Genomic DNA, 252201 nt, shown 5'->3' with positions numbered 1-252201 from the left:
TCTCTCTCTCACACACACACACACACACATATCTCACCTCCCTCCCTCCCTCTCTCTCTCTCTCTCACACACACACACACTATACATCTCACCCCTCTCTCTCTCTCACACACACTATACATCTCACCCCTCTCTCTCTCTCTCACACACACACACTATACATCTCACCTCTCTGTCTCTCACACACACACACTATACATCTCACCTCTCTCTCTCTCACACACACACACACACACACTATACATCTCACCTCTCTCTCTCTCACACACACACACACTATACATCTCACCTCTCTCTCTCACACACACACACACACTATACATCTCACCCCTCTCTCTCTCTCACACACACACACTATACATCTCACCCCTCTCTCTCTCTCACACACACACACTATACATCTCACCTCTCTCTCTCACACACACACACACACACACACACTATACATCTCACGCCTCTCTCCCCCCTCTCACAAACACACACAACACATCTAACTCCTCTCTCTCTCACACACACACCTCACCGCTCTCTCTCTCTCACACACACACACACACACACACACAACACATCTCACCCCTCGTTCTCTCTTTCATACACACACACACACACACTATACATCTCACCCCTCTCTCTCTCTCACACACACATACATACACACTGTACATCTTACCCCTCTCTCTCTCTCACACATACACACAACATATCTCACCCCTCGTTCTCTCTCTCACACACACACACAACATATCTCACCCCTCGTTCTCTTTCTCATACACACACACACACACAACATATCTCACCCCTCGTTCTCTCTTTCATACACACACACACACACACACTATACATCTCACCCCTCTCTCTCTCTCACACACACATACATACACACTGTACATCTTACCCCTCTCTCTCTCTCACACATACACACAACATATCTCACCCCTCGTTCTCTCTCTCACACACACACACAACATATCTCACCCCTCGTTCTCTCTCTCATACACACACACACTATACATCTCACCTCTCTCTCTCTCTCTCTCTCTCTCTCACACACACACACACACACACACACACACACACACACACACACACATATCTCACCTCCCTCCCTCCCTCTCTCTCTCTCTCTCTCACACACGCACACATTGCTGACTGACGCACAAACTATGTCATATTAGTAAACCCTAGTTATGACATGCTGTATGTCCAAAACTACATCTTATCCACTACATAGTGCACTATTTCAGGAGTTTTGCGTTTGACCTGAGTCGTCCTGGATAAGAGAATTACCGAATGCCGTAAATATAAATTAGAGTTTGGTGCCACGAAAAAAAGAATATCACTCATCTGTTGTTTTTTTTTTTTTTTTTTTAAATACAATACACAATATGCTGCAGGACATTGAGGTAGCGTCACAGTTACAAACCTAAAAAAATTTAACATGTGATATCGGTATAATAATATTTACCGTGTATAAAAATAAATTCTTACACATGGAAAAAGAGGGACGATGGAACATTCGGTACTATAAAGTATATTTTAATTCCAAAACAGCTACAGGTTTCTGCGAGTTCTGGAGTGCGTCAGGTTTAACAGTAACGACTGTAACTCTACATCACTGACTGAATTTATGAGATTATAACGTCATATCACACGTCACATCACACAGAGGACTGTAATGTAAATTCTATAGTCACATGTGGAAGTAGGGTGAAGAATATACAGTGCACAGGGCAGCTACTAAAGCTTTGGTCTGCTATTATATGATCCTAAAAGTATTTCCCTTTTTTTTTTTTTTTTTTTTTGGCTCATGTGAATGCCATGATTCACCAAAACACCCACAGAAACATCTGACCTTGGTCAGGATGCTCACATCACACAAAAATGTGTGTTTTGTTAGAGGACTTGTTACAGGAATATACCTTGTAAAAACATAAAAACAAAAGATGCTGCTTTAGTATCAGTACAGCTGCAGTGTTTACTGTCTTTGCCCTTCCCCCCTACAGCTGAGCTCAAATGGTATGACCCCCCTATTGGCGGCCACCTGAAACCCACAAAAACAACCGACACACACACACACACACACACGGGCTATGGGGCAAACTTCTGAGCCACCGGTGTACAGCTACACAACTACATATTTGGGATGCGAGAGACTAAGAGACAGAGAGAGAGAGAGAGAGAGAGAGAGAGATCGGCCCATGTAAGGTATTCAGCAGGTCTCTGGCTCGGCAGTCTCGGTGTGAAACCCAGCACTCAGTCGGAACCATCGACCCCTCCAAATGCAGGGGGGATGGGGGGAGACCCCTCTGCTTCTGGATCCTCTCCGAGAAAGTTACAGCAAAAGTCAACAAGAAAAAAAGCCCGTCTGCTAACTGGCTCCAGTTACCTTTCTGAGCCCGGGAGCCCCTGGCCGAGAAGAGGAGGACGACGACGATGAGGGCGCAGCTCGCAGTTCCTCCGGCCCCCCTCCCCACCATTAGCGGCGCCTCCATCCCAGATGACGCTGCGAACGCATAATGGCCTTTACACAGCGCGGCTCATTCACTCCAGCCAGCTCCAGCGCCCGGTGCTGCTCGCTCTGTGCTGTGTGTCCGTGCTCGCCTGGGCTCTCTAGCAGCGGCTCTCGCTCGCCTCTTCTGGTCGGACGCATACACTCATAGACACACTCACTCTCTCACACACACACAACACACGCCACACACATCCCCCTGATCTGATCCGCTCTGCCACTTCCTCCGCTTCCGCTCCTCCCGGTCTGGCGCGCGCCACAGCGGCCACTGGCGGCGGGACCCAGCCCACTGTCTGCACATCCATATACTGTATACTGTACTGTACACACCATATACTGTACACTACATGGCCAAAAGTATATAGACACCTGACCACCACACCCATATGTGGACCTTCCCCAAAGTAGGAAGCACACAATTGTCTAGAATGTCTGTATGCTGTAGCATTACAATTTCCCTTCACTGGAACTAAGAGGCCCAAACCTGTTCCAGCATGACAATGCCCCTGTGCACAAAGCAAGGATCATGAAGACATGGTGTGTTAAGGTTGGAGTGGAAGAACTCGAGTGTCCTGCACAGAGTCCTGACCTCAACCCCACTGAACACCTTTGGGATGAACAGGAACCCCGACTGCATCTCAGGCCTCCTCACCACCATCAGTGCCTGATCTCACTAATGCTCTTGTGGCTGAATAAACACAAATCCCCACAGCCACGCTCCAAAATCTAGTGGAAAGCCTTCCCAGAAGAGTGAGGGTTATCATACCAGCAAAGGGGGACTAAATCTGGAATAGGATGTTGAACAAGCACATAGGAATGTGATGATGAGGTGTCCACAAACCTGTGGCCATATTGTGTACCTAATGTGATCTGTGCAGAAAGCCTAGGCCTAAGTTTACAAAGTCACTAACACATTTCTACATCACTGAAATATGGTCAGATTTACTTGAAAGTATCGTATAGGCAGAAAAACATGTTGTGCACCAGAATTCAGCTACCGCCACATAAATATGTTTTATACACAGCTACAAAATGTGGTGAGCTGGCTTGGTGTGTTCACTTCTTTGTCAGAAAAGTTTCATGACACATCTCGAAGAGTCTCCTTTTGATGTTGAAAGCAGTTAGAGAAATTACCTTAAAATTATAAGAAAATATTTTCTTTAAACTCAGTATGTACAGTACATACAAATAGTCATTTAACTTGCTATAAATACATATTTAAGTGTGTCTTGATACACTGGGTTCTTGTTAGGCTATACAATGATAAGAAAATCTAAGATAGCTCTTTGACATTGTTTTACGGCTGTTTTACAACGGAAATATACACTCACCTTCCACTTTATTAGGAACATTTTGATGTTTGATGTGAACAATAACTGAACCTGTATCTGCAGGATTTTTTGCATTGCGCTGGTACCACATGCTTGGCTGATTAGATAACTGCATGAATGTGCAGGTGTACCGGTGTTCCTAATAAAGTGGACAGTGCATGTATGTTAAGATATCACATATTCTATAAAAAAAAAAAAAAGGTAGCCTATTTTTTAATGAATAAACAATGCATACAAAATCCAAAGAGGAGCATTTCTACATTGTTTTGATGTCCCTCCCAAAGGCCATGAGCAAAAAAAAAAAGTAGTTTCACAGACCAAATATTTTAATATATGCACACAAACTGTATGCTGTAAGTCTGTTAGTGTCATCCTCTCTGAAACATGTAGCAGCAGATACTAAAATACTGAAAAAAGATAAATTGGTTTACACTGCACACTGTTCCACACTTTATGCATATATGCACACACTGCAGGATGATAGATAGATAGATAGATAGATGCATGATTCCCTCTATCTATCTTAACTAGGAGCCCAGTCCCAGCTGAAGAGAAGCGGCCCCATAGCAGGATGCTGCCACCACCATTCTTCACCATAGGTATGCTGTTCTTTTGGTGATAAGCTCTTGTTACTTTTGTAACCTTCTTCAAAATGAGATCCTGTGGATCCACATATATAAAGTATGTGAACAGCCTCTGTAAAAAAAAAAGTGAATGAAGTGTAGACTTTCAGCTTTAATTCAAGGGGTTTAACAAAAATATTGCATTAACTGTTTAGTAATTACAACCATTTTTACAGAGTCCCTCCATTTTCCTCCCTTGAGCTTTTCCAGGCCTTTACTGCAGCCATCTTCAGTTGCTGCTTGTTTGTGGGTCTTTCTGCCTTCAGTTTTGTCTTCAGTAAGTGAAAGGTTTTGGGTCGTTATCCATCTGTGCTGTGAAGCAACATCCTATCAGTTTTGCAGCATTTGACTGAATCTGAGCAGAAAGTATAGCTCTATACACTTCATAATTCATCCTGCTACTTCTATCAGCAGTCACATCATCAATAAACATGAGTGACCCAGTTCCATTGGCAGCCATAACACTACCTCCACCATGGTTGACAGATGATGTGATATGCTTTGAATCATGAGCCTTTCCTTTCCTTCTTCATACTCTTCTCTTCCCATCATTCTGGTATAAGTTAGTGTTGCATCAGAACTGGTCAGGCTTTTTTTTAGACTTTTTTTTTTTTTTAAGCAAAGTCTAATCTGGCTTTCCTGTTCTTGAATGTTACGAGTGGTTTGCGCCTTGTTGTAAACCAGCTGCATTTACATTCATGAAGCCGTCTCTTAATTATAGACTTTGACAGTGATACACCTACCTCCTCGAGAGCGTTCTTGCCTTGGCTAGATGTTGTGAAGGGGTTTTTCTTTACCAAGGAAAGAATTCTGTATTCTGTATAGTTGTCTTCCATGGTCTTCCAGGCCTTTTGGTGTTGCTGAGCTCACCAGTGCTTTCTTTCTTTTTAAGAATGTACCAAATTGTTGATTTGGCCACTCCTGAAGCTTCTGGTATCTCTCTGATAGGTCTGTTTTGTGTTTTTTTTTAAGCCTAATGATGGCCTACTTCACTTGCATCGACACCTCTTTGGACCGCATATATTGAGTTCCCATGAACAGCTACCAAATGCAAATTCAATGCTTGGAATCAATTCCAGACCTTTTGTCTCCTTAATTTGTCATGAAACGAGGAGGAAACAGGCCACACCTGGCCATGAAACTTGTCACACCTGGCCATGAAAATTGTCCAATTACTTTTGAGCCTGTGAAAAGGGGGGGACTCTGTACAAAATGGCTGTAATTCCTAAACAGTTCATGCAATATTTTTGTTAAACCCTTTGAATTAAAGGTGAAAGTCTACACTTCAATCTTGATTGAACATGCTTCATTTCAAATCCATTGTGGTGGGGTACAGAGGCAAAATTATGGAAATTGTGTCACTGTCCAAATACTTATGGACCTCTCTCTCTCTATGTATTTATATATATATATATAAATATATATATAATACATAGAGAGTGAGAGAGAGAGAGAGAGAAAGAGATGGCCGATTGGATGGTTGGATGGACAGGTAAGCAGGTAGATAGATAGATAGATACATACATACATACATACATACATACAGGTCAGTTAGATGAATCTGAACACGAGACAATGATTATTTATTTAAATCAACCAAATCTAATTTCCATAACCTGACCAAGTGGGAATTAGTTTAAGAGAGGAAATCCCAACTGTGAGATGAACAATGAGTCCTTTCCTATTCAGTTGGGCTCTGTGCTTGTTTATGTTTAGATGATATTGTCCAGAGAAAGCAGGCTACAGTTCATCAGCATCCTGTTGTTTTAAAATTGGGATTTAATATCACTTTAGCCTCATAAGTCAGACATACAACACACCAATCTGTAAGAGAGGCATCATCTGGACGCATCAGTTGTCTTTCTTTTTGGCACAAATGTACATTAAAAGAGAGTTCACTGGTGGAAAATCGCCCTGAGTGTGCAGGCCTAGAGGACAAAATGTCAGCCTGATATTTACGGGGAGTAAAAAATGCTGCGCAGGCTTAGTGGACTATTCTTTATCAAACGCCCCTGCCGCAGCCAATTACTGTCTCTTCCCCTGAAAAACAAGCTCGCTCGTTCTCTGTCCTTGGCATGCTTCTGTAGTGAATCAGAGTCCTTCAGCCACAAGTGCTATCTTATCAGTTCTGCTGAAGTGTCCACACAAACGCTGTGTGTGTGTGAGAGAGGGAGAGAGAGAGAGAGGAAGAAAGAGAGGGAAAGCACACTAACCCTTGTACATACTGACATTGTAGTCTCTGACCCCCTCTTGTGGTTCTCTGGCTTAATGCATTCATCCTCACTGGAGCACCACAGAGTGGAAAGAAACAGGAACTACAGGCAGAAGAATTTCCCCACACCCTCTATACCTGCCTGATTCATCCTGATACTTTACTTGTGCTTGAAGCTTTCTGCTGATGTGGATGATCCCAACGCTTACTCACCTTTGCTTCAGTGGATAGATTCAGTCTCCCCTGAATGCTGTAGACTTCTACCTAGGATCTGCTGCAGCAATCATAAGGATGGTCCCAGGACTCTATTCACAATATGCTTATACTGAACTTCCTTCCCACACACATACTACTGTTGTCCTTCAGTGACAGAATAGGATTGGTTCCCATTTAAAGTCTGGTTCCTCTCAAAGTTTCTTCCTCGTGTTGTCTCAGGGAGTTTCTCCTCTCCTTGCCTCTGGCTTGCTCATTAGGGATTTAAATCTACATTTTAAATCTTTAAATCTGGGTTTCTGTAAAGCTGCTTTGTGACAATGTCTGTTGTTAAGCGTTATACCAATAAAATTGAATTACTTCCCATAACTGCTTATATGCCACGGACAGGTAAAACAGAGAGCACTGAATATCTCACTGTATAGCCTCTGATATGCTTTGCTGGCTAGCAGGTTGCCAGAGTGGGCACAATGACTCTCATAGCTGTATGTAGAGACAGAGATTGAGATCCAGGAATAAATAAACAGTACATGAGAGATGTTGGTGCATTGGAAGAACTCGAGTGCCACATTGGATGGATAAAAAAAAAAGCGTGAGAAAAACATGAATGTGTAACAGATGGTGGCTTCATATTTCACGCTTCATTTATAAGAGTGGAAATAACATAATTAAATGTGTGCATTTCAGGCAAAATTAACACTTTCTGTTGTATGTCTGACACAGTAAGTGTTGAAACACAAGTAATTTAAACCTTTAAACACATTGGTATTTTTTAACTGTTCATACATACCTCAATAGCAGTCAATAGGGTCAATAGCAAACTACTTATTGAACAAAAATCGCAAAATTACTTTTTACAGTTTGGGGAATTCAGCATTGACAAACGGTTCAAAGCACAAACGATGAAGAATACTAGTGAAGTGAGGCCCTGTCTGAAAAAAATGGAAGAGGGGGAAACTGTGGTCACATGTCACTAGCAAGCAAAGGTGTGCATTTAAGGGTTAATCATTTTTGTTGAACGTTGCTGGGAAGGAAGTGATCATGTTCGATGCTGGCAGCGGAGAGCACATTTGATAAAAACATTCACAAACAGGAGGATCAGAAGGTGGTAGTCCGCTCTACAGATACATACTGTGCTTCTACCTTGTTACCAACATAATCCAAATTTCAGACACAGAAATCGCTCACACTTTACTGTGCTCTTAAGTATTTCTCTTCATGGCTGTGGGTCAATGACAGCGTGCCCTTCATGCTAGGCTTGACATCATGGAAGAATCATGTTAGCATGTCGCCTGTGACTGTACAACACAGATGAACAAACTCTGTACCAGTCGTCCTCTCTGATAACTCATCTGTCTAGACACTTCAGCAAACTTTAGTTCCTCTACGTCCAGCTTCAGTCTATACTATGAGAGTAATAATTTTATAATTGCGAATTTTATTCCCATTATGTTTCTTTTATCGTTAGCTCTTTATAGTCAGGAATCAGATGGAAAGGGTTTTTTTCTTTCATGTCAAATTTATTGCTATAAAAGACTTTTTTGTAAATGTATTGGAAGTCACACCGAGTTGTCTGTTTATTAGTTACTAGATTGGCACAAACTGTAAATAATTGATATATTAATATACTGGCAGTTACAGAGACTATATGACTTTCCAACTGTGAGCTTTAAAGATTACAGACGTTGTCAAAACTGCAAAACCTCCATCATTAACCCTTTATACTCTCAGGATCTATCAGTGGTGTCCCACTCACATTCCTCATTCTCATAACCACATGCCTTTCCTATTGCTTTCAGTACAGTTAAATAATAACTCATAGTATTTACTAAATAATGTGCTGTAAGAAAAATAGCTTAATGGGTTAATGAAGTTCAGTCAGAAATATAATTCAGGCAAAAATGAGTTATATTGCTATAATTATGTTATTTTATATGCCATGTTACACAAATGTGTACCACAGTGCTGATGAATTCTCAAATCTGATTGGTCAGAAGGTGTTGAATAATTTTCTATAACTGTAGCTCTGACAGAAGTTATAGCAATATTTAAAATCACAGGTTTACTTTAATGTGCTCGTTCTAATACATTATCGTTTCTATAGCAACAGATTACACATGGATTTGTTCCACCTAAACGGATTACAGTAAAGTGTATAGTTGTTGATATGGTGAATTTTTCGCCAGATGGTTATTTAGCATTGTCTTGGTAGGAGTCTCCAGTGTCAGTGCTTTGTAACAGTCAGAGGTAAATAGTAGTGTAAGAGGAATAAAACATTTTGTGACATGCTGCTATTGGAAAATTATCATCTTGGTGGTAACAGTAACTCCACTTCATGTTGGGCCACATCACACCACCCTGTTATTGATTATTTTCCTATAACGGCATGCCCCAAAGTGTTTAATTTCTGAATTGTCAGAAGTTTATAATTCTATGATATCAATGTAATATCAGTTTGCTTTTTATTCAAAGCCATTATTTTGTGTTGTTGTGGTGGATGAAGGTCTATTTGAAATAAAAGTTAAAATTTTAATTGTTTGTGTATTGTGTAAGGAACAATAAAGTACAATATGAAGCCTTTTTTCAAGTAATATACAGACAGTACTGAATGTACCTTCATCTTGAGGATGCTGAGATTTATTGCATCACAAATGGTGCTTCATAGGGTTGAAGGTCAGGAAAGGGACACCAGATCTGAATGATCATTTGTCGTGTCAGTCGTATGAAACCTGTTCTGCAGTAACACAGAGATGAGCAGGGCAGGCATGCGATCTGTCTGCCTGCAGCATGAAATTAGCCATTCTGTGATTAGCAAGTTGCAATGCCTCACTTCAAACTGCATGGCTAATCATAGTAATTAAAACTAACTGACAATGTATGTCCTATAATTAAATACAACATGTGCTTATAGTCTTTTTATTCCGGATAATGCTGCATTTTATATTACAATGTTTTAGAAATGAATAAAAATTCGGGTGATGATGATGATGGCTGATGGTTTGTGCAGTGATGGTTATTTATCAGTGAATAATCTCCAGATAAATAAACCAGACTTGATGAGAGACATAACAAAACATTGACAAGTGCAGACACACACACACACACACACACACACAAACACATACTGCATATACACAACTAAAGAGAAAACTAGGCCAAATTATGTGTAGGTCTGCATAAGTTTCTTAAGTTGATTATAAACCCAATCCACATACACAATTTCCATGCTTCCAATTCTATATTAGAGCAGCAACATTTTAGCAATTCATCGCTGGAGACGAACTCATCAGTCAAGCATCTCTCAAGCATCTCTCATCTTGCTCAAGGCTACAGTAAGTACTGAAAAGGAAAAACTCAGGAGTGTCAAGCACTACTGCATGCACTCTCCTGAAAACACTGATTACACACTGTGCGGTTATGTGTGTGTGTGTGTGTGTGTGTGTTATTCTTTTAGAACCAGCTAAATGAGGAAAATTCATAAATATGATTTTGATGTTTTCAAATGTTTTACATGTACACTTTGTACACTTATACATATCTTATACATGAAATATACGTATACATATACATATTTTATAGATGAAATATCTTTCATTTTAAACCTATATTTAAATTAAAATTAGAAATGCATAACTTTTAAATTATACATTTAAAATATAAATCCCAAGATTTTGATTTGTTAATACTCAGTTATTTGATACAGTATATTACAATATTATTATTATAGACACACTGACCAAATGAAACCATGGACCAGTTGAGAAAAAAATAGCTGTAACATGCTGACACTTTTTTTTTTCTCTCTGATCCAAGGTTTCATTTTTTCAGTGAAAATTCGGATTTCATTTTTGCAAAAACGAGTAGCAATCATGGTGAAAGTGAAGAAGGTTCCTAAAGTTCTCAGGGACAACATTATTAAGCAGCACATGAAAAGAAAAGGCTACAGAGCCATAGACCTTAAACATCCCTGTCAGTACATTTGGTTCAATAATATCCCGGTGGAGAGTTCATGGAACCGCAACTAATCGTCCCTGGACAGGTGAGCCACGCAAGATTTCAAAGTTTCAGAATAATGATAAGGAAAGCAAGACAGTGTCACCCAAAGAGAGTTGCAGGACAACCTGAAAGCATCAGGAGAAGTTACACAAAGAAAAATAAGCAATAACTGCACTGTAATATTCTCTGATCCTACACCCCTCAAGTACTTTTTTTGTCTATTGAGAGAGAAAAAAAGAGGCTGGTGAGAGGGAAATTGTTCTTGCTTCATTAATATTCCCTAACATTAAAAAAAAAACTGCAATTTTTTAAATTTGTCATTTGTTAATAAGTAAAAATGGTAAACTATGGCAAATAGCTGCAGCTTATAGGGACAAAACTTTGGGATGTGCTGTTATTGAAAAATAATCAACTTTGGGGTTGGCGTACCTACTATATGTATGTTTGTATACACTGAATTGCCTGTTTAATAGATATTATGATCTAGTAACTTGGCTAAAACTAAAACTAAAAACTAAACTGGCATCTCAGTGTATTTTAAGAGTGTAACAAAAGTTCTTTCTTTTGAGATGTCTTTGTGGTATTGTTATGTAATAAATATTGTACTAATGCTATTTACTACAATAAAACTAAAACCATATTAAAAGTGTCATGGCATAAAAATTTTATATGATTTCATGCCAAGTTGGGTAAAAGTGATGGTTTCAGGCATCCATTCAGGGCGTGTGTGTGTATGTGTCTATGTGTGTGTGGCCTCCCCTATACCGAAGGTGCATGCTAGTCTTCAAATGAATATGTTTTTCTTCAAATAAACATTACAGACAGTTTGAGTCAGAGTATATTACAAGAAGGGTAATCTAGAGTTCATGTACCAGACACACTCACACCTAATTTCACTCCTTACCTCAGACGTCTTTCTACGGGAAATTGGATAAAAGAAAAATGTAGTCTGAAATGTTCAGTACCAGATTTAATGAAAGATGCCTCTCTATTTCTGTCTCTCCCATCCTTTCTCCCCTTCCCTTTTCCTTTTTTTTATTTTTTCTTACTCACACAGATACACACCTGCTGAGAAAATCAGTGAGACAAAGCGTTCTTTCACAGCGCATATGGAAAACACACATATGCATGGGGTGAGTCCACACTAATATAAATACACATACAAACAGAGGAAATTCGTATATGCTTGTGTTCACAGGAACACCATTAGGGAGATACGTGGGTAAAAGACACACCTCGACAAACACTCTGCTCAAGAAGATGAGTGTGTGTGTGCATGAAATGTCCCACTGTGTAAGTTTACTCTCCTTGGCACAGGCAACAATATCGCTACTACCCATTACCTTTACTGTATGCGTCCGTAACAGAAATTAAATAGAAGAAACTTTGTTTTCTAAAAATACTACATTATATACTGGATGGTATAGTGGTATTCTAGCATACTTAGTAATTATTTATATTTTAATCTATCTATGTATATCTATATGTACATATTTACATCTATACCATTAATGGCCATTTTGACAGTTCCGTCAAGTATATCACTGCACTTTGGAGTTTATATGATATTATACAGTACATTATACCATATATGTTGAATGCCTGAGTCTGATTCACCAGAACATGGTGATTTATATTCTGTAACAGCAGCTCTGACAGTAGTTCCGGGTTGTAATTCAAGTCACAGGTTTATTTTAATGCGCATGTTCTAATTAATTTACTTTTTCTATAATAACCGCTAATTCATATGGCACACTCTCCAGACAAAAAGATCCAAAGCTCATAAAACAATAACAAAAGACTTCAAGAGAGAAAAAAAGTTGCAATAATGTAGGTGATAACAGGAACTAACTTGTCTTGCGGATGTGCCTCAACATTAAATGCAACTGGTTAAAAGCGCAATGTGTCATTCTTTAGTAAATGAAGAAAATCATAATCGTTGGCCAATTGCTGTGGTATAAAAGTAATAAAACACTCAAGCGTGTGCTGTTATAGGAAAATAATCAACAATGGGGTGGTAACGGCATTACACCACAATATTGTAGATTATTTTCCTATGACAGCCCTCCCTCCATGCTTTATTCCTTAGATAACACAGTTCTGACTGTACATTGTTATTTATGTTAATGTGCTCTTTCTGATATGTTATCATTTCTCACTGATGCAAAGCAGAATTATTGTTACCACCCTGAAGTTTATTTTCCTATAACAGCACATGCCAAAGTGTTTTATTCCTCTTATGCCACAGCAGTTTGCCAGTGCTAAACATATTTCATTTATTAAAGAATGACAAATCATACTTTTTATACAATTTTCAGTTACATCTCATGTAAATACTTTCAGAGCCACTATTATAGAAAATTGATCAACACCTTCTGATGAACCAGATTCAAGAATTCAACAACACTGTGATATAATATATTAAGAAGTATTTACCTTGCATGAGTAATAATACACAGTAGAAATGTACAAAAGTACTATGTATGTCTAGTCATTGAATATATTAAATTGTTTTTTTGTTTTTTTTTCCCCAGAAAGGTGTGACTGAATGTTGGTGCCAGGTTATGAATTTGGCTACGAACAACAAATGTATTTGTAAGTGGTTGGACAAAGTGGGTAAAATAAGACCAGTGTATACTGTCCATGCTCTAACAGTACACTCTGATTTACAGTAGCTTACACAAGCAAACATTCACATATATTTGACATGTAGACAGACCATCTCTCTCTCTCTCTCTCTCTCTCTCTATCTGTGTGTGTGTGTGTGTGAGTGAGACCCCTCACAGAAAGGACTTTCTCATTTTTCAGAATTCTGGCTGCATGTGCTGTGTATTTTTCTTAGCAGTCTGTCTGGGTTCTCACATTAGACAACGTTCTCCAAAGACACCCAAAGACACACGGGTTATGCACACATACATGCACACATGTGAAATTTTACCTTAGACTGCAGGCGACTCTTCACCTGTCAGTCCAGTTGCATAGTGTTTCACACTGTTTTTCCAATTTCATGGTTCTATTTTAAAGTGTGCAAATATGTCCCATGAATTACGACTATGGTTTCATGGTGGGTTTTTATTACAGCCTCGGAATGCCCAAACGATCTACAGCAGTCTACAGGCCTGGATGCCTGGATGAGACTTTTGTCACAGAAATAGCACATGTATACTAATAACCATACTAGAATCTCTTTAATAGCCGGTTTGATTTACATATTAACTGAGAATAGTCCTTTTTTACCTTTTGATTTTGAGACTGATTACTTTCACTAAGATGAATAGTGTGCATTATGTTTAAGTGTACTAATTTAGTCAGCCTTTTTTGTATATTTTTAAATAAGCATGTAGTTGAATAGTGATAGAATAGAACAAACTATAATATGGGTCAAAGGTACCATGAGACATCACCTCTGTCCTGTGTGTGTCGATCCAAATGCAAGTGCTTTGCTCCCAGCTATCAAAATAAGACATATAACAAATGGAAAATCTCATAGTTATAATACACTGCCATGAATTAAAGTGCTTTTATGACACCAAACCCATTTCGGGTCCCTCATCCACTGATTACCTAGAACCTTTTGACCATCCTCCTTCTCCATCCACCACACACACACACGCATATGCATTCACACACATATGCATTCACACCTAGGGCCAATTTAAAGTCACCAAAACATCATGTTTTTGAGCACTGGGAGGAAATAAGTAGAATTTGCAGAGTAATTCCACACAGACAGTAATCCACGGTCAGGATCAAACCAGGGAGCTTTGGCCTGTGCCACCCAAAATGTAGAGAAAACATATTGATGAGATTTTATGATACAGATAATTCCCGGGTGTATTTTCTCCCTGTACTGGTAGTTATCTGTATTACAGTATAGTTTTCTATAGTTTCATTTTATTGGTATGGAAATCAGGCTAGTGCTCATGTTCATTTATGAATATTCAAATCAACCTACAAATGCGCATTTTATAGCTTGTAGTGGCACAGAAATGAGGAATCCTGACTGATACAGATTGTTGAACACAATCACTGTATAAAATCTTCTGAATTGATCAGATCTCGAGCTTAGTTGTAATTTTTTGTTCCATTCCTTATTTCACCACTGCTAACTTTACCATAATCTATAAAACTATAAACTTTTTATTTGTATTTTATTTATATTGTACTTATTAGTATTGTAACCTTGTGTGAGCCTCATTGCATAAAAACCTACATGCCCAGGAAATGATAAAACATTGCTTTCCCTGTTAAGGCTTTGAAGAAGTGGTGTCTTAGTAGACAATGCAAAAACAGAAAATGATTCATAAATGTAGAAATATTTATAGTAGCTCAGGGACTGGCGTTTTTGGCTTTCCTTCATGTAAACACTCATCAGAAGAAGAAGACACAACATACTGTAGCTTCAGTGTCATGTGATGGGAAATGAGGATGTTTGGTTTGGTTAAATTTGTGATTAACGTGAAATTACTTTTGACATGAAGAACCACTATTCATCTGGGCTTTGTTCCCAGAATAAGCTCGATGTCCAGAATGTTGACATATGTGTGACAAATGAGTTATATAAAGTAGACGGGTGTTTGTTTGTGAAAACATCTGCAGCAATAAGATGAATTTTCCAACCAGCAGGACAACAAATACACTACAAATCAGGGAAGCTGGCTTTTTAACAAAACGAGCTTAATGTAAGAAAAGGTGAAGGTGAAGACCTTAAAATAGTTACGGTGGGGAAAATTGTTCAAGCTGGTGTGTGCCTTCATAACAGCAAGTTTTCCTTAATAGTTATGAGAAATGCTTAGATTGTAAAATAGCATATAATAGATATTTGAAGGTGTTATTAACCCTGGAAACCATATTATTCATACCATCCTGCATCATATTCATCATCACACTGAACTGGCTGATCTTCTGACAATGGATTCTGGGATATATAAAAAACAAACGAAAAAACAAAACAAACCAAGCATACAACAAAAGAAAGCACACCACTTCCCAGTATAAATCCCACCCACTTCAGGATTAATTATGCATGCTTGATAAGACAAAAAATGCAGGATGTCATGTTACTGAGAAACCAGAAAAAGTCCTCTGTCCTAATGACTGCCCAGTGATGGCATTACTCTCTCCCCTGTCAGTCATGGTGACACTAATGAGTCGTGGGTGTATGTAATGTCATGTATGCAATTAGCACTTTCCTCCAAGTGTGTTCAGCTGCTCTGTGATGTACCATGAGCAGCAGCTTGAAAAGATTCAATGGTGGCTGGTTTCATGTGACTTGGAGGAAGGACCTGTTAGTCCCAACTAAGAGAACTAACTAGTGGATGGAAATTGGTAAAGACTAAAAATTGTAAGAATAATTTCTGGACCTCCGGTCACAGATTGTGCTCATTGACCATTGTGTAATTGCAGAACTTGTCCTTTTTACAGTGAATGTACTGTCCGGAAAAAACAAAGATTTCTTAAGTGTGTATATGTGTGTGTGTGTGTGTGTGTGTGTGTGTGTGTGTGTGTGTGTGTGTGAGGGTGGGTGGGTGCATGCACGCATGCCTTTGTCTCAGGTAAACGTACATAAAAGAACATTCCTCACATATCTTCACCTTGGTGTTACTCACAATCCCCCTTCACTTCTAAATTTCAGTATGAGTGCATGTAAGGGCCACATATGTGTGTAGTTGTATGTTGGCTTTAAAGATTTTTTATAAGCATGATTTTAAAAATAATGAGTGAATTATGAGTGAATTTATAATAGCAAAAATATGCTACAATTTCCATTTTTTTAAATATCCAGTACATATACTATAACTGTAGTAATATTACAACACATGATGTTACAACCATTTGCCTTTAGGATAAGAAGAGAAAACATTTGCACATCTGCCCTACCTGTTTTATTTTTCCTTTATATCACACAGCTGTTGCCCTGTTTTCAACTCAGAAGGTGCTGATTTCTTTTAACAGGGTGGTTCTGACAATATTGCCGATTGTAACTCAAATAACAGGTTCGTATTAATGGACTTGTTGTAATACATTACTGTTTTTATAACAGCTATTGTTGTATGTGGAAGTTTTCTGCATGGATATGTTTATTTAACATTTGTAGAAGGAGTCTCCAGTGTTCAGCTGTTTGTAACAGTCAGTAAGTTTTCTACCACTGGGCAGTCATCAGGACAGAGGACTTTTTCTGGTTTCTCAGTAACATGACATCATCTATTTTTGTCTTATCAACTTCAAGAGAAAGAAAAAAAGAGGCTGGTGAAGGAATGAGTGTTTATAGCACCTGCTATAATATAAGTGATAACAGGTACCAACTTGTTTTATAACTGTAAACGGTTAAAATTATGATGTGTCATTCATTAAATTAAAAACTAATTGATTGCTGTGGTATAAGAGGAATTAAACATTTCAGGATGTGCTGTTATCGAAACGTCTGGGTGATAACAGTAACTCACACATCACACTACCCCATTGATGATTACTTTCCAATAACAGCATGCCCCAAAATGATTTATTTTTTATGTAACACAGAAAAGATACACATACATATTGATGTCAGCATGGCTGTCCGGCCATAATCACAGGCCTGATCGTCCATTATTAATGTTCTCTCTCTCTCTATTTTTTGCTTCTATTGTTTATTCTCTCTGGCCATAGATACGTCACATACTGTCATTACTCTAAACGTAGAATATACTTTATTTTACCCCAGCATATTTAAGGACTTACAATGCGTTATTGAGAGAGACCTGCACGTAATAAAGAGGTCAGTAAAACTTTATGGAGTCGAAACTCTCCCTACATCACATCAAATTGCCAGATCTGGCACACACTAACCAGAGGGCTGAATCTGGAGTTTGAGGTATACTCTGCAATCTTGTGTAGGAGTGGGCGTTTGTGTTATCACACACAGCTATAGTGTGTGAAACTGCTGTCTGCAGTCTGTCTGAGGTGAGAAGGCCAGAGTGACTCACCTTTTATTATTTCTGTTCTTCCATGTTATCTTCTATTACGTCTGTCATATTCTATGCTAGTTTAATAACTTGGCACCAAGGGCATATATTAAAGGGAGTGAACAAAATAATAGAAATAGCTGTTGTACCTGTCTTTCAACTAAATTACAATTACATGAGAAAGTCATGTTAGGTTAATTTCAGCTATCTGAGATTTACCCAGTAACACTTTAATCACAGTAACATGCATTTTCAAAGCAACATGAGGAAACCAAAGAGGCTCTGGAGGCCAAATTGTTTATGTCTAAGAAGCAGAAACAAGTCACAACACCTGCCAAATTATTTGATGTGTTAAGTGAAACAATATCAAAATTATGACAACACATGCTAATCATGGACAAACAATAACAAAATAGACCAAAAGATAAAGAACGAAAGATGAAAAGAAACCTAAAACAGCCTCAACTGCACTCTGTGACTAGACTCAACAAAAACTGTATACACTCTAAAAAATAATACACTGGCTCAACCTAAAAAAAATTAAGGTAACAATTTGCATGGATCTTTTTAAGTTATTTCAATTCAAGCCATTTTTGAGTAAATATTGTGAGACTGTTCTAGTTAGCCCAACTCAATTTGTTTAGCACAACCAACATGATTTGAATTATCCTCTAAAAGCTTAATTAAGTTGAGCCATCTTAATGATATTATGTGGTCAAATTAGTTAATTTAAGCTGTTCTATCTTATTTATTTTGCTTTCAGTCTACTCAGAAATGTCCATGCAAATTGTTACCTTAATTTTTTGAGTAATAGTGACTAATTTCAATTCTGTCAGAATAAAAACACAGCAGTTTCAATTTTATTATAATTGTTTATTGAATCACGCTGTGATGGAAACACGAAGGCAAACTATTTGTAGATTACTAACTGTGTCTAGTGTCTAAATGTGTCTAAACCTGTCTATCAAACATTGTTAAACAAAAAATATTCTTACTACAAACACGTTACAAGATCGTTCAAGCACTGACGCAAGAATGAACAAAATGGCGCTTCTCCAACAGAATCAAACTCCTCCGCAGAAAAAAAAAAGTTTAGTAACCTACATTTGTTACAGGTTTAGCTGAAAATGTCAAATGATCCACAAACTTTCATCAATAGTGCCAAATTTAAATTAGGACAACGCAAGACTTATTCTCAAACATGTGCAGTGTTTGAACTAATGCTACAAACATTCAGTGCGGATTACAGTCATTCGGCTGCCAGTGTAAAACAAAACCTAAGAAAACTGAAGACTCACGATAGCTAGCGGTTAACTTCACTAACTCCAGATTAGCAAAGGGCATGCTGTAGCTAACTTACAAGACGCTAGCTAGCCAGCTGAAGTCAACTTTCCAACGGTCGAATTAGCAAGGGGCAAGCTGTAACGTTACTTTAAAATTTAGTGTCGTGTGACAACGATTTTTTTGCACTGTGTGCCGATATAGTTTGATAGCTGTTGCTAGTAAAACAAATAAAAATAGTTCGGCTCCTCAGTATGTACCTTTGATGTTTGCACTCGCGCTCGTTCCTTCGTTGTTCGCTTCTGCTGTTGTTTCTCCTCCTGTAGGCGAGGTCTGGCTCTGGCATGTTCAGACAAGGTCCAGTCCTGGTCTCTGCTTTTAATGTTTGCTCACTACATTTTCAAGTTTCCCTAACTTCATACTTTTTTGTTGTTAGGTGAAAGCAAGACTGTTTGTTCAAAATCCATATATTAATAAGCTGAGACAGACTTCTTTCTTTTCAGTTTGACAAACTTCTTAAAACAAGTTGTCAACTCACTAATACATGTACATGTAACAAATTAAATTTTTTATGTCGAAACTGTTCTTTATTTTAAGCTTTTCTCACTAGCCACATAGATCATTTTGTAGAGTGTAGTAACGCAAAGCTAGAATTTATGACAGGGCCCCTTAGAGCTAACATACGAAAACACAATATAGGAAGAAGGAAGAAGCACAAAATCTGGACATTTTACTAGAAAAGTAATGGAGAAAGCAATGAATAAAAAGTTAACAAACAAGTAAAGACTGAAGAAACATGCAATATAAGTTAATGCAGAATGGCTTTTTCTTTAGATCAAGCTTTTGGGTTAATTTTCAGACAGGCTTTTACACATAAACCAGGCAATATTGTTCTGCTTAGATTTAACTTAATCCCCCCAACAGATGATAGACAGGTTATCAAGAATCTACATTTGGTATATGAAGTGGGTGCTAACATGCTAACATTTATTTATTTATTTATTTATTTAATTAATTAATTAATTACAGAGTGTATGGTCTGACAAAATGTCTTTCAATCATTTTCATTTATGCTTGTTTATGTGTATGCCTCCAACTGTTAAACCGGGGGATGCCAGGGGATCCATGATGTTATAGACAACCATTTTCTGGAAGTCATTAGGTCTGATAATTGCTCGACATCACCATGTAATGGCCAAGCCATATGAGGTCATTTTACAGGACCAGATACACCCTGTGGTTCAACCGCTGTTCCCACATCACATTACAAGATTTGTGTAACAATAAATACCACACACAAATTATACTGTACAATAGTGGTTTTATAAAGTCCAAAATAAAAATCAAATATCCGGGTTGGCCATCGAGAGCAAAATAAATTCCAATTTACTTTATTCCTTGGAAAACTAAAATAGAAATAAAAACAGAACCGTAGTTGTTCCTCAGGTTGGCTTTTCATTAAATGCAATGTGAAAATGCTGTTACACATTTTTATACATTTGTTATGTCTTATAGTCTATCTGAATCTCTAGGGAAAAAATGAATTGGTATCCATAGTCACTGTTCTTTTTTGCAACAGGTTAACTGAACCCTTTCTCCACAACTGGGGAAGCCTCGAACCTGAGCTTTGTGGTATACCACAAATGACCAGTTAACATGAGATTCCTTATAACTGAGCAGAATCATGTATAAATAAACTGAATGATGTCTAAAATCTGTCAAACTCAGTGCCCTGAAAACAATAAAACAATAGTCACTATTGTTTGGTTCCAGTTAGCGTAATCTTGCAAGCAGCATTAAGCATTAAGTATACACTGGATTCTTCTTCCGAGATACAGTATATTTAGTGGCTGTCTTAATGTATTTTTCCACATGCAAATTTATTTACACAGCCACTAAAATCAAAGGCCCTAAATTTTCATCATCCATCTCTCCTCATGCATCTGTGCAGGAGTTACTGTCTCTCCTGCACAAGCTACATCAACTGTACATCAAACCATGTCAAGTTAAGTGGGTTTTTATTGTCATTCCTCTATATAGCTTGTATATATTGGAGCAAAATGTTGTTTCTCCGAGGCCATGGTGCAATACATTCAACACAGTACTCAAGACTACATTAAGTGGAAATACACAACCATGTGGGATGAGTGCAGGACAATAAATACACGGAACAGAACAATAAATATACAGGACAATAAATACACAGGACAATAAATACACAGACCATGGGCTGTAAACTGTTGGTAGGGTAGCAGCAATAGGTATACTGTAGCAGCAATATGTTTAGCCTTGCATAAAGTGTCTGTCATCAGAGGAACCTAGAGCAGACTGAGGACAAGGCTAATTGTTTTCTCAAGCATCTTTGTACCATCAGAATGAATCTTTTCTCCTTTTCAGTAGCAAGACACTTCGACAGCAATTGATATTAATAACATGATATGAGGAAGCTTAAAGAAAGAGTTCATGCAAATAATTGCAACATTAGTATTTTATAGTATAGTATTTAATATAACATATAAATGTATGAGAATTGTATCTTATGTAGACAAAAATATATCATTTTAATGTATTATTTTGTCATATATTACACTCATACCATAAGGATACAGTAATCTAGCCACTGTAAATTACATTCTGAATAACTTAGCAACATTCCTATGTTCATATAATATCACTGACCACTTGCTCATCCATGTAAATATTAGCCATCAAATATTAGCCATCAATATATCATGTGGCAGCAGCGCAAAACATAAAATCATGCAGATGCAGGTCAGCAGCTTCAGTTAATGCTCTCATCAAACATCAGAATGAGGAATGAATTGACTTTGACTGTGGCATGGTTTGAGACAGGCTGGTTTGTGTATTTGGGAATTGCTGCTCTCCTGGAAATTTCACACATAATAGTCTCTAGAGTTTATACTGAATGGTGTGAAAAAACAAAACAAAACAAAAGCATCCAGTGAGCAGCAGTTATGCCAACTTATGTGCGTGCAACAGCTTGTTGAACAGAAAGGACAGAGGAGAATGGCCAGACTGGTTCGAGTTGATGCTACGATTACTCGTACATATAACCACTCTTTACAATCATGGTGAGCAGAAAAGCATTCATCTTTGCTTTTCCTCCTTTCTCTCAGAGAAGGTCCTTGTTATATAGAAATCTCTGCAGCTGGTCTCAAACAGTCTTTGGTTTACGTTGGAGTTTCTCAGCTGATTTGAGGAACTGTCCTTCCTACTGACTTTACATGGTGCCACATGGTAGCTCACCATTATAGTTAACTTGTCCCCTAACATGTTAGGATAGTCCAATTTGGGCCAGATGGATCAGAGTTTGCCATTCAGGTGCATTTATTAAAGACATTAAACACAACCACAACCTGTAAAACACAATCAAACCCTGCATTTATTTTTGAGTCCAACTAAAAATTAACCAAACAAAAATTAGGGGGGAAAAAAACTTAATATGCCTACAGTATTTTAAATTAATAATTTTGTTATAACCAACTAATACTTTTCAAATACAAGTTTAACTAAGAGACTATCCAACTATCAAAACAAAACAGCATGTAAAAAATTCAAAGTATATTTGACTTCTGATTTGTTTAGAAAATTAATTTTATGAAGTTTTATGTATTTTTACAGTATGCATTGATCTTATAAATATAGTATGTTCCTGCATACATGTAGTAGCAATATGTGCTAAGTAAATAAAGGGTAGAATATATACAGTATGTTGTTATATATTATGGCCATCCACAACATGAATATTAATATACTGCAATGTATTTCATGCCCATGTAATATTACATGCTTAAAACTCCCTTTTTCCCCCTTTAGGAAACAAAATGACTCAATAACTTAAGATCACCCATTGTGTTGATGTGTGGGTTTGTATGTGCATATGTTGATGTGTATGGAAGGGAAATGGAAAGAGGTTCATCTGTCTGACCCAAATGGTGCTTGACGGCCATGTGCATGGTTTTCTGACAACCGTGACCTACACGCCATAGGAAGACAAGAGCCCACACACGTACAAGATTAGGATGTGTGTGTTGCTTCTAACACAGCTACGCTAGTCACCTTCCTCAATTTCTGTGTCAAATTTCACTGTTATGATTAATATATTTGTCCTTTGTCTTGAGTAGAACAGAATGCTTCTGGCACTAACATGGGTTTTCACATGTACACACAGATGCACACACATGCACTCACAAACACACCCACACACACCACCCAAGCATCTAAACAGAGCAGTGGGGCCACGACGGTCTTTGATGCTCAGAGGTGATAGGCTGCAAAGACCACAGCAGTAGGAGAGGAGGAAGGTCTCACATGAGTGAGCTAGCAAGTTTATTTTTGGTACTTTATACAGCCACTTTAAGTCATGAAAGTCATTCTACTGTATCAGCCGTGGGGATGGCACGTGTTTGACGTGGCTGTGTTGTCTGGACCGACAGGGCAATTTTAACGCAATGACGTCATCATGCCTACGCCAGACCTCAGCACTGGAATGTTACAGGTTGTTGACTGAGGCAGAGGATTGTGGGTAATGTGCATGGACAGGCATGAGGGTGTGAGGATTGAGCCCTTACAGCTAAACACACATCCCACCCACACACACACACACACACACTATACATCTCACCCCTCTCTCTCACATCAGGTCAATCATCGGGCCAATATGAATTAAATATATATATATATAAGTTCACTATCGCTGTTGTACGCTATCATATTCACTCTTAAATACAGCATGACCTTAGAATTACAGGATTCTATTGACCAGGAACCCTGATACAAATCTATAGTACTACAGTCACCACAGGTTAAATGATCTATAGATGACTGATGGGTGGATAAATTAAGAAAATAACAGAGATGTGGTGTGTATGGGTGTCTGAGGGAGGAGCAGAGTAACACTACATTGTGAACTACTACTCACTGTACACACCCTTACACACACACACGCTCACACAGTCTGTCTCTGTGTTATATAAAAAACAGGGATTTACAAGTTTTTACACAGAAATGACGATGATGCAGGTGCCATTTTAATCAATGGTTTGAAAATCACACCCAAATCTCACCCATGTATGAAAATACAAACTGTAGCTACGTCTGAAACGATGAATACTAATCTAACAATCTAACAATCAATGTCAGCTTGTAGCTACTGGTAGTTTTGGGAATTGGTAAGGTGTCCAGTCCTTACCTGTAATTGAATTGAATTTAATATTCTTTAAATTACATTTAGAGTGAGCTTCAGAATTATTAGCCCCCTTCAATACAATTGGTGCAAATGATTGTATAAAATCTGTAAAAAAAAACACATTTCACAAATTAAAAATCTGAAAAAAATTTCACTCAAAGAACTAAACCTACTTAGTTTTTCTCTGTTAAAACCAGTCATATTATTGTCATAAATAATATTTTCTCTCAAAAACATTTCATTTACATTTCAACCTTGAAAAAAATTTTGTCCAAAGAAGAGAAAATTTTTCTTTTTTCTAGAGGTAGAAATGCCAGCACTGTCAGCATGGTCTGTGAACTCTTACAGTTCTTCAACCTCAGCTATCACTCAAGCTCAGATTGGACTAAACTAGAGATTGGTCCATGGGACTGAGTGCATGGGACTATATTTTTGATAGTCACAAAGTTATTATTATTTTTTTTGTCCATGTCAGCCATATTTGCTAACAAATTTAATTGGTTCTCTTTCTCCAAAATATAAACTAACTATTAGACTAATTTAAATCATTGCAATCCTGAACAGGAAGTTACTCAGGATGAATAAAGGAGCGATTATCTTTTTTTTCTGAATGATGTATGTATTCATATTCAGTTACAATATGCACTATTGCTTACAAACCCACCAGTGCTTTTCAGGGAAAAAAAAAATGCACTAAATCTAAAAAATTCTGTTAGGTTTTAATAAAACTATACTCTGTTCCCATGTGTTTAGGGACAAAGTACACTATAGGTTCTTCTGTGCTTCTTGATTTAGTTCCAGATTTAGTCACCCCTTTGCTGTTATTATAACCTCTACTCTTCTGGGAAGGCCTTCCAGTAGATTTTGGAGTGTAGTTGGGATTTGCCCATTCAGCTACAAGAGCATTAGTGAGGTTGGGCAATCTTGGGCATTCCTGTTCATCCCAAAGGTGTTCAGTTGGGTTGAGGTCAGGGCTCTGTGCAGGACACTTGATTTCTTCCACACCACCTTTAACACACCATGTCTTCATGGAGCTCGATTTGTGCACAGGAACATTGTCATGCTAGAACATTTTTGGGCCACTTAGTTCCAGTGAAGGGAAATTGTCATGTCACAGTATATCAAGGCATCCTACACAACTGTTTGCTTCTAAGTTTGTGACAACATTTTGGAGAAGGTCCACATATGATTGCGATGGTCAGGTGTTCACATACTTTTGGATATATATATATATTACAATTCAAGGCTTTTGTAATATGTATTTCAGTAATGGACATGTTTATTATGTACAATTGATGTGTGTTTAATGTTATGTAGATTATGGGTGTACCTGCCTGTTCTGAGGTTTTTACAAAAACACAAAAACAAACCTGTATTTTAAAATGGCCACTGGGATTCCTAAATTTCCAGAATGGAAGGTTTAAGTGTCCATGGTGTTTGTTTTTTACTGGTGATGTGTGAAGCAGCCAGTCTGCCCTCCGCAGCAGGATAGGCTATGTCAGTATAGCAAAACCATGGGGGGCACTGACCAGACCACACACACACACACACACACACACAAAGCATGCAGATGTCTGAGTGATTTGAGATAAGATGACTTGTTTTATATAAATGACTTTATATAAATGTTCCAGTGACATTAAGAAAAATGGCCTACTTGCATAAAAGTTGCATGAGCATGTGCACATGTAGTTAGAGGGTTAAAGATTGGAGGTATAAGATAATGTGAGGTCTACAGTCTAATGGAGGTCACTGACTGTCCCAGGACAGGTTCCCATGGTGATGGACGGTTGGCAGATTGTGTGCTGAGTATGTTCCCAGGCCGCTGTATAGGAGAGGAGAGCTGCAGCTGTGGGAAAATGGGCCTGTGCAGAACTTTACAACCACTATTGAGCATGCAGTCCTTGAACACCCGCACCCCCGGCAACCAAACTAACCCCAGCCAGTTTGACATAACCAACCATAAACTGTTCAAATGTTTACGTATGGACATCAGCCACCTACTTTAGCAGTACACATGGGTGCACTGCATTATAAAATGGATTAATCTGATGTACAGCTGCTAAACAAGGCTGTAGACTGTACTCTATAAGATCCACTCTTAGAAAATTGGCCTGTGAGAAAATTCTATATTTAATATTTAAAAGTTCTATGTAGAACCCTACACCAGAGTATTTCCCAATCAGGGAAAGGGTTATACATACAGTAGAATTATTTAGAAGCTAAGAACCTTTAATATCCAAGTTACCCTTAAAGAACTCTTTTTATGAAAGGAATAAAACACAATGTACAGTTATAGCAGAGTTACTGTTACCACCCCAAAACTGATTATCTTCCTATAACAGCATGTCCCAAAGTGTTCTATTCCTCTTATTTGCCAACAGTTACAATTTATTAATGTATGACACATAACTTTTTAAGCATTTAAAGTTACATTTAATGTTGTGGAACTTCCACAACTCAAGCTCCTGATATTGCTTACATTATGACCAATCAGATTCAAGAATTCAACAGCACTGTGGTATAAAAAAGTGTATGTTCTTATCTGGAATGTATATTATTTTCTTATGTTCATGTTTTTACTACCATTAAACTGCTGAAAGCTAGAGAACACTTCTACTCCTAATAATAAAGTGCATTGACTATTTTTCTAGACCCCAGGTGTTTTCATTTTTCCTTCTCACAAAATCAAACGGATAATGGACATTTGGAAAATGTAGACTTTTGGCCCTTTCTCATTCCTTCCTTAACTTTCTCTCCTTCTTGCCCAACCCTCCGTTTCTCTACCTTATGGTCAAACAAAGAAACAGATGCTGAGGCAAGTGTGTTTGGTAGGTAAACGCACTCATGGCTAATTGAGTTTGGTGTGTGCAAGTGTGTGAGAATGTGCATGTGCGCAAGGCAGTGTGGGAAGTGTGTGTGCATTACTGGGGGAAGGTCCTTTCTCCTGCTGGATAGCATCCCTGCGCTGTAAAAGCATTTTGGCTGCCATTTTTTTATTTATTCATGAGATCCAATTATAGAAGTTTTGTTTGTGCCAATGTATAATCAATATTGCACTGGAGTTCAATAACTTTCTTTGTACTCATAACTGTTCTCGAGGAGAGTTCCGTCTACTGGGATGGACATTAATATCTAGGGTGAGTGTGTGTCTTGGATACAAATGATTGGTTGAGTAAATGAATAAATTTAGAGAAATGGGCAGCTGAAAATCTGGAAAGCTGGAAAGGCACATTCTTTCAGAAGGCCCTCCACCCTGTCTCTGTCTGTCACTGTCTCTGCCTGTTCATTCATATAAGACTGGCATGTATCGAAGCAGAATCTTCCACCTACTCAGCACTTCACAGTAAACACTAATCTTCTCCCTCAAACTGTGCGTTAAATGAAAGCTAACGTCACAAATTTGTGGCTAATGCCTTGTTCCTGTTCAAAAATATATGGAAATCTCCACTCATCTGACTCATTCCCTAGGTTACACAATGCTGTGGTCTGACTTAGCAGCAGGGGGTTCTAGCTTTAACTGTTGACCTGTCTGAAGAGTTGCAGGTCACACACATTTTATCTGCACCACGACTAAGGTTCTTTCTAACTGACAATAAGAACATAAAATGCTGATAACCCACTGATCACTTTGAATGGAGGTCAAAAGGAAGAGGCATTTGCTACAGAATTGGCAGGACTGTTAACAGTGCTTTGTTTAATCCACCTAACCACATGGGTTTATCTATTTGGTTTTATTAAACCTACAACCAGCTGAGCACAGAAACCATTACAGTTTTAGTTTTGTTATGGTATGCAAAGGTTACGTTTCTCAGAGGGTTGATATTACAATTTAAACCATAAAATCTTAATGGTTTACCAGGTAACCTGATTCTAAATGTTTGTTTAATGTAGATGTATTCAAAGGTCCAACAAAAATCTGGTGGTCAATGGTTGTGGTAATTGTCTGTGGTTTAATGGTGACTCCTTGGATCTAATTGGCTTCTGCTGTCAGGATGCCTGCAAGAAAAGAAGAAAGCACTGATATCTTCCAATCATGGTTATGTAGTTAGCACTGGCAAATATGCCATAAAGTACAATTTTATAGTAAGTTATTACACACTAAATGCAGTCTGAATCTTAATCTGAATCAAGAATGAATGGATTCTTCATTCAGACCATTAAAACTATGCCAAAAAAAAAGTTTAATTCAAGCAATCAGTCCAAGTCTCGTTAGCAAGTGAGACAATATTTCGATTTTTTTCCCCAGGAGGATGATTTTCAGTGTGAGGAACACTCCAACCTCACACACTTGTGTTCATTAAGGGGAAAAAGGCCAATCCAAGATCCATCAAGCTCAATGTCTGATTGTCATGACATCATTGTGAGAAGTAATGAGGGTGATGCTGCCCACACAGGGATTTTGGAAAGACAAACAAACCACAGTGTTTAGAATTTAGACTGAATAAGACAAGACTGTGACATCGCCATGCTGACAATCTCTCTCCACCTCCACCCCCTACTCTCTTGCTCTCTTTCTCCTCCCCTCCTGTCCTGACAGGAGATATAAGGTGAGTGTGTGTGTAGGGTGCTGCTTGTTTAAGTCCAGTCATCCATCCATTCAGCTGGTGAGGGGTGTGTATGGGAATTTGTGTGCAGGATTGCCCAGATCCCCGAGATTATCCCATATACAACTGAAAAGGAAAGGTGAAGGTAAGCTATATTCTCTTTCTCACTTTCTCTTCTCACAAATGTATATACATTTATTCAGTGTCTTTTTCCTAAATAATTCTTTTCTAATTAGTAGCTCTTTAGTTGTTATGATAATCAAATTTGGGTGCTTTACAAACTATTTAATTGCTTAATTCATTTTGTGGCTGATAAATCAAGATTGCAAATCTTGTTAGTACAATGGAGGTTATTATAAATGCACTGATACACTGGATTAATGTTATTAATTCATCTCTAGATGAATGACTTGTCATTAAAAGACCGTACACTAAACATCTATTGGTAACATTTGTAGGTATGGTCCACAGCAAAATTAACTCTTTTTAAAGCTTTATTGTGTTCATTTGTGCCCAGGATATTCAACGCTAATAATTGTGTTGTATGCGGTGTCTTATTAAATGCTCAATTTAATGTTTAACAATTGATTTGATATTTAATGTTCATGTTTTATATTGTGAGTAGAGTCTATCACTGTAAATTATAAAAGGTAGCTGTGAGATAGTAAGGAAAATAGTGTAATTAATGAGATAGACACGTTAATGATGAAAGGATGTATTGCTTTAGCACTGACATGACAGTCCACAGTACCAATCTATCTAAGACACACCAAGCTGTCTAAGAGGTGCATAATAATGTGCACTGGCTACAGTTCAGTGCTAAAGCATGTGGATCTTATACCATCTATCAAGCAGCATCATTTGCAATACATTCAGTCATCAGACTCTCTCTTTTATGAATTCAACATATGTGACTCCATAAAGAAAGTTAATAATAAGCCCATTTGGATCATACAAATAGTCTCCGGAAGTGTCTCAATATTCAGTTCCAGGGCACTCCGACTAGAGACTGAGCATGGCAGTATGCTAGTGCTCCTCCACTAGCACATAAAGATGACTGTTTTAAATGGGTAACGCCAAACACATGTGTGTTTAGAATCTAGACAAGAGGAGATGGTTAGCAAATATCCATTAGATTGAGAGAGATATGATATTTATTCTCCAAGACTAGAACACCCTCCATTTGCTTGAGCTGAAATTCCCATAGTAGGAGTACTGATTTAATATTAATTTTTCTTCATGTATACATTTGATCACAGATCATCACTCTTAAAAGATCGGAGATCAACTAGCTGTTGGTTATAATACATCCTGGAATAGATTGCAGCCACCACACTGATATATTTTTTTAACATCTAACATACATATTACGGTTCATAATGTATACATGTATACAATTCATACACACCTAAATGGAAAATTCATGGCAGAGATGTGGTTCGGATTCAGCTTTTGATTTTTCAGTGCAATATCACAATATCAGAGTCTTATATAGCACATATAATACATCCATACATTGCCCAATGTGCAGTGCCTGTTTAAATCAATTTTAAAAATCCACCACTTGAAAAAAAAAGAAAAGAAACGAAATAAACATGCACAAACTGTACAATATACAAACACAGTTCAAACACATTAAACATTTAAAGGTTATGCTTTAGGACCTACAGTAGACAACACATGCATACACATGCATAGGCTACCAGGCTCCTTCTGGGATTCTCACTCTTATTATCAGTGTGCTGTGAAAATGCTGTAAGCTGAGTAAGCGGATGAGCAGACAGAATGAGAGCTCTGTTGCAGGTACTGGATACTGAACAGGCCTGATTGGTACTCTGAAATATAGTACTCATTTCATGTCATTCTTCTCTCATCTGAATCCAAAGATCAAAATCATGCATCAGAAAAATCAAGTAATTAAATCAGCTTAATTTTATGTGGTTATTTTAACATCATCTAAATTTTATGTGGTTATTTATTAGATAATTATTTATCAATCCTTGATTCATACCCACCAACAGGTAATGATGCTAGTCCTGGTTTAATTAGGCCACAATTAGATTGCTCCACTTGAATCAAAACTGAAGGATTGCTCTTTGCCTGTTTTGTTTCCATTTGCTTTTTAGGAACACTAACCCTAGTGTACTTAGCTCATTAGATAGAATATTTGAACAATTTTAGTTTATTGGCTAGGAAGCTAGGAACATAGATGCATGATAAGACCTAATCAAACAGTGAAATTGATGTATGCCACTGGCAGAAAAAAAAACAGAGCTTCCAGTGTGATGGCATGTTCCACAGAGTTATTAGCAAATACAATAACAGAATTAAACAAACTTTCAGCCTTTCACATCTGTTAATGGTATAAATCCCAGACTATTGAGAATGCAGTGGCGGAATATTTGTTCCAAGCATTGATTAAGTCCATCTTTGAGCTATTTCCATTTCTCTCTCTTTCTCTCCCTCTCTCCTTTTTTCCCTTCTCCACTCTCTTGACATGTTTGTCCTGTAGTCACAAAATGCCATGCCTCTCACTGATGATTTAGATGCCTCTTTGTTAGTCTACTGATCTGTGTAGACAAAAAGAGGGAGTGAGAGTAGAAATGGAATGCAAGGAAATGGACAGCATGACTGAAACTAAGAAAAGAATAGAGAAATGATGATAGCTCTGTAAATATTGGGTTTTTAGGGGCCAGCTGTATCCTAGTAAGCCTATTGTGTGGGTGTGTGTTTTCTCTTAGCCTGCTCTATTTTTGCCATGAGGTGTTAATTTTACAAGCTTTGTTTATTGGCTGATGTGCTGTGTGAGATTCCAACAGACGGGGTGAACAAAAGGTAGATGAGAGCTCCCTCTCTCCTGGGGGCAGAGGCCATGTTTAAGAAGGCCTTCAGTATGAGGGCCATACTGACACACAATCCATTGTCCAAGCAATTGTGTGCAGAATATTTGACTGGGAACCACACACTGGCACGAATACCAGGATCAGAAAACTTGTATTCCATTAATTATGACATAAAGCATTAGATACTAAAATACTATGACTAGTTTTTATTACTTTGTTGCAATTTATAGCATACCCTGAATGTTGAGGAATTAAAACAGCTGTATTGCATTGTGATAAGTAAGGAATAAAACATGACAGGGCGTGCCTTTTTTTGGAAAATAATCAACAATGGGTTGAGTGATGTGAGGGCATTTACTACCCCGAAGGTGATTATTTTCCAATAACAGCATGTCCCAAAGTTTTTTATTCTTCTTATATCAAAGCAATCTGCCAATAATTATAATTATTTATTTATTGTATACAGTAGTTATTAATTATAGTATTTATTAAGGAATATAAACAGGCATTCCCTTACTTTTATTTGTATAGCTCCTTTTAAAATGGCCATTGTCACCAAGCAGCTTTACAGAAACATATCAATTCAGGATATAAATTTTAAACTTTTAAAAAGGAAAGAAAATTTATAAATGTATAAAAATGTATAAATTTATCCCTAATGAGCAAGCCAGAGGTGATGGTGGCAAGGAAAAACTTCCTGAGATGATATGAGGAAGAAACCTTGAGAGGAATCAGACTCAAAAGGGAACCCTGGGTGACAATAAAGTCATTAAGACAAAAAACGCAGGTTGTTAACAGGAAACACCAAAGACCTGCAACCTGAAGAATTTCCTATCCTGGGAAACTTAAGGTTACAGCTTTACCTATGACTATTACACTGACACTGGAGACTCCTTCCAAAAATGCTAAATAAACTCACAGAATGCTTCACTATATCAATGATTACAAACATTCTTTAATGTAATATAACTCTTTCTAATAGTGAATATTCAGCTAACTTCACTATACTACTCAAGTTATATGGAAAAATACAAAGGTTTATAAAAACCTCACTCATATGAGATCAACTGAAATCAACCAAATCGTTCATTTGAATTCGTGCAAATTTCCCAAGTGATCAGGCTGGGTTTGTCACAGTGTTGGTCAGGTATGTGTTGCTATACAGTGGCAGATTTCTCTTAAAATATCTTTTGTTGTCACTGTAATTAAATTATATTAATAACATAATATACTCTTTTATGTTTTGAGTATGTTATTATGGGCTTGTCCATTTATACACCTTCTCTGTAGTGCTGTGAGGGTTTGACTGAACATCTCGCTTTCAGATTTGCAGATTTGGGTGTGTCCATATGTGTTTAAGAGTGGCATGTGTGTTTAAGTCAGAGAGAGAGAGAGAGAGAGAGAGAGAGAGAAAGAATCTTTTCTGTCTTTGTTGTGGTTAAATGTATGGGTCAGATTTTCTCTGTAATTGCCCATCAACAGCATTCCCAAACACTGCCATATTGCCAAGATAGATTTTAAACATGCCCAGTCCACAGGAACATGCTCTGACAAAAGTGGAGCATCTGATTAAATCTAAAGTAATTGTCTGCTACTGAATAGCTTGCATTCCATTATGTTATTGATTTATTTTCTTTTTTTGTTTTAGAGTGAAAAGGGTGTTATTCATGGATGTTGTATTATCTTGGTCACTGATTTTTAATCTAATCTCATTACACATACATTAATTAACAGCACATCCCAGTAGAACCAACTCAGACAATATCACAAACGTGGAAATGCAAGACAGTGTGAGAATTTAGAGCAGATGGTTCAGATATGTTTAATGGTGTGTGTTGTTCACAGAAGGACATGACTGTTGTTCATAATCTATGCACTAGGCTTATCTCATCATTACATACAATATATATTCCAATATATATTCTTTCACATGGGGGATGTATCTCTATAGCTCATAGTATTCATGAAATTTATCAAAAAGCAGGCTTCTTTCAAGAAATATTCAGTGTTTCTCACATTCTAGCAACCTTTACATGCACTGGAAGTGACTGTAAGTCTTATGCCTAGCAATAGGTGGGAAATAACCAAGTACAATTGCTTTGCTTCTGTACTTTAATACATTTTCAAGTATCTGCACTTGTGTTTCTATCACTTAAGACTTTTTATTCACTACATATACTTTCCAAGACAGATGAATTATTCTATAATCAATAATTTTCATAGTCTTGATTATTATGACAAGTGTAGTTTCTGTGTGGCATCAAGAACATGGGAGCAAATTATGCATTTGTTGTTCAATTTGATGTATATATTCACATTTTGCATTCCATAACCTATTTGTGTACACACATGGAAGGGAAGTGTCTTACGCCAAAAAAAATATCTTTTTGACATTTAAGTAATATCTGTGAAATCTAAAGAATAATCAAAAAAGGAACAGGTAAAGGATGTAATACCTATAGCCTATTGGTTACCTATTAGCATACTTGTATCATCAGGTTTTTTTATTATGCTAGCTAACATTTGAGAGAATCAGGATATATTTAGCCTTCTTTGATGGAAGGTGCCCTAATAATCTTAAATGTAATCTTTATGCTTAAAGTGTTTTTTTCTCCAAAAAGCAAAAATATCTGGTAAAGACTTCTACACTAAAGTGACATCAAGTGTTCACAGAGATGGGCATTCATTAAAATCCAGCAAACATTTATGGAGCTCACACACAGCCCTGTCATCTCAGGGATTTGAGGGATGGAATACTTCTATGTGCCTTCACATAAACACATTTCAGAAAATATTTGCATGGAAACACATTACATATTTGCTACTGGATAACTATATACATTAAATAAGAACAAAACTGTTTTATTCAAGGGATATCTAAACTACTTCAGCTGTGATTATAGTTCTCATGACCTAACTAACTAGCTAACAGACTTGCTAGAATAAACTCATAGGCACGCTAAATCTTTGTAGATGTTGTAGAACTTTTTTTTCATAGACTTCATAGTTGGCTTAAACAAAATTATTCTGAATCCATTGTCCATCAGTTTCTGTTTACACTAACAAGGTAGCTGACAAATTCTAAAATGTCTAAACATGTTTGTAAGGCTACCTGCAGACTGCACTCAAACACACAATCTAGTGACTGAACCAAAACTATCTCTGTTTTAGCATCTAAATGCTGGTAAGGTGGATTTACGTTATGTTTTCCTGAATGTTGTTCTTGACATGTGCTGACTATCCCCAAGTAAAACCCACACCTGGGGCTGTTTCTGAACCTTTGGGGTCCTAAGTGACATCCAACTTCAAGCCCTCACATTCACCACCCCAATCATAACTCTCAACCACAGGCTCACCATACCTTATCTCTGAAAGATATAATTATAAAATATACACGTTCATAAATGTATTATTCGAAAAAAAAATCTCCTGCAAGTTTACAGTGCCCCCTGGTGGTTTGCAGGCTTTAAGCTCCTTCTAGGTAAAAAAAAAACAAAACAAAACAACAAAAAAAAAACAGCTTTGCCCACATCTACAGTGTGACAGGTTGTAAAAATAAGGAAACTGGGACAGACTGCATTATAACTCTTCTCTCAGTTCATTTCAAAACTTTTTTTTGTTTTGTTTTGTTTTTTAACAGTCACACATGGAGTAAAGACAAATCTGTGAAACTTTAGAAAAATAACTCTTCATTTGGATTGAGCTTGGATCGAGAAACTAGCCTTGGAATAAATTCAGCAAATTAATAGCCCTGAACTTCAGCCCTGAATATACTTTTAAAACTCCATGAGTACACACATTTGCAACTGTACAAATCACATATTCCAAGAACTGTACCGTGACTACAGACTGTACTACTTCATCTTAAAGAACCAAAGACTGGGAGTCCCCATGGCATGTCTGTGTGAAAATCACCAACTGCCTGAGAAAGGTCAAAGTTCCATGCTGTTACTCCGAAATTCTAATTCACTGATACTTTTTGAGCCTCCAACAGACCTACATGAAAGTAATCTTATAAGAAACCTAGTACAACCTAGTACAAAGCTAAAGCTCATGGCAAGAAACCTGTCGAAAAGTATGTATATTTGCAACATTATGGATAAAACTGAGTGAACAAAATCCAAATAGTTCAATACATAAATAAAATAAAAGAATACTTCAACAGAACAATGAGGAGGAGAGGAGAGGAGAGATCTGTAGCTGGTGTTGTATTCTGGACAGATTGGAGAATAGTTCTGTTTTTTAGTAATGGCAAACATCATTTGTTAGTGATTTTCTTAAAGCTCTTGTCCATTATACTACAAATTAAAGCATCTGCTGCTCACAAACCAGCAGGAAATGCATACGCACTCACAAACTTTTCTACCATACTGATTCTGTCACATGGCACATTCTGCTCCCAGTTTCTCCCTAATTGCCAACTTCGATATTCTTTTAAAATGCTTATAATATTGGTAATATTAACCTCAATTGTACAATGATGTTATGATATTTGTGCATATTACTTGTTGTACCTGATCTTCATGGTACTACAATGTGGTGGTGACATTTAACTGTACAGTACTTCCGTTTCATTGTAATGAGTTTGTTAAATGTCAGATTTAAACACACATTCATGTGACCGCGCACACACACACACACACACACACACACCTTTTTAACTGGTCGGAGCCAAAACTGGCCTACTTTTCTTTTTCTGGCTTCTCATAAATGCAGAGACACACACAAAACCTAAAAGTGCAATTCAGAGAGTGCTGCATATTTCACAGTCTTGTTCCATTTCTCACAGAGGCAAGGATGAGAGGAAATGAGGAAATAACACACAACTGGGACAGGGTTTATCACCACATACAAATACCCCAGAATGCCCTCCAAATAATTCCTATACAAAGTTGACTTTGAAATGAAAGCTTTGGCTGAAGAGAAAGGCAACATTCCATGTTCATCAGCTCATGCACTCAGTGTCTTGAAAAATAGAGGATAAGCCTGTGTGTCTTTCTGTACAGATGTAGTTTTATCAACTGCATTAAAATTTTATGCGTGGGGGACGATACATCAGCAACAGAAAACTGTTTGTCCTATTGTCAGGGCCGGGAATCTAAGAGAGCAAAATAGGCCATTTTCTCTGTAAATCCAAGCAACATGTGCCAATCGTGTATCTTTGAACTGTTTAGTGGAAGAGGGCATTTAGTGCTTTTCTAGAGTGTGTTCAGCTGTCCTTTGACAGCATGAGCAGCATTTTGGGAAGATGTAGTTGCCACTAGGAATTTTTTTTTAAATTTTAAAAAAAAAAATAAATAAATAAATAAATAAATGATTCAATACACCTGATTTTGATGTTTTGGGTATGTAGTAATAATGTTAATAATGTTAATAATGTTTGTGGGAAGGGTTAAGGCCTCAATGGTCTGTCTACAAGGGTTTAACGAGGTCTAATATTATTAATATAATATCTATTATATAACTAATATTTAATCTAATATAACATAGAGTGAGTAGCATAAATATTCACTCTCCTTGAACTTTTCCACATTTTTTAGTGTTATAACTTGGAACTGAAATGGATGAGATTGAGAATGTTGAGATCTACACAACCTACACAAAATAGCCCATAATACTGAAGTAAGGGAAAAAATTAATATAGTTTGCAAAATTACTTACAGCTAAAAACCAGAAAGTTATTATATGTATATATATATATATATATATATATATATATATATATATATATATATATATATATATATATATATATATATAGTATACTTATACTATAAGTATTCAATTCCTGTTGCTTTGAAACACTTAAATTAGTTCTGGTACAACCAATTACGATTAGAAGTCACATAAGTATGTGGTTAAACAAATGACAATTAATGGTAAGTGATTATGCTCATGACTGACTAAATAATTGATTGATTGATTGATTGATTGATTGATTTCCACTTTGACCAGAAAATAGGTTCACTGATCATTAAGAATTTTCAATTTATTTCAATTTATTTTCAATTTTTCATGGTTTTTGTATGCAATTGATTGACTGATTGATTCATTGATTGACTGACTGACTGATTGATTAATTGATTGATTGATTGATTGATTGATTTCCACAGGCCATGGCTGTGGCTCCTTTCCTGGTGATTTTAGTACAAGTGGTATTATTACCATCTGTTTTTGGAGGAGCATATTATGGGCACAAACCACATCATCAACAGCACCAGCCTGTACCTCTTATACCTCACAAAGGTATAGGAAAAGAGATGCCTCATATGCAGTATCCACATTACAGGAAAGAAATGCCACAATTACCCATGCATATGAACAAAGGCAAGGACAAAAAAGGTGAACACTTTGTCATCCCCATATCACTATATATGTATGATATCTCACTGTGTCACTATATCATATGCCATTTGGGTTTTAGACAAATATTGTCATGTTTTCCTGCATACAGGTGAGACCATCCCTAGAGGTGAGCAGGGTATTCCAGGTGAAGTTGGACCACAAGGACCACCAGGACCACAAGGACCACCAGGGCCTCCTGGTCCTCAGGGAAATGGTATGCCAGGTCCTCCAGGAAATCCAGGTTCTCCTGGCCCTCCAGGGTTGCCTGGTGTTGGTAAACCAGGAATGCCAGGCATGCCAGGGAGGCCTGGTGATAAGGGACCAACAGGAGAACAAGGTGAACAGGGACCTATTGGAGCAGAGGGGCTACCGGGCATGACAGGACCACCTGGACCCCCTGGACCCCCGGGCTTGCCAGGAATTGGGAAGCCAGGTGGCCAAGGACTACCAGGAATGACAGGACCCAAAGGAGAACCAGGGCACAAAGGTCTACCTGGTCTTCCAGGGCTGCCTGGGCCTAAAGGGGATAAGGGAATCGGACATCCTGGGCCACAAGGTCCAAAAGGCCCACCTGGGCCCCCAGGACTACCTGGGCATAAAGGATTGCCAGGGGTGGGTAAGCCTGGACCGCCTGGTTTGCCAGGAGCACCAGGGAAACAAGGACAACCTGGACCAGCTGGACCAGCTGGTCCAGGAGGTCCACCAGGTTTGGAGGGCAAACAAGGACCACAAGGACTGCCTGGCATTGGGAAACCAGGTGAGGGAGGATTGCCAGGACAGCCAGGTGTCCCAGGCCATAAGGGACTACCAGGACCGCCAGGTTTGCCAGGGAAGCCTGGATTACCAGGATTTGGAAAACCAGGATACCCTGGGCCAAAGGGTGACAAAGGAATGGGGGGACCACCCGGTCCTTCAGGACCAAAAGGTGACAAAGGAAGCGAAGGCCCTCCTGGTCTGGTAGGACCCTCAGGACCCAGTGGTCCTCCTGGTCCTCCAGGACCAGTAGGACTGCCCGGCGGTATTGGTGCACCAGGACCTAAAGGAGAGGGAGGTGAAAGTGGAGCAAAGGGGGAACCAGGGCCTGTAGGAGAACCAGGACCTCCAGGAATTGCAGGCCAACCAGGTCAAGCTGGTGAGGATGGTGAGCCTGGGCCACGGGGACCACCAGGACCTATCGGTCCCAAAGGAGATGGAGGAGAGAAGGGTCTACCTGGGTCACCTGGCCCTCCTGGTGTGCCTGGTCTTAAAGGAGAAGGGGGTGCACCTGGTCCCGAAGGGCCTCAGGGTCCTAAAGGTATTCCAGGGCTTGCAGGACCAGGGGGACCAATTGGACCACCTGGAGCCCCAGGGCCTAAGGGAGAAGCTGGGCCTCCTGGCCAGGCTGGGCCTCCAGGTGAGGGAAGCGCTGGGTCTACAGGCCCTCTTGGTCCTCCTGGGCCTCCTGGCCCAAGTGGTTCCCCAGGCCAGCCAGGTCTACCAGGTCCTCCTGGTCCTCCAGGACCTCCTGGATCACCTGCCCTAAACCCTGACCTCATGGGTGTTCTACCTGAGATGGGGCCAGCCCTGGATGGAGTGAAGGCTAGTGGGTATATGAAAGGAAAGTATGGAGGTGGAGCTGATATAATGGGTTCTAGTGGTTTAGAGATGCCTGCTTTTACTGCACAACTGACTACACCATACCCTCCAGTTGGCACACCAGTGATATTCGACAAGCTATTGTATAATGGCCGACAGAACTACAACCCACAGACAGGTGTGTTCACCTGTGACCTTCCTGGTATCTACTACTTCTCATACCATGTGCATTGCAAGGGTTCCAATGTATGGGTGGGTCTGTACCGAAATGGAGAACCTGTGATGTATACATATGATGAGTACAAGAAGGGTGTTTTGGACCAGGCATCTGGCAGTGCTGTGGTTCCGTTACAGCCAGGAGATACTGTTCACATCCAGTTACCATCTGACCAGGCATCTGGACTCTATGCAGGGCAATACGTCCACTCTTCTTTCTCTGGTTTCCTACTCTACCCCATGTAGATCAATAAAGAAGATGGAAGCATGAGAGAGAAGCAATCAAAAGAAAAGGAAGAGGCACGAAATTAAAAACGTACATGGTTTAAACATCAAAGTTACAGGAAAGGACCTCATGAACTGTTCCTGTGATGTCTTGCCAATGATCATGCATATGTCTAGTATTGTGTATATGCAGACACTATACTACCTGTACAAAGACTGTAGCAACAATTAATTGCATTCAGTTCAAATATTTTAATTGGAGGTTTCTAGAAGGAGTCAAGCTAATGTGGTGCTAATATACGTGGATTTGTGTACTGAGCGTTAGAGTGTACACATGAGAGTATTTCCTATTTTATGACAATGTGCTATATATAGGATGACCAAAGTGGCAGCTGCCCAAAGATGACAAGACAGACCTATTTTAAAAAATATTAAAATTATAAATTAATTGTTCTGACATATTTAAATATTTACTGAAATGTACTGTATAGTGAACATATTCTAAAGAAGTACCATTTTTGTAATGATGCCTTCCCTCTATATTTTTATCTAAATGTAATGTTTTTGCACAAACATAATCTATTCACAACTGTTCTAATTGAATAACTAGAATAACTATAATGAGAGCAAATGTGCATGTGTATGCTGTGTGCACATGTATTTTTGTGCATACATTGTCATAACCTGCTTGTAAAATTAAGTAAATTGGAATAATCTGACAGACTGTTGAGAGATATCTCATCACATTGCTCACTCATTTTGAAAACCACTGAATAAATACTATTAAATTTTAAAGTTACATTTGGAAATTTAAGCCCTTATTCAAATCTCACATATTTAACATGCCCATACATTCCAGTGGACATCACTTTAAAACAGCCTAATAAAACATATTCCATCCATATATCTTAATATTTTTCTCCTTTGCATCAATTTTCTTGCAATAAATGTTCCCTTAGGAAAAACTTTTTCATATATGCTTGCTAATTAGTGATTGATTAAAAGTTAAAAAGGGCTTGGAGAAAAAACTTTGTCCCTTTACATAAATGGTAAAAAAAAAAAGATGAGTACTCCAACAAGAAGCCAAGTCTGAGTTGTTTTTAAATAATAATTAAATAATTTGGTCTTTTTTAATAAATAAAGGATTTATATCCATTACAAAGTGTGTTTTCATTGAAGAGCTGCACTTGCACACATGCACAAGCATATAGAACATAAATTACGAGAAAATTATAAACACATGAAAAGCATATTTTGGTTATTTTACAGCCAAATTAGTCATGTCCAACAACTAGAAAATAGACAAAAAATCTATTCATGACATGACATTTTAGGGGAGAACTAAATAAGTAAAGAGCTGAAACACATCCATTCTTTGTACCGCGTATCCTACACAAGGTCCCGGGGACTTGGGGCACAAGGCAGGGGACACCCTGGATGGGGTGCCAACCCATCGCAGGGCACAATCACACACACACACACACACACATTTAAGGGGAGAAAATGCAGACTTCACACACACATACACAGGGCGGAGGCAGGAATCAAACCCCCAACCATAGAGATGTGAGGCAAAAATGCTAACCACTAAGCCACATGCCTAAACAGTGTAAATAAATAGTTTTAACTCAATGTTTGTGGAATGTTTAACCATCTCAGTGCTACTGATGAGCAGAGAATGAAAAATATGCAGCCTACAAAGTGGATCAACAAAATCATTGTCTACTAAAATAGCTAATAAGAAACAACCACATAATTGTTGTGGTGCCTGATACGCTTGCCACACACCAGTGCCACACACATTCCCATGTCAGTGTCAGCGCTGCACTTAGAATGGTCCAGCAGCCAAATTTTATCTGGACAGCGGTGTCCCTGTGGTGATAAATTAAAAGGGCTGATAAATTGTGCGTAGCAACAGATAGACTGCAGTCAGTATCTGTACACCTACAAACTGCTTTTCCGAATTTATCATCAACATGATCTAATCTTGTATGAACACAGTAAACTGCACAATAAATACTATATATATAAGATGTTGGTCTAAGTAACATTCTATAATTCATTTATTAAATCGACAACATTTTTCATAATAATCTTTTGGAAAAAAATTCATAACCAATCAAAAAGAAAAAAGAAAAAAAAAATTAATACGAACAGAGTGAGGTCAAACCACAGAAGAAAACTACAACTAAAAGGTAACATTTTATAATTCACTTCTTGCAGTAGCACCAAAACACAGGATTTTAAACAATTAATAAACATCAACAACAATCTCTAAAACTATATGAATACTGTACAGTAAGTAAAAATCTCTGCATACTAAGTGGTAGGCGTAGGGAACCTCCTATATTTCCCAGCCTATTCCATCTTTTCCATCATTCCATAACATCTTATTCCCCTGCTTATTAAGATTAAGATTAAGATTAAGATAGTCCCAATTTACCTGAACCATGCTATCCCAAAATTAGTGTTACATGTTTGGACGATTTGAAATAACTTCATGATTATTTTGTTAGAGTAGTCCATTGTACACACAATGTATATGCATCATAAACATGTGTAATATATTAGTCATGACTATTGTATAACCATATAAAAAAAATTACAAACAAATACAAAGCATAATTGATGCTGACCCTGTTATAAGAATTACATCATACTGTTTCTATCAAGCACTTCCATTGAAAGGGCTTAGTAACATATGTTTAAACTTTTGCTTATCAGGCCAGAAAACAAATGCTTAGTTTAAACTCTCCCAATTTCTACCATTCTACCATTGAATCAGGGGTGGATTTAGTGATTTGGGGGCCCTGGACAAAATATAGGAATGGGGCCCCCTTTTCAGCGCTTTAATATTGATATTTAAATTTTCAGCATGTTATTTAGCATTAATAATTAAAAATATATTATTACATAATTTGCATTTTTATGGGGCCCTTGGCTTCTGGGGGCTCAAGGCAGTTGCCAACCTTTGCCTAGTGCTAAGTCCACCTTGCATTGAATGATTTTATTTGTCTAATCTTACGTTGTACATTGACAAATTATTCGTTGAGGATATTTTTTCCATTTTTTTTTTTTTTGTCATGCCTGGACATGAGAACCATCCCCAAAACCCGTGGCAGGGTGATGCTGATGCTGAGGATAATGCACGGATGTTGCTGCGCATCATTTTGAGGGCGGAGACAGAGAGAATCTCGTACTGCGCATGCGCAGGTCAGTACGCCGTCACAGACTGAAAAGCTATTGTCTAGCGTCTCATCGGCTTTCGTCGGATTTTATTTTCTGTTTTTAAATAAAACCTCTTTCGCGTCTGCGCTAGTATTTCAGCCACCTGACAGTAAGTATTGTATTCGCTTGTTAAAATGTATAAAATAACAAAAACACAGGGAGAGAGAGAGGGAACAGCTGTGTAAATAGCTCACAGGTGAAGCCTAGAGTCACTCAGTCACCAGCACCGGAAAGACGCTCGCGCTCTTCTGTATACAGCTAAGCTACAAACCGGCTGTGATCTGGAAGAGGATTAGCCAGAGTGTAATAATGAACTCTTTTAATCTGAATCAGAATTAGCTTTATTCGCCAAGTGTGTGCGCAGACACACAAGGAATTTGTTGTGGTTTTTTAAGGTGCTCCTTGGTACATACATACATACATATCTGACATGAGAACAGAAAACATTTAAATAGTAAGACTTAACAATAAAATAATAATAATAATAATAATAATAATGTGTATGAATCCGGAACAGAAGATTCTCCCTTCAGGTTACAGATCTCTGTGCACTAGAACATCTAGGCATAAAAACAGTTTTTTTCCCCCATGCCATCTCCAGCTTAAACAGCTAACACAGGAATCATTACTTGTGTTCTGTAATTCACGTAATTGTAATCACGATGCTTTTAACAGCACTAAAAAAAAAAAAAAAAAAAAACTGGAAAGCTCCATCATGCTCTGCTGCACTGCCGTGTCATGTAAAATCTCAGGCTAGCCTTTAACAACAGTGTAGGCCTTACTGATGACTGCATCTATTCATGATGCAGTTTTCATGTGAGGCATCTTGTAGGTGATCTGTTCTGGTATTATCTGCAATTCAGCAGGCCTATCAAATCTCTTTGGGATTAAAATAGCCTAATGTACTGTCATTTAATCCTCAGGTTAGATAGCCTCATCCCCATAAGCCACATACTATTAGATGCATTTCCATTTTATTGCTTTTTTATCCATTTGCTGTACAGTCATTATTTTTGTATAGATCCTGTATTTGATTTTAAATAAAACCTTTTATATGTCCAGCGTGAGGCAGTTTATGCTGGTTGTGCATATCTTTGCACTATTCTATATCATTGCAGACCTGTATGTTATCATTTTGGGGCTGATAGTAAATATCTTTCTCACACAGGGGTTAGCCATGACATCACGTGCAGGCCCAAGAGCTGCCGGGACTGATGGGAGTGACTTCAAGCACAGAGAGAAAGTGGCTCCTCATTATCAGATGAGGTAGTATCTTAAACCGTAAACCCCCACTGCCCATGTTTTCTTATTAAGCAAATCAGGAAATTTTATATGGCTAGTACAGTGTGTTAAATGATGTCTGAGTGTCTCAGAAAATCAGTGTAAAGAGGGAAATGTGCAATAAGTGTGCTGATATTAAACCTTTTAATACAGTGAAAATGAATTTCATATATATATATATATATATATATATATATATATATATATATATATATATATATATATATATATATATGTATATATATATATGTATGTATATATATTCCTTTGTTTCTATTTATAATTTAGCATTTAAAAATGGCCAGCCCATCTTTTCCATCTGTCCTCTAACTTGATCCTAACTTGACCTCTCTGTGTTGCAGTGCTTCATTAAAGTCTGAGATCAAGAAGCTGACCATTGTGCATCTCCTAATATGGTTACTAATAGCCTCCCAGGTGACAATCACCCACTTCAAGCTGTTTTCCCATGACGTGGTGGCCATGCCCTATCAGTGGGAGTACCCATACCTCCTCAGCCTGCTGCCCTCGCTGCTGTCCGGCATGGCCATGCCCAAGAACAACATCAGCTACCTGGTGATATCCATGATCAGTGCTGGCCTATTTTCTGTGGCTCCGCTAATATTCGGTGCCATGGAGATGTTCCCGGTGGCGCAGCAGCTGTACCGACACGGCAAGGCTTACCGATTTATCTTTGGCTTCTCTGCAGTGTCAGTGATGTACCTGCTAATGGTGATCGCCATTCAGGTGCATGCAGGGCAAATTTACTACAGCAAGAAGCTACTGGATGCCTGGTTTGACTCCACACAAGAGAAAAAGAAAAAATAAAGAGACAGTTGATGAAGAACTGGTTACAAGTCATGCTGTTGTACATTACTCACAGTTTTGACATGCATGGGATTATCACAAAGGAATAAATGCACATCTAAGATCAAATGGACATACATACCACTGGGCTCTGATTATTTATAGTTTATCATTTATGCCGTGGCCACCATAACAATATATTTAGACAGATTCGCATCTGACAGGACATTACAAATGATGCTTCTATTGAGTGAAGCAGCTCTGACAGTCAGCTGAGGTGTGTACAGTAATTTATGTGTAGGCATACATTGTTCTATTATACCAATTAACTGCTTTTTAATTCACTGGTCTTTTAATGCTCTCATATTAAAAATGTTTAAAATAGTCATTAAATTGTTTTTCAAACTACTGATATTATCATGCTCATATGATAACATTTAACATTTAAGCATAATTAAAGTTCATTGCTTTTAATGAAATTGGAGATGAATTGCTATTAAACAGGTCTGCTGTATATAATTCCAGGGCATTATAACTGAGCAACATATCTGGACTGTTTAACATGTCAGTACCTGTGCCTTGACCTGGTATGGACCACAGACAGTTGACCTCGTTTTCCATTCTGTAATGGCAAGGCTGCCACTAAGCACCATTTTCTTTAATCCATGCACCTAGTGGTCATTAAACACTAGATGGCACTGGTAAGCTTAACCAGTGGAGATTATTGGAATAGATTATGTAATATACACTCACTGGCCACTTTAATAGGAATGCCTATACATCTATCCATTCAGACAATTATCTAATCAGCTAATCGAAACTTGACAGTTGAAGATTTTTTTTTCCTAATCTTCAACTGTCCCGCTGGTGAGCCTGTGTCCTTTGTAGCCTGAGATTCTTGTTCCTGGCTGAAAGGAGTAGAGCCCAATGTGGTCTTCTGCTGCTGTAGCCCATCTGCATCAAGGTTTAACATGTTGTACTTTCTGAGTTGCTTTTCCACTGACCACAGTTGTAAAGTTACTCGAGTTATTTGAGTTACTCTAGTCTTCATTGTTTCCCACATCCTGTGTAAACTCTAGAGACTGTTACATGTGAACCATTCTTTCACAGTTTTAACCCTGATGAATCTTAGCAGTGTCATCCTGGAATATGGCCATGATACGTCTTTCTACATGGTTATTAAAAAACTAAAAAGCTACACACTTCACCTTTTAAGATTAAAAGAACTGTTGCCAAACATATAACATGCTAGAAACATTATAATCACTCTAATAATTCATAGACTCTTATGTATTTGCCTATTAAAATCTAAACAGCGACTTTTTTTTTGGCCGGGCAGTGTGTGTATATATATGTGTGTATATATATATATATATGTGTGTGTGTGTGTGTGTATATGTATAATATGTGTGTGTGTTTGCGTGTGTGGCTATATATACAGGGTGTCCCAAAAGTTTCCATACATAGGGAAAATGAACACTTTAGCTATATATATATATATAAAGTTATGCATTTTTATTGATGATAGTAGGGTGATGCACATATGTAGTAAAATCATTGTAAAAGACATGGCTATATGTGGAAATACCCCAGATTTTCACCCCATTCAACAAAGTGCTCCATTGTTGGTCGTATATTACTGAAAAGTCAGCCTTGTGGAGATGAAGAGACAGAACTGATGACCTAGAGTAGGTTTTTTTTCTATTTTTCCATGTCCTCAGGGCCCCCCAAACACTCCACATTCTTCTCTCTTCCAACTCGCACAACACAAGAAGGGATAGAGCAAAAATGTCGCCATGGATTAACAAAGAGAAGACACACATTGAAACTTTCCTACATATATTACCCATTCTCTTGAAAATACTTCTGGATTTAACTCAGTATCCATTTGACCTGACAACAAGAAAGACTTTGGTAAACTCTGTCAGTTTTTATATACGGAAAAGAGTCTAGAGAGGAAAATGTGTTATGTTATCAATAATACTATATATGACACAGGACATAATAATAATAATAATAATAGTTTTTTTAATTAATAGTTTGTTAGGAATTGTAGAAATATTATGGAGGTGACATTACTCTTACAGGTTTGTGCCATAATTGTTTGCCTTGAAAGAGGATTCTAAATATCCATTGTATCTTTTCTCTGTGCTTTATGCCCAGTATTAACCCCTGTCTTATATTTATTTGTTCTGATGTGATTTTCACAAGTTAATTTCATCCATGGAATCAAGCAGGGAGCCAATAAACCCATGAGCTTTAGGTATTAAGGGCTGAGAAAGCTGTGTCTCTTCCTCAGACTGTTGGAAGGGTTGATATACAATTGTAACACCAGTTAGTGGGTGGCACGATGGTGCAGTTAGTACCACTTCACAGCTCCAGATTCACTGTTTGATCCTGAGTTTGGGTTACTGACTGTGCAGAGTTTTGCATGTTCTCCCTGTGTTTGCATTGGGTTACTTCCAGGGTCTTCATTTTCGTCCCACTGTCCAGAAACATGCAGGTAGACAGACTGGAAATGTTAAATTGCTGCTAGGTGGGTGTGCATGGTGCATTGTGAAGGATTGTTGTCCCGTTTGGTGTGAATTCTCCCGCCTTGTGCCCAGTATTACCAGGATAAAGCAATTACTCAAGATGATTGAATATTAATACCACATAGTGATTGTTTATAGAGGTTAAAGGTCCAGAATGAACCCTTAGTGATACTTAAGTAGGATTTGAACCAGTTTACCAGACATAGAGAAGAGGCTAACTTAGTTCTTCAGCCAGTCAAGTATGATCACAAAGTTAACTGTACTAAAGCCTCAATGAAGTCCTAGAGAGCTGAAATAGACAATCTGAACAGATTTTAAGGGGTTAGTTCTTAACTGACTGAAATCCTTGCAATATGTTAGTTATGGGCTTTTGTCCATTCTAAGAATTTTTTTATTTAAAGTCATTTAACAGGATGGATACTATCTTCTCAGCTATTTTGCCAATAACTGTTGAGAGTTGAGATCAATATAGGTCACTCTATCTATACAGTCACAAGATCTACAGAGGTCAAAAGTTTCTTTTTCATGCTGTATTCAGGATGTCACCTGATAATACTTCCAAAAAAAACCTTTTGGACATTACTAGGTAAAGAGTCAAGAGGGCTCCTAGAAATTTCAGAGTGGCAGCTGCTAAAGGTGGAACAGTATGTGGAACAATGTTTCACTAGAGGTTGGTCTGATAAGCAAATAGCGGAAAGCTTAAGATAGATAAAGGTTACACAAGATTCAGCAGTAAGATAGCACTTTATGATAGTCCTCTTATCACTGTGCTGTTACAGACTGATGAAGACACAGTATAGGTCAGGATTATTACTTTTACTATTAATGATGCCTAAGAACACCTGACCCACCTGTGGTGGTACCCTCAAGGTGTAGATCTTTTACATGAGAAATCAGTGCACCTTTAAATCTTTTTTTTTAATTATTATTATGATAATTACATGTGCAACAGTGGTCCTTAAGATCCTATTATGTACCTTTAATAGTCGTAAATATACACTATATTCATATTGTCATGTGAAAGACGCTTACTAAAGATATCACCCCAGTGACCAGGAAAAGTACAGCTGAGTATCTTTATTCTGTGAGTGTACTGCATACAGATTTGTAAAATCAAGTCACATATTGAATACATAAAATTCATTCATTCATTCATTCATCTGCAATAACAACTATGGTTAACCCTAACCCTAGGATCAGGTTTATCATTAATCATGCCCACACAAACACTGGGAGAACTTGAGTATGTAAACTATATATTAAATATATAAAATTACAGGAAAAAAATCTGACCTGGTCAGAATTAACATTCCCAGACTGTAATCATCCTGAGAACAGCCACTTGAGATGTATGATACAAGTGTCACTATCACTTTTCTTATTCACCTTAGAAACAGTGAATGTTTTCTTATCTGGGTTCTCTTTGTTATTTAAAAAAAATAAACAAATCCTGATTCCTGGATCGTGACACAACGTTGCTTGAAATGGCCACTGTTTTGTCTCATTACTCAGTTCTGTAATCCAATCATCAAACTCAGCAGCAGTGTGATTGAATCCACTGCGCATGCGCGACTGTGTGTTTGCCACGTACAGGTCGAGTCACTTCCGGATGTGTAGCGCTGCTCGGAGCTAGTGCAGTGGAGACTGGTCCTGCCAAAACATTGTATACCGCTGCGGGATCAACAGCCTAAACGCCAGGTACAACTATGCTGTTACACTGATAGGAAATCGTATGTTTATATCCCGTGTCACACACACATTAAATATTAGTGTGTAATGTGTATAAGGCGCCGCTAACTGGCACAGCTGCCTCTCACTAGCTAACTGAGTGTTAGCATCAGTTTAGCCTCTGGAAAGTGGGGCAAATAAAAAAAAAAAAAAAAAAAAAAAAACAGTTTGGGACGAAGTACGAGTGTTACATTATTAGAGAATTATACGTGTATTGTTTGGAAAGCTTGTGACGAGTGTATAACTTCTCTTTTTCTTTATGCTAATGACCTTTAGAAAGCAGTATTTAAAACCCTTTATTCTTTACATTGACGCCGGCAGAGAAGAAGCATTGAGCTAAAGAGTGTGTTTGTTGCAGGAAGTTACTGTGACAGCTGCTGAGGCATTATTTTTACACCTGTATTCTACGAATACTGCTGTATTGTGATTGGCTAGTAGCCGCGCGTGTGTTTTAAAGGACAGCGCTGATTGGACAGCCGGGCAGAAACGACCAGAATACGGGTGTAGATGGAAACATAACGCCTTGCTCACAGTGGATCACTATTTGGCAGGGTTAAAACGTCCTGCCAGCAACGCAGCAAAAATGGCCTGACGATAGCGATACCTTTCCGAGCACACAGTTTATTCATTTACCCGAAGTGTCTACTTACACGACTCGAAACATTGTAGAGAACCTTTCATAAAGGTTGTTGTTGTTTTTTCTTTTTAATTTTATGAACAGGTTTTCCGTTATTTTTCAGTGAGTAATCTGACTGTCGAAAAAAAAGATGTGTAATGTTACACTGCTGTACTATTAGCTAGCGATATAGCTGCGTTAGCTGTTTAGCTACTGAGTGGCTAGTGAAGTAGAGCGGCCTCGCCTCGCCCATGTCACTGTCAGAAAGTCTACAAAACTTATAAATGATGATTTAGTTTACATGCGAGTTGATTATAGGTTAGTAAACATGGCTTTGAATCGTTTTTCCTCTAAGCAGCCCCGTTGTTAACTCTTTAGCGGTTAAGATGAGAGAACACCACAGTAGCAAGGCTGTGAGCTTTATTTAATCAGTGATCAGCGACATGCCCATGAGCTGTTCTGGGATCAGTATCAGCAAAAGCTCTGCTCTTTTGATTGCTGATTGAGCTGTATATTATTGATCTCAAATGTCACCAGTGATTCATCAGTAGTTCTGTCTTCCCATCACTGCAATAGATCCTTCACTCACTGCTTCCTTTCCTTTAGACGATTTACACCAGAGTTGGTGTAACTGGCCAAAGTCTGTGCTGAGAAAGCCAAATCATTCTTCCTGCTCTGACCCTTAGACTGTTCTGTGGCGTTACAGTTAGTCAGCAGTGCCACTGAAGCCAGGCCAGACTTGGCTCAGGTTACCAGGGTCCTAATTAAAGGTCTTGTTTTCCTTTCTACTATTTCACCCGACTCTTCTGCATATCATATTCCTTTCAATTAGGGTGACCGGGCGGCTTGCCACGGTCATCAGAGATGAACAGTTTCAGTAGGCGCAGGATTAACCCTTAGAAGACCTTAGTATTGTGAGGTTGTTTTTGTTGTTTTGTTAAACATAAATTAAGTCCACGATCTTCTGGCTTTTTTGTCAGTTTAGTGGACTGTGTAGCTGCCACAAGTCAAAAACTAAGTGTCTTTACATATATTTACTGATAAACGTTAAAAACATTGTCAGGGTGCCTGGGACCAGCAGATTCCATGACTAGGCTATTCCTGGTTTTTTTTTTTTTAAATTATTATTATAGTTGCCCAGTGAGAAGAGCAGGTTCAACAGCCAATAAAAGGGGGAAAAAACTCCTTACTGACTTTTGCAAAACAAAGGTTTTTGTTTCATATGTACTTTAAACTTAAACCAAATCAAAAGATGGTACAAAATAGAACTTTTACTTACATGAATTTATCATGTATCCTCCCCGATTGTAAAATGTAGAGTGTAACTATTCGAATATTTCCACCAGCTGTTTTCCCTGTTTTTGTGTTAACATTTCAGTCCCTTTCCTGAGGGGGGAAAAAAAGAAAGAAAAGAAAACAGATGGTTTTTGCTCTTACACACGCAAATGTAGGATTGAAGAAGGGATTAGAATCCAAACTTTTGACAGATTTTTGTCCTTTGTTTTGGCAAATTAGATTTTATTGCTATAAAAGCAGTAAAATGGGTTAATACTCATCTTTTCTGCAGCAGTCAGTTCTGGGTAACTTTCTGCTCTAATTTAAAAGTAGAAAAGTTTGCACTGTGTTTTAAAGAACTGCATTAGATCAGGTGACTGTTTTATGTCCTAAGCTTAAAGGTGCCACCAGTTTCACGGCTGTTGGTTGATAACAGGTCACCTGTGTTGAAAGTGTAAGGATTTCTCAAGCGGTTAAACGTGCAGTCATTGTGCATGCTGTGTTTCAGTAATCGCGTGTGTTTCAGCAGTATGAATGGCCAGCTGGACCTGAGTGGGAAGCTGATCATCAAGGCTCAGCTGGGCGACGACATCCGCCGCATCCCCATCCACAATGAAGACATCACCTATGACGAGCTCCTGCTCATGATGCAGCGCGTTTTCCGCGGCCAGCTCCAGAGCAGTGACGAAGTCACCATCAAATACAAGGATGAAGGTGCTTTCCGCTTGGTGTTGCAGATTCAGATTCAGATTAAACCTAGGCCAGCATAAACAAGGATTTTTGTTAACTAGTGAGGAAATCTTGAAAAGCTTATGATTAGTTGTTAACCTGTATTTCCTCTGTCAGGAACTCCAGTGCTCCTGCAATAATTCTAGGAAGCAGCGACATTCCTGATGGTCTTGTTGCTTAGCACATAGAAACAAAACCAGCTGCAGTGAACACATGATACTCGACCCAAATTACACAGAACAGTAATTAAAGAGCTCACAGATTGTTCTTATACAAGTAATTTGCACATGTTTGATGGACACAGACTAATTAATGCAATATCCTGACTGTATGACTGTATTTGGTGCATTTTATAAGAACTTTGTAAGAGTTATCTAACAGTACTGATGAATAATGCTGATACCTATCTCTAAGCAGAAGTAGTTTCAGTTTTTTTCTGAATCACCCGTGAGTTTATCCCTTCTGGTTCATGTGCTTTTCTTCTGTTGCAGATGATGACCTTATCACCATCTTTGACAGCTCTGATCTGTCCTTCGCCATCCAGTGCAGCAGAATATTAAAGCTCACTCTGTTCGGTGAGTTTTTACCTGTGAGCTTTGTTTTTGTGTCAGATGAACTTGAACGTGTGAGGTGAAGTATATACCTTTCACAGACTGCTCATATTTCCAGAACATCAAGTTTTATGTTTTTATGTTTGTAGCTTTTGTGCTGTTAGAATAGTAACACAGAGATGGAGATGTTAAAAATAGAAATAAAAGTGATGAATACAGCTGAACTGCAGTCAGATTTCTGATCCAGACTTTCTGTATACAGACCACAACACCACATGTTGTATTGAGATTTAAGGCCTTGAACACGGCTGTGTTGTATAAGCAGATAATCCCTCTCCAGCTGTGATGAATAAATGACCCTGCAGTAATCCCTTCTTGAAAGCTCTGGCTTTGTAAAAAAAAGTTTTTAAGAGAAACTGATTAGAGGCAGGTGTATGAATGAATATATCAGGAAATTCACTGATATTAATTATGAAAAATTGTGGATGTATTTATTTATTTATTTTTTGAACATTTCAGCTTGAACAATAAAAGTGCTCCATTTTGCAGTATAAGGATGGGTAAATCTGCTATAACGTTAAGGAAGTTTAATATTTTGATGAAAGCACTATGAGTATGAATCACTCATGCTTGTGATGTGTGTGAAGAAGCAAACGTGGTCCAGAGTCCAGAGAGCAGGCCCAGGCTCACTGCTGACAGAGCACAAATAAGTTCAGCAGTCAGAATTATTGGCATCCTTGGTATAGATGGGCAAAAACCTCATGGTTTTTTTGTTTGTTTTTTATGCTTAATTAGGTTAATCACACTGAAAATATGAGTGAATTTTAATTATTTAAAGACATGACAATTATTGGCACTCTGCATTTAGTATTTTGTGCAGCCCCCCTTTGCATTAATAACTGAGTCTTCCCTATAATGCTTTATGAGATTGGAGAACACAGAGCAAAGAATCTGAGGTGACTCCTCAATACACAATCTCTCCAGATCCTCCAGGGTCCTCAGTCCTCTCTTGTTGACTCCCCTTCAGTTCACCCCACAGGTTTTCAGTGGGGTTTAGGTCAAGTGTCTGTGATGACCATGTCAAAAACTTGATTCTGTGGTCACTGAACTATGTTTATGTGGATTTGGACACAAGTTCTGGATCATTGTCCTGCCGAAAGATCCAACCTTGACCCAGTATCTCAGAATCTCCTGGTATTTCATGGCGTCCATGATGAACCATGTATCCTAACAAGGTTCATTGGACCTTTGAAGGAAAAACATTCCAACATCATCACAGATCCTCCACCATATTTAACATTAGTATTGGTATAACATTAGTTTTCCTTTCTGTAACCACAATTCTTTGAACTCCAAACCCATCCTCACTGTTTGTTAACAAAAAGCTCTATTTTTGTGTCATCTGACCACGGAACCCAATTCCAGTCAATGTTCAAGTAGACAGCTCCAGACATTTACGTTTGTGGTTAGATGAAAGAAAAGGCTTTCTGCTGGCATGCCTTCCAAATAGTTTTTGCTAGTATGGAGGTACTTTATGCTTTGCTTTTTGACATGGTGCATTATCATGCTGGAAGTAGCCGTTAGAAGATGGGTAAATTGTGGCCATGAAGTATTGTCAGCAACAATACTCAGATAGTATCTGGAATTCTGAATAAACTCTAGAAACTGTTGTGTGTGAAAATCCCCGGAGATCAACAGTTACAGAAATACTCAAACCAGTCTGTCTGGCACCAACAGTCATGCCACAGTCAAACTCACTGAGATCACATTTTTTCCCCATTCTGATGGTTGATGTGAACATTACCTGAAGCTGCTGCCCCGTATCTGCATGATTTTATGCATTGCACTGCTGCCACACAATTAGCTGATTAGATAATTGCATGACTGAGTAGGTGTACAGGTATTCCTAATAAAGTGCTCAGTGAGTGTTTTTATTGTGTAGTACAGCCAACCATAACAAGTGACTGTTTTAGTAATTTTATTCAGTACTTTATGTAGCACTAAAGGTCAAGATATCTGGATTTCAGTCATGGTCATCTTGAGGTCAAGTGTAAAACATTGAGCAGATAACATTAATTTAGCAGTTAGCCCACCTCCCAGTGTATGTTATCTCTTTCTGAAAGAATAATTAGTTGATGTTCGACAAAATGTTTTTTCCTCCCAGAAAGGTCACAAAAGGCAGTCAAACTTGGCAGATGTAGTGAAGCGTATGTCAGATTTTGATGGGAAGGAGACAGTCATTAATGTGCAACTTTCCACTACAATTGCATCCCTGCAACACATATCTGTATAACACTAATCAGCTGTAGGATTGCTAAAAGAGAGATATAATGATACAGAATGAGAACACAGATAGACGTGTTCAGAAAGAAACTTAAGGAAAAGAACATTTGACACGTAACGATGCCAAAGTATTTACTATCATTTAAGGCAAAATTATTAATTTATTGAAGGCTAAATAAAGTTATGTACCCCTAAATTATATAAGTAACAGAACAATTTAGAACATGCTGTTATAGGAAAATAATCAACAATGGGATGGTGTAATGCAGACCAGCGCAGAGTCAGAATGAGAACTAGCTCATTAATCTAAACCTTTGATTTGAATTATAGTTGGCACTACTGTCAGGGCTGCTGTTAATTCATGCATGGATAATTCACATTTCCCTACTGAGATCAATTTAAAATCTTGGGTATTTGGTTGCGCTCTAGTGAAAAGAGTTTATAACCTTGATTGCAGACAGAACATAACCCTGGCAGTGCTTCATTTTACCATAAAATATAAAAGTCCGCCAGGGGGAGCCATAGCACACATTGTACATAGGTACCAATTGGGAACTGAGTGTTTACGCTTATTCGTGTGGTAATGTCACAAACTCTTGGCTTGAAAAAACAGGCGAGTGTCCTCAAATGGCTCAGCATATGAGTGTGTAATGCAGTTGTTACATTTAGTTGTGTAACTGTGACTCTGATTCACTCTTGCATAAGGTGTGTATGTATGCGTGAGGGCATACCTTGTAGCCATTGTCCAAAGATCATTTTTTTTCCAGCCAGATGATGTGATTTCCTGTCCAATGTTTTTGGTCGCAGCCCTGGCTCTTTCCGCCAAAGGGGTCATAAAGGGAGGCGACAGGGAACATTGGGAGGGGAGGGAAGATAGGGAGAGAGGTGTATTTTTTCCAGGCCGAGCTTGTAGAGGTCAATTGCTGGTCTGTGGCTTCTCAACTTCACGTGCATGTGTGTGTCCCAAACGTGTGACTTGAGTAAAAAACTGGGGCTGATTCTGCAGTGAGTGGGTGTGTCGTGGAGCCTGAAACAGTTCACACAGCCAGCCTTGTTACACTCGGTTGCAAATTTTGCTAACAGGGTAGTCTGTTTTTTTCATTGTGCTCCACATATTTGCACCTCTCCCACTGAGAGAAATGATTGACTGTGTTTCCACAGTGAATGGGCAGCCACGGCCGCTGGAGTCGTCTCAGGTTAAGCACCTGCGCAAAGAGCTGATCCAGCTGAGGAACAGAATCAACAGCCTTCTGGACAGCTTGGAGCCGCCCTCAGAGCCTGCACTGGAGAGCAACAACCCTGAGACGGGTATACCACAATAAAACCAGTCTTCCATATGTGCCCGTGTCGGAATAAATATCACACACAAGCCAGCAATCAGTGTCTCTAATCACACTTTGAGAGAGTAAAATTATTCTAGTAGCCATTATATTCAATAGTTCCCTTATCAAGGCCAGTATCCTTAATGAAAACTCATGAAAATGGAACCTACTATCAGTCAAATTAAGGATGTGGAACAGTTATACTATATTTACCATTGCATCCTAAATAAGGTTTCTGAAATTTGAACAGTTAAGAAAACTGGTTTAAACTACTTTAGCTTCCCAGTTCTTTATAGTGTGTCATTATAGCCATTGAATAACAAAAACCTCACACAATGAAGCTAACCAGACGTTTTACGAGAAGCTGAGGGAGTGAGAGGTTTTGGCCAATAGTCTGTCATGGAATTTTGAAATTAATGCATTAAGCTGCTTTGAGTAAACCATGTACTATAACGCCTTGTATGTGCCAATATGTGGTTTTCTAGTTCTATGTTATGCAGACTACATATTGACCTTAATTTGTCTCACTCTTGTCAAATGCTAACCATAATCAAAACTGTTACTGTAATACGTAAAACTAAAGCTGAAGCCTTGTTGTTGTGTATGTCTTACAGAATGTGTGGAAGCTGTAGACACAGCAGTGAAGCAGGCTCCTCCGGTCAGCGCTGCTAGCATGTCTGCCTTTGACCCACTGAAGAACCAAGAAGAGGTCAGCAAGAATGTCATCTCAGCGTTTGGCCTGTCAGAAGAGCCTGCTCCAGGTACACGCACTTATAGGGGTTTACTGGAGTAGTGTGCCTCAGGAGTAGATACTAAAGAAAGTGGATAATCTCTTTCTGTGTGGTACAGAAAAAAACTATAAGTACTTTACATTTCCTTTTATTAAGTAAAATTGGCTTAGGCTACACTGAAGCACCATTACATTGAAGTACAGTAATACTTTCTTAGTAATAATAACACAGTCATATTTTCTTATCAACATTTTATCTTTCTTTCCCATGATCCAAGTAAATTTTGCAATCTTTTAGTGAGGCAAAGTCAATTCTCAGTTAACTTTGAGTTCTGTACATAGAGTATAACGATGGATCTCTAGTTCCCTACATGCATTTTGTAGACACCTTGTGAGAGTCAGCCACAGAAAGTAATTACGAAGGTTCAGAAAACCTGTCTGCACAACAGTTAATTTAGTACTTAACCATTAATGATCAGTTTATGGCTATAAATAAGGCAAATGTTTTATTTTGTAGTGGCACTTCACATTACCACTTTTGACTTGCGCCATACACTCAGCAGACAAGACAGATGTTTTGAATCTGATGCGGGGAGAATAAAAGCATACTTCCCTGTCCTTTCTGTTTTCAGTGCCGGCTTTTTTTTTTTAACAAGCCATGTCGTGAGTTCGGGAATCATACAAGAGAGGGTAGATCAAAACAAAAGTCTGAAAACTCTCGTTTCTGAGTTAATGTCTCTAGCTTTGTAGCTAGTAGTCTCTGGTCTGATGAGCTGCCATCAGCTATATAATTTACAAAAATGCCTGTGATTGGCTAGAATAAGCCACACCAGAGAATCTGTAATCAGAAACCACAATCATTTACGTTTTGAAAACCAAAGTCACTGACCAACAGCCAGGTACATTTATTGACTATGCTACAGTAGTTTTTAAAGTGCTTGGTTTGGTCAACTAAAATACTTTTTGGGGCTGCATCTGGATAACGGCCCACCAGTTGACGACTCCTGACCTCTCTATCTCTCTCTCTCTCTCCCTCTTTCAGCCCCAGCAGTAGCTGCAGTGGAAGAGCGCTCTGGCACTCCTGACAGTATTAACTCATCCTCCTCTGCTGCTCATCCTCCTGCTGGGGCGGCTCAGGGTGCCCCACCTTACACAGCGGTACAGCAGTCTCCTGCCACCACAGTGGATGGTAAATACACACACACACACACACACACAGAATAAAGACTGATGGTGCTTTCACTCTTTTTCCAGACCCAAAACCTGAAGTGTATTTCTGTATAAGCGAGAAGCTTTGGCTTAATGGCTTTGTCTGCACCACTGATCAGTGGCAAGGAAAAATAGACAAACAATAATTAAGCAAATAATGCATTTAAATAAACATTAATCGGACAATGATCTATGTGCCTTGTTTCCACAAAGGCACAAACCTTTCCACAAAGGTTTCATGCAAGCAGAAGTGATGTATAAAATTACCTGATTCCGCCATGGTTTGGAAGGAATGTGTCTGTTTAGATACAAACCTACAACAATAACAACTCCCAGTTCCATCCTGGGCACGGACTCGAGTGTTCAGACTAGTGTGGAAAATGCTCTTAAAGGAATCTGAGGTAAAGGACAGAGAGAGAAAATGTGTGAACTACTCTGTATATTTTAGTTAGTGATATCTTGATGTTTGGCAGCATAATGTCACACCTGCACAAGTGTATGCACCCACAAGCATGTCTGTGTCTACTGTTCAGTGCAAAGAATGAAAAAAACTGAGGTTAGAAATACTGCAGAAGTGCTTCAGGAAATCCCTGGTGTATATAGAATCAGACTGTAACTTGCATTCTTTTATAGTTACTTCATTTCTAAGGAAAGAGAGGTCACAGGCATCCAGATAGGGGAGGAAAAAAAAAAAAACGGGCCAGCTGAGTAAGAGCTGGTGAGAGCGTCATGTTTTCCTCTGTCATGTTGGATTTGGTTCTGCTTCATTTCCACAGAGCTCCCATGTCCGCTTAGTCCAAGTGAGGAAACTGTTGTGTTACTCATGGTTTCACAGAGACATAACTCTTGGACCTTTGATGCTTTTCTCTATTTTATTAATATCAGCCCAGTGATCTGCCATATTTTGAAACACACACACATTTCTCATTTGTTACTTAGTGCTGTGCACACAAACACACCATGAACCCTCTATGACTTATCTTTAAAAATTGTTGTATTTCACACAGTCAGTTTCTCGTGTGTGGGTGGATTTGTGTGCACACAATTTTGTGTCTTTTTTTTTTATACGTGTCCAGTCCTGCTAACAGGACATGTTTGTTGGATGTGGGTCAGTGTTTTCTCTCCTGTGTGTTGAGCATCTGGTCAACACAACAGGGGACACCCACCCACCGCTGCACATATATTTGTGTTTGTGTGTTTTGATTTGTTTTTGTTGACCAGTTTAGCTTCTGAGAAAAAAATTGTGTATTTAGTGATATTCCAAGCCCAACTTTTGTTTGAAATGGAAACAGTGTAATGATTGCATTTCAACTTTGAACTTTAAATCCTTTGATGCTTCATGAAAGCTCGTATTGGCTTGATCAGTGTGAGACTCTTTGGTCTGTCGGTTTCTCAGGTCAGATGTATCAGCAGTATCAAGCTCCAGGTGGATATCCTCCTCAGCAGCCGGCTGCTCCTCAGCAGCAGTATGGCATGCAGTACCCTGGTAAAGTTCCTCACCTCTGCACTGACATGTTATAACTCACTGTAAGAAGTGTGGACTAGGAGCCGGCTAATTTTCAAGCAATTGAATTCTGTGCTGTAAGACCTCCAAGTGGCTCTTTGGACAACTAATCAGTCTTAACATATAGCTGGGGGTCTGTAATCTTTTATTTATTTTAATGATGTGAGGGGTTATTTGTTTATGACAAAGCACAGCAGAAATAAATGGTATTTAGCTCGAGTGTAAGATATGAGTTTTATGTCTGTGTTTCTCATCTTCAGCAGGTTATACTACTCAGCCTGGTGGCCCTCAAGCCCCTCCACCTCAGCAACAGTTCCAGAATTACCCCACCCCTACATCTCAGGCTGCTGCTCCTGGCTCCGCCCCTGGATTTAGTGCCCAGTCACAGGCTCCTCCCCCTCCCCAGCCCCAGGGTACAGGCCAGTACCCACCACCTCAGTTTCCTTCTCAGACCTACACTTCCCAGGCCTCCCAGCAGCCAGCCAACTACAGCCTGCCGCCCACCTCCCAGCCAGCCCCGGGGTATCAGTCTCGTCCTGGATACACCCCGCCCCCAGGTGTGACCCCACCCCCCGGGGGCTCCAATCCCTATGCCCGCAACCGCCCCCCCTACGGCCAGGGCTACACCCAGCCCGGCCCTGGCTACCGGTAAAAACCAGCTGCAGCACTAGAGTAAAACAGATCAAACCCCAATGCCCTGCGTTTGACGTCGTGTGTGTGTGTGTGTGTGTGAAGATGTGTGAGCGAATGTGAGAAATTTAATTTGTGTGTGGTTGCACAGATGAGACCAAACGGTGTAGGAGTTGAGAGCTGTGAGTGTGTTATTAGAGTGAGAACAACCTGTGCATGTGTGTTTTGGTGTGTTTTGGCATATGAGTTTTATTTTAACACTTGTCTACTCGTTGGTGTTATTGTGTGTTAAATCATGCGTCAGCTTTTTGTTGAAACACTAGATATAATCAGAGCTGAAGGAAATGACATTGTTTAATTCTCTTTTTTCCCCATCATTCTCTCCTTTTCATCATTCCCCCTCTCCTGGTTTTTACTAATATCTGACTGGCCCTGTGCAGTGGCCCAAGTCATTCTGTATAAACTGTAACATTTGTTTTCTGGAGGTGAATAAAGACTTTAAAACTAAAGATCACATGCTTTGCTTTTGTGTTTGGTGGGTGGGTGAAATAGCAATGGACATGTTCCACATGTATCCTGAATCATTTCTTAGATTCTGTATGCTTTAAAGGTGACACTATGCAATTCAAAACCTCTCTTAAATGGGTCCCAACATTTGACCTTTTGCAAGAATGTACTCTACGTAATACTGCAAATGGCATAATGATCCAGAGAAAAATATTTATTTCCTTTTGCACCTTCACATAGAAACCACAAAGTATTCTGCAATAAAAGTAATACATTTTGTAGCATTTGCTAAAAAACATTTGTGTCAAAAATAGTGTTAACATTGCAATAAACAGCTGATCAATAAATCAACATTCATTATCTTTGTGTTAACACCCTGTAATAATTAGTCTCAGAGGCTACAAAACAAAATAAGAATGGGTTTAATTCCCCGTTTCCACATATACACATATACACTGACCAGCCATAACACTAAAACTACCTGCTTAATATTGTGTAGGTCCCCCTTGTTCCATCCAAACAGCTCTGACCCGTTGAGGCTTCAAGATGTTAGCAGCAGATCCTTTAAGTCCTGTAGGTTGTGAAGTGGGGCCTCCATGGATCAGACTTGTCCAGCACATCCCAACAGATGCTCAATTGTATTGAGGTCTGGGGAATTTAGAGCCCAAGTCAACACCGTGAACTTTTTGACATGTTCCAAACCATTACTGAACAATTTTTGCAGTTTGGCAGTGCACATTATCCTGCTGAAAGAGGCCACTGCCATTAGGGAATACCATTGCCATGAAGGGGTGTACTTGGTCTGCAACAATGTTTGTTAGGTGGTGGGTAGGTGGTACGTGTCAAAGTAACATCTACATGAATGCCAGGACCTAAGGTTTCCCAGCAGAACCTGGTCCAGAGCGTCACACTGCTTCTGCCAGCTTGTCTTCTTCACATAGTGCATCTTGGTGCCATCTCTTCCCTGGGTAAGTGACATGCACCCAGCCATCCAAATGATGTCAAAGAAAATGTGATTCATCAGACCAGGCCTCCTTCTTCCATTCCTCCATGGTCCAGTTCTGATGCTTACATGCCCATTGTAGGCGCTTTTGGCAGTGGACAGGGGTCAGCATGTGCAATCTGACTAGTAATACGGAGAAGACCTCGCAAGACCTGCCATTTTGGAGTTGCTCTGACCCAATTGTCTATCCATCACAGTTTGGCCCTTGTCACAGTCACTCAGATCCTTACTCTTGCCCATTTTTTTCTGCTTCCAACACATCTTCTTCAACACCTGACTGTTCATTTGTTGCCTAATATATCCCACCCCTTCACAGGTGCCATTGTAATTACTTAATCAATGTTATTCACTTCAGTGGTTTTAACATTATGGCTGATTGGTATATATTTGCCAAATGATCTACAATTATTTTGTGCAAAACTTGCACAAAAACTTCTTGAAACTATTTTCTAAATTTATTCTGGTCAAATGTATGTGTATTAGACCTAATGTATAAAATTCCATCTCGGGTGCTTGTGTTTTAGTGTGTATATTATACAGCTGCACAATATGACCAATTTCCTTTTGTTGCTTATGCCATCAGTTTTGCCAATTGCCAGGAAATTACTGTATACGTTATCCCCAGCTTCTTGATAAATAATAGACACATTTTAAACATTCAGGGAGCCTGCTACCCCGTACTTTCATAAACTCTGCTATTTCTCTAAATGTTTGATAGATTTGTTCTGCATATAAATAATATGAAGCATTAAATGTGCCATTAGATGCTGCAGATAACACTCAATAGAAGTTTTTCTTCTTTTCCTTTTTTCACTTTCTGTACATCTTTATACATTGTCAGTTTTGTCATCTTTCACTGTATACATTCTAATCGGGCACATCCTCAGACAGCTTCAGGGGTCCTACCATGACCCAGGAATGGGGACTCCACACTCATACCAGGCTACATAGTTGATCTGGGTGCTACCACCAATCTTTCCAAACTTCACAGGCTCCTGGCGCATGGCCCGGAAATAACCTGAAAAAGATAGCATTGAGACATTTGTGGACTGTTAAAAAATACAAGTGCAGCCAATTATAACAGAAATTACTCGCATTACTAGCTAGCATTGTAAAAGTAATAGTTGCCAGATGGGCCTGGTCCAAGTATGAGAGAGAATGACTGCACAATATGCTGCACCTTGTTTGAGTGGTAACTGGTGTGGTGGCATCAGGACTCCAGTCCGTCCATCCAGGAAGGAATCAACAAACTGACAATGATCCTCTCCATATCCAGTCTCATCCCCAATGTTATAAAACTTCCCTACAGATACACAGGTAACAGATATCCATATTAACTTTCACACATGTACATTTACATTTACATCATTTGTTAGATGCCCTTATCCATTGCGACTTAGAGGTGCTTAGTATTCTCCATCAAAAATGCTAGTATATACAGGTCATGGTCTATGAATACTTTTATTTATACATACATCATACATAATTCTTTCACTTTTCCTTTCATGGTGGAAGGCAGAGAAGGTAAGCCCAGACTTCTCTATCCCAGGTCACATATTCTAGCTCCCCCTGGGGGATCCCCAGATGCCCCTAAACCAACTGTGAGACATAAACTGTCCAGCTGGTCCTAGGTCTGGCCTTCATTCTCTGTCCAGTGTGACATGCCAGATAGAGCTCTTGGGGCCAACCAAGGGTCATCCTCATAAGGTGCCCAAGCAACCTCAACTGGCTCCTCTAAATTTTGGAGGAGCAGCAGCTGCACTTAATCTAAATTTATGCACTCTTCTTGCATCACCCATGAATAAGATCCCAAGATACTGAAACTTCTACACCACGAGCAAGGTCCCTCTCCTTACTTGAAGGGAGCATCCAACTCTTTTCCAGTAGAGAATCATGGCCTTGGACTTGGAGGTACTGATTTTCATCCCACCTGCTTCACACAGCAGCAAAATGCATGCCTAGTTCAGAGGTCTAGCTCAGATAGTGGCAAAAGAACATCATCAGCTGGAAACAGTGAGGGTATCTCTAGTCCCACCATACTTGACACCTCTCAAGGTGACGTGACTCACCTTGAATGCTTGATATTCAGTCCATGAAAACCTTCATATCTTGATATCCAGTCCATGAAAACCTCAAATGGAAATGGAGATAAGACACACCCTTCACATAATCTGACACCCACTTAACTGTTTTGACTTAATGCCAAGAAATCAGACACAACTCTCACTCTGCCTATACAGAGACCAGATTACATGAAGTAGCAACCTAAATTCCTGCTGTACCTCTCATAATAGTCACAATAGTCAAGTCACACAATCATAGGCCTTCTTCAAATCCAGAAAACACATGTAGGCTGGATTATCTTACTCCCATGACCCCTGATAAAGCTGTGCAGTAGTAAAGAGCTGGTCCACTGTTCTACAGCCTGGGCACAACTGGCATTGTTCCTCCTGAATCCTAGGTTCATTTATAAGATGTAGTCTACTATCAAGAAAACCTGAGAGGAGTGTGATTCCCCTATAACTGGAGCATACCCCCTGGTCCCCTTTTTAAAAATAGAGACCACCCTCCTAGTTTGCCAGTCTAAAGGCACTGCGCTGGATATCCATGCAACATTGAAGAGGAGTGTTAACCACACCACCCCAACCCTGTCCAGAGCCTTCAACATTTCTAGTCAAACCTCATTCACCCCTGCAACCTTGCCACTATGAAGGTTTATAACCACTAATGTAACCTCAGCCACAGAGATGGAACTCCTAAATGCCAGGGATTTCTCACCCTGTCAAAGGATGGCATGTCCACTGGGTTAAGGAGTTCCTCAGAGCGCTCCTTCTATTTCCCAAAAGATTTTGTAAAAACTGTTATAGCAACAAAAACAGTAAAAGATGATATTTGTCTTAGACTTTTTTTCAGTCTATTTCAAAGACAGCCAGTGACTAATTAGTTGGAACAGCCAGGGGAAGTTCATTCCACCACCTGGGTTTCAGTATGGAGAAGAGTCTTAATGTGTGTCTTTCTTCTATCTTGAAGGGTGGGGAGTCGAGTTGAGTCATGATGGGAATGTGGTGCAGAGCGCTGTTTGATATGTGCCTTCAAGTAGGTGGGGGTCCATTTTTGACTTTGTAGGTATGAATCAGTATTTAAATTTGATACAACAAGCTACAGGAGGCCAGTAGAGGAAACATGTCAGTGGTGAATGTGGTGTGAAGGGGCAGACCTGCCAGAAGCAGGTTGTAGTAGTTCATTTCCTAGATGACAAGAGACTGAACAAGACCTTTTAGTGAATCACTGACCTTTTAGTGAATCACTTAGGTAGATCTTGTATCTGAGAGAGTTGCACAGCTGAATTCCCACAAACTTGCGATACCATGTACGTTTCACATACTGGGTTCCAGTGCACTCGGAGTAAGAGTCTGCATCAAATGAGAATGAGGACCAGATGGCATTTTTACCTGTAGGAGAGAGATAATACAGACAAATGCATTGATAAAAAAAAAATTGCTTCTTTCTTTTGTAGCAAGTGGAAACATTTCACTACAAAATACTTGTTTTACAAGAACAACTATCACTGCAACTTTTAAAAACCAAGTTAACTTATACAAAACTCTTCATACATCACTCTGAATATACACTCACTGAGCAATTTATTAGGAAAACCTGTACACCTACATATTCATGCAATTATCTAATTAGCCAATCGTGTGGCAATAGTGCAATGCATGAAATCATGCAGATACAGACCCGCAGCTTCAGGTAATGTTCACATCAACCATCAGAATGGGGAAAAATGTTATCTCAGTGATTTTGAACGTGGCATGATTGCTGGTGCCAGATTGGCTGGTTTGAGTATTTCTATAAGTGCTGATGTCCTGAGATTTTCATGCACAACAATCTCTAGAGTTTACTCAGAATGGTGCAATAAAGAAAAAACATCCAGTGAGCGGCAGTTCTGCAGTCGGAAACTCAGCCTTGTTGATGAGAGAGATCAACGGAGGAGACTGGCCAGACTGGTTTGAACTGACAGAAAGGTTACAGTAACTCAGATAACCACTCTGTGCAATTATGGTGAGCAGAAAAGCATCTCAGAATGCACAACATGTCGAACTTTAAGGATGGGCTACAACAGCAGAAGACCATGTCGGGTTCCCCTTCTCTCAGCCAAGAACAGAAAGCTGAGACTGCAGTGGGCACAGGCTCACCAAAAATGGACAGTTGAAGACAGGAAAAACGTAACCTGGTCTGATGAATCTTGATTTCTGCTGACGCACACAGATGGTAGGGTCAGAATTTGAGTCCATGAATCCATGGACCCAACCTGCCTTGTGTCAACAGTCCAGGCTGGTGGAGGTGGTGTAATGGTGTGGGGGATGTTTTCTTGGCACACTTTGGGCCTGTTAATACCAATCAATCATCGCTTGAATGCCGGAGACTATTTGTGTGTTGTTGCTGACCATGTGCATCATTTCATCGCCACAATTTACCCATCTTCTAATGGATACCTCCAGCATGATAATGCACCATGGCACAAAGCAAAAGTCGTCTCAAACTGGTTTCATGAACATGACAGTGAGTACACTGTTTTTCAGTGGCCTTCCCAGTCACCGGATCTGAATCCAGTAGAACACCTTTGGGATGTGGTAGAACGGGAGATTCACAGCATGAAAGTGCACCTCAGAATCTCAGAATCTCAAAGGAATTTTTCCAACATCTTGTGGAATCTGTGCCATGAAGAATTGAGGCTGTTTTGAGAGTAAAGGGAGGTCCCTACCCAGTATTAGTATAGTGTCCCTAATAAAATGCTCGGTAAGTGTCTATACAGCTCATTACATCTATTCTTTTCCTGTGCTAAAAGCACTAAAAACAAATTTTAAACTGAACAATTAAAACACAAGTGCTAGTTATTTACAGAGGAAATGTCAGTTGGAACCTAGCATTGTGGTGGTGGAATTACAATAGATCCACAAGTAATCCTGGTTGTAATGTAATTAGGCCATTATTCTTTTGCAATCAACATCTTGATTTTTAAGCAAACAAAAAAGATTATATTATAAGCACATATTTGCTGTATAGAAATTATAAACAAGTAGTTATAAATTAAAATTGATATAAACAAAAGTCATATATAAAATAGAAATAAAATGCATGTTAGCAATTGTAAGAAAAAAAAATCTTTGTGAAGACTGTGTGTTTATCAAATTGGACACTGTCCCACAAAAAAAAATCTAAAAATAAAGTAAAGTCTCTTTCTTTGACCCAGTGATTAAATGTTCAGAATGATTGCAGTATTTACCAGTTGGGACTTCACTCACCCGAGGGTCCGCTGCAAAAGAAAAGAGGAAATTAATGCCAGAAATGTTACATAATATAATATTATTTCCATACCATAGGTATTACAACATTGTCTGGATAAAATGTGGTAAAGCTGTTTGAAATACATTTGAGCTGCCACACTTTTTTTCTTCGTTCCTTTCTAATCAAAATATTTTTTTCGGGTACAGATACATACTTTCAGGGAATGATCACTCTCATGCATTTGATAAATAGAACTACAGTAAACTACATCATGTTTGTGGTCCCAACTATCTGCCTGCATTTGCTCACACTTCCACTTCAAATGACACAGGTCTGTTATCATGACATTTAACTACATAAATGCTTTATGTATGTTAAGACTGGACTGCCTCTCTGTACTGTCAGCGATGTTCTGTTTTTTATAAAGACCATAGCCTCGTAATTTATCAGTTGAGTCATGTGTTTTCTGTTAGCTGCTGGCGCTTGGACAGATCCTCTGGATCTAAGCAGCAAGGTAAAAGAGAGCCAAAAAACTAGGCTAATTACATGCATTTCAGCTTGGGCAAAGATAACTGGTTAATTTAACAAAAACAGGTACATGCTTTGTATGCTACCTTAAGCTAAAAAACACATCCACTATTTTTGCATAAAAGCTAATTAAAGTTAATAGCAGGGGAGTGTCAACAGAGGGTCAAGTGATTATCACTAACAATTCAGTTTAATTCTATTCAAATTAGTTTTATTTATATATCACTTTTAACAATAGAAATTGTCACAAGACAATTTTTGACACAAGACAGCTTTACATAAATCTGGATGTAGATTTAAATCCCTAATGAGCACGCCAGATAAACCTTAAAAGAAACCCATTTTCTTCAGGTAGACACCAGATAGCGAGATTAGAAATTGTTACAGTATATTAGAGTAATAAAGAGTAAAAAAAAAAAAAAACAAGTAATGACTGTATATTTGATTGGACAACATGGGACCATTTACTCCCATTTTGAAGTTTTGAAGCCTTTTTTGGTCAAAATGGGAGTTATCATCTTGCAAAAATTTGGAGCCAGACCATGCACAGTAGATACGGCCAGTCAGACAGTGGGTCCGCCTCTCACCCACCCATATTAGTGATGGACTTGGTATCCATTTGAGTAGAGTAGTGCATTCTTATGCTCTGGTTGTTCTGTCATGGAGATCGTTTAAAAAGGGATGACAGCTAACCATAACAAGGTACTTTGAGTGTTCACTAAGCTCATGCAGTCAATAAATTGTCATGAAATTTAGCTAGTATTAGCTACCTTGGCTTATGCCATTTCTTCATTTACTCACTTTGGTTTGCTAGTTATATCAGTACTATGAGCTAGCTTAGACATCAACATGAGCAACGTACTGGGAAAAAACTGTGCACTGAAGATGTTACAACAAGTAACTGAAGAACAAGACATCGCTAGAACTGTCAAAGCTGTCAATACCTTAAATCTACAAAATTTTAAAGAGGTTAAGTGAAGTTCCCTGGGCTGTAATCTCAGTAAGAGCTTCAGGGCTATGTTGGAAAGTGTGCGCATTTATGAGGCTCGACTGTCATTTCCAGTCCAGCACAAAAAAATCACCTCTTCAACAACGCCTTTTATTTATCATCAAATAACTCCTGTAAAACACATTTACTGTAAGGGAAATATTGAAGGAGATATCAAGGACCACTGAATTTGTAAAAATGACAGAACGCTATTCCCAAAAATAATTTGTGGAGACGTAACATAAAATGTCAGTTTTGGTGTTTTTGCATTCACTAACATTCACAATTCCCAAGAGTGAGGTTAAACATTGTACTGCAGCCAGCCACTAGACAGCCTCAGATTCCTAACAGAATCCCTGTTAGGACATCCATCCATATACTGTATACAGTCAGTGTAATAAGCAGTAATAAGTTAATTTTTAATTAATTAATTTTGAAGTTCTTGTGAGTAAGAATCCTGTGATGAGCTCAGGAAAGTCTTTACGATTACAACAGCATAGTTTAGAAGGTACAAATCTACAGCGTCCTGGTGAGATTATCCACTGAAACAAGGGTGAGTCTTGGACATAAACTGTTTATAGATTATCTCTAATTTTTTAATGTCCTAAGGAAACTGGACACAGTTTGACCAAACTAGAAATATCAACATAATTACATGCTAATATCAAATACATCCTATGCCATCTTGTTGGTTGTTACAAACCTTGGTGTGTTGTTTTCTACTGTGCTAAATTGAATTGAAATGAGTGTTGCTGGTCTATTTACTGTGTAGGAAGACCTCTTTAGAGAGTCCCAAAGCTCTCAAAGGCTGCTGTACAAAGGTTCTTTTGTAGTTTTCAGAAACTTGTAAGACAGAGAGCTATTCTTAGGAACCCTCAGATGCTTGGGTCTGTGCTTTGATTAGATTCTGCCTCACTTGTAAATCGTTTTGGATGAAATCATATACCAATTGAATAAGTGTAAACGTAAGTGTACAAACTCATCGCAAAAATAAATACTCTGATGTGCTGCAAGCTCAAAAAAGTACAAGCCATTCTTTGATTTTCCATCTTGTTTCCTATTTGCTTGGTTTTTGTTTTATCATAAGATTTAAACAGAAGTCTTGGCTGACAGTTGATTGGTCACCACTAAATCAGAACATCCAGCATTGGATGGTGTTAAAATAAACAGAGAACTTTAACCTGGATTGCAGTGGAGTATGGCATGTTGAATAGAAACACATCTGGTGCAATCAACCTTGCAATCAAATACTTTGCCTTGAAGGATTTGTAGCAATTTCATAAACCTCAGTGCGGTTTTGTGGTTCAACTTAAAGAGCAAGGCTTTGGCCACAGGACCTATGCTAAATGAGAGTATGAATAATGGATGAAGTAATATGGGCTCCACTCTCCGCTTCATACCCGACTCAGTGCTGAAGGATACCGACTCACTGGAAGGTCCTGAACCAAGCTCATTCTTAGGCGTTACTGTGAACTCGTAACTAAAAAAAAAAACAAAAAAACATGAAAAACATGAGGAAAATGAAGAATCTCTGTGGTATAGTGCAACACTCCATGAGTTAATGACTGCCAGAAACAATCAAGTGTTCAGTGTGTACCTGCTCTCTGGTTTCAGGTTCTCCACAGCTGTATGTGTCTGATTGGTTTTTACAACAGACACGACGTGTCCATTTGGACTTACAACAGAGGAAGTGACCTCGTATTCTGTGAATCAAATCATGTATGCCAAGAATTAGTATTACGTGTCCACCCTTTTCCTCGTAGTAGTAGTAGTAGTAGTTACAGTATTTGTGAAAAAACAAACAGTTTGCTATGTATGGATGGAGCTCTTTATAAACCTGCAACTAGGTCTATTTAGAATAAAGATAAAAATAAAATAAAATAAAACTATAAATTTTATACATTGGTATTAAGCCCAATTTAGTACCATAGAATATTGACAAGTGAGATTGTTACCATTGATTTGCAAAGAAAAAAAATGGTAACACTGTGCATTAAAGCACACTAAACCAACATTATTTTCTGAGTACCATAAACTTCAATAGCACCAATAAAATGTAAATAATGTTACTAAGTGAATTAACTCTTGTAACAATGAATGAACTAATATTAAGTCTACAACACCCCATAGAAATGAATGAATTTGTTTGTGTTGTTAGTTGGCCAAATTAATATGTGTGTTTCTATATTTACAGCTACTGACCTCATCAACATTTAGTGACTTAAAACTATAATTTAGGTGATGCTACTTTATGTGACTTCCTTTTAGTCCTGGTTGCAATAAACATATTGTTTATTTATTTCCTATTTAAACAAACATCAGGTAATACAGAAGTAAATTTACCTTCTTACTTTATTAGAACTACTTATAAGTTATTCTTTGTTTATGTTTTTAACGTTAAGCAGTGCAGTGCAGTAATTAATATTAGTTTCATATATCTTAATGCAAAATGTCACTGAAAAAAACTCATTACTGCTCTTAACTGTTCAAATTGTTAACTTGCTATCAATAGCTAATCATTTATCCAGGACAAATTAAACATGTATTAAATAAATGCCCAGGTTACCTGTTGTCTCATTGTCTGTTTTCTCCCAATCAAGTATAACGAATGAGGGACATCCCTCCACAGTAACCACAGTGAGGTTGGTGGGAGGGGTCTTGGGTGGGCCTGAGATGTTTGTTACTCCATTCTCCTCATCAGGGAAGAAGCTGAGAGAGTGAGTGACGGAACAGGGTTGCTCTGGAGGCTTGTCTATCTGATAGATCACATGAGGTGCTGCAGACACAAATAATCAGAGATCAGATACAATTACTTCAGCCATAAACCTCTTTGAAGAGTTTGGGTAGACTGAAGATGTACATGTACTCCACTGAGATTAGGACATAGGTAATAGTTTTTGTGTATTGAAATCATTTACTTTTTTAACTCTGAAAAAGTTTTCGTTCCATTCCAGGATAAACACAGATAAAGTACATAATCAAGAGTTTACAAGAGATTACTGGCCCAATGGCTTAGGTGTTTTGAGAGCTGGAATGACAATGAATATAACCTTTATGCCAGGCAAGGGCTATGTTTGGAAACCTTTATTTTAATTTCTTCACTATTTAAGTACATGTAATAATTGTGCAACATTGTCTTACCTACAAAGCGTTTCTTTCCCTTTGGGTCCACTTCTGAGATAGGAACAGAACTGAATACAGAGGAGTTGTCACCCAGGTTATACCGGCTACCTGTGAGTTACAAGCCACATGAAGAAAGATAAGAAGAAGGATGATGAAAAGAAAAACTCAGAACTCAAAACATTTGACTTCTGATTGTGACAGGATTCTGTTTTTAAGTATATTGTACAGCTTTTTTTAAATCTGTATCAAAAAAGGAAAATGTTCATGTGCTGCACAACAGACTATTTGTCACACTAGCACTCTCCATTACATCATCATCACTATCAGAGTTTTAAAATGAATGTAATGACTACAGAGCTATTTTGGCTTCATACCATTAAAGGCAAAAAATGGTGTAGTTGTTGGTGTTGGACTTTGATTGATTTCTGTGGTAGGAGGAGCTTCTGAAGGTTTGAGAATTGGTATGGCATCCACCTGCTTTAGATCAGTTACTTTATCTAATGCATCATAAAGAAAAAAACATTTGTTATAAGTCACAAAGCCATTATTTACAACTGCAATCTTAAGCTATATGGTCACCTTTAAAAGTTTAGATTTGTAACTAAACACACATAATAAGTTTTTATTCTAACCATCATCTTTGTCCACCTGGTTTGGTGTCTTGCGTTTGCTTGATTCTGGAAAACAAAATCGGTGGTTATGCATTTAGCTCTCGACAGCAGTAAAGGTGAATAGCAGGTCCAAAACATCAGAAGAATCAGAAAAAAAAACAAAAAAAAAAACAATGAATGACACTTGGTGAGGGTTAGATGAAGAACTGAAGCCAGGAAAGAGTGCTTTAAACAAATGCAACTTAAATGCATATTTAGTAAAATTTAAAAGTGGTTCTAGACACAGAATAATCCTAACATAATTTCTGTTCACATCCCCTGCCCCAAACACCCAAAAAACTTTTCACCTCCACCCTATTTCCTAAAAGGCAACATACTGTATGCATGTTCCACATAGATGTGGCAATTGCAATTTACCTTGTATGCAGCAGAGAGCTCTAAAAATTACAAATTGCACCATTAAAACATAATTAGTCTACAATCCCTCACCATACCTTTACAGAGAAGCAGAAATAGCCAAGAGTATCTACAGAAGCATATATGAGAAAATTTCATAAGGTGTGTTTTTGAGAAAATTAGATGGATTAAATTAAAAATGCAAGATGTTCTGGCAAATGATTAGTGCATGCTCTGTAGCTGTAGATTTCTAACGCCAAGCTATCAGGGCAGTGTCCTCAAAACCAAGGTTTTATGTGACCAGTCCACGAGCATGGGAAAGTACTGTTTCCAAACTAAACAGTTACTCAAAACAATCCTGTCAACAGATTATACAATACAAGTGTTCAAACTCTTTCAATTGTGCTGTGATTGATAAGCATTGGCCATGGTGTACTTGCTGATTTTTGTTTTGTTTGTTAGGGACTGTAAAAGTCTGTGGAGAAGTGGACAAACTATAACAGTTTGATTTTTCTGTCTATATAGTTCGAAGTTTTTTGCATTGATTTTATCAATGCCAAGTAACAGAGCAGAAGTAAGAATTAAATACTGCAATTAGTCAATTACAGCATTTCCTCTAATGAGAAGAGTAGAAAGAAATAGCAAAATAAGGGAAGAGTTTACTGTTGCATTAGCAATTGGACATGTTTTATATGTGAACTATCTGTCATGGTTTTATGACACTGGAAATCCTTTCTGGAATGGCTCATAAATATTTTCTTTGGCCTGGAATTAGCCTGAAAGTCAATTGTGCAAGAAACAGTCTCTCACTGAGGGACATCTAGCATGCTTGTTAGTGCTGCGTGCTAGAACTGAGGTATCACAGAGCAAAGTCCTGTCAATATAATATTTCACAATATAATATTTCACTAGGCCCAAGGAGAGAATTCCTACATTACCTCTACCTTAGAGAAAAATGTCAGACAGATTCTAACTTCACATGTAACACCTTTAAATAACTAAAATCAGAGGAGCCAGAAATCTTGTTCTTTTATATTAAAACAAAGCAAATAATTGCAAAATGTTTTAAAAAAACTCTCATACTTTAACAAGTACAACTCTTATGCACAAAGTATAATATCACATTCATTTAACATTCAGTGACACTGATAAAGACAAACATCTCCTTGTGCATGTATCAGTTTATGAGTATTAGTGATTACCAGGCTTTTTTTTAGTCCGCTTGTAAGGTTTGTCCCATAACTGCCCCTTATGCTTCTCATCATGGGATGCTGTGGGAAGAAGAAAGGTTGTTACTAATAAACAAGTCAAGTAAAAACACATTTCATAACAACAACGCAAATAGACAGAAACATAAAAATTAAGACAACAACATAATAAACTTGAATGTAGGACTTTCTGTTCTCAATATTATTCATATGAAGGAAAGATTTCATTCTTTTTCTGATATAAATAGCAGTCTGGTTGAATTCTGAAAAACAGCCAAAAATACTAAAAAAAAAAAATTTTTATTGACCAAACACACTTTGCTATCTCTACTTTAAGAAAACATAAATATATTTTACTAAAACAATGTGGAAAGGCTTTTGTTCAATTTTTTGTTTTGCTTTGTTTGTCATTTCTAACCTTGCCTTGACTTTCACAAGAACTTCATTGTATATAGATGCTTATGCACATGACAATAAACTTGAAACTTTCTGCGTGCAAATATCACATTGGGTGAGGAGCCAGTTTTACAAACAAAGCTGTAAAATCAGTCCACCTCCCTAAAGATGTTTAAAAGATGTCCCCTTTGCTTATGCAAAGAAGTGCCATGAAGGTTGACATGACACTCTAAAGTTGGGCTTTATTCATCCCCCCCACCTCTCACAGAGAGGCAGGGATCTACTTTGTAGAAAAAAAGATAGAAGAAGTTAAGAGACCCTGCATAGATTATAGAAGCCTCAATGCAGTCATAGTTATACTGATACTCCCCGATAGTCACGGAACAGGTATGTGGAACAACAATTTTTACTAAAGGTGACTTACACTTATAATCTGATCTGGGACAAGTAGAAGATGACATTCCTCACTGCTTTGGCCCACTATGAATATATGGTAATGCCTTAGGGTCTGGTTAACACCCATTCAGTCATTCAAGCGTTCATAAATGAGGTACTCCATGAAATGGTCAACAGATTTGTCATATTGTACATTGATGATATTCCTATTTATTTCTCAGAACATGATCACATGAAACATATCTGTCAAGTCCTCCAGAAGCTTCACCAAAGTATATCAAACTAGAAAAATGAGTTTCACCAACCCACAATTTCCTTCCTTGAGTACATTCTGGATGCATAGTGTTTAAAGATGGATAAGAAAAAGGTGGAAACAGTATCTTCATGGCCCCAACCATTTTATCAGGTCAAGGCCACTATGACAACCTCCTTGTACATTCTACTCTCAGAAACTCAGTCCTGTTGAATGAAATTATGATGCGGTAAACTGTGGGTTAGGGCCATGAAAGCGGCTCTAGAGGAATGGAGACATTGGTTGGAAGATGCAGAGTATTCTTTCTTAATCCTCACAGACCATAGAAATCTATAATCAGCTATGTCAATATGTCAAATCAGCTAAGAGACTCAATTCTTGCCAAGCCAGGTGGGTCCTGTTCTTCACCTACTTTAAGTTTTGATAGGACATTATGGAGGAAACCTCACAAGCCCAATGAGAAGAACCATCACCACCAACGCGTCTGCCAGACAAGGTCTTGTTTGACAAACCATTAGAGGTCAGTATATCTGCTGGGAAAACACTGGACATCCAGGTATCCAACAAACTATTAATTTAGTTAAAAATAGATTCTGGTGGTATTCACTTAATAATGATGTCATGCTCTTTGTACAGTTTTTTCAAGTCTGTGCCCAATCTAAACCCCGCAACAGCTGCCCGGTGGTCTTTTGGAGCCCCTGCCTGCATTGCAACTGACTTCACCACAGATGTGCCAGACTCACAAGGTTGCGCCACAGCTATGGTATTCATTGCTAGATTTTCTGAAGCCCTAGTAGTCTACTCGTAGCCCTAGATAAGCTGCCCACAGCTATGGAGACTGTCGAAAAGGTGTTCAGGGAAGTTTTTGGGTATAATGGTATACCGATGGATACTGTATCTGACAGTTACTTCACAATACTGGAAAGCGTTCTGACAACAGCTCAAAATTAATGTCTCTCTTGTGGGTATACTACTACTACTAAAACTACCCCCAATTCCAACTCAATTCAAACCTCAAACTCTGATTTCCTTCAAAAGAAAAAGGCAAGTCCATGATGGACTAGTACTTTCAAGATTCTAAGACACATTAATACAGTATCCTATGGATTAGAACTGCCTTCATCTTATCACATCGCTTTCAAAGAACTACTAAAATCTGTTGGCTCTTCACCACAGGGGCAGACACTCAGAGCTAGATACTGAGGGTGGACTGCATAGTCAAGCTGTCAAGGAGTCTGCCTGACTCAAAATGCAGGGGTCTATGGATGTTATATCTTGTGCAATAGGAGGAGTCCAGAGGAATGTGCCTGGTTAAAAACATTCTGGACTCTTCTCTTATCTCAGACTTTCACACAGAGCATCCAGACTGATCTACTCTCAGACCTAGGGGAAATGTCCTGGTCATTTATGTCCTAGGGGAAATGTCCTTGTCATTTGTCAGTACCCATGGCATAAATAGATCATAGATATTCATTCATTGTGAAGCCCCACTAATCATTTCTACATGTGTCTTGTGTTTTTTCTGTTTTATGTATGCTTTATGGTTTGGATTACCCTTTGGCCTTGACTGAACTTCTTAATGTTAAAATGACCTCTGTCTGTTATATAGATACTATGATTAGATTGCAATTTCAACTGAGTTTGCATTGTGTTATTAAACCTCACTCTGCCTCTTAGTCTCCATTGTTTCACAGTCATTATTTCCCCACTGATGTTAGTACAAACACTGATCAGTAGATGAAGCTTCTGTTTAAATGCTGCGAGTGATGTTTACCTCAATTGATGAGACAGAGACTGACATGGATGATGCTGATATGATCACAGTAATTATTGGGATCTCATTACCCATTGTAAATTTATAATTCTTTGGCAGTAAAGTTGTTTTTCTGTAAGTAGAAGAGATTATAAATGTAAAGGTAGGCAGAGAGTCTTTTAGTGATATTGGAATGAAATCTTTAAATGCAATTTTCACCTTTTTCACTTTTGGGGTTAACCAGACTTTAAAATGCTAGAACATTACTTGTGATTGCGATAATACAAAAAGGAAACCTTTGCAGTTCAGGAAAGCCTTCATATATATATATATAGTAAAAAAATGTTATTTATACAACAGTTTGTTCTGCTCCACTAATTTGATTGGTCGAGTGGTGGTCCCAGAGTGCTTATATTTACTACAACTGCACATTGATATTTCACTGTTTGTTTCACTCCACTCGTCTGTCTTGACCACATAACATTCCACTTACTATTTTGAAATGGTTACTACAGTAGTGTTAGTGACATCATCAGTGGACACGGCAAATGATAATTTCAGGAATATAATTTTGACTTACAATATGAAAGCAGATAAAGACGAAAAGGAAGAAGGGATGCCAATTTTAACAGAAGCTCTTTTAATGGGAATGTAAAAATCTATGTGAACTAGCTAGCCAGTTAGCCGATGTGCTATAAAGTGAATGTGGCTTCTTCGGGATCTATTTCTGATAGTGGAGTAAAAATAAACAGAACATTTGGCCATAGTCTCTGAAATGTCACTTACTCAATATTAATTTCTTGTTTATAAAACTGTCGTATAAAAGAAATACTGCACTCGCAATTGTGCAGGCATACTGAATATCAGCATGGCTGTGATTACCTATGGCATACACCCTGTGGCTTCGTCCCTATGACCAAATCACAGCCATGCTGATATTCAGTATATCCGCACTCTTGCTCGTGGGATATTGCTTAACTAAAGTAAAAAAAAAAAAAAAATTATTTCACCATGTGAAGGGTTTTCCCAGTCCATCATACATATAGCCTCAGAACAGACCAGCATGAAATTTGTTTCATGGAACAGATGAGGAGAAGCAAGGCTATGATTAAACCTGACACCTCTGATTACGGATGAATAAACAGCAGAACATACATTGTACAGATGGCTTATCATTAGAATGTTGTGTAATAAAGTGTTACCCTGTGTACTCTTGATAGAGGAATTTGAGTGGGTAGGAGGCAACCTTATTGGATTAGGAACAGAGACTGGAGAGACACGCTTGGTTACTGTAGGTGCTGAAGTGCGTGCCACAGAAGCAGAAGGTGAAGACATGTCTTGGCCTAGATAGACATAAACATGATTAGCAATATCATGGTGGTGAGAAATGGCGGCTCTAGTTGGATGACAAAAAGGACGGTGCTGGCGAGGTGGAGACAGACAACAAGCTGCTTTTACTCTGTAAGTAAGATGTGAGGAGGTGTCTGAGAGTCCTGTGGAGACAGACATTGAAAGCATTGAGGCAGACAGACAGTGCAGTCCTGAATGAGTATAGTGGTGAGGACAGATTAGATGTGAGAATTCCTGGAGAGGTGGTGCTGTTAAAAAAGTTTTTTAAACATTGCGAATAATAAATTCAAGCTGCAGGTACCAGTTAACAAGAACATGCTAACTGGTGCCTGTCTTTCACTGATTGTTAATTTCATTAATATTTTTGGCTGAAGTATTCCTTTACATTAGGGATGAGCATGATGTGACAGCATAGTGCAAAGTTTGGTGGTTGGGTGGCAATGAGGTTTAAAGAACATTGAGTGGGTGTAATACAGTAGTCATAGCACAAGTGAAGTGTTGGCATTGTAGGCATGGTGGCTTTTGTGGAAAATAATAAAATAATGCTTAAATAATGCAGTTGATGGCATAGGTGATGCTTGGCAGCAGTCTCATTTTAGCTCAATTTAGGTGTTGTTATGCGATGTGAAGTCACATTTGCATGGCATGTGAAAGACAGTGGTTAGGACCAATAATGCTGGAGCCTCAACACATATTGATATCATTACCCTTGTTCCTATTCGTTGCCCCACTGACAAGAACAGGCTTTGTTAGATGTCCATCCCGTGATTGGCTCGGAGCTGTGTGACATGGAGAAGCTGTCTCATAAGGATGAGGTTTATACTGCAATTTGAAAAACTCTAATATGCTGTTCTTGTGAGTCTTGCTACAGAGTCTGGGTTATATCCCTGGCTGTGGATTATAGGTCTATAAAAGTTTTTGGCCTGAATTTAGTGGGACTTTCAGGGGAATTCTTGATAAGACGTTTTGGTAATATTTAGTCATCTAGAAACCTTTGCTTTCTGACTAGCCCAAGGAAGTTTCTACAAAATGTATTCCAGGCACTATAATCTCAGAAGTAATACATCATGGATGATAAGAACTATGGTTGTATATTTACCCATTTTGCTGACTGGGAGCATCTTGTTGACCAGCTTCTTTTCACCCCAAGGCGAGTTTTGGGTGTTAGATTTTTCTGAAGGCGTTTGTACAGGTTGCTTTGGCTTACTCATGAGGGTAAGCTTAGTTTTACCATTTTGCCATGTGTTGATGTTAGAATGTTTTATTGTGGCACTTGTTGGGTGATGGTCAGGTTGTTGTTGGAATTCAGTAGTGCTTAACCCCTTTAATGTTGTGTTGAATTGGTAGGAACTATTGGTTTCATGTGTAAATTTTGGCTTAATTATATGTTCGTGATGTTGATTTTTGACAGCCTGTTGATGGGACCTGAAGTTAGGTTGGTATTTAGCTGTACTGGATTGAGTTGTGGTTGGTTGGGGTTGTGTTGTGCGGGATTGGGGTGCTCTGGGCTTTTGCTGGTTTTTTCTGGGTTTGGACTGGGTTTTGGTCAATTTGGGTTGCATTGTTTTTGTTTGGGATTTTGCTTTGTGTTTGGTTGGATTGGATTGGGTTTTAATGGGTTGGGGTTGAACTGTGTGGAGTTGAGATTGCACTGTGTCGGGGTGAGATCGGGTTATGGTGGGTTGAGTTTGGGTTGTTCCTGGGCGGAGTATTACTGTGCTATTTTGGGATTGGGTTGGGTGGGGTTGAGAATGTGTTGTAATGGGTTGGGATATGTCAGGTTGAGATTGGGTTGGGGTGGGTTGGGGTTGGGCTGTGCTTGGGTGGTATTTTACTGTGCTAGTTTGGAATTTAGTTGCATGGGTTTGAGATTGGGCTGCAACGGATTGGGGTTGGGTTGTGTGGGGTTGAGACTGGATTGTGCTAGATTGGGGTTGGTCTGTTCTTGGGTAGTATTTTACTGTGTTAGTTTGGAATTGAGTTGCATGAGTTTGAGACTGGGCTGCAGTGGTTTGGGGTTGGGTTGTGTTGGGTTGAGACTGGATTGTGCTGGATTGGGGTTGGCCTGCTCTTGGGTAGTATTTTACTGCGTTAGTTTGGGATTGAGTTGTGTGGGGTTGAGATTGGGTTGCAATGGATTGGGGTTGGGTTGTGTGGGGTGGAGATTGGGTTGCACAGGGTTTGGGTTGGGTTGTGTGGGGTTGAGACTGTTCTGTGGTGGATTGGGGTTGAGTTGTGTGGGGCTGGGATTGGGTTGTAATAGATTGGGTTTGGGTTGTGTGAGGTGGAGATTGGGTTGCAATGGGTTTGGGATGAGTTATATTGGTTTGGGATGTTATAGATTGGGGTTGGGTTTCATGGGGTTGGAACTGAGTTGTGATGGGTTCAAGTGTTGTAAACTTGTTTTGGGTCATTTTGAGTTGGCCTTTGGCTGTGCTGTGTTGGGACTGGTTTATACTAGTTTGAGGGTGAATTGTATAGGATTGGGGTGACCCGGGCTTGGGCTGGGGTGTTCTAAGAGGGTATTTGGCTGTGTGTCGTCGGAACTGGGTCGTTCTAAGTTGGATTGAGGATGTGCTGGACTCATGTTGGGGATGAACTGTGTTGTGGAGTTGGGTTCTTTTCTTATGGGTTAAGTTGGGTTGAGCTTTGCCTGTGCTAGATACAGTTTTGGCTGTGTTGGTCTGTGTTTTGGGTGTGTTGAATAGAGTTTTACTTGTAGTCAGTTGGGATTGGTTTGTGTGTAGTGGTTGTTGGGTTGTAATTGAAAGAGATGATATAGAAGAATGGTGAGTTTGAAGAATATTAGTGTTTTTTAAATTACTCATTGGTGTATGAGATGAGGTGAGGGTCTGGGTCAAGAACAAAGAATCTTCAGAAGGACGTGAAGTTCTTATGCCATCGCTTCCTGTTCCTGTTCAAAGAAGAGATATGACAGTGCCTTATAGTGTGTGCGTGTGTGTGTGTGTTTGTGCAGATGGTGCATCTTGATAGACAGTATGCTTGTACTGACTTTGGGAATATTCAGCTTTGAGTCTGTAGTTGGGAGACAAATTTCCATTTCTAAAGGGAGCTGAAGTTGCATTTTATACTTGTTCAAAGCATTCTCACTGCAATATGTAGACAACTTTCTTTGGCAGTGCAATCACTTGATTCAGTCAATGTCTTCTGAGAAGTAACTGGGTGTGGAGCTCACTATACATATTGGTCTGGTGTTTTCGGGTTCTGTCCTATCATTAATCTTTAAATTTTTCCTTCATGTAATTAACATTATGCAATTCAGAGCTAAACTGACTAGAAAACTATGCATTAAAATTTCACTAGTAAAATGGAAATTTGTCTCCCTTTTCCATCGGAGTGAGAGCTGAGAATGAGAGTGGACCTTTGGAAAAAAAAATTCTTGGATCAAGATCAAGTAGAAAAAGATCCAGCATGGCTTGTGAATTTTAGATGTATTGTAAGGAGTATTAAATATACACAGTGGGCACTTTATTATGTATACCTACCCTGTGGCTACACTAATTGGTGATTTTATCAGAAATCTTACTTCTGAGAATTGTGGATCATTAGTATATCAGGCACAGTGGTGTTGCTGGGATTTTAAGCTCTGTATTCTTACTGGTACAGTTAGGAATACACACTGTGATCTTAAATGTAGGTGTAAAGTTAAAGAAGATAATTCACAATAGATTGTTCTTTCACTGTGGGCTTGGTTGGCAGACTGACTCTCAACACAGCAGTCATATTAAAGGGTTTAAAAAACTCATCATTACTGCTTGCCTGTTACACTTGTACCAGTACTACACACACTACTACATCAGTGTCTCTGCTATGTTGAGAATAGACCATTACCTAAATAATATCTGGCCACCACTGGTGCTCTCTACCAGTTATGGAGAGGGTTTTGCTGAATTGTTCCTAGCAACATATGAGATACAGTGAGTAACTGTATACTAACAAAGCGCATCTATATGGTAGTCACCCCTGACAAAATGGTCAGTGACTGTAGGTACAAGGTATGTACACTTAATAACATGGCCACTGAGTGTATACATACTCCTACATACTCATCAATTGTGCAGTATTTCATTATTGAGTCTTGATTATAAAAACATTTGACAAAAAGGAGATTTCCTTTGCAGTTACATGATCAAAAACTGTAGACTGATCATTTAACTGGTAAATAGAGCACAGAGCTCTTTCAACAAGCAAAACCAAGATTAGATACTTATACATTGATAAACATTATAGCATGCAAAGGACTGTTTTAGAAAGTGTTCCGACTGCAAATCATTATTAAAAAATGACTATAGACAAAGGCAGTCCTGGATTTTATACTAAAGTAAGACAGGTGGAGAAAAATAGAGACAAGTGTAAAATACAGAAGAGTACTTTTTTTTAATCAGGTGGTCTATGAGAAATTCACAGATGTTCAAGAAATCAGTAATAAAAGCAGCCATTGTAATTTTCATTACCCAGAGTTACCCTTGGTATAGGAGGGGGTGTTGTTTGTCTGAGGAGGGAAGCAGGTCTGCCTGAGTCACGCTGTGCAGAACTGCAGAGTGGAGCGTATCACAGTGAATTCAGATATTTGATAAATATTAATATTTCTCTTAATGTTTTTATGAATGGAGAAAACATCTTACCAGGCATTGAGGGGGAGAAAGCTTGAGGGATTTTGGTGATGGGCCTCTGTAGGAGAGAGAAGTCTAGACTTACAAAGAAAAGCAGGAAAGAGAAGCAAAGGGAAAGAGTGTGGTGGGAAAATAACTTACTGCATATGACAGACTTACCTTAGGCCTCAGAATGTTCCCAGGCTTCCGTGGTTTATGAATGTCTATAGGGGAAAAGGAGAACAATCACATGTTGTGTGATTACACAATTTAAGTGTTTTAAGGCATTAGTAACCCTCAGTGTAAAGATGCTGTATATTTTAGTCTTGTTTCAAATTTTTTGCATTTGTATTTTTTTGTGTGTGTGTGTCATGAATATATATTTTTATCCTTAACATTATGCAATTTATTAATAAACAGGCCAGAAAACTATGAACTGTAAACTAGTAAAGGAGAAATTTGGCAATTTATTAGTACTGTAGTACCTTCTATCTACCCTTAATGGCTATTTTCTCAGGAACACCTACCATATACTGCAAGTGTACTTTGTAAGTATACCATCGTGTAGCAGTCTAAGAAAGATGAAAAAACCAAAAGTTTTGACCAAATTAGGTTTTTCTGCTTAGAACATACTTTGACACCTACTATAAGAAACCAAAAATACACCTGTACATTTCACCAAAATGACATGGAAACATTTTTATTTAAATTATATTCTTGCTTAGGATTTCTATATATAACTATATAGCAGAAAATATTAAAATTTCACCATGTGAAAGGTTTTCCCAGGTCAACACACAAATACTAACACAGTAACACAGTAACTATTGCTATACATGGTTTATCACCCCTCATTCCCCCATCCATCAATGGAAGAGAACTACCATAGGCCTACTACGGAGCAGATATGAAAATAGTGGACCATTAGGGTATCAGCACAGCAGTGTTGTTGGGATTTTTAAAGCTCTGTATTCTTATTGGTACAGGTAGGAATACACTCTGTGTGATTTTAACTGTATGTGTAACACCCTTTCCACTGTGGGCTTGGATGGCAGACTGAGTCTCAACCCAGCAGTCACATTAAGGTGTTTAAAAGCCTATCATCAGTGCTGGCCTGATACACTTGGACCAGTAACCACACCACGCTGCTACAGACACACTATCATTGTCACTGCTGTATGTAGAATGGTCCATCACTATTTAAAAAAAATTCTTATGTGAAGTAAGACAAAAGAAAAAAAGAAGACAAGTGTTAAAATACAGAAGAGGACCATTTTTTTAAAGCAGGTGGTCTATGAGAAATTCACAGATGTTCAAAAAATCATTAATACAAACAGCCATTGTAATTCTCATACCTTGAGTTACTCTCTTTGTAGGAGGGGGTGCTGGGAGTCTGAGGAGGGGAAGCTGGTCTGCTCTGAGTCACGCTGTGCAGAACTGCAGAGTGGAGTGTAACAACTGAATCAAATTTGATTCCCTTAGTTTCCCTTAATATTTTTTTGTGAATGGAGAAAACTTACCAGACACTGAGGGGGAGAAAGCCTGAGGGCCTTCAGTGATGGGCTTCTGTAGGAGAGGGAAGTCCTGGACTTACAAAGAAAAACAGAAAGGCGAGGGAAAGAGAAAGACAAGAGAAAGAAACATAGAGACAGATGAAAAATAATTTTCTACATAGGATAGACTTACCTCAGGCCTTAAATAGATCTCAGGCTTCAGTGGTTTATGAAGGTCTATAGGTGAGAAAAGAGAACAAGCACACGTTGTGTCATTAGGCAGTTTCTGTGTATGTGTTTGAGTCACGATGCACTCCTGGTATAATAAAGTACTGATGTAAGGAAACAGTTCATGTAACAAATTTGAATCTAGGACTATTTGAAATAATTGTGAGGTTAGATTAGCATCAAACTGGCATTTTGTTGCAGATGCAGGAAGTCAACTGACCTCAGTAAAGTTGACTCAGTGTTTGATATTGATAGTGAGGATGCAGAACTTACACAAGGGAAAAAAGAGAAAAACTTTGATAAAATCATTATTTCTTGTGCAGTTATTCCCATACAGTAGCTTTTAAAGTTGGTATCATTAGAAGATCTGTAAAGGGGTTAGACTGATAGATAATGTGTGCATTTATACTATTTTCAACAACCAGAGAATCATTGTTCCTGAAACTATCATCACATCAAATATCAAAAGCTAAGCAATTTAATTTCTGTTATAAACTCTCCTTCTCACTGTCCATTTAATAATCACACTTTGATGATGTTTTGCTGAGACTGAAATAATTAAAAAATTGTTAAAAACACAAGCAAGAGGATTAATAAGCTGAACTTGCTGACCGGACTCATGCGCGGCTTAACGTTGGCACTAAACCACACTCTCTGTGGCGGTAGCAGTGGTAGTGGCAGTGGTAGTTCAGTGGTTAAGCCGTTGGACTACTGATCGGAAGGTCAGGAGTTCAATCCCCAGCACCACCAAGCTATCACTGCTGGGCCCCTGAGCAAGGCCCTTAACCTCAACTGCTCAGTTGTGTAAAAATGAAATAAAATGTAAGTCGCTCTGGATAAGGGTGTCTGCCAAATGCCATAAATGTAATGTAAATGACTCTGCATGTGCATAACTTTGGATTTGATTATTTAACATGCATATAAATGAAGATCTTCTACAGACTGTTCAGTTTATGATGCATATAAATAGTTCATTAGGATTGAATTCATAGGAATTACAAAAATCTTTGCATTTAAACATAGCCAGTGTTCATGCATCATGTGTCAGATTACACTGTAGATAATAAACTGGATGACCTCTGTTAAAAATAAAACATAACTGGCTCCTACTTTTTTCCTGTGAAACACGATTGGACCTTATTGTTTCTGTGATACAGTGACCGTGAACTTTCTAAGTAACTGAGGGTGCTGGAACGCCATTCTAGATCATTCTGGTTTATTTTAACCCCTGACTATATACACAGTGAAAACATTGTTAGTGCTTTAGTACCGTGTAGCTACCCTTGGCTATTTTTATATTAGCTATTTTCTCAGGAACACCTTCCATAAACTGTAGGTGTACATTCAAAGTATACAAATGTGTGGTAGACTGTGAAAACCCACTGGATGTCACTAAAAAAAGGTATACTTTGACACCTATATTAAGAAACCATAAATATATTTACCAAAACAACATGGAAATGTTTTTATTTAATTTATATTCTTGCCAATGATTTACATTTGCATTTCCATGTATTCATTTAGTAGACGCTTGTATCCAAAGCAGCTCACAAATAAGGAAATGCAAGCAAATCTCTGTAAAACCTATAGTTTTCAGAATTTTTAGAAAAATCTAAAATGTCGCATGTGAAGGGTTTTCCCAGGCCACCACACAAATACTGACATGTTGCTATGCACCATTTATCAGCCCTCATCCAATCCATGGAAAGGAACCAACTCTAAAAAATGATCCATGTGGCTAGTGAGAAAAGCTTAAAATAAAGAACAATTTCGACATAAAAATTTAATTTGTTACATGTACATGTATTAGTGAGTTGACAACTTATTTTACGAAGTTTGTCAAACTGAAAAGAAAGAAATCTCTCTCAGCTTATTAATATAGAGATTTTGAACAGTCTTGCTTTTACCTAACAGCAAAAAAGTATGAAGTTAGGGAAAATTGAAAATGTAGTGAGCAAACATTAAAAGCAGCGACCAGGACTGGACCTTGTCTGAACATGCCAGAGCCAGACCTCGCCTACAGGAGGAGAAACAACAGCAGAAGCCAACAACGAAGGAACGAGCGCGAGTGCAAACATCAAAGGTACATACTGAGGAGCCGAACTATTTTTATTTGTTTTACTAGCAACAGCTATCAAACTATATCGGCACACAGGGCAAAAAAAATCGTTGTCACAGGACACTAAATTTTAAAGTAACGTTACAGCTTGCCCCTTGCTAATTCGACCGTTGGAAAGTTGACTTCAGCTGGCTAGCTAGCGTCTTGTAAGTTAGCTACAGCATGCCCTTTGCTAATCTGGAGTTAGTGAAGTTAACCGCTAGCTATCGTGAGTCTTCAGTTTTCTTAGGTTTTGTTTTACACTGGAAGCCGAATGACTGTAATCCGCACTGAATGTTTGTAGCATTAGTTCAAACACTGCACATGTTTGAGAATAAGTCTTGCGTTGTCCTAATTTAAATTTGGCACTATTGATGAAAGTTTGTGGATCATTTGACATTTTCAGCTAAACCTGTAACAAATGTAGGTTACTAAACTTTTTTTTTTCTGCGGAGGAGTTTGATTCTGTTGGAGAAGCGCCATTTTGTTCATTCTTGCGTCAGTGCTTGAACGATCTTGTAACGTGTTTGTAGTAAGAATATTTTTTGTTTAACAATGTTTGATAGACAGGTTTAGACACATTTAGACACTAGACACAGTTAGTAATCTACAAATAGTTTGCCTTCGTGTTTCCATCACAGCGTGATTCAATAAACAATTATAATAAAATTGAAACTGCTGTGTTTTTATTCTGACAGAATTGAAATTAGTCACTATTACTCAAAAAATTAAGGTAACAATTTGCATGGACATTTCTGAGTAGACTGAAAGCAAAATAAATAAGATAGAACAGCTTAAATTAACTAATTTGACCACATAATATCATTAAGATGGCTCAACTTAATTAAGCTTTTAGAGGACCATTCAAATCATGTTGGTTGTGCTAAACAAATTGAGTTGGGTTAACTAGAAAAGTCTCACAATATTTACTCAAAAATGGCTTGAATTGAAATAACTTAAAAAGATCCATGCAAATTGTTACCTTGATTTTTTAAGTTGAGCCAGTGTATTATTTTTTAGAGTGTAGAGCTATGCCACACCAGGATACTATGAGAATAGTGGACCATTAGTATCTGGGACAGCAGCATTGTTTGGGTTTTTAAAGCACTGTATCCTTCTGGTACAGATAGGAATACACACTGTGTGCTCTTAATTGTAGGTATAACCCCCTTCCACTGTGGTCTTGGTTGGCAGACTGACTCTCTACTATATAAAAACATTCATAGGTTTTTATGTGTAAGTAAGACAGGTGGAGAAAAAAGGAGAAGGTGTGTGAAAATACAGAAGAGAATGTTTTTTAAAATGAGTTGGTCTATGAAAAATTCACAGATGTGCAAGAAATCATTAATACAAACCGCCATTGTAATTCTCATCACCTTGAGTTACTCTCTGTGTAGGAGGAGGTGCTGGGAGTCTGAGGAGGGAAGCAGGTCTGCCCTGAGTCACGCTGTGCAGAACTGCAGAGTGGAGCGTATCACAGTGAGTCAGATATTTGATACATTTTAAAGTTTCTCTTAATGTTGTTATGAATGGAGAAAACATCTTACCAGGCACTGAGGTGGAAAAAGTTTGAGGGCTTTCGGTGATGGGCTTCTGTAGGAGAGAGAAGTCTAGACTTACAAAGAAAAGCAGGAAAGAGAGGGAAAAGGAAAAACAAGAGAAAGACACATACAGAGCGGTGGAAAATAACTTATATGATAGACTTACCTTAGGCTTCAGAAGATTCTGAGGCTTCTGTGGTTTATGAATGTCTACATCTACATCTTTCGCTGAGAAAAGAGAACAATGTGTCATTAGGCATTTTTTTTTTTTTTTTTTTTTTTTAAGACCATTATCCTGCTGAAAGAGGCCACTATCATTAGGGAATACTGTTGCCATGACAGGGTGTACTTGGTCTGCAACAATGTTTAGGTAGGTGGTACATGTCAAAATAACATCTCCACATGAATGACGGGACCCAAGGTTTTCCAGTAGAACATTGCCCAGAGCATCACACTGCCTCCGCCGGCTTGCCTTCTTCCCATAGTGCATCCTGGTGCCATCTCTTCCCCAGGTAAGCAACGCACATACACCTGGCCATCCACATGATGTAAAAGAAAATGTGATTCATCAGACCAGGCCACATTCTTCCATTGCTCCATGGTCCAGTCCTTATGTTCACCTGCCCATTGTAGGTGCTTTCCGCAGTGGACAGAGGTCAGCATGGGCACTCTGACAGGTCTGCAGCTACGCAGCCCCATACACAATAAGCTGCAATGCACTGTGTGTTCTAACACCTTTCTGTCATAGCCAGCATTAACTTTTTCAGCAATTTGTGCTACAGTAGCTACTGTAGGATTGGACCAGAGGAGCTAGCCTTCACTCCCCATGTGTGAGCCTTTGGTGTCTGTGACTCTGTCATCAGTTCACCAGTTGTCCTTCCTTGGACCACTTTTGGAACCACTGCATACTGGGAACACCCTTATGGTGCTTGAGCATAAGTATTCAACACCATTGCTGCAGTGAGAGTGAAGGTATGTGAGAGAAGAGGATTTATGTGCCAAGGCTCCAAACTTCTCCAGGGTGTTGCCGAAAACAAAAATGTTCACTACCGCCAGGAAGAGGTTGGTTGAGCTCGACATTTGTTTTACGTTGGCATACCTGGTTGTCAGAATGGAAGTATGACTCTGTTATTTGTTAAGTCTACTTAGGAAGATGTGCAGTGGTTATAAAACATCTGCACACCCCTGTTAAAACTGCTGATTTATGTGATGTAAAAAAATGAAACCAAGATAAATTATGTCAGATCTTTACCAACCTTTAATGTGATATAGCAACCAACAAAATTCAAGTGAAAAGAGTGACATTTTAGGAAAAGAAAAAGAAAGAAAAACTTATAATCTGGTTGCACAAGTGTGCACACCCCTTAACTAATATTTTGTTACAGCACCTTTGGTGGTAATACAGCACTCAGACTTTTTGGGTAAGAGTCTACCAACTTAGCACATCTTGATTTGGCAGTTTTATTCCACTCTTCCTTGAAAATGCTCCAGATCTATCAAATAGCAAGTAGATCTCCTGTGCATAGCCCTGATTCATTCCACAGATTTTTAATAGGATTTAAATCTGGACTCTGACTGGGCCAGTCCAAAACATTGATCTTAGTTTTCTGGAACCTTTTCTTTGTTAACTTGGATTTGTGATTTGAGCCATTATCGTGCTGGAAGGTGAAAATTTTCTTCATCTTCAGCTGTCTAACAGAGGCCTGCAGGTTTTGTGCCAAAATAGATTGGTATTTGGAGCTGTCTATTGTTCCCTCTATCTTGACTAGGGGCCCAGTTCCAGGTGAATAGAAGCAGCCCCATAGCATGATGCTGCCACCACCATGCTTCACCATGGGTATGGTGTTCTTGGCTGATGAACTTTCTAGTTTTTGTGCCAAATATGTTTTAGAATTATGCCCAAAAGGTTATTCCTTTGATCTCATTAGACCACTACACATTTTGCCACATGGTTTTGGCAAAATTTAGGCAGGCTTGAATTTTTTTTTCCACAAGAAAGAGCTTCCGTCTAGCCACCCTACCCCATAGCCCAGACATGAAGAATATGAGAGATTGTTGCCACATACAGAGAGTGACCAGTACTTGCCAGATATTCTTGCAGCTCCTTTAATGTTGCTGTAGGTCTCTTGGCAGCTTCCCTGATAAGTTTTCTTCTTGTCCTTTCATCAATTTTGGAGGGACATCCTGTTCTTGGTAACATCACTGTGGGGCCCCATTTTCTCAACTTGCTGACAATGGTCTTCACAGTATTCCAACCCTTTTCTTATCGATACCTTTCAGCAATGAGATCCCCTACATGTTTTGTAAGCTCTTCGAGGACCATGGCTTCAGCAGTTGGATGAAACCAAGAATATATCAAGAAACTCCTACAGAAATGGCTGATATTTATTTGGGGTTAATCAGAATCACTTTACTGATAACAGGTGTATGAAAATTACTTTTGAACAGGAGTTTGAGTGTGATTGGTTCATTCTGTCAGGCAGTGCCTGCTTCAGGACCTTGGGTTTTGCTTGGGCATTTTACGCAGAGGAGTCTGACTGCTGGTGGGAGTGTTTGAACCCACTGCGGGAGCAGTGCCCTTGGGGGGATCTGTCAGGGATTTCCCCCTTGCGCTGAGCACTGCCAGCAGAGGTGCTCAGCTCACATAAGCATAATTTCATTTTTTGTATTGAGTGTAACATGTTCTATGAACTGTACATATGTTCTTGTTGAGAAACAAATAAAAAATTATATAGAACAGAAAATACAGAAGAAATGTGTTTTTTAAAATCAGATAGTCTGTGAAAAATTCACAGATGATCAAGAAATCATTAATACAAACCATTAATGACAATGATACAAAGCCATTGTAATTCTCATTACCTTGAGTTACTCTCTGTGTAGGAGGAGGTGCTGGGAGTCTGAGGAGGGAAGCTGGTCTGCTCTGAGTCACGCTGTGCAGAACTGCAGAGTGGAGCGTATCACAGTGAGTCAGATATTTGATAAATATTAATATTTCTCTTAATGTTTTTATGAATGGAGAAAACATCTTACCAGGCACCGAGGTGGAAAAAGCTTGAGGGATTTCGGTGATGGGCCTCTGTAGGAGAGAGAAGTCTAGACTTACAAAGAAAAGCAGGAAAGAGGAGCAAAGGGAAAGAAATATAGACAGCGGTGGAAAATAACTTGCTGCATATGATAGACTTACGTTAGGCTTCAGAATGTTCTCAGGCTTCTGTGATTTATGAACGTCTATATCTTTTGTTGAGAAAAGAGAACAATGTTTCATTAGGCAGTTTAAATTTTTTAATTAGATATTACTAGCTGAATCTCATTTCATTCTTATTAATTCTCATTTGAATTCATGAATCAATGCAGTCAGGGAGAGTCGAGTGTAAAGGTGATGTTGTGTTGTGTTGTGTTGTGTTTAGTGTGCTGGGCACCATAGGTGCTCATTCATTACCACATGTAACAAAAATCCTCAAATGTTTTACGTTTGATATTACTAGCCAAAAAAAAATCACAACTCCACACACTATTTCTGATACAGTATATGCCCATATTTTTGGACATATCTGTTATAACACTGCACTAGCTTTTTTTTTTTTTTTTTTTAAATCAGGTCTGGTGATTGATTAGGTCATAGCAAAATTTAATTTCAAAATGTTTTTTCTGTTTATTTTTGTTTGTATGTTGTGTTTTTGTACTTTGTATATTTTGGATTGGGCTCTTGTTGCAAGGTTGCACCCACAGTAACCAAGTAAATATATATTATTCTGAACGAAACAGATAATGTGTTCTAAATGCATACAGATACAAATAGAAGGCACAATACATGTTGTTGTTGGTGGTGGTGGTGGTGGTAGTGGTGGTGTTTTTTGCCTGAAACGTTCACATGGCACCCCAGCACTTGGCTCTCATGGAGCACAACAAAAACACTGTGTTCAACTGGGAGGTTTTTACTTTAATGTGGGTGTGAACGATTGGTCAGATATGAAGCTAACAGGACAAAGAACACCTACGTACGTTAACATGAACACGCAGCACTGTATACATTTACAGTATCCACATTAAGCTACTTTGCTTATATTTAGACCCAGCTAAATTTGGCAGAAAATATTGCAGGCAGGTACAAACAAAAATAATAACTGCCCCAATAACACAGACCAACTACGAACTAGAGTGATGTTGATGAGATTGAGGAACTGTCAGAGCCAGAATTCACACAGCATGTTGACAGTACTAGCATTTCTAACTTAGGCCATGCCCACTTTGGGTTAAAATCTGAATACTGATATATGAATAAATATTTGGAGCACTAAACAAATACAGACACAGATACAGGCATTGCATTACTCCCCAACTTTGTACAGTGGTGCTTGAATGTTTGTGAACCCTTTAGAATTTTCTGTATATCTGCATAAATGTGACGTAAGACATCATCAGATTTTCAAAAAAGTCCCAAAAGTAGACAAAGAGAACCCAAACAAAACATATGAGACAAAAATATTATACTTGGTCATTTATTTATTGAGGAAAAAGATCCAATATTACATATCTATGAGTGGCAAAAGTATGTACAGCTCTAGGATTAGCAGTTCATTTGAAGGTGAAATTAGAGTCAGGCGTTTTCAATCAATGGGATGGCAAACAGATGTGAGTGAGCACCCTGTTTTATTTAAAGAACAGGGATCTCCCAAAGTCTAATCTTCACAACACATGTCTGTGGAAGTGTATCATGGCACGAACAAAGGAGATTTCTGAGGACCTCAGAAAAAGAGTTGTTGATGCTCATCAGACTGGAAAAGGTTACAAGACCATCTCTAAAGAGTTTGGACTCCACTAATCCCCAAATTGTGTACAAATAGAGGAAATTCAAGACCATTGTTCCCCTCCCCAGGAGTGGTTGACCAACAAAGATCGTTCCAAGAGCAAGACGTGTAATAGTCTGCGAGGTCACAAAGGAACACAGGGTAACTTCTAAGCAAATAAAGGCCTCTCTCACATTGGCTAATATTAATGTTCATGAGTCCACCATCAGGAGAACACTGAACAACAATGGTGTGCATGGCAATGTTGCAAGGAGAAAGCCACTGCTCTTCAAAAAGAACATTCCTTCCCATCTGCAGTTTGCTAAAGATCACGTGGACAAGTCAGAAGCCTATTGAAAAATATTTTGTGGATGGATGAGATCAAAATAGAACTTTTTGGTTTAAATGAGAAACGTTATGTTTGGAGAAAGGAAAACACTGCACTCCAGCATAAAAACCTTATACCATCCGTGAAACATGGTGGTGGTTGTATCGTGGTTTGGGCCTGTTTTGGCTATCTTGGGCCAGGACAGCTTGTCATCATTGATGGAACAATGAATTCTGAATTATGCCAGTGAATTCTAAAGGAAAATGTCAGGACATCTGTCTGTGAACTGAATCTCAAGAGAAAGCGGGTCATGCAGCAAGACAATGACCCTAAGCACACAAGTCGTTCTACCAAAGAATGGTTAAAGAAGAATAAAGTTAATGTTTTGGAATGACCAAGTCAAAGTCCTGGCCTTAGAAGCAAGCAGTTCATGTGAGGAAACCCACCAACATCCCAGAGATGAAGCTCTTCTGTACTGAGAAATGGGCTAAAATTACTCCAAGCCGATGTGCAGGACTGATCAACAGTTACTGGAAACCTTTAGTTGCAGTTATTGCTGCACAAGGGGGTCACACCAGATACAGAAAACAAAGGTTCACATACTTTTGCCACTCATAGATATGTAATATTGGATCATTTTCCTCAATTAATAAATGTCCAAGCATAATATTTTTGTGTCATTTATTTAATTGGGTTCTCTTTATCTACTTTTAGGACTTGTGTGAAAATCTGATGATGTTTTAGGTCATATCTATGCAGAAATAAGGGTTCATAAACTTTCAAGCACCACTGTGGATAAATTGTTAAAAAAAGAAGAAAGAGACACATTTTTCTTGTTAAATTCAAAAAGCATGGCGGATATGAACTTTTGCTCTCGTTTGTATATGTATCTGAGGCTCATGAAGTGATTTGCATGTTAAAACTGTAGTGCTTTGTTGTTGTGACATACCAGCTGTGTTGTAGATTACTGGAGGGCTCCAGGCTCCACTGATATTGTCAGACTCTGCTCGGACACCAAACTCATATGGTGTGTCTGGTTTGAGTTGATCAATGATTGTATCTGTAGTGGGACACGTCTGATAGTTCCACTTCTTTTTGGGCTCCTCCCTGTAGCGCACGGTGTAGTGACTAGAGATTCAGAGAAGACAAAGTTAGTCTGTCAGTCAGTAACTCTACTGATACAGCAGTGATTAGGCTGGATATGAAGGGCCTATTATACTTTATATTATGTTGGAGATGTAGTGCAAAAGCTGATATTCACAATGATTATAATTGCTTAAGATGATGGAAGGAGTTCTGCTTTTACTGACTCTCAGTCTTTCTCTCTGTTATACTGGGCAGCAAAAGGATCAGATTGGTTAAACAGAGCAGACTGACATAAAGCTTTCCACCAGCATGACCAAAGAGCACAAGATTGTGTGTGCGTGTGAGTGTGTGTGTGTGAGTGTGTGTGTGTGTGTGTGTGTTATGTGTCTTTATAGCTCTGCACCTGCAATCTCTACAATAGAGACATATCACTTTCCAAAGTTTTTCATGTCAGTATTCCTGGCTATTCAACTATGTGAGTATACAGACTGGGACACTATGAGACTATTCTAATAGTTTTGGCTCTTCTAATTGCTGGTACTGCTCCAGGTCTTCTGTCAAAATTATGACCAAACATCTGGCAGTGTCAATGTTCACGTCTAACATAGAGAACGCAGACATGCACAAATACAAACACACAGTCTTACCCGTCCTCAATGCAGTCATCCAGGTTGGTTTCAATGGAAAGAGTATTTAGCAGTGTGCCCCAGGAGAGCATAACAGAGTTCGGTGTCACAGAGCCAATCACCAGATGCAGAGGCTTTTCCAGAGTCTCCTTCCCTACAGATAAAAGATTTATCAGTACATGCACTTTATTTAAAGGAATGTAATTAAACCAGTGGTGTCAAACAGCTCAGTGCTTTAAATAGGTTTATAGTGGGCTATGTGAGGATTACAACACTATGTCTTTAACAGTGCTTTCCATACGTTCACAGTAGTATTGTTTACCTGTGCACTGTTTCTTCACGTCTTCTCCTTTGACTGGCTGTACTGCAACTAGATATTTTGGCTCAGCATCTGAAAGAGTGAAACAGAAAGTCAGAGAGTGACAGATAAAGAGAGATTATCAAAAAGAGAATTTGGTCGTTTTACCAATTTCAGTTTCATATGGTTCCCCGTCCTCAGGGAGTTGGATGAACTGCTTGGAGAACAAATTGCTGCCATAGCCCAGGATGTAGCCCTCTAGCTTAGTGTCCATGTGTGGCTGCAGGAACTTCAGCATGATGGTGTCTCCTATAGCACTGATCCGAACCTTTGTGGTCTGCCTGCGCACTAGGGATGGAATATAAACCAAAAATTACACAAATAACAGGGATAAAGAAGGGATCTATTCTGTTTGACTGAGCAATTGGCCTTCTCAGTGGAAGAATAAGCCTCAATATGACATCAAGTCTTTTAAAAGCCAAAACCTACAGAACATTAATTGATTTTGATTCTGGCAGGGCATTTACAGTATCAGAGAACAATGTGTTTTTATGCTATTGCCACAGAGAAAAATATTCTAATATGCCAGCAAGTTGATTGTCCCCACAAGAGTACTTTTGGTCATTTTAATGGGATATTTTAATGCTTTACAGTTTGCTAGAATTTTCAGCACGGCTGTGGATCAACAGTTCCACAGTTTAATGCCAGATTTAGTTCTCTCCAAAAACTACATGGTCAATACCACCAAAACAACCATTAATAGGACAGACACGTGAATCTGGGCCACAGACACTTGCAAACATAAAACACAGCTCTTAAACATAAAACAGACACCAGTAAAGACAGAAATAATAAATGAAGATCAAACATCTTAGAAATGGATTTGAAGCCTAGCCTTGTGGTCAACTTTTATTAATTGGTTGATGAAACAGTAGGTGTTACTGCAGGATAAAAGGTTGCTGTGTGCTAGAGAGAAGGAAACTCCTGGCAGCTCCAAAACAAGCAAACTGGCTTTTCATTACTTCAGAGCTGGCTCGGCCCATCTCTGGGCATCTCCTAAGGCATTAGTCAGGGCTGGATTAGCCTGTCAGCAGGTGCATTGGAGAGAGGCCTCAGTGATGAAACAAGAACATGTTGAACTTGACAGAATCGGAAAAGTCAGGCAGTGTCTGTGTGTGAAGTGAATCACACAGTGATTAGGATTTTATCGTGTGCCATGGTATTGTTTTAAGGCCAAGCACCACAGGCATAAATGGTAATCTTGCTTCTTATTGTCAGTTTGCATATTCTAGCTATCTGCAACCTTCATAACTCAAAAGTAAATAGAAAATTATTGACAAATATTTTCAGACCTTTATACCTCTAACTATACTTTTTGTTTGTTTGTTTAAATCTCTGTTTTATTTTTATTTATTTTTTTGCAAACCTTATTTCCTAAAACATAATCCATGTAATCCATGTATAGACATTTCCTTAAATCATGTAATGATTTGTGCATAAAATATAAAGGGGTTCTGTTCATTAATGATATTATTTTTAACATCTGTTTTCTCAGAATGATTTGGTTTCCATGTGCCAAGTCTAACCCTTTTGAAACAGGTTTCTTTACATAATTTCACACACTGGTTCATTGTTCCTAAAGCCAGACTCTGACATAGGGATTTTCTTACATGTGGATATGATTTTCTACTTCATTATATGAAAAACAATATTTTGATAAACTGTTATGTGAAAGTATGACTGTTGGCTGTGTTACCTCAATTTTTGTTTTATTGTGATCAGGTTATTTGTTTAAAAATGGGCTCCTGTGTGGTGCAATCTAGTAAATATCCAATGGTCGGTTACATCATTTGCATATTTTAATAAATTTTTAAAAGAAATTTTTAATGCAAAAACTTGTATTGATTTTAACAGGTTAACTTTTATTCTGATAGGAGTAAAGGAGTGACTCTCTTATCCTGTGTAATAGTAGCTAGACGAAGTTTATAAATATATAAATCTCCATGACGACTAGAGATCAGGATCACTGGACTAAGCATAAATGCAGGTAGGCAAACTGGATCAAATTATTTAAGCCTCAGTAGCACTACATCACTACAGGAAGAGACCTCCAGTCATTCCTAGGCATGCTACACAATCAGCTTCCATTGCTATAACGACATTTTGGGATATTTAGTAGAAAGATATTTGCTCTGTGACACTCATGTTATCTATAAAATAAGATCTTAGTTTAGAAAGGTGAGATTTGTAGTGCGTCTCCACCTGTGTTTTACTGCAGTTTCATTTTGCTTGTGACGGATGTGGCTTCCACTGGGATGGTAGCTTTCAGACAGACAATGACAAAAGAAATGGAAGTTCTCCATGAATTATCCATGTTGTCATCAGTTGGATTACAATTTGGTGTATGTGAGGGGGAATACCATATGTTTTAAATTATTTTAATTCGTAAGAAATCATTCAGAATTACTTTCTCTTCTGTGGTTCTCATCCTTGAAAAGACCACTCCGATCAGCACATGATTTTTATTAAGTATCATGCTCATTTGGAAAATTATCTTCTGCTGTGTTTAATATAATCTTAAAGATATGTTTTTCTATTTTTGTATTTAACAGACCATTAAGCAAAGTCTCTCAGGTTTCCTGAAACTGTGCCATTTAGACAAGGTCTAGTCTTAATCTGTGGTTGGAAATTCGCCCATCAAGCTTGGGCCAGTATCGTCGACAAAGTCAGGATCCAGCAATGATTAGGTAAGTACTGCAGAAAAAAAATGCACCAGGATGATGTAAAATTGTGCAGGCTACAAGGTCTTTCCAAGGGCAAAAGAGATTTTTTTCAACGGGACCAGAAAAGCCAAAGAAACAATATACTATCTTGGTTAGTTTTAGACCAGACCATTTTGGTTTAAGCTGATAACCAGAGGTTCCTCACACTTCAACACCTCTTCCCAAGAAACACACTGACTTTCCTTCCAAACAGCTATTTCCATTATTGATCCCTGGTCAGACCTGAAGTGACATCCAAAAGTAATTAGTTCAATTTTGCAACTAATAACCAAATGGAGCTTAACAATAACATCACGTTATGTTCATTCATTCAATTCTTTTATTTAGAACAAGCTGCTCATTAACAATCTGATAAGACAGATTCATTTATTTCAATGGTATGCATATTTCTGCTGCAGGCTGAGTCTGGTTGAGTACAAGAGACAAAAACTGGGCCAATCAAAGCAAATAAAAGAACAGAGTGCATTAGTTCATTGCCAAAATCTGACGTATTGTATTCTAATCTATACAAAGCCATAAATAACATTGCTACAGTTACGGTGAGTCATATTCTTAAATGCGTTCACACTGTTGCATACAAGTGGATGAATTATTAATATTATTATTATTATTATTATTCACAAGCATACTAAGAAGCCTTTAAAAAAAACTTATGCTTTTGTTGCCTCTCACCTGTGGTCCTGGATAAATCAACAAATCATAAACTGATCTCAGCTGCAGTTCTTTCAAGCTATTTCAAAGTCTAGTCTGTTTTCTGAAGTCAAATACAATTGTGACCAACAGTAAATAGCACAGTGTACTGTACCTCTGGATGCACAGGTGTGGTTGGGGAGCAGGACCTCGCTGAGGATGAGGAGGAGCAGGAAGACTGACATGCTGTCCCCTTCATTCAGTGGGTCACTAAAGCTCAGTGCTGTCCACCGTTGTCTGCTCTGATTCTCTCTAGTAAACGTCTGCTCAGCTGTGAGGCTTGTCTCTCACTCTCTTTCACTTTTAATATATCTCAGTGTTCACACGTGTGCCTGAGAGTGAGCATATACATGTGTGTCTTGGAAAAGGGTGTGCATATTATGGCAGGATTTTGAGAGGTTTTGCTTGTGACTGGACCATCTCTAGTGGACAAGCTTGGGGGAGGTAACCTCTGATGTCATACATGTTGTTAAAGTTTGACATGACTTTCTCTCTCTCTCTCTCTCTCTCTCTCTCTCTCTTACACACACACACACACATCCTCTCTCTCTCTCTCTCTCTCTCTCTCTCTCTCTCTCTCTCTCTCTCTCTCTCTTACACACACACACACACACACATCCTCTCTCTCTCTCTCTATCACTTCATTCTGTTTTCTCCCCTAGACAGCTATTATTTCTTTTCCATCCCATTTGGAACCACTCTTCAAGCCTTGAGGATTTATTTACTATGAAGAACATTATATTTTAAACCTACAATAAGGATTTAATAGATTTTTCAGATACTGGAAATTAAAAAGTAGAATTACTGACCATCTGTATCATCATTTATTTTTGGCATTTGACATAAAGGGACATTGCTGTTTTGACTCTGGCCCAGATGTACAATAGGCTGACCACTGACAACATGCTTACTCGCTGTCAGTAACTACTTTATCCTAGTGAGGGTCACAGTGCATCCGAAACATATCCCAGGAACACTAGGAGTAATATGGGAATGCACCACAGATAAGTCCATCCCAGAGATCACACACATTCACTCCTCAGGGCAATTTATAGTCACCAAAGCACCTAATACCCATGTGTTTGGGATGTGGAAGAAACATATGAGGAGTCACAGAGACACAGAGAGTATGTCAAATCCTGCACAGTAGCCTGAGCGCAGGATCAAACCAGGGACCCAGGCTCTGTGCAGCAGCAACAATACCCGCTGTGCCACCAAGTCACCCTGATAACTGACTACTTGTATATTTCAGTTCTCAAGTGAAACTCTCGTTAAGCTTCATGCATGTCATGAAAAGAAACACATTGGAAAATTTGCTCTAAAACCAGAGAAATATGAGTAGAACTATGACCTATTAGATCATTCATCACCCCAAAGTTGGTTCACTGATTGGCTCACCAAGTGATTTACTCACATATAATCTCATCACCAATTCAGTCATTGCCTAACCCACAGATTAGCACATTGGTCATCCTATCATTTAATTCATTGCTTTTCCCAGCTAACAGCTGACTCATTATTTTAACACACTATTGCTTAGTGCACATGTTGGCACATTAGCTAGTTAGTTGGTAGTAGTGCCATTTAACCCAATGTGTATCCCATCAGTTACCTCATGCATTAGTTTAACAATTCCCCACCAGTTGAACAGATTGTTTGGATAACTTAGTGATGAAACCAATTTAGTGAACTATTTGTTTATTAATTTATTTCTGAGCTCAGTGGATCTCTTTGGTTATCTTATCAACAATCTCAATAGTGGAATTATCTGTGGAGCTTTTTACTTCATCTGTCCAAGGTCTGTTTGGAAGGCATCATGTAACTGAATTGGTGAGACCATGTTCATGAAATCCATGACACACACTGTTTGTATTTAATACCCAATTATTCAGGTATTTATTTGGATTGGAGTGGATAAAAAATATATTGACAAATGAATAAATGTGCAAAGGATATTTTATAGAGAACAAATAGTAGCCAGGAATATGAAGGGTTTATTAGCTCAAATTAATTTGTTTTACAGATCATTATTATTTAAGCCTCTATTCCACTCATTATTTTCAAACACTTGTATACAGGCTCCTGATTGGCTAAGAAGTTGCACTGTTCTCCCAAGGCATTTACTGTATTCCCATTAATAAATATTTACTAAGCAGGTGATTGATGCACACAGGACTTTATTATTAAATAGAAGGAAAACAACAAGACCAAATTAGACAAAGAAACAAATGAAGCACTACAATTTTATTAAAAAGAAAAGCAGTTCTGCCATGGTTTGTTGACAGGTGAATGAACTTTTCTTCACCGCTATTAACATACATGTTACTGCTTTTGGTTAATCAACCCCACCTTTCACTCCAGTGTCATGATTATGGAATTCACAAAAATATGTTTAAATGTGAGATTATATTCAGATTCAATTAAATTTTTTCAATTCAATTTTATTTGTATAGCGCTTTTAACAATGAACATTGTCTCAAAGCAGCTTTACAGAACATAAGAAACAAAAAGCATGCAAACAGAAACAAAAACATGCAAACAGTCCTAGATGTTAGACAGAATTATCCCTAGTGAGCAAGCCTGAGGCGACTGTGGCAAGGAAAAACTCCCTTAGATGATATGAAGAAGAAACCTTGAGAGGAACCAGACTCAAAAGGGAACCCATCCTCATTTGGGTGACACTGGAGAGTGTGATATGAACAATGTCCTTTCTGTATTTATTTATAGTCATGTACGTTGTTGTTTTCCTCAAAGTCCACATAGGGTTGGCAGCGTTGCTTTGAACACCCAAATCCTCACGAGGCAGAAACCGGCTGGAACAGGTCCATCTCTGGATGCCTCAGGATCCTCGTAGGGTTGGCCTCTGTCTACTGGAGCTGGCACAATCTCTATGTGCCTCGGGGATGGGTAGAAGAAGGGAAACAAGTGGAAAAGGAATTAGCGTAGCTGCTGTTCAAATATTAGTAAGCCCTAAGTCATAATTTGCAATTAATCAGATGTACAGAAGTACAAGGTTATGGTTATGTGTTAAGTGTGTGCCTGGCTAAAGATGTATGTCTTTAATCTACGTTTGAACTGGGAGACTGTGTCTAAGCCCCGAACACTGTCAGAAAGGCTATTCCAAAGTTTAGGAGCTAAATAAGAAAACGCTCTACCCCCTTTTGTAGACTTTGATATTCTGGGAACTACCAGAAGTCCGGAGTTTTGAGATCTTAAGGAGCGTGGTGGATTGTGACGTGTTAGAAGACTGGCTAGATACGTGGGAGCTAAACCAATTAGAGCCTTGTACGTAAGTAGTGCTAGTTTATAATCAATTCTAAACTTAACAGGTAGCTAGTGCAGGGATGATAATATTGGGGTTATGTGATCATTTTTTCTTGACCTAGTAAGAACTCTGGCGGCTGCATTCTGGACTAACTGTAGCTTGTTTATTGAAGATGCAGGACAACCACGTGAGTATGACTATTGTACCATGGTGCAGGTCTTTTATCTCTCACCTTTTTTAATCGGATGGGGGCAACAGTGTCTAGTGTGCTGGTGAAAATAGTGCCTATGCTGTTAGTCATTTCATCTAGATCATCTGCATTTAGGGGTCTAGTGTGACAGATCCGGCAGATTACATGTGAATCTGTCTTTAGTGGTCGGGATAATATTTCTACCGAGTCGATAACGTGGAGGGACATGGCTAATATGTTCTATAGGTAGAGTGTACACTAAGAGGTGATGGTCTGTGATATCATCGCTTTGAGGTAGAATATCTATATCAGTGACATCTGTTCCATGTGATATAATTAATTCTAGCGTATGATTAAAACGATGAGTTGGTCCAGTAATGTTTTGTTTAACCCCAAATGAATTTAATAAGTCCATAAATGCGAGTCCTAAGTCGTTATTAGCATCGTCAACATGAATGTTAAAGTCTCCTACAATCAACACTTTGTCGTAATTAATTAGCAGGTCTGAGAGTAAATGTGCAAACTCTTTAAGAAAATCAACGTACGGCCCTGGGGGTCTATATACGGTGGCCAGAGCAAGATATAGTAGGGATTTTTTATGTGTGTTGGTGAATGCAACACTGAGGACAAGCACTTCGAATGAGTTAAACCTGGGTCCTGTTTTCTGAGTAACGGTAAGAAAATTGTTATAGATAGTTGCAACACCACCTCCACGACCAGTCTGACGGGGCTCATGCTTATAGGAATATCCTGACGGAGTAGACTCATTCAGACCAATGTATTCATTTGGTCTAAGCCAGGTTTCAGTAAGGCAGAGTGCATCAAAACTATAATCTGAGATCATTTCATTAACAATAAGTGCTTTCCGTGTAAGGGATCTAATGTTGAGAAGCCCAAACTTTAGAAATTGTTTTTGTTTCATTATTTGGCCTTTTTCAGGTTTAATGGTGATTAGATTGTTTCGAAAACTTTTAGTGAATTTATTCTTTGGTCTTGCTATTCGGGGAATAGACACAGTTTCTATAAGACGAGCTATGTGTGCACCTGTGTCAGTCTGGTGAGTTGAACAGTAGCTATTATAATTGTGATCTGAGGTATGGCTTACCAGTCAGATGGTGCATAGTGTCTTGGAAATGCTGTCCGAGCGAACCGCTGCTCCAACTCTGCTTGGGTGCAGGCCATCAAAACGGTAGAGCCTAGGACGCTCCCAGAAAATATTCCAGTTATCAACAAAGGGTAATTTCTGGTCTTGACACCATGACTGTAACCATTCATTAAAAGCAAATAGCCTACTGAACCTCTCGATTCCTCACTGGAACGTGGGAAGCGGTCCTGACACGATGATCCTCGTCGTGGGCGATGTGCTGCGTACCTTCTCAATCAGGCTTCAGAAGTCCTTCTTCAGGATCTCCGTCTGCCACAGCCTACTGTTTGTGCCAGCATGGAGGACCACAGCTCCAATGTTCTTCTTATTTAGGGTACCTGTGCAGCGACATCGAGAACACGAGCACCAGGAAAACAGCGAGTACGCACCTTACCTTTAGCCGTGGTAGCACGGACGTGCCGGACGATGGAGTCTCCGATGATCACCGCGTCGCATTTCGTCTCCGGAGTGAACGAAACCTGGGCGGGCCGCGTCCTTGGTGCACTGGACCTGGACAGAGAAGTACGCGGAGTTGAGGTTGTGGGAGTGTTTGTTTCCCGCCGCGAATTTACCTGGGACAGGTGAGCGTCAGTTCGGGACGATTCCAGCGCGGCTTTCCTTTGTCGCAGGTGGGCCTGCTTCACCTGTAGGTCGCGGATCTGCTTCTCCACGACCTCCAACTCCAGATCCACCGAGTGCAGCTCGGGTGTATCCTCACCTGCACTCAAAGGCAGACTCACAACCGACATAGTGTTTTAGAGCAGTAGTGCAACAGAAATAATCGGTGTGAGAAACGTAAACAAACTTGTGGTAGCTGTGCTAATGGGCTAGCGATGCTAATGGGCTAACCGGCTAGAAGCGGGTGTTCTAGAAATCAAATAAAACTAGCGATATAAAAAGAGTTTCGAATGAGAATATTATGAAATACTATAAATACTATAAAAAGTTATAAAATAGGACTAGATTAATATAAAAATCGAGAAATTTTTAGGTCAGCTTGGCGGAGCTCCTGAGGCAGCGTCTTGATCAGTGTGTCCAGTAACAAATAAAATAGTAATAAAATTCAGATTCATAGTTTAATGACAGCTGCTTTTTCCATTGTGGAAAATGGCAGTTTAACACACTTTACATTTACATTTATGGCATTTAGCAGACACCCTTATCCAGAGTGACTTACAGAAGTGCTCTGAAGTCTCTATCAATAAATACATCCTGATACTGGCTCACTAGGTCATAGACTAAGAGTACCATCAGTCTAAAAACTCTGTTGGGGAGGTAATATAGTAAGAGAGACAACACAATTTTTTTAAGCACTAATTTAAGTACTTCAGGAAGAGGTAGGTCTTTAGACATCGTTTGAAGACTGCCAGTGACTCAGCTGTTCGGACATGTAGGGGAAGTTCATTCCACCACCTACTTGCCAGAACAGAGTTGTGTCTTGATGCATGCCTTCCTTGTACCCTGAGAGATGGTGGGACCGATAGAGCAGTGCGGGATTTGAGAAGTGCTTTGGGGTAAGTGCTGGTCCTTTTATGGGTTTGTAGGCAAGCATCAGTGTTTTAAATCTGATCTGAGGGACTTTACTCACCCATATTCTGTCTCTCTGGATGCATTCTATAGACTTCTTTAATTTGAAGCCAGAACTTATGACAGTTTTTCCATTCATAGTAACAGTTGAAACAATAGCCTATTTTGCAGTCATAATTGCTAATATGTCACAGACTCAGACATTCAGCAAAAGACTTTCAGAAATCACAGAGATTCCCATTAAGTTAAGATGATCTTAACAAGTGGAGCAAGTGTTCAGTGTGATGCTCACTCTACCAATTAACAATGATCATTGATGCTTTTGGGAACCTCAGCCAAGAATGATTTCCAATTGAAACTGAAGTATAAGGACACAAATAAGGACTCATCTCCTTCATGTGTCCTCAGATTGACAAGCAATAAAATTTGGACATATTGTTTTTAAGGAAATGTGTGGATGTCCATTAAAAAGGTTAGCACACACAGCAATAAACTGCAGACCATTTCTGAGAACAATGTGAAATGTTTATGCAATTATTTCAGACCACAAAATTAAAGAGTTCATTCTGTTCTTCAAGCTACACCATCACATCATCTTAATTCTTCTGCCAAACAGCTGATTTATTGGCTTATTTGTGATCTATTTATTTAATCATACTTTGAAGAGCCCATGTTTTCCCAATTCCAGTGCTTTAGTGTGATTTTTAAATAATAAATAAGTTCAGTCAGTTTTAAAAATCAGTGTCACATATTGCTGCTGAAGGGCCATTTTCTCCCCTGGCATTTTAGACTTTTTTATGAGAAAATTACAATTTTATCTGCCTACTCATTGATGCTTGTGGACCCCTCATTTATTACTAATCAACACATTTATATAAAAGCTGACAATAAGAATGACTAAAGTAAGGATGTCTTGAGACTAATTCTATAGACAGTCTGATTTTAATCTGTTGTGACGTGATTTTTGTTATCATTTTGACTAATCAAAGCACTCTTATTTTCAGCATGAAGCAAAGATTTTCCATTTTACTTTCTTTTGCACTCTTTCCAGATCCTATTTTATCATCTGCTCAAGCATTTAATCTTGGTCCCAATTATTAAATAACTTCCACTCATCAGCAGGGTGTGCATGTATGTGTGTGCATGTGTGTGTGTGAGAGGGAGAGAGAGAGAGAGAGAGAGGCAACGTGGCAGATGGACCAATGAAAGGATCTACAAAAAACAAAGCACTCATCAGAGCAGTCACTATTAATTTAACAGAAACAGACCTTACCTACACATACAATATCCAGGGATGTTTGAAAATCCCACCAGAGACACCTGAGGACCAGCTGCACTTACATATGCTTTAATAATACTGCTCTTGGGAGTTTTATGTGTCTCTCTCTCTGAGTGATGAACTAACACATAGTGTTTAAGTGATTAGAATTCCAGCACAATTTGCACAATGTCTCCGCTTCAGGAAAAGCTCCGGTCACGTTAAAATATATGAGGAATTCGGAGTCATGGATTCTGAGAGAAGCTGCAGGGTAGTGGAATATTTTGCATGTGACGTTCAGGAGGTTAGGGTTCATGCATTACTTCATGCTAAAGCAATACTTTTCAGTATCTCAGTGTTTAATAAAAATGTATATGTCTGCTGAATTTATTAAATGATCTCTCTATTCAATACCAGTTTGGGTTGGAGGAGCCCAGTCACACAGGGTTGTTAATAGCGAAATTGCACATGTTGTTATTGATGTAAATACATAGCTATGCAGACAGATGCACACGAGATGGAGTTTGCTTAAAACAGAAGTGTGTCTAGGTTATGTACAATTCTGACCTTGAATTTAATTTCATTTCAAAAATATGGAATGCCATTCCATAAGTGCAATATTAAATACACATTTCCACAAAACTGTTGAATGATACAAAAATAAACATTACATGTTACATTTGATAGCAAAGAAAAACATGCTCTGAGTCTTCAGTCTGCATTTTCTATCCCTGATTTTTTTTTTTTCAGATTTAAAGGCACGTGCCTGTGTTTAAAGGCAGTGGTCTTGATGCTGAAAAACTCCACTCAGGAAAATTCCGAGAATCTTAAGTATGTGCGTAAACTTTATCTGCATAAAACTAACTTCCTCTGCATAAATATTAATGTAACTTGTACTAAGTCACCAACTCTGAATACCACAGTCACTAGTCAAGAAGTGTGAGCGTGTAACCACTTTGAGAGAATGATGATCACTTGACTACCACATTATCACACAGGTAAGTACTGCATTATTTAACCATGACAAGACAAAACAGTTACCATCATTTTCTTTTCAGAATGTGGCCCATTGCAATACTAAGATGACATTCATCTTCTCCTTTCTTCCCTACTAAGTCGCTCTGCATAAGGGCATCTGCTAAATGATTTAAATGTTAAGAACCACATGGCACAATTAACACATGGCACAACTAACATTTGAACCGGAAACAGAAAGGCTAGTAGTTGCATTTTCATCCATAGTCAGCACACTCCTCCACTCCTGATAATCTTTACAACATAAACACATAACACATGCTAGAGTAAAGTGAAAACTGCACTTGTAAAACCCTTACACATAAAATAACACCACAAAGTTTAAGGCCTTTGCACATGATATCCCACACCCTGTCTGAGTCATAAACAAAAGCTTCACATGCATGATTATGAGAGAGGATAAAGAATAAAAGTGGGCTAATATGTCTGAAAACATTCAGCATGTGAATCCAATAGAATTCCCTGCCTGGTATAGAAGCTCCTCACTACACCTCTGTTTTATTGGCAATGGATCCGTGTTTGTTTACAATAGTGTACCAACATTTCCACACTGTTTTCATCTCTGATACAGTTCCAGGCATGATGATATTTATCGTTTGCGACTGTGTGGGAAACATGGATGTTTTCTCCCTTCTTTGTCAGTGGGCTATCCATCAACCCTCATTGTTTGTTTGTCAAGTTGGTCTCTAAGGCAGATGTTTGAGAGCTTGGCAGTGCTGTGCAACTCCAAGCACGGCATCAAACGGAGTGCAGACGGGCTGCCTGAGCTCTTCTCCAGCAGAGAACAACTGATCACTGGAAGCTGGCCAGAGTATAATGACCTCTCCTACTTTGTCAAAGAAAATATTCTGATTACATATGTGCAAACAAATTTTTCCTTATCTCTACTGGATACAGCAGTAGATTTGAAGCTGATAGATCTAAAAAGTGTGTTATTAAGGTATTGCGCCACCATGAGGCACCTTAACAGTTTCAGTGGGGCTTGGCACAGATTCTGTATGTCTCTGGAGCTGTACTGGAGATATGAACACCATTCTTGCAAAAGATATTCCTTCAGTTTGATGATGGTGGTTTAGAGGGCTGTCTAGCACATCACCTCAAAATCTCCCATAGGTGTCCACTTGGGTTGAATATGGTGACTGTGAAAGCCATAGCATATGATTTCATCCTCATCAAACACATCAAAGCACCTCATTTTCATCCTCATCAAACCATTCAGTGAACCCGCATGTCCTGTGGATTGGGCAGAGTCATCTCTCATGAGGATAGAAAAGTTTTATCATAGGATAATGGTGATCAGTCAGAAGAACTTTATACTGATTTGCATTGACTCTTAAAGAACCCATTGTCCTGTACATTTTGTGTTTTTCCTGATCCCAACACACCTGTTTCAACTAGTCAGCTAATTAATAGTCCTTCCTGAGTTAAAGTGGGTGTGTTGAAGCAGGGAAACACTAAAATGTGCAGGACAGAGGGTACTCCAGTGCCAGGGATGGGATCTGTGATCTAAGGGGACAAGTGGACCCAAACAAAGACAGCAAAATATCCACAGCATACCATGTGTGTGCGCGAGTTGGAACTGAAAGTTCATCCTGCAGCTGTGGTTGGCTCAGATGAACACACTGAGGACTGAACGCACATGTTCAGTCCACAGGATATACACATACACATGTGCAAACTGTGAAGCTTATGTAATTGAAGCTCCATCAATCCTGCTTCATGAAAGTGAGTCGAATACAAAATTTACTTTCAGTGGTTCATCATACCATAAACCATGAACTAACTCTGTATAGATGCATTGCTCCAGCAGTGAGCCAGCTCACCTACAAAAATGTGACCACTGCTGAAATCATCAGTTAGTATAAATATGAGTCTGTGTGACCATCCAAGAAGGATAGAATATGAGGAATAGATGCAGCTGTCAGCATTTTGTGCCAAGAGGGATGGGGTGGTGATGAATGCTGCCAAAGGCTGCAGTAAATTATTAACTATGCCAAAAATGTAAAAGAGAAGGCTTTGGCTGAGAATGGGGGGATTGTGAGAGTAACATCACACAAACTGACCCTGGAGTCAATTGCAAGCAGATTTATCACTTACTCATAGAGAAACTCCAGGAAACCCCTTGCTCTGATTAGAAATAACCAGACTCCTATGCTAGTCACTGTAGTTATGGTTACTTTTCATGAAGTCTTTGGCTTCATTAACCCTCTGAAGCTGGCTTTTTGTTTAGGGCTTACTAGAGATTGAGGTCTGTGCAATCTCACCAAGTTCATGTTACAGCTCAGGAACAGATGGCCACTCTCTCCTACAGACAGGGCAGAATGAAAGCAAAAGTACTAATCAAGAATATTTCAATTTTACATTAGACACACTTTGTATAACAAACATAGGTGATATACTTAAATATGCAAACATGATGCCAATATCACTGAAGCATGTTAAAATTAAGTTTCAGTCTCCTGATTGTTTGAACAAATACATACTGACCCCTAGAGGTTTGAGTAGAAAATTGGATGAGTTTATTATGTTGTTCGGTTTGGCCTCTGCCTGTGTCCTTGAATGCTTTCAAAGGTACTGAGGGAAATAGGTATCAGGGAGAAACAGGCTCTTTCCTCCTGAAACAGATCTGCATTCTTGCATTCTTCGAGGTGGATTCATTGAACCTTGAGGTGGATGGGCTACAACAGCAGAAGACTACATCAGGTTCCACTCCTGTCAGCCAAGGACAAGATTCTGAGGCTTTCATGGGCACAGATTCACCCAAACTGGATAGCTGAAGATTGGAAAAAGACCAGGTGATTTTTTTTTTCTAATCTTGAACTGTCCAGTTTGGGTTGTGCTGTTTGTTCTGGTATGCTTTTCTGCTCACCATGGTTATAAAGAGTGCTTGTTTGAGTTACTGTAAACTTCCTGTCAGCCCAGAGAAGTCTGGTCATTCTCTTCTGATCTCTCTCATCAACAAGGAGTTTCAGACTGCAGACCTTCTGTACACAGGATGTTTTTTGTTTTTCCCACCATTCTGTGTAAACTCTAGAGACAGTTGTGTGTGAAAATCCCAGGAGATCAGCAGTTTCTGAAATACTCAAACCAACCCATCTGGTACCAACATCCATGCCACAGTTAAAGTCTCAGAGATCACCCTTTTACCCATTCTGATGTTTGATGTGAACAATAACTGAAACTTCACCTGTATCTGCATGATTTTATGCATTACACTGCTCCACATGATTGACTGATTAGATAACTGCATGAATGTGCAGATGTACAAGTGTTACTAATAAAGTAGATGGTGAGTGTGTATAGATATTCTTGACATTTATTCTTTATGAATAGATTGAGATTTTAAAGTTTAAAAATACTCCACAGCTGCCAAGATCTTGCGTAGCAAATAACCACAATTAAATTTAATAACTATATCTAAGAAGTGTAAGTACAGCTAGTGTGTTTATGATGTACAGAAACATTTCTATTATAAGATATATTGCAATGTTGGCAGAGGGAAAGTGGAATTATGGAGTGAATAATTTCACAAGCTGCTGCTGACCTCGGATATCCTCATCACACACTCCCAGACACAATTATATCATTAGTTCATTAAGATAATGTATTTCTCCAGCCTGGAATGCATTATTTAAAAAAAATATATATATATACTTTATTTAAAAAATATATATAATTAATAAGATAAATTAAACAAGATCTATGAATATTCCAGGTTAAACAAGTATGCCTCAATCTGACTTCATATGACTCTTGTGGTTCTAATGTTTTCTTGTTTGGTGTGCTCTTGTTCATTGTTCCAGACAAGTTAGAGACAATGTAACAAAAACATCTGAATGAAGTGCTCAGGATGGGTTGTACTGCTTCAGGAAATCAGGAAGATATGCCGGAGCAAAACCACAGAGAGCTTCAAGCTTCAAACAACATAAGCAGGATTTTTCCATGCAGAACTTAATAGGGGGGCCAAAGTAAACTGAATAGTGAAAGGAGAAATGTAGCATAACATCCTCGCCAAATCTGCATAACAGAGCCAGACCTGTGACATTGTGCACAGTAAGTCACTATTTGAACTGACTCGTTTTGCGGATTTGCACCGAAACAGATTTAGAACTGGCCAAGATTAACAAATAATATTGTTACATCTGGCCAGAATCTGGTACAAGGCCAAATGTTATTTTTATTGTCTGGCCCAGATCATTTTAAGCAGTGGTAAATATGAACAAACAGTCTGACCCAATAAACATTAGTGATCATGATATATTTAAACAAACAATAATATAATTTGGCATACAGCTAATGTATGTTCTGAATCTGGAGACTGACATTGTTCAATGTTATTAACAGCTGATTGGCCCAGACTTGGTACATGTCAACATCATGGATGTGACTGCAGGACTATTCCATGACTCCCATGATCCCATGCCTGCTGTTAGGCTAGTTTTTCAGGGTCAAGGAGGATGAGCATATAGCTTATTTAGGTATTTTCTGTTTCTCAAATGATAACATTCAACAAGGCTTACACCAAGCTACACTAGACTTTAACTGTTTAGCTTTTGATTTCACAGATCAGTATTTCTGTTTAATTGAAATTTATTTAAATACGTTTCTATTGCTTCATGTCTTTATGTCTTTAACACAGTCTTCCACTTTGCCTACCTATGCTGCTAAACCTGGCCAAACTGATAATCATAACTGTTTATGATCAGCATAGAAGTGAAACCAACATTATGCTTGTAAATTCCATGTCCTGGGGGCTATATTTAAAAGCAACCTTGTGTGACACCAAAATGCAGTTTGGAAAAAAGCCAAACAAAGCAAAACAGATTAGTTAGCAACAATTTTTCACACCACAGTGAATCTGTTTAAATGCTAACAGTTGAGATTGAGAAATGTGGAGATGTTTCACTTCTCCTGCAGACAATCAGAGAACCCTTTTCCAGACAGTGTCCTACCATCGAGTCAACATGCTCAACTAGCTGAACAGGTGAGTGAACTAGTAAGCAACACAACGCAAAACTTATCAGGGCCCTTATTGTATCAGGGCCTTCAGAGGCTTCATTAGGGATTCCTCAAATATCCTACCTTCTCCTACACACTTATCAATATGTGTATACAATATGATATTAATAACACTTGATTGAATAACACCTGTTATTGATATTAATACTGACTTGCTTATTCCCACCACCAGATTTTGTACTTACAAAGCAAACAGGTTGTGTATTTAAACAATCTTTTCAGATCGTTTGAATACAGGATTGAAGTACTCACTCTAGCTCTTAATCCTGAAAATAGTAGCTACATCCTATCACAGGGAACTTGGAATGAAGATTGCCTGAGAGCTGCTGTTAATCTCCATCAGTCCCGTTACCTTAACACATACATTTAATGTAGGCTCAACATAGCGCTGTGTAATCTGCTCTTTCATCTCTCTACTTTGGGCTTCACTATTGAAGTGTATACATCCACTTTGCCAAAATCACACATTCTATGTGTATATATATATATATATGAGCCTAGAGGTTGACATACTATGCCAAACAAAGGTAAGTAAGGTGTAAGCTGAGATACAGCAGAGCAAAGCTGACTAGGACAATTTTTCAGTCTCTCTATGTTCTGGTTGTTTTGATTGCCATAGAACTGTAATGAACTGACAGTTAGGGGGGTTAATATGGGTCTGTGAAGCATAGCCAGGGGGGGGTGATTTTATTTATTTATTTATTTAATTAATTTTGTTACAGTGAGGGAAATCACAAGCCCCTATTATCAATTCTATGACATGTATTATTGAGTTCTTATAGCTATTAGCAGTTGAATTGAATGGGTTTAATCCAAACCTCAATAACAAGTATACCTATAAAGTAGAGTTGGGCCTAATCTGTTCTGTGAGCAAGAAGTTCAGGAATAGCCAGAATAATATTCTATACATATTTAAATAATTATCCTAATATTTGAATTGTTGGATTATGTTCATAAAATAAATATGCACTTGTATGTATGTGGTTGTCTTAAAAGAATCTGTCCGTGCTCCATTACCAAAAATCACTTCAGAGTCCCAGAAATGTCCTGATTGTGACTTTAATATTGACACTGAAATATTCAGGCTACTGAAGGTAAACTGTAGTGCTGCAAGTATACAGTAGAAAATGTCTTTACAATGTTTTTAAATAATGAAAAATTTTCAAACACTAATTCATGTAAAGTACTGTGCAAGAGTCTTAGGCATCCAAATTTTTTTTAAATAGAAATTTTGTCTTAGATGTTTATTTTATGACTTCTGCATTATTGAGTCAGTAAAAAGCCATTTGAGATTTCCAAAAATTACTTTTCCAACAAAAATTAAACATTTACAGAAAGATGTTTGTATGTTAGTAAAGAAAGCAGCATATTACATAACGGACCACTTTTCAGACAAAAAAATAAATGCTGGCTGCCAGGGATTACCTGTAAAAACAGAGGGAAGTGTGACAGTCAGTCTCCAGAAGAACTGTGACAGGTTCTCCAAGATGCTTAGAAAAATTTATAAGCCAATGTTCTCATAAAATTGTATGAAGTGTATAGTACCTGAGACTACTGATGCATTTTTAAAGGCAAAGGGTTGTCATGCCAAGCACTGACTTTTAGTTTAGTGCTGTTTACTGCTCTTTATAGTAAATTATTTTTATGCTGCAAATGTTTAATTTCATTATTTTAAAGGCATCTTTGCTTTATAGCATTTCTTTTGCACAGTACTGTACATGCATTTCATTTTATCAAAGATGATTAACCAAGTTTCAAACATTAAAAAAAGAGAAAAAGTAGATCCAACTCTGTAGAGTTACTTTATGGAATATCCTGAGCTGTATTTTGTTTTATTAATTACCTCAGTCCTTCTTGGCTTGTTGTTAAACATGCTTTGAACAGTTTCTAGGGGGACATTACATCATTTGTCAATAAGAAACATTGTGATCAGTGAGAACTTAAGCTCAATAGAAGAACACACTCAGATGCAGAACGAACAGCAACAGATGACTCATTAGAACCTATTACTTTGTTCCACTGTTCAAAGGTCCAAGTTTCTTAGTCATTAGAACAGGTTGTTTTCATTAGACCAGGTCAAGTTTGCGAAACACTGTTTTCTATCTTCTTGTTGTTTGGTTTTATTTTTATTTCCATTTACCAACTATGACATTTAAGTTTGGCTATCTCTGTGCTTGAGCTCCCACATTCTCCTATTTTTGTACCCACTTTCTAGGGCAGTTCTTTATTGTTGGAAATATACTGTCATGCTTTCCCTTGACTTATTGCTGTGACTGTCACACCAGCAGTTTGAGCACCAGACTACATATCATGTCAAAATTTGTTTCATACTGAAACAAAAGCACAAAAGTTAAAATATGGTTTTAATTCCTTTAACAGAAATACATTAGCGGTCAGTACTTACTTGAATTGGAAACACATTTACATTTCTTACTTCAACTGGTGAATGCTTTTGGTTCATTTGTAGGACAAAAAATGTAATTACACTGCAAAAGTATATGTTGATAATATCGATAAACTAATATATTAAAATACATTAATTTAACATTTTTGCATTGACATACCGTATCTTTGTTATTATTCTTATTAGATTCGTATTACTATTATTAGTAGTTATTTAACATGCTCAGTCATCAATGGAGTAAAAGGTAAAAAATAAAAGCTAACAGAATACAGAAGCTACAGCTGTCCTGCTCTTACCAGCTGCTACATTGTGTTTGTGTGTGTTTCTGTGGGTTGTTCTGGAGATCATTCTTGTTTGAGGCAATTTAGAAACAAATACAGCTTAAAAGAAGTGATAAACCTCTCTTACATTCCTCCTTTGGTCTCACTTGTCTCTTTTATCCTTAGGATGAAAAGTTTTGTTGTAATAACTTTAGAAAAGGTTGGCTGAGATTATGAGGAATAACCCTGGAAAGTAATAATTTTTCCAGGTTTATCTCTTTTGGCCTTGTCAGAGAGGATGTGGGGAAATTGAAAACATGTAACACCTCAGATTTAGCAGTGGCTTTAAAGGGCAGTAAAACTTTCATCTGGTGTGAGATTCAGTAGTCCAGAAAAACCAACATCATTCAACTTTACAAAGATTATTATGAAGATAAACTTTCATTAAGCACATATTACACATGATATTTCCTGTTGTTTGTGGGACATATGATGATAGCTTATTAAAAACTTAGTTTAACACTAAACACATCAAAATAAGGTGCAAATAACCTTTAAGGTTTCAGAAAGAGAATGGATTCTGTTTTGGGCCAGGGCCATATTTCTGAACTGTAGCTTATGATTGGCTGAGTAATCAACCCCCATTAAAGCACAGTCAGTAAGGCACTGATTAATAAACAAGCGTCCCATATGATAAACATCCATGTGATGGAGGTAAAAGAGAGAGACTATACACCTAAATGTTCATCAAGCATTCTTCAAATGTTCCTGAAATAGCAATAAACATACGAGTTAATAAAATACTGTCAACAGGTTAATGTCTTAAATTGCAAATGAAAAAAATGTTAAATTAATGTTTAGACATTTTACTGATTCACTAACAGGAATAACTTGTGTGAATACCTTGTTGAATGTAGCAAGCTACTAGGTGTATGTCCTTTTCATGTTGATGAGCTCTCACTCTGAGTATCTGCCACACTTATGACATACACAAACACAGAAAAGTGAACATACCATGTAAAGAAAGGAAATGAAGAGTAACACAGTTACACAGCCACACTCACGCTTGATGCTGGCTCATAAAGTTCACAAACTGACGATCTTTAGCATAAAGCTCAATAATGCGAATCCGTTCCTGAATCTCCTGCAGACCGAAGGAAACATCATAGATTAAATACCAAAATCTCAAAAACACACCAACAGACATCATCAGCCTTCCTCTATACCCAGGGAGCGTACCTCTTTGGTGAGTTCACTGTTCTCATAAATGTGCCGGACCTCCTCACTGCTGAAGTCTGTGGAGGCCTCAGCGCTGGCACTGCTGTGGATCGGAGGTTCAGGATACTGCCGGTAATAATGAGTGTAACCCGTCGTCACATCACTTTCATACATGGGATTGTACTTTGTAGCCCATTCCAGGGAAGCAACACTGTCTCCTCTCCTGCGTGTACACACACAAACTCACACATTTAACATTTTTGAGGTATATTTCCATTGATTTGACTGTAGGTACATAATGGCACCCCTTACCCTAACCTTAATCTCAGTAACAAAAAAGCTGAAGTTTTTATTAAAAAAAAAAAAAATGTCCCCATGACATTCTTTTATCATGATGCAGGCATTTGCTCCCTAGAAACTAAATAGTCTACAAAGACACACAATCTCACACACACACACACACACACACACTGAGTTGACAAGTAAATGTAGTGTCATTATTTAAAGGAGTAGTTTGTTATTAAAAACAGATTTTTTCTAGGCCAATAATAATGATGTCATTATAATAGAATAAGAGAATAATAGAAAATAAGCAAGGATGCTCTGAAAAAGGCAACTCATGAGACATACATAGTTTCAGCAGAGGAGGTGGGGTCAAACACGGGCAAAGGAGAAGGCATTGCTTTTGCAAATTAACTGACAACAGTGAATACTATTACATTCATGTCAGGACACAGTCACGCTATTCATGAACTTTTGTCATAACTTCAGCGAAACTTTGGATTTGCGAAACTTTTCTGATTTTTTTTCTCTGTGGTGTATTATAGTCTATAACGTAGTTTAGCTCTTCTATCTATAAACCAGTCAGACATTGAAGTGGTGTGTTTCCATAGAAACGGCTCATTACCAAGTATGATGAGAGACAGCTCTGAATATAACCTCAGAGTCACCACCAATTACTGTAGCACAGGACATGAACACACTATAATTCTGCTCTAGTGTCCTAAATAAATGATGTTCACATTTCTGCATTGTTTGTTGTTTTCCTTTACACAATATACTTAATTCAGCTTGCAGAGGGAGTCAACTTGAACACTGACAAGTCAGAAATGATATTGCATTAAACCAGTTGAAATGAGAGCATTAACTGTGCAACCTTTATGCCTGAAGGCAAATAGTTGAGACTACAATGATGATTATTCCATTGCAGTTAATATATTTCATGTTTTTTGTGAATTCAGAAAATCGTGAGTTTGCAACATTATGATTTCAGAAACATCTCTCATTTGAAAATACATGGAATACTTGGTGTTTTGTCCCTATGAACATGAACACCAATCCAAAATTTACTTCAGCCATGTTTATTAATAGTTACCCCATTTCTAAATTATTATTATTATTATTATTATTATTATTATTATTATTATTATAGCTCTGCCTAGGAATCTTAGGTTCATAAGACCAACTAAATGGGGACAGATCAGATACATATAAACTCAGTAAACAAAGTACCAAAGGGTTGTCATTTGACTACCTTACAGTGTCCTGCAGCTCCTCTTCATACTGGTTTCTCAGAGCCCGAGCTAGGAAAAAAATGACTCCTGAAGCCACCAGCAGGAAGCCAGCCACTGATGCTATGGCAATCCCCACCACCAGTGGCTCTGACACATACTCCTCGCAGTGCACTCCTCGGTACCACCAGTTCTCCCCTACTCGACACCTACAGCACACAAACACACACAATGTTGATACTCCCAACAGAAATATTCTCATATATTTAACTACAGGTTCACATACAAAAGTTTAGTCAAGCAATCACATATCTCAGTGATCGAAATATATACAAAACACATATACACAATGTGGTAACACACTGATACAGACCTGCAGATGGCTCCTCGACCTGGAACAATGTCACACTTGCCATCATTAAGGCAAAAATCTGGCTGGATTTCACAGATGCTCTTGCAGGGCAAGCCATCAATGCTGAAGTACCCTGGGTTACACACACACTCTGCCTCACTGGACCAGCGGTTCACTGTACATTCCGCAAACTCATTACATGCCTGGAATTTACATGGGTCTGCCTGATCGCCTGAAATGCAACACACACACACACACACACACACAAAGTTATGAAATGATTTGTAAAACTATAGTTTTAACATTTACATTTTTATGTGGCAGTGGAACACATGAAGCTTCAAAACACACAGGCAATACTCATACATACACACATCAAATTAGCACCACCTCAGATCTCCTCCATGTGTATGTAAGAACAATTTTGCTGGAGACTTTTGAGCATCCTGACTCTCTCTATGGAAAGTCAAAGACGTCTATAAGTTTTAATTAGTATGGTGTGTATGAGGTACACAATTACTCATACTCATATGGGGAGACACTTACTCAAAAATACTAATTACTAATACACAGAGTATGTGCTTGAGACAGTGCCTTGATGTGTATTTTATATTAGCATAATTCTGTAGTGTGTCATTTCTTTTATACCACCGCGCTGTGGAATGCTCAGGACATGTATGGCGGATGCTTTGCAGAAAAAATGTGTTTTTAAAAATGTGTGTAATCATTGATATGGTGAAGCTTTCAGCAAGGACACTTTTATTTAGCATTTTAGAAGTTTTCCAAAATGGAAATGTAGGTAGTGCTTTGATGTTTCTCAGTAACATGAAAAGCTGCATTTTTGACATGTTTAACAAATGAGCAAAAAGAGAGACTGCTGATAGAGCGTCAGATTATATATATAGCTTCTATAAAGACATAATGAAGATCTAACTTCTTTCACAGTCCACAACATTAAATGTAACTATAAATGGATAAAAAGTATGAAACATTGTGCTTTAATTACTAGATTAATTTAATTGTTGGCAAATTGTGGTGTAAGAGGACTAAAAATTTATGATGTGCTGTTATTGGAAATTATTCGATTTTGAGGTAGTAACAGTAATGATGCTTTGCGTTGCATCACACTGCATGCCCAGTTGTGTTTTACCCCTTATGTATCATAACACAGTGCATTGTTGTACCGACTTGTGTGTGACGAGGCGTAACTTAGTTATAAAAAAAAAATTTCACCAGAAGCTTTACCTTCAGCTAATGTATTATAAATTCCCATCTCTGCCTTTTGCTCCTCAAGGTCTGCACTTGTAAACAGCTTTTTTGATTATATGTCCATGCTTGAGTACTGATCCTACCTGACTCCACAACTAGTGAGTATTTGTCTATGGCCAGATTCATTGTCTGGTATGCCGTGTTACAGAAGTCCTCAAGGATCAGATAGACAGCTGTGGTGACTCCTCGAGGAACTGGCTTCCAAAACTTCATGCGGCTGTTCACCACAATGCTGCCATTTCTGAAGTTTAGTATCGCCAGATTTTGAAAGTCACCGAGGTTCGACTGCAAGTATGGAACCAGCTGAGAAAAGCACAAATAAAAATGATAAATAAAAATTATGAATCATTATATATGTGACATAGAGAGTTAAAATATACAAATTCGGCAAATAGACACTTGCACAAAAACACGCAAACATAGACAAAATCTATTCCAGGAGAGAAAAAATACAGAATATAGAATATATAAAATGGGTGGAAAGTGGTGGTGCAGGAAATCAAGTACTATTCAAATCAAAATTTATGCACACTACAATTTTAGCACAAAATTATAATTATATACTACACTGTTGTATAGTATTATATACTACATTATATAGCATAAAGTATACTATACTACTTATATACTACATATTTTTAGCAATCTCAATGGCTCAATATGGCTCACTCAAGAACTTGTACTAATATTACTAGTACTAGTAAAATAAGTGGCAATAAAACTTGAAATTTTTTTTTTTACCAACTCAAGGAACCTCTGCTCCAGGGCTTTGTACTCTGGAGAACTTTTATTAAACAAATCTTCTGAGAATATCATATTGGTAACCCGAAGACTGAAGAACACTATCAGAGCACGCCCAGGGCTAGTAGGCATGGCGATGCTGACTTCACTTCCCTCTTTTGTTCTTGTTGGTGTATAAACAGATTCTATCTCAGGAATAGTGACTTCCGTGGGCATGGTGGGAATAAACTCTTTATCTGGAGAGAGATGCATGGGGTGAACAGGAAGAGGTTCTGTGGTGATCTCCTCTTCTGGAATCTCAATAGCTGGAGTAATGGCCTTGGTCACTTCCATGACCTTCATTTCTGTTTGTGTAGGAACCTCAGCATCTCCTTCTACATCTTTCTCTTTTTTCAGATAAGTCACAAGCTCCTCCTCCTCTAAAGATATTTCTTCTTTTTTGGCTTTCTCTATAAGTGTGTGGTCTTTTGCCTCTCCTGATTCTGTTGTCCATATGGCTGGTATGGGATTAGGTGGTGCCAGAAATTCCTCTAAATTCTCAGTTATAGTGGTAAAGGTGGAAAACTTGTAATCCCCTGCCAGGGGTGTGTCCATTAAAACAGATGTGTCTTCATCCATTTTTCCAATGTGTTCTCCACTATCTTTGGACAGGTAATTTTCAGGAATGTCCTCTCTCCGTTGTGTCTCATTACCAGAAACAGCATCTCTGGTACAAGCAGCTTGGTGGGAGGCCACAGTAGGAGTCAGACTTGGCAGAGCTTGAATTTCCACAGCACTGTTTAGGGGCAAGTCTTCCTTCACTTTAGTATCTACACACATGGAGCAGAGAATATTTACACAAGTAACCTGCAGTTCTATAAGAAATTTGGGTGTATGGGTCTGTGCATACCCTCTGAGGTGCTGGCCTCCTCGGTGAGGTGTGGCTGTATAGTGACATCAATAACTCCCACAACAACTTCCTCAGATAAACTGGAATTGTCCTCTGCTTCATCTCCAGGAAAATCTTGTGTCATTATTGTAGTTTGTCTCTCATACTAAACAAAAACACAGTCAAAAAAAAAAAAACTACAACACTACAGAATTCCTGAATCTGATTGGCCAGAAGGTGTTGATTAAATTTCTATTATAGCACAGTTCTGACAGTAGTGCTGGCTGCAAGGGAAATCACAGGTTTACTGTTTATGAATGCACTTCTAATGCATTATCATTGCTATAGTACAAACTCATTCACAGGGACTTTTATGGCAGATGATACACATAATGTAAGACAAATAACTAATGGATTTTTAAAAATGTGTTGTTATTTAACAAAGAAAAACACATTATTGATGATTCTCTGAATCTTTCTGTAAGTAGATGTTTAGTTAACATTTATAGGAGGAGTCTGAGTGTCAGAGCTCTGTAACAGTCAGTAAGTTTTCCGCCTTGGTAAAATCTTCAGGACAGAGCACCGAATTGCGCTTTGCAATGTCTCAGTAATGTGACAAGCTGCGTTCTTTTCTCTTTTATTGTCTTATTCAACAGAGTGAAAAAAGAAGGTTTGGTGAAGGAATGACTGTTTATAGCTGCCATAATGTAAGTGATAACAGGCACTAACTTGTTTCATGGACAGTACACAACATTAACTGTAACTATAAAATGAAAATGTCATTTTTTTGCTGATTACTCCCTTATAACATATATTATAAAGTGCTTTATCCCTTATATATTAAAGCTTATCAGTACACATAACTATTGTAATTTTCTGGACCTACCATTATCGCAGGCTGTTGTGGTCCCTTTGTAGGTTGGGCTTCCTCTGGAGATGTTTCCTCTGCAAATAATAAATCCACTTTAGACCACTACAGACTGCAATAATTAAATTAATTCACAGTTATTAATGATAGGTCACAGCCCTGTGTACCAAACCTGTTGCACAAACAAGACCAAATTTGCAGGACAGACCTGAAGGGATGATGTCCTGCTCTTTGGATGACTCACAGTGAGGCCTGAGAAGTGAGATACAGCATCAGGTCAGAGGAGATCTATGTGCATACACAAGTTATATACCAGAGTAACATTTATCTAGCACATACCATTTGCACTAAGCCAACTCAATTTCCAGACATTCACTGCAAGAATTATTGTAAGTAAATACACGAAATCATTGAATTCACTAAATTGCCTTCATGGGCTGCATTGAAATCCATTGGAATGACTCTATGAAGATGAGCATCTACAGCAGAACTTGAGTGTGTGCTAATAATGTATGTTTTGATTATGCAAAACGGAATAAAACATATACTATTTTCTATCAGTTTGCTCTTTAAAGTGATTTAAAAACACAAAGTGCAAAACTAAAGAATGAGTGGGATATTGTTGCTGCTTTATATACACTCATTGGACCCTTTATTAGGAACACGTCTACGCCTAATCATTCATGCAGTTATTTTATCAGCCAATCATGTGGCAGCAGTGCAAGGCATAAAATCATGCCAATACGGGCCAGTAGTAGTAATGTTCACATCAACCATCAGAATGGGGAAAAAAGTGAGGTCAGTGATTTTGACTGTGGCGTGATTGTTGATGCCAGACGGGCTGCTTTGAGTATTTCAATAACTGCTGATCTCCTGGGATTTCCATGCACAACAGTCTGTAGAGTTTACTCAGAATGGTGCAATAAAGAAAAACATCCAGTGAGCAGCAGTTCTGCAGATGGAAACACCTTGTTGATGAGAGAAAGGCTACAGTAACTCAGATAACCACTCTGTACAATTGTGGTGAGCAGAAAAGCATCTCAGAATGCACAACGATCGAATGCACAATGTCGAACCTTGAGACAGATGGGCTACAACAGCAGAAGACCACGTTGGGTTCCACTTCTGTCAGCCAAGAACAGAAAGCTGAGGCTGCAGTGTGCACAGGCTCACCAAAACTGGACAGTTGAAGACTGGAAAAATATAGCCTGGTCTGATGAATCTCGATTTCTGCCGAAGCACACAGATGGTAGGGTCAGAATTTGGCACCAACAGCATGAATTCCAAACAGATTCTGACAACATCAGAATCTAAAAGGAATGTTTCAAACGTCTTGTGGGAATATATTCCATGAAGAATTGAGGTTGTTTTGAGAGCAAAGGGAGACCGTACCCAGTATTAGTATAGTGTTCCTAATAAAGTGCTCTGTGACTGTATGGGGTATATTGTTTCTCTAGCTAGCTCCCATGTGTGATGTTATAAGTAGGTAAAACCAGTGGTCAGAGCTTGGGATTAAGAGCACATACCTGCACACATGGGTCTTATTTGTGTCACACAAGACAAAAGAGAGACAGAGATTAAGTATGAGTGGGATGCTATTAACTCTGAGGATATTACACAGAAATGGAAGGGAAAAGGTACTACATTTATTATGGGTTTTGGTTGGAATGAGGACATGGAAAGATAGGTAGCTTGTGACATATCTCACTTTTTCAATCCAATTTGAACCAGCCTCTACAGAGATAGATAGAAAAAAAAAAAGTATGTCACAGAGACAACAAAAATAACACAAAACTACCTATACACATGTCCCTTCATGCTGCATATATTACATGCTTCATTGCTACAACATTTTCACAGTCATACAACTACACTCCTACTTACTCTATAAAACAGAGCAATATGTTCCTCTGATTGGCTGATTGCAATGCCAATCTCCCTTGCACTGATTGTCCCGGTCTGGCATTGGCTCATCCAGTGCTGATATTCCTCCTCTAAAGGCAGGCGGTCCAAGAAAATCTTGAAAGCCTCCCATATTACCTCCTGGCACACTGATACAAAAATATACAAAATCTGACTGTTAACAACAAATGATAAACTAATGACTTGAAAGAACATGAAGCAAATGGAACATTTAAAAAGCAGACATGAAAGCAAGCACAAGATACAGCTAGAGGGCCAGCAGATTGCTTCAGCGACAAACAAGTGGAACTTACAAGAGCAGTAACCAGGCTCCAGAATAGATCTTATCATATAAGACTGTGACAGACCCTCAAGAACTGCCCTCAGTGAGAGCAGCCATGTGCATCAAGCAGAAATATGTACATTTAAATCCTGAATCTGGCTAATCATGAGCTAAAATACTGGCCTCTATACTAAAGATGGAGCTTTGTTTTTGTAAACTATTGAGACTGGCAAAATTTCTTTTTTCAGACATGAATAATCAGAGATTCTGTTATTTTGATTACCACAATTCAGGATGATACCTTTAATGCAAATTGATCTACCTCTATATACATCATTTGGCTAGCAAGTTCATTGCAGATACCAACAGTGCACCCGAATAGAAGAAGGGGATTCAGAAGCATTAAACCAGGACTAATCACTGAAATATATAGTACATTTCAAAGTTACAGTACTATCTCAGATTATAAATAACCCTATTGGAAGAGTACCTACTGTACGTTCATTGCATGAATTGTCTGATGGAAGATTTATTAAAGTCTTATGTCAGAAAGGTGACATTAATATTCTGTGATTTTTTCTTCACATGAAAAACTTTGTATTTGTGATTTTTTTTTTATTATAATGTTAGAAATTATTAGATTACCTTTACTAGCAGCACCTTATATGAGAGCTTGGAATTGATTGTTTATTAACAAAAGTGTTGGTGGTCCATTTGCATTGTAAACAAGTTTCTGGCAGGGGCAGTGAGAATCACATGCACACCCGCTGGTACACTTGGGTACATATACAATTCTAAATGACAAGGAACGCTGCCAGTTAGCGTGGGTTCATAGAACTACAGTTAAATACCTAGCTAATACATGGTCTAACCATGTCATTCTTTTCTCTGTTGTCACCTCATGAATATTGACATAAGCATTTTCATGTTATCCAGCTTTAATTTAATGAAATATTTATATCATGCTTATGACAGTGTCATAAAGGCCTGATTATAGGTATTCAAAAATTGTCATACAATTAAGGCACTTCATGTGCATGCAAATCAAAAGCCCATTATCCGTAATATAATTTGATTATCTTTACCAAGGCAAACCCCAGGAACTATAATTTGGATCAAAAATTGAGTCAGAAAATCAACTTTGGAGACTTTGGGACATTGCCCCTTATCTATTTACTGGACATATGTTTCTTATTTTCAGTGATGGTGTTACTCTGGTTAGTGTTTGTAGGTCAAAGCAGCCATCTACTGTTTTGCAAAGCAAAAAAGAGCACTTCTACAAGTGTATAAACACTAACCAAGGTAATTCAACCAAGCAGGAATCCAGATGTCCACTCCAAGTATAGTGCAATGACCTAGGTATGTTTGACTGGGAGTGTTGCATGTGTATTGGTGAGTGTGAACAGTTTTGCCATTAGTCAGAACTTCAGTGTCTGGTACATTGGTGAAGTAACCATTCATATGAGCTCACAAAGTTGGCAGTGTTACAGAACAGTACAAATATTCCATCAACAACTGCAACAACAGCTCATACCCTTCCATGATCATTACTAAAACTTAAAGGTACTTCAGGCAAGAACCTGATGTAACAAAAACTGGTGGAAGAGATTAAATCCTTCTAATCATGTGTATATAATATTAGGCTTATAAGCAATGCAAGCAAGGCAGTCTTTTTTCGTCAAAAGAGTTTTTCATGTGTTTATTCACAAAGCAGCACAACATTCGTGTTGGCTCAGTTTTATGGACATCAAAATACATTTAATCCAGCACAAAGATCAGTATTACACAGAACTTTTGTGAGGACATAAACAGGACTTCAAAATTTCTAGTGTTATAAACATGTCTTGAGTATACTGTTTTTCATCACTATTATTTGTTTGGAGTAACAAAGAAGTAAAGAACTTAGTACAAGAAGTCTGATATTATCTTGATCTTGCTTTGGAAAACTCTACTGCATAGGTTTATCTCCTTAAACTTTTATTTTATTTTCTATTGTTAATCTTAAAATATCCTTTTTCCAGCTACTTCTTTCAGGGGTCAGGTACAGAAACCTAAAAGCAGCAACTTCTAGGTATAGGGACATTCTACCCCTGAGCTGTGACCCTGCACAGTAACAGACCAGACACTGTTAATTGTTGTTAAATCTATATATAGTGATATGGCATGTATTATGTTTACAATTCTTTTTAATTTGTACAAACTCTATTCATACATTATGCAAATTGTACACCTATTTTTATATAATGATTTAATTTACTGTTTAGTTTATTGTTTGTTTGTTTTTTTTTCATTTTATTTTAGCCTGTGAAACTGCGTTAGTCAAATTCCTTATAGGTGAAATCTTATTTGTCTAATAAAATTCTTTCTGATTCAGATTATACAGTAATTGCAGTAAAACTATCTGGAAAAGTTATAAAATTCAGAGTCCCAAAAGTCTCCATACCTAGGGGAAATTAACACTTTTTAGCAAAATATCTTCCAAAATTTTTCATACATTGTTTATTAGATAGATAGATAGATAGATAGATAGATAGATAGATGGATAGATAAAGAATGCTTTTGACAAAAGAAGAAGGTATTGAAATCGTTCTCATGGCTGGATCAGGAAGCTGTCGTAAGGTTTTGATGGACATGCAAATACATGCATAACACCAGAATCCATTTCCCCTCTGTATGGAGACTTTTGGGACACCCTGTAGATATTCAGCTTTTTAATTTGTTGCATAAGAGGTGACACCTGAGCTGTTGTGGGCCAATACTAACCCTATTTTTAAATAGACAAGTGTATGACTGATTCCTCTCCTTCAACATTTCTACTAACTCATACTACTGATAATACAGTGATAATGTAATGTTACAATAAATCAGTTTTCCAAATGACTCGTCTTGTTCATTATCAATAATAGCAAAAAGAATTGTTTATTACAAAAGTCCAGACAATCAGTGAGAGGATACTGGTATAAGCAGCCAATAGCATTCTCACCTCTCAGCTGGAAATATTTGAGATGGCTGGCTATGGCTTGCTGTATAGTCTCCTGGGAACAGAGTTGCACTCCACTGGACAGAAGTAAGTTTCGTTTCTGTTGTGGCAGAAGTCCTCGTTCCTCAAGTGCTTCAGCAAGTGCTAGAGATTGAGTTTCTGCCCATGAAATGTCAGACCTCTGAGAGAATTTGTCCAGCTCTCTTAGTTTGTGGACCCAGTTAGCTTCATCTATAAAAAGCCCCAACACAAACAAGTAAACAATTTTTAATGTTTTGTATAGTGTTTTGGATTCTAAAATGGATTTATGTAGAGTCATAATAGCTCTGTGAAGGTCTTTTGAATCTGGACAATCATATCAAGATTACAGTAATAATTATATTTAAAGAATTCAGGCTGTGAGGTACTGCAGTCCTGCAAAATAGGCTGTCTCACACTCACAAGCTTAATTTTTCCATCTGCAAAGTTTCACTCCTGTGCAATGCATGTTCTTGATTAAACTATTACATATAAACATTCACAACCATGACTAAGGCAATCCTGGGGGATCACTGTCCTAAAAACCTGCAAAAATGCTAGCAAATTTGTAACAATTTTCTTACAACTTTATTTGTATAAAGTCAGATGAAATCCAATCACATTGCCCTTGCTGGTTCAGACTTCATGAAATCACTTTTGGTGATTTTTTTTTTCCCCCACAGTACAGATATCTGCAAACTATGTAGTCAGTCCTCAGTGACCGTCTACCAGTTCATACTTTCAATTCAAATATTGCTCCCAAAAAATATCAAGCAAAGTTTTACATCCCTCGGCTGAATGAACCAAATAGGGACACTCCTTTCTAGCAATACTGATTAACCTTTGGTTTAGAGAACTGTGTATTCTAGAGCAAGAGCGAGCGAGAGAGAGAGCGAGAGAGAGAGAGAGAGAGAGAGAGAGAGAGAAACAGCAACAACCCAAAAACTACCAGAGATACGTACCAGTACTAATATCCAACTGACTCATAGCAAAAACACTGGCAATAAAGCACAAGGTGGAAGTCCATACACGCTGCCACATGTTGACTCCTCTCTGGTCAGCTGCCAAGCCTTATAAAAAAGACAGCAGCAGAGATGTGTGTTATTGCGACACAGCAAGGAGCAATCCCATGGTTCCACAGACCTGCCTCAGTTCACAATCTATGACTCTCTTTAGTTAATTGAGGGTCTTTATATAATACTGTTTTGATAACGTTTGGTCTGTCACGCCTGTGGTGCCAAAACTCCTGTTGCAAGTAGACAGATGGTACTATGCACTTTTTTGCTCTCTAATCTTGTTTGGTAATCCTGTAGAGCAGTTACTCAAGAACTACCTGGAGTGACTGGAGCTAAGGAGCAATTGGCAAAGAAAGGGAGAGAAATAAGGCCTGTATTGTTGGTGGAAATTCTTGTGTTACCATAACAATTATCTTCACTATCTCAATATGAGGTGAAATATGAGACAGTAGAGTAGGGAATGGACTTGCATTAATGCAGCAAGCACAAGCAAATCATTTCACAGATCAAAACTACTGAGTGTTATTTCAAAAGATAATCACAAATGTATATGGGCACAAATACAATAAATCATCATGTTTACAAATTACAACACTCAAAAAGCAGACTGAGTTTCCTGGTTCTGTTAGGTCTGTCTAATCTCAGCCTGTCTGATTAGTATTAACCACACATTTTCACCTCTGTGACTAACTATTAGACAGTCAGATTGCAACCACACCCACTGCTTGTCCCTTCCTCACCCCAAACACACATGTAAAACCTACCGCCCTAAGGAGATCTAGCTAAGACACTCTATTTTCAGACCAGCTCTTAAACACGCCCAGACTGAGTTATTTAGGGTCCTACACAGTTTACAAGGTGTTTAAATGAGTCAAACAAGATGATATTTCACATCATGATGAAAAATTTATTACAGTTTTTGCATTAAGGTGTACAAAAGCATAAAAACACATAGAAGACCTAAGAACAATGAAATAAAATGTGATAAATAAAAGTAAGGAAAAATAAGTGTATTCTCCTTAATGCTCCACGCTACTAAACTATATTTCCTATTTCTTTTCCATCATCTGAGCTGTCATTTCCCAGAGAGCCTTGCTGAAATCGGTACAGGTGCAACACAAGATCTCGAATCTCCTCTCGCTTCTCACGCACTTTCTGTCGTGGAAACCAACACTCTAGCTTCAGTGGAAGGTCAAAGTGCACTACAGGATCCTGCAAAGATATAAAGTCTATGTTCACTACATTTATTTCATCTCATTCATTAACCAGGAAAAGCAGATTAACAAATGTCTATGTAATTATGGTTTGTGTTTACCTGTAAAAAGCTTTCTGCATACTGCAGTAAATAAAGACCACAGTCACTACTGTTGTCTTGCAGAGGAACTCTGCAGTGGGAGCCCACCATCCGCTCTGCACTGAAGTCTCGATGTCCACCTCTTTTTACCTCCCACTCCGCCTGTAGATACCTAAACACACAAATGGAAAACAAGCACTGAAATACATATTATGCTCTTCGATCTCAAACACAAATCTCTAGCACAGCAGTACTGAACATTAATCCTTAAGCACTTATCTAAAGCTACAAATATTCAAAAAGTAATGTCTAACTTACCTAAATGTTGTGAAGACTGGGTCTTCACAATTCACTACTACAGTGCCACAAGGTTCAGTTCTAGGTGCCTTACTGTTTTAACTATAAATTCGGTCACAAACACCTGTCTGTCTTCAATATTTTTTCCTTTGTTTTTTATATTTAGAGAAAAGAGGCCTTAGTAAACAGAAAATACACTCACCGAGCACTTTATTAGGAACACTATATTAATACTGGGTAGGGCCTCAATTTGCTCTCAAAACAGCCCCAATTCTTCGTGGCACAGATTCCACAAGATGTTGGAAACATTCCTTTGAGATTCTGATCCATGTTGACACGATTGCATCACGCAATTCCTGCTGATTTTTCAGGTGCACTTTCATGCTGTGAATCTCCCATTCTGCCACATCCCAAAGGTGTTCTACTGGATTCGGATCCGGTGACTGGGAAGGCCACTGAAGAACACTGAACTCATTGTCATGTTCATGAAACCAGTTTGAGACGACTTTTGCTTTGTGCCATGGTGCATTATCATGCTGGAAGAAGACATCAGAAGATGGGTAAATTGTGACCATGAAGGGATGCACATGATCAGGAACAATACTCAAATATACTGTGGCATTCAAGTGATTGACTGGTATTAATGGGCCCAAAGTGTGCCAAGAAACCATCTGTGTGCCTCAGCAGAAATCGAGATTCATCAGACCAGGCTACGTTTTTCCAGTCTTCAACTGTCCAGGTTTGGTGAGCCTGTGCCCACTGCAGCCTCAGCTTTCTGTTCTTGTCTGACAGAAGTGGAACCCGACATGGTCTTCTGCTGTTGCAGTCCATCCGCCTCAAGGTTCGATGTGTTGTGCATTCTGAGATGCTTTTCTGCTCACCACAATTCTACTGAGTTACTGTAGTCTTTCTGTCAGCTTGAACCAGTCTGGCCATTCGTGGTCTCTCATCAACAAGGCATTTCTGTCCATAGAACTGCCGCTTACTGGATGTTTTTCCTTTATTGCACCATTCTGAGTAAACTCTAGAGACTGTTGTACATGAAAATCCCAGAAGATCAGCAGTTATAGAAATACTCAAAGCAGCCTGCCTGGCACCAACAATCATACCATGATCAAAAACACTGAGATCCCATTTTTTCCCCATTCTGATGGTTGATGTGAACATTACCTGAAGCCGCTGCCCCGTATCTGTATGATTTTATGCATTGCACTGCTGCCACACAATTGGCTGATTAGATAATTGCATGAATTAGTAGGTGTACAGGTATTCCTAATAAAGTGGTCAGCGAGTGTATATACAATATTCTACAGCACTAATTCAGAATAGTTATGCAGTGTTCATTATTTAGAATATATATGCAATACCAAGTCCTTTTGCTTCATGATACAAAGTGAACCAAGTAATCACAGGATGGTAAACACTCACTCGCGCAGGAGCTTGAAGATACGCTCATGAACAGACAGCTTCAGAGAGTCCATAATGAGAATGCAGGGTCTGAAGGAAATTCAAAGTCACACTATTATTACCTGTATTGCAGGTTACACTTGATTCAAGGTTACACTAATGTGCTCGTTCTAATATCTTATCGTTGCTATAGTAGCAACTAATCCATAGGAACTTGTATGGCAAATGATCTACATAATCTAAGACAAAGCCATGCTGATATTCACTACAAAAGCACTCTCGCTCATGCGATATTGCTTAATTATTTATTAAAGAAAAATACAATAGTTGATATGGTGAAGCTTTCTACAAAGAATATATTTATTTAACATTTATGTAAATGTAACTATCTTGTGAAATATTTAGCTTTGAGCTTTCCAGTTTCTCAGTAACATGACAAACTGCAATTTTGGTCTAATTAACTTCGACAGAAAAAAGAGAGTTTTGTAAAGAGAATGACTGCAGACTCCACAAGAATAGATGTAACTTTCAATGGTTAAAAAGCATGAGATGTCATTCACTACTAAATGAAAACTTGCATTATTTGCCAAGTTGCTGTGGTATAAGAGGAATACAATACTTCGGGTTGTGCATTTATAGGAAAATAATCCACTACGGGGTGATAATGGACCTCCGCTTAAATTTTTTTTTTTTTTTTTTGCAAAGTACTCTATATTTGCAAAATCTATAAAACCTGTGGTACAGAACACAAAAGCTCAGACATACCTCTTACAGACAGTCTGTCGTTTACAGGTTTTTTCTGTGCAGGTCTAAAGATGCAGGAGGTAAGTGTTCAACATATCAATATAAATATATACTATACAGTATGAGAATATTATATACTTTAGTTTAAATTATTCAGGTCACTTACTGGTGGACCAGGAGCAGAAATAGACCTTGAAGAGTTTTCATCTATGGTGAGAAAGGTACTGTTTGTCTTTAATGTACAATAATAAACAGAAAAATACTGACAGACAATGCTCAGTAATGTCACTCGGGTGGAATGTACCTGAATTTACGTCCCCATCACCATGCTGAGATTCACTCTGCGCTGTGGTATCACTGGAGTTTTCAGTCCCATCATGCACTGAGGCATGGCCTCCTCTCTCCACATACTGTGGCTCTTCCAGCCCAGGAAAACACACAACTACTAGGTACCAGTGAGCTCTACAACATCAAACATAACTAAACTCAGCAACTGAACTGAATATTACAGCTAATATAATACAAATATTAGCCAGAAGATTTGCCAACAAGGGAAGGTCTGAATATCCTTCCATTTCCTTGTGATAGTACTCACTCTTGATTGACAGGCACAAATAGGAAGTCTTTCTCAAAGATGTCCACATGACGTGTCCATGTCCTTACCCGCTGGTGCCTCCTGAGCTGGGCTCTAAAAACACACACACAATTTTGCATACAGGTACACACAAATGCCCCCAATCCTTTGGCTCATTACGATAGGGGGGAAAAAAAAGAAAAAAAGAGAAAAAAAAAAAAAAAAACTATAGCTAGGGCTGCATTCACTCACACAATACAACATTGTAACAACATTGTTATCACTGAGTCTTATGTTGTACCAGCTACTAGCTATCTTAGCAAGCTATCTAGGTTGATTTATTATTATTGATAAAGATTTTATTTATTTCTCAAATTTAGTCTAACTGTGGTGAGGAAGAGACTGCTAGGATTATCATTGGCTTTGGTGGAAGGAAATCGGGACAAAGGAATTACTTCTGCAACTTGACAGCATTTAGGGTTATTACTGTATGCAGCCACAGTTAAAGTGGAACAGCAAAATTGAATCCAAAAGTATATTTAAAGTATTGGCACTAAAATATCTATGACATCTATATCCTTGCCCCTATAACCTGATTGGTCGGGTAATAAAAATGTGTTTGGTGTCACTCAGTACTTTTTCTGAAAGCTGTAAACAAGCTGTTTTTAAAATAAAGTTTTTGTGTTTTTCTGCCCTTTCCATTTATTTCCATCCACTCCTCTGCCCACTTACGGTGTGCTGGTGCTGTCTTCATTGGCATTGTCACGCCGTGTGAGCTGTTTGTAAAAGAAGCTGCTAAAAACGTGAGATCTTCTCACTGAAGCATGAGGTGCCTTCTGCACCAACAGATACCTTCAACACACACAATCAGATGTACAATCTTGTATTAATACAAGTTGCTTCAAACAGTTCAGCTATATTTTTAAAATAGCACACACAGTGTGTATCACAGTGCTTTTCAACAAACAATAATGTTACAGGCAAGTTTCACAATCTAAAGTGCATTAGAATTACTTGTGTGGTTGGATGCAAACCATGATGTGAATGCAACATCTTACTTGAGGTAGAAGTCGATGATGACGTCATTGAGAAACTCCCCACTATCTAAGCATTCCAGGTCCTCAGTGGTCACAGTTATGGCTCCTTTAGACGGTGGCGGAGGAAACTGGATCAACCTGAGAGAAGAAAGAGACAGCCAGCATAAACTTTATGCAAACCTCCCTATTCACTCTTCTCTGCAAAAACAAGAGCAGTGCTTACCCCACTTACAAAGAGGATTTATGGTTTAAGTAAACAATTTCACATTACATAGTTTGTTCATCATGCTATGGTGGTTTAGTTATGAGCTCTGCATTGGGGCCTCTCCTGTCTGTTTCTGTTTATCCTTCCCCAAATAACTAAACATTCATTAAAACACTGTTAATAAAGATTTTCTGTTTAATACACACAAAAAAGAAAACAGCTGATAGCGCTTAATACTCTCACTCTACACTTAAGCTACTCACTTAACAACCCAGGAGTGGTTACACTGAACATGAATAATTTTACCTGGCAAAAAAGCCAATTCACTTAAATGGGATTGGACAAGGGATCATTAAAAAGAATCTGTTTTAGGTAGCAGTTTAAAGTGAAGCATTAAATATGAGCCGAAAGACAATAAGAGTGTTTTCTTCTTTGCTTTTTGAAAAAACCCAAGACAGAAAAAACAGCTAATGACAAAGTAGGGGGCACTGACTATGTGATACGTTTATCTTTGAGTCTTAATTTCACACCTTGAGGTGCACACCTAAAGTACAGTCACATTCCACCACAAACACCTTTGTAAAATGTGTAAAAAAAAAAAAATATATATATATATCATTTGGATGCTATTTAGTTGGACAATGCATGATTTTCATGTGCACTAGATACTCACCACCATGCTTTAGGACCTAACAAAATGTATTTTGTGGGTTTTCCCGCAATACTACACTCACTATAGTGAACGGGTTGGACTGCATACCTGCGTGCAGGGCCACAGTGCCGGTATGGAGTCCAGTCTGCTCCAGGATTATGCGCTAAGGACACACTGTAAGCACTCTGACTACTGCTTTGACATAATGTGTAAACTCTGGAGTCTGGCTGGGCATCCGAGTCCTGGGCCTACACACACACATGTGCACACACGCACATGCATGCATACACACACACATTATTGCAGATGATCATGTAGTGTTCCATGTTACCATTAGTGAAAATCAGAAAAAACTAATATACACTATATGGCCAAAAGTATGTGGAGACCTGATCATCACACCCATATGTGCCCATTCCAAAACCATGGGCTATAACCATGGGTTATAAGAGTCTCCAATGGAACTGGGAAGACTTTCCACTAGATTTTGCCGCGTGGCTGGCGCACAGTCAGCATTCCAGTTCATCCCAAAGGTGTTCAGTGGGGTTGAGGTCAGGGTTCTGTGCAAACCACTCAAATTGTTCCACTTCAGCCTTGGTAAACCATGTGTTCATGGAGCTCACTTTGTGCACAGGGGCATTGTCATGCTGGAACAGGTTTGGGCCTCTTAGTTCCAGTGAAGGGAAATTTCAATGCTACAGCATACAGAGACGTCCTATACAATTGAGTGCTTCAAATATTGTGGCAATAGTTTGGGGAAGAACCACATATGGGTGTGATGGTCGCATGTCCACATACTTTTGGCCATATAGTGTATATGATGACCAATATGTGCAGTGAATGACATTTTAAGCTGAAACATATGTAGATACCGTACAGATTTACTCTACCATTTTTGTTTAATCTGTACACCCACAATATTTGATGATGCTTCATCTACACCACTTCCATTAATGTCTAACAAGGTTGGAGACACTTATAGTGGATGTTGGTTTTGAAATCTTTTTAGCTTTCCCCAGGGGTAGGAATGACAATTTATTTGCATTTATTTTGAATATTTTTAGGTGTGTCAATTCTGCCATGTTATTGAGAGAAAATGCAAAATAAAATAATTTCTCAAATGTTTTAAGTAGTAAGTTTTATAAAATGTAATAATTATGGTGTTGACTGTATAGGCAAGACCACAAAAGGCACAAGTGCGTCACACACCTTAGCCGAGGTTGTAGTTGTGCTCGCTGGTGCTGGCGCAGTCCCGGACTCACACAAGACAGGGTGTGCCTCTGCCCTGGGAAGCAGCAGTTGGAACATGTGTGAGTCTCGGCTGCTCTGCAGAAGCTTCAGACTGTCGGGGTGTGTGAGTGGGGACAGAAGCTCAGTATTTCCATGTCTGAGACCTACAATGTCCATTATAGAGGCAAGCAGTGCACCCTGTACTCCATTCAAGGGTTCAGACACACACAGCACAACACACGTGCTACCCTCAGCTGCAGCACAGAGTGCAACACAAGAGAGAGAAAAAACAGGTGCACAGTGTATGAACAAATTGAGGTCCTATTAAACACACTGATCCACACTAATCCAAACTCTCTATGGAAACAACTGACTGAGATGAAGCTATTTCAGGAATCTTACAACAGTGTGGCTGACTCACCTGGGCGTGTCCCTGGCTGAAAGACACACAAGTCGCTGGATAGGCGTCGTGCTTGAACTTCAGCCAGCCATAAGAGGAGGACAGATGGAGGTGGCACTTCATTTTCTTTTGCTAAACGACTGTCCCGCACCAAAAGCCCATCCCACACGCTGTACTTGCGTACGTGTGCTGTCGCCAAGGAAGCTTTTACCTCAGAACCTGAAGGCTCTATAAAGGAAATGAAAGATAAGGAAAGAACTAAAGGAAGGAAAATAGTATTAAATGAAAAGATCTATTACACCTCCACTTTCCATAGATCTCAAACATTTACATGCTCCATAAATTGGTTCCACAGATAAATTTAACATTTTAAACCCTTAATTTAAGAGTCTAATGAGACACAGTGTAACTTCTGGTACACCCGTTTCATCAAACTGCTATGGAATATAAGAGTTTATTTTGATCACAGCTGAAATAATTTGTCTCAAACACCATGTATACCTTTACATGAAATGGTGATCCTATCATCTGTGATCTACATGAGAGAGAGAACAACATAAATATATTAAAGCAAATAAATATAGTCACAAATACAGAACATAGATCTAGCACACAGTTACAATAGAAAAACTAAATTCACAACACATTAGCTGGATCTGATCCAATTTGTATATGCATATAAAAAATACTGTATAGCTACTAGTCACACCTTTACAAGCCCATTAGTCAAAATACTGAGGCTGCCCATGTAGAGGGCAGAGAACTGAAGCTCCATCACCGGACAACCACTTAAAGCAGAGGCCTCAAAGCTGGAACCCTAGACAGGACACAGCAAAAATGAACAGGCATTAGCAAACCCAGCATACAGCAAAACATTACACTGTCCATTTGTCCATCATCATTCAGTGTGATTTGTTTTTTCAATACTGATAAGGAATATGGATGGACTGAAAATGAAATCTGGAGAGGAGCTTGAACATGAAAATGGAAACATCTAATAGTGGTATGATGTACATTGAGGGGATAAAGAATACATTTTATAACTCTTGAAATAAAGGAAAGGAAACAACTGTGAGATAAATCAGAGGCCTATAATCATTACAAATAAGAGGTTTGAGCTTCTGTCACCGTTCAGTTAGAGGTACATCAAACACATCCAGCTTATTCCCCAATAGCCTTTTACAGATGATGTCTCCTCACTGGACCAAGTAATTAAGGCATTATTTGCTCTGAAGCTGAATTGTTGCACGCACAGGAGTCTGTATGTGCGTCACAAAATTCCTGAGGTGACTGGCGCATATAACTGTCAGAATAGTGCCTGTGTTGTTTATTTTAGGAGACTTGTGTAACAATAAAATCCTGGAACCAAACAAGCTGACTGTGAACTTATTGTTCTGTTTTGTGAAGATTACTGCCTTTTATTTGTATTACTCTTTGGGCTTGGGAAGGCTGTGATTCACAAAATGTCCCTCCTTACAGGAAACTTGCTAAAGTGGTATTACTTGCTTTAATCTTAAAGCTTTCAAGCAGCAATGCCTGGGAGAGCAGTATTTAAAAACGCAAGTGGCTCAGCCCTTGCTTTCAGAATGAGCCTGACATTACAGCCAGTTCTGAAGCTCCACATAGCTCACATATGGGATTTAATAGAACATGGCACTCGATCCTAAGACCCCACACCCAAGGCTTAGTGGCTGTGTGGAGTAGGAGTGCTGATTGTGCTGCAGCACCACCTACTTTTAAGATTGTGGAACTATTAAAGAATAATACATTATTCTGTGCATTTACTTTTTGCTGGTCAGACAGTTTAAAACTTGCATTGCATTTTAAAAATAAACTAATATTATTAGCCTGTATTTTGAGAATTTAATATTTAAAAAAAAACCTTTTTTAAGATTAGACAGATCAGAGGTGATCTTCCTGACCAGCTGAACAGCTATTCCTATAATCCCAGCTATCCCAGATACAGAGTGAGGAATTCAAAGTGAGGCTGTTGGCCAATTCACTGAACCTTTCCGACTAAAAGACTTTATTTTCCAACCAGGTTCTTTGGAAACTTCAAACAGGTAGTTTTCTCTGGTGGAAACAGTTTCACTATGACTCAGATAAAGCCAAATGCTTCATGTGTTGTGCTATTATAAAGAAAAAGCTTATCAATGAACAAAGGACAATTCGTGAAAGGAGGCTTGTAGGTTGGTTGCATGTGAGGGAAACATTTAGAGAGCCTGACAAATCTTGTCATATTTAGAAAATGTAAACAAGATTTCAGCACTAAATGGCAAAATGATGAAATACTGCTAGGATTGTAGAATCCGTGATGATATTTTTAGCTTGTGAGGGAGGATTCTGCATAACAACCCTATCCAGCTGCTTCTGTGCTTAATTTCTGCGTGGGTATGTGACTGTAATGCCCACCTGGCTGTTCATATCAGAGGGATGAATGTGTGCATCTGGAATCTTTTTTCTCTCCATGGCCTGTATAGGCTTTTGTTGCCTATGTGGATCTTTGGCTCCCTCTAGTGTAGGGACATGCGATGTCACACGATTCTCCTCCTCCTCCTCCTCCTCCTCACTGGAAAGAATAACTGACAGAGAAGGGAGGGTGAAACACATATTTCATGCACACCATCACATTTGCGACAGCCAGTAATCCAGGAGAAATGTAAATAGAGCAACGTTGAGAAGGATGCAATGAAAGCAAATCTCTACTCATCACAGATCATGTAAAAAAAAAAAAAAATTACAGCCTCCTGAATAAATGCTAATCAATTAAGTAAAGAGGTAGTGGAGATGTCTGCAAAAGTACTAGGCATGTACTAGAACATTAAACTAATCAAAATTAGGATCATAACTATATGTCTTTTATGAAGATCTGTGACTGCTGGAGGATCTCACTCACTTGGTTCAGTTGTTTGTGGTTTAGAGGCCTGTCTGACTTCCACAAGCTCTGAATCAACGATGTGTTTATCTGAAGAGCCTGCTATTTGACTGGATTTGGGTGTGACTTCTCCATCAGCCAACTGGCCCTCAGTTGCCCCTGTGGACAGGCGTAGGACGCTACCTCTGGCTCCGCCCCTTTCGTCTAGCACTTCTCCATTCTGGTATAGCAGATCCTCCTCCTCTCTCTCCTGTTCAATCTCTCCCTCTTTTTCTCCCATAACTTCTGCGCATTCTTGTGCTTCATCCTTGCTGGTATTTTGCTGGTATTTTGCAGGAACAGAACAAAATTAGATACCTAACAACAACTGGAACTTCTACTATTAACTTCTACATGTGATAGTAATAGTAATAAAGCAGTCTTTATATAGTAAACCTGAGAAAATTTGTATCACTATCCCTTACAATATGCTAAGAATCTTGACACACCATACTGAATATATGCCATCAAGCAAATCCTATCCTGCACCACTGAAACTATTCAACCCATGTGCAGATTGAGCATTTTGGGTATGTGCTGGGTGCTGTTGGGAAAAGGTCTTTTTATACTAGCTTTTTAGATAATACACATAAAATACCGCATTATTCGACTTATGCTGCTTTGCTTAACATTTCTGTCTTCATAATATATCCAACCAGAGCATAAAACACATACAGTGATGTCGCTCATCACCTGGAAATCGCTCATAGTGTCTCTGTTTCAGCCACGTTCACCATGTCTACTCTCTCTTCCAAAGTGCTGTCACTGGTCAGTCACTAACCAAAGAATACCACAGTTATATCAGCAACTCTCAGTTCCAGTTCTCTGAATCAGGTATGCTAAATTGGAGAGAAGCACTGCACAGTACAAAACAATAGACAACTCCACTACAACCATGACAGGGAACTACTTCTTAAAGAGAACTGAACTCCAGGAGGACGGCTAAGCTTGCGTCTTGTAGAGCAGTGGCTTTCAAAGTGGCTCCAATAATAGCCAAAAAATTATTGCACATGTTTAAATAATGTGCTTATTATTTGTTTAGTTGAACTACACTCACAGAGCACTTTATTAGGAACACTACATTAATACTGGGTAGGGCCTCACTTTGGTCTCAAAACAGCCCCAATTCTTCATGGCACAGATTCCACAAGATGTTGGAAAAATTCCTTTGAGATTCTTGTCCATGTTGATACGATTGCATCACACAATTCAGATTTTTCAGGTGCGCTTTCATGCAGTGAATCTCCCGTTCTACCACATCCCAAAGGTGTTCTACTGGATTCAGATCTGGTGACTGGGAAGGCCACTGAAGAACACTGAACTCATTGTCGTGTTCCTGAAACCAGTTTGAGACGACTTTTGCTTTGTGACATGGTGCATTATCATGCTGGAAGTAGCCATTAGAAGATGGGGAAATTGTGGCGGTGAAATGATGCACATGGTCAGCAACAATACTCAAATAGGCTGCGGCATTCAAGCGATGATTGATTGGTATTAACAGGCCCAAAGTGTGCCAAGAAAGCATCCCCTACACCATTACACCACCTCCACCAGCCTGGACTGTTGACACAAGGCAGGTTGGGTCCATGGATTCATGCTGTTGGCACCAAATTTATACCCTACCCTCTGTGTGCCTCAGCAGAGCTTGAGGTTGTTGTTGACCTCTCTCACTCATCGACAAGGCGTTTCTGTCTGCAGAACTGCCAGTCACTGGATGTTTTTTCTTTATTGCACTATTTTGAGTAAACTCTAGAGACTGTTGCGAAAATCCGAGGAGATCAGCAGTTATAGAAATATTCAATGCTGCCCGTCTGGCACCAACAGTCATGCCACAGTCAAAATCAATAAGTTCACACTTTTTCCCCCCATTCTGATGGTTGATGTGAAGATTACCCGAAGCTGCTGGCCCGTATCTGTATGATTTATGCATTGCGCTGCTGCCACACGATTGGCTGATTAGAGAATTGCATTAATGAGTAGTTGTACAGGTGTTCCTAATAAAGTGCTTGATGTGTCTATGTTCATAAATTAAATCTACTCTGAGGGGGACAGTGGAATTTGTTTCAGAAAAAGAAAGCTTTAGAGTATGTGTTTTATTGAATGTTATACATTATTAGGAAACCTCACCTGAGTGGGAACTGCTTCACTCTCTGAGTCCTGGTATTCCGTTCTGCGAAAGCCGCTTGGCTGCTTAACTTTTGATGGAGTGTGTGTGGCTGTGATAAAATTTTCAGAGATTTGCTCTGAATCAGCTTCTTCAGAATGAAGAGGACTGACACTCGCAGGCCTCAGAGAGTCATCTTCCTCAACTGGACATAACTCACTCTCTGGGTGACTTTCTTTGCTTGAAGATTCACTTTCTTTAAGTGAACAGGACTCTTCCTCATCAGATGCATTATGTTCTGCTTGTTTCACTGAATTGTTGAATCTTTTGCATCTTTTGGCTGCTGGAGTTTGGACTTCTTTGGGAAGGTGCATATCATTCTCCTCAGCACACACAGTGTCAGTCGTTTTAGAGGATGTACAGGTGGTGAGTTTGAGAGGTGAAAACTTAGTTTGGTCCTTGCGAGGTACACTAGCTCTCCTCCTGACTGTGCTGTGCTCTGTTGAGGGTCCTCTCTCACTCCGCCTCTCCCTGGGTCCTCTTTTAAGTGGTGACTGTGTCTTTGCATTGGTATCACTCCCACAGCTACTGAGGTATCTCTGCCCTTCTTCTGTCTGGAGAACGTCCTTCAAGATCACTTTCACCTGTCGCCTGAAACAACAAAAAATAAATTTAAATATACAAATGCTGACATAATGGACTGGGGCACAGAACAGCAAGTGCACAACCCGTTCCCTGTCCAACATACAACAGAGAAATATTAAGGCCTCCAAGGTTTAGGATGTTAGTAATCCATTTGTTACATGATTCTAGATCTATAAAGTATAATCAGCGTTAAATACAATATGACAGGTGAGGCCAACATCTCAACACACAACATAAGTAATAACTTATGTAATAGCTTATAATAAACATTTTCCTACATCAGGGGTATTCAAATAAATTGCCAAAAACACTTCAATTTTAATGCGTAACCATTAGTGTTTTAGTTTATGGCTGTAAATAAGACATCAATTTGAAGTGCCTGTGTTTTTCTTTCTCTAGTGGTGCTTCACTTTGCAACTTTTGACTGTGTATTGAACAAATGCATACTGATATTGTATATTTGTCTTTAAACATTCTGTTTTTAACTTAACAAGCCATGTCATCACTTCCCTCATGGACTTTAAAAAAAACAAAAAATCCATGAAAGTCTCTGAAAACTCTTCACTTTCTCGAAGAGTTGCCTTCAGCTAAATAATTTAAATAAATGCATGTGACTGTCCGCAACAGAGGATCTGCTACAAAAGCCATGATGTTTAATATTTAGAAAACTAGAGCTTAAATCAAAAATAATTTCACAGTCAGAAGAGCTTCACCACATCATGCTCTAAACAGAAATATTTATTAATTAAATTACTCAGCTAAAAATTGCAGCATGTTTATCTTGCTCTGCCAATGAGCACATGGGAATATGAGACAGAAGGTGAGCTAATGATAAGCAAAGCAGCAGAGCACTGGTGTTTGTGTGTGTGAGAGAGAGAGAGAGAGAGAGAGAGAGAGAGAGAGAGAGAGAAACTATACTCTATAGCTCCTTAAATGAACAGGAATAGGAGGTGAGGCAACAGGAACAAGGCCTAAAGACGATGACTGAACAGCTATGTGTTTGAGACAGATAACATACACATTGCCCAATATCTTCACAGCTAAGAATAACTACAAACAACTTCCCACTAGCCTAAACATTACGTATCAGTATATTCCTTTTTAGCCTATTGTTATATCTGGCTAACACCAGCTAGTACATGGCATAGAAGTAGCTGTAAAAAAGTTACACAAAGGAATACATGCATACCAATCATCAAAGCAAAGACACTGTGCCTCGTTCCACAGGGCAAAATGCAGCATAGCAATTTAAGTGAAAGGAAATGGTGTGTGTGTGTGTGTGTGTGTGTGTGTGTGTGTGTGTGTGTGTGTGTGTGTGTGAGATGGTGGTGGGGGGCGGAGTTCTAACTTTGTAATCAAGCTTGACAATCACAGCCATTTAAAAAAGTAAATTTTGCTTACAAAGCTCTCTCATGAAGCCTAAATCCACAGCTTTAACCTACATGCAGCTACAGTAGCTTAGATAAGTAATCCCCCAACCCCCAGCCTTGAACTTTTCCACATTTTGTAGTGTAACTACCTGGATACAAGATTCAAGATTTTTATTTCACACATACATAGATATATAGAGTATATGAAATGAGAAATGAGAACCTGACATACTCCTCTTTCAGAAATGAATAAGAAATAAGAAATAATAAAAAGTAATAAAATTAAGATAATAAGAACTTAATTTTGAATCATGTCATTAAAACTACAAAAAAAAAAAAGATATAAAATTGAAGTTGGGGGAAATTTTATATGGTTTGCAAAATTATTTAAAAAATAAAATATAAAAAAAAAAATCTGTGATTACATTCACATAAGTATTCACCCCGTTGCTGTGAAACACCTGAATTAGTTCTGGTGCTACTAGTTAACAACAGAAGAATTAGTTGAATGGTGTCCAGTTGTGTATAAATACACCTGTTCCTGGAAGGCCCCTGAGATTGTTTTTAAAAAAAAATAAACACACTTAAACAAACAGCATCATGAAGACCAAGGAGCTATCAAAACAGGTCTGGGACAATAGAGAAGCAACCAAGGAACAAAGTACTGTATGTAAGACTAACTTTGTTTTTATAATGTATCATGTAGCCAGAATTCTTATTGTGATAAGATCACTGACCTGAATCTATGCACACTGGCAGTAACACCATTCCACGGATCCAAAAGCTCTGGAAACTCCATTTACTCTCACAGGCATTAACAATCTGAGCCACACTGCTGACTTCACACTCTTATGTGGTTGCCACAATCATCTACATCTTTCTGCAGAGCCGTCAAAATGAAAGTACCAAACAAGTGAGGCTATTTTTAAACATATTGCAAGAAGATGTCTGTTACCTCTTAATGTCCAGCATCACTGAATCATTCTGGTCATGTTCATCTGCTTGTCTCCCATTATGGCGATGCAGTGACGCTCCATTGGCTGCCAGCTGTGTCCAGTGGATCTAACAGATGCATAAGTATCTCTGTGACAAACTTGAAATCGCGATAACTTCAATGTTTATTGTAAACATACACTCACTGAGCAATTTATTAGGAACACCTGTACACCTACTCATTCATGGAATTATCTAATCTGCCAATCACGTGGCAGCAGCGCAATGCATAAAATCACGCAGATACGGACCAGCAGCTTCAGGTAATGTTCACATCAACCAACAGAATGAAGAAAAAATGGGATCTCAGTGATTTTCACCATGAGATGATTGCTGGTGCCAGATGGGCTGGTTTGAGGACGGAAACACCTCGTTGATGAGAGAGGTCAACGGAGAACGGCTAGACTGGTTCGAGCTGACAGAAAGGCTACAGTATCTCAGATAACCACTTTGTACAATTGTGGTGAACAGAAAAGTATCTCAGAATGCACAACACGTCGAACCTTAGTCGAAACGTAGCCTGTCCTGATGAATCTCGATTTCCGCTGAGGCTCACAGATGGTAGGGTCAGAATTTGGCACCAAAAGAATGAACCCGTGGATCGTGCACCATGTCACAAAGCAAAAGTTGTCTCAAACTGGTTTCACGAACATGGCAATGAGTTCAGTGTTCTTCAGTGGCCATCCCAGTCACCAGATCTGAACACCTTTGGGATGTGGTAGAACGGGAGATTCACAGGATGAAAGTGCACCTGAAAAATCTGCAGGAACTGTGTGATGCAATCATGTCAACATGGACCAGAATCTCAAAGGAATATTTCCAACATCTTGGGAAATCCATGACATTATTACTTTAGGCTGTTTTGAGAGCAAAGTGATGCTTTACGCAGTATTAGTATAGTGTTCCTAATAAAGTGCTCCATGAGTGTATTATCAGTGTTGAATTATCAGTGTTCAATATAGCAACAGTAGCTTCCCATGCAGCTTGTGTAGCTCCCCTGTTTACCTTCCTCACCTTGGGGTGCTTTCTGGCACTTTTTGCCACGTCTGCATCTGCGCATTCATCAAAGAGTCCTTTCCTCTTGTGGATTTTCAGTGGATTTCCAATCTAACACACACAAACACACATTTCCACTTGGTAATAAGTCACCTGTATTGTTAATGGTTTTTAAAACATCTTAAAAGAAGTTACTGTTCACACTTCTATCTGGAAGAGCACTATGGAGTATCTGGGCTAAGTCTACCAGATTCATGAACAGTTAGTTCCCACAGGCCTTCAGACTCTTAAACAAATTTGATGTTTGATGGTCAATTCATTGATTTAATTTCATACACTATTACCCCTGACATACTTTACATTTCCATACTGCTGCTCAGGACTACACATAGAGTTCATTTACCGATAATACCAACGGCATAATTTATCGTCTGTATTTATTGACTCTTTGTTATTGAGTTATTTATTGTAATAAATAACTGCCGGATTTGTAACCCAAAGGTGAACCTGAAGGTTGTGGGTTCGAGTCTCAGGTCCGGCAGGGATTGTAGGTGGGGGGAGTGAATGACCAGCGCTCTCTTCCACCCTCAATACCACGACTGAGGCGAGACCCTTGAGCAAGGCACCGAACCCCCAACTTCTCCCCAGGCGCCACAGCAAAAAAGGCTGCCCACTGCTCCGGGTGTGTGTTCACGGTGTGTGTGTGTGTGTTCACTACTGTGTGTGTGCACTTGGATGGGTTAAATGCAGAGCACAAATTCCTAGTATGGGTCACCGTACTGGGCCACACGTCACTTCACTTCACTTATTGTTATTTAAAGCCAGTCAGCAGGGATGTACCAATCTAACACTAGCCTGAAAAACTGGATCAGTTCTTCAGATTGAATCAGTTTTGATATGAACATGTATAACATGGACTGACATGACACAGCTCAGGAAACAAATTGTCTTAAAGCACCCTGCATCATGGTTCTGATGTTTCATAACAAATACTTGCAGAGTGTCGACTCATTTACTGAGAGGATTTTTGGTATCAGATCAATAGCATGTATCAGATGAGATCTTGGGTTTGCTTTAAAAATTTAAAAGTCGTCTTAGTGCATTCCTACAAGTTACTCTTCTTTTCATAAAAATTGCGTTGTTCATAGTTTGACTATTTTGTGACAATCACGTGTAGCACTACAGAGCTTGTTTTTAGTTGTTATTCTGTTTTTTTCTACAAAGATGCTTCACTTTTGCTAGTCAGGTGCCTCACGTGAAAGTCATTGTCTCTTTCCAAAATCAACATAGAAACATTTTATAGAAAGCGCATACTTGAGAGCTGTCAAGCTTTGCCCCCGCTGTGATTGTCAGAGCTTTTCTGTGGTCCACAGAGACAGTGCCAGCGTCAGTCACACGAGACAGAGGACCTTTTTCATGGGGCATCGTGGCTGATGGAAACTGAGTAATTACTCCTTAAGCTGGAGAAGCAGAGAAGAACAGTACAGGTTACCAGACATGTTGAATGTGGTGCTGGAATGCTTCATTTCAGCACCACAGAGATATGAACTTATGATATCTAGACTGTTTACATTACACTGATAGTGTTAGTTATGCACATGCAACTACACATGCTACAAATATACAAATGACACATCTATTTGGGTTTAGACATGTCTGTTTACATATGTATCTGCAACAAACTCCACTTGTGCCTGGTCTGCTGATATTATTATTATTATTGCTGTTATTGTTGTTGTTGTTGTTCAAGGATTTTGAAAACAAACCTAAAATATTTAACAAACACGCGCACTACAAAGAAGGCGATACAGGAAATGAATAAACAAACATATAATAATAAATACATTTGTAAACAGACCAGTCACTGGCTGTCTAAACGTCTGAGCACTCAGTAAGTTCACGTTATTTAGCTTGAAGGCTAACTGGCTATTAAATTCAGTGTTACTGTTCAGCTTCAGCATTTTGCCTCGTACTCACTTTGAGAGCGAAACGACTGCTATATACAGAAGAACATAATAAAAACAAAAAACAACAGAAAACATAAATAAAACGGAAAGACTAAGACTAGTCCAGTGATAAAAGAGCCATTTCCACAGCGCTCCGAGCGCACATCTTCTTTCCTGAATGAAAACTTCCTCTATAAACCGGAAGTTGTATTGCCCGCAGGTGAGCGCTGTTTTCACAGACCCGTATTCTGAGAAGGACCGCCTTCCCAAGCGTTGATTGGTTGAAACTCAAACCCTTCCTCTGATTGGACAAGAGAAGTGTTCGTATTAGGGAGGAACCAATCCTAGAGAAGGAGGAGGGTTTTAAACTTGGAGCATGCGTGGGATATAAAATGAGGCTAGAGAAAAGCTGTTAAACCGCCATCTAACGGTCAGTCTCTCGGGTTTCAGCTTGGCCTCGTCCACTTCCGCTCGCGGGCCGGAAGTGCAGCTGGAGGTGAAGTGTGTTTACATACTTGTCCCTGTGGGTGAAATGAATAATTATAAAAAAAAAAAATTTAATAATAAATATTATACATTTATATTTATTTATTTAAAAAAATCTTGTATTCATAAATAAATGAAATTATTAAGTTTATTAAGTTAATGTATTAAGTTTATAAATGTAATTTATAAATTGAAGAATAGTTGTCCTTGCAAATAATAGAAAGGGCCGTCCTGAGGTGTTAAAATTATAGCGTGAATTCAGGTTTATTGGGACAACAGGTAAACTGGGACAGTATAATTACTGTACCGCCTGATAAATAAAACTCTGAACTTGTGTCACTGAGCACTGGCAGTCGAGCAGTTTGATAGAAATAATGACTTATTTGATATGACATCATATAAGTGGGTGTTGTCAGCATCAAACAGGAAGTTGACCCCAAAAATATTGAAGTAGGAAAAATGATATATGCTTTAATTGGCTATTTTTTATAAGGATGTAAAACTGTCACAATTAATATATTTCACATATTTATGATGCATATATACATAAGATGTACTACAGCAACACTTTATTTATTTATTTATTTATTTTTCAATCATTTTCAAAATGTCTCAAATTACCAAACATGCTTTGGTAACTGGGCAGCGTGGTGAGGCAGTGAGTAGCTTCACTGCCTCACAGCTCCAGGGTCCTGAGATCCATCCTGAGCTTGGGGGAATGTCTGTGTGGTTTCTGTGTTCTCCCCATGTCTGTGTGGGTTTCCTCCCGGTTCACCGGTTTCCTCCCACCTCTCACAAACATGCCAGTAGATGGACTGTTTAAGATAAATTGCTCCTAGGTGTGAATGAGTATGTGAATGTGTGTGCATGGTGCCGTGCGACGTACTGGTGTCCCATCCAGAGTGTGTTCCCGGGATAGGCTCTGGATCCACTGCATCCCTGATCAGGATAAGGTAGTTACAGAAAGTGAATGAGTGAGGGTAAATTGGAACTGCCTTAAAATACAATAAGTGGAGAGAGGAAAAGTGAAAAGATATAATAGATGCATGAATGGATGCATGAAACACTACACAACTATGGTTAAATGATACATTTATTTGATGTTTTTTGTGAAATATCTTAAAAAGCAGGGGAATAAGGTAGACTAGGAAATATAGAACATTACTTAAGTCTGCTACTTAGTATGCAGAGATTTTTACTTAGTGTACTGTGCTCATGTAATTTTAAACTGATGTTTACTTTTTAAAAATCCTGTGTTGCTGCTACTGCAAGAAATGAATTACACATTACTTACACAATACATTACTTACATTTTAGTGGTGGTTTTCTACTGCAGGTTTTAATTATCTGTTCTATCCTATTTTACTATTATCTGTTCATATTGAATTTTAGAAAAGATTTGTTATAAAGTTTTGGAAAATATTGAAGATATTCTAAACTTACTGTAGTTATTGCTGTAAGAAATTAGTAGAATGTTACTTAGGCCTACATTTTAATATATTTTTATTAACATTTTACTTCATAAAATAATGTCGATGGATTTGCAGGATTTCTTCAAATATTGATGCCATGAAACAGTATGCGACAATAATAAGTATGCTATAATAAACAATGTTTTTATATGTCATTGAGGATGAATGTAGGCCTACATTTAGGCTTACATACAATTAATGTGTCATATTGTATAATGAAAGTACAATATGTGTCATAAATTACCAAACATGTCATCAAAATGTTTTTCAGTCAGTGTTGACTAAAGGGTGAGCCATGCATCTTTAGAAACTGATATAATGTGAATTACATTTCCTACCTCACCATAGATATGGCAACTGGTTCTTTAAAAAAAAATATATTAAAAAAGGAGGAATTAAATCAGTGAGCTTCACACAGGAGATTCACTCGCAGAAATAAGCTGATTGGATCAGCTGGATTTTGTTGATATTAAAACTTTCATAATATATTAAAATAATGTACACACTGCTTTTATTACTCATAAACTCATTTGCATCATTATCAGGTCTCATAGTGAAACTTTCCAGATGTAAATACGACTCTGCTAAAAAAAATTTTTAAAAAAAGTCTGAAAAGTCTTATTTAGGTAATGACACTTGGTTATTTGGTCTTTCCACAAGCTAAACAGTGAACACATCCCATGCAAATTATCACTGACACTGAGCTCATTACAGTAATAATCACTTCAAAATACAAAACACTCTGATTTAAAGCAATTTTATTTTTCATCCACTGTATGAAAATGTGATGTTATACACAATCTAAACCCTACTCATTTTAACAGGATTCACTGTAAAATGCCAAGTGATGTGTATACATTCAATAGGCAATGTTTGTTAAGAAATCATTCAATATAAATATTACAGCTGTAAGAAAAACTTCAGATCTGAACAGTCCCTGAATCAGAGGTTGATGAACAGACCTTCACACATTACAGCTGAGAGAGAGAGAGAGAGAGAGAGAGAGAGAGGCACTGTCTAACATCCATCAGTCACGCAGGGCAAACTGGGTCAATAAAGGGCATTAATCAAGTTTGTTTTTTCCATTAATGTGTTCTAAAGTAATATAATATCAGTATCAGTTTATTGCCAGTCAGAGGTTTTTGAGTACCTTATATTAAAAGGTTTGGTCTTACTTTTATGTTTTTATTTTAAATTTTATTAATGAATAGCTAATAAGTGAAATGTAAATGTTTGTATTTTATTGGAAACAATCTAGATATAATTGGGAAATTCTCAGATCTTGATCATTCTAATTAGGCACTTGTAGAATACAACAAATACAGTATCAAGCACTAATTTTAGAGTCCCCTTAGGGTCTGTGATCAGCCAGTTAGTAAATAATTACAAAGTACCTTAATTACAAAGAAGAACTCCAGGTTTTCAAAAACTTGACTGTCAGTATGTAGTATTATTCTGGAATAAATATTTAGTACTATTAGTACAACTATGCAACTTGAATCTGAGTTAGCTAAAGTTGAGGATCAAGTTGTTTTGTTAATCAAGGGATGTAGCTTTACTGTCTAGCACCCACTAATGCACCAGCGTGACCTTTAACCTCAGGAACCATGTTTCTTCACTGCAGTGTCTGTGGAAGGCACACACACTGCGCCATCATCCAGGTCTGGAGATGACGCCTCCTCCGCTGTTAACCGCTTCCGACTCTGACGCTTATTAGCTGAAACACAAACACATAATACCTCAGTTACTCTATTACTATCTTCAGAGTTCCTAAACTTTTGACAGCTGTTGCATCTTAGACTCATGTGTGTGTCAATGTTAAAGTCAACACCAAACAATAGTGACTGAAACACACACACACACACACACACATTACAAGTGAGATAGTCTCATTGTTATAGATCAATGACAATAAAGAACCAAGTAAAATATGAACAAAGATTGTATGAAAACAAGAGATGGACACATCTAGATCCATAAATGATCCCAAAACTATGGCTGGCTTGTCCACTTGGCAAAACAGATTCTCCTGGTAAAATAAAAGTAATGGATGATAGAATATAGGTAGTAATCATCAATTTCCCTCTCATCTTGTATTTTTTATATAGAATATATGCATTGTCAACTATAATAAATATTCTAAAATATGAAATTTCAGTAGCTTACCAGAAGAACCTTATTTTTCCATGACTTTAGTAGTATTTCCATGACAGTTTATCAATTTTACATATATTTTTTTTAAACTAGTCTATATATTTCCAGGAAACCTGTTTTATCTAAATAGATCGAACATAACTGCACTGTAGATGTATGCCTATCAAATTCGAGATCAACAGTGTCTGCCCTTGTTCTGCTCCCTGTAGGCCATACTACATCCTGAGTATCATCATGAGTCATTGCCAGGTCACGTGATGTGACTATATACATTAGTTACACAACAGCTTGAAACTTGAGGAGATCCCACCTTGTGCCAGGCTACATGGTGTGAGGACAGGCTGGTCTTTTTGCTCCTCCCCTCGGACAGCGGAGGAGATCTTCCGCACCACGTAGGCACCGGCTGACAGAGCAGATCACACACACACACACACACATTATTACATATAAACACTGATATTGTATAACAGGTAGCAGGAACACCATTGTTAATTTTGGTTAAAACAGCTTACAGTATTAGATCCCGCATTCTTAATAATTTGTGTCCACTCAGGGTATTTTTTTTAATTTATTTTTTATTATTTATTATTTTTAATATAATGTCATTCTATTGTATTAAAAATAAAAAATACACCACAAATATTCTGATTAGACTCCATGTACTGTATCAGTCTAACTATGAAATGCATCTAACTATCTATCTATTTTTAAAGGCTGGTCAATATTTTTAATATATTTATTAAATAATTGATTATTTGATTTAATAATTCTTAATTTAAATAATTATGGAATAAAATAAAAATTAAAAATAAAATGAAATAAATGAGGCTCACCTTTTATCAGAAGTCATACCATTATGGAGACAGATAGATATATACAGATATATATTAAAAAGAGAGAGATATACACTTGTCTCTTGTTTTGACTCTACGTTATGGTCTTTGTTTGCTTCCGTGTTGTCGACACCTTTGTTATGGAACTGAACTGCGTCACGATAGCTTTCCAGACAGCCAATCGCGATAGGGCACGAGCTGCAACACAGCCAATCAGGAGGTTTCTCCTTTAAAACTTCAAAAACATAAGCTGTTTCGCACTTTTATATACGCAGCTGTCTAAAGCTTTGTAATAACTAACTAAATAAATAAGCCACAGAGACTGTCAGATGTAAAGCATGTCGTTTTGTTAATTTACAATTCTTATGTAATAAACATGTTCAATACAGAACGTGTCCACAAGATGGCAGGGTTTGGCAACGCCTCTGAATATCGCTGCGTCATGCCTAGCTTGTTGTCTACAGTATAACCTCCCATGTGTTTCAGTCTGTATTAAGTCTTTCAGAGGCTGTAAGAGAATGAGTTGTTCATAATCAGACTCATCTGATTCCAAGTGCCCATTTGTTCATCTGTCCCGGGAACACTGGGCGTAAGGCGGGAGTACACCCTGGATGGGATGCCAGTCCATCAAAGGGCACCATGCATACATATACATTCACACCTAGTGGCAATTTAGAGTAGCCAAACCGCACCACTGTGCCACCCATGATTCTAGTGTGTACATTATAAATCATTCATCTTCAGTAACCGCTTTATCCTGATCACGGTCATAAAGGATCTGGAGCTTATGCATGGGGAATGGATGCAAGACAAGGACACACCATGGATGGGATGACAGTCAATTGCAGGGCATTACACATATATTCACACACTTAATCACACTTAGGGGCAATTTTCAAAGAACAATCCATGTATCTGAAATGTTAAACTCCACACAGATCCTAACCCACGCTCATGATCGAAGCCACAACCCTGGAGTCCAAAAGCCGCCTTGTGCACATGAACTCTATCCAAATGAGTTCTAACTACCTGAAGCCATGGTGAAGTGGGATAATCCCAACAAAGGCACAAAAAGACACAGATATACACTATAAACATCAGTATGTGTTAACATTTTTAATTTAAATGATATGAAAACAGTACAAAAATATAGCAGACACTCTGTACATTTTCATAAATAATAATAAACCATTGTCAAATGAACACCAAAAACATACCAAGTCCAAGTACACAAACTGTACAGCTGAAGATAATATTTTTTAAAAACTCTGTACAAAACAACACTGAAAGCAAAGCAACTCTCAAACAAATAAAGCTATCAATACTGAGGATATTAACTTAAAGTGCTCACCTTGCATTGCATTTACAAGATGGACAATAATATACTGAATTCACTTATTTCAGCATTTCCTTAAGTTGAAAAGGGGAGTTTTCTGACTGTAAAAACAGTTATTTTTTCTGTATCATTTTTATTTAGCACAACACAGCAACAGGAGAAATGGAAGAGCTGCACATCCTTTAAAGGCAAGGAGTGTGAACTGTAATGTGCTATCACACACACACACACACACACACACACACACACACACATAATCAGGGTCCTCTGTCCTTCAAGCTCATGTCAGGACTATAGAAGAGGACATTGTTATCATCATCGTCCGACTCCGACTCGAGTGCTACTGTGTATCTCACGCTGGCTGGGTGATACTCTCCGATCCTGGTGCTGTCACACAGTCGAGACTGAAGGGCCAGCTGGAACATATTATACACCATGAGCATTAATGTGTGTCAGCATAGATGTACTTGAGTGTGTGTGTGTGTGTTTTTCCTTACTTTGATTCCAGTATTGCTGAGCTGACTCCAGGTGTCCTTGCTAAAAACAAATGCATTTGCCAGGCCGTGCAGAGGAGCACTGAGCACATGTAGGAGCGTGAGGGAGAACACAGGCTCCTCAGGATACACAGCATTATGAAGCCTACAGGCACACAATACATCTATTAAAAATGCAACATCAAGCATATTCTCTGTTATCAATCCATGTGTTTATGCATGCTTACCGATTTAAGAGTGGGAAGATTGAGACCAGCAGATATACTGAGGGATACCATTTCAGAGGTCGGATTTCCTCAACTAGAGACATCTAAACGAAAGAGAGGTGGAGACTGACTCATGCTACGGTCACACTAGCAAGCAGCAAGCCACACGTGTCACTTGTAGTTTATCTCTTGTGGACATTTTGCGACCACTACTGTTGTTACATGCAGATGTGCACTGCGCAGCTTTTTTTAAACTCCAGTGAGAAGTTCTAGTAACCAAAATGTATAACCTATAGTAGTGAAACGCAAACAAATAATGCACTAATCAGTGTGAAAACTGGTTGTTTGATTGACATGTTAAATGCTAGGCTTCATAGATTCTTCATAGATAAATTAGATTCAGATTTGCAAAGCAAGCTATCTTTACTAGCTACATACTCTATCAGAGTATCTAATCTCCGTTACTTTCTTCCAAGCATTACTTTTCCTTATAATATGCATTTAAGACAATATATATGTCGCAGTACATGACAATAAGATGACTCCAGGGTTATGAGTTCATCTTCCAGTAAATGCAAAGTAACTGCAGGTAGAAACATCAGACCACACAAGCCATCGGACTGCTCCAAGGAATCATTCAAGCCAAGTGTTTGGCTTTGTTTGAACTTTAACATGTCATACATAATTTGCACAGAAAATCTTATGTCAAATGTTGCTTGTGGTGCTGTTGCTAAAATCATCGCTGTGTCATGCACGTACATAGCAAATGAATGGTCGTCTGTTGCTTTGTCACTTGTTACTGTGAACATAGGGTCAGTCACTGTTGCAACAACTATATAAATAACCCATGGAAAAACTATGATATTATTTTAGCAATAATAAAACCATGTTATTGTTTTAGACTTACAACACAGACTCACCTTCCTCCTCTCCCTCTCTGGGTTAAAGGTGCCAAACCAGGACTGCATCTATGAATAAAATATAAAATCATTGGTATCATGGGTATCTAAAATAAATTCCAATGTATCTTGTCTAGTTAATAATGAAACAAATTACATCCTCTACAACGAGATCACTTAAATATCAATGTGCATATGGTCATGCATGGGTGTATGTGTTCATGTAGAAATCATGATTCAGCAGAACGTTTTAGAATCTGGTATGCTGCCCTCTGGATGATCAGCCCTTCCCTTGGGCATCAGCGCGACAACAGAAGACGAATAACCCAAGGTGTGTGTGGGTTTGACAACTGTGGCGGGGCTGTATTTCATAGCACTGCGACACCTTGGAATGCTTCGAAGAAGCAACCAAGCTCAAACCAGCTTCATCTCAGCTGTTGCATCATGTCGGTTTCATTTGGTGGTTGTGTGTGGGACTTTGACTGTAACTCACCCTCTTATTGGCCACACAAATGATTCGTACATAACAGCAGATCATGATGAAGATGAGGGTGAAGAGCGGGATGTACCATCTGCATAGAAAAGGAAGTGGATGAAAAGCTATACAAAAGAACCATCAACTAACAGAGAACTATATGACACTCAATAGCTACAAACACTTTAAAAGCTTAAAAAAACCCTCAGACATACCAAAGTGCACACACTCATTAAACAAAAACAAAATTACACACAAAACTGGAATCCCAACAAAGGCTGGGAGCAAAATTGGAGGCAAGCAAAACCAAGCAACCGTCTGGGTATGAGGGATGGTATGCTCTCTCTCCTCTGTCAACCACAGCAACACTAGCCAATCGTGGGTGTCTGTGAGCTCATGTATGGTCACATAGCACTTTCCTCCGAGTGTGTTATGCTGCCCTGTGACACAGCATAAGCAGCAGTTCAAATCACGTCTCAAAGGAAGCACGTGATAGCCTTCACCCTCCGGTTAATAGTTGCCATATGACAGGGGAGAGCTGCCTAGTAAGTGGGAATTACACATAAAATTCAGCCTAATGAGAAAAAATATGGACAGAATCCTACTGACCCTTTTGTGAGTGACCTTTCTGACCTTGCCTTCACAGAACACACTGTGGCAATATTCAAACCTGTAGATTCTGTGTAATATCAGGAAGATCAGACTGTAGCTGACAGAATATGCCACACAGGTATTCATCCAGGCACACATCATCTCATGGATCATAATTTCTGCAACCTTCTGCTGTCTGACCCACCAGCTTATTAAGACCACTGCAGATGACACCACCACTGCATTTTACTAAAACCAGACAGTGTTCATTTGTGGTTGTGCAACGGTGGAACGAGCTGCCCACCTTCGGCCACCTTTAGGCAGCCACACATCAGAATCATGTCAGTTACAATCTTGCTGATTGATACTACCTGTGTGTATGCAGTTCTGGTTTTTATCTGATGGGTATACAAACTTTTAAATGTAATGAAAGTGACAAGCTTTTCAGAGCAAAAAATAGTCACTGGATTAAAAAAAGCTTGTGTGATTCATGGCATCCTGTGAAGTCTGGATTGAGAGAATAAGCTATCTAAACTATAATAAACTATAGTAAAGCTATAGCAGTGGGTCCATTTTTATTATAGCACCATTTTCACAATCAGCTTTCCCTTCATGTCATGCAAAAACAGTGGTTTGTAGTTAGGCAGTGGTAAATGTCAGTCAAATGTCCACTTCCTATGAAAACAGGCCACACTGGTGAAGAAAATGCCCAACCCCTCTAGTGACAGCCAGAAGTCTGGCTTGAAAAACTCGCTGAGCTTACTCAACTCATGTTTGATAAAAGTGTCCAAGTGTTCCTACCTGCCCTATCCCTGAGATAATCACTGACATGCAGTGATAAATGCTACCAAAAGGTTTCTGTTTGACAACCTTTCACCGAGAAAAACAGAAACACAGAAAAGAGAGCAAAGGATTCCTAACACTGCAACCGGTTGAGCTACGTGTCTCCTTCAGCCTAGCAGTGGATGATGTTAAGCCTCGTTAAGCTGACACCAAATGATATTTCCTTGAGGGACAGACACAACCCACGAATACACAAGCACACAACACACTTCTCAATGAGATTCTAAACCAAAACTAGGTGTTACTTACATGCCAAATCTCCAGGCCACATGGTCATCCGTGATCCAGCTAAATCATGGAGGGACAGATAAACAGAGAGATTTTGGGAAAAGGAAATTTTGATGACAGAAAGAAAGAAGATAAAACATGGAAAACAGAATGAGAATGGCTAGAGTATTGCAGCTAGAGTTAAATGGTTCAGACATTTACATATATCCATTTAGTAGATGCTTTTATCTACAACATACAGAATTAGTTGGCAGAATCCAAACCAGGCATATATCTGAGCAGTTAAAGGTTAAGATTTTCGTTCAAGGGCCCAATAGTGGCTCTCTAACAATGGTACCAAACCTGATCTATCACTGCCTCCATTATTAGTAACTCACCACCAGGCTCCAGCTGGACCATAGTACCCTTTCACCAAGGGGAGAATGGACATAAGAAGAGGAACCCCCCATGCTACAATATGGTACAGTCTGAAAGACAACGTTAAATCATTGCAATGTAGATTTAATGTAAAAGTGTAAATGAGTAAAGATGTGTAATCCTGTGCAGATGTCCCTTACATCTCATAATGTTCAGTTCTGAACTCCCTGACCAGGTTCAGGTAAAGATTCAGAGTGATGAGGCATACCCAGACCAGAGCACTCCAGTCTGCAATACACAACCATAACACACTTACTATATACACCCAAAGCAATGCAGTCAGGCATGTCTCAAACACATGTACAAAACAAACACATGGTACATACAGACCTCTGAGGACTGAAAGGTTAACAACAACAGAAAGGATCATTCCTGACCATACACAAAACTCACCAAAATATGTTAACCACCAGGCTTGGAAATCACATAGAGAGCCCTCTGGATGAGACTCTCCCTGTACAGAGAGAAAGGGGGAATATTTAACATAAAACATTTTTGACTCAAAAAAGACCAAGTTAATGTACATAGAGTAAGATTTAGGGAAAGAAGTGTGATAAAAATTATGTGGAATTTTTTGGTTGTTAGTTAATGACTTCTAATTTTGCAATGCACTTCCTTTATTCTAATTATGCCTGTGCTAGCTGCTTAAAGAATAATTTAACTTCATACAGTTATATCACTGCAGAAATGAACAGCAGAGAAGAGAGAAAAATTCCCAGAAATCCCCAAAAATTTAATCACTCTTTTGCTTCTCATTTTGTACTTTCTTTACCTTTCTTACACACACTCACATACACATACATGCTTTCATCCATCAATTAATCTGAGCGACTCACCATGACATATGCAACACTGTCAAAGAATGCTGCTACAGTTAGACTGACAATCATTTTCTGTAAACAGAACAGAACAGAACAGTGAGTGAAGAAGACTGATATTATCTGAAAATGTTTCTTTCATATCACTCTTTCAAAAAGAACTCAGTGTTACAAAAAGTTTTGAAAATCTGCCAGGAATTTTTTTTGTTCAATTTGGCCCACAAAAACATTACACACAACTTTACTAAATTATTGATAAAAGACACCCTCTGTGTGAATAGGTTATTTAAATATATGATTTTTTTTATATACAGACTCCTCCAAAAGAATTGGAAAGGCATGGCCAATTCTGTTGTTTTTGCTATATACTAAAGACATTTTGGTTTGAGATTAAAGGATGATTACCAAAGATCAGAATTTCACCTTTCATTTCCTGTTATTTATATCTAGATGTGTTAAACAACTCAGAACATTGCACTTTTTGTTTGAACCCACCCATTTTTCAAGTGATCAAAAATATTGAATCATTTGACTGACAGGTGGTTCTTGTTGCCCAGGCGTGCCCTGTTAGACTGATTGTTTAAACAGTTAAAAGCTCTGAATATCTACTCTTGGTTTGAGCCCTGAATTTTGCCTGTGAAAACTCCATTTGTTGTTAAAAAGGATAAGCCAACATGAAGACCAGCAAGCTGTCTATGGGAGAAAAGCAAGCCATTTTGAAGCTGAGAAAAGAGGTGAAATCGCAAAGCCATTGCATAAGCACTGAGCACAGCCAATACAACAATCTGGAATGTCCTGAACAATGAAGAAACCATGGGTGTACTAACAACCAGACATCGAACAGGTTGGCCAAGGAAAACAACAGCGCTGTGAAGAAAAACCCAAAAACAACAGTCAGTGACATCAGCAACAACCACCACAGGGCAGGGGTGGAGTTATCACAATCCTCCGTTTGAAGAAAACTTTGAATAAGAAGGCCAGGCTGAAATTATCAAAGAAATACAGAGATGAGCCACAGAAGTTCTGGAACCAAGATTAACCTCTACCAAAGTGATGAAAAGACCAAAGTGTGGAGAAAGAAAGGATCTGCTCATGATCCAAAACATACAAGTCCATCTATCCAGTACGGTGGAGGTAATGTCATGGCTTGGGCTTGCATGGCTGCTTCTGGAACGGGCTCACTAATCTGTGTTGATGATGTAACTCATGATGATAGCAGCAAAATGAATTCAGAAGTCTACAGAAATGTTCTGTCTGCCAATTTACAGGGAAATCTAATTGGGAGGAACTTCATCATGCAGCAAAACAATGACCCAAAGCACACAGCAAATTCAACAAAGGACTTCATCAGCAGAAAAAAGCAGAAGGTTTGAGACTGGTCAAGTCAATCACCAGACCTTCACCCAACTGAACATGCATTTCACCTCCTGAAGGGAAGACTGATGTTATTAAATATTAAGTGTTATTTACTTTCTGACTATCTGTTCCTTTACTTTTGCTCACCTAAAGATTGCTACCTATGGTGCCATGTTCTAAGTTGTTTAACACATCTATATGTAAATATCAGGAAATGAAAGCTGAAATTCTGATCTATCATCTCCTATTCATCTTTTGATCTCAAACCCAGATGTCTTCAGTGTATAGCAAAAACAAAAGAATTGGCCTTGCTGTTCCAACACTTTCGGCAGGGACTGTACTTATTAATCTTCTAGGCTAAACAAATGACTTATCTCAATTTTAAATAATGCATCACTAAATAACAATCATTATTATATAATTATTATTCTGTAGAGTACAGAAACAGGATAGTCCAATTACTAGCCTCAATTTTCAATTACTGTATGTGTACAGGACCCTAAAATAGCCCAAAAAGACATCTGCCAGAGTGAATGCAGATTTAGTAACAGCATTAGATGTCTGGGAGTGTACTGTTGCAATGACACGTGCACACTACCTGAGCCAAGGAGTTGTATCGGCGCAGCAGCCATATCACAAATAACATAAAAATGCTGTGAAGGGAAGAAATTACATTGACAAATGAAACCACAGCTCTCAAGACAAATATACTAAACAAGAAAAACTGAATGTGCTAGCTACCATGCGACCAGAGAAAACGCCCCAGTGGCTCTCTTCACCGTAAGAATCACATCCTGTGAGGAAAACATATAAGAAAAAAAAAACATTTTACATTACATTAAAACTGTCACCACTTGAAGTGGGTTTCCACCTGAAGATTAGAACTCGCTGAGCCTAACCTCTGTCCCGAGAACCAGCCCTTTAGGTTTAAAAAATCACGTCACTGACAACACGGTTTAATTTTTAAGGCAAAAGCTGACCAGTATACCTTCTGTAAAAACAAATCTACCACACCAGAGTAAAACTACAGCAAGGACTTTTGATACAGTTCAATCTGCCAGTATTGTAAATATTTTCCCAAAATACCAGGCAGGCTAGAACTATATAGACGGTAGAATGGTAGAGAACTATGAAATGCATTTAAAGACTCACTCTGGTCCGAATGCATTATTTTATTTTAAAAATAACAGAATTTATTTATTTATTTATTTATTTTTTTACAGTGTAACTACGAGACGTAGTAATACATAAGAGTTGTCTTTTTTATGATTATTTTATTGTACCTGTTTTAACACCTGGCCCACATAAAGAGACACTGTTTTTTGCCTTCATTTTGAGTACTTATTTATCTATTATTTAGTAATTATTTCTGCTCTTTCTATAACCATATTCACTCGTTTCTGGTCAACTTGTAAAACTTAACTGTCCAATGCTTTAACAGCTCTGCACTTGGATAATATTGAATCTGTCTCACCAACATTAAACACACAACAACTCCTGACAGGCTCCACAAGCCATCTTCTCTACCATATCCATATTCAGCTGATTATGGAACAACGATTATGAAATGATGTTGCTATAAAGACGAGTAAACACCAAAGAAATGATGGAATTTTCCCTCTCCCTCTCTCTGGCCACTCAGGCAGCAAAAATGTCGAAAGACAAGTTCATCTACAAGCTCTTGCTGAGGAGTGGCTTCCGCCAGCTGTACAACTATTCTGTACTCATTCTGTACATATTGATGCCTCAGCTGTTGTCTAATCATGTCTGGAGTTAGATCTTGTGTTGATATGCGAGATGGTATTCTGATTTGTTTGTAGCAAACTTTTCCACACGGCAATAAATATTTTATTCCACTCTATACATCTCGATGAATACTTAAATTAAGAAGACAGCCGGTGGGTGGCACCATCAAGGATTTTATTAAACACACTGTAGAGCTAATCGAGTAGTTTTTATTCTTAAATCAGATTGTCTCCCACCACTTAAACACTTGATTGCACCTTGATTAAACTCTTAAACTCTGATTAAAACCATAAACCGGAAGTAATGCTGAGTGTCAGTATCTGCCATGATGAATTTGGCAGTGTAAAAAGTGTTCATCTTGAAATATATCGTTATCAGCACTTTTATCCCTCCCTATTCTTTCTTTTTTCACAGATGATTTAAAATATGCAAAATTAAAAATTTAGAGTTTAAATACAAAATTAAACTTAAACCCTAAGTGAAACTGAAGTTGAGTCTTAGCATTAAAGTTTAGTTAACTGCAAAATTAAAAATTGTGGGAGGGAGAGAGAGAGCGCTTCCGAGCGGTAACAGAGACAGTGATGTCACTTCCGCTCTTTTCAGTGAGTCAGCTCATTTGGCTCGACTCACCATTAAGAGTCGACTCTTTCGGCTCACTGCCATTTTGTTGGTTTGTTTGTTTGTTTGTTTTGATTTAACAAGGTTTGACATATTTTGACCAGTCATTGTGATACTTTGAACTTGCTTCAGGAAATTTTACTCTACCTTCTAATGATCAGAATAAAACTATATTTCATTAACTACAAAACTATATTTCATTATCTACACAACTATATTTCATTACAACTACGTCACATAACACATGTGCATTGACAAATACAGTCCGTGTCCCTGCATGTGTATTATTATCTTCTGTGTCTGTGCTTCGTTACGAAAATTCATTTTCATTTATACTGATAATCACCTCCCATAATAATACCCCTGACATGCACATATATACAGTGTAGAGGATCCTCCCTGTACACACAGCTCACAGTCAAACACACAGTGTTAAAATGTTTTTAAAAAGAGGTTGTTGAACTGAAGAATTGTGGGTAAACCGCACAGCAAAGAGTAACGCCATTACCTGCATCTACAAAAATGGAGAATGTGTGTCAGCTCTAAGCTTCACCTGAAAGAGTCGACTCCTAAACATGTCTGTAACAGACACACATTTACATTCATCTTCTGCTTGGGGTTAATGTCTGACTTCGCTGCATTATGGCTGAAAAGACACTGGCTACGTCCATCACCAACACTGGCAGTAGTGTACTGGATATTTGGCTAGCTGACTGGCCATCTATCCCTCCATCTGTCTATCCCTCCATCTGTCTATCCCTCCATCCCTCCAGGCCCTCATCTCATCCCAGCTGTCTCAGTTACTCACACATCGATAGTCACTCGGATCTGCACTGAAGAAGGTACAGCGGGAGCTGCTGTTCTTATCTGTCTCGACTGAATGTCCATTCTCCACATTTTCCATACTTATTCAGTCTAGCAGCTAGCCGTTTAGCTCTATGTTGATGTCTTCATTCAGGCACATCATCATGTGAGCTCGCGACCAGCCACACTGATGAGTTCCTACGGTGCACGGAGAGGGACAAACAACACGAAACGCTTTAATTCTGTAGCGAAGTCGCCCAGGAACCGATTCCGGCCTGAAATTCCCAAAACATTTGGAAAACATTTGTACAATTTAGTTCAACAGTTACGGAAAGGTCTGATAAGACTGAGCAGGAAGTTTTAGAGCATTATATCCTTTAGTAGCCTCTACTCAGTGGATCCCTCAGGACATTACAGCACAGTTAGATGATTTAGTTACTATTTTAAACTTCTACCAAATCTACACATTTTAACATAAAACAAAGAAGAAATTGGCAATTTGTTGTTGCCTTCTCTTTGTACTTTATTTAAAGTATACATTATTTATTTAAATTATTGTTTAAAATGTAAATATCTCCAATATTATCTACTCATACATACACATGCTTATAACAAACCTATCTATCTATCTTATCTATCTATCTATCTATCTACACTATATGACCAAAGATTTGTGGACACCTGACCATCACACCCATATGTGGTCCTTCCCCAAACTGTTCCTACAAAATTTGAAGCACACAGTTGTATAGAATGTCTTTGTGTGCTGTAGCATTACAATTTCCCTTCACTGGAAGTAAAAGGCCCAAACTTGTTCCAGCATGGCAATGCACATGTGCACAAAGCGAGCTCCATGAACACATGGTTTACCAAGGTTGGTGTGGGAGAACTTGAGAGTCCTGACCTCAACCCCACTGAACATCTTTGGGATGAGCTGGAACACCGACTGTACCCCAAGCCTTCTCGCCTGACATCGGTGCCTGAGCTCACTAATGCTCTTGTAGCTGAATGAGCACAAATCCCCACAGCCACACTCCAAAATGTAGTGGAAAGCCTTCCCAGAAGAGTGGAGCTTATTACAACAGCAAAGGGGGAATAAATGTGGAATGGGATGCTCAACAAGCACATATTGGTGTGATGGTCAGGTGTCCACAAACTTTTGGCCGTATAGTGTCTCTATCTATCTATCTATCTATCTCCATCTCTTTCTCTATCTATCTCTTTTAATCCTGAAAATTTTTTTGTGAAGCAGGAAAATTATCTGATAAAGTATGTTTGAATTATTATGAGTTAAGCCAATAAAGGGCTCTTTCATAATTCAAAATTCTTGGGTTTCTCTCTCTCTCTCTCAGGTTTCTGTAAAGAATACATGAAGACTAAAGAATTATTAGTTTCACCTCAAGGACCCATAAAAACTCTCATTATACTGGGCTTAAGCAGCCTACACAAACTAACACTATTGTTCCCTTTGTTATTCCTATCAGGTTATTCATGTAAATCCATTCGTTTAACAAACAAAAGCCCTGTAAATCTGTTTTAAACATTCTAAAACAAGACCTGTAAGAACTAAAATGCATAAAATAATTAAAGACCAAGCCAACAAGGCTGTGGTCCATATAATGTAACCAAAATCATTTATCTGTAAATACATTTCAATTTGACATTATAAAAGCCTGTTTCATCTGACCAGTCATTTCAGCAGTAGATGAACAAGCTCCCTCCAGACCTGACAGATTAAGCACAGATTCAAAGCAGTATACATTTATTTATAGGTATTTGTGCTCCATATTTTTGTTACCCTTTAAAGCCCATAACATTTAAGAACTGTAGTTAAGTTGTTCTCTCTCTGTAGATTTTCACCAATGTTGGCCAGTGCTGTTTATCTGTAATATTACAGGCCTAGTTTTTTTTTCTTCAGAATTCACCCATCATCTAGTATAGCATCTTTGCTGAGCAGTTTATCTCCTGCAAATGAGCTGAATGAGTAATATATTTATAACTCTATTTTGCATCAGGAAATGTTCTAAATGTTCAAAAATGTAATCTTGTTTATGTCTATGACTGCGGTTGCATGTATATATATATGACTGCAATGCTACAAATTGTAAGAAAATAAGGGAATTGTAAGGGTATTTCAGAAAATCTGGTCCCAGATTATTCTGTAATTCCTATATAGCAGATCTGTATTTACATAGCAGATATATCAGATCTTTGTAGATCTTTGTATTTGTTTCTCTGATTGCTTTGATTGTCCTGCCTCATTCTTGCATATTTTCTTAACCTCATATTTTTTAGATACTCACATCAGTTTACAGGTATGCACGGTATGCATGGACTGTGAGTGTCATCTGAACAGGTAGTTTTGGTGTCCTGAAATGCAAATAATGCATCTAACTTCTAAACTGCTAATTTACTATAGGTAAAGTAGTCATTAAGTAACAGATTACTATATAGAACTGCACACAATGAAGGCAATATGTGTTGTTATCTAAAGTATGTTGTAGTTCCTGTAACATTTAGGATTCAGAGTAAATATTTCATACTTTATCCAGACCTCATCTGTCTATCATTCCATCTCTGGCCACTGACAATCAATGATCACACAAACGAACAGGAATCATGAATTGAACAGATCACGTTTATTTCACTATAAAATAATCTCCAATATAAAAGTAGCAACAAATGTTTTGGACAAATGCACAGGCAACAGTAGCACAGCAACAACAAACATCTCATGGAGCTCTTCATATAACTTGTACTTTTCAGAGCATTCCAGGTCATTGACTGACAGGTAGTTTCAGATCATGTTCCTTTCAGTGAAACTAACTCTGTAGAGGTTAAACTAACAACAACAACAACAACAACAACATTCAAATGTTAAAGCTGAATGGGTGATGTTAGTGAGAGAGAGAGAGAGAGAGAGAGAGAGAGAGAGATTGCATCATAAGACCAGACTAGTCCTCTGCCCACTCTCTGCATTACAGTAATACATGTAATACAACACAGCTCCCAAATACACAGTGTATAGGACAAGGTAGTGTATTATCATTTGAGGAGGAAAGATTTGTGCAAATAGGTGTGGCTTGACACTTGACATCAGCTTTGGTCAAATGCGAAAATTATGTTAGTCCCATGCAAAAGGAAATACTTTCAATGGCGAACAGTTCTCCTCACGAGGGTTTGAGTCTTGGCCCGACTTTGTGTCTCACTGTCCCCATCCAGCTATGCCGATCTCCTGCTTGTAGCGGTCGGTGAGCTCGTTGGCGTGGCTGGTGAGTTTGGTCAGGACACCGTACAGCCCCTTTAGATGGAAACGCAGCAGGCGCTCCAGCTCTGCGTGCTCGCTCATCCCGGGCTCGGCTGCTTTCTCGGCGGGTCTCTGCGGCTCCTCGCCTCGCAGCACGGCTCCCCACTCGATCTCGTTGCGGATGGTTTTCAGCTGTGTGTAGTAGGTGTACATGTCGGCCTCGGCGGCGCGCAGGTAGTCTCCGGCATCGCCGGCGCTCGCGTGCGGCACGTCGCGCAGCAGACTCGGCACCATCACCGTCTCGTCCATGTTGTTAACGGCGCCGATGAAGCGGTTCATGGCCGTGAACAGAGAGTTCTTCTGGCTCTGAAGCTCGGGCACACGCATCATTTTTGATCTCTTTGCGTAGCACAGAAGTTAAATAAATAAATAAATAGGTTGTTTGTGAGTTTATCTCCCTTGAGCTTGGTTTTGTCGAACTGCCCTCCAGACACGCCGCGATGGATTTTTATCCATTTTTGGGAGGATAGGGCGTGACCTCACAAACCTGTTAATCCGGGTTACACCGAGAGAATAACCGGATTCCTGCTGCATTAGAAATCCATCCAGTGTACACATCCACACCAGCATAAACAAGACTTACTGAAACTATAAAACATACTGAAATGTGTTTTGCAATTACTTTAGATGCATCATTAGCCATTTATGCATGCTATACACTGACTTTGTCTTCCTCATACTGGTGTCATAACTGTTAGCCTGGCGTTATAAACAGCGCCATGTTGTTCTCTACAGCAGTAGGCTATTTATTATAGTTATAGTTATAGTTCATTATCTAGGTCATTCTTTGTCCATTTTATACGCCGTTAGCTATATTAAGAACAAATTATTTTGTGTTTTTTTTTTTTAAATAATTAATTTCTTCTTTAAACAAATTAATGAATTGATTACAGGACATTGTTTGATACTATCATAGTCATAATCAGTTATAAATGCGAGATCGAGAAGAATTCATGAATATTAATACAATGACCTGTGGCGCGACCTGTCTAACCTATCAAAACCCATGGTCTCGAGTAAAGGGCGGGACTTAATTCTTTCTCTCCAATCACATTCGAGCATGCGTGAACTTGTGTAACCTTATGACCACTGCGCCATTTCAGCGGATACATAATGAAAGCTTAGGCCAAAATTACTTTATATTACAGTATATACATAATTATTTTGCAAATTGTACAAATAGAGAGCCATAGCCAAAGTATAATGTGTTTGAATACATATGTTTGGATATAAGTGCATGGTGAATAGGTGCACAAGACTTTTCATTCACACTCATATTACACTAAGTTCATTTTTGCAAACGGTAAAAGTTAACATTTTCACATTCATTTATTTTATGCCTCTTCACTGCACATTTTCAGCCACTCCAAATCTTATTTCTGAACATGTGCTGAACAGGTATGTCAGAAAAATGGCCAGTTATTTTGGATACATTTTTGGAAACATGCTTTTGTGGCTCCGTCGATTATATGTGTCACTGTGTGTACATATTCCTCGGAGATGTCCTATCATCAGACTGTTCTAGTAAGTTTTGATTGAATATTTCGGACACTTTGAGACATGCAGTACTACACAGTGGTCACAGCAAGAACCAACCACCCTACCCAACACACACACACACACACACACAATGGCAGAGATTGCTATGAGTGTAAACAGTGTTTAATGAAGATAAGTTCAGGACACTGGTTATAGAGGTTTCAGTCTAAACAGAAGTTAAAGAAACAAAGAAAGAGTGTCTCGGCAAGAACTTTCTGGTATTATGAGAATGTTACATTGGGCAAAAACCTGCTCCACTACTTTACTCCTTTATAGCTCTCTCTGTACCACTCCCTTCCGATCATTTTATCTCGCTCTCTTTCATTCACACACAGAGGTGTAGCTAATAGCTATAGGTCAAGTCCAGCACACCTTTTGTCAAGGTCAAAGCAGGGATGCAAATTCATGAGGGGAGGAAATACCGAGACCCTCCCAACCCCCAAACACATACATACACCTGCATTCATCAGTTCCACACCACACACCCAGTGGTCAGAGCCAGAGCACTCAGATTTATCTAGATTTAATTAAACTAAATTCAATTCAGTTCAATTCAAAGTCATTTTACTGGCATGACTATATTAATATACTGTATTTCCCATGCATTTATGAGTTTATCATATATCAATCAGTCAGCTAATTTGAAATAAGTGTGTTCAAAGTAATTTAATATGCAAACTATAGTTATAACAATATTGCAGTACTTAAAAAATGTAATGTTTTGCTTATTCAGAATAAACAAATGGAGACCAGTCCAGTCTAAATTGAAGTCTTAAAAACATGTATGAACAACTGACAGTGGTGAAAAATGGTGAACAACAGCAGCAGTCAGATACTTTATTAGATAACTAAAATATCTTGGCTTATTGGCTTTTTATACAGTTTATATTGGCTTTTAATATATAATAATGTAATAATTTATGTGAGAATGTAATTTAAAAATATTTATTAATTACATTTCATTAAAGCATAAGCTTTTCTCTAACTTATAATGAGGTAGAGTCCAAGCATTGAGCTGCAGGAATTGTTTTTCAAAAGCCCAGCAGTGGCTCTCTGGCCATTCTGGGGTTTTTACTCACAACCAGTGACATTACGCTATAATCATCAGCAAAATAATTCTGAGAAAATCAGTAGCACTGGGAGTAACTGACTAAAACTAAATTATTATCTGTCACAGAACTGAATACTTGCAGGTTTCAAGGTGACTGTTAACAAAGGGAGGCATCAAAATTTGCAAGATAAATCAAGTAATACAGAATTGACAGGAAATTCAAAAGGGATTGTGGAAAAAAGCAAGTGTAAATGATGTAATATAGTGTGAATGTACTGAAATATTTAAGCATTTCTATGCCCAGGCTCTACTTATTATGATAATTGTGCCTTCTATTGACAAGAGAGTGTATTAATTAACAAGGGGGTTGTGTTTAGTCTGTCATGCACCTGAACTGTTATGTCATAAATAAATTCATAAAATGAATCATTAAAGAACAAATTTTTAAGTATTTTATTTTTGTTTTGATAAAATTTTTGATATAAATTCAAATTCCTGATTAGATTAGAGAACATGAAGAGAGAGAATTCTTGACTTCTTGACTAAAATGTTATTTACATGCTCTGGAGTTCAGTTATATTCTCAAATGTTACAGTTTCAGTTTGGGGATCTGAGGACTGTAGTCAGTCAAGATGCAGACCATCAACCCCTACAAAGAAAGAATTATGCATTAATGCATTAAACATGCACACATATTTGTACACACACACACACACACACACACACACACACAGGTTCATATTACCATAATGGTCCATTTGCGGTTTTCAGCCTCTCTGAATGACAGAGTACGTGGTGAGTAGAAAAGCTCATCATCCACCTCCTCTGATTTTCGTGGAAGACTGTGCATAAATGTCCAGTCTGGAGCAGCTACACTTCCTGTCTGACAGTAAATCAGATCACAGGACAGAATTAATCAATCTATTATCCATGGTTATCAATAAACAAAATTGGAAGCAAATAAAAACAACATTTTTTTTCTGAAAATGAGAGGACGACTATTCTTTTACATTCTGAAAAAGAATGGTGAAAATAGTTGCATAAATCTAAATATTTTACGAAACTTTTTAGGGCCTACAATTTAATTAACATTAGCAAAGGAGATGAATGGAAAATGGCCAACGGGTTACTAAAAATATTTAGTTTTTCCATATGGGCTGGCTAATGCCTGTCCACGCTGAAGTCATTCTTTAATGTTGTACTCTGTGACATGTTGGAGAGTCAGGTGATAGCATTCATTGATGATATTCTCATCCAGTCTGCCACTCACTGAACAGATACAGCTTATTTGCCTGTTTCTAAAACAATTTCTGGAGAACAAGCTATAGGTTAAGTCAGAGGTACAATTTAATTTCTAAGATATGTCATTAGTGTTGAATGGAAGATTCTGCTGTAGGTGAATGATCAGAGTCTTAGATAATTAAATAATTATTTTCCCTAGGGATATAGTCCTTGGACTGGTCCAATCCAATGTGTATTCCCATCTTGTGCCCAGTGTTCCCAGGATAGGCTCTGGATTCACTGACAAGCATAGGGCACCTAATGAAGATGTTATCTCACATCACTCCATTGCTGTATTTCCTCCTCTGGCTTCCTGTAGCTGCCACCATCAGATTTAAAACACTGATGCTTGTGTACAAAGCCAAAAATGGAGCAGCCCCTACCTGAAGGGATTTATTCACAACATCTTGCCTTCTTCATTCAAAAAATACCGAAGCAGATATCCCCCCTCATGTTCTATTATTTGGGCCATTGACAAGGACGTTCAAAAAATTCTGCATAATCTCCCACACACAACTTTGGCTATGGGACATCCGAATATTTCATGCACAATGGAACATTTGTCACAAGTAATGATTAGATTATTCTGACCCAGAATGTAAAACACTATGTCAGTTATAAACAGTATGCAGCCTACTGGACACTAGATGGCAGAGGTGCCATATTTAATGCTCTGAGAGGGGTATCTCTGTGGGGCATTGTTGAGTCCCTACCACAGACATTGTGGACCCCAGTATCAGTTTCAAAGAAACCATCTTGACTGACCATCACCCAGGCTGGAGTTCAGGGCTGTTGGTGGGGTGGGATGATGGGGAGGAATATTGTTACATCAGTACCTCCCAACTCCTGGCCAGGAGTTTTTCATACTGCTGTTCATGCAACACGTTACTAGATGTGTTTGTAGTAACTTCTCTTCACTAACTTCACTAACTTCTCTTTTCATATACATTTACTCATAGATGACTAGTGACGTTGTGATTGACAGGTTAGTAATTGATTTCTTCCAGACAGTAAGTCGGATTATGCTTTTATGGAATCCCGGCCACACATGCCTATGGGACTGTGAGGATTCAAACTCATGATCTCTTATGCTTAATTATTACTAAGTTAATGTGGAGAAAGTGGGACAGTGACCTGTCTAAACCAGTCCAACATTAGTCACCTTTTTTGAATGCAGCACACTACAACTATTACTACTTATGCATACTCTTGCTTTACAAAACAGTGTTGGAAATGACTCATCTACCTGCATGGTGACCTGGTAGCCATGGAAATCTTTCAGCCTCTTATTCTTCTCATCTTCTAGGCCCATGCCAATCCATGTGTCTGTCACCAGCACATTACTACCCTCAGCTGCCTCCAGTGGTTCTGAGAACAACTGCAAATCTGTCCCAAACTACAGAGCATGCACACACACACACACACACACAATTCTTCAGCAATATAAAGTTATCTAACAGCATGAATATTTAATTTTAAGGCAAAAATGCTATTACCAAAACTGTACAATGCTTGCAAAGAGATTGTTTCCAAAATGTGCCAATTTTAATTCAAAATGTTAAGTTATATGAGAATAAAAAAAATAATATTAAATATAATTCTTCCATTGGCATGATATCCAACAATGCAAGTTTCTGTATGTAAGGAGCTGTGAACTCTGTATAACCTTGTATATTCTAGGAATACACAAGGTCCTGCACTACCTCCAGGGGTTGTAAGATTCCCCTGAATACATACCAAAACTTTCAACAGTCACACAGTGGTGTGTGATGCAATATTTGTAATAAACCCTGTTGGAAGCACATGCACAAGAAGGTATCCATGGGATTCTCACTGATCGTGGTGGTTAGAAGGAAAATGGATCTGTGAAATGGAACTGTGCTTTTCTTTTTTGTAGAAACAAAGATTTACAAGAATTCAATTTACATTCTGTATCATACCTGTTTAGAGAGACGCAGTGCCTCCTGAGTGATATTAGCACCTGGCTCATAACCCTGAGTAGGAGACAGCATAGGTTAGATTAACTTTAATTACTTTATATTGCACGTATAAGTGCTGAAAATTGCAGCCCACAACATTTTGATGGACCAGTTTGTTGAGGTTGGAGGCCAAAGTGTCATAAAGAGAGTCAGAGCGAGCGAGTGCATATTTGGAGACATCAAGATCTACTGTTGTCTGTGTGTGTCTGAGCGAGTGGGTATTGGTTTTCCAGAAAGCTTGTTCTTCAGTTTTTCACTGGTTCAATCTGTTGATTCATGGCTAACCTTTGGAGTGGCTATTCTCAGATTGACACCCAATTTGGCCAATGACATCATGAGGGAGTGGAGGACATTGGTACCATCACCTATCCAAGACACTGTCAGGCCCTTCAAAGAACCATAATGCTCCTACAAAAGAAGACAGAGCGAAGGATAAGGAGACCATCAATGCCAGGTGAAAATGTGTGTGTGTGTGTGTGTGTGTGTTAGTGTGTGTACCTGCAGTGTGAGCAGATCAGCTAGTATCTGTATAGGATGGTAAAGATCAGAGAGGCCGTTGATAATTGGTATAGAGGCTTCCTTATCCAACTGCTCCAAAGTAGAGTGACTGTACACCCGGGCTAACACAATATCAGTCAGACTTGAGAGCACTCTGCAACACACACACACACACACACACCTGATTTTTACTACAGTGTGTATAAAGATGAACAATGGATAAGATCATATTGCCCACATTGCCCCTTAAGTGTCTTATTTAATGCTGAGGTACTTGTATGTATATGTTACCAATATACCATAAATACGGATACATTTGTGTTCAAACCTGGCTGTGTCTTTTGTGCTCTCATTTACACCCAGGTGAATATCCTTAGAGGTGAGGAAACATGGATGACCACCCAGCAGAGCGAAACCTGAACATGCATACACACATGCATACGTGCAAACATAGTCAGAAGAACATGTAGACACAGAAAATGTCAATGTGGTAATTTATAATAAATGATGCAAGTCAAAAGCCCCCATAAATCCATCTTAGTCTTTCTTTCTGTCCTTTTCTTTCAATATTACAACCAATAAAGGCAGATAATTACAAAATGACAAGATGAACATCATTACAAACCAGGACCCAGTGCTTCCATATCTGATCCGAGCCATATCATGTTTGAGTTCAAGCAGGTTTAGCGAACTCCACTACTCAAAAAGCCAAGGCTCAGAATATCACAAGCAGAGAACTGCAGAGAATTCTCCCTTCTCCATTTCTCGATTTCTTTCCAAAAAGGAGCCCAAGTGGTATCAGTTTTACCTTCTGGGGTACTGGCCTTATACAAATGATGAGAATATACGAAGCACAGGTGAGCGAACTCATACATACAGACACACAGACACACACATACACACACACACACGCCTTCTCTCTTCTGCACCTGTTTCTGTAGACATGCGGGTCCTAGTGCTCCTCTTCTCGAATATCATAGCGATAGATTTGCCTTGAAGAAGAGGGGGCATCTGAAAATATGAATAGAAACTATTAAAATAATTAATAGTACAAAACAAATCTAGCATTATTTTCAATGCAGGATGCTTGTTAATCTCAGATTCGATGTTTAGGTTATCCACATGGACTTATTGTGTGGTTCTCATACTTTGTGTGGATCCCTTTAATGGTAAAAAAAAATTTTAAAAAATACAGACCCCTGTGATTTATTGTAGGAACATAATCCAACTATTCAGATATATATATAGATAGAGGTGCAGTATTTAAATGTGTTAAATAATACTTGTCTATTATTTATTTATGCCAAGGATTTTTTAATTTCTGAAATTTCCACTCACAGAACACATTTTAATTAAAACTGTCATTAGATTGAAGTTGTCATAATTTATAGACCTACTTGTTCTTGGATTACTAATAACTATTAGAATTTACAAAATGCTGGGTTGTGACTTCCACCATTGGAACAAAATTTTAAAAGTTGTGGACCCTTTGCTATGCTTCACAGACTCCTGGTGGTCCCTGGATACTAGTCACTTTGAGAACTAAAGGGACTAAATGACAGGCACATCTGGACTTTTGTAATCATAAATAAAATTAATTTAAGTCGTGGCACCTGTCTATCATGCTTGAATCGATGCTTCAGGTCTGCAGACACCCACAGGATGTGCTTGATCTCATCTGGGTTGAAGTCTTTCAGTGTTAGAAGACTGCGTCCCTTCAGGTTCACAGATCCTAGACATGTCCTCCCCACCCTAGTGTCAAAAACACATTGTTAATTACAGCTTACTGTATGATGCTAATAAAGTTGTCTGTTCCCCTTGATTGAGCAGAGGCTATATAGCAGAGGTTACAACACAAAGGGTCTACAAAGGGTTTACCAGGCATCTCTGAAGTAAATAAAAAAATACACCAGTCTTGACATTTTTATGAACACTTACCCAAAATTCCTCGTCTGTTTATACTGAATAGTTTTAAGATTGTGGAGAAAGGAGTTCCTTAGAGCAAGCATAGTGCTAGGAATTTATTTTGTGTGGTACAGAGTGAAATAGACACTAAACTCTCCTTGGCCCTACAGATGCCATGTGTGCTTTTATGAGGATGTGCTTAAAGCAGGACACACCCACTAGCACCTACAAAGACCGTATTGGATAATTTTCTCAGGATCATTTTAAGTCTTGTTTAAGTATTGCCAATGTCACAATAATTTATCACACAATAAGAATATTTTGAGATGGTTCTACTTTAAACAGCATCAAAATGTGTTATTTGTTATTACATGGAGTTATTTGCTGTGTATAATTTATTTACATTTGATTAGGTCTTTTCTAAAGTTAACAATAAATAAATAAATAAATAAATTACACTGAACCCCAGTACATCTACAGAGTAAAGGCTTTTTGTAATGATTTGTAAATGATTTGTACTAACACAGAGTACTATAGGTGGAATGTGAGGTAAAAAAGTTTTGTGTTTATGTGAGGTAAAATAGTTTATTCTTAAAAAGTACTGCCAAACCTCATGCCAAACCCCAGAAGATAACATATTGTAGCTCAGATTACAGATCATTTATAAATAGATAAATAGATGCCTTGTATTTAAATCTTATAATCTGCAATATTATGGTCATATCTGAGAACCTAATTTCCCTAACGTTTTGTTTATTACTTAGATTTACCTTTATTAATTTGGAAAATGGGTTTATGCAAAGAAGCTTACAGCTAGAATCCAAGCCAGGAACTGACTTTTTAAGGTTTTTGCTCAAGGGCCCAACAGTAGCTCTTTTGTCAACCGTGGGGGTTTAAACTGATAATCTTCTTCATAAAACATCAAGCAACATTCTTTCCCTTAACACCGGACAGAATTTAAAAATAAATAAAAAAAATAACACACATGTCAAGTCAAGTCAAGACAAGTGAGTTTTTATTGTTGTTCCTCCATACAGCTTGTATACATTGAAACAAAATGTCATTTCTTCAGGACCATGCTGCAACACAGAGCAGTACGCAAGACTACATAAAGTGCAAATACACAAAAGTGTCAGACGAGTGCAAGATAACAAATACACAGAACAGGACAATAAATACACAGAACAATAAATACACAGAACATTGGCTGTAAACTGTAAACTATTGTGTGATGTAGCAGCACATGTGTAGCAGCAATACTGACAGCAAAAACAAGTTCCGTAATATAAAAGTGTCTGATGCATGCTGCTAAGAAGACTAATTTAAAACTATGGATAGAACCATCCACCCCTACATCCCTCACATGGTTATCCTATTTCAGAGACATTGTCCTGCTGGAAGGTACAACTGTCAAGCTCAACGGCAGAAAGGACAAGACAATTCAGAGCTGGGCAATAATCGCAGAGATGCTGTTAGATAAGCTAAAATGTTGACACTGTAACTGTGTTGACCTAACTATTTATTCAGTAATCATGGCATCTGTCTGTATATAGTTCAGTTGAGTTTTGATTTATTTCCTCAATGTGGGAATCTAAACTCAATAAAAAAGTTGATCACAAAAAAAAAAAAAAGTGTCTGATGCAGCTTTGTAAAGTGCAGTGTGCAGTGGTACTGGGTCATACTGGGTTAGGGGTTTAACTAGCCCAGGTGAGCTTTGGGAGGCAGCAGGGTGGCAGCAGTAATCTGACTGCCTCAGGGAAGAAACTGTTGCGGAGTCTGCTGGTGGTGGCACAGATGCTCCTGTACCTTCTGCAGGAGGTACAGTAGATCCTTCCATGTTAATCTAATCTAACTTTACAAAATAAAAATTTTATACACACAAATCAAGTCATACATTGTAGCTGTTGTGTCATAAATAAAATCCAGGAAATGCAGCTGTGAAAGAACACTTTTTTAAATCTACTGAAGTACTACCCAGTCCACCTGAAATATTAAATAAACAATCATGAAAATCTAAAGCTCAGTTACATTCTGAAATGTTTCAATTTCAGTTTGGGGATTTGCTGACTGAAAAAAACGTCTGAAATGAGTTTTAAAACTATTACTTTCTTGGCCTACAATACAGAACTACGATCACACATCCACTGTACCTGTACTGTAATCTGGTAGCCATGCAAATCTTTCAGATGCTTCTACTTATCCTCTTGGCTCATGCTAAATCGTGTGTCTTTCACCAGAACGTTGCTGCCTGGAGGTGACTCTACTGGCTCTGGGAACATGTGCAATTGTCCCACATTCACACACTCACAAACAATATTACTAAAAAACATATCTGCTAATAAAATTCTCCAGAAAGGTAAACTATTTTAATACACGTGTAATAACAATTGTGGTATTTAAGTATTAAATATTAAGTATTTTAACAATACTTAAAATAGTGATAACTGTTCAGGCCCAGAGAGTTTTAATCAGATTGTCCTCTCTATATTTGGCTGGAAAAATAAAACAATGCATTTTAAAATCTGGCAACATTCCAAAATGTTACCTTTATCAAAATATCTTCCATTATACTGTAAGCGGTGATCCACAGCATTAATGTATCTCATAGGGATGTAATTGGATACACATACATTATTCAGATTGAACAGATAATGTCTTCTGCATGCCAGAAAGGTTTACAGGGCATCTACTTGAGACTAAAGTTCTGCATTGGGACCAAGTCACATGAAAAGGAAGTTTTTACTCTAATGTGGGCATGAGCAAGCACTCAGATATGAAGATTGGGACCATGTTGTTTGATGCATTTTCATTTTATCTTGATTTAATTTTTTCCCCCCATAAATCACGTAAATCTGCCATTTTAACATGTCAGTCACCTGATCTCAACCCAATAGAGCATTCTTTTCACTTACTGAAGACAAGACTGAAGGCAGAAAGACCCACAAACAAGCAGCAACTGAAGGTGGCTGCAGTGAAGCCCTGGCAAAACATCTCCAGGGAGGAAACTCAGTGGAAACTTGATGCTGTCCATGGGCTCCAGACTTCAGGCAGTCATTGACTGCAAAGGATTTTCATCCAAGTATTAAAATTATGGTTATATTTACAATTATGTCACTTTGTTCAAATACCTTTGAGCCCCTGAAAATGGAAGTACTTTGCTTAAAATGGCTGTAATTCCTAAATGGTAAATGCCATATTTTTGTGGAACCTCTTAAAATAAAGCTGAAAGTGTACACTTTGATCACATCTTGATTGTTTTATTTTAAATCCATTGTGGTGATGTATAAAACCAAAATCACAAAAACTCTGTCATTGTCCAAATACTTCCGGACCTAACTGTATATATACACCGATCAGCCATAACATTATGACCACCTGCCTAATGATGGTGGTGGTGGCCTAATATTGTGGTGGTATTAGGTGGTGGCCTAATATTGCTGCCTGTAAGTTGTGAGATGGGGCCTCCATGGATCGGACTTGATGGCCAGGACACCCCACAATGATGTTCGGTTGTCATGTTCCTCGAACCATTCCTGAACAATTTTTACAGTGTGGCAGGGCACCGAAAGAGGTCACTTCCATTAGTGAAGTGAAGTGACTTGTGGCCGAATATGGTGACATACACACCGTGAACACACACCCGGAGCAGTGGGCAGCCTTTTTTGCTGCGGCACCCAGGGAGAAGTTGGGGGTTTGGTGCCTTGCTCAAGGGTTTCACCTCAGTCGTGGTATTGAGGTGAGGTTCAGGTTCAGGTTCACCTTCGGGTTGCAAGTCCGACTTTCTATCCATTAGCCACGACTGCCCCCATTAGGGATTACCATTGCCATGAAGGTGTGTACCTGGTCTGCAACAATGTTTAGGTAGGTGGTATGTGTCAAAATAGCATCCACACTGCCTCCGCCAGCTTGAGTTCTTCCCATAGTGCATGCTGGTGCCATCTCTTCCCCAGGTAAACGATGCACACACACCCGGCCTTCCACATGATGTAAAAGAAAATGTGATTTATCGGACCAGGCCACCTTTTTCCATTGCTCCGTGGTCCAGTTCTGATGCTCATCTGTCCATTGTAGGCACTTTTGCTTTAACCTTTAACTTTTCAGCAATTTGTGCTACAATAGCTCTTCTGTGGGATCAGACCACACGGACTAGCCTTCACTCCCCACACGCATCAGTGAGCCTTGGGCGCCCATGACCCTGTTGCTAGTTCACCGGTTGTCCTTCCTTGGAGCACTTTTGGTAGGTACTAACCACTGCATAACAGTATATACTGTATATACTGTATATTCCCTTCCCTTCTTACAGTATATACTGTATATACTGTATATTCCCTTCTTGCTGAACTTGAAGTGTAGGAAATCTGGATAGCATCTGCCAGCCAACGTTATGAGGAGCAGGACTCACCTAAGTACTACCCGCACTCACACCTCTGAGAGACACGGTATTGTACATTCTATAGAAAGGGCACGGTGACATCCTGGTAGCAGCAGCACAGATGAGCTGGAGTGGTACCCCACTAAAGTGCTCCATGTAGACTGTCACAGCCGGTATATAGGATAAAGTGATATTGTATATTACCCAGTGGGTAACCCCTGGTTGGACAAGTGAGTTCCCCATATCTTACCGCCATAGCAAACAAAATAGTTGGTCTGAGGTACAGATGCCATCCAGTCCAAATAACACTGCAAGGCACACCACGCACAGCTACTAATATTCTGTTCAGCTTCACTGACGGGTGCGAGGTGAGTAGACTGAGTTGGGTGGTATGATCTTGGGCAGAAAGCCTGGATTCAGCCACAATATCACTTCAGATTCACCTAGCCACTAATGCATGCAAAGCATTATGACCAGAGCAAACAACTCCATGGGGAAGGCAGTTTCCCCATTTAAAGTTAACTTAATACACAGGCTCACTTAAGGGACTCTTTAAGGGACTTTTGCACCATGGTTGATGGTGACACCTTGCCCCCTTAGCCACGTGCTAGGGAGACCGAGAATTGGCATATGTTGACTTGGCTGCCAGAAAGGTCCACCTGTATCTTGTGGGGCTACCACCTCTGACCTTGTGGCACCTTGATGGTTGATATAGCAGAATGTTACAAAGTTACCTAACAGATCAGCACATGGTAATGTCTGAGAACTGGCAAGAAGAAACTTCAGTATCAGATGGAGTGCCTTCAATTCCATGTAGCTGATATGATCTGACCTACATGCCCAAAGTACTCCTGTAGCTCCACAGCCTGTGATGCAGGCATCAGTGATTATTAACACTCTGAAATGGGGGACCACTCTGAACCAGGCTCCTTCTGTTAGGAATGTCCTGCACTGCCTGCAAGCTAATGTTTTACCTCTTTTTACTGAGACATTTTTACTGAAAGGAAACATTGACAAGCATAAGAATATCCATCACACACCTGTGTGTTGGCGTGGCTAGCATTCTCAGTGAGTCTAGCCCCTTGGTGATGGACTGTGTGACGTGCTATAGTGTAAGAAGCTTCTCTCTAAGTTTACTGTGAGCCTGAGCACTGCAATGTGAGAGCACAGGGTGGATGTGTTCCGGATGGCCTGCTCCTTGGTGAAGGTACACAGGAACCAGACACTGGTATATTCACTAAATGAAACACTATACCCAGATGTATGCTGCCCAAGCACTAAATGTAGACACACTGATGACACACCATACATTGTCTCATGTATGGTATGTACCAGCTTCATGGAACCTTCAAATTGCTTCTTTCCCTTTTTGGGGCTTATCGTCACATCATTTAGACTCCACCATGTTTGCCCCTCTGGCCTGAGAAGTGTGTTCCAGTTTTACCAGCAGCACAATAAAAAGGTAGACCCCACAATTTAGAATAAGGGGATCTACTCAACATATGTCCTAATTTAGAAGAAGGATGGTGCTTTCCATCTGATTCTAGATTGAGATAGTTGAACTGGCTCTTAAGAGCCTTCCTGTTTTGCATGTTAAGGTTTTCAGATGTTATTTATGCCATGCAGCCGCAAGACTGGTACATTCCAGTGAATCTGTGCAATGCATATTTTCATGTGCCCAACGGTCGAGGACACAGATGCTTTATGAGGTTTTCCTTCCAAGGACAGATATACCATTTCTCTCTGCCACAGATGCTCTCATATGGCAGACATAATGATACTGCCATATTTGTAAGGTATGCTTTTATGTGCCCTCATCACAAAAGCTGTCTGCCTGTTAGCAGTGCTCCATCGAAAAGAGTCACCACAGATGCTTCTCTCACTCGCTGGTGTGCAGTGTGGTCACACTAAGGCAAAAGTAGCTTATGGAGCCCAAATGTTTCAACACAGCACATAAGCCTGGGAGAGTGGTACCCAGAAGTGATGTCCCAAATCTGGGATAACTTTGGCAAGGCACAGGTGGACCTTACTGCTCATGTTAAATCACTTATTTTGACTTTGGTCAGAACACCTTTGCAGACTCATCCTTGATTAGATGTTATCCCAAATGGAGGGAAAGATTTGGCACCCTTGGCCAGGTTACCTGCACCTGTGGGTTTGACCAATCAAAGTGAAGTGCAGGATGATTACTGCAACCCAGCACTCTGGGGGACACTCTTGAACACAATTTCCACTAGTACACAGGCCTTATGCTCTCAGGTAGAAACTGTTCCATGAATGGAATGCACCCCATCATCTGTACCTCCCTGTCCGATGTATTTGGCTGCTGTTGCAGCGCCTCAGACCCATGGATGTTATTTTATTACCATGTTTCCCGAAGGGCCTCCTAGGGTATCTCACTCTTGTACTGGAGTCCCATATAAACTGGATGCCTTAAGGTTAAGCTTGCCTTGAATGTATTGGTGGCAGGATGACTCTGGAGTGGCCTTGTAGTTGAACCCAGGATTTTTTGCCCAATGTCATATTACCTACTTTTATTAACCAATTAATTGACTTTGCAGTATTCCATGATTAGGTACCTACTGAGTGTTCCTTGTTCTGCCAAGTATGTGCCCTACAATACTAAATCTTTTCACACAGAGATCATGTGGAATGCAACCACTTGCAACTGCATGCAATATTTGTGTAGTTCAAGCAACATTACTATATAATAAAATATTCCAACTAATCAATGAAAAACTCTCTAATAAAACTCCCATCAAAAATAGCAAGTATCTTATTACCTGTTTATTCTGCCACCATCTCAACACCATCTGAGGAGGATGCTGGGGCAAAATGAGTTATTGTGGTGAAGAGGGCCCCAGTTAAACGCTCATTTAGGGCCCACCTTGATTGCTAGATCCAGCCCTGATTATACTATAACTATCCACAAAATTAAGTGAGAAAAGTAGGGTTGCTGTAAGTGTAGAGTGTATCATTTTTAATGATAAATATCAATAATTAATTATCAGTAAATAAATATCAGTGACTTAAATACACAAATTTAATTATAAACTTTTTTCAAGAATACAGCTAAACATTAAAATGAAGTGGAGTGTGAAAGGTAACACAAACAGGCATACATAATATATTTTAACTTCAATCATTTTGTTTTTTGCCCAATTTTTACACATGCTGGTTGTGCCCTCTGTAGGCTAGAGAGTGAATTATTCAACAAGCTCTCCAGGTTTAATCTGCCATACATTGGAGCTGTTCTGTTCATAAACAAATCAATAAAATCCAGAAAAAGTTTTTAAATCTTTTATTTTTGGATTTGCAAACTAAAAGTCTAACCTGACCAACATGTAACATTAGATTAATTGATGTAATAGCCCAACTATCTGAATGAGGAAGGGTGTCATGGTGGCAGAGCAGGTAATGTTAGTGTCCAGGGTTTAATTCTGAGCTCTGGTTACTGTTTGTGCAGAATTTTGCATGGTCTCCTCATGTATGTGTGGGTTTTATCCGAGTACTCCAGTTTACTCCCGCCTCCCCAAAATTGCTTGACTACACTTAATTGCCCCAAGATGTGAATAAGTGTGTGTTTGGTATGCCCTTCAATGGCCTCCTGTCCTGTGTGGATTAATGCCTTGTGCCCAATATTTCTGGGATAGTCTCCAGATCTGACCATGATCCTGACCAGGATAAGGTGATTACTGGAGGTGAATTAATGAATGAAGATGAAGAGATCCTGAATTGTTGAAGGACTCCTGTGTTGCATGCTCTGAAGTTCAGTTCTGAAACATTACAGTTTCAGTTTAGGGATCTGAGGACTGTAGTCAGTCAGGATACACACAGTCAACCCCTACAGAGAAAGGCAAGAATTAGACATTGATGCATTAAACATATGTATATTGTTCATGCCCAAATTCACACATACTCACACGCCAAAAAACTTCAGCACACACCCACAACACACATCTATATTACCATAATGGTCCATTTGCGGTTTTCAGCCTCAGGAAACACTAGTGAGCGTGGCGAGTAGAAAACCTCATCGTCCACTTCTTCTGACTTTCGTGGGAGACAGTGCAAGAAAGTCCAGTCTGGCGCAGCTACACTTCCTGTCTGAGAACCAATCAGATTGCAGGATAGAATCAATCAGTTTGTCATCCCAAACTACTCATGTTTTTCTGATGAATAAAATAAGACTCTACGGAGGGATAACTAATGTCCCAAATAGAACTGACAAAAATAAAATGATTCCTTCATCTTCAGTATTTGCTTATGCCTATCTCTGGAACACTGGGCAATAGATGGGAGAATTCATCCTGGATGGGATGCCAGTCCATTGCAGAGCACTATTCACACACATTCACACATTTTTTGGTAGGTGGAAAGAAACTAGAGAACCTGGAGGAAACCCATGTGAACACAGGGGGAGAACATGAGAAACTCCACACAGTTAACTGAGGTTACTCAGGATTGAACCAGGGACTTTGGAGCTGTGAGGCAGCAGCACTACCCATTGCATCACCATGCCACCCAAATAAAATAATGAGCATTGGATAATGTATCAAATAAACACTGTGCACACAATGATTTAAATTTTCCACTAAAACCACTTCCTAACTTTCCTTTAACAATAACTATTGTCATAAGAACCTCAAACGAAAAGTCTTTTAATCATAGTATTTTCTTTCATAGATGGCAAAATTATTGATATGCCAAAGGATATTGAAAATAAATGCAAACAAACTATTAGAATTCAAATTTACCATGTATATATATGATGTTACACACATGTAAAACCTTTTCCATAACCATGGCAAAAACCAAGGATGTTTAAAGTCACACATGGTTGCTGACCTGCACAAATCTGATAATGAATATGGAGTAATAGTAAGCAGTTAGAATAATAGTTATAATAATAAAATAACAGTTAGGACCATAATAAAAAAAATGTGTGGAACATTTGAACTTTTGCCTGGAAGATTATTGAGCATATTGCGTAAGGGGGAGGGTAACAACCCAAAGATGACAGTTCCAGAATTGCAAAGATTGCAGAGGTGCCAACAGCTACAGTTTAGCCATAGCATTTACAATTGCTAGGGTGATATGGGAGACACCGGGAAACTACACGTTTCTGCTTGTTCGGCTAAAGCAGGAGTCAGAACAAAAGTTTTTTCTTTTGCTCGGTGCAAAAGCCATTTCACTTAAGGGGAAAGCATTGTGAAAGTTACACACATTCTCTCCAAAAATCATAGTGTTAGTCCATGCAACTCAGTGGCATCACATGATCAGTTAGTCTATGTATTGCAAAAAATGGCTGCCTGGATCGGAAAAATTGAAATTGTTTAACTATATTCAAAAATGTGGAATGTGCTTAATAATGTGCAGCAGAGCTGAGAAAGACTCATTTACCTGCATGGTGATCTGGTAGCCATGGAAGTCCTTTAGCCTCTTCTTCTTTTCATCTTCCTGGCCCATGCTAATCCATGTGTCTGTCACCAGCACATTGCTGCCCTGAGCTGCCTCCATTGGCTCTGAAAACATGTGCAACTCTGTCCCAAACTACAGAGTGTGCAGATTATGCATATTATTCACAAATCCATGATCTGTGCATAATTATGTCTCGCTAGATCCAGAGCGTGATTCCCACATGCACCATACTGATACACCACCCTGTGTAGTTTCTGTAGTTTCAGCAGTGAGATTTTGGAGTCAACGTTCACATTTTCTTTGATTACACAGTAAGTAACAGAAAATTATGGTTCCCTTGGGGCATGATTTGTAGGACGTTTGCTTTTTGTTTAGCAAAAACAGGGATTTGCAAATGTGAGATTTAGTGCAATTCAAAAATTGTGTTGATCAGAGCCCTCCTGTTATATACCTGTTTAGAGAGACGCAGTGCCTCCTGAGTGACGTTAGCATCTGGCTCATAACCCTGAGTAGGAGAGAGCATAGGTTAGATAAGTGCTTTAATTACTTTCTGCTGCAAATGTTAGTGCACAGACACATGCGTTTGTATAGTCATAAACACTCAGAAGTTAGGGGCAAACCTTTGGCGTGGCTATTCTCAGATTGACACCCAATTTGGCCAATGACATCATGAGGGAGTGGAGGACATTGTTACCATCACCTATCCAAGACACTGTCAGGCCCTTTAAAGAACCATAATGCTCCTACAAGAGAAGACAGATCAAAGAATAAGGAGACAACAATGCTAGCAGAACATCTGTGTGTGTGTGTGTGTGTACCTGCAGTGTGAGCAGATCAGCTAGTATCTGTATAGGATGGTAAAGATCAGAGAGGCCGTTGATGATTGGTACAGAGGCTTCCTTATCCAACTGCTCCAAAGTAGTGTGACTGTACACCCGGGCTAACACAATATCAGTCAGGCTTGACAGCACTCTGCAACACACACACACCTGATTTTTACGGCAGTGTGCATAAAGATAAAATACGGACCAATTAATGCTTAGGTACGTGTATGTACATGTCATCAATATATGTGCATAAATTTGTGTTCAAACCTGGCTGTGTCTTTTGTGCTCTCATTTACACCCAGGTGAATATCCTGAGGGGTGAGGAAACATGGATGACCACCCAACAGAGCGAACCCTGGATATACACATACACACACACACACACACACACACACAAACTGTCCATGTGGCATTTTTGTGTTTCGCTTACTTTCATTCACTATCCACTAGTATTCAGTGTGCTCAGTGACCATATTGCTTGACCCTCATTCAGTTACTCATGCCTGAAACACATACACTCTACTAACTTTCATACACACACATTCTCACTTTTGCACCTGTTTCAGTGGACATGCGGGTCCTAGTGCTTCTCTTCTCAAATATCATGGCAATAGATTTGCCTTGAAGGAGAGGAAGATACTAAAAATATAAATACAAACCATTAAATCAATTCTAAGCACAAAAACAAATGAACATAATCCTCAATGCCATGGAGCTAGGAAGACTAAATGTACTAAATGATGAAGGAAATGCACATCTGGACTTTTACAGTCACTCCTGATTTGAATGATACCTGTCCTTCATGCTTGATTCGATGCTTCAGGTCTGCAGACACCCACAGGATGTGCTTGATCTCATCTGGGTTGAAGTCTTTCAGCGTCAAAAAACTGCGTCCCTTCAAGTTCACAGATGCTAGACATGTCCTCCCCACCCTAGTGTCATAAAACACTTCAGCTATATTGTTAATTACAGTGTATATAGCCTACTGTCTGCACACTACTGCCAACACAAGCATTTACCAGTTATACCCGAGCTATAAACACACATTTTTTTATTCACACTTACGTAAAATTCCTTGCCTGTATAGACTGGACCGTTTTAAGACTGTGTATAAATGTGTTCCTTAGAGCGAACATACTGTTTGGAATTTGTTTTATAGCACCGAGTTGAACAAAACTGAAACTTTTCTATACAAGCGCTCCTCAATCCCCGCGTGCGCTTTCATCAGCCGAGGGCGGGACACATTCGACTGCAAGCGCTCGTGCTTCATGCAGGACACGCCCATAAAGCTCTCGTAAACCCCGCCCTCTTGTGCACACTATTGACATTAACTGTTTGGAGTCCGTGTATATCCTCGCAAAGGCTTGCGAGCTCCAGTGCAGGAAAGGCAACTCAGCAAAACTCAGTAAGTGTAGACTGTGTTAGAGTAGTAGCTATACTGTAGTTTTTCCCAATTCTCTTGTAGAGGTCCTGAATCCCAAATGAGTGTGTAATACCTGTACACCCTGCTGAAAAAAACAATAGAAACCCTCATAGAATTTGTAATGGCGTTAATGGTTATAATGGGGATTGTATTGGTTTTAATGGAAACTCTAATGGTCCCTGTCGGTCTCTACTGGTAATTTGTTGCCTTCTATTGGTGGCATTTTATGTCTAGTGGATACCATTAAGGACCAATAATGGTAATGGTTTTAATGGTTAGCTGATGGTTTGTAATGGTATTTGTAGTGGAAACCATTAGAATTTCTGTAATGGTTTCTATTGTTTTTTTTTGTATTTTTCTTTTCAGCAGTGCACTACTTAGGTTAGTGGTTGCTTATTATCCTGTTTGTCTAATCACTTGAATTAAATATGTTTAAATGTGTCAAAACTTTATCACAGAAACAAGTAGGCTTATAAATAATAATAAAGAATAAACTTTGAACTGTTCTGTATTTGGGAATTGGAGGAATAAAAACTGCAATAAATAGCCAGAGTAGTATTGTATGTAGTTGAATAATGTGCTTAATACCGAGCTTTGAGAACCCCCGACTTAAGGTATGAAATAATAGCTTCTACATGCTATGTAGTAGGTTACACTAAATGTCAATTAGCGAGCCATTTATAACTCAGAATTATTCGTGTAGCTAGGACTGCATGCCTTCAGCTACAACAGTTCAGGATATGTGTTTATTCAATGCTGTAAAATAGCATTAGTCATAATAATGTGTACACTACGTATTCAAATTAATCTACAGTACATAAGTTAATTAAGCCTTCAAGATTGTGTATAGAGTATATGGCATTGTTTTGTCTTTGTTAATCATGCACTTGACCTGCAAGCTATTATCAAGAGATTGAATGCAAAATGGTTATTAAGATAAAATACTGCAATCTGCAAGGAATATGCAAGCAAAAAGCTACTGAGAACTGTCACAAAATGTTTAAAAAAAAAAAAAAGTTTTGAAACATTTTATTCATTGTAGATCAAGCTCTAATGTTGCTCAGAGTGTGCTCTGCCAGACAAACAACAAGGGTATGTTCCTGCCTCACAGCCAATCATGTGGCAGAACACAATGCAAAAAAATCATGCAGATACAGGTCAAGAGCTTCAGTTAATGTTCACATCAAACATCAGAATTAAGAAAAGTGTGATCTTTGTGACTTTGATTGTGGCATGGTGTTGGTGCCAGATGGGCTGGTTTGAGTATTTCATAAACTGCTGATCTCCTTGAATTTTCACATACAACCGTCTCTACAGTTTACACAGAATGGTGCAAAAAACAAACAAAAAAAACATTGGGTGATGGACAGTTCTGTGGGTGGAAATGGCTTGTTCATAAGAGAGATCAGAGAAAAATGGCCAGATTGGTTCGAGCTGCTAAGAAAGATATAGTAACTCATATAATCACTCTTTACAACCGTGGTGAGCAGAAAAGCATCTTAGAATGCAAAACACATCAAACCTTGAGGCAGATGGGCTACAACAGCAGAAGGAACAGGGACAGTGGCTTAGTGGTTAGCACATATGCCTCACACCTCTGGGATTTACATCTTGCCCCCCCTGTGTGTGTGGAGTTTGCGTGCTTCGGGGATTTCCTCCGGGTACTCAGGTTTCCTCCCCCAGTCCAAAGAAATGGGTTGTTTCCAAATTGTCTGTAGTGTGTTAGTGTGCGTGTGATTGTGCCCTGAGATGGGTTGGCACCCCGTCCAGGATGTCCCCTGTCTTGTGCCCTGTGTTCCCTGTGATAGGCTCCAGGCTCCCCCAAGACCCTGTGGGATGGATGGAATACAGCTCAATTATTTTAGAATTGTCATTTCTTAAAAGGTGTTTTATCAACCTCACTGCTCTCTTAATATAGGTATTAGCATTAACCTTTATAATTTAGCACAGTTTTTGTGGTTGTTTTGCGCTTAGTTCCATTTTTTTTGTTTGATGATAGCTAGAGGAGGTTCATTCCATGCTAAAGGCTCAAAGGTAACATGCAACAGAGCAGGGTTTGATAAGTGCCTCCAGGTACAGGGGGGCTGGTCTGTTTTTGTATTTGTAGGTAGTATATTAAATCTGAAGCTGGCAGCTACAGGAAGCCAGTAGAGGAAATGTAGCTGTGGAATGATGTGCGAGACCTTGGGGAGATTCTGGATTACTTACAGGAGTGTGATGGCACACAAGAGAAGACCTAACAGGACTGAGTGTCAGTAGGCCAATCCTGACACAAAAGGGGTCTGAACAAGCATCTGAGTGGCTTCCATAGAGAGAAATGTCGAGTTCTACTGTAAAGAAGAAATGTACAAGTCATGTTAGTGATGGGCACAGATATTTGAGCAGAGAATGATAGTTGGTAGTGCAGATCTACACCAAGATTTTGTGCATTGTCAGATGGTGTTAGATGGAGTTCTCCAGTAAGATGACAAGACCTTGATGTGGGGATATCCAGATATACTGTAAATATCACCTCAGTTTTCCTGGGATTCAGTTCAGCTGGGACGTCTGCCAGACATGCTGAAATACAAATTGAGACATGAATGTCTGAGGAAAGGAAAGAGAAAATGAACTGTATAATATTCTAAGCTCTAAGACTCAAGGTGAGCTGTGCAGAGTGTATGGTATCTGTTTTAGTGCCTGTTTTCTTCTGGCTCTGTGATGCTACTAATGTGAATACACTCAGTGAAGCAGCAAATGTCATTACCAGTGATGAAGAATGGTCATTTTCCTTTTATCTTTTTTCCTTCCCATCACCCTGGGAAACAAGTGCAAATCAGCATCCTCCTACACTGGTAAAAAGTGCAGAATAGCACAACTCTGGACTAATCAACCGGGATCAGGAAACAGACGGGCATAATAAATGAGGAAAGCTAAATGGCAGGGGGTCGTTGTAGGGTTAGTAAAACTGGACAGGTGTTAGGTAGATAGAAGAGGAAAAGACATACAGAATTGGAAGAAGGTTAGAGGAAGCATATGTAAAAAAAAAAAACCAATTAGTTAAAGTGAGAAATTGATCATTCTTTAATAAAATGTAAATTTTCCTAAAGAAGGAGAGGGAATGGGAGTGGGAGACTTGAACATACTGAAAAAAGATGAAAGGCACTAGAGCTAGGGCAAATGGCAGAGGAATGAGAGGAGGGGAGTAAAAGGATAAACAATAGGGCTAAGGATGAAAAGGATAAAGGAGAAAGAATATGTAAGATAAAGTATATCACCATGGAAATGGAGAACATGAGCTGCAAGGCACAGAAGATGGAAATTTTTAAAGAAATGAAAAGGAGGGCAGTGACTCTGCAGGAGAGAAACATGGGAGAGCAATGTTGAGGAGGAGAAGGCAAAGTGTAAAGAAAAAAACAAGTGGAGAAAGCTGAAGTGAAGAAGAAGGAAGACAGTGAATAATCAGTAGTAGTAAAAGTAGAAGAAAATGCATGGACCTAAACCACAAGCAGTTGTGAGAAAAAAGAGAGTCCAACAGGAAGAAGCCCTTGCTCATCAGAACACTCAGTTCTGGGAAAACATTATACCATAGTATCTAGACCATAAAAGACCTAATGCGCAAAGGAACGACTGGAAAATTCATGTCTGGTGAACACATTTTATGCTAGTGCAAATTTTCCTACACTTCATTAACAGTCCTGTATGCCATAATACTAAAATGTAGTTCCTCCATAATGCTCCACATTCCCTCAAAGGTTTGTTCTTTTAACAGTTTCTATTGATCTCCAGTTCCATACTGTGTGAAAAAAAATTATGAACAGTTCGGATTAGGGGAAAAAAAAATCACCTGGTCTTTGTCCAGTCTTCAACTGTTTGTGTGAGTCTGTGCCCATGATAGCCTCAGATTCTTGTTCTTGTTTGACAGGAGTGGAACCTGATATGGTCTTCTGCTGTTGTAGCCCATCCATCTCCATCCAACTTGATGTGTTGTACATTCTGAGATGCTTTTCTGCTCAACGTGGTTAGAAAAAGTGCTTATTTCCTGTCAACTCAGACCAGTCTGGTCATTCTCCTCTGATCTCTCTCATCAGGTGTTTCAGCCTGCAGACCCCCCACACACAGGATGTTTTTTTGTTTTTTGCACCATTCTGTGTAAACTCTAGAGACAGCTGTGTGTGAAATTCCCAGGAGATCAGCAGTATCTGAAATATGCAAACTAGCCCAGCTGGCATCAACATACATGCCATGGTTAAAGTCACTGAGATTTTTTTTTCCCATTCTGATGTTTGAGGTGAATGTTAACTGAAGCTCTTTGTCTGTATGGTTTTATGCATTGCACTGCTGCCAAATGATTGGCTGAATGGATAACTGCAAAACTGAGCAGGTGGACAGGTATTCCTGTTAAAGTGACCCATACTTTGTTAACTTTGCACAATGCTACTATTTGCACTTCTGGTGGATGTTAAACTGCATTTCATTGCTGAGTACCTATACTGTGCAATGACAATAAAGTTCTATCTATCTATTAATGTCACTTACTGATTTGTTTCTTTGACGCCATATGCTGCTGTGTATTAATTCTAAAAATCAGTGATGGTTAAAGCACAGAAGAGAGACTTTCAGTGGGTTGTTTATAAATGCCATTCTTTACTGTCTGACCAAGCAGGAGCAAGAGAGTCCTTTATCATTTTACATATACCATCATACAACTAGCTGGATCTGGAGTTAACAATAACGTATTAAAAAATTATTGTGTGACATTTATCCACCTATGTGCTAGAACATATAGTTCCTTGGCTAAAATTATTTGACAAGTGACATTTTTTTCAGTTCTAGTTCCTGTAAACCAGTGTCCTTTTTGAAAAACTATGCACAGTACATAGAATGAAATAAACACCTTAAATGTGCATGCTGCAGACAGAAGATCTGCACATTTGCTAAAATGTTATATCACAGTATTTTTCAGTCCTGGTCCTGGAGTACCACTGCCCTGCACGCCTGCTCCCAACGTATCTGATTAAATTAGGATGGTGATACTCCAGGACCAGGATTAAGAAATACTGTGATAAATCAAACAACACTTTTCTGTCTGCAGCACGCACATTTATTGTGTTTATTTTAGTCAATATACATTGTACAAGACAGAAAATCCCTGTGTCAGTGTTCAGGAGGCTTATTCTCACACAATCTCCAACATTGTTATTATCACATACCAGCAGCTGCTTTTCTGATTACTGTTATTAAATGTAAAGTAGAGCAAAGGATGATAGTTATAGGGAAATTGCTTTTGAATAGTCTTCTTCTTCCAGTATTAAAAATACATAGGGTATACATAGTGTGAGGGATGAAAGATATTGAGATTTAATCGTAAACTTGATGATATTCGAATGTACTAGCTAACAAATACTGCTTATTAGAATCAGCTATCAAATACTATACTGATGCAGCACATTGCTGCAAAAACTGATATCTTATGAAGCAAAATTGTTTGATATATATATATATATATATATATATAAGCAAATTCATTTAATATTATGACATAATGATCAAACAAATAGAACATTACTACCTTTATTTCTACAGTTTTATAATTTTGCTTATTTCTAGCATTTATTTCTAAAAACAATCATAATCAATAATCATTATGAGAAATATTAGATGTGTTTTATTTTCAGTTATTTTGCAATAAAAAGGATGTCCAGATATTGCTCTCAGTCTCTAACTTAAAAATTCAAACTGAAATGAACTTGGATACTGCACAGAGCAGGGGTTTTCAAATAGTTTTTTGAAGCCAGAGATCCCTTCAGATTTATTTTAGAAAACTTTTCAAATATTAGGCACATTAGGCAAGTATATGTATGATCATATTTATTCAATGACGCCATTGAAACTATTTGCACACAGAACCCAAAGTTACACTGTACATTCAAAATGATATTAACAACTCTTAGATTGGACCTATTCTGATTATTCAATTAAGTTTATACCTATAATAACTAAATAATAACTCGACAGGCACCAAACTGTAATTGTAAACACTGTAAATAAAGGTACCAAACTGTACTTTTCCTTGTTGCTGATGTGGTACCATCAAGTGGACATCTCTTGTACCTTTAACATGTATCTTTCACCTGGAAACTGTAATATAGCCTATAACACCATTAACATAATTTAAAGTGCATCACTGATACACCTTTAATGCTTTATTGTAAAACCTAATTAAAGGTAAACTACATGATCCTTCCTAGGTAAAGGATAAATAGTAAAGCTGCAAAACCTTTATGGTACAGCGACATAGATAAATACAGGCTGGAACATTTATTCCTGGGAGTGTAACATCTAAAATGTTGATCACTGATATTGATTTCCACCATCCATCCATTTTCTGTTATCCTACGCAGGGTTCGGGGATCCTGGAGCCTATCCCAGGGAACTCGGGGCACGAGGCAGGGGACACCCTGGATAGGGGGGAAAGCCCATCACAGGGCACAATCACCCACACATTCCTGACAATTTGGAAATGCCAGTCAGCCTACAATGCATGTCTTTGGATTGGGGGAGGAAACCTGAATACCCAGAGGAAGCCCCTGTAGCAAGAGGAGAACATGCAAGCTCCACGCGTGCAATGCGGAGGTGGGTTTTTGAACCCCCAACCCTGGAGGTGTGAGGCAAATGTGTAACCACTAAGCCACCATGCATCCCCTTGAGTCCCACCAATGTAACCATATTAAAACTTAATAATAATAATCATGTAAAAAAAAAAATCCTGCCCCCATGGGCGCAGAACTGAGGGTTTATATTAATAGAGGTACAGGATGAAGAGCTCGTGTTTCGCAGAGGAGGCGGTGCTCGCGGGGAGGAAGAGGAGGAGAAGGAGGAGGAATGCAGCGGATTCTCAAGCAACTCCTGCACATTTTAAACATGGACAACTGGCTGAGTGTGTGTGTGCTCGTGGGACTTCAGGTCGCCTGCTGCCTCGCGTATGACGGTAAGAGACGTCAGCCTCCCTCGTGTCCTGTTCAGAGTTGTTTTTTTTTTTTTGGCACTCAGATCTGCAGCGTCCAAGTTTTCAGTCGCTTTGCTCCTTAATCGCGGACACTGACTTAACTCTGCTGAGAATATGAGAAAGGCTTTTAATCCTCGAGGTCTGCCGTGTGTGGTCTGAGGCTGAGTGTGTTGTGAGTGTGTTTACGTGGACTGGTTTTGGGGGGAAAGGTGGGGCTGCGCGTTACACCGCCAACTAATAGTGTCAAAGAGAGTGAAACACTGTACCCATTCATCCAGCTGTTCCGATGTGTTATCCAGCGGCTCTGATGTGTGTTCACTGAGAGTTTACCTCGCTTACACCACTGTGCTTGCATTACATGAACATATAAATAATGAAAAGACAATCAGATCACTTTTCATTTAGATAGAATGGAGATGGATAGGACAGAGCATGACAAGTCAGTAGGTTCCCTCATGTGTGCTTAGTGATCATCTGTGGTCCAAGGCAAGGGTTAAACCTGGATATATGAGATGGAGAGGCTTACTTCTTTCATGGATGCCAACAGCTTGGGGCCAGTACATCCCCAAGTGTTATTATATACAGTTCTCAACATTGATCCTGGAAATGTGATTAAAACAAGTTTTCAATCCTGTATTTCTGTTCTAGGGGCAGAGTGAACACTCTTTAAGTTTTCAGTTTTTGGAATCAAAATGATTCGTTACTTGCAGAGATACTGTACATGACACTTAAACCGTGAAACTAGCAAAATGAACAAATATTGCTTTAACTCTCAAATATACTGTATAATACCACCTCAATCATTTTTGGCGCTTTTCGTAAAGATGGGTAAAAGGTATGGGTATGGAAAATGTCTTTGTGGTTAATTAGCTGAATCTCACCAAAATCTGAGAAAGATCAAACCATTAATTGAAGTAAATTTATTTAAATTTAAGGAAAAAACTTTTCAAAATAAATATTTTAAACAAAGCTACATATACCACAATTACTGGCACCTCTAAAATGTAATGAAGCATGTTCCCATTTATATTTATATATAACCCATTTTTATGATGTATTTACCAATAATTATGGAGCAAAAATTGCCCAATTTACCAATAATTGTGGAGCTCACTGTACATATTATATACATAAAAATTAGCTTTTGACAATGTTGACGTGAAAGCGTTTTTCCTGGGAAGCAGTGTGTATTACACTATTCTTCTTCTTCTTATTATTATTATTATTACTAAAAATTATGCAATGCTCTCATTTACATTTCAGTCTATTTATTTTTCAAATTGCCCTTCACATGTAGAGACTCCACTTGCATGAGCAAAATCCTGAAGTGCGGCCAGATCACTTTGCAAAAATGTTCCCTAAGAGTTTGCTGGGAGAAATAAGTACACATGCATGATGCATATAAAAGTAAATCATTTGCAGTGTGACTCAAGTGTCATTAATGGTACGCAGTGCTCCTGGGGGATTTTGTGGAAAATGTGTGTAAATATGTGAACCCTACATGAGGCTACATTACCCATAGTAGTAAGTTTGTGTACAGTATGTGTGTGTTTGTATGAACCTTTGCCTATCAAGAAACAAATTCATTGTCTTGCAGACATGTAAATGTGGTGTTTATCACAGGGAGTTTGTATGTCGGTATATGAGTGTAGTTATAGATCAGACTGTTAGTATGTATGATAGATCTCACACAGGTTGCAACATGAATCTACGTTCCAGGACTCAGAGTCAGATTTTCATTGATAGAATAAGCACAACCTGCCAAAGCCCTGGTCCTGAAATTTGTGAGTATTTTGTGGGCTACTATACCATATGTATAACAAATCTGTCTTCAAAGCAATAATCTATGTCCTGTTGCATCTCTCTGCATCCACTCACAGCTTAAATAAATATCATTCATGGATTCTATTCAATGTATAGCATTTTATGACCTGAATGCTTTGAAATGTAGCAACAGTAAAGTGTATGCAAGTGCTTTACGCTGTCATAGCATGCTGTAGGTTATGTAGTTCTCTGTCACATCAAAGAGATGGCAAGAGAACCACACTACTGCTCCAGCAAATCCTGCTGTGAGTGGAAAACTCATCTGTGTGTGAGAGATGAGTTGCACAACATTTTGCTGAGCTCAACAGATGAACTCATCTGCCAAGAGGACCATGGAGCACTCAAGCATACACACACACACAGAGAGAGAGAGAGAGAGAGAGAGAGAGATCAAACTACAAAAATCTTTTCCAAGAATGCTGGGATGTTAAGCCAAAGGTAGATCCTTGCAAAATGAGGATTTCCAAGAAATGTTGAAATGAGCGTGTGTGTATGCATGAGCGTGTGGGTTGGGGTGGGGGGTGGGTTGGGGGGGGGGGGGGTCTGTGTTGCTGCTTAGTCTCATGAGCTTCTATTACTACCTTTTGATACTATTCTACCTTCTCTACACATATAATAGAGAGAGATGATATTGTTAATTCTGGTGGGTAGGAAGAGCTAGTAAGAGCCCATGGGTAACGTAGTTTAGTTTCAATGTAAAGGTTCACTTCAGTCATGATCACATGTTTTTAGTCTATAGTAAGTATGCACCACCGATCTAAGTGACTAGACCACAGAAACCTGTTTCTATTGGAGTGCAGTTCTGTTTATCCTGAACTGTGTAAATGGAAGAGAAAATTACATGTTGACTATAATAGAATAGGGGTGGCACAGTGGTGCAGCGGGTATCATTGCTACTTCACATCTCCAGGGTATTGGGTTTGATCCTGAACTCAGGTTACTGTTTATGCAGATTTTCTGTGCATGTTCTCCCCGTATCCATGGGTTTCCTCCAGGTTCTCCCACCTCCCAGTAAGTGGACTGACTACAGTAAATTGCTCCTAGGTGTGTATGAGTGTGTGAATATGTGTGCATGTTGCTTTGCGATGGACTGGCGTCCCATCCAGGGTGTATTACCACCTCACACCCAGTGTTCCTGGGATAGGCTCTGGATCCTCCATCACCATGGCCAGCAGTAATTGTGAGTGAGTAAGAGTGTAAAAAAGTAATGAAAAGACAATCAGATCACTTTTCATTTAGATAGAATGGAGATGGATAAGTACTCCTAATGGTTCCTTCAACATGAAAAAAGATTTTACAGAATTCTAATATTTTATAATATATTTTATAATAATAGATGACTTACACAGGGGCTCTTATTGTGGATGATCCACATAAAAGGATTAAAAAAAACATATGTAATTGTTTATAAGGTGAGGTTTTTTTAAGTTTAATTATTTAGCATTTTTACCAGTGTCAGCACTTTGTAACCATCAGAGATAAAGTTGTAACATTAAGTTTTTGACCTCGGGGAGAGTCTTTTGCACTTTCTTGGTACAGTAACAAACTGCAATTTGCAAACTTTCTTGCATTAACCTTAAGCTGGAGAGGGAACGACTGTATACAGTTACTACAACATAAGGATGTTACAGATGTTCCACAACATTAAATGTTACTATAAAATGGATAAAATGTATGGTGTGTTGTTCTTAAATAAAAAATTGTTAATGTCAGGAAATTGCCACTTTGCATCAGGTTGCATTACATCACCCTGTTGTTAATTATTTTCCTATATCAGCACATCCCTACATGGTTTATTCCTTACATGTATAAATGTATCAATCTTTGAAACAAAATAAAATGACTTTGTAGTTCCATTACTAATATTTATTTTTAATAAATGACGGAAGTGTAATGTTTTGATTGAAATTAAAATATGGTTAATTGCACAGCTCTAACTGCATCAAAAGTTACTAGAGAATTGGCATTATTATCTGGAAAGCAGTTTGCCAGTCTCACTCATTAAGGACCCACAGCAGCTCACAACATAATGTTAAAAAGTGGTTAACAAATAGCCATTTTGAATCAGCCATTACAATATATTGAGAACCCTAAAGTGCATGGTGTCCTGGTTCCTTCAGCACTACAACCTCTAACGCCTGCATTTTACTGTATTTCTGGCAGGGGTCATTGTAGCCTTTTATGTATTTCATAAAATCTGAACGATCCTACCCTGAAAAACAAATGAGAGTGAACCTGTTTATCAGCGTGATCAGTCAGTGACTGTACTCCAATTTTTTTGTTTCATTTTTAATTTGAAATTTGCTTTAAAGCTCAAATTAGAAATTGCTGGAGACGTCTTGACAGATTTTTGGCAGCCTGGTTAAACCTTGTGTGGTCTTCACAGTTACACGCCCAGTGTTCATGGGTCTGGTAGACCTGTGGCATTATTTGTATTGTGAAACAATATAGTCACATCAAGTTAAGCAGAAATACTTTACAAACGTTTACATCTCATTTACCATCAGTACAAACACAATATGTGGTTAAAATGTGCCTATTTCCCTTTTTTTGATAATAAACCTTAATTAATTTCTTGTAAACTCTTAACTTATGTTATATCTTATCATACGTCATATCGTGTCATATCATATCTTATGTCCCTCCCCCAGTTTGAGAGAATTTTATGAAATTATATTTTGCAGGTATAGGGAGGGTAGAATGCAGGAATTTGCAAAGTAGACCCGGTCTCAGTGGTTGAAATTTTTGCAACTTTGTTTATTTCTGTGTGCATTTGTGTGTGTGTGTGAAGTAGAATGCAGAAAGGCAGGAATAGAGAGGTTTTCATGGTTGAAATTTTAAGGGTCAAAATGTATGTGTGTAATTTCACACACAGGAAAGGAAAGAGAGTTTGGGGCAAGAGACAGACAAACACATGAAAAAGGTGTAAGGAGTAGAGAAGAGTAAAGGTCAGGAATCAACATTTCTTTGTCATTTATATTATGGTTACCTTTCAACATGTTCTTCAGAGCAAATGAGCTAAGACCAGTGATTGTGAAGTTAAAATAATAACTGATCTTAGTATTTTTCATTCACTAAACACTGAAAATGGGTCTCACAGAACCAAACCTTTTTTTTTAAGGGATTATTTAATGCAACTGCCAGTGCTTTACATTTGAAGCCATTATTCTGAAGCCTAAACTGAAAGGAATAATTCTTAACAAATGCTACTGTTGGTTTATTATGTTGTTTAATTTATATTTTTTTACAAATCATTCCTCATCTGGTACAATTTTACTCTTTAAGAGAAACCATAATATTCACTTGCGCAAGTATTTGTAATCTGATTACTTTCTTGTAACAGATTGCTGTCACTGGATATTATCATTTCAAATAAATATTTCCCTTCCTGCCTTATTCAGGACTGGCATTACAGTGAGGGAAAATAAAGTATTCAGACACTTTCGTTTTATTATATATATATATATATATATATATATATATATATATATATATATATATATATATATATATATATATACATTATTTCCAATGCATACTGTATATCCAGCTACATAATGTCTTTTGATTTTTATACTTATAAATATAAACAAAAAAACTATGTATTCATAAACCTAGGTATGGTTAAAAATAAAATTGATGTGGAAAAATGTGTATATACACACCACAAATTACCAGCATATGCACTTTGTTGCAAAGCTGTTGTTGGCAATTACTTTGAGACATCTACAGTAAGAAGAGCTACAGCTTTTTTCAACATTGTGGTTTATTTTTGATCCATTCCACATGGCAAACTATCTTCAATTCGCCAAGATTATAAGGGTCCCTCTGATGGACTCGCAATTTTAAAATCGTTCATACATTTTCAATGGGATTTCATTGGCTGGGTCATGCAAATCCTCACTGTATTATTTTGGCTGTATGTGTGGGCTCGTTGTCTTGGCAAAATGTCCATCTTCTCCCCAGACTCAGATTCTTGGCCAACAAGATTATATTCTCTTCTAATATATTCTGGTACAATACTCCATTCATTTTTTCTTTAGACATGTAATGTCTCAGTACCATTTGCAGAGAAACAGCCCCATATCATGATAGTGATACTGATGTGATACCCATATCATGACAATGATACTTCAACCCTTCCTTCTCCAAACATGATGAGCTGAATTATTGCCAGAGTTCTATTTTTGTTTCGTCTATCCAGGGTATATTGTTCTAAGAGTTCTGATTTGTCTAAATATAGATTATATCTCTATGCTTCCTTTTTTAACAGAGGAGTTTTGCGTGAGGTGTTGGAACGGAGATGATTGCAGTGCAGTTCATGCTTATTGTCCTCTGTGTAACTGCTGTTCCTGATGCTTTCACTTCATCCTGCAACTCTTTTCAAGTGACTGCTAGCTTACCTTCCTTATTACTAATGTGAGAAATCTTGTGCAGCACACTTATCCAGAGATGGTTAGTTGGGACTCATGAACTTTCCAAATGAGTATTATTGAATAAAGTATACTTACAGGGATGATTAAGGTCCTGAGTTGTTTAATAGTGTTGTCACTGAGAACTTTAGGAAGCACCTTCACCTTCACCATGATTGCTAGTTGTTGCGTAAATTTATCCAACCAACGTCTTTTATAATGACACCTGGTGCAATTTCAACAAGAACATTTTTGGCAGCACTTAGAACTTGATTTATGTTTATGTAACCTTTATATATATATATATATATATATATATATATATATATATATATATATATATATATATATATATATATATATATATATATATTATAGTGTCCAAATACCTTTTTCCCGATCAGATTTTTTAAACATATCTCGGTTTATACTTATTACTGTTTACATGTACAATATCAAGAGACTATGTTTGTAAATTTGAACTGGATATATGCACTGGAAGTGTATTAAATAACAAAAATAAAAGTGTCTGAATATGTATTTCCCCTCACTGTAAGTTTACTAGCAGAGAGCACATGCATGTTATATACTAAACATTGTATTGCGTTTTCTGTTTGAAGTTCTCAAGCCAGGCAGAGCAACTACCAGTTTGTGCTTTAATGCAATTGCCCCTAATGTGGGAATCAGAGATTTAGCTTGCATGCAGGCCTTTGTGATCTCTGTGATTCCGTGGCAATTCAGAGTGTCCTTGGCTCTCTTTTGCTGTCTTCTGTTTTCCAGGGTCGGGATACTGGCCTTACACTGACGATGAGGATGTAAGATACACAGGTGAACACACACATATATACACAGACACACACACACACACACACACACATCCCTGTCCCTTATACTTTTAGCAAACTTTCTGGCTGCAACACACGAACTGCGATTGGCATTTTGGGGCACGTCTCCAACGCATCCTCAATGTCATTTTATTAGCTCTGTTTCTGATTCAACTCTCCTTCTCACTGGCTAATCCACCTTCACTTCTCAATACTCCTTTCTGCTTTTATCCATGGCCACTCCGAAGGCTAACAGTGAGTCGAGGTAAGTGTGTGGAACTATGTTTTTGGGTTCTTTTTTCAGATGACCATGATGGAATAGGTTGTTTTAACTATATGTCTGTAGACCATATGTGTGTGACCTTTTTAGTGTGTGTGGGTACCTTCATTATGTGTCTTGGGTAGGTGTGCCATGGTGTGCTCCAATCAAAGTGAAGCACGGGCATGTGAGCTGCCAAACGCCACGTGGTGAGCATTATAAGAATGTGTTGGGAACCCGCTGTAAGATCCACTGCAAGAGAGGCTACGAGCTCCATGGCAGCAGCGAGATACTCTGCATGGCCAGCAAACAGTGGTCAGGAAAATACACCTGCAGAGGTCAGCCTCAAACAGATGCATAAACTACATACACATACTATATGGTGCATCTAAAACAGGTTTAATAACAAGCACAACCAACTATCATATTATAAACAACTTAGTTTCACTTTTTTACCCCTGTGATTTAACTAATAAAGAAGTTGACGTTAGTCTCAAGGCACGCTTGTGTACATGATATTTGATGTAACACAGACAATAGACAGCTGCACACTGAACCTTCACCATAAACATACTGTTAACGTTGACTGTGTAAGCACATCAGCACTTGCTTAACTGAATGGACTGTGTTTTTGCAGAGGTCCGCTGTCCAACTCTAGCCATGCCATCTAACGGTGGATTTAAGTGTTCAGATGGTTCCTATTACAACTCCCACTGCCAGTTCTTCTGTTCACCAGGATACATACTCCGTGGAGACCGCAGTGTCACCTGCCAAAGCAGCAGGGCATGGAGTGGTGGCCAGAGTGTGTGTCTGGGTAGGTATCAAGTGATCTCGACCCAAAAACAAACTCAAACAATCTATATAATTTGAGGTGCTTGTTTTCACAGATTTGGATCCTCCAGTCATAAAGTGTCCAAATGTAAAGGAGAAGACAGCTGAGCCAGGAAAAGTGACTGCAAAAGTGACCTGGGATACACCGGAGGGCAAAGACACAGCAGATGGCATACTCACAGAGTTAGTTTCACACACACACACACACACACACACACACACACACCATTCATCTTATATAATTCTATTTCTTTGGTACAGGGTAAATTGTTCATCTCACTTCAGGACTTGCCCTAGAACTGTACAGGCTTCTTCCACCCATTTTATCCCCAGTTTAGTCATTTACCAATTTCCAACCACTACAGTACATAACTATCACCTTTCACATGACAGATATCAACCGGGAAAGGGCTAACATGTGCTTCATCTGAGACAGGTGAAGCCAGCCACCTGATCTTTTTCAAACTGCTGCTCATGCAGCGTCACGGGGCATACACATACATATACTTTTGCATACACAAGCTCAGAGACTCCCATAACTGGCTAATGTTGCTCTTATTTTTTTCTCTTTTGGCTCTGGCATCATTGTGAACTTCTGATCTCCCAACAACAGGGCAAACACTTTTTTGCTGCACCGATCAGAAGCCTTACTCTTGTCTGTAGCCTACTTGTTATGTGCTTGGTGCTTACCAGCGGTTATGTTTGTTGATACCTACCTACACATGCATACATGCCACAACTCTATTCCTTTTGTTAGATCTCTGGTGCATTAAATACAACCCACAGCTAAAAATCAAAATGGTTTAAATATTTTCAGATTAAAGCTGACATTCTGTTCTTTAACTTCAATGTTCTATTTTAAATCCAGTATTATTAAGTACAAAGCCAAAACAGCAAAAATTACAGGCTGCACTGTATTCTGGAGATATACTGAGTAGTATGTGTTTAATTATAGCTCCTGTGGTTCAATAAAGTCCCAAGTAACCATAAACATTTTTGTGAATTACAGTGTAATACTAAAGGGGAAGCCTCCAGGAACACACTTTACAGAGGGAAACCATAAACAATCATACACTGTGTTCGACCGGGCTGGAAACAAAGCTACCTGTAAATTCAACATCAGAGTAAAAGGTGAATAATACATGAACATATTTAGTATCTTATGCCCAAAAAAGACATAACTTCAACCTCTACACTAGATTATAAAGGTCAGGGTCTTCAGTCTGTTTGGTCTTGGTCTGTAGTCTCAGGTCATGGTTTCAGTACCTTAGCACATTCCTAAATTTACTTGCCACAATAAATGATATTAATGATATAATATGTTTGAATTTATAGTGGACTGTGCACAGATTACCAACCCTAGTCCCAGTTTACCACCTGTCCTACACATTTTATGCTGCATTCAACTAAAGCTTGTAACTGCAAATTTCCAGTCTCTGACTAGGAAAAACAAAAAAAAAATGCTCCCTCAAATCAAAATTCTTACTCAAAAAGTTGGGATGGTCTCCTCAACCCTGAATTCAGCACCAAAAGGAAATAAGATGTTACTTCATTATTTGAAAAGGGAGGGTTTATAGTAGTATTTACTTTAGTTCAATCAACATAGACAGTTTTGTTGGTTAAATCTATAACACTGTCCATATAGTTAGCTGTTTTGAGGAATATTAAAATTTATTTATAATACATATATAATATATAATTTATTATAATATTTTGAATATTACGTAATTCTAAGTTCAGCCTTCCCAATTCCGAGTTATTTTGAATGCAGCGTTAGTATTTTTCCAAACACACCTAATGCAACTAATTAGCGAATTAACAGCCCTTACTGAGTTAAAGTTGGTGAAGGAAAAAGCCTAAAATGTGCAGGACCAGGGTTGGCACACTATATACATTGGGTATATATATATATATATATATATATATATATATATATATATATATATATATATATATATATATATATATATATATATATCCTAACTCCATTTGATTTTAAGACTTGTTATTAGCACCCAGTCCTTGAAAATTTTTTTTATGTTTTCCCCATTACAGTCCGCCGTTGCACTCCCCTCTCAGTGCCTGAAAATGGTTGGATGAAGTGTGACAGTGCTGGTGATAATTATGGGGCAACATGTGATTTCCGCTGCCTGGGAGGTTACGAGCTGAGAGGCAGCGCTGCCCGAGTTTGCCAGTTCAACATGGAATGGTCTGGCCTGGAAACCAGCTGTGCACGTATGTGGAGCAAGTAAAGTCAACACCTAACAGCTACCACAGGCAAACAGGAGTTTTGTTTTTGTGTAATATACTTCATTCATATATTGAATTAAGATATTATATTATTTACAAGAAAATGTTATGTATTTGCACACAAGCTGTTTCATATTTTCATCAAATTCAGTGTTCCACATGAAACAGGTATAGATGAACAAAAGCAAAAGGTTTCCTCATTGCATTGCTACGGCAGCAACAACTAGAACAGCCCATTTAAAAAATGCCACCACTTGAAATTAAAAATCCAAAACCAGTTTGGTTTTCCACTCTAAAACTGATTGCATTTCCTGTAACCACTTACACTACCATCTATACATTTAACTAAATGACATGACACATTTAAATACACTCACGGAAAACTTTATTAGGAACAACTGTACATCTATTCAGTCGTGCACTTATGTTATCAGCCAATCATGTGGCAGCAGTGCAGTGCATAAAATCATGCAGATAAGGGCCAGCAGCTTCGGGTAATGTTCACATCAACCATCAGAATGGGGAAAAAAATGGGATCTCAGTGATTTTGACCTGCTGATCTCCTGGGATTTTGACACACAACACAATACTCAAAATGGTGCAATAAAGAAAAAACATCCAGTGAGCGGCAGTTCTACAGACAGAAATGCCTTGTTGATGAGAGAGATCAACGGCGAATGGCCAGACTGGTTCGAGCTGAGCTGGCTACAGTAACTGCTACACTCTGTACAACTGTGGTGAACAGAAAAGCATCTCAGAATGCACAACACGTCAAACCTTGAGGCAGACCACGTCAGGTTCCACTTCTGTCAGACAAAAACAGAAAGCTGAGGCTGCAGTGGGCACAGGCTCACCAAAACTGGAGAGTTGAAGACTGGAAAAACGTAGCCTCATCTGATGAATCTTGATTTCTGCTGAGGCACACAGATGGTAGGGTCAGAAATTGGTGCCAACAGCATGAATCCATGGACCCAACCTGCCTTGTGTCAACAGTCCAGGCTGGTGGAGGTGGTGTACTGGTGTGGAGAATGTTTTTTTTTGGGACACGTTGTGCCCGGTAATACCATTTCTGACATGTAGAGACTTTAACAGGGGGTGTGGCCCTGTAAAGTACTGAATAAGCCAAAAATGTTGTTTTTTAGGTGAACTTTGGAAGTTTAGAAATTACATGCATGCCTTGCAAGCAAGGCGTGCATAGCTTGCACAACTAATGGCATTATACCAGCAAAGTAGCAGACTGTTAAGTGTTTCACAACAAACTTACATGTTCTAAAATTATTTCCAACATGCTATATATGGTGCAAGTCATGCCTATGTAAACAGTTTGGCAGAAATATAACACCAAAATCATTAAATTATCATTAGTACAGGATACAGTTGGTAGTTTTTTAAATGTAATTTATATAGCTTATGCTAAAAAGTCTAGTTACTTGATTGCTACAAAAGCTGTCTTGTTGTCACATACTCATTCCATTGTGGAAATGGGCTACATTTTGGCTACATTTACATGCATATCAAATTCCGATCTATATCCGGGTTGCAGCCATATTCCGTATACAATGTTTATATGTGTACGGGCATCAGAATATTCCTGCATGCATGGTTGTTGTAAGTATGCCTGAGTTTCCATTCCTAAACACCTAGCCTACAGCCTAGCATCTGTTAGCACCCACAATTCCCATGTGCATATATCTCCTTTCAGTGGATTTTCTGAATAACGTGTTTACATGCAACAAATTTCTGATTAAAACAGGCATATTCCAGGGTTGGGAATCGGAATTTGGGGAATCAGAATATTGTCTTAATCTGAACCGTGCAATCGGATTGCAGCATTTACATTACTCAGTACTAATTAGAATATTGCCAGATTCTGATTCATATTGGAATATTGATGTGCAAGTAAATGTAGTGACTGTTTCTCTTAACACTTTTTATTTTACTTTTCTATTTTTATTTCAACCCTTCCAATTTTTCGTCATGTTTATCACTGTTCCCATTGCTCGTTATTAAATACAGCCATGAACATTAATGTTGGAGTGCGATCTGCTGCTCAACTACTGGACCAGTTCTATGAGAAACGTCGCCTGCTTATAATCTCCACCCCCACAGCGGCCAACCATTACTACAGATTCCAAATGACTAATTTACAGGTAATAGATCTTTCTATTCACATCATGTCTGTGCCCTGGGAATAAACTTGGAAGGTGTGAGGTGACATTATGCATTCCTGAAATATGCTACTTAAAACTGATGAGACGTAGTGTATGAATATATGTGTTTCAGCAAGCACAATGTGGCTTGGACTTAAGGCATGTGACTGTGGTTGAACTTGTGGGAAGGTTTCCAGCTCAAATAGGACGCATTAGATACCAACTCATCCCTCCAGGACTGGCCCTACAGCTCAGGTATGCTCTAAACTCACAATAAATATCTGAATACCATGAACAGGGGTTCCCAGGTGGCAAAAAATGAATTGAACAAAAAACTAATCCATACAGTGTCAAATATGCCTCAAAATCCTGCACAAAATATGGAGATCTCACAAAGAATGGCACAGTTGGTCCGAACACTTCCACACCCAGGACCAGTTCCTGGTCTTATTTGGAGGAAGGACTTTTTGGTGGAGTGGTTTACTTTCACATACAATTCCTTCTGGACTATGTTGTGATTCGTAACGTCATGTGCAAGTCCATACAGTATTGAACTTTTTCAAACCTGCTATTTTTTTTTTTCATTATTTTCCTTTGGTACCAACACTCCACTAGCGATGAACAGGACTCTTTGGATGCATGCCATGCCATTGTGCAGGAATACCTGCAAACGAGGAGCCATACTTGTATGAGATTGTTACCCATTAATTTCCTGCATTTTTTCCAAGAGTGCTGATATTTAGTACTATCAGCACTGGAACATCTCACATCTCACATCACTCAACTTATCCGTGTTCACTACATCTATTTCCAATTCTAGCAATAGTTTGTTACATTGAAACCATTACTACACTTACTATAGGCAGTTTGTTAGTCTGAGCATTGCATGGCAACACTCACCACTCTATCCAGCTGTGGCTTCTTTGACAACTATTTTCATAACATAAACAAAATATTTGGTGATATTATGTCTGAAATGTTAACTACTTGATATTCATTTCACACTTGCAATAATGATATTTTATCAGCATGGTTGTGATTTGGCAGCAGGTAATCTTCATAGTCTTCATAGAGTTCAGAACCTGCACATGAGCAGTGTGTGTATGTGTGTGTTGTACAGACTGCTGCTGCAGCTGTCTCAGAATTCATTTAATCTGGTGCTGCTGGACAAACAGGGAGTGGACAAACAGCGCTACACATACCCGGTCACAGCAGCAGAGATCTTCAGCATCATTGACACCTTCCCCCTGCGCACTGAAGAGGCCCTTCTGCAGAAAGAAGCAGGTCATGGCTGCTAGACAACTAGACAACTAAACCCCCACCCCCACCCCCACCACCACAGACACACACACAAACACACAGGGCCATAAATGCATGAGTGAGTTTTTTATACACATATTTGTGATTTGTAAGATGCTCTACTATTTTTTTGTGTCAATCTATATATTATTGTGTCAATATTTATATTATTCTATCATAATATACAATATAGTTTGACCTCATTCAATCCAATTTAAACTGTTTATTTGGCTTTAAGAAATAAATATGCTCACTTTGATGTCTAATTCCAATGTGTGATGTTACTGTATGCTTGGCAACTCTGTCCACGGAATAAATATCAAGTGCTAAAATATTATTCAGTGTCTATTGTTGTCAACCGTAAATAACGGTTTCTTGATTTGGGAAAGACATTGGTGTTTTAAAACATAGTTAGCTTGCTTACTCAGTCAAAATAATTAGATAGAAGCTAAAAAGAATAGAATAAATAGAATATCTGGTTCATAATATCTGGTGCTTTAAGTTGTTCTATCTTGAATTTATTCTCTACTGGTAAGGTAGGTTTCTGACTTTGTGTACTATCTACTTGACTCAGTTGGATCTAGATTCTTGCCACTAGAATTGTTGTATTGTATATTATTGTTGATTCTGTTGTGTTGTTTGGAAGTGTCTGTTAGTCTATGCTAATTAGTTCCCTCAGGTGGCTAATCAAGAGTAGTTTCAGTCTTCCTTAAGGTGTGAATTAAGCAGGGCTTACTAAGATATATTGAAGGTTATCTGCTATAGGTGTCTGTAGTGGTCAGAAGCATAATTTGCAGCAGTTAGACACACTAATTTAGAAAGTGTCTTAAGTTTAATGGTGTATATTTTTCTTGCTTAGTTAAGTACAAGTACTACAAGTTCCCTCTCAGTCTTATTCTCACTAACACCACTCCTGACTAGGCTGCAGACATGTGCCTCAAACAAATCTCTGTTGTTGCCTCTCACAGACCCAGAAGCTCTCATGCACAAGCCAGAGGCCGCACTACCGGTAACCTCATCTACCCTCCTCTGTTGTCTCAGTCTCAAACAGTGGTGGTAGGTGGGCTCTGGAACTGCCAGTCTGCTGTAAAGAAAGTTGATTTCATCTCAGCTTTAGCCGCCCATTACTCTCTTGACTTTTTGGCACTAACTGAGACCTGGATCTCTCCACAGAACTCAGCTACACTGGCTGCCTTATCCTCTGCTTATGCTTTCTCGCACACTCCACAAGAAGCTGGCAGGGGCGGTGGTACAGGTCTGCTGTTGTCTTGGAGATGGTGCTTTACACCACTCTCCCTGTCTCATCTCAACATCTCATCCTTTGAATTCCATGTAGTTACAGTCACCTCTCCAATCAACCTTCTCATCATTGTCATCTACCACCCTCCTGGTCCCCTAGGGGCCTTCCTTGAAGAAATGGACATGCTCCTCAGTCTTTTCCCTACTGACAGCACCCCTCGGAGACTTCAACCTCCCTGCCGACAAGCTCCAGTCATCTTCCCTTCTCCCTCTTCCGCATTCCTTCTCCTTAACTTTCAACAGCTGTCCTCCTACACATAAAGGAGGAAACACCCTGGAACTTGTCTTCAGCCACCCCTTTCCTGCTACAGACATCAGTGCTACCCCACTCCACATCTCTGATCATCTCTTGGTATCCTTCACCATCACCCTCCCTATCCTGCCTAAAACCAATAGCCATCAATACTTCTCTCCCACTCGTAGAAACCTCCACTCTATCTCCCCTTCCTCCGTAGCTTCCTGCACCCTATCATCCCTTCCTGTCCCTGAATCCTTTTCCTCCCTACCACTGGAGCTAGCCACTGACACTTTCCTCTCCTCACTTTCCTCATCCATGGACCTCCTCTGCCCTCTATCTTCTAAACCCAGGAAGATTTCCTGCCTTGCTTCTTGGCTATCGGATGTGTTACGCAGTAATCAGAGAGAATTAAGAACAGCAGAGAGAAAGTGGAAGAAATCGCAACTCGACACAGATCTTGCCTCTTACCGTGCTCTCCTGTCCAAATTTTCATCTGAAGTGACTTTTGCTAAGACTGCCTTCTACAAGGAAAAGCTGGAATCCTCTGCACAAGATCCTCGCAAGCTCCACAACATCTTTTCTTCACTGCTCAACCCACCGGCTCCTCCTGCTCCATCCTCCCTGACTGCTGAAGACTTTGCCACTTTTTGTGATGAGAAGATTGAAAAAATCTGCCAGACATTCACTTCTACCCCTACTCCTACACTACACACCGAGGATTCTCCTTGTCATTCCCTGGCACAGTTTTCTAAACGAGCAACAGAAGGGATCCTGCAAATCATCTTATCTTGCAATCCTACCACCTGCCCATTGGATCCAGTCCCTTCCACAATTCTCCAGTCCATCTCTCAAGACCTCCTCCCCTTCATCACCACTATCATAAATGGCTCCATAACATCTGGTCATGTAACAACCTCATTCAAGAGAGCGAGGGTTATTCCCATCTTGAAGAAACCCACTCTGGATCCCTCTGACATCAGCAACTACCGACCAGTATCACTTCTCTCTTTTCTTTCTAAAACCCTTGAACGAACCGTCTACAATCAACTGTCCTGCTATCTCTCACAGAACAACTTCCAACATCCCAATCAGTCTGGCTTCAAACCGGCACACTCCACAGAAACTGCCCTTTTAGCCGTCACTGAGAAGCTACATGCTGCTAGATCAGCCAAATTGTCTTCAGTCCTCATCCTCCTTGACCTTTCAGCAGCGGTTGACACAGTGGATCTGTGAACCACAAGGATCTGTTGTCCACCCTCATGAGCCTAGGAATTCGTGGTGCAGCATGGCAATGGTTTGCTTCCTATCTGGAAGGTCGGTCATATCAGGTGACATGGAGGATCTGCTTCCCGCAAATTCTCCACTGGTGTCCCACAAGGCTCAGTACTTGGTCCTCTCCTGTTCTCCCTCTATACTCGATCTCTTGGTGTGGTCATATCCTCACATGGGTTTTCATACCACTGCTATGCAGATGACACTCAACTCATCCTCTCCTTCCCTCCCTCAGACACTCATGTTTCTGCTCGGATATCAGCATGTCTGGCAGACATCTCATCATGGATGACAGCTCATCAGCTGAAACTTAATTCCAGCAAAACTGAACTGCTGTTCATAACAGGTGATTCATACCCATATCAGGATCTTGCAGTCTCCCTAGACAAATCTCTGATCTCGTCTTCGGCTACCGCATGCAACCTTGGGGTAACCATGGACAATTGACTGTCTTTCTCCTCGCACACTGCTAATCTGACACGCTCATGTCGATTTCTCCTTTATAACATCAGAAGAATTCGTCCATTTCGTTCTACACAGGGCACACAGCTGCTTGTTCAGTCCCTTTCATTTCGAGACTGGAATATTGCAACACACTCCTGGAAGGTCTACCTCTGAGTGCCAGTCGTCCTCTGCAACTGATCCAAAATGCAGCTGCACGATTGGTTTTCAACCTTCCTAAATTTTCCCACACCACCCCATTGCTACGCTCTCTGCACTGGCTTCCTGTAGATTTAAAACACTGATGCTTGCCTACAAAGCCAAAAACGGACTTGCACCCACTTATCTCAAAGCATCACACCTTGCACGGCACCACGCTCCATCTGATCCTCTAGCACTGCTCGACTGGTCCCTCCATCTGTCAGGGTACAAGGAAAGCATGCATCGAGACTCTTCTCTGTTCTGGCACCAAGGTGGTGGAACAAACTTCCCCTAGATGTCCGAACAGCTCAGTGACTGGCAGTCTTCAAACGACGTCTAAAGACTTACCTCTTCTTAAAGTACTTAAGTTAGCACTTACAAAAAAAAGTATTGTCTGAGCACTTGTCTATTACCTCCCCAATGGAGTTTTGGACTGATGGTATTCCTAGTTTGTGACCTAGTGAGCCAGTATCAGAATGTATTTTTGATAGACTTCAAAGCACTATTGTAAGTCGCTCTAGATAAGAGCGTCTGCCAAATGCCATAAATGTAAATGGTTCAGGAGTTGAATAATTATGTTACACAATTAAAAAAAAAAAGCCCAAATAAATAAAATAAAGTTATTATAATTTGTGAATGAAAATTATCTTCCTGTTCCATCAGTCCTGTGTTATTTCAGTGTTTTCCATTGTTCCATTTCATAGTGATAAGGTTCACATAAAAAACAAAAAACAAAAAAAACAAAACAAAAAAACACACCATCTTGTATAGACCATGCCCACTTCTGGTCTAAATCTGAATATGAAAACAGAGCACTAAGCAGATACAGATACAAATACTGATAATGGCACTGCATTTCACTCCCACTAGGCTGAGTGCTCTACATTCATATATTCTCATAAATGTATAGTATGACTGCAAGAAAAATACCAACATAGTCCACACAGACACATGGCATTGCATTTAGCAAAGACAATTTAAATTCAGTACATTACATATATGCTCATATATCAGACCTTCAATGTCACCAGATATTAGCAACTGTTATTAGCAATTTAAATACTTTGAGCGATGGTGGGACCATCTAGAGCCGTGCTAGAGGGTCAAAGGGAATGTGGTGCAGAGCAGGGTGTGATAAGTGCCTGAAAGTGCATGGGCACTGGTCCGTTTTTGGCTTTGGAGGCAAACATTAGTGTTTTAAATCTGATACTGGAAGCAGCAGGATGCAAGTGTAGGGAGCATTGCAGTATGGTGATGTGAATGCACTTGGGGAGTTTGAAAAACAGTCATGCCGCTGTGACGAGTTGCAGAAACACAAGATTTTAACATGAAAATGCATCTCCAGGGATGTACTGCAGCTCATTCTTTCTGGGATTTACTTTCAGCTGATGAGCTGCCATCCATGACAAGATGTCCGAGTATGATGTACCATTAAAACCGAACTATGTGGTATTGTAGTGTCTCTGGCCATGTAGTCTCACGGCAGTTCGTCTCATAGTCACGAAATTTAATCTATTGATTCGTGTTCATGGACACGAATTTCCCTCTTCTTCGTGTCACTCAGCACGACTTTCCATCTAATGTATTTCAATAGGAAATATCTTTCGTGCCCTCCACCACGTTTCTCTTTTTGCCTTCTGGGTACCACAGATTTTTATTTTTTTTTTTCTGATTTGTCATTTTTTTTATATTCAAGCACTATTACTCAACATTTAATCAGGAGATTTTATCCTTGTTTTTATTCCTTTATATTCTGTAAGCTAGTCGCTATTATAAACCATCGTCAGTGGTTCCTTGCAGTCAAATATACTATACATACATATATATATACAAATATACGAGACTGCGTTCATTAGAGACACACATTTATTACAGTATAGAAATGATAAAATATATTTTCTGCCTTATTCTCTGACAAAAATGGGGGAAAAGATTACATTTGGCATTTCTGTCAGCATTACCCATGATCCTCAGCTTCCGGAGCCAGGCCGCGGCCGCGGGTGAATTCTTCTTCTCATCGCGCTCAAACCGCTGCACAGGTAAGTCACGAGCTCATTACTAATGATCACGTTTTGTTTAAATGTTGTAATTGATGCCTTTCTTTGCCATTAAACTCACATGGTTTAAATGTTAGAGCAACAATTAAAACCCGACCAATGGTTTACTCCTTATCAGCGAAAAATAAAAATAATAATAATAATAATAATAATAATAATAATAATAATATTTTTAAAAAAAACTACTTGTGAAATTAGGCTTGCTAAACGGGGCTAGCTAACTTCAATATAAGCTAACTCTATTAATAGAAAGAAATCCAAGGCACTTCTTCCGATCCAAAAAGGTTAAAAAGCCTTTATTCACTTCTTGGCCATCATCACTATTAATAGAAACATAACTAAAACACTGCACACTGATGCATTTTGGCCTTCAGCCTTCCTCAGAGTGCGTATAATTAACAGGTGTAGATATAATTAGTCAGTGAAGTTGGGAGAAATCAAAAGAACCATTACAGGGGGACCTACAAAAATTAAAAATATGAAATAAACAACTAAATAAAAAATAATAACAATCATACTAGTAATGATTACTAGTAAAAGCTAAGTGTAGTTTAAGTTATATCAGCTGAAGGGTAACTTAGCATGGAGCATTGCATTATTGTGTGAGCTCTAGACGATGGCATTTTCTCTCCATCATCCTGGTTCACCCACAACTTCACTGTAATGTGTCAGTGATAACAATCTAACTTTGCCTAAAGTTACTGCACATAAAGTTTCCTTTAAATCTGGGATGAGGAACCCCAGAAGCATGTTACATGCCTTTTAACTGTCATACAGGAAATTGGAAAATCTTGAATTTTTATTAATTTACCTTAAGTATTTATAAGAAAATGGAAACCTCTCACTATTGGAGTACACTTTTTAAACCTTATTTTAACAGAACTACTCTACACTACATAATTAACATTTTCTGAAGAAGGTTCAGAGGTTTGATGAGAAGCGAGCGGAATGGGTGGTTGATCGTAAGAAGAACCACAACATTGCATCCATCAAGGATGAAGCAACTGTCATCATACAATTTTTTTTACGTGACATTAAACTGTCTGGATAAATTCAGTGGTACCATTTGTGATTAAGTGATCATGCCAGTGCAAGGTCGGAAAGGCATTATTATTATTATTATTTTATATCTTTTATATCAGAACAAATTTAAAAGTACAATTTAACTATCAGCTTTGAAGGCAGATGTAAATGTGATTTTGCAAGCATGTCATTTAATGTTCTGTTTTTATTTCAGTGGTAATACCCTTAAATAATCACATCTTAGCCTTAACACATCAGAGTCCTAAATTATCTACCACAACAAAATTGGAGCACACAGCAAATATAAGTGATAGTTGGGAATTCTGAATTCATAAAAAAAACAGAGGCATGCATAATGACAGAATCACAAGTGCAATATAATAATCAAACTTTCTTATCAAGGGGATGAGAAATAACAAATGGACTGCATTCATTCTACTACATTCATACTGTACTATTTAAAGCTCTTTACAATGTGCACTGTAAATGTATGTGGAGCATTCACCCATTTGGCCATATAATCACAAAGGTTCTTATTTTGAATAAATCTGTAGATTGTCACTGTCTAATTGTGCAGTGGTTACACAGTCTTGCCAGTGTAGGTGCTTAACCTGAGCTACTAATGTTGCAAAAAGTTCTATGATACCCTCATGGTTTCAGATTCATCTTTTTTGCTTTTTTTTTTACTGTATATAGAAGAGCTGTTTTTTGCTTCTACTGTATGAGCCTTTCTTGGTTGCACGTACTTGGTTATACAAAAGCTAAACTCACCATAAAGTAAAAAATCCTGAATTGCATTAACCTGTATGCATTCATCAATAATGTTATATATTCTCAATGCTTAGTTTTTTTTTGTTTTTTTGGCTGTTGTTTTTCTATTACTTTAAACAGCAAATACACAATGTTGTCATTGCAGCTTGAGAAACTCCATGCCATTGGATACAAGCCAGTTCTACTTCTTGGCAAGGAGACCAAAAAGAGAGAAAACAACTGTGAAATATTAACCCCTCGCTGCACACTCTCCACCTATGCCCAGGACTACCTTCAGAAGATAGGTTCATTTTATGAATACCTTTTGTGAAGGTAAGATGCATGCACTATAAGTCACAGTTCACAACTTGTGTTGAGTATGCAAAAGATTTTTACCACTGTTTAGGCTTAAATCTTAAAGGGATGGCCCCCCTCTAAAACATAAATTCAGTCATCAACTCCTAATCTCCTTGACAGTAGAAACTTGGGAGAGGTTTCCATTTTTATATAACCAACACAGAGTTTGTTAGCACAATACTGGGTCCTTTCATACAATTAAAGTTTTTAAAGATTAATTTATCCTTAGACAATGCCAAACAGCTCTCCCTCAAACCATTTTGTAAGATTTGGCAAACTAGCCTACAACTTGTAAGACAACTGTCTCCAAAAACTTTTCTACCTGTCCACTGCCACAGCTTTTCTCTGTATAGTACTGTGAAGTTTGAAAGCAATTGCACAAAATTTGGGGATGAGCAACTATGACTGTTTATTTTCTTTTTTTTTATTTTCGTATTTATCAGTCGTTTAGTTTTAGGGTGAACCATCCCTTAAACAATTGTCTTATTCACTCCCCAAAAGTGAGCAAGCTTTTGGGAATGATGGGAAGAGCACAACACATGTATGTCAAATTCTAGCTTACCACATTTGCAGTTTGGCACCCACAAACCCACAAAATTGAACTGTACGTTTCAAACCGATTAACACTTTAAACATAGAGGTTAACCATGAGTTTGAACTGCAGCTGTTTTAAGTAAGCAAAACATAACACTTATTTAACTTGCACAGGTTGGAACCAGGATTCCAGTGGCAATGATGACAACTTGCGGGTAAGCCTAATCAAGTAATTCCTCAAGCCCCGCTTCAACCTATTCCTGTTATAGAAGAGCCTTTCGAAAGACTCATCCCCTTGCCTAAAGCCAAGTCCGGTCACCAATACATTCTCACAATAACGTGTACAGCTACGCGCTATGCGGAAGCCATTCCCCTGCGTTCTATCACAACCAAAGCAGTGGTTAAGGAGTTGGTTAAGTTCTGTTCTATGTTCGGGTTACCAAAAGTAATTCAAACAGATCGGGGAACGAACTTTACCTCGCACTTGTTCGAACACTTGGTGAAAGAACTGCATGTGGAACATGAAATGTCAAGCGCGTACCACCCAGAGTCGCAAGGTGCACTCAAGCGCTTCCATCAGACGTTCAAGTCAATGCTGCGCACTTATTGCGTCGAGACCGGTAAAGATTGGGTGGATGGATTACCCCTCTTAATGTTGGCTATAAGAAGCACCGTACAAGAGTTGTTAGGGTTCAGTCCCGCCGAACTTGTGTTCGGGCATACAGTTCGGGGACCCTTGAAGTAAATCAGTGAACAGTTCCTTTCTAGAGATTCTCCCCATGTGCCAGTTTTGGAGTATGTGAGTACGTTCCGTGAGCATCTCCATAAAGCTTGGGAGGTCGCTAAGCAGCATCTTTCTGACTCTCAAACCAAGATGAAAACTAGATATGACAAAAAGAGTGTTGTTCGTAGTTTTCAACCTGGGGATTCCGTGCTTGTCTTGTTGCCTGTGCCCAGTTCTCCTGTGCATGCTCGATTTGCTGGCCCATATAAAATAGGAAAGAAACTGAGTGATACTAATTACACTGTTCTGACTCCCGATCGACGGCGCAAAAGCAGAGTCTGCCATGGAAATATGCTGAAAGCGTATGTTGTCAGAAATGGATCTGGCGTTAACCCTGTAACTAACAGTGTGTCTGTGGTGAATGCTGTTGATCTGCCTACTGGTTTATTTGGCAAAGATGTTCAAACCTCTTGTGGGAGACTTTCAAACTCTGCAATTCTGGCCACACTGCCAACTTACCTCTCATATCTGTCGGAGAAACGCCGCAATGATATCATCGAATTGATTGCGTCAACCGAGTGGGCTCTTCACGCTATGTAACCAAGCTCGACCTTCTTAAAGGTTACTGGCAGGTGCCGTTAACACCGCGCGCTTCCATGATCTCCGCTTTTGTCACGCCTGATGCGTTCATGCAATATACAGTGATGGCCTTCGGAATGCGAAACGCACCTGCCACATTTCAACGATTGATGCAGACTGTGCTGTCTGAGATACAGAATTGTGAAGTCTATCTCGATGACATAGTGGTTTATTCCATGTCGTGGGAGAACCACTTATGCACCCTCAATTCAGTCTTGAAGCGTTTGGCTGAGGCATCTTTAACGCTTAACCTCAGTAAGTGTGAATTCGCCAAGGCCGTGGTCACTTACCTCAGGAAACTAGTTGGGCAAGGCCAGGTCAAACCTGTGAGTGCAAAAGTTGAGGCTATTGCCGAGTTTCCTTCACCTACTAATAAACGTGAATTACGACGTTTTTTGGGGATGGCCGGATATTATAGGGGGTTCTGTAGTAACTTTGCCACAGTGGTTGCACCCCTTACCGATCTCCTTAGCACCGATCGGAAATTCATGTGGGATGAAAAGTGTGAGTCTGCCTTTTGCTCTGCTAAGGATTTGCTGTGCAATGCTCCAATCTTGTCCGCCCCAAATTTCACTTAGCCCTTCACTCTGCAGGTTGACGCAAGTGCTCGTGGCGCCGGTGCGGTGCTGATGCAAGCTGATGATGCTGGCATTGAACATCCTGTCAGTTATTTCTCCAAAAAGTTTACCAAATGCCAGCAAAACTATAGTGTCATAGAAAAAGAAGCATTGGCGTTACTTCTAGCCCTCCAGCACTTCGAAGTGTACCTAAGCTCTGGTAATCGAATTGTAGTGTACACAGATCATAACCCTTTAACATTTCTGTCTCGTATGTCAAACTCCAACCAACGTTTAATGAGATGGGCCCTGATTTTACAGGAGTTTGATTTGGACATACGTTATAAGAAAGGTGCAGAAAACATTGTAGCTGACGCACTGTCCAGGGCTTACGCTAGTGATAACTGAATTACATCTGTTATGGTGAATTGAATATTGTAATCTGATTAATTACAAATCGGGTTTTGTAACTAAGGGTGGGGGTGTTACGTCCCTGGACGTAAGTTATTCTTTTATTTTTATTTTATTTGCATTTGCATGTGTCTTATATGTTGTACTGCATGCTACCGATTGTGCGCAGTCTCTCTCTCTCTCTCTCTCTCCCTCCCTCCCTCTCCCTCTCCCTCTCTCTCTCCCTCTCGCTCTCTCAGGCAGAATCACCACCACCTGTAGCTCTTTGTGAGAGCGTGCCTGAGACTGAGGGTGGAGTATATTGTGCAGTCCAGCGTGTGCTGCAGAGAGAGACACACTTCTCCCCTGCTCCAGACTGAATTTAGTAGTTTCAGGATTATAGTTGCTAACCTGAGTTTGAGTTGTGAATTAGCAGTGGCTAATAGTGCTACAGTTGTGAACTGTGTCTGGAGGTAGTGCTTGTTCTTGTTCTGCTTAGTTAAGATAAGTACAAGATCATGTTCTTTTGAATTCTGTTGTTTGTATATGCTGAGAGTGAAAAGGGACGCTGTAGGGAGAGAGTGTCTTTTTCTTTAAATACTACTTTCATCCCTGTTTTTGGTTCAGTTAGGGAGTTGAGGGAAGTTTTATGTTGTTTATTTCTCTTTTCTTTTGGGTGTTTGAGGTAAGTTAGTGCTGCTCCCTAACCTAGTTAGAGAACTACTTCTGTTTGTTATTTTAGGCCTTGCTCTCTCCTGAGCCATTGCTCCCTATCTCCCTTATGTTAACCTTACTGTTTTTTTTTTTTTGTAAATAAATCTCCACTTTTGTATACGTCTGACTTGGTGTTATCTTCACTCTGGGGCAGAGGACTGAAGTGTGTTCTTGCCGTTTCCTTTTAATTTTATGCTTTTTCATTTGCTACCTCCCCTCACAATCCCCTAGACAGGAGGGGAACGTAACACTGTATTTCCAGGATGTTGAAAAGACATTACAAAGTGCATTTTGTCCCTTTTTTAATGTTTTTTTTCCTGTGTATATATGACTCAGCTGTAATCTTCTATCCCGCAGAGGGACCAAGGCATATGCCTAAGAGGAAAAAAGCCACAAAAGAGTAAGTGCATGTAAATGCAATGATTGATGCTTCTATCATTGTGTTGACATTACTATGTTTACCCCTGGTTATTTCCTATAGTTCCATTGTTTATTTTTTGTAACTACTACAGATAATTAGTCCTAACAGACAACGTATAAAATCCAGCTGCCTTAATGTGTCAAATTTGACCAAAATGTATTGCCAAGCAGTAGAGAAAGCAGCAGTGTAGTATTCTCAGTTGTGTGCTGTGGCTCAGCAGTAGTATGGTTATTCAAGCAAGCATACCACATGGGAACTGAGAGTAGTTCAGTTCCATGGTACAAGTTAAACCTGTTTCAACCTGTAATTAGTGATAAACATCACTTGTCATCCTTGCAGGTCTGGTCACTACTGAAGTCTTTATAGTTGTGTGTATTTTATTCCTATTTTAAGAAATATGTGAAACATGTTTTTGATGTTCACAGATTGCTCCTACCACACTTGCCTAGAGGCTTTCCCCATCAAGAGTGTAGTAAGAGAAAGAGTGAGAAAGGTTAGACAGTCATAAAAGAAATGCATAGTGTAGGCAGTATGCAAAGTGTAATATATGATTTAGAAACTCGCTTGTGTGTTGGCAATACATACAATACATACCATAACTCTTAGGTAGATACTTTTTTATGTGTTTAGTCTTTTTGAATTACAGATTAGGAAGGAGCTTGTACTGAAAAAATCATGGTCACATGCTGTAAATACCAACAATGACCCATTGTATATTGTATCAGTGAAACTCAATGCCTATAACCAAACATAATAGCCTTATGCTAAGAATGGAGTGTGTGTGTGTGTGTGTGTGTGTGTGTGTGTGTGTGTGTACAGGTTTATATATCCTGGTGGGGACTTAAACCTGAATACACACAGACTCATGGGGACTCGTGTCACGGTGGGGACCTAAATTGAGGTCCCCATGGGTACAAAAGCTTATAAATCATACAGAATGAGTTTTTTTGAGAAAGTAAACATGCTGAAAGTTTACTGTGAGGGTAGATTTAGGTGTAGGGTTGGTGTAGGGCGATAGAAAATACAGTTTGTACAGTATAAAAACCATTACGCCTACAGTATGGAGAGTCCCTACAAGGATAGCTAAGCAGACGTGTGTGTGTGTGTGTGTGTTCTAATCTATTCTTTTTTTAATTTTTTATTTTCTTGATAGGGCAAAGCAGAATTATTGGTTGACTGGGAGCCCTGTCCAATATGGTATGTATTCTTCTGTTTTTCTGCTTTATCAATTAATGCAGGCATTATTAATTTACTTTATCTTTGTTAATCTTTTTTATTTGTTTTTGTTTTTGCTCCAATAATTTCTTATTAATCTGTTTTGTTTCGCAAATGGTGGTGGTCCTTCATAGATGAAAAATGCAACTGTTATGCTTATAAAAGACATGTTCTGTAATGATGTGTGCTTCACACTTGTTAAAATGTTTGTTTATTGGAAACAACCAGCAAATAAAAAAAAAAAAAATTCCTTTCTGTTTTTAGTGGCAAGGATTGGGCCCATTCCTGGCAGCCAAAGGATTCTCTTCAAATTAATGAGAAGAAATAAAATGTAGAATTTGAACTACATTTTGGTTTCTGCCTGTTTATTACATTGTTTCTGCGCTGCTTTTGAAGTCATGTCTCATCTTTCTGTAGTGGTGAAAAGGTGAAAATCCCCAATAAATGTGACACATGGAGTTTAGTCTCAAGTAGAAATTTACTTAATCCAACTCAATTTCCTTTTCAGATGTTATTTGGAAACATGTTTTATATTTCATGATTATACATTGCACTATGTTATTTTATTACAGTTGACATATAACTTGATTTCATGTTCTGTTGTCTGTGCTTTTCAAGTTAACTTAACCTCACAGACCACTGTTAAGACGCAAAATCTGTTTAAAGCTGTTCCTCTCTCTGCTGCTGACAGTTGTCATTTCAGACAAATTGATCCGACAAAAATCTTCAGATCTTCCACCCTATTCACCTCCAGTCCTCATCATATTCAGCTCACAGGAGTCCTTCCACTGTGCTCATCAGGAGCTGAGCTCCACATTCATCCAGATCTCAGCATTGCTATTTGCTCCTTCACCACCACCAGTGTCTAGACTCCATGGGGGGATATTCCATTTCATATCATGCATCTCTCTTCTACTTTTCAAATAGTGACATCTCCATGTGGTCTAATTGCCAAAGACTAAATAGTTTCAACTTATGCACCTTGTCAAATTTGTTTGATCGCTCTTTAAGCCTGCAGTCAATAATTAAGCAATAAAAAAGCATTTGGTGTTTTTTCACTTGTATTTTTGAGAAAGACTACAAATACACTATGATAAACACTTGCAAAAGATTATCACTTTTCCTTACATATTAATTTTTAAAAAAATGACAGTGATAGGGTTGAGGAAAAAAGGCAAAAGAAACAACCTACACTGAGCATATTTATGTGAGGAATTTGTTTAAATTTACATCACATTGATTTACTAGTTGTTTTAAGTGGATTATTTTGAAATGACAATTTGGGGTAGCATATAAATTAATTATAAAAATACTTATCTGGATCACCATGGTTATAGCTACTAGAATTGATTGAACAGTTTTTGTCACTAAAAGACAACTATTGGTTTATTGTGAAGGTCTGGGGAGTAGGCTACACACATTTTGGAAGTCTTCATTATTGGGGTATTGTTTGGCCTACTTATTGCTCCTAATACTTGCATATTTATAAGCACAGAGGCAGTTTATTACATTCCTGACTAAACAAACATATTCAGGCCATAATTACAAAAAAAAGATCGCGTAACTCGAAATCATTTCTGCAGTAACGACCCCAGACGAACAGATATCCTGAAGATTTTTTCATAATAAAAATTGACGATCATCTTAATAATATGTTTCGGCTGTAGGAGATTGTTGATATATTTAGTAAAGATACATTTTTATAACTCCATTCCTACTCTGGAAACCAGAAGAACTACAAATATGGTGGCTGATTTGTACACTTCGTAAGAAGTTCTATCGCACATCTCTACTGGGAATTGTAGTTTATACAATATGAATACATTGGAGACGGCCCTGACTTGGTTGTTCTACAATAACGGTTAAATATCCCTGATGAACTGACATCCTCACGATTTTTTTCATCTTGATCATCAAAATGCAGTATAATATGCAGTACAGTATGTTTCAGCTGTAGGAGATTGTCGACATATATAGTAAAGATACATTTTTATAACCCTAAACCTAACCCTACTCTGGAAAATAAAAGAACTTCAAAAATGGACGCTGATTTGTACGCTTAGTAACAAGTTCAATGGCGCGTCTCTACTGGGAATTGTAGTTTTTAAATACATTGGTATATTCCCCATAATTAGAAGATGGCAGTATTAAACTGCAGGTATTCCTAGGGGGTTTAGGGGTGGAAAAGACATTGGTGTTATCAGATTTTAAAAGTATAATTGTTAAATGGGAGAAAATTGCTTTTGGGCTACTTTTGACAGCGCCCCCAGTTGGTGCTCAATAGTGACTATGCTCACATGATAGCCGAGGTCCAGAGGTCTCTATAACAGTTGGTCCCATGTCTGTAGACCTTCTTGTTGCTGGATTATAAACCTTCAAACATGGTCTGAGTTTGTGGTTCAAAGGTCAGTATTTAGAAAGCAGGAGCCATGTAGAATCTTCATACTGACATATGTTACTCTCCAGGTTGAGACCTTTCCAATGATGTATTTGGTTTAGCTCTATGACAAAGTTTTAATTATCTCATTTCATTTACACAAGCCGTCCCAGGCCTGGTTTCAGAGAGCACTTTGAAGGCCCAGTATTTAAAATTAAGCCTTTTGTTTGTTTTTCCTTTTTATATGGAAATAGTGAGCAAAATGAGTCACCTTTAGAGTCAAACAGAGAGTTCACAAGGTCACAGAGGTCAGAGGTCGCGTGTACATCACCCTCGACACTTCACCTGAACACCTCGAGTCCGACCAGTACCAGACCCCGAAGTACAGAGAAACACTGCACAGGAACAGGAAGTGACATCACAGGAACTGGTCTGCAGCCTTGCCCTTGTTTCCTGTTTGGCCACACTTACAGTATCGGTGAGGTTAAAGGTCATGTAGATGAACTCAGCTCTGAGGGAACCTGGACGAGGATCAGATCACTGTTCTGCATCTTTTTCCTTTAATGTCAGCGTTTATTCTCATCACTGCTGCTTTACTGACAACTGCAGTCTGATCACCATCCTCATATTATAATCCTGATCATGTTGTGAGTTTATCCGAATAAAAATGTATTTAGGATTAAAAAAAAAATAGTATCTGTGCAATCAAGTAGAGGATATCGCTGGTAATTAATTGAAAACATAAAATGCTCATCTTTGGAAATACTTTACTTTATTTCTTGCCATTCACAACAATTTCCAGTGAAAATACACCATATTATGAGTATGCATATTGGTAAAACAAGCCATAAGGCTGTATTTAATAACACTGGACCATGTGCTTAAGTTCACTTGAAAAGCACCAGCAGAACAGGGAATCAAGTTATTTGTCAACTGTAATAACATGCAACATAAAGTAAAATTATAACATAATTTTTCTGACATACTATCTAAGCCATTATACAAGTACTTAATGTAAGTGTAATGTACAGTGTGCTTCTAACAGAGTATCTGCAGGATTTTTAAAATCAAATGTAAGACTTTAAAGAGCTTTTTAAGACCTGCACAAATAAAATGAATACCATGACTGAATGGAAAAAAAAAGCATGATTTACTATTTTATAAGTTTTCACAAAAACAAAGTTTTATAAAATGATAAACTTCACATTTCAACATTTCAACTACTTTTAAGAAAAGAGTCGAGTCAAAAGTATCATTAATTGAAACAATTATCAATCATTTATATTAATATAATAACATAAAATATCAATTTATTTATTTATTTTTATTATTTATTTATATCAATTAATTGTTTAGAATTTTATAAAGCATTAGCATGAGCTTACTGTTGATCTACCAGTTCACATTTATAAATGCGTGTTTGCTGTGTAAAAATATTTGTAGATTTTTTTATTTGGTCTGAACAACACCACCAGACGGGTTTATTGAAAATGCCAATTCATTTTCTATCAGCAGGGTTCCCTGGTAACGGCAGTACACAAAGCAGCACAGCATCTGACTTTAAAACATGCAGTGCCCATTTATTCAATTAAATCACAGCCTTTTGAAGTTAAATCGTCACATGAACCTATCATAAAAATCATAAAAAATCGTAATTAGGACTGTCTTGTACCATTTAAGACATTTTTATGGCCTTAGATCCGATATAACTGTTTTAACTTTTTAAGGACCTGCCGAAACCCCATAAGGACAAAACTGACAGTGACAGACAAATTATAAATGAAATAACCATCTTTAAGAAAGAATTTGTTATGATGTTTATCTTCAATGGTGCAGTAATATAAAGTTACACAACAGTTATATCCTATAATACACTCATACCCCTATAATACCTATAATAACCCCCATACCCCATACCCCTATATCCTATAATACCCCTCTGGACAAAAAAGGCACAGACCTGCTGCACTGCAGAATAAGCGAGTGTGGGGAAAATGCAAGTAATGAAGAATGAGCTTTTACATTTCGGCCAAAATGTCGCGATAGAGGAAACATCATGAGGTCACCAAAGTCGTCATCATGAATTTGCTTACCAGATTTCATGGCAAATCTGCCCAATAGACAATATTGAACTTTACATTCTGGTCTGAGGGTTGTGCTACAAGGGAATGCCTGTGCCTGGGAAGCTGGAGAATGCTCTTAGAAATCGGTTCCTAACATTTGTTGTATACAAGTCAAAAGTTTAGCCTTGAGTTTTACACAAGAGGAAAGGTCACAGATTGGTGCACCTATACTAAGAGGTTTGTGCATCTTCAAGGAGCATTCATGTGCTTACTGAATTGCTTGGCAATCTACAGACACAAGTTTAATTTTCAACAATATTGAATGCATACAGATTTTGATGTGGTAAATCAATCAGCATACTAAAAATACACAGATACTGGGCAAGTCCATTTCCTTCAACACAGTCCTTTGTGCAGCTTCCATTTGGGGAAATACAGAAAAACAAAAATGCAAAAGGTAGGATAAGAAGGTGAAGCTCAGCTGTTTTAGAATGAACACATATAAATTATGAAGAGTAACAGTAATGAGGATATTCCATCAATGCGGCTAATGAAAGCTGTGCTCTCTTGAAAAAAACCTGGCTTGAATTAACATTGACTTTCACTGCAGGCTCAAGCCATTCCACTTACATAATTTAGCCATGTCTAGTCAACGTTGACTTTAACCAGGCTTGAATAAACACGTATGCTGCTTGTGCATGGAGTACATAAGCAGCCCTGAAGAGTTGAGTAAATTTTAAGGCTTGTGTCATGCAGACACCGCTGTTCCTCGAACAAATTGATGAATTGATCCTGTCTTTCCTCCATCCAAAACGTCAACCAGCCGAAAGTTTAGTAACTTGACCAGCTGACTTTGCTACAAGCTGACTGGCTGTTGAAACAGGTGCCATGCCTTATATTCTAAAATCAGCATCTGGCAAATTGACAAGCTGAGTTGGAGCGACGGCATCAGCCCGCTTTGAGTCAAGCTGAGATGGGCCAGTTGACTTTGCTGAAACTTTTCCCTGCAATGTTCCTAAGCCAGGCTTTTCCTTTATCCACCTTGATGGAACATCCCCTGTCTATTTTTGAGAAAAAAACAAACATACATATGAATCAATTAATTACCTAAATTGTGTTTTCTTCTACATCCTCACTGGTGTCTGTGGACTACTGAGGCCACTTTGATCTTCTGCTTCAACATGTAGAAGGGCAGAGGCCTCAGGGCCTCTAAGGACAAACTACATATTAAGACTGCTTCATGAGGCCAAAGAACTTCAATGGAGTAAAAAGATTTCACCCATTCAAATCTATATACCAGGATGGCTGGCATTTTTATGTGTATCACTGTCATACTACCTGGCTACCTTCTGTATAAACTCTGATGGCTCACTGAGGGACTTTATGCAGCGAGGCCCAAAGCAGCAGAAAAGCGTTTTGTGTTAGAGCCAATGTCTAATAGCTAACATCTTTCTTCTTCACTACAGTTGTGCTAAAGTAACACCTTGTGTAGCATTCAAGAAGTTACATCAAGAAAAAGGTGTGTTTGATGATGCTGACCAGCTAGATTTTCTATGTTGACTGGAGGAGATAATAATAAGCTTAATCTTGATGTTATGCTAACCTCGTGTAACACACCAGGACACAAATTCTAATGTTCAAAATTATTTTGTTAATTTCAGCTTTCATGTAACAGCCACAGTAGAACAAATCAACAACATCACTAAGAATCAACAACAGCTATATGTATACACGAGACAATCTATACATGAGCATAATAGCATTGCAATGTTTTATAACTACAAACATGTACTTTTTTAATCAAATTGATACATAAGAAAACAGAAAATGCACCCATAAACTAAATGAACATTACAACACTCAATATGTTACATCCATGTCTTAGTTCAGTGTACTCTATATAGCAGAAGTGTAAATAAATTCTTGTGAAGCATCTGAAAACTGACATACCACTGCCATGAACCTCCCACGGCCATATTTGAGACACAGTGCTCTCTCCAGTCAGGGAATGCTCCACCACAGCTCCACCTCAATGTTAGTGGCAGAGTGTATAAGACCATTGTATTTCTCTATCTCCTGAAGAAGGAGATTTTTGTCTTCTCCCAGCTTCCTTCGAAGGCAGTGGCGAAGCTTGCTGCTGTCTAGAAAGGCAGGAGGTACAGGTGTAGAGGTTTGTAACAGCACTGTTCAATAAGGAAAGATATACTGCACCCAAAAAAAATTAAAGCAAAGCTGCAGTAATTGAAGTATGTGAAAATTTTAATTTAGATTTACAAACAGATAACTCAAAGGTCCAGTGTGTAACATTAAGGGGATACACACATTCCTGAAAATAAGAATTGCTGTGCTTTAATTACTTTAGAATGGGCAGTTTTTATCTAAATACGGTCCCCTTCCACAGAGGCCACCATGTTCCTACGGCAGACCACAATGGACAAACAAACACTGGCTCTAGATAGGACCACTCACTTTTTCTCGTCTGCCACAGTAGTTCTACTACAGCTTGGAAAGGGAGAGGTGAGGGGAGTTGGTTGCAATCTACAACCTCACCGCTAGTTACCACTAATTTCAGACAGGACATTTAAAGCACAGAATTCAATGATTAAGCTTAACTGCTACTAAATTATGTGCTAATTACATGTATTTTTTGGTGGAGTAGGATTCATACAGTAGCTTGAATATATCAACCTACTATATTCTATAGTTACACCATTCTGACGGTGCCTCACACTAAGGTAAAGCCCCTCAATTGACTGCTGAAGTCCTCTGTGTGTGGTGCCTTGACTGGCATGAGATGTAGCTGGTGTCTCTGTAGAAGTAATAGTAAAAGCAAATTCACTGTTAAAACAACACAGAACCATTTCAGTGTTTGAATTTGTATTTGTATATAAAACCCCTTTTCATCCAGCTTCATTGAACTTGGTCTGTGCACTTCCTGCAGGGAAACTGAAATACCCAACATAAATGTGGCAAAACATCTGATGGTGACATGTAGTTTGCTGTAACCCATAGATGATCAGCCTATTATCTTTAGCTGCTCTTTAATATCAAACTTAAAATTTCAGATAGTAGTGGAAAAGGATATTTGCTGTTTCTTTTATCTGGTCATGCTTACTGCCAGCTGCCCATTCCTTCACATCAGAAAGCCACTGTGACACCAATTCATCTGCGCAAAGTAACTCTGTTTTTAGTTCAGCTAGCCTTGCCGTTTCATCCCGGAGTCTCTGACATGTCTGATAAACAGTGTTACACAATAACCAGGACTTAGTACGATTAAAAACAGGCCAAGTGCACACAACAAAGGGTACACAAAACAATTAATAGGAGACTTACCTTCACATATCTTGTTGAAAGTGATTGATATAGAGAGAGACTTTTTTTGTGGTTCCACCCCATTGCATGCAATGTAAGCATGTCCACCCGTGCTGTTTAAAGCAAATAATGAGGTTATGATGTTTAATCTAAAAAAATTTGCAAGAATATTGCAAACAATCTGATTACCTGCTTTGGACATATATTTGGTTGCCAGGGCACAACGTGAGAGGTAGCTGTTCACTTGCTCGACCTCCTCACCGGCGGCTGTCCCTGCTCCTTCCTGGTTCCTACCACTCCATTTAATCTATTAGTAAATGGTGAAACAAATTCTATTTAATTAAATGGGCACAATTTGCCTCAAAGGGCTTTACAGTCTGTACAAGAAATGATTAAGAAAAAAAGGCTACACAGTATAGTGTAGCCCTTCACTTCAATTTCACATTATTAATGTGCTTGTAAACATTACAAATGTACATATGATGCAAAAATATTATACATACTTCACACTTAGTAGCATATCTACCCCTGTACATATTAAGAGCTTTCAGAAGGAATCCGTGGAGACACACTGCAACCTCCATCCCCTCTTCATCCAATTTGGAAGCCCTCCTTGATGTCACCCTCGCTGCTGTCCACTGGGAGTCCCCACATGTGCCTTTTCCCTGTGTCTATGACACACATAACAAACACAACAAATCAAATAAAAGCAATGCTGTCAGACAATATATGGCATTTATTCTCTCAATTTGCTTTTGGAGTAGTTGGTTGGCAGAAGCAGTTGAAGTGGGGAGGAAATAAAGGTCAGACATATATGGTTCTTTTTGTGACAACTTTTTGGTCAAGTTATGACTGAAACTTGCATTTCTCACTGCTTTCTGTATGGTTTCCACAAATCTAGACACCGCAACGTCTTCAGCCACAAAGAGCCCCTCAAAAAAGGCAGGATCATCAGAGCTGAGGAAGAAAGAAAAATAGGAAATACATCCATTAAATATATAAAGTAAATAAATCAATAAAAACACTGAAACAAAAGACCACCTTGTGTCTTGGCGAAAGCGATATAGCTTTCTGTTTCCATCGGCTGAAACAGCCAACATTTCCGGCGTGCAGGCTGGGCAGGTGAAAGGAGCACCACAGCAGAGCTGGTCTTCCGCAAATGAAGCAGAACTCTAAGAAGCTGTGCTGTAGTGTATCACCGTTGATATGTCCAGACTGGAAGATATATAAAATGAAACAGAATATGTGATGAGGTCTGCTTATGGAAAGCAATTTCATAATATGGTAAAACAATTACACTTACTCTTCCTCCAACCTTAGTGTGATGCTCTAGCAGCTTTGCGAAGGCTTGTCTGGAGAATCCCGGAGAGATGACCTTGAGTTCCTGAAATGAGCTCAGGAGGTCCAGTGTATAAAGTGTGGAACTGGTGACAGAGGCTGGCCAATATCCACTCCTAAGGAGGTCCTTCAAGTCAGGGGTCCAGTGATGCTGGCACGTTTGACAAACATATAGTGGCTGATGCAAGGCAAAACACCCTTGGAACAAAAAAAAATAAATTTTAAAAATAATAAATACACATTTACCACATACTTAATTTTACAACAGTTATGTAATTCTGCACATTGTGAATGGTTGAGAGACAATGCACAAGTTCACATGCACTACTAACTTCTTGAGTAGTATTACATTGTTTACATTTGTCTAACTTGCTAAATTCCAAACAGCTGTGTTGATTGGACTTCATGCTGGAAGGATGCAAAGGATGTTACTGCTTTGCAACAACTAACTATTTTTTTGTTTGCGAAGGACAAAAATAAAAGATGTCTGTCTTGGTTTCAGCTAATGACAATACCATGTGCTATACCATAGGTTTTGACACAACTGCAATTGTAAGCACAATGCCACAGCACACCAGTGTGAAAAACATCAAATCTACAAAATATATCTGAATAATGAATTTTTTACCATTGATGGTAATTAAAATCACTGGTTTGCCTGGTAACACGATGAAGTTTGTGCCTTCACAGGAGCAGTCTGGCACCTTCACAGTTGGCAAAAGGCAAGCTGGCAAAAAGAAAGAAAACCACTAATTTAGATGATCTGTAACTGGTTGCAGACACACATGAACAGCAAAATGAGGGCTTTCATGAGAACATACCTTGCTCATGGCTGCAATATCCATCTTTCCCTTTCATGACACATGAGGTTGGAGGAATGGCACATTCCCTGTTGTGGAGTGGCTGTTTTTTGTGATGCAGTACATCACAGTCTCCACAGAACCACTCCTCAGGACGACACTCTCTGCACCTAGGGAGAAAATAAAATAAAAATTCTAATATATTATTTCAGGTGAATAATATAAAGTACAACACACTCAATTTAAGCTATTCCAAATTTAGTTAGACACTAGGTTTAATTCATCTGGGTATCCAAGTTTTCTCCCACCCCAACACACATGCATCCTAGCCTATAAAGCAGGGCACTGTGCATTAATTCTCAGCAGGCCTACCCTGGGTAATTAAAGTTTAACATTAATGAAAACCAATCTAATAACAGCAGGCTCGTGGCAAAGCCAACACAAGAGATGACCAACAGCCTCTTTTGCAATGAGGCATTTTAGGTGGTATGGTCTTGCTTCTTTCCAGCACTCTGAGGATTTCTGCTGCTGAAAAGACCATGATGATGCAGAGCTTCTTTGAGGCTCAGCAGAAGGATATGATGCCAAAATAACAGAAAGCCTCTCCATATTTTTTTCTGTAAAGAAAATACGAAATAAAGCTGTAAGACAATTTAGATAAGGACCAATTAAAAGTCAACTAATCAATATTTAGAATAAACACACCATGATTCAGTATCAAACTAGCCTAAATCTTTACTAAATTGTGTTCTTAATCCATCTACTGCACTGGCAGTTTTGTCTAAGGGGATTTTCTTTAATTACTTTAATTACACAAGGATTTTAGATTTAAACTTAAATTAATCACTTGGATTTACCAAATTGCTCTTGAGGATTTAATTCTGCTGAGGGTACAGTAAGTGGAACCTCCACACTGGATGACAGGGAGCACTCAACCGGGGTTTGTGTGACTGTAAAACAGTACGCAGAAGAATAAAAACATGTTAGGCTATCACTGCATGTTTTTTTTTTCTTTTACCCAAAACTGAACAATTTATGAAATCAGACATATTTCTGTTAAGTACTTGGTAATGTCTTCTTCTATAGTGCCACTGAAAAGTTTATGTACTTTTTTAATGTTTTTTTAGATATTGGAATATTTTAAACTCTCAACAATCAATTACAGTGTTCTAATTTGATTTGGTCCAACATTTACATAGTAAATTGCTACAAATGTAAAATAATTCAGATATAACCTGTAGCTGAAGCTTGGCATCGCCCTCCTTGCCTCCCCCTCGGCTTGCCATGTCCTAAAAACTCCCTTTTAGAGGTCTGTGGAGGGTCTCCTACAGAGCGTGTTTCCTCTCCACAGCTGCTGTCTGTGTGTTGGAGTGAATATTTCTTGTAAGACTGATGTTGTCAAAGGTTCTGGATCCAAAAGACAGGTGATTAGTGAAAGGAAAACACAACATAGTGTGTTAGTAAGGTGGTGAATGGCTTAAATGAGCCTTGCCATAGATTCTCCAAGTCTCTGTAACTCGGGGGGACGGAGCTCCATTTTTCCAAAATATATTCCCTCAGTCACACATGCCAAAGAGCATTACAGGATGTTAGTACATCATGCAATGCACCTGCATGTAATCTCCTGCACTCATCCTTCTTCTACATTAGTCACATTTTTACTTTAATTTGTCACCCATCCGCATGTTCAAGTATAACATGATGGAGGTATATAAAAACTCTTACCCTGGCTTCAGCTAGAACACAGTCTAGTTTCAGTTCAAAAGCCATGCGTCTTCCCTCTTGGTAGTGGGGATCCTGTGAGTCAAGTTTATGCTTGGTGGCCATTGCAACGCAAACAGATACAGACAGACGAACACACAGCCAGACAGACAGACACAAACAGACAGATGTACTGTATACACAGAGGTTGCAAGAGTTAGATAGATAGATAGATAGATAGATAGATAGAGGTTGGCTCTTAAAAGTGCCTTTGGGTTCGGTAAATCAGGTGTATCTAGGTTCGGGCAGGTGACTCGTTTGACCTGCAAGGATCTGCAAGGGAGACAAGAAAATGTTAATTATGTAGTGTAGAGTAGTTCTGTTAAAATAAGGTTTAAAAAGTGTACCCCAATAGTGAGAGGTTTCCATTTTCTTATAAATACTTAAGGTAAATTAATAAAAATTCAAGATTTTCCCATTTCCTGTATGACAGTTAAAAGGCATGTAACATGCTTCTGGGGTTCCTCATCCCAGATTTAAAGGAAACTTTATGTGCAGTAACTTAGATTGTTATCAAAGTTAAGCAAAGTTAGATTGTTATCACTGACACATTACAGTGAAGTTGTGGGTGAACCAGGATGATGGAGAGAAAATGCCATCGTCTAGAGCTCACACAATAATGCAATGCTCCATGCTAAGTTACCCTTCAGCTGATATAACTTAAACTACACTTAGCTTCTACTAGTAATCATTACTAGTATGATTGTTATTATTTTTTTATTTAGTTGTTTATTTCATATTTTTAATTTTTGTAGGTCCCCCTGTAATGGTTCTTTTGATTTCTCCCAACTTCACTGACTAATTATATCTACACCTGTTAATTATACGCACTCTGAGGAAGGCTGAAGGCCAAAATGCATCAGTGTGCAGTGTTTTAGTTATGTTTCTATTAATAGTGATGATGGCCAAGAAGTGAATAAAGGCTTTTTAACCTTTTTGGACCGGAAGAAGTGCCTTGGATTTCTTTCTATTAATAGAGTTAGCATATATTGAAGTTAGCTAGCCCCGTTTAGCAAGCCTAATTTCACAAGTAGTTTTTTTTTTTTTAAATATTATTATTATTATTATTATTTTTATTTTTCGCTGATAAGGAGTAAACCATTGGTCGGGTTTTAACTGTTGCTCTAACATTTAAACCATGTGAGTTTAATGGCAAAGAAAGGCATCAATTACAACATTTAAACAAAACGTGATCATTAGTAATGAGCTCGTGACTTACCTGTGCAGCGGTTTGAGCGCGATGAGAAGAAGAATTCACCCGCGGCCGCGGCCTGGCTCCGGAAGCTGAGGATCATGGGTAATGCTGACAGAAATGCCAAATGTAATCTTTTCCCCCATTTTTGTCAGAGAATAAGGCAGAAAATATATTTTATCATTTCTATACTGTAATAAATGTGTGTGTCTCTAATGAACGCAGTCTCGTATATTTGCATATATATATGTATGTATAGTATATTTGACTGCAAGGAACCACTGACGATGGTTTATAATAGCGACTAGCTTACAGAATATAAAGCAATAAAAACAAGGATAAAATCTCCTGATTAAATGTTGAGTAATAGTGCTTGAATATAAAAAAAATGGACTAACAAATCAGAAAAAAAATTAAAAAGCAGCGTCTGTGGTACCCAGAGGCAAAAAGAGAAACGTGGTGGAGGGCACGAAAGATATTTCCTATTGAAATACATTAGATGGAAAGTCGTGCTGAGTGACACGAAGAAGAGGGAAATTCGTGTCCATGAACACGAATCAATAGATTAAATTTCGTGACTATGAGATGAACTGCCGTGAGACTGGGAGCCTCTGTGCGTCATTATTGACTGAGGCATTCTCTATAATAACTCATACATTTCTATTATGTTTAATAAACTACATATGTTCGTGGTTATTATATGCCTACTAGAGCCTATAAAGCCAAATTAAATGTTAAACTGCTCCTAAGCTAATTTAAGCATTTTTATTATTATTTATTTATTTATTTTTATGATTTTTCTCGACATAGCCAACTGGGAGTTTTGGGTTGTGTGTAATTTACTTGTAAAAAAGGTTTTTTTTTGGACATTCATCTTTTGAATTACTTGTATTATATTATTTACCAGAAAATGTTATGTATTTGTACACAAGCTGTTCCATATTTTCATCAAGTTCAATGGTGCACATGATCAATAACAGGAAACAGGTACAGAGTTCTAAGGTTTTTTTTCTTTACTTTTTATTGACTAATAAAAAAGCAGGTACAATGATTTAAATGATTAGACAGGTTTTTTTTTTTTTTTGCATGATTGGCTCTTTTTTCACTTCAAAATCCCAGATTTGTGCAGCACTTTATTTACATTTGGTATCAACCTTTCTGCATACTCCCAAATCTGATTGTCCATGATCAGTTTCTCAGTGCCTAAATCAGGACGCTGCGGTTTAGCAGTGTGCATGACAATAGCCAAATCACTGGGCACCCAGATGGACTTTCCACTGATTTTAAAGACAGTGTGCACAGATGCCTGCATCACCTTCCTCGGGTCAACAATCATCTTGCTATTGTTGTTGGCCCACCACTTTAAGGGCTCTCTGGAGATATGTCTTAGGATGTTGACACCAGGTACATGCCTCCACTGGCGAAAGTTAAATCTCTCGCTGCCAATGTTAACTTCCCTGGAGAAGACATGGGCCCAAAAGATGAAGGCCACCACATTAGGGTTATTTTGCTGAAGCTCTGTCATTAGTTGGTGCAGGGATGAGTGTTGATATGGCATGATGATTTCATCTGCGTCAGTCAGAATCACATATTTGGACCTCTGTCTGTTTCTGTGGATGCAGTCATTTATCGTGGCCTGCTGCCCATAGTAGTGCACTTCCCCTGAGTGCAACTCATAGCTCCAGCCTTTGGATGGCTCTAGGAAGTGATGGATTGGCCAGGGAATGATTTCCAGGATGCCATCTTCCTCATAGCTGCGCAAGACCTTATCAAGGTCCGGGCCACAGCTGGTGTTGTAGATAACCACGTGCTCCACACCGAGAAGCTTGTATGTCTCTATAGTCTGCACAAACTGAAGGACATTATTATAACCTCCAAACAAGCAAGAAATGCATAGCGTGAAGTCCACATCAAAGTCTCTCCTGCGCGTCAGGAGCTTGTGTATAGGCAAATACAGGTGACTCTGAATCTCTAGAAGGTTCTCTGGTCTTGAAATGGTCATGTGTGTGGCATTGCATGTTGGGTCTATGTTACAGAATGCATCTGTGGTCACAAAAGGGAATCCAAAGTGATCAATGTGTTTGTCCAGTATGACAGGAGATATACTGAGCCCATGCTGGTAACAACAAAATATACAGGTAAATAGCTCTGAATGGGTCCGGTTCATTATGGTAATAATGTTTACCTGCCCGTTTGGCTCATCAGTTATGAAAGCAGACACCATTAGATATCTGGTCCCTCTAATAGGTGTTATGCTGTTGGCTGATATAGATGCTGGACAAACTGAGCCAGAAAATGTGGAAGGCTTCTGTATTGCAGCTCTTGGGTTTGGACGGCTTGCTTTTAGACTGAAAAAATTACTGTACTTAAAATAAGTCATTACTATGCAAAGATATGTAAACATCATCAAGGCTGTGGCAAGGCGAATATTTCTTGGATTCCAAATGAGCTTAGCCATGTTACCAGCAAAACCCTGAAAAAGATCCATTTGAAAATAATTACTAAATATTTTGACTAGAAAGTATTTTTTAGTAATTTAGTAAATATGAATCAACAATCTCTACTCTTCTGCTTTGTCTTTAAAATACTTACAATACTTAATACTTGCTTGAAATACAATGAAATATTGCAATTATGATAATTTTTCAATACATTCTAGGGAATAACAAATTTTCTTTTGTATTAAACACTGTAAAAAAATTACTGTAGATTTTACAGTAATTTACTGGCAGCTATATACTCTAATTTACAGTATTGTAAAATTTAGAGTATATAGCTGTTAAACATATTTACCGTAAAGTACAGAAATATCATACATAGTTTAAAATAACACAAAGCGCAGTATGTTGATAGTACAGTATGTTATTGTAAATATGTTTTATAGTTGTTAACTGTAAATTTTACAGCACTTTACTAGAAACTCAAATTGCCAGTAAATTACTCTAAAATTTACAGCAATTTTGCATACATATTATATACAGTTACAGTATACAGTGCACAACTTTTGAAATGAAGATTTTGGTGTTATTTTCCTGCCAAAATGTTATCATAGGTGATATTTTATAGCTTTATAACTATAGCTAGCATGTTAGGAATAAATTATTTTAGAACATTTAAGTTTGATTAGACATGGGTTATATGTGTTCTGAAACACTGAACCTTCTCTTACTTTGCTGGTATAATGCACTTAGTTGTTGTTTGCAACTTGACTGTAACTTCTCTAAAATTCTAATAAAATAAAATAAAATAAAATAAAATAACCAAACACGTTTTAGACTTATTCAGTACTTTGCATGCTCTTATACTTCATACTCATACTTTTATGATTGGTAGATCTGATATCAAGCCATGCTGTCTTGATACTTAACAAATAACTTCCAAAAGATTTATATAAAAATCTGTTAATATAACTAAACCACAGATGGCACAATTTTCTTGTCAGATATACTGATACTGAAATCTTATACCAATATCCATCCAATATTGTTTTCTTTAAAAACTACTTTTTTGTGCTTTAAAATATTGGTTTTTTTTTAACTATAGCACTTCGCAGTTAAACTCTTTCACATAAAAATGACTCACATTGTAAGTATAATAAATATAATAAAAACAAATCTAAAATAATCAATCCTAACAAAAGAAAAAACAGTCAGGTCTCATTCCATATATACACAAACCCCAATTCCAGTGAAGTTGGGATGTTGTGTAAAACGTAAATAAAAACAGAATACTATGACCTGCAAATCCTTGTTGACCCATATTCAATTGAAAACACCACAAAGACAAGATATGCAATGTTCAAACTGATAAACTTTATTGTCTCTTGCAAATATTCACTCATTTTGAATTTGATGCCTGCAACACGTTCCAAAAGAGCTGGGACAGGGGCAACAAAAGACTAGGAACGTTGGGGAATGCTCCAAAAACACCTGTTTGGAACATTCCACAGGTGAACAAGTTAATTGGAAACAGGTGAGCGTCATGATTGGGTATAAAAGGAGGATCCCCGAACGGCTCAGTCATTCACAAGCAAGGATGGGGCGCAGTTCACCACTTTGTGAACAACTGCGTGAGCAAATAGTCCAACAGTTTAGGAACAACGTTCCTCAATGACAATTGCAAGCAATTTAGGTATTCCCTCATCTACAGTCCACAATATCAGAAGATTCAGAGAATCCGGAGAAATCTCTGCACGTAAGCGGCAAGGCCGAAAACCAACACTGAACGGCCGTGACCTTCGATCCCACAGGCGGCGCTGCATTAAAAATAGACATCATTCTGTAAAGGATATTACCACCTGGGCTCAGGAACACTTTGGAAAACCATTGTCAGTTAACACAGTTCATCACAACATCTACAAGTGCAAGTTAAAACTGTACCATGCAAAGTGCAAGCCATACATCAACAACACCCAGAAATGCCGCTGGCTTCTCTGGGCCCGAGTTCATCTGAGATGGACCGATGCAAAGTGGAAAAGTGTGCTGTGGTTTGACGAGTCCACATTTCAAATAGTTTTTGGAAATCATGGACGTCGCGTCCTCCGGGCTAAAGAGGAAAAGGACTGTCCAGATTGCTATCAGCGCAAAGTTCAAAAGCCAGCATCTGTGATGGTAGGGGTGTGTGTTAGTGCCCATGGTATGGGTAACTTGCACATCTGTGAAGGCACCATTGATGCTGAAAGGTACATACAGGTTTTCGAGCAAAATATGCTGCCATCCAAGTGACGTCTTTTTCAGGGACGTCCCTGCTTATTTCAGCAAGACAATGCCAAGCCACATTCTGCACATGTTACAACAGTTTGGTTTCGTAGTAAAAGAGTGCAGGTACTAGACTGGCCTGCCTGCAGTCCAGACCTGTCTCCCATTGAAAATGTGTGGTGCATTATGAAGTGCAAAATACAACAACGCAGACCCCAGACTGTTGAGCAACTGAAGTCATACATCAAGCAAGAATGGGAAAGAATTCCACCCACAAAACTTCAAAAATTAGTGCCCTCAGATTCCAAAGACTTATTGAGTGTTGTTAAAAGGAAAGGTAATGTAACACAGTGGTGAAAATACCCCTGTCCCAGCTCTTTCGGAATGTGTTGCAGGTATCAAATTCAAAATGAGTGAATATTTGCAAGAGACAATAAAGTTTATCAGTTTGAACATTGCATATCTTGTCTTTGTGGTGTTTTCAATTGAATATGGGTCAACAAGGATTTGCAGGTCATTGTATTCTGTTTTTATTTACGTTTTACACAACGTCCCAACTTCATTGGAATTGGGGTTTGTATATATATATATATATATATATATATAACATTTCCAGTTCCAAAAATCCAATTTCAATCTTTGCCATTTGTTACAGGAGCTGATATCCGATATACAGTGGCTCCAAAAAATATTTGGACAATTTAGCCTCGCTTACAAATTATGAATTTCATTGCATTAGAAAACATGTCAAACCAAGTGGCATTTGTATTAAAGAAAAATACCACAAGCACTTCCCCAAAAAATAGATTATAATGTATAAAAATAGAAAAATAGTAAATATAATGTTCAAAATTAAACAAATTTATACACTTAAGCCTATTTTGGTTGTCACAGTTAATCCATAGTTAATGTGATGAACTACATGATGTGGTTACTCTGCTAGGTGCACCTGTATGAAATTGGAGGTAAATAACTACGAACATACACGATAAATTATCTTAGGACCAGCTGCTTTAAAGTAATTGCAAAAATGACTAAGATGACATTTAATATAAGATAAAAGTTTTTCTAATGAAAGCATTCCTTTGTTTAATCACATTGTACTGGATACCAGCTGCTGTGATAAACATTGGATTATTGGATTGGATTAGCCAATTGGAAGTAAGTTTTGAGAAATCACTGTAAACTAGCTAGCCAACATGGTATAAAGTGAGTGTGGCATCTTCAGTATCTATTTCCACTAGCAGAGTGGACTACCCTGTGGCCTCTTGCCTGCAGCCATGCCAATATTCAGTATAACCACACTCTTGCTCGTGCGATATTGCTTAAATATAATTGTTATTCAGAAGTTGTGCCAGAGATATGCATACAGCGTGGAGTTTGAGTAAAACAAAGGGGCATTTCGGTTATGCACAGTTTTGAGCTTGAACTGCAGTGCATTAATCATGCGTGATATTGTCTTAAGCAAAGAGCATCATTAATGCCAGTGCCACTGTCAGACAGTTTGATGTAACCACAATATATCATGCTGAAATTCATGCTTTGGGAATTGTAAATATACTCAAAAATCTATGGAAAGGAAACAGCATCTAAATCTGGTTATGTGGAGATATTGCTTATGAAGAGGACCAAATTTTAGAGCAAAACCAAAAGTAGAGCAGATGAGTGCTCAGCTGGTTTAACCTTCAAACCTTGGCATTATTTTATTAATTTAACAAATCGAAATAGAGAATTATAATTGTGATAAAAAAATAGCCTACATCCTGCACATACATTGCACATATGCCATCATGACCTCAAGGCGTCATTAAAATTGTTTATAATAATTTTAATTCTTGTTTGAATTAATATATCAGTTAAAGTGTGACTACTGTATAAAATCTGTACTGTATGCTTCTTACTGAAGTTCTGGCACTGTGTCTGTGTGTCATGAGTCTTCTCTCTAAGGCACTTTATACCTACAAAAAAAAAAAAAACATTCACCCAATTTAGTGAAGAAACCATAAAACAGAAAATCGTGTATTAAATTCAAATCTACTACAGAGATTTTATTATATTATGATTACAATGCAATGTTATTTTACATGCTATATGCTATTTACTTAACTGCAAAAAAAAAAAAGTTTTTCTGTCACATATTCATTTCATCAAAGATGGAAATAGCGATGCTATTTTGGACAAATCCCTCTCATGTTTCTCTTCTTATTTTATATATTCTTATATTTTACCTTTCTATTTTTTTTTTTTTTACCCCTTCTATTTTTTTCTTTATGTTTATCAGCTTGATTTTCTCCACTAGCTTAATGTAGTATTAGTAAAGGTTTACCATTCTCTGTTACTAATGCTGTTTAGAGGCTAAATATAAGTTTATTTAGTTTTTTTTTTTTGTTTGTTTGTTTTTTAGGTAGAAGCTGTTAGGTGTTTTTTTTTTTAGGTAGAAGCTGTTAGGTTTTTTTTTTATGTAGAAGCTGTGTGGTTTTGACAGAAAGTTGCTATGTGTTTTGTTGCTATGCGAACGGTTTGTGGTTAAAAAAAAGTATAGATAACTTCCTTTCTCAGCTTTGCACTGACACCAGAATGAGTCTTACTTGAGTACCAGAGACTCCATTAACGATTATCAAAAAGCCTGAGCTCCTATGAATTTTTGGTGACAAGCATCCTGATAGATTCCATCATTTCTTGGTCTTTTCATTGTAACAGAGCTATACGCGAGTTAACTAGTAATGCTGTACTAGGTGAACATACATACTACATGTCCGGGCATATGAATGTGCACGTACTAAGCCCCCTGCAAAATCGTGTAGATGGATGCGTATGCCAAATGGAAAGAATTACCCCTAAATCATCAAACTTTTCTTTTAAAAGCTGATTTTCTTTTGGAAGTTTACTTTCTTATTTGCTCTTTGACAATGGTGTGTAATAAAAAAAGAGCTTATTATTAAAACATTAAGATGATATGTTCCAAACTGTAACCTAACCTCTTTAGTGTTCTTGTTAAAATGCCTTAAATACTCTAGCCTTATTTATTTGTTTGTCAATTATCATTAGTTTTTCTGTAAATTTTTTAATATTTATGTATGTAGTTTTCTTTTGTTCTCTTTATTTATTTGTGTTTGTTTATTATTAAACATTAAGATGATATGTTCCAAGCTGTAAGCTAAACTCTATATTGTTGTTGTTAAAATACCTTAAATGCTCAAGCTTTATTTATTTGTTTACTTATTTATTTAAAAACATTAAGATGATATGTTCCAAGCTATAACCTAATCACTTTACTGTTGTTTTTAAAATGCCTTAAATACTCAAGCCTTATTTATTTATTTGGTTGTTGTTAATTATCATTAGTTTTCTGTAAATTTTAAAATATTCTTATATGTAGTTTTCTTTTGTTCTCTTTTGTGCTGTGATATTGTTTTTGTAACTCAGAAATTTTCAATTAAAAAAAAAAGACCACAAATCAAGAACAACAACAACAACAACAAAAAGATGTATACGTACGTGATAGAAGTGTGTGCTGGGAATGTTGCAATGTCCAGTTATTGCTTAACAAAACTCGGTAATATGACCATCTCCTGGGTTCAACCATAAATTCACCTATTATTATGTGTGAGTATAAAAAAGAAAAAGAAAGAAAAAAAAAAAAAGATATTTTAGGGAAGTGAATGAATTTATGTCTGTGGGCTAAAATGTTTTAGCAAGCTGTAGGCACCAGATAGGAATATATGGGAACATCAGTAGCTAATTAAAATCTTTTTTTTTTTTTTTTTCCACTTTTTCCAACTGTCTTGGCTAACTGCAGGGATCCAGATGCTTTTTTATATATACACTGTACATTTTGATAAATATTTGTTTTATTACTATTAAGCTATTTGTTTAAATAACAATTTTATATGTAATACACTGTATACATTAACTACATCACAATTAGTTTCCTCAAATGTATTTTCACAGACATAGAGACATGAGAATCAGCTCATTTTATGCTTTGAAAAAAGGGCTTTAAAAAAAAAATTTATACAAAACTGCAACTAACCATGGAGGTTACCAACAATTTTTCCGAAACTGCCTTTTCAAAACCGTGGACTGAAAAAAATACAGATATAGATGCAGAATACATACTGCAGTTACTTTAAAGTGATAGAGCAGAAGCACGTTTACACAAATTATTAAGATGATGATATTTTATAATCTAAGGTAATAATGAATTTAATAATTAAAAAAACTATTTACCTCACAAACCCATGAATTGGGGTTTAAGAGCTGACATGTTCAGACATCAAAATTCCACCCAAATAATTTTGTTTTGTGGTCCAATATAGTCCGCCACATCTACAAAATCTTCAAAATCTCCTGGACTGCATTATCTACTCTACTGAAAGCGTTCAGGAAACTAAGATAAGTGGCCCTCTTTGAACTAGAAGCTGTTACACAAGTGTTTGAGCTACAAGGTGTAGACAACTTCCTTGTTAGAACATGTGTTGCTGAGCATTCGTAAGACACCTACCAGAAAGATTCTTACTAGAGTACCAGAGACTCCATTAACAAATATTAAAAAGGCTGATATCCTATGAATTTTTAATGAAAGGCATTCTGATCGATGCCATCTCTTCTTGGTCTTTTCATTATCTTATCTTATTGTCTTATCACGTATTGCATTACATATTAATAGAAGATAGTATTATTACATATTGACAAGCAACAGGACAATGGCAACAAAGACTCGTTGCTCGTTATTAAATACAGCCATGAACATTAATGTTGGAGTGCGATCTGCTGCTCAACTGCTGGACCAGTTCTATGAGAAACGTCGCCTGCTTATAATCTCCACCCCCACAGCGGCCAACCATTACTACAGATTCCAAATGACTAATTTACAGGTAATAGATCTTTCTATTCACATTATTTCTGTGGCCTGGGAGTAAATTTTACATGGGAAGTGCAGAGTGACCTATATTCCTGGAATATGCTACTTGAGATGTAGTTAAGATCAGGGTATGAATATGTGACTTGAACTTAAGATACAGTATGTATGTAATGTGAGTCAACGAGTCACATGCACAACTGATCAGCACAGCATTAAAACATGTTGTGGCAAACAGAACTGATTTATAAACGAGATTTAATCCTCAAAAAAAAAAAGAAAAAAATATCATACCGGTCTTTAAACATACGTTAAACATCAGTGAAAATTATCACGGCAGCATGTCAACAGCAGGTAGTGTTGCTGCCTCACAGCTCCAGGGTCCCTGACTCAATCCTGACCTCAGGTTACTGTCTGTGAGGTGTTTCTGTGCATGTTCTTCCCATGTTCCCATGAAAAGTGAATAAGTGTGATTCAGCAAGCACATGATTAAAGTAGGCACGTGCACAACTGGTTAGTACAGCGTTAAAAGAAGACGCCAGTGGCAAACAAAACCAATTTATAAGTGAAATTTCATCCTCCAAAAAAATAATAACGGTCTATAAACATCCCTTCCCTCATAAGCGTGACCTGAGCAGAAAGACCAGCCCATCGTCTGTATATACGCCGGTATTACTTTTGTTATATTACTGACAGTAATATAGCTAAACAACTGGGTTTCACAAAATTTTCTCAGTGGTATTCTTAGTCCATGCAAATTGTATGATTTGAAGTCGACCAAGTCGAAGTTTACATTAATTAGTCTTCTCATGCGTAAATTTACACATACCCAGTAACACGAGTAGGTTAGGAACATTTTTTTCTGAATTTACAGGATTTTCATGAATACCTAATTCCTTGTTTACATGCTTGATAAAAGATGCTCAATGTGTTCTTCAGCCACCACTTTGCACCTACCACTCCTATATATATAAAAAAAAAAAGCATTCACTCTTTGTACAACTTCCTTCAATTAACACTGAGATGGCAACATGATAACCAGCAGCTTTCCAAACAGGCCTTCGCGCCAACTTTATGCACTTGAACTTTGACTTGTGTTTCAACGCGCCTCGGTCTTGTGAGCCAATAGAAAACAGGAAGGCGGGACTTTGAGCTAATTGATCGATATAAAAAGGAAGGCGCTGCAAATGATTAAGTAGTTTTATTTGCCTTGCAGTATTAACATGCCAAGTGGCGCAGCAGAAAAGGTCCATTTACATTTTAACAGTTTGTTTAATGCATTGAATTGAAACTTACAAAAAATGGAAAAACGATCCGGATTTTTTTTTTCCACTATTGCAGAAAAAACGGGATTTGATTTTTAAAAAAATGGTATTTTTGCTCTGCTTGTAGCTGCCCTTTGGCATCCATAAACGGACACAGAGAGTTTTCTTCCTTTATTTCGCTCGTGAAGAGCGCTATTAGGCTTTAGTTTGCGTAGCACCGTCAAACTACACAAAGAAACAACAAACCCAATAAATACAACTCGTATACAGAAAAATACGATAAATAAAGTTCACATTTACAGAGAAACAGATGAAAAATAAGCGATGATATGAATAAAGACAGTTTGAAACAACTAATTAACAAGCAGAGCTCATGATTAGCATATACATACAAACAAGCTCATATGATTTTGAAATTAACTACAAAACGTAACATACGTCAACTTCACATACCTCGCTCCGCTTTACCAAAGGGTACTAGGTTTAAACTGAGCAGAATCAAGACACCGTTCACCATAAAACTCAATTTTATCTTCATGCACTGTGGAGGAATATGAATCTTCGCTCTTCTCTCTGCTGATCTGACTACTTTGCGTTACCCCCCGCCCCCACTGCGTAAAGCAGGTAACATGCTCAGAACAAATCTAAAGTGACACGACCATTTTACGGTCATTTACACTGCTGCACTCCATTATCCACCACTATGTATGCTGTTAGGATGACAAAAAGTTGAAAAAGTTACATTATTAGGGTGGTCTGCCTCGGCGGTCTAGTAGAGCTCATCAATCAGAATATATGAGATGGCCAATCAGATGAGAGAGCAGTCAGAATATTTGAGATGGCCAATCAGGTGAAAGCAGTCAGAATATATGAGATGGCCAATCAGGTGAAAGCAGTCAGAATATTTGAGATGGCCAATCAGGTGAAAGCAGTCAGAATATTTGAGATGGCCAATCAGATGAGAGAGCAGTCAGAGTATATGAGATGGCCAATCAGGTGAAAGCAGTCAGAATATATGAGATGGCCAATCAGATGAGAGAGCAGTCAGAATATATGAGATGGCCAATCAGATGAGAGAGCAGTCAGAATATATGAGATGGCCAATCAGATGAGAGAGCAGTCAGAATATATGAGATGGCCAATCAGGTGAAAGCAGTCAGAATATATGAGATGGCCAATCAGGTGAAAGCAGTCAGAATATATGAGATGGCCAATCAGATGAGAGAGCAGTCAGAATATATGAGATGGCCAATCAGGTGAAAGCAGTCAGAATATTTGAGATGGCCAATCAGATGAAAGCAGTCCGAATATTTGAGATGGCCAATCAGGTGAAAGCAGTCAGAATATATGAGATGGCCAATCAGATGAGAGAGCAGTCAGAATATATGAGATGGCCAATCAGGTGAAAGCAGTCAGAATATTTGAGATGGCCAATCAGATGAAAGCAGTCCAAATATTTGAGATGGCCAATCAGGTGAGAGAAGGCGGGGCTTTAATCTTGATAAAATCCGCGCGCGACGCTTCACTTGTAACGGTAAGTATAAGCTAAGTAGCTCAAGTTTAATATTTGACAAATGTTTTACGATAGAAATGTTAAACAACCGACTGTAATATCCAGGGATGCAGACATTTACGTGATTCATGTAGTGTAATGTCTTACTGTCAAGGTGACGAGACAAGAAACATTAATGGAGCCGTTTTCAGCCTATTAGGGATGAAATTAAGAATGAATGTGTGAATACAGTGAATGGATGTAATGAACTTAGTTACCTGGCTTTCCTGGTAGCCTTTCAGTAAATTCACTTGTCTAAGAAAATGATTCATAAAACTCAAAGTGGTAGAGTTATCATGCTCAGACCTAAACCAGGACATGGTAAAACATGTGGATTTGACTCAGGTGTGTTTTTAGGTTGTGGTTAGGAAAGACATTTATGAAAATAAAAATATTATTTGTAAATGTAGCTCTTTATCTAGATTTAATTTTTATTTTTTCTTAATTCTTTTAATTCTCTTTTTTTTTGAACAATAAACCCCCAGATGTCTGCAAACATGTATTTTGATATGTCCTTGTCAGGTCTGTGCTCAAAAAAGTTAAAGAGATAGTTCACCTAAAAATGAAAATTCAGTTATCATTCCAAATCCAAATACTGTTAACTAGCTTCATAAAATAAGACCTTTTCCAGTTTTTTCTACTTTGTTAAAGCTCTGTTCCATAAAATAGCAGAAGATAGTGATCATGAGCTTTAAAGGTGCACTACAAAGGCACCATAAAAACTATACTCCAGAAAGACCTATGGAGGCTTTGTTTAAAATCCAGTGAAGACGACATGACTTCTTTTTTGAGTAATATTGTCAATTGTAAATTGATTCTTTTTCAAATTAACTTTATTGAATGATATTTTTCTTTGTACTATTTGGGTTCATTAAGGGTTTGGATTCTGCTGCTTATATCAAGTGATGTAGCAGTTGCCACCTCTGTTCCTCACCCCGTCCACATTATCAGTCTTTTTGTTAGCCTATAAATAATTAGCCTACACAAGTCCACACATCTTAAATCACCAGACAAATCTTTTATTATTAATTTAATTTTTCTGTTGTCACTTCCATAACAAGCCCTAGCAGCCCTGGAAGTTCAACGGTGCTGGACTCATATTTTGACTAGCGGGGTTGGAGAAAAATGAGCTTGTGAAGGTACACGGACCTTTGACCAATGACGCGCAACCAGCATTTTAGCCCCACCCACAGATCCAAACCATTAATGAACCTGTGTCGTTAATTTATTCTTAATAATGATTACATGGCGATTCAGGATGAAATCCTGTTTCTTCCACAATAGAAAAAAAAGAGTCATTTTTCTGTCTTTGTAATGTTCAATTTAATGCAGGAAACAATTAAAATGTACACAGGCATTTATCCATTAACTAAACCTAATACAACACTAACAATAACAAAATGGCTAAAATCTGAATAAAACTGGTATGTATATTTGAAAAAAATCCATTTTGTCAGTAATACTTTAGGATGACAACAGTGGATAGAGTTGCTGCCTCACAGCTCCAGTGTCCCTGGTTCGATCCTTGGTGACTGTGTGGATCTTCTTGATTTAGGAAAGACATTGTTTTGATACATAGTTAGCTTGGTTACTCAGTCATATTAGATAGAAGATAGAAAGCTTGCCAGAAAGTTCCACAGGACATCTGGTTAAGAAGTTGAATAAAGTTATCTAATTATAATTATATAATATATGAAATAAAAAAAATGAATAAATAAATAGATTTGTTATAATTAATGGGTGAAAAATTCCTTCTTTTTCTTCAGTGTTTTTCCAGACCATAGTGGAAAAAAAATCACTGCAAAAAAAACATTGCATATAGGAAAGACAATCTAAATTCAGTATATTACACATAGGCTCATATAACAGACCTTTAATGTCACCAGTCATTAGCAACTGTTATTAGCAACTTAAATACTTTGAGAGATGGTGGGTCCAGTTGAGCCGTGCTAGAGGGTCAAGGGGAGTGTGGTATAGAGCAGGGAGTGATAAGTGCCTTAAGGCGGGCGCTGGTTCGTTTTTGGCTTTGTAGGCAAACATAGTAGCCAGGAAGCCAGTGGAGGGAACATTGCAGTGGGGTGAAGTGAGAGCATTAGGGAGGTTGAAAACTGCATTCTGGACCAGTTGCAGAGATCAGATTGCGCACAGGGGCAGACTTGCCCGAAGTGAAATGCAGTAGTCCAGTCTTGAAATGACGAGGGATTGAAGAAGCACTTGAGTGCCTCTGTGGATATAAATGGTTGGATCCTCCTAATGTTGTAAAGGAGAAACCTGCATGACCAAGTCAGGTAAGTGATGTGAGGTGAGATGGTTGGTTGTCCAGGATTACCCCCAGGTTGCGTGCAGTGCCAGATGGTGAGATCTGAGTTTTCCAGGGAGATCATGAGATCTCAACATGGGAATGCAACTCCAGAGATGTGCAGTAGCTTGTTCTTGCTGGGATTTAGTTTCAGCTGATGAGCTGCCATCCATGACAAGATGTCTGGCAGACATGCTGAGATCAGTGGAGAAACATATGTGTCTGAGGGAGGAAAAGTGAGGATGAGTCGAGTGTCATCAGCAAAGCAATGGTATGAAAACCTGTGTGATGATATAACCTCACTGAGAGAGCAACCATATACAGCCAGTTAGTACATAGTGAAACGAAACGTTTCTCCAGGACCAAGGTGCTACATAAGACAAGCACAGAACAACACAGAACTACAAGGGACTACATAAATTTATACATAAAGTGCACAAGTGCAAACGTGTGCAGACAGCACAAGACAGTACAAAGACTACTGGGATAGACAATCGGTGCAGTAAGACCCAGTGCAGCGCCGACCAGTACACAGTTCTATTTGAAAGTGAGTCCAGTGAGAATAGTGCAAAGAGTACAAGAGTACAATAAGTAGCTGAAATAGTGTAAACATAAGAGTAGCAGCCTATGTACAGTATAATAAATATTGTAGCAGCATAATGTAATGTGCAAAAACTTGCAAAAAAAAAATTGCAAAGAGGATGGAGGATGCTCAGTTGTGTGTGTATATATGTATGTGTGTGTGTTCTTTCAGTCCAGTTTTTGAGTGTTTAGGAGTCTGACAGCTTGGGGGAAGAAGCTATTGCACAGTCTGGTCGTGAGGGCCCGAATGCTTTGGTACCGTTTACCAGACGGCAGTGTGTGAGAGGGGTTTGTGGGGTCATCCACAATGCTGGTGGCTTTGCGGATGCAGCGTGATGTTTAAATGTCTGTGATGGAGGGAAGAGAGACCCCGATGATCTTCTCAGCTGTCCTCACTATCCGCTGAAGGGTCTTGTGTTCCGAGATGGTGCAATTCCCAAACCAGGCAGTGATGCAGCTGCACAGGATGCTCTCAATAGTCCCTCTGTAGAACATGGTGAGGATGGGGGGTGGGAGATGTGCTTTCCTCAGTCTTGTCAGAAAGTACAGGTGCTGCTGGGCTTTCTTAGTTATAGAACTGGTGTTGAGCGACCAGGTGAGGTCTCCGCCTGGTGAACACCAAGAAATTTGGTGCACTTGACGATCTCCACGGAGGAGCCGCCGATGTTCAGCGGAGAGTGGTCATTCTGTGCTCTTCTGAAGTCAACAACCATCTCTTTAGTTTTGTCCACATTTAGAGACAGGTTGTTGGCTCTGCACCAGTCCGTTAGCCGCTGCACCTCCTCTCTGTATGCTGACTCGTCGTTCTTGCTGATGAGACCCACCACGGTCGTGTCATCGGCGAACTTGATGATGTGATTCGAGCTGTGCATTGCTACACAGTCGTGAGTCAGTAGAGTGAACAGCAATGGACTGAGCACATAGCCCTGTGGGGCCCCAGTGCTCAGTGTGGTGGTGTTGGAGATGCTGTTCCCGATCCAGGCTGACTGAGGTCTCCCAGTCAGGAAATCCAAGATCCAGTTGCAGAGGGAGGTTTTCAGGCCCAGCAGGTTCAGCTTTCCAATCAGGTGCTGAGGAATGATTGTGTTGAATGCTGAACTGAAGTCTATGAACAGCATTCGAACATATGTGTCTTTATTGTCCAGGTGGGTGAGGGCCAGATGGAGGGTAGTGGTGATGGCGTCATCTGTTGAGCGGTTGGGAAGGTAAGCGAATTGTAGGGGGTCCAGTGAGGGGGGCAGCAGGGTCTTGATGTGCCTCATGACAAGCCTCTCGAAGCACTTCATGATGATGGGTCTAAGTGCAACGGGACGGTAGTCATTGAGGCAGGACACTGAAGACTTCTTTGGCAAGGGGGTGATGGTGGTGGACTTGAAGCACGTCAGAACGACGGTGATGTTCAGGGAGGTGTTGAAGATGTCCGTGAAAACATCCACCAGCTGGTCTGCACACCCTCTGAGCACCCTGCCAGGAATGTTGTCTGGTCCAGCAGCCTTCCACAGGTTGACTCTGTGTAGAGTCTTCCTCACATCGGCTGTGGTTAGACACAGCACCTGGTCATTGGGAGGAGGGCTGGACTTCCTCGCCGTCACATCGTTCTGCGCCTCAAACCGAGCATAGAAGTTGTTCAGCACATCTGGGAGGGAGGCATCACCGTCACAGGCAGGTGATGTTATCCTGTAGTTGGTGATGGCCTGGATGCCCTGCCATGTGCGCCACGTGTCTCCGCTGGCCTTGAAGTGGCTGTGGATTCCCTGTGCGTGTGTGCGCTTTGCCTCTCTGATGGCCCTGGACAGTTTGGCCCTCGCTGTTCTTAGGACCGCCTTGTCGCCTGCTCTGATGGCGGAGTCTTGGGTCGTCAGTAGCGCACATCATCCACGGCTTCTGGTTGGAGCATGTGGTGATGATCTTGGAGACAGTGATGTCATCAATGCACTTGCTGATATAGCTGGTCACTGATGTCGCGTATTCCTCCAAGTTGGTGAAGTCACTGTCAGTTGCCGCTTCCCTAAACATGTGCCAGTCAGTGTGTTCAAAACAGTCCTGGAGAGCAGAGATGGCTCCTGCTGGCCAGGTTTTTACCTGCTTCAGAACCGGTTTGGAGCATCTGATGAGCGGTCTGTATGCTGGGGTTAGCATAACAGAGATGTGGTCTGAGTAGCCGAGGTGGGGCGGGGCTCTGCCCGGTACGCGCCAGGGATGTTTGTGTAAACAAGATCCAGCGTGTTCTCCCCTCTCGTTGCAAAGTCCACATGCTGATGGAATTTAGGGAGCACTGACTTGAGATTTGCATGGTTGAAATCTCCGGCAACAATAAACAGTCCGTCAGGGTGTGAATTCTGAAGTTCGCTAATAGCCCCATACAGTTCACGGAGTGCGTCTTTAGCATTAGCGCTGGGGGGAATGTATACACCAATTATGAGAACAGTGTGAATTCCCGTGGTAAATAAAATGGTCTGCATCTAACAGTCACAAACTCCACCAGCAATGAGCAGTAACTAGAAACTAGCACCGAGTTCTTGCACCATTCCGTGTTGATGTAAACACACAAGCCACCGCCACGAGCCTTACCGCACAGAGCTGTGTTTCTGTCGGCACAAAAAGAGGCTAGTCCGTCTAGCTGAATGGCGTCCAGATCTCTGTCGCTAAGCCACGTCTCCGTGAAAACAAAGACACAACAGTCTCTAAACTCACACCGCGTAGTTTGCTGGAGTCGGATATAATCCAATTTATTGTCCAGGGAGCAGATATTGGACAGCAGGATTGACGGGAGAGCCGGCCGGCTAAGGTTTGTTTTTAGCTTAGCACGGATCCCCACTCTCTTGCCGCGCTTCTGCTTTCTCGCGCACTGCTTGTGACGTCCCCTCCCCCGGCCACCGGCATCAGGCGACACCGAGGGCTGGAGGCCTGGTCCCCACAGCAAGCCGAGATTGCGTAGCTTCTCCAGCAGATCATCATGCAGAATAGCCGTAGTGTTGTTTCTGAAACTTAGGAGTGTCTGGTGGTGGTATACACGAACACCAGTAGCTCCAATGTCCATGTGCCGTTAAAAGTCGGACTAAAGACAAAAATAGCACCATTTTGTATCCAGAGTGGGCGCTGCGTGCTACTGCCGCACCGCCATCTTGGATCACTTGCATCATTGAGCATCATACAGGCACTGGATGGATCACCACTAGGAGAAGGAAAAGTAACCATTTGCACTGTCCCACTACAAAATCACACTGTAACTATCTGATCCCTGATTTGTCAACAAAGTCCTCAGAGTTCTGACCCAATTTGTGATCTCCTACACTGACAACATCTTGATGTTCTCACTCTTAGAGAAACAGCATGTTCAACCCTTCTGATGCTAGAGATGCTAGAAAACCACCTTCTTGTCAAGTTAGAAAAGTGTAAATTCCATTATCCTCAGTCTAGTTCCTGGGCTATATCCTAGATGAAAAAGGAGTGGGGATGGATAGGTCCAAGGTGGAAGCTGTAACATCAAGGCCACAGTCTTGCACCGCCCAAGAAACTAAAAAGATTCCTAGGTTTCGCAAATTTCCACAAATGTTTCATCCAGACCTTCAGTCAGTGGCTGCTCTCCTGACATTTCCTTCTAAAATGGAAGCCCAAGGTGCTCAGGTGGACTAAAGAAGCCGCCCACACCTTCAGAAAACTGAAAGAATGTTTCACAAGTATGCCCATGCTGCATCATCTACATCCCACATTACCTAATGTCATGGAGGTAGATGCTTCTGAGAGTGTTATCGGTGCCATGCTCTCACAGTGCCAGGGACTCAATCCAAAGTTACAACCTTGTGCATTTTATTCAAGAAGGTTTACCTCTGCCAAACAAAATTATGATATGGAGAATTGAGAACTGTTAATTTACAATAAAATTTAGCTAGAGGGGGCCAAATATCCATTCCCCACGTCATCCATGGTCTCTCATAGCCATTGATTTCATCACCAATCTCTCAGTTTTAAGATGTAACACAGAAATACTAACCATTATTGAATGATTGTCTTGACACTGAATCCTTTTGCCTAAGCTTCCCACAGTTATGGAAACCACCAAGGCGATCATCAGTGAAGCATTCATACATTATGGGCTACGAGAGGACATTGTATCAGACTGAGGAGTCCAGTTCACCTCAGGGGTATGGAAGGCATTTCAGTGTTAGTCTCTCTTCAGGATACTCCTGAACTCTCTAACAAAATTTTTAGATGTAACAATTCAACACCCAACCTAAACACTTCAG

The 252201-nt window shown here is 38.6% G+C and overlaps 14 protein-coding genes and 2 long non-coding RNA genes across 37 annotated transcripts in view; 5 read left to right on the top strand and 11 right to left on the bottom strand.

Annotated features, from left to right (window-relative positions):
* Positions 1-2734, bottom strand: part of dcbld2 (discoidin, CUB and LCCL domain containing 2) — a 42253-nt gene extending 39519 nt beyond the window's left edge. Inside the window, exon 1 of the mRNA XM_026912699.3 lies at positions 2387-2734. Coding sequence (XP_026768500.2) covers positions 2387-2492 — 106 coding nt within the window. The 5' untranslated portion in view covers positions 2493-2734. The remainder of the gene's footprint in view (positions 1-2386) is intronic.
* Positions 2735-28859: 26125 nt separating this feature from the next.
* Positions 28860-41231, top strand: col8a1a (collagen, type VIII, alpha 1a). The gene is made up of 3 exons (XM_026913234.3): positions 28860-29010; positions 37822-38050; positions 38163-41231. Exons 2-3 carry the CDS (start codon positions 37825-37827, stop codon positions 40088-40090), a joined length of 2154 nt encoding a protein of 717 aa, XP_026769035.2. The 5' UTR covers positions 28860-29010; positions 37822-37824; the 3' UTR covers positions 40091-41231.
* Positions 41232-43258: 2027 nt separating this feature from the next.
* Positions 43259-45790, top strand: jagn1a (jagunal homolog 1a). The gene is made up of 3 exons (XM_026913236.3): positions 43259-43406; positions 44466-44563; positions 44941-45790. Exons 2-3 carry the CDS (start codon positions 44475-44477, stop codon positions 45401-45403), a joined length of 552 nt encoding a protein of 183 aa, XP_026769037.3. The 5' UTR covers positions 43259-43406; positions 44466-44474; the 3' UTR covers positions 45404-45790.
* Positions 45791-49455: 3665 nt separating this feature from the next.
* tfg (trafficking from ER to golgi regulator) lies at positions 49456-61002 on the top strand. 6 transcript variants are annotated; one of them, XM_026912757.3, is made up of 8 exons: positions 49456-49614; positions 52065-52249; positions 52756-52839; positions 56260-56406; positions 57035-57181; positions 58193-58339; positions 59756-59845; positions 60127-61002. In XM_026912757.3, exons 2-8 carry the CDS (start codon positions 52066-52068, stop codon positions 60513-60515), a joined length of 1188 nt encoding a protein of 395 aa, XP_026768558.1. In that variant the 5' UTR covers positions 49456-49614; position 52065; the 3' UTR covers positions 60516-61002. The 6 variants fall into 6 exon arrangements, with proteins under 6 accessions (XP_026768558.1, XP_026768554.1, XP_026768555.1 ...); XM_026912753.3 differs by having other exon boundaries at positions 60124-61002; XM_026912754.3 differs by having other exon boundaries at positions 52062-52249; positions 60124-61002.
* Positions 61003-61193: 191 nt separating this feature from the next.
* Positions 61194-99277, bottom strand: LOC113525337 (target of Nesh-SH3). Its single transcript, XM_053234386.1, is given in 31 exon segments — positions 61194-63021; positions 63184-63306; positions 65297-65455; positions 67294-67323; positions 70212-70291; positions 70409-70514; positions 71378-71587; positions 71953-72042; positions 72309-72431; positions 72567-72611; positions 74144-74212; positions 78150-78290; positions 79005-79076; positions 79397-81211; positions 82773-82832; positions 82835-82852; positions 84266-84311; positions 84313-84337; positions 84436-84476; positions 84597-84640; positions 88106-88186; positions 88277-88322; positions 88437-88498; positions 91133-91213; positions 91304-91349; positions 91458-91507; positions 94338-94516; positions 95122-95254; positions 95423-95491; positions 95567-95746; positions 98987-99277. Coding segments are annotated over 31 exon segments (4410 nt in total). The 5' UTR covers positions 99057-99277; the 3' UTR covers positions 61194-62905.
* Positions 99278-113396: 14119 nt separating this feature from the next.
* On the bottom strand, positions 113397-128733 carry impg2a (interphotoreceptor matrix proteoglycan 2a). 3 transcript variants are annotated; one of them, XM_034304405.2, is made up of 15 exons: positions 127946-128733; positions 126969-127196; positions 123685-123851; positions 123509-123534; positions 122009-122052; positions 121819-121877; positions 120954-121098; positions 120065-120873; positions 119407-119626; positions 118076-118286; positions 117726-117911; positions 116213-116414; positions 116038-116117; positions 115877-115951; positions 113397-115741 (listed from the first exon to the last, which is right to left on the bottom strand). In XM_034304405.2, the coding sequence occupies exons 1-14, from the start codon at positions 128022-128024 to the stop codon at positions 115915-115917; spliced, it is 2493 nt and encodes an 830-aa protein (XP_034160296.2). In that variant the 5' UTR covers positions 128025-128733; the 3' UTR covers positions 113397-115741; positions 115877-115914. The 3 variants fall into 3 exon arrangements, with proteins under 3 accessions (XP_034160296.2, XP_053090360.1, XP_053090359.1); XM_053234385.1 differs by lacking the exon at positions 127946-128733 and adding an exon at positions 127568-127903 and having other exon boundaries at positions 113398-115741; XM_053234384.1 differs by lacking the exons at positions 113397-115741; positions 115877-115951; positions 116038-116117 and having other exon boundaries at positions 116219-116414; positions 117731-117911.
* Positions 128734-128885: 152 nt separating this feature from the next.
* Positions 128886-147019, bottom strand: senp7 (SUMO specific peptidase 7). 4 transcript variants are annotated; one of them, XM_026912775.3, is made up of 21 exons: positions 146839-147019; positions 146176-146321; positions 144871-144972; positions 143828-143934; positions 140881-141508; positions 138736-139036; positions 138252-138421; positions 136549-136656; positions 136341-136374; positions 135861-136067; positions 135419-135693; positions 134318-134457; positions 133374-133490; positions 133048-133167; positions 132337-132429; positions 132046-132203; positions 131908-131948; positions 131763-131806; positions 131019-131087; positions 129315-129465; positions 128886-129211 (listed from the first exon to the last, which is right to left on the bottom strand). In XM_026912775.3, exons 2-21 carry the CDS (start codon positions 146284-146286, stop codon positions 129035-129037), a joined length of 3153 nt encoding a protein of 1050 aa, XP_026768576.3. In that variant the 5' UTR covers positions 146287-146321; positions 146839-147019; the 3' UTR covers positions 128886-129034. The 4 variants fall into 4 exon arrangements, with proteins under 4 accessions (XP_026768576.3, XP_026768577.3, XP_026768578.3 ...); XM_026912776.3 differs by having other exon boundaries at positions 144880-144972; XM_026912777.3 differs by lacking the exons at positions 144871-144972; positions 146176-146321; positions 146839-147019 and adding an exon at positions 143610-143752.
* Positions 147020-149506: 2487 nt separating this feature from the next.
* Positions 149507-162803, bottom strand: si:dkey-100n23.5 (cyclic AMP receptor-like protein A). Its single transcript, XM_026913232.3, has 15 exons — positions 162588-162803; positions 160157-160209; positions 160014-160068; positions 158078-158134; positions 157635-157695; positions 157382-157469; positions 157202-157291; positions 156846-156884; positions 155181-155259; positions 154709-154756; positions 153810-153892; positions 153586-153727; positions 151753-153504; positions 151230-151322; positions 149507-150482 (listed from the first exon to the last, which is right to left on the bottom strand). The coding sequence occupies exons 1-13, from the start codon at positions 162681-162683 to the stop codon at positions 153346-153348; spliced, it is 1050 nt and encodes a 349-aa protein (XP_026769033.1). The 5' UTR covers positions 162684-162803; the 3' UTR covers positions 149507-150482; positions 151230-151322; positions 151753-153345.
* A 2400-nt stretch (positions 162804-165203) lies between these two features.
* On the bottom strand, positions 165204-166387 carry mid1ip1a (MID1 interacting protein 1a). Its single transcript, XM_026912746.3, has one exon. It carries the CDS (start codon positions 166218-166220, stop codon positions 165789-165791), a length of 432 nt encoding a protein of 143 aa, XP_026768547.1. The 5' UTR covers positions 166221-166387; the 3' UTR covers positions 165204-165788.
* Positions 166388-168960: 2573 nt separating this feature from the next.
* On the bottom strand, positions 168961-174296 carry LOC113526175 (ornithine transcarbamylase, mitochondrial-like). Its single transcript, XM_026913002.3, has 10 exons — positions 174177-174296; positions 173852-173990; positions 173168-173249; positions 172567-172654; positions 172239-172392; positions 172026-172148; positions 171702-171755; positions 171008-171157; positions 169226-169363; positions 168961-169129 (listed from the first exon to the last, which is right to left on the bottom strand). Exons 1-10 carry the CDS (start codon positions 174245-174247, stop codon positions 169070-169072), a joined length of 1059 nt encoding a protein of 352 aa, XP_026768803.2. The 5' UTR covers positions 174248-174296; the 3' UTR covers positions 168961-169069.
* A 7503-nt stretch (positions 174297-181799) lies between these two features.
* On the bottom strand, positions 181800-186018 carry LOC113525992 (ornithine transcarbamylase, mitochondrial). Its single transcript, XM_026912708.3, has 10 exons — positions 185829-186018; positions 185557-185695; positions 185321-185402; positions 185031-185118; positions 184755-184908; positions 184557-184679; positions 184388-184441; positions 183919-184068; positions 182485-182622; positions 181800-182359 (listed from the first exon to the last, which is right to left on the bottom strand). The coding sequence occupies exons 1-10, from the start codon at positions 185897-185899 to the stop codon at positions 182300-182302; spliced, it is 1059 nt and encodes a 352-aa protein (XP_026768509.3). The 5' UTR covers positions 185900-186018; the 3' UTR covers positions 181800-182299.
* Positions 186019-187145: 1127 nt separating this feature from the next.
* Positions 187146-190236, bottom strand: LOC128318428 (uncharacterized). Of its 2 annotated transcripts, none has more exons than XR_008301851.1 (4): positions 190013-190236; positions 188661-188745; positions 188395-188516; positions 187146-188015 (listed from the first exon to the last, which is right to left on the bottom strand). It is a non-coding gene; the product is annotated as an uncharacterized LOC128318428 (long non-coding RNA). The 2 variants fall into 2 exon arrangements; XR_008301852.1 differs by having other exon boundaries at positions 188395-188513.
* Positions 190237-193003: 2767 nt separating this feature from the next.
* Positions 193004-207360, top strand: srpx (sushi-repeat containing protein X-linked). Of its 2 annotated transcripts, XM_026913239.3 has the most exons (10): positions 193004-193156; positions 200191-200238; positions 200640-200831; positions 201131-201307; positions 201381-201507; positions 202334-202455; positions 203380-203559; positions 205591-205724; positions 205858-205979; positions 206845-207360. In XM_026913239.3, exons 1-10 carry the CDS (start codon positions 193051-193053, stop codon positions 207020-207022), a joined length of 1386 nt encoding a protein of 461 aa, XP_026769040.3. In that variant the 5' UTR covers positions 193004-193050; the 3' UTR covers positions 207023-207360. The 2 variants fall into 2 exon arrangements, with proteins under 2 accessions (XP_026769040.3, XP_026769041.3); XM_026913240.3 differs by lacking the exon at positions 200191-200238.
* Positions 207361-212397: 5037 nt separating this feature from the next.
* On the top strand, positions 212398-220925 carry LOC128318311 (uncharacterized). The gene is made up of 6 exons (XR_008301766.1): positions 212398-212513; positions 214471-214637; positions 215370-215410; positions 218577-218619; positions 219794-219837; positions 220120-220925. It is a non-coding gene; the product is annotated as an uncharacterized LOC128318311 (long non-coding RNA).
* A 2029-nt stretch (positions 220926-222954) lies between these two features.
* On the bottom strand, positions 222955-231827 carry LOC117597336 (uncharacterized). 7 transcript variants are annotated; one of them, XR_008301759.1, is made up of 15 exons: positions 231471-231826; positions 230981-231103; positions 230603-230695; positions 229767-230362; positions 229574-229672; positions 228911-229123; positions 228649-228822; positions 228471-228564; positions 228111-228278; positions 227797-227914; positions 227629-227720; positions 227411-227528; positions 226988-227104; positions 225403-226436; positions 222955-224776 (listed from the first exon to the last, which is right to left on the bottom strand). XR_008301759.1 is itself a non-coding variant. In XM_034304309.2 (14 exons), the coding sequence occupies exons 7-14, from the start codon at positions 228705-228707 to the stop codon at positions 226297-226299; spliced, it is 906 nt and encodes a 301-aa protein (XP_034160200.2). In that variant the 5' UTR covers positions 228708-228822; positions 228911-229123; positions 229574-229672; positions 229767-230362; positions 230603-230695; positions 230981-231103; positions 231471-231826; the 3' UTR covers positions 224787-226296. The 7 variants fall into 7 exon arrangements, 1 of the variants encoding a protein (XP_034160200.2); XR_008301762.1 differs by having other exon boundaries at positions 222956-224712; positions 228923-229123; positions 231471-231827; XR_008301761.1 differs by having other exon boundaries at positions 222956-224712; positions 230981-231152.
* A 1914-nt stretch (positions 231828-233741) lies between these two features.
* On the bottom strand, positions 233742-244366 carry LOC113547007 (uncharacterized). Of its 4 annotated transcripts, XM_026947155.3 has the most exons (5): positions 241626-241846; positions 241429-241478; positions 240894-240989; positions 239297-239353; positions 233742-235171 (listed from the first exon to the last, which is right to left on the bottom strand). In XM_026947155.3, the coding sequence occupies exons 4-5, from the start codon at positions 239324-239326 to the stop codon at positions 233801-233803; spliced, it is 1401 nt and encodes a 466-aa protein (XP_026802956.3). In that variant the 5' UTR covers positions 239327-239353; positions 240894-240989; positions 241429-241478; positions 241626-241846; the 3' UTR covers positions 233742-233800. The 4 variants fall into 4 exon arrangements, with proteins under 4 accessions (XP_026802956.3, XP_026802957.3, XP_026802959.3 ...); XM_026947156.3 differs by lacking the exons at positions 241429-241478; positions 241626-241846 and adding an exon at positions 244264-244366; XM_026947158.3 differs by lacking the exons at positions 241429-241478; positions 241626-241846 and adding an exon at positions 243975-244237.
* Between the last annotated feature and the right edge of the window lie 7835 nt (positions 244367-252201).

Source organism: Pangasianodon hypophthalmus, chromosome 5 (assembly GCF_027358585.1).
Source record: "Pangasianodon hypophthalmus isolate fPanHyp1 chromosome 5, fPanHyp1.pri, whole genome shotgun sequence".
Taxonomy (NCBI): Eukaryota; Metazoa; Chordata; class Actinopteri; order Siluriformes; family Pangasiidae; genus Pangasianodon; species Pangasianodon hypophthalmus.
The sequence above is the reverse complement of the archived record's forward strand: the minus strand, read 5'-3'. Positions and strand labels throughout refer to the sequence as shown.

Bases quoted from the DNA above. Each gene is read 5' to 3' on its own strand.
- col8a1a (XM_026913234.3), top strand. From the start codon at position 37,825: ATGGCTGTGGCTCCTTTCCTGGTGATTTTAGTACAAGTGGTATTATTA. The intron at 38,051-38,162 runs GTGAACACTTTG...TCCTGCATACAG, and splicing joins CAAAGGCAAGGACAAAAAAG to GTGAGACCATCCCTAGAGGT.
- jagn1a (XM_026913236.3), top strand. From the start codon at position 44,475: ATGACATCACGTGCAGGCCCAAGAGCTGCCGGGACTGATGGGAGTGAC. The intron at 44,564-44,940 runs GTAGTATCTTAA...TCTGTGTTGCAG, and splicing joins GCTCCTCATTATCAGATGAG to TGCTTCATTAAAGTCTGAGA.
- tfg (XM_026912753.3), top strand. From the start codon at position 52,066: ATGAATGGCCAGCTGGACCTGAGTGGGAAGCTGATCATCAAGGCTCAG. The intron at 57,182-58,192 runs GTACACGCACTT...TCCCTCTTTCAG, and splicing joins GTCAGAAGAGCCTGCTCCAG to CCCCAGCAGTAGCTGCAGTG. The intron at 58,340-59,755 runs GTAAATACACAC...TCGGTTTCTCAG, and splicing joins TCCTGCCACCACAGTGGATG to GTCAGATGTATCAGCAGTAT.
- impg2a (XM_034304405.2), bottom strand. From the start codon at position 128,024: ATGTGGCAGCGTGTATGGACTTCCACCTTGTGCTTTATTGCCAGTGTT. The intron at 121,099-121,818 runs GTAGGTCCAGAA...GTTTTTGTTTAG, and splicing joins CACAACAGCCTGCGATAATG to TATGAGAGACAAACTACAAT. The intron at 117,912-118,075 runs GTCTGTATCAGT...TGTGTGCTGTAG, and splicing joins GGTCGAGGAGCCATCTGCAG to GTGTCGAGTAGGGGAGAACT.
- senp7 (XM_026912775.3), bottom strand. From the start codon at position 146,286: ATGCCCCATGAAAAAGGTCCTCTGTCTCGTGTGACTGACGCTGGCACT. The intron at 138,422-138,735 runs GTGAGTGAGATC...CTTCTCTGTCAG, and splicing joins ACCACAAACAACTGAACCAA to TTATTCTTTCCAGTGAGGAG. The intron at 133,168-133,373 runs GTAAGATGTTGC...TGTGTGTTGAAG, and splicing joins ATCATCGACTTCTACCTCAA to GTATCTGTTGGTGCAGAAGG.
- si:dkey-100n23.5 (XM_026913232.3), bottom strand. From the start codon at position 162,683: ATGGAAAATGTGGAGAATGGACATTCAGTCGAGACAGATAAGAACAGC. The intron at 154,757-155,180 runs GTGAGTTACAGT...TTTTATTCATAG, and splicing joins TTTGTGTGGCCAATAAGAGG to ATGCAGTCCTGGTTTGGCAC. The intron at 153,505-153,585 runs GTAAGGAAAAAC...AATATGTTCCAG, and splicing joins TCAGCAATACTGGAATCAAA to CTGGCCCTTCAGTCTCGACT.
- mid1ip1a (XM_026912746.3), bottom strand. From the start codon at position 166,220: ATGATGCGTGTGCCCGAGCTTCAGAGCCAGAAGAACTCTCTGTTCACG.
- LOC113526175 (XM_026913002.3), bottom strand. From the start codon at position 174,247: ATGCTTGCTCTAAGGAACTCCTTTCTCCACAATCTTAAAACTATTCAG. The intron at 171,158-171,701 runs GTATGATACAGA...CATGCTCTGTAG, and splicing joins CACTGCGTCTCTCTAAACAG to TTTGGGACAGATTTGCAGTT. The intron at 169,364-171,007 runs GTAGATGAGTCA...ATTTACTGTCAG, and splicing joins GCTACCAGGTCACCATGCAG to ACAGGAAGTGTAGCTGCTCC.
- LOC113525992 (XM_026912708.3), bottom strand. From the start codon at position 185,899: ATGTTCGCTCTAAGGAACACATTTATACACAGTCTTAAAACGGTCCAG. The intron at 185,696-185,828 runs GTAAGTGTGAAT...TTATGACACTAG, and splicing joins ATACAGGCAAGGAATTTTAC to GGTGGGGAGGACATGTCTAG. The intron at 184,680-184,754 runs GTACACACACAC...CTTCTCTTGTAG, and splicing joins CTGATCTGCTCACACTGCAG to GAGCATTATGGTTCTTTAAA.
- srpx (XM_026913239.3), top strand. From the start codon at position 193,051: ATGCAGCGGATTCTCAAGCAACTCCTGCACATTTTAAACATGGACAAC. The intron at 203,560-205,590 runs GTATGTGGAGCA...TATTAAATACAG, and splicing joins CCTGGAAACCAGCTGTGCAC to CCATGAACATTAATGTTGGA. The intron at 205,725-205,857 runs GTAATAGATCTT...TATGTGTTTCAG, and splicing joins TCCAAATGACTAATTTACAG to CAAGCACAATGTGGCTTGGA.
- LOC117597336 (XM_034304309.2), bottom strand. From the start codon at position 228,707: ATGTTGGCTGTTTCAGCCGATGGAAACAGAAAGCTATATCGCTTTCGC. The intron at 227,915-228,110 runs GTATGTATAATA...ATTTACTAATAG, and splicing joins GATATGCTACTAAGTGTGAA to ATTAAATGGAGTGGTAGGAA. The intron at 227,721-227,796 runs GTAATCAGATTG...TGCTTTAAACAG, and splicing joins CAAATATATGTCCAAAGCAG to CACGGGTGGACATGCTTACA.
- LOC113547007 (XM_026947156.3), bottom strand. From the start codon at position 239,326: ATGACACACAGACACAGTGCCAGAACTTCA. The intron at 235,172-239,296 runs GTAAGAAGCATA...GATCTTTTTCAG, and splicing joins GACACAGTGCCAGAACTTCA to GGTTTTGCTGGTAACATGGC.